This window comes from Seriola dumerili, unplaced genomic scaffold, assembly GCF_002260705.1.
Source record: "Seriola dumerili isolate Sdu_G_001 unplaced genomic scaffold, Sdu_1.0 BDQW01000091.1, whole genome shotgun sequence".
Taxonomy (NCBI): domain Eukaryota; kingdom Metazoa; phylum Chordata; class Actinopteri; order Carangiformes; family Carangidae; genus Seriola; species Seriola dumerili.
The window spans coordinates 1,535,425-1,798,530 of NW_019174346.1; the positions used below are offsets into that span (position 1 = coordinate 1,535,425).

At 41.4% G+C, this 263,106-nt stretch overlaps 10 protein-coding genes and 1 long non-coding RNA gene across 16 annotated transcripts in view; 7 read left to right on the forward strand and 4 right to left on the reverse strand.

Moving 5' to 3' along the window:
- Nucleotides 1–8,057, forward strand: part of LOC111222322 (histamine H2 receptor-like) — an 8,841-nt gene extending 784 nt beyond the window's left edge. Inside the window, exons 2-3 of one of the 2 annotated variants that reach the window (XM_022746022.1) lie at nt 4,039–4,932; nt 5,117–8,057. In XM_022746022.1, the coding sequence (XP_022601743.1) occupies nt 4,312–4,932; nt 5,117–5,596 (1,101 nt within the window). In that variant the 5' untranslated portion in view covers nt 4,039–4,311 and the 3' untranslated portion in view covers nt 5,597–8,057. The remainder of the gene's footprint in view (nt 1–4,038; nt 4,933–5,116) is intronic. The other variant, XM_022746020.1, reaches the window with a different exon arrangement.
- Nucleotides 8,058–16,268: 8,211 nt separating this feature from the next.
- Nucleotides 16,269–32,715, forward strand: LOC111222198 (Kv channel-interacting protein 1-like). Of its 2 annotated transcripts, none has more exons than XM_022745818.1 (8): nt 16,269–16,990; nt 28,769–28,893; nt 29,408–29,477; nt 29,559–29,629; nt 29,764–29,871; nt 29,951–30,055; nt 30,463–30,525; nt 31,190–32,715. In XM_022745818.1, the coding sequence occupies exons 1-8, from the start codon at nt 16,903–16,905 to the stop codon at nt 31,235–31,237; spliced, it is 678 nt and encodes a 225-aa protein (XP_022601539.1). In that variant the 5' UTR covers nt 16,269–16,902; the 3' UTR covers nt 31,238–32,715. The 2 variants fall into 2 exon arrangements, with proteins under 2 accessions (XP_022601539.1, XP_022601540.1); XM_022745819.1 differs by lacking the exon at nt 16,269–16,990 and adding an exon at nt 24,658–24,729.
- A 1,666-nt stretch (nt 32,716–34,381) lies between these two features.
- On the forward strand, nt 34,382–41,285 carry LOC111222399 (nucleophosmin-like). Its single transcript, XM_022746114.1, has 11 exons — nt 34,382–34,545; nt 35,715–35,794; nt 36,715–36,834; nt 36,978–37,071; nt 37,228–37,346; nt 37,429–37,487; nt 38,654–38,711; nt 38,792–38,872; nt 39,065–39,175; nt 39,276–39,350; nt 40,060–41,285. Exons 1-11 carry the CDS (start codon nt 34,497–34,499, stop codon nt 40,108–40,110), a joined length of 897 nt encoding a protein of 298 aa, XP_022601835.1. The 5' UTR covers nt 34,382–34,496; the 3' UTR covers nt 40,111–41,285.
- Nucleotides 41,286–44,384: 3,099 nt separating this feature from the next.
- LOC111222319 (claudin-7-B-like) lies at nt 44,385–48,474 on the reverse strand. The gene is made up of 4 exons (XM_022746010.1): nt 47,990–48,474; nt 45,819–45,983; nt 45,620–45,704; nt 44,385–45,413 (listed from the first exon to the last, which is right to left on the reverse strand). Exons 1-4 carry the CDS (start codon nt 48,210–48,212, stop codon nt 45,263–45,265), a joined length of 624 nt encoding a protein of 207 aa, XP_022601731.1. The 5' UTR covers nt 48,213–48,474; the 3' UTR covers nt 44,385–45,262.
- Nucleotides 48,475–68,758: 20,284 nt separating this feature from the next.
- Nucleotides 68,759–101,674, reverse strand: LOC111222151 (fibroblast growth factor 11-like). 3 transcript variants are annotated; one of them, XM_022745732.1, is made up of 7 exons: nt 101,478–101,674; nt 98,135–98,153; nt 93,503–93,527; nt 81,759–81,869; nt 80,033–80,136; nt 68,995–69,193; nt 68,759–68,895 (listed from the first exon to the last, which is right to left on the reverse strand). In XM_022745732.1, the coding sequence occupies exons 1-7, from the start codon at nt 101,672–101,674 to the stop codon at nt 68,759–68,761; spliced, it is 792 nt and encodes a 263-aa protein (XP_022601453.1). The 3 variants fall into 3 exon arrangements, with proteins under 3 accessions (XP_022601453.1, XP_022601454.1, XP_022601455.1); XM_022745733.1 differs by lacking the exons at nt 93,503–93,527; nt 98,135–98,153 and having other exon boundaries at nt 101,482–101,674; XM_022745734.1 differs by lacking the exons at nt 93,503–93,527; nt 98,135–98,153; nt 101,478–101,674 and adding an exon at nt 82,076–82,088.
- On the forward strand, nt 94,362–188,843 carry LOC111222150 (neuroligin-2-like). 2 transcript variants are annotated; one of them, XM_022745731.1, is made up of 9 exons: nt 94,362–94,411; nt 155,581–156,327; nt 163,416–163,469; nt 168,176–168,325; nt 180,789–180,974; nt 184,264–184,529; nt 184,698–184,851; nt 185,929–186,295; nt 186,658–188,843. In XM_022745731.1, exons 2-9 carry the CDS (start codon nt 155,811–155,813, stop codon nt 187,589–187,591), a joined length of 2,628 nt encoding a protein of 875 aa, XP_022601452.1. In that variant the 5' UTR covers nt 94,362–94,411; nt 155,581–155,810; the 3' UTR covers nt 187,592–188,843. The 2 variants fall into 2 exon arrangements, with proteins under 2 accessions (XP_022601452.1, XP_022601451.1); XM_022745730.1 differs by lacking the exon at nt 94,362–94,411 and adding an exon at nt 131,210–131,413.
- Nucleotides 188,844–191,771: 2,928 nt separating this feature from the next.
- On the forward strand, nt 191,772–192,420 carry LOC111222152. Its single transcript, XR_002665120.1, has 3 exons — nt 191,772–191,844; nt 192,166–192,261; nt 192,396–192,420. It is a non-coding gene; the product is annotated as an uncharacterized LOC111222152 (long non-coding RNA).
- Nucleotides 192,421–195,445: 3,025 nt separating this feature from the next.
- On the reverse strand, nt 195,446–197,028 carry LOC111222311 (endonuclease domain-containing 1 protein-like). The gene is made up of 2 exons (XM_022746003.1): nt 196,696–197,028; nt 195,446–196,391 (listed from the first exon to the last, which is right to left on the reverse strand). Exons 1-2 carry the CDS (start codon nt 196,996–196,998, stop codon nt 195,783–195,785), a joined length of 912 nt encoding a protein of 303 aa, XP_022601724.1. The 5' UTR covers nt 196,999–197,028; the 3' UTR covers nt 195,446–195,782.
- A 10,232-nt stretch (nt 197,029–207,260) lies between these two features.
- On the forward strand, nt 207,261–220,632 carry LOC111222373 (lysine-specific demethylase 6B-like). Its single transcript, XM_022746085.1, has 20 exons — nt 207,261–207,379; nt 209,157–209,213; nt 209,496–209,715; nt 209,839–210,084; nt 210,228–210,370; nt 210,616–210,739; nt 211,807–212,749; nt 213,335–213,545; nt 213,657–213,783; nt 214,174–214,279; nt 214,919–215,124; nt 215,887–216,071; nt 216,161–216,229; nt 216,308–216,456; nt 216,578–216,692; nt 216,773–216,960; nt 217,107–217,248; nt 217,561–217,687; nt 217,784–217,954; nt 219,047–220,632. Exons 1-20 carry the CDS (start codon nt 207,261–207,263, stop codon nt 219,068–219,070), a joined length of 3,672 nt encoding a protein of 1,223 aa, XP_022601806.1. The 3' UTR covers nt 219,071–220,632.
- A 4,195-nt stretch (nt 220,633–224,827) lies between these two features.
- On the forward strand, nt 224,828–229,014 carry LOC111222244 (transmembrane protein 88-like). Its single transcript, XM_022745898.1, has 3 exons — nt 224,828–225,354; nt 226,452–226,774; nt 227,360–229,014. The coding sequence occupies exons 2-3, from the start codon at nt 226,466–226,468 to the stop codon at nt 227,645–227,647; spliced, it is 597 nt and encodes a 198-aa protein (XP_022601619.1). The 5' UTR covers nt 224,828–225,354; nt 226,452–226,465; the 3' UTR covers nt 227,648–229,014.
- Nucleotides 229,015–229,511: 497 nt separating this feature from the next.
- Nucleotides 229,512–235,098, reverse strand: LOC111222216 (procollagen C-endopeptidase enhancer 2-like). The gene is made up of 9 exons (XM_022745850.1): nt 234,862–235,098; nt 232,595–232,703; nt 232,246–232,504; nt 231,056–231,180; nt 230,807–230,943; nt 230,379–230,704; nt 230,203–230,280; nt 229,956–230,126; nt 229,512–229,867 (listed from the first exon to the last, which is right to left on the reverse strand). The coding sequence occupies exons 1-9, from the start codon at nt 234,948–234,950 to the stop codon at nt 229,737–229,739; spliced, it is 1,425 nt and encodes a 474-aa protein (XP_022601571.1). The 5' UTR covers nt 234,951–235,098; the 3' UTR covers nt 229,512–229,736.
- Nucleotides 235,099–263,106: the final 28,008 nt, after the last annotated feature.

Below are 263,106 nucleotides of genomic sequence, written 5' to 3' on the forward strand. Positions count from 1 at the left end.
ACAATTTTGTCTTTCCTTTTTTATTTGTGGCTGAAAAAAGTGCAGGAAGCTCCGTGCACGAGGACGATGGCACACAAACCCTAAAACTGATGTCACAAAGACTTTATCATCCTTCTCTCCAGGCTTCACTTTTCACATGTTGTCCTGTGATTGATCTATACTGTTTACCCATCGTCTGTGGTTCTGGGCCGGATGTTTTTCCACACTGTTATCTCACACTGTTGACTCATCTCACCAGCTAAACTTAATTTGGCCCTTGATGCGGGGGATTTTCAGGGTCATGTTCTCTGACCGTTGTCGGCTGATGCACTTGTACAATATTGACGGCAGCTAAACAGACACATGGTGCCATACTATTAGATTAGATGATGTATTATGTGGAACGGATGCACATCCGATGACACTGATCTATAACTTCCAATTGGTAATTAACACACCCATCTTTAAAGTGGCTCGTTAGACCTGTGGAAATGAGCAAGATAAGCCTTTTGATGTGAAACATGTTATCATGCACAGTCATGCAGTAGCTGTGCTGCTGCTGTGTATGTACAGCAGACACAATTACAATATAGCAGCCTTTCACATCACATGGATCATATGACAGGCTGTTTTAATCGACGCTTTCATGAACATCACTCAAAAAAATGAGAATATGAATCTTCCGACACCTTTCTCTTCATGAAGAAAATGAGAGCTGATTTTTTCCCCCCACTTCTTTTAAAGTGTCTGGAAAACAAGTAAATGAATTATGCAATGAAGTGTAAAATGATCTCAGGCTCTCATCATGGTGCTGTAGTGTTGTGTTTCACCTGTTACCTCAGTCTTGTGGTGCACATCAGTGACAGGGCAAAATGAAAGTGGAGACTTTGGATCATTTGCTTTCATTTGAATTTTGTATGAAATAATTTCTGAGTCTTTATGGCCGCTGATGCCCGACTGTTGTAGCACCAAATGAGGGCAGCAGGCTGACTGGGGACACAGCTCGATCTAAACAAAGTCACCATGGAAACAAGAGGTGGTTATCCCTGAGGGAGAATCTATTGACATAATTAAAAACATTAAAACCTCGAAAACCTCTGAATGGCCAGGTGAAGCTGAAACAATGGTTAGTTTGATCAGTTAACTAATAGCTTTAGGAAACACAAGCTCATAATCTTAAGTCAGATGACGAGCTATTATCAACTATTATACACATTGATTAAATTATTATACAAATGTATTAATATTATTAATTACTGCCTGCCTTTTTTGCGTTTTGTGTGAAGCAACATGACAGTCAGTTACACAAATCACAGACACAAATCTCACAGTCAGTTACTCTTCACAGAAGCAGGGATGTCGGCCTGACACATATAAGATGTCTCTCTGCTTGTCCTGATCTGACCTTTCACCTTTAACTTTATTTGACTTGCACTAATGCCTTTCAGCATTGACTTGTGTGTATTGAACTCTGAAAGTAACTTTTATGGATGCATTAACATTTTATTAGTCCAATGATGTTTGCGTAGGAAATTATCTGTGAAGTATTCCTGCTGTGCTGCGACAATAAAAACAAAGCTGTGGCTCTTTTTAAATTCTACTTCATTACAGAAAGGATTATGTATATTAGATTATTTATAACTGTATTTCCACCGTTGTTATCATTGTCACTGTAAACAGTTTGTGTTATTATATTTGTCGTCACAGCATGGATGATATTATATTGGGAAAAACCCTGAACAGAGTCACAGTGATTGTCAGAAAACAAAAGACAGGTGGTTCCTGTAGGAACCTGCTCATCTCTGCTTCCTTGTGCTCTTCCTGCTTTTCTGCGTGTCGTAAATATTTGAACATTGCTTGTGTGTCACTGTGTTTTTATGTTTGCAAAGAGAGGTTAGCTACAGTCTGATCGGAGCCAGATGGGCATGCAGTAGCTGTATAAGAGATTACAAAAACAAATTCTTCACCAGGAGAATAAACAGTGTCACATCTTCCCTATGATAATATTTGTCTCAGCTTAGTGTCACACTGTAAATCCCCCTCTTCCACAAACAGGTCAGAGGGGTCAGAGTTCAAGGTCAAGCGTGTATGGATTTAGTATCATGTTACGATTTGACTTAAATTTGATATTTTATTCAGATTTTACAGTTTGAAGGTGTTAACACATAAATTCCATAATTAGTTTCTACAACAAAATCAATTAAACGAAATAATTGGCACTTGCTTTCATGTGATTTAAAGCCATAGGTTGTTATGCTCAGGATATATAATAACAACAGATGATATTTGCATTTGCCGATTGATCTATCAGTGTCAGTATCAGTCTGCTGCTGTAAAGCTCATCTCTGCTTCAGAACCTTAATTAGAGAATTTACCATCTGTTTTTTATGGGAGTACATGAGGTGGTTTCCCGTAATAAAGACGCAGATAGCAAATTAAAAGCAACACTAACAAACATACAGCATATATACACTGTCAAACTTCAGTCTCACACAGTTACAGCGGGACATGTTTCTACAGTGGCCGCACACGTTGAGGCTGATAAAACACCACAAACACGTCAGAGCTGCGTCTGGTATTATGAGCCTAATTCAAATTTTCGAAATGAATTTAAAGAGTGATGAAGCTGAAAGTGTGCAGGTGATGCAGGTGCAACTCATGGAACATGAATCATACATTTTAGATTGACATCATTGAATTATATCAGCACTTACTGTGAATTGGTTTATCTTGTTTATTATTACATTTCCGTTCATCAATGTGGAGGCAGGACAGCTGGGGCTGTGAAAGAAAAAAGTTTGTTGATCCAGGTTGATCATATTGAAATTATTGATATATATTTAATGACATCAATCAAATCAAATCAAGTTCCAATGATGAGTGAAACTATATTTTCTGTCTTGTTTCTAAAAGGAGCCAAATGTCGTTTTTAAAGGAGGTACGTGGTTGTTTTAGACTCGTGAGTTTTGTTGAATCATCCTGAACTTGAGAAGCTCGGCTTCGTTGACTTTCCTCCTCAGACTGCGACCGAATGTTTTATGACTGTTTTGAAGATCTTGTCTTGTATTAGTGTGACAGTGATGCACAACCAAGTGCAGCCCACGCTTTTACCGAAATGGTTTCTGTCTGCAGTGAATCTTCTCGTCTCCACGGGGACTAGCTCTCCAGCTTCAACATATGTTTATACAAAGACACCCTGTCCTGACCTCGCTCTGTGTTGTAGATCATCCAGGTCCATTACTAGTTCCACAGACATGTAGCTCTGACCAGTTATTAGCAAAAATCCTTCAAGAAAGTCGATTTATGTGATGTACAACCTGAATGATGTCAATAGTGAAAATAAATGAACTACTAGCCACATGAAAAACAGGAATATTCTCCTTTACCTTGAGATGGATTATAATGGACAACAGTGTAGAGGGATTATACATTTATACTACATGGGAATGACGACAGCTGCTGTGGTGGAAGAACATCACTGTTGGATTGAGGAAGAAGAGGAAGGAGGATTGTTATATTTAACTTGTGGGCGTAAACTTTATGGAGCTGAGATCAGGTCAGATGGTGTGTTCATACGAGAGTGGAACATGATGTGTGCTGTGTGATTGGAGTATAAATACTACACTATACTCTCGAGTTGATCTCTTTTATTGTGTCTCTCATCTTACCGCTACAAGTTTAACTGTGTGTATTCACCTGTGTCTGTGACTGAGGAGTTATTTCTTGTTATGTACCGTAGGCTATTGTTTACTGGACTGTAAATTTTAGATGACACAACATAGGGAGACAATAACTTCAGAATCAGGATTTGTATATAGTATACTGTATATATATATATATGTATATATATTTATATATTTCCTTGTAACAAAAAATGTCCTCAAGCCTAACACACAGTTCCTCTGTAAGTCATATTCTCTGTGACCATCTCAGGTAATTCGACCTTTAACAGGCAGCTGCATTTAAACTGTTTCATTAAATGGCAGAAGGATAAACATGTTGTACTTTTAAGTGTGGTTTATATCCTGAAATGTGAATTTTTTTAAATAATGTCAGTAGTTCTTCTTCTTCCCCAGGGGCGGAGCAGAGGCCGATGGCAGTGACACAATAAGAAAAGAGATGGCTGGGAAATGCTTTCCACTCAGTCATGTATTTGTGAACCTGATTGCCTTCACACGCAGGAGCTGTGCAAGGATTTGTCTGATGGGAAAGTGAACTGACTGCAGCTGAGGAAGTTTGGAGACAAGTGGATGAACCGGTGTCGACAGTTTCCACTGAGATACAAACAGCAGCACTGCTTCAGTGAACCCAGCGCCTGAAGAGGAGGCCGACATGATCTCCACAGCTCTCCGCTGGCTGGTCCTGGTGTCTTTTATCATTCTGACCATTGGTGGGAACGTGCTGGTGTGTCTGGCTGTGGGGCTCAGCCGTCGACTGTGGCGCATCGCTAATTGCTTTGTGGTGTCGCTGGCAGTGACAGATCTCCTGCTCGGTCTGCTGGTGCTGCCCTTGTCTGCCACCGTGGAGCTGCGCAGCGGGAAATGGCCCCTCGGAGGAGCCCTGTGTAACATCTACATCTCGCTGGATGTCATGCTGTGTACATCCTCCATCCTGACCCTGCTGGCAATCAGCGTGGACCGATACCTGGCCATTTCAGCTCCCCTCAGCTACTCCCGGAGAGTTACCCCTCTGAGGGTGACACTGGCCATGATCACCATCTGGGCCTTGTCACTGGCTCTGTCCTTTGTACCCATCCACCTGGGCTGGAACACAGACGACTACAGCGTGCAGCACTTGGACTGGGGCATGGAGGATGAGGACAAAGAGGGACGCTACTGTCAGTTTGAATGGAATAACAACTATGTTCTTATTTATGCCTTTGGCTCATTCTACCTGCCTCTGCTGCTCATGTGTGGGATGTATCTTTGCATATTCAGAGTGGCACGAGAACAGGTCAGTGTTTATTATCATTTTGCATTTTATTTTAGTGGAAACAAACATTTGCAGGACATTAAAAATAGTCAAATTAGGAAGGCATAGTTACTTGTGAAGTATCGCTATTTTAAATCCTTTATCATCAGATCAGCGAGTGAGCTCATCTCGTTTTCTGTATCCTCTGGTTCTCAAACCTCTTCAGGTGCGGCGTATTCGTGCTGCCACGCCATCATTTGCACGAATAGCATCAACCGCAGCCATAGCCCGAGAGCACAAAGCCACGGTGACCCTGGCGGCCGTACTGGGGGCCTTCGTCGTCTGCTGGTTCCCGTACTTCACCTTCCTTACCTGCATGGGAATAAGGGAAAAGACGAACCCTCCTAACACACTTCACTCTGTGGTTCTGTGGCTGGGCTACTTTAATTCAGCTCTGAACCCCATCCTGTATCCAGCCTTCAACAGGGATTTCCGCAGGGCCTACGGAGAGCTGCTTCACTGTACGGGATCCTCTCGCAGAAAACTGCTGTTTACTCGTGTGTCTGTTCATAAAAGATGGACCTTCACTAACGGACAAAGGGCTTCGCAGCACTCAGAGAAGCAAATAGAGACTGTGAAGAAAGAAACTGAGGGAAAGAGCCTCAGTCTGCTCGAGAGAAATGGCGTCCCTGACGAGCCCAGGTGAAACGCTGTGGATGTGCTGGACTGCAGACTCGCAGCAAAGCGTTGCTCCACCACTCACACATTAGCTAACCATTCACAGTATCAGTTAGACGTTGAGTGTATAGTGCCAAAGATTACACATTTATGTGAAACTCCAGGCACATCAGGAACATTCAATACATTTTGTCAGTGTGTTGGTCCATGTGCTTAAAAACAATAGGTGCCCATTATATTTCTGATTGTTTTATACCACGGATGAAACTCACAGTTCTGAAGTGTCTGTTTATTACAAAGTGTAGAAAAGCAGACAACAATGAAAACCAAAGCAAAGAGAGCAGAGCAGAGCAGTGAATGGATGACTCAGTAAGTTTCCCAGCATGCTGCAGGGAGACGCCGGTGGTTAAAAGTTTGCAAATTGTTTATTTTCTCTCCCTCAGCTCCTCCAGTGAAAGTGAATCAGTGTCCAGCAATTTGAACTGATGTGTGCAATATTTCTATGTTTGACTCGACCCGAACGAGACGGCCGGAGCGGTTTCCTGGACGTCTCAACAGATTAACTACAACTAGAGAAAACATCTGTTTTAAAAAGTGGGTGTTTATTATTCACACACTCAACATTCAACATGGTGCAACCCTCCATGTGAAGCTGCTCCTGACGAGGTTCAGTATGTAAGACTTTATTATAACGTGCACGCTCTGCATCATATCAAGTGAATAAAGCCAAATCTCTGTCCATGACACCCTCACGACAACGTCATCATGTTGACGTGTTACCAGGATCATTGTCACGTATTCACATCAGCAGCTTCAAACTTCAACCTGCTGACACACAGTAAGGAGAAAAGACGAGAGTATGAATGTCTAGCAGTTCACTGGTAACACAAACATGATACCTGTGCACACACAGATACATACACACGAGACATATGCATTAAAATAAAATGTAGATAAACCAATTTAAAAAGGGTTAAATATAATTTAAAGCTACAGGAGTGAAAACGTGATCGGAGAGGTGAGAAAGATGTCAGGAACCTCAGCAGGTAAAATTAATGCTTTCAATTCATTTTGCAAATGAGTTTATAAATTCAGTCATTTCATGAAGCAGAATAATTAAATCTTTTATTTATTTAATAAGTGTATTTATTATAGTTTTTTGTCACATACTTGTACTTTTTAGTCATTAAATCTTTTGTATCCAGTTATAATTCAATAAAATATAATTAATCAATAAATGATTTGATACAGACATTTTATATGATAGTTAATTTTTTATTTAATTTCTGTTGACATTCAGCATCAATCAAATATTTCCATGAAATATATTTCAGATTTCAAACTGAAAAGAAGCATGAACGGGTGAGGAATGATATTTTCTCTATAACAAATTATTCATTTGTGAAAATAAAATCAGGCCAACAGGGTGTTACATGGTTAATCCATTTTCCCCAGTGTGCTGTAAGTTCTAATTTATGAAGCTGTTATCGTTTCCATTTTATAAATGTCCATCGTAATTTCCATCCACGCATTTAAAGTTGGGCTCTCCTGTGACTTCTCCATTACCTGCCAATCAGCAGTTTATTCATTAAATAATAAATTCATCTCTTTTCAACCAGTCTTCATGTATTTATCTCAAATATATAGTCTTCATTTCTGGGGGCATTTCACATTTACATTATCCCGCTCCAAAGGTCTCTGATGACAGGCATGGTCAGAAAATATGGTGGTGGTTTGCATTTTGATTTCCACAGTGTCTCCATCAGACAGGAAGGTTATTATCATAATGTAATAAAATACCTTATCAGCTTTTTCCAACCAAACTCCCTCCACTTCTGTGAGCTGGTACACCTCCACTGACGCCTCTGTATTGTTGTCCATCTTTCCTCAGATATAATCATCCCCCCGTCCCAGTTTGATTTAATGTATGAAGTTGGATGTGTTTTCAGATTTCACTTTGTATATGATGAAATTATTCTCCTACCAGTATCTGCGCGGTTACAAGACCCACTCTTAAAATAGCACTGAAGCAATGTCAGTGACAGGACCGGGCGAGCTGAGTGTGGTTCTAATTAAAGTTTCATGTGAACCTCGGTGCTGTTGATGGTCGATGAAGTAGGTTGAGTTGATGGCTTGTCTCAATAGAGGAGAGGATGCTGCTGAGGAGGAGACGTCATTATCACTGATACAGAGTCTGAACCTGGAGGCGATGGAGCCAGCAGCAGCACAGTGACATACTTCATCAGTAGATAACACGAGATGCAGCTGAGTCCTCTGAAAGGTGGAGGATGAATCTGTAATGCTGCTCCTGGCCACGTTCAGGTGGTGCACCTGCAGCCACGTGGAGGTGAAACACCCGCCTCTATAAAACTGATGGAGTCCAGCATCAGTCCTAACTGTTACTGTTCTTCACATCTTTTCTGTGTGTTTGCACGTGTAACGGTGATTTACAGAAGAGTGTTTTTCCAAAATAAAATGAGAGTTCACAATGTCATTGATTGGTTGCCAAAAAATAAAAATAAAAATAGTTTATTCTCTTTAAAGTTAGAAAGTTATCTACATGAATATTGTGTATCAAAATGTCAATTCTAATAATGCATATCATATATTATTACATATGTATAACTAATGCAAAAAGGGGGTTACTAAGTTTGTATAGATAATATGAACATCTGTGTCTCCATTCATTCAAACCTCATCAGTCCGAGTCTGTACATCTGTGAGTGTTTGATGATAAATAGTGAATCCCAGAAAAGAAGAGAACAAAAGGAACAATGCAACAAATAAAAGGATCTATCAGTTACAATGAGACAGGAAACATAGTACACATACAGACACATACAGATCCACAATGGTGCCATGGAGCATGCGTCATCACATGTTTTATAAGTGTGATAATCTGATATTGTGCTTGTCTCATTGTGTATTTAAGGCCGGAGGACCGGGCGACATTCTGTGATCTCAGACGCAGAGTCTCTCATCGTCACTGTGGTTATCTCGCTTTACTCTGACATCATTTCCTGTGTCACATTTCTTTAATAGAAGAATAAATAAAATCCCACCTGCTGTACAAAGACCAACGTTTTTAGGTCAGTGTCATGACTTGAATCATTATTGTGTCTGCGGTGTGAACAATCATTCATTTGTGTGAATGGAGCGCAGACATTCCAGTCAGTGTTTCCTGGGCTTCAGCACAGAGGACTTTCCTTTATGCATCACTGCGAAAGAGAATTCATGTTTCAACAGAGACGGAGGGTTGAAACCACGAGAGAACAAACAGGACAGACAGACGGATGGAGAGGTTTGATACCAGTATACACCTGTAATCAGTGTGAATACAATATGAGACTTTACACACCAGAAGGTCCAAACAGCAGCTCAATACTACAACATACTGTCTGCTGCGTATCTGCTAAGAACCAAGAACACAACAGTCCTGCCTCTCTTCATACTTCAATTAGTGTGTTTGTTAATCACTTAGAGAGAGACATTTATTCATGCCTTGATTAAACACTTGTCCAGCATTATTTAGTGAACAAACCTGTGTTAGCTGATTCATGAAAACATACTTAACTTTGTTTAATCGTCTTTATATTCTCTGGCTTTTTTTTCTATTTCATGAGAATTGCTAATATACATGGTTTTAGACTGAAACACGTTCCAGATGTTCACCACAGAAAACATCACTTCTGTTCAGGGTCTCGGGCACTGAGCTGTAAAACACTGTTAAGTACAACGGATTTTGACGTGATTGGTTCTGACAGCACTTAAACGCAGCACCAGCCTCAGAGTCTGTGTCTGGTTTCTGTTAGTGAGGTTTGTTCATGACACGTCTGACAGGGAGCTTCACCTTTTACAAGACCCCAAACAGTATGAATATTTCCTAATTTGGTTTAACAACAATGTTTTTTGGACATTGTAGTGCCCCCACCCCACACGAAGGGCAGATGATGGTGTCGCAGGTCTGCAGGCCGGCGTGTGAGCTTAAAAAGAGACATTTATTTACAAAAATCTGACATAATAGAGGAAAAATGAACAACAGGAAATTCAACAAAGCTAACTTCATCCAGTAAAAACAAAATCTAGAATAGTTTGGGCCAAATTTGAAGGGATTCCCTTGTTCTTGAGATATTGCATTGACAAGACCAAAATCATGTTTCACTGTGACCTTGACCTTTGACCTTTAGCCACTAAAATCAAATCAGTTCATCCTTGAGTCATGGTGAATGTTTGTGCCAAGTTTGAAGATGTTCCATCCAGGTGTTACTGAGATATCTGAGGTCTCCTGCAGCCTCTCTCTCCTCTATTCACCACTGAATGGCATTTCACCTTCTTCTTCTCACCTGACTGGAGCGTACCACCAGCTCAGGTAAGTCTGGGGATGAGCTAAACAAATCCCAGACCCCACACACCTGCTACACAGCGGATTTCTGTTACTGCTGACAATAACAATCTACGATGAGCACAAAGACATGATTGATCAGGGGACAAGGTTCAGACCACTGTCATCTCCTTCAACAGGTTTACCTTTATCTTCCCACATACTAGTAACTCTAGTACAGCCCAGCCCCTCTGTAGTGATACTGATGAAGAAAAAAAAAACTGCTTGATTTTGAATGAAACCTAGTTAAAGATATAAACAGAAACAGATTTACTCATATTCTTATTGGTTTTGATGACAGACTGCTCAGCCATGATCACTGGCCCACACCAACGTAGAAACTGGGAGTAAAGATGAGCCAGAGTTTGAAGTTTTATCATGAAAATGGGGGAAACAGCCAATGAGCATGGTTTACTTTCCCTCCTTCAGAGGGATGAGTAGGTGCACTGAAGTGTGTTGAACACAGGGGCAAAGAAATCACTGATAAAAAGCCAACTGCTGTTGATGAGTGAACAGCAACAGCGAGGCTGCCCTGACTGTGAGGAAGCCATTACAGTAATTCTGTCAACTGCTCTCTGTGGAGAGGACGTGGAGGTGAAACTCTGGGTCTCCAACAAGGCAAAACGGGCAATTACCCCAGGGCCACAGACCCGGAGGGCCCCCGGAGCATCGTGCAACACTCAACGCATAGATTTGAGTTGTTTCAACCAGGCTGAGAACACACATGCACGTTTTCACAAAGATATGGAGTCAGGCTGGGGGCGTCCCCGAGGGGCGAGCTCTTATCAAGCTGGACGATATTTGACCTGCTCTGGACAGAGCAGTGTGTTTCCAGCAGGTGGCAGTATACAACATGTTTTCACCCTGCACACGAGGTTCTTACTCCACAAGGCACACATGACCTCAAGACAAAGGAAATCTTCTTCACAACGATGGATTATTCAGATAAGATTACAGCACACAAGGAAAGGAAACATTTTATTTAATTAACATAATGTTTTATCACTCATGTTGCTCAGGTTGAAAACTAAGAACAGAGAACATCAGGTTCTTGCTTCCAGTCAGATACAGAGTTCAATTCATTATTTTACTTGTTCTCTACACGTCACTAAATATATTTCTGATATGTTCAACGTATATGATGTATATATAACAGGTCTGTAAGATCTGCAGGAGCTGGTCAGTTAGTGGAGCCCAGAGTTAAAACTAAACAGGATGAGATGTCTTTCAGCCACTGTGCTGCCCCCTGCTGGAACCAGCTGGAACCAACTGGAACCAACTGGACCCAGCTTCTAATGGCGATCAAATCAAATCTGCCTGAACCATAACTGACTTTAAGAAGAAGCTAAAAACTTAATCTTTTAATCTTTCTCTTTAATGAGATATCATCTAATTTATAATCTGTGTTTTTATACTGTTTTCTTATTGTGCTTTTTACTTCTATTTTTGTACATTGAATGCACATTAAATGACCTCAGTGTATCATGATAACTTGCTATTGAAATACACCTGCCTTGCCTCATGTGGTGGTGGTAGTGTGTCCTCAAAGGGTTGGACCTGGAGTTTAAGAAGTCTCTATGATTCATTAGAAACGTGTCGCGTCAAAAAGTCTTTGAAATGTAGCTGCTGAATCAGCTTTGAGTTCTGGGAGCAGAAACTACTGATACATTACTGATAAAAGAAAATAAGGAGGTGACTTCATTCATCTATTTATTCATTATTTATTTATTCATTCATGTATAAACTTGTTTTTGCAAAAACAGAAAGTCAGAAATGATGATGAACTGATGTAGTTCAGTCAGTCAGTCAGTTTAGAGGAACATCTTGGATTCATGTGTATTTATTCATTTATCTATCTACTGAATTATTGCCAAAGGAATGTGATAAAGTGTTCACATCACCTCCTACATTATGCAGCTGAGTAGGAGGTGACGTGGGCGCTGAGGTGCGAAGCTTTAAAAAAAGATTCCTCTCCTGGTTCCTCTGCAGTCGTTGGAGCCTGCATTGTGAAGCCGTGGATATACAGCCACTGTATTTGACTGGAGTGCTGGCTGGTGTTTGTTAAGTCACACGTCCTAATTGCACCCAGTGGACCTGCACAGGGCCGCAGCTGCCATGGATAATTAAACAAATTTCTTCTGCAGACTGAACAGGGAGTGAGCTTTGTGGAGGTTTGCCAGTTGCTCAGCCTAAAGACGAAAAACACTGTCCAGTCCAGTTTGTACTTTAAATACCAGCGACAGTCTGAGCCTCATCTCTGATCTGCAGACTTCTGGTCTCGAGCACAAAAGACTGTGATGCTCTACATTTATTTATTCAACTCTGCTGCAACAAAGTCTTGCAAAAGTAGCACTCGTCTTCTTTGTGTGGGTTCAGTTTGTCAGTTTGTCTTTTCTTTACTGTAGGTGTATAAACGCCAGCTTAAAAAAACTTGCAAAACTTTACTGACATGTTGCATCACTGGTTGATTTAGAGAAAGGCAGAACTGCACTCCGTCAGTCCAGCACTGTGGAGCAGAAACATCTCAACAGATACTGGGTGGATCACAGAATCAGCTCTGACTTTCACTCTATTAACTAACTGTAACTACTGGACCTGTTGGCACGAACTTTGATGATCCCTTAACATTTCATCTCATGCCATCGGCCTGTGTTTAAATTGTGTAAATGAGGTATTTCTAATGAGATATGGGATTTTATTCCATTTTATTATTAGGTACAACTTCACTGAGCTGCTCATTCGGCTGCAGAAGTGTTCAGTTATTTCAAACCTGTAATATTCAGCATGAACAAAAAGAAGCTGTCAACCAAACAGCTGTATGCTGCAGATAAACACTTCTACTTCACTTAGTATCCACTGGCCGTTCCACAAATTCACGTGTCTCAATCCTCTTCCTAAGGATAAAACCAGTTACTTACATTATGTTTGTGCTCTTATGTGACTGTATTTATTGTACATGCTGACATGTTGAGACCTGACCTGCTTTCACCAGCAGGTTGGATCTGTTTCCATGTTAAATCTATCTTTGTCTCCTGTATTGAAGAAAGATTACGAGAAGCTCCACATGTTCCTGTGTGATTGTGCGTGTGGGTGTGAGTTAGTGTGTGGGTCTGGTGATACAGCTGGCTGTGTTACAGTTGGCTCTGCCTCACACTGCCAGACATCTTAGCTCCATGGCCTCCCAGCGTTCTCGCCACTTCTCGTCGTTTCACGTGCAGATGACTTTTTAAACTCCCATCTGGAGAGACAGGTTCGTCTGAGCGTGCTCAGTGCGGAGGCTTCACATCTGAACGTGGGAGCTAACGCAGGGGTCAGCTGTGAACAGTCAACCCTCAACACATGGAACATCTGAGGCTTCACTCACAGGGATATACAAGTGATTGAATGAATGAATGAATGAATGAATGAATGAACACTGGGTCTCACTCAGTAAGTTAATATTGTTCAAAATGTGCAGCTTACTTTTCAATAAGTCTTAAACAACTCCTTGTTGGTTCTTCTACTCAAGGAATCAGCTTCACTATGGCAACAACACTCTCCACAAAAAGGTGCCAAAGTGTTTTTTTTTTTGTGAGTTTGTTTATTAATATCTTCATATCACCATGGACACCGCAATTCTTCATAATAACTCATTTTATGTCTTCCTCTTCACCTTCTCTGGCTGATGTAACCACCAGTGTGGCAACTGCCAACATCATTTCTTAAGATTTGTTTAATTCTATGAGAATTTATTTTTTTGTCATGGAGGCAGCCGTCACTGTTGAGCAGCGGTATACATTAAGAGACGTGTTTTTAGAAATGTAAATCGTGTCTGTGGGAGGGACAAAGGCCGCAGGATCATGATGTAATGTGCTTCATGACGGGTCGCGGTTGTGACGGTGCCACGGAGAGAAAACCTCAGAAGCGATGCAGAAATTAGATCAGTGAATTATCCAGGTTGTACTGAGCTGACACTGTCGTGCCTGCTAATGGTTTCTGGGGGGCAGACATGGTTACACTGAGCAGGTGGATGAATGAGCAGATTACTGTCTGGGCTCACAAGGTGCGTCATGTCTCTACCGAAATTTCCATTTTATGCAACTTCCACTTTACTACATCACAAACATATCATCATCTTATAAAATACAATGAATTATTAAAGATTAAACCAATGGTTCCCAACCTGTCAGGTCACAAGGTGCAGCTGGGACTCCTCGCAGCTTTTCAGATGTCTATAGCTTGTTAGTGTTTTAGTGTTGTGTTCATTTAAAGACCTGACTGTGACCAAAAGAGGTCGAATTATCCAATATTTCCCCAAAATACAAACATTAGAGAAAAAACAAAAAAGGAAGACAGATAAATGTAACTTAGATTTCTTCCCCCTTTAATCATCTCAGATTTCTCCTGTGACCCTTTCAGAGGAGGTCGACTCATACATGAGAACCACTGTACTAAACTATCAAACTTAAAGCAACTGGCTCCATTATTGACAATTTAATACATTCATACTTTTTTGGATACTTTCAAGTTTAAGTGCATTTCACTTCTTGCTTCTTTACTTTTAGTAAGAATTTAAATGCAAGATTTTCATTTGTGAGCATTTTAGGATTGTTCTGTTTGTACTTTTACTCAAATAAAAGATTATGGAAAATGTAATAATAATAATAATAATAATACAGTGTCAGTGTCTTTTTAGTGTTTGGAAGAAAACCCTACATACTGCAGAACCTTGTTTTATCTCAGTTATTTCAGAGCCACAAATAAAAGCTCAGAAAAGATGATGAGTTATGACAATAATGTAAATGTGAGCTTATATGAAATATGTATAATAACTATATAAAAAACTGTTGTTGTGTTCCCTTATCACTGTTTATAATTGAATTGTAATTACCAATATCCTGCACACACTGTTCTTGACAGTGTGGCTGCCACTGTGCAGCTATTTTTACTCCTTGTGAGTAAAGTTCCTCCCCTGGGATCTCATCACGATTGAGCAAACAACCACCTCAAGTCACGAAAGCTATGGTCATCCTTTTTTTTTTTTTTCCTCACACGTGACCTTTAGGACAGAGATACTGGAGACCTCCTGAAAAGCTGTGATGACTGTGAGGAAATAAATAGAATGTATAAGCATTAAATATAGACAAGGCAGTGGATGAGAGGGAGAAAATAGACGAGAGGAAACACTGCGTCACGCTCTCCCCCAACATTTCCTCAGTTCAGTGGAGTGAGAAACAAAAAGCTCCAGCAAACTGCAGTTGGCCTTACATAAGCTGCTTCAGAGTCGGTTCGTCACAGAGTTGACCAAGTCCCTGGGTCATCGCTTGTATATGTGTGACGTTGACTCAGACCTTTTCAGGAATGATAGCTCCTCACTTCTGATGGGTTGCCTGGTCACCATAGTGACGGAAATGTGCAGAGCTCAAAGTGTGATTAATGTTATTACTGTAGACATAAGCTCTTCATGGGACAGCCTCAGGTCCACAATGTGTTTTTAGGTTTTTTTTACATCCATCTTTCTCTTTTTTTTTTTGCATTTTTTGGATTTTTTTCAATACATTTCTTTGTATAAATGTCCTCAGCTAAAGACACACATCAGTTAACATGATATTTACTGAGAAGATTTATAGACATTCTCTTATCCCAGCGCAGACAGACACTTGGTAATAACATTAAAACACTTCATAAATACGCCATAAACTGTATACTAATAAACATCCAGCACAAATTAGATGTATGTGAACACAAACACAGTTTTTCAAATAAACGACCATTTACACTTTCATATGTGACTGTGGCACTGACTACAGACTGGGAACTGCTGTTGTGATATGACGTCTTGCACAAAGACATATAGAGCATCTGTGCTCATGTGATCCACTGATGTTTTCATTTTAAATTCACAGTGAAATGCTGCTGGTGCTGTGAATATAAGTTCAAGTCAGTTAATGCATGTAATGCATTTGTTATCACAGTATAGGGAGAACACGCTGTAATTGTTGATACAAACTTTAGATGTATTTGCCACAATGCTCTGAGCTCCAGCCATGAACCATAAACCACCAACATTACACCCCTGTTTCTTCTTGCACCAGTCTATTAACTGGATCATGCACCGTGGGTCTGTGCTGGCTCTAAAAGACAAAGCTTCAGACTGAGAGTGAGCAAGCACCAATGTAAGGCGGGGGGGGCACAGAGGAAGAGGGAGGGCACAGCGGTGGCTGCTGGCTTTCTCTGCAGTACGGATCTGCTGAGGAAGCCAGAGCAGAGCTCCAGCACAGAGCACAGCCGCAGGGCTCCCACTGCAGCTCACAGGGAAACGTCTCACAGAAACAAATACTGGAGGAAGAACCTGACGCCTCACGAGAAAGAGGACGAGACGAAGAGCAGGAGCAGGAGACACGAGAGGAGGGGAGAAGAACTGGACGAGCTTTACTGCTTTTTCTTGGACAAACAGAACTTCCAGTGCGCTCGGCTCTTCACGTCCTGGAGTCTGTCATATCACTGATCCTCTGACTCAGTCTGGGGGGCGCAACTTTGCTTTTTAAAAGTTTAACATAAAAGACTGGATTTTTGTTTTCGAACATTTCTAACTATCTGGCTCCTTCAGCAGTGATACCTGTCTCACAGTGTGTGTGTGTGTGTGTGTGTGTGTGTGTGTGTGTGCGTGCGTGCGTGCGTGCATGTGTGAGTGAGTGTGAGTGAAATGAACCTGAGTCAGTTCACAGGTACTCAGGTGCAGCTGTGTTATTATTTATCTCAGTTCTCACTTTTTTCTCAATCTATGACTCGTATCACAAGAACGGCTGCAGCAGCGTCTTCTTCGCATTAAGGATCACACTACGACAATATCTCCTGAAGGAACGTTGTGGAGACTCTTGCAAGTTCAAACCTTTTTTTTTTTTAAATATCCTGGAAGAAGCAGTTTTTCCCCGGTGAAGCTTCAGCCCCCCGGCCCCTGCCTCTACCTCAGGATGGCTGGCTGTACCAGCCGCTGCAGGCAGGGGGTGCTCAAACTCATCCAGTCCCTGCAGAGATTGGTGTCAGGAACCCTCACCAAAGGTACTGTGGCTTTTCACCCCAACACAGATGAACTTACATGTTTCACTCACATTATTTACAGTTCACGACTTTTCACATGTGAACAGAACACTTGATCAGATACAGACATCTGTGCTCATGTGATCCACTGATGCTTTCATACAACAGACTGTAAGAAACACACGACATTACTGTGTCGAAAACTTCTGTCAATCTACCTTTACTTTTACTTTCCGACTCAAAACTCTATCAGCAGATTGAGTTTTTCTTTTCGCTCGACACTGTTGAGTCCTGATGTTTTTTGTGCAGCAGGTGCAGCCGTGTGGCCAAGGTCAAGGTTCAATTTCCCACAACAGCAAAGATGATGAACACAGCTCCTTGTCATGTTCATCCACAGCCGTGTCTCTGTGACAGCCCCTGAGCTGATGAGGTGATGTGTGAATTGCGGCCATGAAGGGATGAACATGGTCAGCAACACTCTGATAGATGTTCAGACCTTGGTTGGTTGGTATGAGGGTGAAACCCTTTCCCACATTATTATACCAGCAGTCTGCACTGTTGATATGGTGCTGGTGATTTTGCATCAGTGCTTCAAGAATATTTGCCATGTCGCTAAAATGTTCAGAGGTTTATCGGCTTCAAAATTTCCTACAATCCTTACAGCTTCCCCATAAACGTATTATGTTCAGTGTCATGTGCAAACAAACTCACATCCATCACATCACACAGGCATCACGGTTCAAACATCACGGTTTGATTTCAAAGTTGGTGAGGACAACGACAAAGTGAAGGAGGTAGGTCGGCTGAATCACAGGGTGTTGTGTGGTGAATTCTGTCATCAGTCGACACTGATTCTTAGTAAACTGTTAAAAAGGATGGAGGTTTGCTGCATAAGGAGCTGGTTTATGCAGCAAGTGCTTCTTTAAACCGCGTGTGGTCACCTTTAAGAGCGAAATGATGAGGTCATCTTTGCGTCATCCACACACACTCCTTGGACAACATTTGTTGAGAGACACTCTGGCTCTCTCTGTCTGTCTCTGTCTCTCTCTCTCTCTGTCTGACTCTGTCTCTCTCTCTGTCTGTCTCTCTCTCTCTCTGTCTCTCTCTCTCTGTCTCTCTCTCTGTCTCTCTCTCTCTGTCTCTCTGTCTCTCTCTGTCTCTCTCTCTCTCTCTTTCTTTCTCTATCTCTCTCTCTCTGTCTCTCTCTCCTCACCACCTCCTTCATCCTAAAAGTTACTTTTCACTTCAGCAGCAAAATAACAAATGCTGAGTCAGAGTGCAGCTGCAGGTCCGTCACGACAGCGCTGATATAAAAGTAAAATTAAACTCAGTCACTCACAAGTACGGCACATAAAACATTTGTGCAGGCGCTGCTTTTATTCTCACTGCGAGCCATGAACTGCAGGTCTGTGCATTTTTCCTCTCGACCATTTGTCTCCTCCACTTGTTTATTTTCCATCCAGAAACATTTGTCTTACTGTAAAACTATAAATAATGTGTGAGCATATCCACTGCCGGGAACTGATTTCCTCCAGAGCAGGAGAGTTATAGTCACATCAGGCAGCAACGTCACAAATACAAAGTGTTTCTGTGTTTGACATATTTTACAAAACATTCATTTTTAAAGGTGGCAAACTATTTGTAGGAACACAGTTTAATATCTGGTACCTTTTATTATATTTATATGTTTCATGTTCGATGATATTGTTCATGCATTTCCTACAGGTTCTGAAAAAATATGAAAATGAATGCAACTGACTGGAGCAACAACATCCCTGCTCCACTTCTGATTTGTTTTACTCTCATACTGATCAAGTGACTAATCTCTCACAGACAACGTATACTGTGTAACCCGTGATGTTATTTGTCCAGTAGCGCTGACGAATGTCCACTGTCTTAAAATCAGCCTAACTTCAACCACCACAGTAAATGAATGTGATTAAGCAGCTGTGCTCTAAACTGGTGACTTAGTCAGCGACTGTGCTATTCTGGAAATAATTCCACCTACTTGTGGCTACATGGGTTGACAATCTAGGTCATGCACTGCAGCCTCATATCTGTAATGTGTATAAACTGAGAGACTGTGCTCTATCCATCCTTTTATATAACAAACAGCTCCAACCCTACTTTCACAGTAAGGGGCTCATGTTCCAAATCAAAGTGAGGACTGGATTCACATCTTCAGAAGAACAAAGAGGAAAAGTGTTTCAGGCTGATCTCTGTCCCTCTGCCATTATTTGTAGATGCCAGTAATGTTGCCCCCTGAGTCCTCAAAGGATGAGCAGTAGATGAAATAGAGTGAATTGTGTTGAACGTCTGGTCTCTTGACACTGAGCCTCTGCACCGATTCGCTGATTCTCCACAAATGTTCCTTTGTGCTTTTCTAATTGCGGCTCATGAGTTTGACCTTTGACTGCATTAAGGTTAAGACGTTTGTATATGTGGCGCCACAGGGGCCGTATCTTCATGTAATCCCATAATTAAATGTCACTGAGTTAATTAAGTTTCTTCAGTCAAAATACTAAGTTATAAAGTATCTAAAATTGGGCCCATTGATTCCATCATTTCCACACACCGTGGGGGATTTTTTAAGTTTTAAAATTGCAGTTTTTGCTTGATGAGGAAAGAGAAAATGTGGAATTTAGCAGCGTGAATTATATAATACCAGCTCCCAGTGAGATATCTCAAGAGGAACATATCCAAGCTTTTATATACACGTCTGAAAGGAGTGGACACTGGCACACACTCTGAGACTCAAGACCTCCAAAAGAAATTTAAATTTACATCTCTCTGATAAGATTAACAAAGATATCTCTGTATTGTGTTATATTACAACATGGCACTCATGTCATTGTTATTGTGTCCATAAATGAACATCACTCCTATAGAATATAGAATAGTAGAGATCACTTCTCATTATCTCAACTATAAACTTCTAAAATGAAAAGTTGATACATAATATGAATAAAGGCCTGATCCATCACCTTTGCTGCACATGTATTTGAGGGGTGTTTGCATACATAATTGAAGAGTGTGAGTTGGTGGAAAATGTGCATTTGCATTTCGTGTTCATTCATTCAAATGTAATTCAAAATCTGGAGCTGCTGATTATGAATGTTTCTAAGCTTGATGCAAATAAACCTTGTTTAGACTTTCAGACTTAAATCTTTCCACTGATACTGACACTGAATACGAGTTTGCAAATTTGTGTTTTGAATTTTAGCAGCAAGGCTGGATCAAAAATGTTGGAGTATTGTCTGCACCATGAAAGACACTGGCGCATCTGAGACAGAGTCAAACAAGAGTGAATAGAGTTGATCTCACCTTGTAGGTTCACAGTGTGCGTGACAGTCTTTATTCTTTCATCACGGCTGTGGTCCTTTTTCTGCACAATTTACTCACACACACTCTGCAGACAGAGGACCAGCAGAGATCATATGCATGGAAGAAGACATGAAAATATGCATATTCAGCTTCACACACGCAAACATGTCAGGTAGACTGAATAACGCAAGTCCCCAAGTGTCCAGCAAACACGTATCTCCAGCAGTTTCCGCACATTTGGCTGCACACACTTCTATACACGGTGACATGAACCATAGAGCTCTTCTTGTTCACCTTTAAAATGCTTCACTTACAAACTCAGCAGTATTTATTCATTTTCAGACATTTAACACTGTGAGCAGCAGAGCTGAGGAGACGTGGGGGGGTGACGTGCCTCGGGCTCCCTGTAGTATCTATACTGAACTTTATACTTTAGTTTCACATTGTTGCTTTTGAAATAGTTTTGTTGTGTAACACTGCAAACAAGTGAAGCTTTATGAGAAACCTGATGAGGATGTTTTATCTACAACAAACTGCAGCATCAGGGAAATAATATTTCATTTCCTACAGGAACAATTTGATACGAACAACTGCTGCTTTTTCTTATTTTATATTTTTTCATATAGCAGCAATATAAAGGCAGTGTTCAACGTCCTTGGTTTCATTTGAGGATGTGGTGATAATGTGTCTGGAGGTGACTGGGAGACAGGAGGGCTGGACTGAGAGGAAAGTGGAGAGAGTCTCCTCTAATATATCAACATCCATACATCCCCAATCCCAAACCACAAACATGAACATGTGCATGCACGGACACGTTTAATGTCAACACTTTCACACTACCAGCAGTTTAAACATTTTGGGAAACTGAAGAGGTGAGTGTCTGAGTCTTTGCTCGTGCTGATGGACACGTTTTGTTTTACACCATCTTTCATGCAGACCAGGACCTGCTGGAAACAGCAGGAGTGAAGCAGGTGAGGACAGAAAGTCACTCCTCCGTCCTCACACTGCACCTGTCTCTCACCTGTGTCCTCTGAGTGCATAACCTTGCAGCAGGAGTCACGTCCTGCCACACTGCAGAGACGGATTCAGATCTATGGCTTGTGCACAGAGCTGTGGCAGAATTACCCAGCATTCCTCTGCATACGTGAACTTTGCTTCGTCAAAACTCTCCTTTCGTTTTGTCTCTTTTTTCTGCAGCTGTAAAAGAAGCTGACAGAATGTGTCTCCGCTTTTAATTTTTTACATCACCTCTCTACAAACTTTTATGTAACCGCCTTCTACATTTATTTTTATCTCTTGCCCCCCCTCTATCTCCCTCTCTCTCTCTCTCTCTCTCTCTCTCTCTCTCCAGCCTCTTTGCTTTACTGTCTGATATAGAATCCTAGTATTTGATGCAATGAGTGCGGATGGCTGCGTGGTGTGTAGTTGTGTAGAGTACAATAGGTTCTTCTCATACACGTTCATATGTTGTTGTACTTGTGCTGCTCTGGTGTCACAAGCTGCTGGTTTGATCAGGAGCGACTGTGCTCTGCTGCCACCTGTTGTTCAAAGAGCAACACCACACGCGCTGTGTTGGTTCTTCAGCTGTTCTGTCTCAACAGTTCCTCCAGTGTTTGCTCAGTTTGTTCGTTCAGTTACTTTCTTTCCCTCTTCTGTTCTAAACATCTGATCGTCAGAGTCACTGCTGTATTTTCCCTGAGTGCAGTATGAGCTCTATGATCCATGTTTATCTGACTGACTACAGAGTTGCTCTGCACTTTTATAACATTTAATCTAATTGATCGTATTTTAATATTCATTTTTTTTATTATTATGTTTTTATTTATTATTATTCACTTCCTCTACTTGAAATTAATTTGAACATAAAACTATTACTGATCTAGAAAGTAAAATCTAATAAATATTTGTCACAATTTACATTTCAAATGACAGAAATCTTGTTCGTTTTGTCTGACCAGTCAAAAATCATCCACATGTCCAAATTTTCACTGACAGTTTTACATTTAGTGAGACTGTAAACATGAGCCGTTACAAAACAGTTGCCTTCCTCTAGAAGAACCACAAAAAGGAGACTTCCAGATACTGTAGCCTCCTGTTCCCGCTCTCTAAGTCTCCTAACGCACATCCAGATCTGATATGGAGTGTGTAGGCCGACCTGTAGCTCATGAACTGGTGAAAAGATAATGAAGACATTATGAAGTCAGACTGCAGTGCAGTGTCCTCGGTGCTTGTCAGAGTGCAGGGTGAGACGGGGCAGAAAGGCAGATCCAGATGGCAAACATCTGTCACAGGGATTACATGGCGTCACTTACAGTTGTCTGAAGACTTAACTCTCCATCTGCACGTGTCTGTATGTGTGTGTTGGTGTATCTGGAGGCTTACTTCTATTTTAGGGTGAAGATTTCTTAAACATCTGTGATAGCACTGTGATTTTTTTATGCACGCTTCATGAACAGAGTCACTATGAGGATTTTTCCTAGAAGTTAAAGTAATGATTTATTTATCTGTTTTTGAGAAACGTGATAAATTATCTTTTTATTTTTATTTTACTGTGACAATATTTGAATGGAGGTAAAAGGGAAAAAGTGCTTCAAGGAAAAGAGGATTGAACAGTATTTATTAGAATTATAAATGACTTTATGTTTAATTAATCAGTGCATGTTAAGTTCTTACCTCAACCCCAACTTCACCTGCCCTGCATGCTGTGCTCTGCTATTCAACACATGCAGTGATTAGGCAAGTTTTCAAGGCTTACATAACCAGAAGGAATAAATATTCAATTTATGAATAACTGCAGAGTTAAGTCTCTCAAACTCATGATATAAAACATCGTATATCTCGTTATTGCCACTGTACTCCATTCACATGGCTTTAGCTCTCTGCGCTGCTCATTCTGAAGGAGGTTGAACGCAACTTTCAAGAAACAGGAAAGCTGAAACGGCATCAGAAAAATGGCAGTGCATGAATTTTTTAAACCAAGAGAGGTTTTCTGAAGCCGTCACATAAACACAAGGTCAGACATTTCTGCTCTGCAGCCGGTGGAATATTTAAGAAGCCGTTCACATTTTCTGTGTGTTCCTGAGCAGCTGATTTTTAAATGTCTTAACCTGCTTCCAATAATTGTGGATTTAAATTCTCAGCGGAGAGAAGCTTCAGAGAATCACTGCAGTTTCATGTCAAATGCAAACTTCAGGGGTTTCCTGCGTCACATGTAGTTTTCCTCATCAGCTGCTTTCCTTCACACTAAGTGATTTTGTTTAAGAAGAAAAAAAACACTTACAAACACTTCTTCACTTCTTCATCCAACAACCCCGTGTGATTTTTAACGCTCAGCACTCGTAGGGAAATAAACATTACTCACTCCCGCTGCTCTCCTTCCCCCAGTGCACACAGTCTCATTTTCTTAAACTGAATCTGTTCCATGAATATTCATTGACACCATTAAACACTCTAATGTTCTTGTTTGTACCACAGTAAAAGAAAGAGAGAAAGGAAGATTCATTCTCTGTTGTCCTCCACACGGGAGTAAGAGAGAGAGGAAAAGGTCTGGTGGTGGACTGGTGCAGCGTTCACAGCCATCACACTAAATATCTGCATCATCATTATGATACAAACTAATATGAAGTGATATTGACCTGAAGTTATCAATAACCAAAGGGTTGAACTGTGTGTGTGCGTGTGTGTGCGTGTGTGTGCGTGTGTGTGCGTGTGTGTGCATGTGTGTGCGTGTGTGCGTGTACGTGTGCGTGTGTGCGCATGCGTGTGCGTGTGTGCCTGTGTGCGTGTGTGTGTGTGTGTGTGTGTGTGTGTGTGTGTGTGTGTGTGTGTGTGTGTGTGTGTGTGTGTGTGTGTGTGTGTGTGTGTGTGTGTGTGTGTGTGTGTAAAAAGACAAATAAGTCACGATTAAGAGAAGGAAACAAGAATGGATGGTCTGAATGTAGAGTCCTGAGATGTGTCTTTGTGGCTTTAGATGAATGCCCTTCATCTGCTCCCATCCACCTGTCAGTCGTGTTATGAGTGAGAAGTGAATCAGTTACCAGCGTCTCTCCACAGTAACACGAGGGCATGAGCTGACAGGGGAGCAGAAAGAGGGAGAAAGGCTGACAGATGAGTAGAGTGAAGCTCAGAGCAGAGGGAGTGGCACAGAGAGGCAGGAGCAGCTCATGTGCGTTTGGAGGAAGAGATCAGAAATCCATAAGAATCAACTGAATGAGGAGAGCTGATCTGAAACCAGCGAGAAGACATAACGGGGGCAAAGCCCCTTTAAGATCCAGAGCCGCAGAGGCAGATAAAGGCAGAACGACAGGGTGACAAAATCGTGAAACAAAAAGCGGACTATTACTCGTTGTTTGGACAGGCTGGTTTCCACGGTGACAACATGGGTGCAGTGGTGGGCACTTTGACCATGCAAACCAAGCAGAGAAGACCATCCAGAGGTACGTCAACATCAGTCAGAGAGAGACGGAGAGAAGACAAAAGAGCAACAGAAAGCTAGACTAAACAGAGAGAGAGAAACCAGCTCAACAGGAAAGAAAGGAGACAGTCTGATTATAATTTGGACCAGTTGTAACTCATAATAAGTGTTTGTGTTTGTTATTTTCTGTGTTGCACATTTAACATCAGCAAGAACATGTATGTGTTTACCATATTTCTGTGGTGTGAAACATTGAACTAGGAAAGTGTAACCCATTTAACCAAATGGTACCAAACAGCATGTGAATGTGAATTGCATTAACCAACAGCAGTTTATATTTTTAAATAAAAATGTCGACATATACAGCACGTTCAAGCAAGTGGCAGCAGAATTGTGGGGGATGAAGCGACACGCGCTGCTGCTGAGGTGTGAGGAACAACACATGTACTGTGGTCATGATGGAGAGATTACAGTATACCATGGGGTCGGATGTCCTTGAAAACAACTAGAGAGCAAAATCACTGCCCCCCCACTCTATGATTATCTGTGTGTGTGTGTGTGTGTGTGTGTGTGTGTGTGTGTGTGTGTGCGTGCGCCTGTTGGATGTGTGAGTGAGTGAGCGAAAGAGAAGTGGGAAGCGAATGAGGGTTCAGGCGAGAGCATGTGAATTAACACGCAGCTCACATATCATACCTCCTTTGGCCGTATGCTTGAGAAGCCTGTTGTCATGGAGACTGGGTTGTAGGGGCATGAGAGGAGAGTGTGAATGTGATTCAACACTCAGCCAGGATGAATGATGAATTTACAGTATGGCTGCATGAGATAGAAATAAAATGGATGAAGCAGCAAGCGAAGCAATTACTCTCTGACACCTCACGGGATGAGGGTGACGCTCGGGGTTTGTTTTTACTCGTCCTGACAAAAAGCTTTTCAAAAGCTGTTGGGAAAAGAGAGCACAGGGGTCATCCTGTTTTTTCCATCAAGGTTTGTGTTTTGGTTCAAACTGTGGAGAGGTGACATGAGATGAGACAAGATAGAAGATTCCCAGGAGGGAAAATGAGTGTTACAGCAGCACAGGAAACAGGGCAGAGAGGTGTGTCAAAGCACGACACCAATACAAATAAGTCACACTATGATATTGTAGAGTAGTCATCTGCAGAACAATCCAAACCCCTGATATCTCTGGAGGATTTGCTCTTTGCCGCACAGCGGTGTATAGTGAGTGTTGAACTTCAAGAATCACAAGTTTGCAAAAAGGGGCAGAAAATAAAGTCGCTGCATGAGCGGAAGATTTTAAAGCAACAGCTGATTTTGTTCCACGACATAAATGCAAAGTAAAATCACTGTGAAAAAACCTTTCAGAATTAAAGGAATAGTTCAAATACCCTTACTTTCTGGATGAGAGTTAGATCTGAGGATCAACTTCTCTCTCAAGTCTGTACGACACGTATGATGCTACAGCCAGCAGCCATTAGCTTAGCAGAAGGTGGCTTTTAGCTACTGACTGTAACTTCATATTTATTGCATGGACATGAAAGTGATATCAATCAGCTTTTAAACTCAGAAGTTTAAAGAATGTAAGTGTGTACTTGTCTAAGGGCAAGTAGAACATGCAGAACATTTTGTATTAGTTTCAACTCTCAAACAAACCTGTGATGAAGAGAGTTGTGATGTAACGCTCCCACAAAGTTAACTTGGCTTCAGTATGTAACTCTTCCCTCCCAATACATCTGATCAATGTTTATGTGCAGAGCAGCTGCTGCATCATTTACATCTGCTGCCTATAAGCTTCAGCATCAAACACCTAATGGTTGCAGAGGGTCTGAATCTTGTGAGAGTAAATCTCTTTGTTTTAATCTGGTAATTATAGAATTATAGATTTTTTTTCATCAGTAAATTAAGTGTTGCAATTCCAGGTGGTTAAATGCCCAGAGGTTACTGGTAAACTCTAATTGTTAAATCAATATCCCCATTTTCTCATCATGCTTCTGAGATCAATAGCAACATGTTTGTCTTTTACTGAATCCCACTTTTTTTCTTTTTTTTATTTGCTTCAAACATATTGTGTAATCCTGTTGTGCCATATGTTGTTCTCTCCTTTTTTCTTCACGCTCCGCCACCTCCCTCTTTCTCTCGTCCCAGTTCTCCGTGTCTCACCCCTCCTCTGATCAACACCTCTGCCTGTTTCCTTTTCTCACCTTCATTTGACTTCATCTGTTTCTGACCACACAACACACACACACACACACACACACACACACACACACACACACACACACACACACACACACACACACAGCATGAAACCTTTTTATTCACAGGGAAAATAAAATTGTTTGACACCCTTTTTTTTTGTCAGGTTCACCCTGTGCACCCACCGCTGTCCACATTTATCGTAGCTGTCTATCTCCATGACAACAGCAGTCAGGGAGATCGCAACAGGAGCTCAGAGGAAGATGGAGGAAAGATTGAGAGAAAGCAAAACATGACGACCTACGATCAGATTATAACTGACAGTGAATAGTCCCAAGGTTTTACTCTGTTTCAGCATCCAATAGAAAAAGAGAAGAAACAACGAGGAGCAACATCTCTCTCAGAATGAGCTAATGTCAGAATGAATTGTTTGAAATGGTTGCCATAGTGTTTTCTGTGCTATAGTTTTTCATGCATGTGGGAGTTGTCTTTCAAATTATTATTTTATTATGTTATATTATTTCTAAATAAGCTTCACAAGTATTGTCTGTAACTGACTATGTGCAGCCCTGAGAACATGTTTGATCTTCGTGAGAGAATCCAGCTGTTGTTCTGATAGTTGAGACCATTATCCACTGACTGAATCTGAAAACGTGATAAATAACAAACAGGATCCAGATGAAGATGGATTCAAAGATTAAAGCTGCAGAAATTGTCCTTGTGCAGAGAAACAATTGCAGCTAATGAGATGTTACTGTTGGAAGAGTTCATGCTTCTGGGAACTGCGAGAAAGTGGATAGTCAATAATTGACATGAAATTCAAATGAAGATAACCTCTGTCAGATGATGCACACTGTTTCAGCGTTTAGGATTAGTCCTGACGGCGCTGATGAATGGGTTGAAATGAATGAGTCATCGCCACTCTCCAAAAAGCAGAAGTATTATATTCAATTGAATCTCCTTTTCTGTGAGGCTGACTGAGCCAGCTGATGCTGACACAGCCACAGTGGAGGTTGGTGTGGACATTTGTCAAGTCATTGATGTGTTGCTGGTCAAGCTCTCAATGTGGAACTGATGTTGTTTTGATCTTTTAAAATAATGAATCCAAGGATGAAGTTCAAAATAACATTTGATCTTCAAGAAAAGCAAAAATAAATAGCTTATACAGGATCTCAGTTGGGATATAAAAGCGACCCTGTAAGTTACAGCATCCACCGTGTGTGAATGTGCTGTCCTTCCTCATCGATATAAGGCCCCAGACTTCACATTTCATTTCCGCACCATTTGTTCAAACAGTCTGCTGCTGCGAGTGAACACGACACTTGCACTTAGCGCTTGTGTGGCTGTTTCCTCTTGGATATTTGCTCGTGTTTGTGAACTCAGTGGTGTGTGGATTGTGTGCACAGCCGGCTGTCGGGAAGTTAGAATTGCCCCAGCAGCTGGAGACAGTCACAGTGACAAACCCTTGCTCACAGCAGAACCAGAACACATCATTAACCACCATCCTCCTCTACAGCGGCCGATACTCAGCTCCATGTTGCCATTAATAAAGTCCCTGGAGTCCTGAGGGGAAATCTATTTGTCAAGTTTTTCTCTCTTTCTATCTCTTTGTGATCCTCTTCTTTCCTTATTCCTCTGCTGCTTCACTTGCTACCTCTGTAAGCACTCTTTTCTGCTGCCTAATCAGATTCTTGACATGTTTCCTGCCGACTTAACATTCTCAAGCTTCGCTGAGTTGTCTCTTTACTGTGTATTACAGTTTTTATGTTGCTAAAGATTGGGAAGAGCACATGTTAAACAGGGATTATAGAGGTCTTGACATGACTCTGAGTAATAAAGATCTCTCTCTCCCTCTCTCTTCCCTGTAGATAAAACTGATGACGAGCTGGAGATGACGACGGTGTGTCACAGGCCGGAGGGTCTCGACCAACTGGAAGCTCAGACTAACTTCACCAAACAGGAGCTGCAGATCCTCTACCGTGGTTTCAAGAATGTAAACACACACTGTCTGACTTTATTATGAGATTACATTCATACAACATACAGTACATAGTACAGCAGAGGCTGGAAGGAATGTCTTCATAGTTTCGTATGTATTTGTTCATAAACTAAAGTACTGGACAAATTCAAACCTGGACCAAGATGAAAAGTCAAGGTCATAAAGATTTATCCTCAGAATGCGAACCATACAATCCATACAATGGTTGTTCAGACAAAAATGTCAACCCCATGGTGTTAAATGAAAAGTCAGGGGATCATCCAGGTACTGGGAACAGTTTATTTTCTGGAGAAGGTAAAATAAAAAGTCTAATTTGTGTCAGAATAACATTTAAATAAAAATATTTTAAACAAAAATTGGCATGGCTAAAATGCTACAATGTGTTTGTGACAGAAGATACTAACATATATATGATGAGAGTGAAGTGACCAGGACTACTTTTTCCTACAAACAGAAAAACATTAAAATCATTGAGTGGAGTGGCATTAATTCATCTTTTCTCCCTCAGGAATGTCCGAGCGGAGTGGTGAATGAGGAGACATTTAAACACATTTACGCACAGTTCTTCCCTCATGGAGGTAACGTGAAGAGTTGTTGAATCTCTTTCATCTCTCTGTGAGAAACAGAAAAGCTGACACTTTTATTTTCTTGTGTTTCAGATGCAAGCATGTACGCACATTATCTTTTCAATGCATTTGACACTACAAACAACGGCTCCATTAAGTTTAAGGTAAGAAAAAAAAAAAGAAAGAAAATAAATCCTTTGTTATTGCATTTCTGTTAAATATGAAATAATCTACTTCCATGTGTGATGATGCTTTCAGAATCTGATTCTGTTGCTCTGTCCTCCTCTGTCGCTGTCAGGACTTTGTGACGGGGTTGTCGATACTGCTGCGGGGGACTCTGAGGGAAAAGCTGGAGTGGACGTTTCACCTGTATGACATAAACAGAGATGGATACATAAACAGAGAGGTGAGACTGTCTCTGCGTTTCATGTCTCTGTGTCACTTTGTGTCTCAGCACAATGTGAATAAATCTTCTTTTCGTTCAGGAAATGACTGAGATCGTGAGAGCCATTTATGACATGATGGGAAAATACACCTACCCTGCGCTAAAGGGAGACGTCCCACAGCAGCATGTGGACGCCTTTTTTCAGGTGAGACATAAAGTTAATATGGAATGAACATAAGAGTCAAACATTTCTGTTTCCAGTGACAGGTGACTGATTTTAAAGCCATTGTGTTTACACAGCCAGTAACTTCTACTGTCTCTCATCACACTCGAGGAGCTTCCGAAATGAAGCTCTCAGCTTTATTGAGACACTTTGCACATGCAACACGTTCTCAGATCCGCCTGATTAAGTTTTATATCAATAGCAATCCCAGTGCCTGCGCTCCATAGCAACTTTAAGACTGTTATTCTCTCTATTGAGTTGTAGTTTCTACCGTTTCTGCATGTAAGGTTCACTGCAGGAGATCACAGTCAACACACTGACACCACAACAGAATAATTACATGCTTTAATCTAATTTTGGTGATTCCCATTATGTTTGTTTTTTTGCAGAAAATGGATAAAAACAAAGATGGAGTGGTGACTTTAGAGGAGTTTGTTATAGCCTGTCAGGAGGTATGTACTGTCCTGCATCTGTGATTGTCTTCATTTCTTCTGTAAAAACAAGGAAAACTTAATACTTGAATATATAACCATATGCTGCCAATATAAACACATACAGTATGTACAGTATAAAACATGACATACAAATGTAGTTACACTGAGAAATGTCCCCAGTATTCATACACATTTGTTGAATAAAAATAATTTTCACATTTAAACAAGGAAGTTGATCCTTGATTTTTGGGAACAGTCTGTGTCACAATATAATCTAGTAAGGTCAAAGGTTCACTTACCAGCTTTTGGAGCTGTCAGCAGCATCTCACTGTCTTCTTTAAGTGAATAGAGCATATTTCCATATTAGCCCTAATGAAGAATCTGAGAGGTGGTTGAAAGCACAGGAAACCATTAACATAACGAGTAACATGAAATAAGTAGTAACATTATGAAAATTAAATAATTATTAAAAATATGAAAAAAAAATGAAATCATTGTAGATATGGATATAGATTTAAAACATTTTTAAAGAGCAGAATATATTGTATTTATATTTGAAAGTCTAATTTATGCTCATATAGCAGGGCTGACTATACATATACATTACTATATTACTAGACATACAGTACAGTGCTAGTTAAATCCATCATTCTGCCATGTGTCTCGTCTCCTCTCTCCACAGGATGAAACCATGATGAGATCCATGCAGCTGTTTGAAAACGTGATGTAGGTCAAGCAGAAGTGATGGAGACAAATACGTGGAAATCAAGAGGCTTGGTGTGAGTGCGTGTGTGTGGATGCATATGTGCAATACATCCAGTCTCTCCTCCTCTCCCCATCGTATCCAGCTGTGGTCTGGGTACAACCAGAAACCCCCACAAAGACTTGAATGAAGGGACTGGACTGCAGTGATTTTACCTCCCTGTGGAGTTTGGCAGCGCCACACATTAAAAAGTGACTGACAGGCGAGCTGTGGACGTAGACACATCACTCTCAGTCCTGTCTTGAAGATTTGCCTGTTAGAGATAAACATGCTCCTGCATTACAAAGCTGCTCCCGACCAATGAAGAGCTATTAGTCCAACCAGTGGAACTATTTTTTCTTTCTTTCCTTCTGTTGTGCCAAACCATATTTGCATGCTTTCGCAAGAGCTTTTGATTTATCTCAAAACTTTGTCAGATTTGCTCTGGGAATTTGGTCATAATGACTTCTGTGTTTATCTCATGCAGCTTGTGGTTGACAGATTATGGCAGATTTCAAATATCAGGTATTGGTTAGACTTTTGCAGTGAGCCCTGTACTTTAGTGTTGACCTGGCTGTCGCTTGCCTGCTGAGTCGATCTGATGCTTAATGTTAAATGTCTGTCTGAAGCTTTCAGTAGAAAGTCAGACAATTTGAAACAGTACTTTTCATGCTCTGTCTATGTTGGAACTTAGGTTTTAGTGGAGAAAAAAAGAAAGAAGTGGATTCATTCTTTTATATTTTCACCTGTTGTTTTGTTTTGTGTGGTCAAGTCAGTGTGTTGTCAAAAATGTAAAAAACAGTATTAAACAGTAAAAAAACTTGCATACATTTTGGATTTCATGGTAAAAATGAAAATGTTTAATAAGAGACTACAGATCGTAAAGCCAATATCTTAATTTGCACAGGTGATCAAAGTGTGACTTGGAGGTGGCAACAATAATATCAATAAAATATTTATATGTAGCGGCCACACTGATCTCTCTCACAGGAAGAGTCAGGTGTTTGTTGCTCAGCTCAAAATGTTGATTAAATCCTGGTTTGAGAAAGTCTCTGATACTCGTGCAGGGAAACACCACTGACTGTCAGCTGTGACATGTGATGATCTGATGGGGATGAGGAGGATGATGATGATGATGATGATGACCGCTCCGTCTGTGGTGGTGACTTCCTCCAAACCAAATCTGTGATGTCACACTGACGTACCGCTGCAGACAGAACAGGGCGACTCCTGTGGATGTCTGCAGATGTTGTTCTGTGAGTCAGGGTGTGTTTGAAAGCACCACCATAATAGAAACTCACTGTGGCTATAGCCCACTAGTTTTAGCACTAAATTATTAATCACTGTTCTTTTTGGCATCCAGGGAGCAGTACATCTGTGTGACATCACAGCCTCGGGTCTCTGATATCTTGGTTTAGAGCAGTTGTTGTATCTCACAAACAGAAATTTAATTCTAAGCCATAATAATAAATATGTGAATTCTTAAACTGAGTGGTGTTTTACTTTACAGATGTTATTTCTGGTATGCAAGCGTGTGCGTGTGTGTGTGTGTGTGTGTGTGTGTGTGTGTGTGTGTGTGTGCGTGTGTGTCCATGAGTCTACAACTGTGTGCATTTATTCTGTGTGCTCTTAAGAAATGTATAATTTAACCAACATTTCTGACCCTGAGGGCTATCAATCATATCATAGGAAAAACTGAGGAGAAAAATAAAATGCAGATACTTCTACACAAGGCATTCTGTGAGGAGTCCCTGAATGGTTTGATGAGTGTATTTAGTCCCCAGATCTCAACCCATAAGGTCTTTCCTTTAGGTTTTTCCCTTTATCACCCCTCTGTACAGATTAACATCTATTCAAACAGAAAGCCTGCCAAGCACAACATTACTGTTTCCTACAAACAGGGATCCACACTGGATGAGGCAAGTAAGTTACTGAAATACCAGAACTCCTTCTGGTTAAAAATGTAATCCCATTAATAAAATATATAAACATGCTTTTCTGTGAGTACGAAGTAGAATGACTGTACAATGTTCATTATGTTATATAGTATCCAGGCTGGATGAATGCATGTTGTTTTTATTATTGTTTCATATACAACTATATAACAATATTATAGCAGAAGTCCAAAAAATAAAGACAATGAATTTCACTGCTCAACATAAAATCCCAATTTCCCAGACAAAAACATTCACTGGAGTAATCAGAGTAAATACTAGTTAAGAGGTCAACTCTGTACACCAGAATATTTCAGCATTTATCACATCAATTCTTAAATCATCATAAATGGATAAATATAAGATATAATTCAGGACCAAAGTTGGTTCAAATTATTCTCCCTCAGTGTTTCCTCCTTACTGACAAAAATTGTTTTAAAATAGCTTTAATCCCAGCAGTTAGTCAGTTATTTTAACACTCACACTCACACACACACACACACACACAAACACACACACACACACACACACACACACACACACACACACACACACACACACACACACACACACACATATATATATATAACTCGAGTGTGATATTGCAGTTCTAAGAGCGCCATCTTAGTTAAATAAGCAACAACAGATAATTTATTTGGCTACGCAAACACAAATAGTTCCGCAACTGGACTGGTATTGGTCTGTTGCTAAGCAACACATAAACATTTTCCTGACGTGCACAGTTCACACTAGCTTGCTACTTTACTCACGTTTCCTCAGGTGTGCTGAAGTATCCAGACTTCTTCCTTCACCCTCTTCTGACGACCAGACATCAATTAATTCAAATGTTATTTCCGGAAATATTTACATCTTTGTTTGTAACAATCCAAGCCACAGAACGACCGTTAAATGTAACGCTAATTAACGGTTAAGCGGAGTGATACATGTAGTTAAAAGTCCCATTGCTTACATTCTAAATCAGCACTCATGGAATGCCTCTCGTCCAATCAAATTACTTGGCTGGAGCAAATTGTTGTATAAATATAAATATACATAGGGCAAATTCTGCCATAATACGGGACCATTTATAAGACTGAACTAAGTAGGAGGGAGGAGTATGTAAATGTCTGGGGCTGTGCAGTGTGCTCCTCGCGCTGTGGATGGCGCTGTGACTCTTCAGCCTCTCGGTTCAGCGGAAACAGAAGAAGACAGGAGGCGGAGAGCCACGTTAGTTGGAGTAGTGGTTACTTGTAGTAGTTAGTCAGTCTTCCACCGCGGACAAGCAGCAGGTTGACAGCATATTGAACTCCAAAATGAACGGGATGGAAGAAGAAACAATGGCGCCGCAGACGTTTCTCTACGGTGAGATAACCTGTTTTAATGTGACTTGAGTCTGTCAGAGACCGTGTCCTCATGTGTGACTGAGGGAGCACAGCAGGAGAGACGGTATGGTACAGCTGCACCCGGTCCTCTAAAATGGCGGGTAATGTAGCTGTTGTCATATTAAAGCACGTGTAGTGTAACACCTTGTGTTAGTAGTAGTAGTGGTTCTGTAGCAGGAGGCTGAATGAGCTGTGGACGACGCGGCTTCAGAGCGGTCCGAGCTGGCCACACACGTGTTTGACTACCAACATGGCGGCGCCCGTGGTCTCTGAACACTTTTGATATTTAAGCTTTTTCTTTACACTTAACGTCACAAATGTTAAGTGCTTTTATTAACTTCACGTTTTGATTAACTTGCGAACTTTAGCTACAGTTTGATGTGATCGTTTTTTAGCTCGTCGGGGAAAAACTATCTCAACGTGGGTTGGAGCATGTGACTTCTCTGAATTGAAGAACACAGACCTTCTCTATTTCGTTTTACCTTTGACTCTACCCCAGCTTAGTGATGGGACCAGTACAGAACATCAGCGTTTCCAGTCATGATATATCAACATGGCCTGGTCTGGTTTCGCTGGATCATGTGTCCATCACTCAGTCCAGTATAACCTGTGTCTCAGACAGGATATAGATATTTATAGATATGACATATGTCTTTAAATCGTGTGCAACCACTATGCACTGCAAAGTACTCCTTACCTTAACCGAAATATCATGAAAAGTTATATTTGTAGCTGTAGAAGAAGCAGAGTACATTAAATTGGTTATTGCTCATTGTTGCAACAGTAAAATATTTGTCATTAATCATCTTCAGTTTGACAGCTGTGTTGATGAAGTTTCACCACATGAACATATTTTCAGTGAAATGATTTTAAAGATATTGCTCCTAATTGAGGGAATTCCCCAAGCCAAGGCAATGTGGAAATATTCATGTCAGTCTGTATGGCTCCCTCTTGTGTGCATTAGAAATAATGCACTTTACACTTGACTGCAGTGAAGTCCCTTTCTGCTTCTCACTTCTGTTTGTTTTTAATACAGGGATTAATCCATCACAGATTAAAATCTGTAGTGTTTATATGCTTCAGCTCTGACTTTGCTGTCGGAACACTTTGTGTTAGTTGATTAATTGTTATTAAAAATCTTTCTTACAGGGTGTGTGCTGGAGGCTGGAAAGGAGGTGGTGTTCAATCCCGAGGACGATGACTTTGAGCATCAGCTCGATCTAAGGATGGTGAGTACCTAGACATCAAGGTGTTCAAGGGGCTTTATGCGAAATGCCATAACAAATGTTTTTTATGATGATGAATGGATTGAAAGATCAGCATTTACATCAGTAATCAATAAATTGGTATGTAATTTTTCAAGCAAAAGAGCCAAATGTTCTCTGGTTCCAGATTCTCAAATTAGAGAATTTGCTGCTTTTCTCACGTCTTATAATTTGAATATTTTGGGGTCAAGGACAAAACAAGACGTCACCTTGTGCTCTAGAATATTGTGATGGACATTTTTCACTTTTTGCCTGTTTTATAGACCATTTGATTAATTGAGAAAATGATTGGAAGGTTACTCAATAATGATAATGGTTGTGAGTTGCTGCCCTAAAGACTTCTCACATGTTTAATGTGTATTCCTCTGCCCATCAGGTTAACAGATCTTTTTCCTATTGGCTATTAAACGTGTCCTATTAGCAGCCTCTGAGAAGAAATCCTCCAGTCCACACTTAATGAATAAGGCCACTTGTGACTGGATGCATTTTTCAAGAAGCTCAATAAAACTTAATCAAACTGAATTTTACACGGTGAAACCAAATTCATATTTGTAATTAAAGTAGCATTTTAAATGTAATTAGTATCTGCTTTTGTGGCAATAGTTTGATCAAAATAAGTTTGCTGTTTGATACCGCCAGGTCATGCTCACACTAAGTTGCTATCACACCCACACACACAAAAAACAGGATCTCATATGCTATGAACATATAGGTTATCGTGGTTACCAGATGATATCCCATAAATGGTTATATACAATATCTTAATTAATATAATAATTATAGTATGTATAATTAATAATATATTAAATTCCCTCTATCATGAGCCAAACAGGCCCAGTCTGAAAGTCCTCTGTAACATGACAGTGAGTTCTTGCCCTCCCCAGGCCTGTGTGGACCCCAGCACAAAAGACGAACTTCACATGGTGGAGGTGGAAGGACAAGACACCGAGGGTCAGAAAATCAAGGCAGCGCTGGTTTCTCTGAAGCCCTCTACCCTGCCAAGTGTGAGTGCACTACGTCCTGTGTGTGTGCTGATGTGTGAAGTGTCCTCAGTGTGTTGATGAAAACTCTTACCGTCTCTCTCTGTGTGATATGAACATGAACAGCCCAGGTGGAGGTGACTCACTCGTTTCAATGCTTGTTGCAGGTTTGTCTTGGTGGTTTCACCATCACCCCCCCAGCAGTGTTCCGTCTGAAGGCAGGTTCTGGTCCGATCCATATCAGTGGACAACACCTTGTCAGTGAGTATTTGTTACAGGAACGTCGGGGTGTTTGATGATGATGGGAAATAATGACATGCAGGTTAAGGAAAGGGAACGTCAGACTTTGTCATATCACTGCATATCTGCTCTTTTGATGGAGGAACCGCGACTAATGTTTTGAAATTGCTCTTAAAGTGATGGAAGCCGATCAGTCTTTTGACGAGGACGATGACGAAGATGATGAAGAAGAGGAGGACATCAACATCAAAACATCAAAGAAAAGAGCTGCTTCCTCTCCCGCCCTCAAGTCCCAAGTTTGTTTTAAATCCTCCGCAGTTTTAATTTCTAAATTTGTTAAAATTGAAATGATATAACCGACTTTTTACTTCCTTCCAGAAAAAAATGAGAATGGACATGGACGATGATGATGACGATGAGGATGATGAGGAGGATGAGTGAGTGTCACTACCTAAAAACTAACCAGTGATATTTATAAAACAATATAACATTAAAAATGTACTTTAAATAGTTTTATCATCAAAGTATATATTTTAAATATTAACAGCTGCACTCAGACAATTTCCAGCTGTTTTAGTGATTTTGAGGCCACGTTCAGGTCACTGTGCCGCTGCTCATCGTGATGTTAAAGGATAAGTTCAGTTTTTCCAGTGTTAAGTGACTGTAAGAACTCACAGGTTTAGTTTACTGTAATCTTTTCTCCTGTTGATCGTCCATGTAAGGATTCTGTGTTGATGAGCTTTCAAGGGAAGAGATGGGCGACAAAATCCACATTCTCCCTCCGTACAAGAATGTAATCAACAGTTTGTCTGAAGTTCTGAGTTCGATAATTCAAGAGGATATCTCTCAAAGTTACAACAAAATTTTATTTTATTTTTTTATTATTTATTTATTGTATTTTTTTCTTTACTGTCTTTTGCAGCTGAAGAGGGAAACATAAAGTGAAACCTGTGTCAGTGTTCATAACGCTCAGCTCACTAATGTTTTAACACAGACCTGAAACAGTGGAACTCAGATGTGATTCAGTTAAACATTAAACGTGTCGTTGAAGTGGTTCAGGAAGAGGCTGTAGTTTGACTGTCGTCTTGAGCGTAGCCCTCACTGGGGGGTGGATGTTGCATTTTATTCACCTGGCTTTGTACCTCTGATGTTAGCGTGAGGTTAGATCAGTCTGGTTTTTCTATCAATGGAAATGACTTGACTCGTGCATTTACCTGAGTTGTACTGGTACCTGAAACAGTTGAGCATGTTTTGGTGCTGGGATTGTGTTTTGACACCGGACTGATTTTAATGAATATCATCATTACAGAAAACAGGCACATATTTCAATTTTAAGCCTTTTACCAAAGATAAAGCTGCATTAATGGTGATACTAACTCTAGTGACCATGTTTATTGCTCTATTAGTTTTTAAGACCCAAACCATTCATATTGAAGAGCGTCAGCCCACGTATACAGAGAGCGTTGTTCCCTCCTACGAGGGAACAACGAAAATAATCGAGCAGTTCTAAATTAGTATCAATAGAAAATAAATATTCCCTGTTAGTGGATTTAAATGTGACTTTACTTTGTCTTTGATGTAATTTAATCTTCCCTTCTTTCAGGGATGATGAAGACGATGATGAGGACGAGGACAGCGAGGAGGAAGAATCACCTGTTAAGGTAACTGACAGGTTTTAGTCCTGGCAGCTCCGGCTGAATGAAGCTTGGCGCTCTCACTAACAGTTGCGTGTTTTTCACAGGCCAAGCCGACGCCATCCAAACAGCCCGCCGCTGCTCAGAATGGAAAGAGCTCTAAACCCAATACTCCAGCCAAGAAGCAGGTAATTCATTCAATAATTAGTTTGCACCAGCTGGACTTCTTTGTGTTCACTCTAACAAATGTTGGATGTAGTCAATATATTAGTGTTTTTAATAATCATAAATGGCCTGTTGGTGTCTCCTGTTGTTTTAAAAAGTAATACTCCAACTATTCTCTCTCTAATACACAAACTTTATATTTATGTTCATCATAGGAACAGACTCCTAAAGGCAAAGGAGGCAAGTCACCTAAAAACCCACCAACTCCCAAGGCAAATCTGACTCTTCCTGAGATTAAAGCCAAGCTGATGGAGGCAGTGCAGAAGGTTTGTGTCTATTTGTTTTTATTTTTCTCCTTTTCCTCTGTTTGTAAAGGTAAAATAAAATTTAAGTCAGCTCATTGATTATAATTCCTTCTCTCCACAGGGAGTGTCATTACCTAAAGCTCAGCCCAAGTTCGAGAACTTCTTGAAGCATGGTTATAAAGTCTCAGATGCCAAGGTACAGTCCTGAGTTTAAGATGCTCTGTGGTCCTCACACACCATTTGTTGTCCTAGATTATCTTGGAAAATAATTCAGGAAACTTCATGTTGTGAGTTTCTTTTTAGCTGATAAAAAGTTTAATAAATTCGGAAAGGACACGTCACCATTTACATATTTGGCACAGCTAATGCTTTTTATTCCCCAAGTCTGTTTGAATTTCAACCACTGAAACTGTTTGAAACTTTAGTCACTATCAGTCATAGATATAGATAGCTGACCTGCATTGTAAACTGATGTTGCCTCCATCTCAAGAATCAGACTGGAAGACACATTTAGTCACTGCTCTGCTGAGATTAAAAAATGTTGAAATTCTTTGTTTATTATTATTATAGCACAATAGAGAATTTTTCCATTATTTTCATTACTCAGATGTTACAGGAAAGGTTTGTAGACTCAAGCCTCTGATAGGAATATGTTGTTTGTCTGTTAAAAATAAAACATTGTAGTTTGCTACTTTCAGAGCATTTATCGATCCCACCACTAGAGAGCATCATAGGCTGAGATTTTAAATCACGTTGAAGTGAATACATTGAATTCTTTGTTTATTAGGAGGAGCAAATGAAATAATATGAACATAAGAAAAAAGTGCAGGTTTGGTTTTGATTTTTAAATTGTCTGCCTCATGTTTGGGCCTTTGAGATAACTGCTTTTTCTAATGTTTCTTTAGGTTGTTGCTGAGATGTGGAAGTGGAGGCAGACGGTGAAGGATGCTAAATAAGTCTAAATAACCATAGTTTTTTTTTTTTTTTTAAATCTCTTTTTATGACTTGTTTATATCCATTGCACCTCTTAAACCCTCTGAAGCCAAACTCAGTGCCTCACAGTTGTCATGAATTCAAAGTGTAATCCAGCTCCACCTGCCCTCCTGTATGAAGACTGGATAGATAGTGACGTGGACGGGGGCAGTGCACTGTGCTGCTGCATTGTCCTTCCGCCTCCATCAGGCTCTCGCTGGGGCAGAGAAATAATTTGGTTTGTTAAATAAACCCTGAGAGAACCAACTTACAAATTTGCATTTTTGTAAATGTGTAAATAAAATTCTCACTAGTTTTTGGCAGCATTGTATGCAGGAACAATAAAAATGCATCAGATCGTTACACCCAATTAAAAGCACACAAACAAGACGAGTCACAAAGCGGTTCAAGAAACTTCAAATCCGTTCAATAAGAAATCAGCTAATATCGGTCGAGGTCACATCGTCTGTCAATGTTGGAAAAGCAGAACTGTTGGCTGATGGTCACTGTATTGATTTGTCTGGTACCATCAAGAACTTTGCACTTTTTGAAATGTTTTGAATGTTTGTGCTCTTGTGAGATTCCTGTGGTCCCACGACAAGAAATATGTTTATTTCTGTCTGAAACGCCAGAATTCAACCTGTTCTTATATTTCAAGTATTTTACCGTCCACAAAGAGTCAGCCGCTTAATCCTAGACACAGGCCCCATTAACCTTTTGAGAGTGACGTGAAACAAGTGCAGCACCTGTCACATCTGTTGGCCTGTGTGGTGATTGGTCTGCTTGATGTTGTCACGACTACTGAGAGCCAATAGGACAAAGGTTAAATACTTGCTCTGTGAGCGACTGACTGCATGAAGGAATTTGCAGATGACTTGCAAAAACTTTCCAAACCCGATGTGGAGAATTCTCGAAGATGTTCTACGCTGTTGTTCTAAGGAATACTCACCTGTCGTCACGTTTAATGAAGCCACAAACCCTGTGCTCATTTGACCAGTTAAAGTTCAGATTAACGATGTAAATGTTGGCGCCTGTTAGAGCAGGTGATCATTCCATGGTCGCAAGAAACAAGTGTGAGTTTGTATGACATTAAATATTCTGTGGGTTTGGACCGACTGTCCCAAGATTGATTAAATAAAAACAAATAATGTGGATCCATTGCTCTTGTCTTTCTCTGTGTAGAGAGTAATCTTGTTATGTTATGTGATCATTTTCCTAAATTTGATTTTCTTACATGTGACAGACAATTTTCTGTTGTTGAAATTAGTCTTTGTGTATCCAGTGCAGAACCCAGGACGTCAGAGATATTTGCATTCCTCGAGAGTGCACAGACTTCTTCACGACTAATTTCTCCTGAATAGCTTGTTTTTTCTCCATATGCGTCCAGGCAGAAAGCAGCAGAACGTGCAGTTTTAGTACTAAAATGATCGTTAAAAGGCAACATTACATCTTTATATTCCACACAGTGCTGATGAAATCTGTGAACCATATGTTGTGTGATTTATTCTGCTTGTTTACAATGATCCCAACTTCCGCTCTGAGATGTGAACAAGCTTTATGTTCTTTATTGCTTCCAGTACAACGCTGTCACTCTGGTGTTTGTTAGGTCCATGGTTGCAGATCCTGCAGAGTGCAGGAGGAGGAGCTGGGTCAGTAGGATTCACACTTCCTGAAAAGCATCAGGCTGTCATGTTGTTGGACCATCAGTATTCTGACCTGCTGCTGGTCTGTTTGTCAGAGCAACGTCCCAGGAGTGAGCAAAATAAATAAAACTGGCTTGTTACTGTTCACAAGATGTTTAACTGTCAGAAGTTACCAATCTGCAAAGAGGGCGCCTGTATAGACTCAGTGCATTTTACACCTTTTTATTGAGGAAGCCACTGGGAATCATATTCAATGTATCAGAATATAAACCAATATTCTGTTGGATAATATTCATTTTATTTTGTTTCCAACTGTTCGACTACTTTGGTTGGTTCAATTCTCACATAATTTAGACCAGCAAACAGAGTGTCGTTTGCATCATGTGACCCTCGCTCAGATATTTTATAGCTGTGCAGTCATGAGGCGACAGAACCAGCCTGTAGTGTTTCCAACAGCTTCAGAGAGAACTGGACGTGACAGGAAGTTGTGTTTCCAACACTGTTGCCATGGTGAGAGTTGTGTTCATGTTTTTTAAGCAGGATCTATTTTGTGTGTGTGTGTGTGTGTGTGTCAAGCCACCCTTGTGGAGGGTTTTTGTCAGTGTCAGTTTATTTGGATCAAATCAAGCTGAAATATGAGTCGGCACACTGTGAGTCATGATGTCTGAGCCTCATGGTGTAAACCCTGGTGTTGAGCCCGTTTGTTTTGCATAATATATTTCACAAAGACACAGACAAACAAATCATAAATCGTATACGTTAAACAGCTTTGCAAAGATATAACCTCAAGACCTGCAGCTCATACAAAACTACATTAACATGGCTGCAGATGGACAGAATATGAAGTCAGGAGGCAGGAACAATGCTGCTGTATTCACATTAGCAAACTATTTGACATTGCATATTATACAACTAAGCAACTTTCAATACTCCAGGATCAAACTGGTCGTCTGACACGTGTGGGGAAGTCCAGGGAAATCAGACACTGACAGCAACCCCCTCCCCTCACATTAAAGCTGCATCTGTCCAGTAACTGACAGTCGTGCATCATTTACTGTCAGGGTGATAAAAGGATGATGTAATGATTCATTATCAGTGATACAGTAGCTCAGAAAGGTGTGTGTGCTGTGATGGCCTAGATTTACTGTGATGAACAGCCCTTCATGTGAGATTAGTTCAGTCGTGTTGTGTTCAGAGTCCGACCTGTACAGACTCTTTACAGGGAAGACTCAGCTCTCTAAACAAGGAAGAAGCTTCTCCAATAAAAGTTTTGTTTTAATGATTTTAATTTAATGAATAATCCACCTGTGAGAATGAGAGGGAAAGAATATTTCACACTCTGAAAGCTGAATTATGTGACACACACACACACACACACACACACACACACACACACACACACACACACACACACACACACACTCTCAGTTAATGATTAATCAAACTCAAAATTTCATCAATACATCAACAAAGTATCACCTATACCCAATTATTATCATTATTTACATTAAAGAGGACTTTTTCCCCAACAAGGTAGTTTTCCCAGAGCACTGTTGTTCCTAGAATCTTATTGTAAAAGAAGAAAATAGTTCCCTTCTTTAAGTTTATAGGGGCAGAGTGGGGTCAGAAGCTTTGGCCACTTAGGAGTGAAATCATTATCATTACTACTTTTATGATCTGGCCTGTGGGGAGGAAAAATAATGATTAGAGGATGGCAGGCGCAGGCAGAATGAGAACAGAAGAGAGGCAGAACTAGAGCAAGACACCTCTGGGTCTAATAAATCACTAGAATCCCAACTTGAAGACACATAGTGACAAAGTGAGGCGAGGTGAGACGCTCCAAAAAGACACAAGGAAGAAGGTGGATTCAAATACTCCACTGTAGTGAAATATTACTTTCCCTGCATCACTTCAAATACTTTTAAAAGCAACCTGAGATACGCTATTTATAAAGTGAATTATATTTATGCATCCATACACTTCATTTAATGTCTCCATTAAAAGCAGTTGCCTGTACTCACCACAAGGGGGCAATAACACCAAAGCAACGTTCACTTTGTGAGCCATTATGATGCTGTGCAGCCATCCACCTACAGGAAGATGGCTTCCAGCCAGAGACAAGTGTGTCTCTGCCTCAGTGGGAAAATCTTCTGCAGCCTGAGTGTGTCACATCAGCTCACTAACATTTCCACTACACTGTATGTTTGAGGGGAGTGTGTTCATAATTACATAATGTCTCCACATGTCAGGTGTATGTTTTGTGCGCCTGTTTTCTTTAAGGGTGAAGCTTGTGTTTTAAACTGAAGGGATATCTGTGGAAATACTGAAAAAATTTACATAAAGTTTCCAGTCAGGCAAAGCTTTTTGGTCTCCATGTCATATTTGACGCCAGTACTCTGTATGCAGTAGCTGTTTTCCATAATTTTTTAACCGTTTAATATTTTACCTCCTGAATTAAGATTAAAATTAATTGTAATATTTAAAGTTTTTGAAATTCTTTTTTCCCTGTTTATTTTGTACAGCACTTGAGCTGCATTGTGTATGAAAGGGGCGCTGTGAAAATAAAGTTTACATTTAACTCTTTTGCATTAAAGTACTTTCCAAAACCCAGAAACTGTAAATTTTTCACTTTTATTATATGTACAACACAAACTTTGCAAATCACAATTTAAAACATTTAAAAAAAAACTGAAAATTTGACGAATGCAGCAACAGCTACCATGACTAAGAAATATAAATCATACGATGAGCCCATTCACACAAACAGTCTCATCGCAGAAGTTGACAAACAGCCACATTTCTCCTGCTGCATGTTTCTTTGGCAAACTGAGTTAATAAAGAATCAGGACGTCGTCATTTCTGTAAGTAAAATTTCACTCCAGCACTTGATTAAAATAAAATGGTCAAATCTGTTATTGAATAAATTTGTCTTGTTCACATAAATACAAACATGGAAATAAAACAAAACTGCTCATCAGGTGCCAGATGATGAACTAACTGCATTTAGCCTACAAAGTAATGAATGGAGCCTCTTCATTGCCACTTCTTTCTATTCAGTGTGTTCAACTATTTTCCAAACACACTGTATATTCTAAGGCACCGTATATATTGTGTATTTACTACATACCAATTTGTACAACATCGTGGGTGTTTCACCTTAGGTTTAACTTAGTGCTTCACAGGTGTTAACTAAGTGGACAGTATATTACATAGTATACAAATCAGTATAAGCACAGACTGCAGTTCCAGACAGGACAAGGCCAATGAGAGCTTTCTTATAAGTAAACAGCTATTATTTAAAACTTAAATGCATTTGTTAAAATAATATTACAGTAACATCATAGGGCAGCCCTGGAGAAACTAAAATACAAAGTAAAAAACAGGTACTGAACGCCTCCTGGTATACATCTTCTCAACGTGGATCACTGAGTTGGACTAACATGAATGTCAAAGTGTTCCTTCAGCCTCTAACAGACTAAGAGTCCCGTCTTGTTCACACATACTCCTTGCTGCTGGGGGGTCTGGAGATGGGATACTTTGGTGTAGGTTTGCCTTTTGGGCAGGAAGCTGCCAGCATGGCACCTCCCACTACAGACAGGAACGCTCCAGCCCACGCGATGAAGATGGCAGACCCAAACTCATACCTTGAGGAAGAGATTTACAGTCAGTAAAAAGGGAAGACAAACACACAATACATTCATCAGCATGTGAAGAGGGGATGGGCACAAACAAATGTTTGGATACAGAAGGGGAGCAGGAAGAGCTTAGAGCTGGTCTCTTCAATAAACCAGCAGGTTTGGAGACTGTATTCTGCTGAAGGAGGTGCTCAGCTGAGTGATGGGTTACTTACTTGGTGTTGACGGGGGTGAAAGGGTTGTAGAAGGCCTGGATGATGTCGTGAGCGTACCAAGAGCAGGCGACAATGGCACACAAAGCTGTAGGAGAGTAAAGAACATCATGAGTGTCAAACTGCTACGAATCCAAGGAGAAGAAAAGGGCAAAAAAAACAAAACAAAAAAAACAAACATTAAGATTAAAAGGCTTCTTACATCCAATCAGGATGATGATGCCACCAGTCATAGCGATGCGTGACTTGCGTGTTTTATCATCTCCTCCACAGTTGGTGCACTTCATTCCCATGCAGGCTACGCCCAGGCCAGCCAACGTTACAATAATACTGACGATCATGAGGGCGCGGGTTGCCTGGAGGGCGCCTGGATCAGAGGACAGGATAGAGTTAAAGTCGGTACAAGACTTAAGTTATTAATAATGGATTCCTACAGTGGTTTGTGATGATGACACCAGTTTTGCAGAGTAACTTTTATGTGCTTTAAAACCACCATCAGGAAAAAAAAAGCAGCGTATACAAACACTGCTTACATACAACAGATCAGCTTCTGTCTCTTGTGTCTCGTTGCCGCTCTCTATAACAATGCACCACAGAAACCGGCTCTAACCGGAAGGGCAAAGAAACTCTGGAGGGAGGGGGGGGGGGGGGAAGGGGGTGTGTGTGAGTTTGTATGTGTGCAAGTCAAAAACAGGTCTAACCAGGTTTCAGGTTTCATGAGGAAGACACTCCCCATTTCAGGTACTCACATCCCGCTTCTCAGCAGGTGGACATTTCAGAGAATGAAACTACTGTCCAAAAAGAAAAGCTGAGAGTCTAGTTGTCAAACTTTTCACAGCTTTAGTATCAGATGTTCCCAAACTTCAGGAGTGTGTGAGGAGATTTTCAGCAGGTATTTCTGAATAATGAACCATTATTTGTTCACTTGCTCCATATCTAACCACAGCTTTAATCACACAGTGTGTATCAAAGTTGGATTGTGTTCATGTTTAAAGAGGCGATAAGACGCATTGTGCTGCAGATATTCTATCAAATGTTTTGATAAGCCAAACATGAAAAAATTAAATAAAAATGGACTCATGCCATTTGGAAAAAATGGCCAGTTTGTGAACCAACAGGTACCTGCCAGCTGTTAATGCGTTTTAACATATATGTTGAATCTAGAAGAACAGAGGGAAGAACCTGCATATAAAACCATAGAGGCAGTTTGAGCCTGAGGGAAGTTTACCACCATCAGTTGAATTTGAAACATGCACAATGAAGAATCCAACTGTCGTGCTACCATTGACCCATTTAGCCACAGTTTTATGACAGCAGACAGGAAGATAGGAGTTGTAAACATGATGTCAGACTTTAAATGAGCACAGATGTTTCACCTTCTTCATTTAACTTCAGATTTCCCTTGTTGTTAATGGTTACCAGTGAATAACCAGTACTTTTCCACTAATTCCCCTTAACTACTGCCCCTGAACCGGCCATACCACAGCAGGAATCAGGGCCGACTGTAACTGTTTAATCAGTGCATTATGTGCTCAGACATTTGGAAGAAAATAAAGTAAATGCTGCATGTTACATAAATGTGTTGAAGAAAAATCCACCTTTTTGGGCCCAGAATGTGGCAAAGAATTAGACTTTATGTTGATTTGATGCCCTGCAGGCCAAAGACCAACCAGGTGGGCCTGGAAGTTAACCATGTTGACTAAACAGTGGTCCACACAGGTGCTCCGCCTCTAACTACCTGTGCTATTCAAGCAGGGGGGGTAGCTACACTGAACAATGGCCACAGGTCAATCATTGCCTGGGTGTAAAAAGTAATGCACACATTCCTGCCAATCAAGCAGGAGGAATTTAAAATGTTTTGGCTCTTTATAACAGACTACACTGCTGTGGTGCACAGTGAAGGCGAGGCCTGATACTGTGTCTTAATCCAAATAACTGCTTACCAGAGAATAAAAAGGGTGAGGGTTAATAAGTGACAAAACCGGTTAGGCCAGCCACAGGAGTCTAGTAACAGCTCAGAACGTCTTGTAAAGAGTGGCCTGAAGGAAACAAGCCTCTGTAATCCAGCAGGTGCACGTCACTTTGTCACATCATGTCCTGTTACATATTAACTACAGTTTTTATATAGAGGATATAGGATATAGAGGTCATTCAAGTTATAGTTATATTAACTTTAAAACAAGTTCAAGTTGTGTATAGATTTATGATACTACACACAAAAGAAGAGAAGAAGAATAAAATACTCAAAGCAACATTTAATAGCTTTTGCAAGGGTTTCCAGATAATCAATTTTTTTTTTAATTAAGTCTTAAAATGTGACTTCCGGTGAACAAACCCTCGACTACACACACTGAAATCTAACATGTGACTTACTGTTGAGCTGCAGGATGGAGTCGTAGACTTTGCACTGGATTTGTCCTGTGCTCTGGAAGGCACAGGACATCCACAGTCCCTCGTACATGGCCACCGCTGTGATGATGTTGTCCCCGACATAAGCAGACATCTTCCACTGAGGCATGATGGTGCCAACTACCAGTCCAATTACTCCCAGAAGCGCCAGAGCAAAGCCCAAAATTTGCAGACCGGAGTTCGCCATTTCCTCTTCTTCTTCTTCTTCTTCTCTTCAACCACTTGACTTCGAATAAATAAAGACGGCGTCCACCTGCTCTCAAGGTTCAAATCCCAAATTAACTGTTTCAACAAACTTCGCTTTGCTGCTGACAAACCAACTTCTTCAGTTATTATCTGTTTTCTTGCTCCTTAGCTGAAAAAGACTTAGATAACTGTGATGTAAAGTTTTCTCTGGGGCTCCTCACGCACCTGTTCCTCTGCCGCACCTTGAATGGGGAAGAGAAAGCGGGGACGAGCTTTTTTAGGCGGTTTCTGTTACAGGTGGGCGGGGACGCGCCCGCAGTTTCGACTCATCAGCCGTCGCAGCAAAAACACCTGAAGTTTCTCTGGGACGCAATCATGGACAGTCACATCATATAACGTGCAATAACAGACGGTGACTCACAGCTCAACAAGCCTCAAGCACCGACAACACAACCATGAGATATTTTTAGAATCACACTATATAAATATAAAAGTTCGTTTGGTTAATGAAGATTTTTGTTCGTATTAATTCTAATGAATATGATGAAAATGATGCTACAGAAAAAAAAGAACGTTTAATATTTTATCATTTTTGTAAGTAACCATATACTATTCTCAAATATCTTATATATATTGATTTCCAGGATGAAAGTGGACACTTTCAGTGGGAACTTAAGTTCTATGTAATATAAAAGTAATAATAATTAAAAAAGCATATTAAACATGTCTCAGGTTTTATTATTGGGAGACGTGATTAAAATAACACTGCAACTGCAAAACATCATCCTCTTCTGAATTAACCTCAACCTTTTAATTATACACAAACTGAGAAATCAGCATCCAAACATGTTAGTTAGGTGACAGGGTGTCATTAGCACCAACCAACAACACTGGAAATTGCTAATGCTAAGTCACTTTGATTAACTGATTAATTACAAGCCAGACGCCTTTTATTAAATGTCACATCTTTAAATAAATAAATAAATAAATGAATAAAAAGACTTTACCCTTTTTGACCTGTTTTGTCTAAATGTGAAATTTACATATAGTATTGAAATATCTCTCAGTGTGATTGTTACATATGTTTATTCACCTACAACCCAATGCTGTCAGTGTCAGTAGCATGGCTCACAGGTTAAACAACAGTTGTAAGTTTACTGTGCATCGATGGATCCTGTTGATATGACAACACATACATCTGATCAATAATAAGTACATCAGATGGGAGGCAGAGTGTGGATCAGCTGTAGACCACTGTGTTCCTGAACAAGCTACTTTATAGAACATCTGCTCACTGATGAAGCGATCAGTGATCAATGATCAATGAACAGTGTTTTTGTAACAGTCAGCTGCCACTTCTCACTGTGGTCATTGTCTAGTAGTCACTTATCCTTTAGACTCCTCTGGGCCGCTGCAGCGATGAGCTTGTTTGTTTGTCTTTCCTGTAAATTAGTATTTTGCATGTGTTGCTCTCAGTATTTTACATTAGTCTATATTTAGTTATTCATTTAATTTATAAATGTATATTCACTTATTACTATTTATGTGAGCATACTGTGGCGAGAAGAAATAACTGAACTTATGATCAAGAATTTGTGATTTGCATGAAGCTGAAAGGGTCCCAGACTTTAGATCTTCATCGGTCCACAGTCTGATGATGATTTGATTCTGTGGCTCCTCTCTCCAGAAGTGGATGTCCAGCTGAGATGACTCCAAAGGTTCAACAGACGCTCAGTAACAAAGAAGCTCAAAGTAACAGCTGAAGCTTAAAGCAATCATTGGAGCTGGTTAACATCTCTGTTCATGAGTCGACTTCACACACATCACGGAGCACGGTTACATGGACGCCATGGAGGAAGCCGCTGCTCTCCACAACACCACTGGGAAAATGTTTTATGGACTGATCAAACTAAGACTGAATTGTTTGAATGCAGCTCCATGTGCGGTGTGGAAAGAGAACTGCATACCAACATGAAAACATCATCCCACAGGTGAAGTAGGGCGGAGGGATCATCATGATCTGGGGCTTTCCTGCCTCTGGACCTGGACTATGAATTCCCAGGTTTATCCAGGTCTCTTACAGGATAATGTCAGGGTGTCTGTTACCTGCTGAAGCTCAGGAGAAGCTGGGTGAAGCTCCAGGACAATGATCCTAAACATCAAAGTAAATCTGCTACAGAATGACTTCAGACAAAGAAGATCCACGTGTTGGAGAGGTCCAGTCAGAGCCCGGACCTGAATCCGGTAGAGATGCTGTGGACTGAGCTGAAGAGAAACATTCACACCAGACATCCTGAGAATCTGTCTGAGCTGCAGCATCTCTTCAAACTTCCTCCTGAACACTGAGCAGCTCTGATCAGCTGATGCTGGAAGCTCACTTCCAAGGGTTCACTTATTTTTCCCACCAGCTCTGTGAGTGTTCAATAAAGATTTTATTTTTTTTCATTATAACTGTTAGTGTGATATTAGTTTAGGGACACTGTGTTCGTCTACATTTTGAAGATCAGATCCGGTGTTTTCAAATGGTTCACATACTGTTTCTTTGGCACTGAATGTGGGCACCACCTCATCCACTACAATACTAACATTTCCCGGTAAACACGTCCTCCTCACACTCTGTCAAAAGGTGAAGATCTCAGGCGTAATTCTACAAGCTCGGACTGGGAGTTTCATTTTCAGGAGCTCTGTGCCCTGAGGGAGTGTTGTAATCACATGACAGTTTGCTCTGAACAGTTCACTGTGACGACATGAGAGTAGAGCAGGAGAGGCCCAGGATCTACTGTCAGTTTTCAGTGGGACAGAGACAAACACTCGCGCACCAGGTCGGGTTTGCTCTGATTTTTGCTGGAGCGTTTTCAGAGCTTTTATTATTATTATTATTTTAATTAAATCTTTGTTACGTGTTCTTTATTCAGTGGCACATGTGAGAATCAGTTTCCTTTCTGGCTGCATTCTGTGGTCCACAGGTTGATTCAGTTATTTCACCAGTCAGACAGGTTATATTTGGCACCCGCTGCTGTCTTGACAGTTCTTAGAAAACATCAAATATGCCACCAAAAACTGTTTCCACGCACAAGGAAGCCTAACAAGCACAAGTATGTGAATCTCTCATTCATGCCTTTATTGATTGCATGATCAATTGTTTACAGCTAGTGTCAGGTTTAAAAAAATACTATGATACTTGCTCAACATGGAAAATTTTGTTATTGATACTGACTGTCACTCTCTGAGTCATCGTATAGATACACAGGAAGTAAGCAGTAAATATTTTTCACTTGTCACATTTCTTGACCAATGAAATGACTCATGTGAAAACAAAACAGATGCCTAACTGGAACAGGGCGTGTCCACTCTGTCCTCTTCAACAGTTTATTTACACTCAAAGGTAAATCCAAAGCCAAAGAAACAATAATGAAACAATTCATTCAGACTGATTTTAAAGGTTTGGACCGACTGGACCTCCAGAACCAGGAGGACGCTGTGGCCTTTATTACTGAAGGAAAGTTGTTCTTAAGTAAGGCTGTGTGTGTGTGTGTGTGTGTGTGTGTGTGTGTGTGTGTGTGTGTGTGTGTGTGTGTGTGTGTGTGCGTGTGTGTAACTTTGTAAGATAATTCACACTACTAATAACTTTTTCCCACAGGAAGTGAAAGTTAGTTCCACTGAACTACCTGAAAATCTTCCCCTTTGAAATCCTTTGATATTTCGAGTCATGAATTTTGGGAAGTTAACTGATTTTTTTACTCTGATGGTTCGACACTGGTGTGTTGATGTTACCGTAATGACTCACTGTAATCCTGTTACCCTGAGTGTGCATGTTGTACCACCATCCTGGGGAACAGGATATGGGACGAAAGGTTACACAAGGCCAGAGGAGACACACACATCTCTGAAGTGCAATGCTGCCACCTAGGGGTGACTGTGAACATGGACCCAGTCCATAAGCAGCCATTTTAGCTCCTCCTCTGTGTAACTAAAGCACATATGCTGTTTACTCCCTCTGCACAAATGGTTCATAGCTGAGCTGTTTGTGAACTTACTCTTACATTAACAGTGCATAGCTATTTAATGTTTGAAACAATTAAAAATAAAGATTTAACTGAATGTTGTGTCACTGTATTGGGGGCCACCTTGAACGGTTAAACATATATATTTAATCTTAAGAAGTGAAACATTAATTATATATTTTATTAATTAAGTAAGATCAAATTATTATTTATTTATTTATTTATTAATTATTTAGATGTTTTCATGCCATAAGAAAAGGTCATATAGAACACAGGTGCCATATATACTGATAAAAAATAAAAACAGAAGAGGTTGTTCCTTAAACTTGATTATAAGTTTTCTGTTCTATTGTGAACCATTATAATCTATGTTTTTGCCAGTGTTTATCAACTGTGATAGAACTTTGAATATTGTGAAAAACAAACAAATACTTTCCTCTAATCAGTAATCACAGTGGTGCAGCTGTCACCTTTATTAATCTACAAGTGTAAACTACAAGCTCTAATCAAAAATGATCATATAGTTAATGTAGAAGAGTTTGAATTATATCCAGACTGAGACGTATTCAACAGCATTCCTTAACTAAAATGTCATTGTGTTTATAATGACTTAATAAAAGGTATGAAATGGTCCTGCAAAAAAAAAAGAAAAGATAAAGACACTTTTCATTAAGAAAAATATCAACTGGAAAATAAAGTCAAATGAATAACAAATGAATTTTGTTCATTGTATTCCACTTTGATATCTTGTCATTGATATGTTTTGCTTCATAGTAGAAATGACTGGTACTGAGGCTTCATTCTTCACCTACTTGCTCTCCTGATGCCTCTCTTAATCACTTCATGGTTATTCTCCATCCATCTGATGCTGGTGTCAATCAATGAAAGACCAGTTGAATTGCGTGTGGTGAAAGAACATTGGCACTCGGAGCTTGGAAACCCACAATTAAACGAAAAACATGAACACAAAACCTCCAAGGTTGTGATTTTCCCACGTTTGTTCAAATTTAGCGTGCAGATGCCTTTAACGGAAACATGCGCACACTGAGGGTAATTGGTTCCTCCAGCTATCGTGAGAACTATATTTGGCTTAATGCTTTAATCCTTATTTGCTGCATTAAGAAATATAAAGCTCCATTCAGTCTGAGCGCAGACTGCTCCACTCTGTGTGGGTTTACTGAGAATAATCTTATATAAATGCACGAGTCATGCTTCCATGAGATTTGAGATGCCCCAGTACAGCACAGGGAGGATCAGAGGAAGAGAGGAGGAGAGGGCTGTCTGACCCTGACTGGGGTCACGTCTCATACGGGGAACTCGTTGTTAAAGTCAGTGACAGCCCAGAGCGCACAATAATCTGCCAGATCAGATGCTGCTCAACTTCGCTTGTTCTAGACTATGACTTGTAGCTTAATTATCCCCGTCTGTGGGACACGAGCCATCATCCATTTACCATGGTTATCACTGAGAGATTGTAATGTCTAATTGACTGCTGGGTTGTGAACGAGAAGTAATTGCAGCTATTCATGCATCTGATACATTTTGGTTAAAGAATCTTGGTTCTGTGAAAAGAGAGTTGACTCTTCAGTGGATCAGACAGACGTCAGTTTGTTAATCTCAGACCAGAAATATCTCGTCTGGGCCGGACGGTTTTCTTTTTTTCTCACATGCTGCATGTATGTTTTGTAAAAATGTGAAATATGTCATTTCAACTTTCACATGGAATTACCAAACACATGACCTATATATATATATATTTGTGTTCAGATATTTTCATTACTGTCATTAAAGGATTAATGTCACGTTTGACAAAAACATGGACTGGCAATTGTAAAAGGTCATGAACCAAATTTGAGTCCACTTTTTGAAGTTTAATGACAAAATCCATAAGATTATGGTTAGCTCAATTAGCTCTGATAAGGAAAACTATGTAGTGAATATGATGGTGCAGGAATCAGTGTGGTTACTGGCTGAACTCTTGGCTCTCCATCAGAAAAGTTTGTCTTTAAAGAGAGAAGTTTGGTTTCAGAGGTTCTGCTTTTGTTTACCCTGTCAGAGTCTGACACACCAATATAATAATAATAACCTTTACTCATTTATTCACATTCACATTCACAAAAAAAGTACATAAAGTAACACTGACAAATAAAAGGAAAACCCAACATAAAGTGTCTCAGTAAGGTGTTCGGCCACCATGTGCTGCCAGAACAGCTTCACTGCTCCTTAGCATTTATTCTACAGGTCTCTGAACTCTAACAGAGGATGAACACCATTCTCCCAAAAGATATCCTCTCATTTGGAGTCCAGGTTCACCCATAGGTCTTCAGTTTGAGATCTGATAACTGTGGAGACAATAGTATATAATTCACATGACTTGTTTCTCCACTCTTCGTCAGTGTTTTCCTTCTCTACGTCTGTAGTTTCAGTACAGAGCAGGAAGCTGATGCACTGCACAAAGAATTAGAGCTACAGCTCATTTTCAGCTCTTTTTACATTCAAAGTATAATTAAAATATACAGCTTTCATTCTCATAAAACCAGAATACAATACAGATATGGAAATACAATGACAAAAAAAAACTGTAATTTAGAGGACAATTAGCTAAAAATGACTACAGCTCTGTTTTGCTTCTAGCCTGCCCTTAATCCTTGTTGTGTGGGATTTTATATCTGTAATTAATTTGATTTCAGTTGGTAATGTGTTCCAGAGTTGACAGCCCCTAATGGAGAGAGCCCACTGTCCAAATTTAGATCTGTGATGTGGTATGTTACGGTTGCCATTCACCACGCTCCTAGTTACTGTCTTGTCTTTGGATACATCTGGAAAGAGGCTCTGGGGCCAGACTGTTGATATAATCGGAGGCTAATTTCAGAAAACAAACATGAGTGAAGCTTTCAGAGCTGAATAGATTGTGTCTTCTCCGTATGTGACTGATGCCACCAGACAGATTTTTATTTTAAGTGTCTGACTGTAGATGGTGATGCTTTACCTACAGGCCTCTGAGTCGTGTAATTTATATTGAAATGTGCTGATACCTTTTCTCCAAGTAGCTTCCTCTAATACTAAATGTATTATTTTTATAACAAATTGTGAGCAGCAGTGTCAAAGACCTTTTTAATATTTAAAGATCCCTTCTGTTAAAAATCCAATGTTTAACCTTGTTAACGTCCATATGATGTTTTTATATAATACAGACATATGATGAGTGAAATAATCATCAACACCATGACTGAGTGTTTCCACCTTGAACTGCAATGAACCAAAGACAGTCTCATAAACACAGATTCAGGGTTTCATACGTCACAGACCTGAGGAACCAATCCCGTCACCCTGTGGGGACGGGGGGCGGGGCTAAATACACCTGAAACCTTGTCAGTACAGAGATAGTGAGAGTTAGCATTAGCACAACCGCTAACACTGTGTCAGCCACTGCCAGTTACAAGCTAACAAACAACAAATAAAAGATGCTAACTGCGCTAACGGTTCTGATCCGTCTGCTAGTCTCTGGTTCTGGTCTCAACAGACTCCTCATCTGAGTCTGGGTCTGACTGAGGCTCAAACATGTGGCTGAGTCTCTCTGTTGTTTCCTTCTCTCACCATCTTGATACTCTCTGCTCTTTCACCTGTCCACCTGGAGCCAGCAGGTGGTGGGCGGGGTTCAAGGCCTGATCCAGGTTTCTCAATCAGGAAGTAAGAGGAGATGAGCTTCAGACCCAGTTTTTCTTTTTTTCGCCTTTTATGTGTGAAAACCATGTTAAACAAAATATCATTAATTTTACATAAAGTTCGTCTCCACACATTTAAAACGTGTGGAGACGAACTTTAAAAATGCCTCATATTCCTCTTTGAGTATCAGAGAAGATTTCCTAATAGCTTTATTAATTCCAACACAGTGGAGCGGTGAGCGCTAAATGCTGATCAGTTATTGATGTAGATGTTTTACTGCTCAGTAAATATTTAAAGCTCTTTTTGGTTATATTTTTATATGTCATCAAACATGTCTGGATGGGAGCTTTAAATTTAGTAGTTTATTTTTGCATTGTACCTGCACTGACATTGATTTTTTCAGTTTTTTTTTTTTTTTTTGTCCACTTCAGTTTTATTTATTCTACTGTGACTGACTTTATCTGCTTTTATCTACCTTTTTATCTTTTCTCTCATCTACATCTTCACTGCTTCTAAATATGTCACTTTCAATCCACCATGACTGAAAGTGCTCATATGGGCGACAGGCTTGATGGTGAGTGCTTGTAACATCGGCTCCGTGTTGACAGCTCACCAAGCAGAGCTTTTTCATGATCATGTCACTGAGACTTCTATGTGGGACGAGACATTATGGATACTTGTGTCCATGCTCAGTGCTGCGCCGTCCAGGCAACAGGGAAATGTATGGCAATGATGCAGGAGGTTTCACCTAAAATAATATACAGTAAATCTTTGCAGTAAATCTATACAGTAAATCGGTCAAGGTTAAAGAGCATATTTTAATGTTTTTATAACTATAAACTAAAAAGCATGTCCATTCTCACTGACAGATGCTTTGAGCAGAGAGTCTCTCTGTGTCGAACTTCTGACCACGCAGACATTTGCCTGAGTGTAGAAGGTGGAGCCGTCCATTACAGAGGTGGTGAGGATCCTTTATATTCTGACATACAGGTCCTGCAGGGTGGTGGCCCTCAGAAAAGGGGACCAGTTGTTTGTATTATGGACTACGACAGAGACTTACTGGATACTTCTATATTCCACTGGCAGATTCTCCCAGGGGTCTCGTAACCTCCTGGGCCCTGTTTAAAGGGTCTCAATACAAACAACTGGTTCCCTCTTATAAAGAAAGTAAGTTATAAAGTAAAGTAAGAAGAGGGCACAACATATGCAGCCAGTGCTGTTCTAAGTAGTGGAAGCTGAAAAGTGACATGGTCCAGAGGTGCCCGAGTTCCCTAATAGTTACAGCACAAACTATAATGTCCTCAGTTTGAGTCATACTGATGGGGACCTTTACTGCAAGTCATTCCCCCCACCCTCCCCTCATTTCCTGTTTCCCTCTATACTGTCAACTGTCCAATAAAGGAAAAAATGACCAAAAAAAAGTCCACTGGTGAGCATGGATTAGCCACCTTTGGGATAAAAGCAGGATTACGCAGTCACCCTGAGTTGAACCACACACAGGCAGGATGCATGAATATCACACACAACAGCAAAGCCACCTTAAGAGATAGTATTTTCAAGTCATTGTGTTCCAGCAGCTCAGGGCGATGGCTGGCGAGAGCCTCCAGAACTACAGCCAGAGCCCAACATGGTGAAACTGGCTAGGAGAAAGGTAATAGTCTCGGTGCCCCTTTCATGAAATGACAAACCAGAGGAAACTGGTCTGCAGTTTCTTCATCACAACAGGCATGGCAAGCTGAAATAACTTCTGAGCACACTGTGATAGACCTCTTCTTTTTTGTCAATTAAGTCTTGATGAAAGGATAAAATTGCACCAACTGAACTCGAGAGGAGAATATCCTGTGCCTTAACACACCGTTCGTCAAACACTCAGTCATAAAGTGTCCCGGTGGATCATGCTTTAGCCTTTTGAATAATATTAATAACTCTGTGATAGCCCAGTAGTTTTCAAATGAAACCTCTCGTGGACCAGGCCCAGAGAGTGAGCTGGTTTATGTGGGCGTGAAATATCTGCACAGGTTCCTGAGAGAGGAAGTCCCTCCTCAACCGGAGGGGCCAACTGGGAGGAAGAGCTGCTTCACTTCCAGCAGCCAGTGCATGAGGGGCAATTAAAATCAGGGTCACAGTTTCTCCCTCCCTCTGCAGCTTGAGTGACACGCCTCACCAGACCTCCTCTCTTACGTCTGGGGTGAAGCAAGAAGAGGCGTGCTCCCTCTGAATGACAGCTGCATCAGCATCACCACTGCCAGCTGCTCAAACCTGACATAATGGAATAAGTGCATCTGTGGATTGGGGCTATTCTGTGTCACTCAGGCTACTCAGATACGTGCGCTCAAATTTCCCAAGTTCTTTTCATATCTTTGGCATATACTCGAGATGTAGGCTACAGTATTAGGCTACAAGTGAATGTCTGAGAGTTTCAGTTTTTTACATGATTTTTTGGCTTTATTGGACAGTTGGCAGAGAGAGAGAGAGAGAGAGGGAGAGAGAGACAGAGGGAGAGAGTCCCCAGTCTCAAGGATAAAGATTAACTATGAAAGCAAGTGGTTCATGCGATGTGTTGTCAACTTCAGACCCACCTCACAAATCATATGCGCTATGTTTAAATACAGGGATACAGGGAGCAGGTTTTCAGACACTCTCTCCAGGAGAATATTCACAGTGTTGCACTTGGTTGTTCACATGAATTGTGAGTTGTCTAACGAATGAAAAGAGAAAGCTGGAGAGAGAAGTTCATCCTGCTCACCTCCTCACAGTGTGAAGTGGGTGCGAATGTTGTCAGTTTTGGAAAGTTACAGAAAAGGTCAGACACAGAGCCCCCGAAACTGATGTTGAAAAGGTGTGGGGGAGTTTATGACCAGCTATCTGACCACCTAACAAGCAGCTCAGACTCATATTCTGGCCTTTTAACGTTTGCATTTAGTAAATATAGTATACCAGGTTTTCACCACCTCCAGCCGCTTCCCTAAACTCTGCAAGCACCAGGAAGTGTGTCCTAGTGGATAATTAGCCAGCAGTTTAAAGATGTGCAGTTGTCACTCATGATGTGAGGTATAGATGCATTAATGATGTGCTTGGTCCCTGACCCTACGTCAGTCATATTAGATGCTGTATCTCTGACAGAGAGGTTACATGCTCCTTCCTGTCATGGCAGCCTGGCGCACATCAGCTCAGTCCTCTACTCTAACCATGTTAGTGTTAACATGCACCAGGACCCTTTTGACTACACTTTACATATTAACAGTAACTCAAAAGATTCACATCTCTAAATGAGAAGCCTGGGGAAAGCCCTGCATACACCTAACCTATATATTATTATATATACCTTATATACATTAACCCTTGGAGGTTTTCAGGCTGACTTTTCAAGGATTTTTTTTCCTATGGGTACAAAGGGCACTTTTATTATTGAGTTAATCAAGTCAATTCTTTTTATAGCAGCCACAAGCCTCCACCATATAGGTTGTCTTCATTATAGCTCCATAGGTGGCTTTGGAATTAAATATGTAAGAAACACAGCAGGGAATTGCAGTTTCTTAACACAAATATCAAAGTGATATCCCAATTGAAATCTAATAATAAATAAATAAATACATATTAAACTACTGGAACCAGTTTGTCAGTTTTTTTAGTACACATGCAAATGATGCAAATAATGAACAGAAAAAAAACAGAACAGAGCTTAACCAGTAAAACTCTTGTATTAGACAAACAAACAAACAAATAAACAAACAAACAGGACGAACAATAGAATTTTATAATCACTAAGGATACACCATTGAGACTTACACCATTTACCTGAAAAAATGTCTGAAAAAAAACCCTTTCATTTACAAACAAAAACACTGGCAGATAGTTAAAGCATAAAGTGCATGTTATGTAATTTTTTAGAAGTAAATAACTTGCACACCTGCAAACATATTAATCACAGGCCACATCCGGTTGCTCTTTCCCTCTCCGCTGCACGGTGGCACTGCTCGACACACATGTTGTATTGTAAGACGGATTTCAGATGGCGGGCTAATCAAACTCAAATTGGTGTACAGAGGCAACAACTGAGACGTTTTTTTTGTAGGAAATAAACAAAGGAAGAAACAGACAGTTACAACATCAACCTACGACGAAAGAAGTGAAAAAAAACAAAAACCAACCCGGAAATATCAGAAGGACGTCACACAGGGATTTCCATTTTGGATCTGATACTAGTTTATTCCATCGTAACTATGACAACAACTAGCTTGTTTTAGCTAGCACCGCAGGAGACCCGAAGAAGAAGCAGTTAGCTAAAGCAGCTATCTTACGTTAAGTTTAGTTGCTACACTTTGTGTTTTGGGTGTATTACCGCTCAGAGGAATGGAAAGGAGAAACACCTGGTTGAAGGTAAGACAGTTTACTCTGATGCTGTTTGCTAATGTTTCTGTTAATGTTGTATGAGCGGTGCTACAGGTTGTGTGACCAGTGTTGTGAGTAGTTTACTGTAACTTATGATTTGCAAATGCCAGTTAATGTGATTCAGGTTTCACAGAGGTGGTTGGTTTGGATGATAAATGCAATTATTTATTTATTTATACTAATTGAATTCTTAATTGAGGCAGTGGGTGTTAATGAGTGACACTTTACATATATATAGTACAGTCATCTAATTATGCCATATGTGTTTTGGGAATAAATATAGTGTAGATATAGATTTATATGTTTTTTTTGGGAAACTATGGATTTCATTCAGGCCACTGGTGTCATGTGTTGCAGGACATCTATGTGTTGGTACGCAGCCTCTGTAATCTGTGGTTGATCACAGCCTCGCCTTTTAGACTCAGAGATGAAGTGGACGTTAGAAAAGCTGAAGTTTGTGTGTGTCTGATGTAGTTCTCAGTTTGAAGTATCAGTGTTGTACGGTGAGTCCAGAGGGTCTGTGTGAATTAGACTGATTGAAACATACAGACTGTATGGATGGACATCAGTGTAAGACTATTATGATAATCATGATTTAGGCAGCGAGTGCAAGTCAACCTCCTGTCCAGTTTTTATGAACATATGAAATATTGCTTTTGGATTTAAGTGTGACATTTTGAGCTACATGTTAATTTACTGAGTGTAAGTGTAATTGATGCAATACCTTCCAATTAGATTTCACTGGGGACATACACTCACAGATCACTTCGGCTGCAATCCAATACACAGTAACTCAGAGTCAGTCCCTAATACACTCCTGCTGGTGGAGGAATCTGTGTTTATTCATTCACCTCTGAAAATAGGTCCTAACAAATTCACAATTTCTTCCTGTTTGAGTAAGGCTTGCTAAAATCTACAGTGCTCAGCTGTTTTAGGAAATGCCTGACCCTGTATAAAAAAAAAAAGATATATATATATATATATGTATACTCACTGGCCACTTTATTAAGGCGGCACCTGTACAATCTGATGCAATCCAGTGCAACATCTCGGCCTTGAATTCTACTTCATCCCACCCCATTTATGAGGGGAGTAAAATATTAGAAACACCTTTCATTGTGATGGACTCCAGTACAAAACCACCACCCACCATGGCTTCACTAATAAACATAAAATAGGATTATCACCTTTCTGACAGTGTCGAGACAAACTGAACATGATTCTTTGTAAAGGCTGAATTCATGGCGGAGCTGTTGTATTGGATTGCATTAGACTGTACAGGTGTACCCTATAACGTGGCCAGTGAGAGCGTTAGCGTCCTCCTCACACCACAAAACTATCTGAAACTAGCTTTGCTAAACTTGAAAAACTAGTCCATTAAAGACAGAGACAAGAGAGAGAGTCGAGGCAGCTGGTTCAGCCTGCAGAGACACCGACCTCTGTCACCTGTCTCTCTTAGCTCACCTGGGACCTCCAGTCACTTATTCCAAAATACCTTTCCCTACTTGAATATGTTCCCTTAACCAGGGAACTAGTACAGCATTTTAAAAGGGTTTTTAAAAGAAGTTAGACAAAGAAGACAAAACCTTGACGGGCACAGCTTACAATCATACAAATATATGTTATTTTATTGAATAATGTTCCATAATAAGACATCTCCTTTCAATTCATGTAGGAGTTATTGTAGAAATGTACACAGGTCTGATGGCAAACATGGAGCGAGGGTGAATTGAGGGCTTGATACTGAGAGGGAGTCATGAGCCAAAGAACAGTGACGTATGCATGCTTTGCAAAAAAAAAAAATTCCATGTCAGTCTTGACAATTATCAGTCATTGTTGCAGACCACTGCAGTGATTGCCTTTGTAGCCTGCAAATCCTGATTGTAGTTTGTTAACCTGCTGAATGAGTTTCCCTCCTTGAGTGCAGGCTGTTAGTTCTCGATGCATATTGCTGGTCTTCTTTCCTGCTTTGCAAAGTTGTCAAAAAAAGCCATGATGTTCCTGCTGCTTCCTTTGGCTCTTATTGTCAGGAGTCCAACGTGTGTCTAAATCCCTGGTAACACTCGGGAGGTGCCTGAGGATTCAGGCCTTCTCTCCGTGGCTAATCAGCGTCAAGGCCCATTTTTATTTATGGCTTTTTTTGTTCTTTTTTTATTTATTTATTTTTTTTAAGTGTCATTTTTTTTTTCGGAAGACAAGAAGATTGGCTTGAAAGAAACCCAAGTCCTTAACAGTAGGAGAGAGAGGTTGTGGGAACTTTCTGGAAGACTTGCGTGACTAAAACTCTGGAGACCACCAAGGTCATTGCTGGGTATGACAGGACACATGTTGGCTTTAGGAATTGTTGTTCTGCTGTTTCTACTTGAATACATTGCATCTTTCACAAACACACAGCTCAGTCGCACAGTGGGATTCAGTTTGGGTGAAGTTCACTCAAGAGACAAATCAGTGTGGATACAGCAGCAGTGCTGACCGAACACAAAAACACACCAAAGGGAGGAACAACTACTCTGTCTCCTTCTGAGCAGGAAACATGACACGGTAGAACAAAAACTGAAAGACTATAAAAAACATCAACACTGATATTTAAGTACATTTTTGACAAAAAACAACAACAAAAAAAACTGACATAATACTTCAGATATACACCGTTTGTATTATTGACAAAACATACATGTAAACTGGCTGCATTCTGTACATTTAGGTCATCCAGAGAGGTTTTGTTGTTTGAAGTACTGTATAATGTCTTGTATATTGATCAAGGGGAACACTTTACATCCTTCACATTGGTTGCATTTCTCAGAAAAAGACGCCTCTCACTTAAACATGAATAAAATATCAGGCTGCAGGAGCAAAAATACTCTACAAGTACAAAATAAATAGCTTCTGTGTTGTGCCCTTTTAAAATGAATGTTTATTAAATTAGAAATATTCAAACACAGTGTTGCAGCCAAGGCTCAAACTTGCTGAGGTGTCATGCTTCCAGTATGTCATACTGAGGAACAGTGAGCATTGCGCACACGTTTTGTTCTGTAATTTCGGGACTGATTTATATTTTATTTTTGATGAGTTTGCATAATTCAGTTTTTACAAACAGCTCCACAAAATTAGATCCATAGTTTCTAACCCCACATTCTGAATACATCTCAAACTGTTTTTGTTTTTTTTATGCCCCTCATTAAGAGTGTTACCCTTTAGCAACCAGCTGCTTCCATTAGAGGGAGCTAGTTATACATGAGATTTTCCCTTTAACTTGTCAAACTGCATGGCACACATTTCTATCTGCATATTTAAAATACGGTTTGAATATGTTGGTACTACAGCAGTGTTTGTGACAATGCACTGACACTGACTGCAGCACATTAGAGTGTAACGCTGCCGTGAACTGTGTTTTTGAACAGCAGCTGTTTAATCACAAGGATCTGCAGTTCAGCTGGATCATAGTTCTTTTAGATAATTCACTGAAGGATCATTTCAAAATTCTACATTTTCCCGCTTTGAGTGAAGAAAAAGACAAAAACAAAATCCCACACACAGACTTTGTAAAACCTTAAAATCAAAAGATGCATAGCTCAGAATGGTCTCACGTCACAGATAAACATTATTGTATGCTATAGTGCAGTATTGTTAACACCACACTCGGTGTGATTAAAATGCATTGTTGGTTCTTTGTAGTACATTTAAAATCAAACGTTTCCAAGATTTGCTCCAAAAATGTTCCCTGGATGTTGGTTAGTTTTTATACAGTGCAATAAAAGCTTTAAATCCCCACTGTGATTCTCAAACACTGGTGATGACTCAGCTGTAGTTTAATACTCATTATTGCCTGTTAGTCCCAGTTACTCTGAATTAGGGGGATTCCCTGGTTGTTTCTCATAACCTTTTAAAAAACCTCCCAAGACAGTGAGTTTACTTTTACATGTTTTAAGCAATGCCCAGTGCTTATAAGGTGCAATGTGCTTCCAGTTTTCTAATGATTTACTCTTTTCTTTCTATTTTGGGAGGGGGTTGATATTATGAACTTGTTCTACCTCTAACAGATATGTGTCTCAGTGGACAGGAAGCTGTTTGACAGGCCCAGTGTAGAGGCCCCGAGGAAATGAGAAAACTCCTCCGTCTCTTGTCGCCCAGCTGTCGTCTTGTTGAGTTTACACACAGAAATTAAACAACAGCCGTCTGAGTTCATTATGAACAAATAGATTTCCCTGTCTCCGGCTGACCTTGGGGAAATTTTTGCACCCATCACAGGGTGGCTGTTCTCTCGTTTATGTTTTATTGAGTCTATCGATTACTGTTTCAATCTCATGCCCTTTCTTTTTCTCCTTGCCTCTCCGTCTTGTCTTACCTTACTCTTAATCACAGATACACACACAGACACACAGACCTTTATAAGCACACTGTAAGTACACACCTACACAGGCAACACAGCGTTTAAAAGAAAGTTAATAGGCTGTAGATACTGTAGGATGTGGGTAAGGAGATGTGTGTAGGAAAGGGATTACGACTCTAAATCTCTCATGCGGGGGCAAACAAACTATTATTGCACGTTACCGCCTCACTATCCAGGATCTGTCAAGCCCTGATGTCCCATTAATATATTCTCAAAACACTTTCTCACTTCTTCAAACAACAACAACGACAACAAAGATCATCTTAATATGTCTTCTGGTTTCCTCTCTCTTCGTGCTCCTCCAGCTGCCATCATCTCACTTAACTTTTACATTCAAGAGCAAAACTATAGTTTCACTCAACAGCTGCATTCAGTCGCTTTCATTGCACTTACTTAACGTCTCTTCACCTCTCACCTCACACGCATTGTAAAAACTTACTTTTCCATTTAGGTCTTCCTGCCTTACATTCAACTTCTACTTCAGTCTCAACATTCAGCATCAGTCTACTCCACATTCTCTGCTCTTGTCTGTCTACTTGCATTGTCACTGTCCTTACCAACAACTTACTGTGGCATTTTTTAGCATGATGATAGTTAGCACTGGACGCTGTTTGGGATTAAGAAATCTCTGGAGGAATGTAGTTCTTTCCTATATTTAATATGATAAAGTGACAGACGTTAGTCACAGTGACGGGTCGATTCTATAAGTTGACTTAATTTTTATCAGCTTTAATGCACTGTGAAGCAGAGCTGCATCAATTAGGGGATTAATTGATTGATAAAAAATAAATGTGCAACAAGCAATGTGGTGATTTATTACCTTTCATTGTTTTTAGATTTTCACTGAAAAAAATTTAAAAATTATGATTTTTGTTGGTCTTGTCGTCTCTGAAGCACCACAACACTTATGGTGCCAACAATGACTCACTTTTAAAAATTGCAGTTCCTGCGTTGTGGATTCTATACTAATGAATGATTGTGCAGCCCTGTTTTAAATCATTGTGAGGTGAATATCTATGGGCTTTGGACAAATTAAGACATCTGAACACATCCCTCTGGGCTGTGGGACATTATAGCACACTTTTTTTTCCCGCCACTTTCTGACATTTTATAGACAAAAGAATTTATTGAGAAAATATGGTAAAAAAAAAAAAGAAGCAGATTAAAGAAAAGTGAAAATAATTGTTAGTTACAGCCCTACTATATGGACTAAGAGAAAAATGCCATAACGTCTTATTTTGGAATGCCAGAGTCCCTTGCTGTCACTCAGTCACTGCTTTGCACCTCCAAGTGCTTTCTTTATATAGAACGGACTTAGGATCAACACTGAAATGTGAACTGGCATGAAGAAGCTCCAGATGGAACACAAACACTGAAAAGTGTATGAGCACTGACAGCTAAAATAAGCCTATATCATTGTATACTACCTGCTGTGCTCACACTTTGTGCTTAGTAACGCACAGTTAGAAACCGCACTGGGATGAAACCAAATTCACTGGGAAAAGGGCAAAAATAGAGATTTATAAGTGTACAATGCAAAATCCGCTACAAGGACAAATATCCAAAATTGAACTGAATGATATTCCCCCTGGAAAAGCCCAGAAAATTAAAAGACTTAAAAAAAACTTAATGGAAAAAAAATGCAAAGCCCTCCAACTAATTTCCTCCATAGACCCCCTGTCAGAAATAGCGCACAGTGCCTTACATGCTTCTTTGTCTTACATTCATTATCATATCCACATGCTGCATAAAACCCTGCCAAGAATCTTGCTTACTTTACTGCAGAAAGTCCTTATCAACATTCCTCAAGAATACACCTGCTAATCCTTCACTCTCTCTAAATAACTGCCTCCATGCACTGACCTCTTTACAATTCAACACACAATTTCAGACTTACTTTCACCCTCATCACAGCACATTCACAAAGCCTCTGTTTCACATTCTGTAAGCCATCTTCACATTATGTTACCATTAAAATGAGATGCCCTCCCCAATGCACTGAACGTGATTTTTAGCTGCCATAATGAGCATTTTTACAGTTCCACATCTCCCAACACTGCTTTTCCTGACACAGTAACAGACTTCCTGCTGTCCATGTTTGTTGGTGGTATCCATGCACGTTCACTTTGACTGAACATTGCGGTGACATTTTTTTCCCCCCTCAGCAGCTTACCAGAGCGGACAGCACCCAACAGCAGACAGCACTGAAATAACCTGACAGCTCCCATTTAGAAGCCTCAACTTCCATCAGCTCATGGCTTATTTTTCTAACGAGTCTCCCTGATTGGTAAACCCAGTGCAAATCAAAACAATAGGAAACAGCATCTAAACAAAATGTTAGATTAATGGAAGTACGTTCTGTCAGTTCAGTCCTCGGGAGGTTGCCCAGAGATCCTCCTCCCTGATGTTTGAAAACTTCTGACTCTTTAAAGTCAGTAAAAATGGTATAAAAGACGGATGTGTCCCCCACGTATCACCTGTTCACAGACACCGACATATCAAAGACACATAGGACACGTCAGAGGTTACGTGCAGCGTCTCTATCTAACCTCTGTACACTTACACACAGAATCTGACGGGGCATCTCTACTGTAGAAGACATCCGCACACACGGGTTAAAACACAATCACACCAAGACATTCGCCCAGACAACTACATTTCTGAGGGTGATTCTTCCACAAGGTGATGTGATAAAGCTAGTGAGTGGATAAGCTGCCAGACATCCTCAGAATAACAAGTGCTCCAGCTCAGAGGCTCCTCTGGCTTTGATGTTTGGCTTCAAACCTGGCTTTATGCTGACAGCAGATGCTGAGTGAAGTATACACACAGCTCCTTTTTCATGTGACTTCAGTTCAGATCCACCCTGGATTTAAAACATGACCCAGTTGTTCATTTGTAGCTTTTAATGAGCTAGTGCAATAATAAGTGGTCACCTGGTAGAGAAGAGAGGCTGGAGGAGTGTGTCGCTCACTCTCTCACTCATTCACATGCTCATTATTATTATTTTTTTATTCTGGTTTGTTGGTAAAAATATTGCTCAGGCTTTTTGATCCTTTTAATAGGAGCCTGGATTAAACCTGTAGTAATTCCACATCTATTTTATGGCTCATCTTCCCAGGAAGAATAGTTATTTTATTTTATGTGGTACTTTTGCAGGCAGCGCCTCTCTTGTGAGCTTCATAAAATTTCCATCGTACTCTGAAATCCAGATTTTGTCAATATCAGGACCATAATTTCTAACACTTTCACCACCATGCTTTTGTTTTGATCTTCTGTTTTCAGCACTATTATCATCTTAATCATATTTTACAGTCAGAGTTTCCAAACCCATGTCTTTTTCCCTCTGGCTGTCATAAATCAAATATTAGTTCCTTCAAACAAAAAAACAAAAACAAAAGAAAATTTAGAAGTTTAAAAGTTGACGTCATAAACTTCTCTTTAAAACATTTTGTGTGCACAGTTTCTCATCCGCTCGTCTTGCTCCGCTGACCCGACCCGACCCGGGCTTCCTGCAGATATCTTTCCTCTCTGAGCTCTCTCATCTCACTTTGCGCTTTAGTTGACCTTGGTGATTAGCTTAGCTGGTCGGCAGATGGTGGGTGGAAAGCTGGCTGAGCCACACTGTCACCAACTTTAGGGCTCAAGAGGGGGGCCCATGGGTGAGGATTATGGTGCCGAGTCAGCGCTGGAAATGCGCGAGTGGTGAATATACGGTACAATAGAGCAGACGGTGGTGGGCATGGGAGAAAAGATGAAATTGTCAGCAGGACAAAGAAGCTTGAGTATGACAGAAATGAAGGAGACTGTGCATTAACGAAGTCAAAAGGGGCAGAGAACAGTGGGAGGGGGAGGTGGTAGTAGTTCTGTCTTGGGCGCTGGGCTGTCTTTCTGTGGTGACAGGTGAGGGGGGGACTCCTCTCTCAGGCCTTCCTGGCTGCTGATGGACTACTGACCCTTTATCCCTCAGCATCTCGTAGTGCACCTCTGGAAAGTGGTGGCCAGTGAGGGCCGCTCCCTCAGCCACCCTCAGTGCATAATTGGTGTCTGTGTTCCCAGTGTCACTGCTGCCCTTTGTCCCACCCCCAGTCTCCTGTGCTATGAGGCATCAGCCTTGGGAGCTTCTTTCTGTCCATTCTTTAGGGAAGGCGAATCTGAAGTTTTCACTGTCTTCCGAGGAGGACTCACTGGTTCACTGGCGAGCTCATGCAGTGACGGCTCCTTATACATCGCAACTATGAGACAAAGATAGAAGCTGTTAATAATTAAGGAGGTGATGAATAACTAAGATAATCAGGTTTGAATTGTGCTGAAGTGACATAAAGGACACAAACCCTCGATAACTTTAGGCAGGAAGTGAGCAGCTCCTTTGGTCTTCTTTACCCGGTTGCCCTTCATGACCTGGCCGTCACGATTGATACCGATATACCAGGAGCGGCCAGACTGGGTCTGGCGATACAGCATGGAGGAATACGTAACGTAGTAGTTCTCAAACACACTCTCCTTGAACTTACACTCTGGAGTGAAGTGCTCCTGGAAAGCAGAGGGAGAGAGAAAAACCACGTCATCGGAAAACTGTAACTGTTAACATGAACTCCAGTACGTGTAAGTACACAGGAAATACATGGACACAAGCAGTGAAATACATTAATTAAATTAATTAGGTGACTGTTTCCTGAGGGAAAGGATGGATAGAATTATATCTGGACTTGTGTTTCTCTGAAAGCATGAACATCTTGCTCCTTTGGGAACAAGACAAGAATGCAAACTATACAATGAGATACAGCATTAACATCTCCGCTAAACATAACACACTCCCAAAGGAAAAGAGTGGGAAAGATGAAAAGCACTGAAACACTGACACCTACTACAATACCATAACAAATTAAATCTACACACATACATTAAAAACTACACAAATAAATGACTCATTCTAACATCAAACTGCTTCAGAGGCATCACAAGTTCAGAAGATAAACCTGCTTTAATGAAAAACCAGCTGATGGGCTCAGTCTTTAGGAAATATGTAGGTTGGATTTTGTTATGAACAAAATTCCAATAAATAACACTAATAGAATTATTTGCATATTTATTTGTTGTGTGTATCATGGCATCGTGTCGTTATTCCTGTAAGAGTTTCATATGTTATTGCTTCATGTATAGTGACTTTAGTGAATACATTGTGTACCATGGACAGCCAAGCTGTCAGTGTTGTAGAAGAGCATTGCCTGCTTAAGGGAAACATTGTGGTTTGGGTTAAAATGACCTTGTAGTGAAGGTTATGGGACCTGCGTCAGTGTTAGCACCATCAGTGATGTGTTGCTACAGAGACGTCCCAGCCTTCAAATCATTTTCTCCACACGTAAAGAAACATGTTTGTTTGTTACAAGACCAACAAAAATCACATCATCATCATTTTTATATATTTTCAGTGAAATTAAAAAATGACATTCCATCTGAAATCTGAATATCTGCCAAAATAATCGCAAATTTGCAATAAAAAAAAGAGTGGTCATGCTTTTAAAAAAGTGACTGTTGGTGCAAGCGCTCAAGCCTCATAGACTTCAAAGACCTGTGATCAGTGGTTGTAAATAGAAACTGCTTTATTTATATATATATATATATATATATATATATGCATGCTAGAACTGATACCTTGGGACTTTCGGTTCTGTAGAAAATAAAATAGCGGCAGAATTTTCAAAGGTACAAGAGATGTGATTCTTTCAGGACTGACGAGGGCAGTATAATGACTCTACGAGCGTCCTAGTCTGACATCACACTTGAAGAGAGGAAGAAGGCAGGCACAGTAAACACAAAAAACACGTGGAATGGAAAATATACGCCAAGACTGTTGTATGGAAATATTTCACATTTACTGATGATCATCGGGGACCAGTTATAGACGGTATGCAAATGGTGCCACAAAGCGTTTCAAATAAAAGGAGGAAACACCTCAAATGTATCTAAGCAGCTCAAAGACAGTGATCTGGATCTGTTCATAGAACTCAGGCTGACTGAGTTTCAGTTCACTGTATATTAACATTAACGTTATTAACGTCAAAATGTGCATGTCCTGAAATGTTACTGTTATTGTTCTTGAATTGCGAAAGCTGGTGTCTGTTGTAGCAGTGCTCCACACACAATGGTCATAAAGGCTAACGTTAGCTTGTTTAGCTCCTAACGTCAGCTGGGTGCCTGCGACCATCATCACCATTCAGTCTGCCAAAATATAGGAATATTGATTGGAATCAAGCAATGTAGAATTTCTGGTAACGTACATCCCAAGTCAAAGGAAAAGGTTGGGAACCTCTAAATTAGCCGATTGAACACCAGGTCATGTTGAACACCAGAAAAAATCTTCCTCCTTCCTTCCACCAAAAGAGAATTATCCCTTTAATATAGACTGCTCTCATGTACTGTCAATCGTCCACGACTGGCTAAATCTGAATAGACATTAGAAAATCTAATTATCAGAACTTGGATTCAGTCCAGCCGTTCAGCTAGTCGTTGTAAGTGATCACTTTCCTGCAGCACTTCCCCTGCCTCTCTGTCCTCAACATAAGGACTACTGAACCCTGCATAATGTTGACTGGTGATATTAACCAAGAGCGACAGATATACATCTCTCTTAGTCTCCATCAGGGTCTCGACAGGGTCCTTCCCCTGTCAGAGAGCAAAGCCAATCTGCTGGATTGATTAAGTGAGAGCAGCAGGGCAGAAATGGCTGAGTGGAGAATTTCACTGAGACTCAGGACGACAGAAGAGGGCCAGAGGATCACAACTTGGCATAGGCGGGCTTTAATAAAGAGCCAAAAGTAGATTGAGAAGGCATAAGAGACCTCCAGTTTCACACTTATCACAGATCATCACCTTTCCCCTTCACTGGGAGGCATCATCTTTAGCTGAAATGACAGTTCAGGACTTTGTGCCCTTTCTTCATCCACTCTTGTCCTTCTGCTCCACCACAGTTTATGCCCGTTTAACAACTGTCTTCCACCATAAAAAACAAGCCTCTACCCTTAACTCAACAAACTCTCCCACTCCCATCACCACCACATCGCAGAGCTATTTTAAGATCCTCTGACAGGTTTGATATCTTCTGCTGTGCTAACACAAAGAGGATGAGATCGATAGATGATCCGCTTCATTCATTATTAATCAGGCCAGAGAGCAAGAGGGTGGGAAGTGCGGAAGACAGAAGGGGAAAGGTAGGAGAGGCGGGAGAGAGAGAGCAGAAGATCACTCGGAGAGGACAGAGGGGTTGCTGGGTAATAAAGGAGATTAGTAAGAGAGAGAAAGGGGGAGACCTGCTTCATTGCATCTCCCCCAGGACCAAAACACTGGGCCGACGAGGGCCACGATCTGACACTCATGTCTCTGGAAAGAGTAGCCATCACTCCAGTAAAATACCCTTCAGCTCCACTTCTGAAATGACACCAATGATAACCCCTCTCCCAAGTCATCCTATAATTACCCTTCATAATCAGTCCCCTGAAATTAGCCTAATGACGAAACCCACATCTTCTGTGTTTCATTCAATATCTCCAAAGGTCTGAAGAAAGGAAAACACTGAGAGCAGGCAAGACAATGAAATAAACCTCCTTATATTACAGTGAGTTTTCATGATAAAGGCCAACATACCTGTCTGTAGCTGATACAGACATCATACTGTAAATATCTCCATCTCTGACCTTGAGGTAACCCCCGGATCTCTGCAGAACTACAGAGACCACCCAGGGCGTACTCACTCCAACCACTCGATTTACCTGTGAAGTTAAATAATTGCTGAAGATGTGTTGAGTGTTGCACATTTCTAAGAGTGGTGGCAGAATGTTTCCACCTAAATGGTGAGTGCTCATACTAGAAATGAAATAAAAAGCTCCTCCTCAACCATGACTTAGGGAGCGACTTGGGTCTCGTCCCTTCCATGTGTCTCAAGCCAAAAAATGAATTTAAATGAAAGCAGACGAGAAAGGTAATATGTGGCGCCCGTGCTGAGAATCCTCAAGATGTGAAGAACCTTTTTATGATGCAGAGCACCATCCCAACTGCCCCCCGCCCCCCACCCAACACACACCACCTCCTCCTTCATCCCTCGTGTCTGATTACATCTATTCTACCTGCTTCAGGAGGCTTAACTCTCCATGCAAACATACACTGGGATTGCACTTACTACTAAATAAGGACAGTGAAGTACTAATAATACACACTCTGGCACTGACAGGGCAGAGTTTCCCTGAATCCTACTAATGTCTCTCCCTGCATATAATTAGGATATAAGAGCAGGAATGAAAGTTATGACTAAAGAGATGGAGAACCCATGAATAATATTGAATATCTTGTTTACTTTCACTTCACCATGCATGCACAAGCATGAAATCAGAACTAATGCCCCTGAAAATGTAGCTCTACGTCTGGAATTCAGAACATTTTTTAGCATTTCTGACGTGCAGTTATTTGCAGTCCCCTGTTTAGACAGCAGGGGTCACAGTGTCATGCAGGCTTCCTTCATCTATTGACTGTCCCATCAGCTCCCTGGGTAATCTATGGCAAGCTGTGAAATCTGCCCAGCTGCAGTAATCCCACCATATTCCCATTGTACTACATTACTGCTGCATCAAGCCACTGAAATGTAAAGCTCATTCACAACAATCCTCTGCTCCACAGACTCACATGCACATAATATGTGTGCAGTGCAGGAAGCCACCGGCAGAGCATGTTGCTGATGTTGTTGTCGAGCCAGATGTAGATGCACCATGACACGCCACGTTACGTAAGTCAATAGAGCATAGATGTGCTTATTAAAAGGGCTTTGCAGAGGATGAGACTGACAGTTAATACTGTCTAACACCACACATGTATGGTCTGTCTCTGATGCTTTATGATAGCCCAGGGAGGCATGATGCTTGCATGACAAGTGAGTGGATGATAATGTGCAGGGACTCATGCCTCTGTTGTGTTGACTGACAGCTGGAAGGCTCCTGTCAATATACAGCAGCTGAGGGAGGGGTGGTAACTGACATTCCCCTCTTCGACCCTCAGTGACAGAGGTGACCAGCTGCACGCCGCCTCTGCTTTTAATTTTCTGCCACACAGAATAAAGTGGTTGTGTGTCATCATCACTGTAGCTATTTCATATCTCTGCAAATCACAAGAGCTACACTCCTCTATAATATCCCTCAGACATATTTGGAAAGAAATCTGGTAAAAGTAGATCATGAGTCTATCAGGAAGAATAGGTTTTTCCTTCCCTAAGTGCTCTTAATTGACTGCCTGGCAAAATGTCTTCAGCTTTACGTTTCTGCACTTCATCTCTTTTCTCTTGTTCTGGCCAATTATTTTCTCTGCTACTTTTTCTAATGTCCACATTCTCTCCTTTCCTGTGATAAAAGTGATGCTATCTTGCTGCTTGTGTTGTCCTGCATCTCAATGCAATCTTCCAATGAAAAGAATAGAGAGGACATGGCTTTTCATCAAGAGGTCTCATGCTCTCTCTCTTTCTTTATCTCTTTCATGTTTGTCTGTCTATCACTCTGTCTACCACACAAGTGTCACAGACAGATCACAGACAATATTATTTATTTAATGCGTTAAAGGCCCATATACAGTCTGTGATTGTGTTGGCAGTTGGGAGAAAAACATGGCGAAATCTTTGGCCAGTCCAAAAAGGTGGTCCCAGCTTTCACTGTGAGACATCCACAGCTGTCAATTTAGAGCTCATAATGTAATAACAACTGTAGCCTCCTACAGCTGACACACCTTATTTTACATGAGCTACTTGATCTGTATTGTGGTTCATAATCTTTAATGACTGATCTGATTTAAATTAAAATTTTACAGGGAGAATGTAATGCGACATGATCAGCTAGAGAGAAGACGTACTGCTCTGTCGGAGTTCTTGGAACTATAGTAGGGCTGCAACTAATCAGTTAATTTTAATGTTATCTATTAATCTGCCAATTATTTTCTCAATTAATAATTCAGCTATGTACAAGGCAAGGAAACAGTGAAAATTGTCTGTCACAGTTTCTAAAATCCAAAGACATTGAATTTACTATCAAATTAGACTAAGAATACAGTTAATACACTGAAATAACAAGCTAGAACTGAGGAATGTTTGGCATTCATGGTTTAAAAATGACAAACATTTATTAACACAGTCACAGATTAGAGCGACAAATCACAGACTACAGAAACACTCAGTCCTCCTGCAGTTGTACTGAATGGAGGGACTTCTCTCACATATAACCTCTGAATATATAACACTAGGTTATACACTATGTATATATGTATATACTGTATATATGATATTCACTAGTTGTCACACTAGACCACCAGCAGTGGAAGCAGCCACTAAGCACACAATGATAAGCACAACTGAATAAAGTTATCCTGTGAGCACAAGAGCCACCAAAAAAGACAATGCAGCCACAACCATTAGCCCATGCTAGCATTGGTGTGATATGCTGGCATTAGTGATAGCAGTATTTGCTGAATAAATTCATAATATCAGTAACAGCAAGTTAACTTTTGTTATTACACTACTGTAGCTGGTCACTAATAAAAACAGACATGTAACATTATGAACCCATCAAGTTACTTGCAACCAGTTTCGACCTTGGTCCATGGTCGGACTGGGAAAGAAATTCAGCCTTGGACTGATCTGCTGGAAACGGCCACATGAATGACAGAAACACAGATAGGGCCGGTAAAGATGTTTTGACAGTCGACTGGCTGACCGGGATTTGAGCCAATAGTCCCCATGGCGCTTTCGCCTGTGCTCTGGTCTGTAATGTATTTGCCAGAAAATGTGGTTCTTCAGTGGGGAATAATTCAGCAAGGTCTCTTTCACCTGAATGCTGCGTATTGTACTGTGCCATCTCGCGTGTGGGCGGTCCCCGGGTCTTTATAAAAGTGTGCACTAACATACACGCATCACCGTCCTGGATTTCTACACAAAGAACAGAGAAACTCCACCATATCCTTACATGGAAAATAGTTGTTTCCTGCTATATTGTTGTTTAAAATCTGGTATGTAACCTTCTATTAGTGACAGCTGATATGACCTCCTGGTGGCTACGTTTATTATCTCTCTGTTACTGTCTCTGCCCAAATGATTTTTACACCACACACTAATTTTCACTTGGATATGCAGTGTAATTCTGCAGTGTGGAGCCAGCTGTGGTAAAGGAGAGCAGCACTCTAACACAAGCCGGCTGAGCTGAACAAACAAAACACTGGACAGACAGAAAGAACTGGAATTTGGTTGGTTTTATTTTGACTGATTCTGATACTTGTAACAAAGATTTTAATCATGTGTAAAATGTAAAATGTGCACAAACATCTTCATGAAGGCAACAATATTTACTATGATAGGGAAAGCTTATGACTAAATCTTAATTGGCACTAAAATTGCTCCTGTGACCTTGTCAACAGTCATAACTGTCTCATTCAACACAAGCCCTTTACGCTCTCTCCCTCTCACACCCTCTCTCTCTGTCTATGAGTTTTCCAGAACACATAGATTATAAAATGGGGCAGGAATGAGCCAAGCTCTATTTTTGTATCAAGATCAACCATTTCCTGTTGTTACATACAGGTACCGAAGCTGAGATTTATGTCTGTGGCAAGGCAGCAGTGGACTTCCTCTGCTTGTTTACAGAGCTTGATTACTATGTGTGTGTGTGTGTGTGTGTGTGTGTGTAGAGGGAGGGCGTGAGAGAGGGATTCAAAGGGGATCTGTGAGTTATTCAGGAGAAAACAATAATCATCAGGAAGCAGCAGAAGAGGTAGAATATGCAAGAAGATGAGAAAATAGCTCGGGGGAAGCGACTAGTCATTCTGTCAGTCACCTCAGCTTCTCTGAGAGTGACAGCGACGCGCTTATTTATCATAAATGAAACCATTCCTTGTCGGTGTCACATACTCTCTTAGCATGCTTTTAAATGTAAAAGCAAATATGAACACGCTCTTAGAGCACAAAGATGTGTATAAAGGGCCATATCGTGCCACCTGCACTCCCTCCTACACCAGCAAATTAGTACATCAGAGACACTATAGAGAATGATATGGGGTCATAAAATCAAACATGCATGATATTATATGAGTAGACAGCTGTTGTGCACCACCTATATCGAGTCATTCCTCAGCTGTGTGTGTGTGTGTGTGTGTGTGTGTGTGTGTGTGTGTGTGTGTGTGTGTGTGTGTGTGTGTGTGTGTGTGTCAGAGAGAGGAAACTCTCTGAAAGAGGTCAGTGTGGGATTCAGTGCAGCTATTGACTGCAGCTGAGGAAATCCCTTCTCTTCGCTGTTCACAGAGGCAAGGCACCAAAGTCTAATGCATGCTAATCAGGGGCTCAGAAGATAATAGGAGATGGCGTATTTGCCATAATTCAAGATTTAACTCACATATACAAACAATGCTCTCTCCTTTACATCTCATATGCATAAAACCACTCGTGCATTCACTGCTTTTATATATAATTTTTTCATACGTTCTCTTGAAAGCAACACAAAAATAACAAAGAAAGAGACAAATATACAACATATTTAGCTCACATCACTGACAAATCTTTAGGTGTCCAGGAAACTGCACAATAATAACATCCTCTTTTATATTTCATTTTCATTTATGCTCCACAAATGAGTGTGTGAGTGATCCCATGTAGATATGCTGTATACAAGGTAAGGAAATAATGACAACAAAGGGATAAAAATCTGGAAGAATTTTCAAATATACATAATCTAACTTATTGTAGGTGGCATGGCCCCAAAGATTTCTGGTGAGATGATGGGTTTGAGGTGTAAAGATGAACCACTTTCAGAGCCTGGTCACTGTTATTTATACCAACATGTGTTTAACTTTATTACCCGTGTGCTGTTATCTTTTACAGAACTGGATAGATAACAATGACAGCCACAGTGAGGTGTGAATAGTCAAAACTTCACATAATAACCATGTATTATTAACCATGCAGCCATGGTAACGTGATCTGACACCGATCATGTGTAAACAGTGTGATGTGATCAGACCACACACTCTGAAACTGACACTAACTCTGTCCACGGCGCTGATTGAACTGACCATCCTGAAAGATTCATCAGCTGCTGAGATGAGCTTCAATGCTTCTTTGATAAAAATAAATTAGTGGTTTTCCATTGTGGTTCATGGTAAAGTTACCACCCAATGTTACAAGCGCTGTCCAAGGTGCTGATCAGTCTGTGCATCCTTGAACCTGTGACCTGCTCTGTCCATAGTACTGAATGGACTGCTCGCTGGAACTAGCAGGAAGTAAACATGTGCTCTTGAGGACAATGCCTGTGGTAAATATTACTGCCTGTCTCCTGATTTTACATTGTAGATTTTGTCTAACTTGCAAATTTACTGAATAAAGCTCTTTTGGGTAATTGCTTGATACTCCTCTGACACTTTATTAGGCATAATTGAAATTATACTTAAGAGCTAATGAAGTGCTTTGCAGCATTGAATAAATTAGACAAAACAAGTCGTGATACTAACACTCTCTCATGGGTATTACACTTCAAAGAGTTCTCTGTCTCGTCTCACCCCCTGCTACTGCTTCACATCTCTGTTTCCTACCTTTGTAAAATGATCTATTTGATTGGAAAGTCACATGGAACTGGAGTTTAATTTATGCTAATGTAATAAATCAATCAGAGCAGTTTTAACCTGCAACTGATTTGCTCCATTTCTCTATTTTTTTGCAACATCAGAGGCTCATTGACCCAGTGATTCAACATCTCATACTTTAGTTAATTACTAAAACTTAAACCAGGCTTAAACATTAACCATAAAACAAAACCAACATATATACACCATAATGTGTATTAAAGCCTAGAGTTCTTCCAATACTGATGTTAGTGTCAGATATACTGCCTAAAATAAATGAATTGGGTATCTGCGAGTCTCTGCATCGATCTGACACTCAATAAACTTTATTTTTCACAAAGGACCAGATAAAACAGCCGTTTTCCTGGAAGTCAATTCTTCTTTGCTGTTCTACAACAGTAGCCTACACAGGAAGTTGCACTGTGCAGCCATTGGCGACTCCTGTTGTAGAGTGGCTAAGAAGAATTGATTTCTGTTAAATAGTGTAACATTAGCTGTTAGCAAAACATTGGCAATTTGGCAATATGTTACACTGGAAAGTCCCATCAGTAAAAAGCCAATGCCTACAGTATGCAAGGCTTTAATATGGAGGGGTGGCACTAGTGTTGAGACATATTTAGACATATTTTTTTTTTTTATGACTGACAGTAAAACCAGATAATAAATGAAAGATTCTATGGCATTTTACAGTTTACCCTCAGCCATACAACAGTAATCATATCACCTCCATACAGGGTGAGTAGTATACAGAAGATTTTTTAAATACAATGGTGTTGGATCAGTACTCTGTATCAATACACAAGGATCTGGTATGTAAAAATTGGTATTGGGACATCTCAAGTAAAGCCTCTGAAAACTTGAGTTCAACTGATTTTTATTCAAATGCTGCTAAATCCTGATTGTTCTACAGAGGTACATGACATCACATTTTTCCAGTTGAACCGTGACCAGTTCAGACCAGTGAGAAGAGCACAGAGGACAAACATTGAGAGAAACCAGTGTGTTCATGTAGGTTCCCATCACTCAGATTAAGAAGGTGATGGAGAAAACCCACAATCTGTCAGCACTTCCTGCAGTCAAGATTCTCCGACAGTCCCAGACGTGTTCAAGTTTTACACCCACTCCGTATCCATTCCTCCCTCCTTGTCTTTCCAGTACTAATTGGAATACTCATGCAGGTCTGGCAGGATGTCACTCTAGCTTTCACTCCCCGTCTCTCTGTGGATCACCTTTCTCTCAAACGTTCATGTACACCTGCACACAAAACCAAAACATGCTGCACCTTTCACCCTTCCTAACAGTCCATTAACTAACTCTGCTCACTCTGCTCACCTTGGTACTGCCTATGCTACAGCAATGAGGTATATACACAGCACATTCTGTATATAGGCCTACACATACTGTAGCTTATGTTAAACTGGTGAAATACTGCTCTGTGTGGCAGCTACTGACACTTCTTCCTGACACTGTTCTCCTATCATCCGTATTATTTTGAAATAGGAGAGGCACTACTGTACACTGGAGTCCAGCTGACAGACAGCTGATCCTGAATAGTGCAGATATCAAGACCAAGCAGAGGAAAACATGAGGACTATATCCCAACCTGAATACTTAGATTAACCAAAACCATATCATATGTGCAACTTTACTGAGATCTGGTGTCATAGCAACATATTTGTATAAGATGGTGGTTGAAATATGAAAATTGGTTTCTTCTGTACAGTAAATACACATACATACCGAGGTGTAGAGGTATCCGTCACTATTCATGGCAAGGTACAACCCTGTTTTTGCCCCCTGGATTGCCACAATCCGCAGTCCCACTGGAATTAAATTGAACTGTGCTAAATTGGGGAATAAAGTAGAAAGGAGGGAGACAGAGTGTGACAAAGAGAGAGAGAGAGAGAGAAAAGAGAAAGTCAGAGAAGATTGTGAAATTAAACTGTAATACTGACAGAATGAGCGTCTATGTCTTCAGAGGTGCAAAGGCTGAACAGCTGCAGTATCACTGCTGCATGCTGTAGCTCTCTTCAGCCCAGATTCTGTGACCTCTCAGAGTTCATGTTTATATAAACACAATGTCATGTCACCTCCAATGTGCTTTACTCTGTCTCTAAGCCAGCTTAATAATGGAGATGTTCTGTCACACCAAATAGAGTTTAGAGCAAGACAGTTAAAAGTGAGCAGGTAGATGCAGTAACTGGACTCATCATATAATAATGTTGGTGGTTGAATGAATAAAAATTTAAAATTCTGCCACATTCAAGCTACAGTTTGAGAAAAGGCTTGTGTCTGGAAGGTCAAATAGACAACATGAAGAAATGATACTAGGAAGAGAACACTGCATAGTTTCTGATCTGAAAACCAAATTTAGATTGTTAAAGGTCAGGATGAACATTCACCTCGTCTATTTAGAGGCAGTTTAAACCTTTCTCTTGGGTTTATAAACTAGAGACTAAATTACAGATGCACTGATTCTGAATTCTGATTTTTTTTAAACATCTGTCCTGCTGATTCTGATTTTCCTTCTCAGAACTTTAATTGACAGCTACACAAACATTTTATTACTTTTCTTTAATGGACAATTCAATTGTATGTTCATGATAAAAACATTGACAATATGAAATAAACGTAGGTGAAGGTCTCACTCTCTCTCTCTCTCTCTGTCTCTCTCTCTCTTTCTCTCTCTCTCTCTCTCTCTCTCTGAACGAGGGTAAACAAAAATCTTGACTGCTTTCTGGTTGCAACTCTTTACTTTTCACACTGCTCATCAACATTGGATGATGATGATTACTGATGGCCATTAGCGAGGTTGTGGATCAGGTGAGGTCAGCGGTGTGGCGCCACCTTTGGCTGCTTTAGCCTTTGCTAGCTTCTTGAAATTGCAGCGCAGGAGTGTAAATTTGAGCGATACAGAATCGGATATATGAGACTGATCGGCCCATCACTGATCAAAGCCGATCACAATGAAAACCGGACTTTCCCGATCACCAGCTGATTGATCTCTACTTCAAACACTGAGTTACAGATCCAATCAGAATTATTATCTGGTGTTCAACAGCACAGATGGATGTTAGTGACGAACGCCTTTGTGGAGCAGTTTGACAGGCTGTTTGTTGTGATGTTCCTTCCTGTCTCAAGACAAATATAATATAAATTGGAACAAATTTGACAGATGAGCAGACAAAATCCTAATTTCTGCTGCAGGGACTTTTAGCACAGTGAGACACCGACTGTGGGACTGTTAGCTCACTGCGTACAGTTCAGCATTAACTTTGCCAGAGTTGGAGATTTGGCTCCCAGTGAGGGAATCAGCTGTTCCACACTTAAGCTGAAAACTGCAGGTGTTCTTCGACTCAGTTCCTCTGACTGGTGCTACATACTAGACTGTGAATAATTTGACTAAAATTACACAACATGACCAGGAGCAAAGACATGTAGGCTTTAGACAAAAACACACACTCACAAAATGAGCTGCTTTCATCCCTTGTGCTGTCCATGGTACCGTCAGGCTGCATCTGCAGGTAGTATCCATGTTGGCTGTATAGCCGGGTAACGATGCCTTTCAGCTGTGGCTCTGCGAGGGAGCACAGGAGAACAACATTGTATTTGACAGGAACCGTGGCGAGATGTCAAGAGCAGAAATCATGTTCACTGATTTACAGGACCTGAAAAAGGAATGGGTTAGAGAACGATGTCAGAGTTCAAAGACACTAAGCGCAGAGGAGTTTTACTGTGTGCAGTGTTTGAAATTACAACATAGTTATATGAAATATCTAAAACTTGAACTAGATTTTTTTAGGCTGAGTATGAGATGGTTTGCATTGAAATTTATACAAAATTTAATTTTAACCAATTTGCTACTAGGGCTGTATGAAATGAAAAATTTTGGCAGATATTGTGATTTCAGTTAGAAATGTTTTCATTTCCTTTTTCACTGAAAAGATTTTTGTACCAAACAATCATGTTCCTTTACGTCTGGAGAATATGATTTGTAGGCCGGAGCGTCTCTGTAGCGTCTCAGCGCTTATGGTGCTGACATAGAACAACAATGTTGAGACACTTTTTACTTTTATCAAAGAAATTGCAGCTCCTGTTATTTGGATATTGCACTTGGCCATATTGTGATTTCGATTATGTTTTGGATTAATTGTGCAGCTCTATGAGCTACAAAACTAATGACATCATCAACTAGCCAATTAACCAACATTAGCATGCTAATGCTCTAAACTAAGATAGTGACATATACCTGCTATAAACATCATGTTAGCATTGTCATTGTGAGTATGTTAGCATGCTGATGCTACCATTTAGCACAAAGCAGTGCAATGCTTGAGTAGAACCTTATAGAGCCTTAGTACAGTGAGTGTGGACGTATCATACCATCAGGCAGTGTTACACTGATCTTGAAACATTACACACAAATGTTGTGAACTCACACTGTCAGTGTAAGGTATGGTAATATGTAGTACCTTACTTTAGGTGCTGCTCTTTCATCTCAAGGATATAAATAACAAAAGCACAAACTGCCTCACAAATCAAAGTCACATGAAAGGCATCAGTGTAGCGGCTTATGGGAGTTTTACCGGGAGGGAAGGTGCCTGGCAGAACAGATGATGATTGATCTCTGTTTGCTATTTATGTTGTTTATTTCTTGTTAGAAGTTACAGATTTCTTTCTAGAGGCGGCAAAATATACAAAATTCTAAGCACAAAAATGAGAGTTTAGGTTTTCAGTATTCAATAACGGTCTTTTTGTTAATTAGTGAATTGCCCGTGGTAGATTTTTCTGGGCTAATTCATTTAAGCCTTGGGCTGTATAACATACAATAACATAAATATACAACTAAGTGATGAATAAAATGCATCTATCACTTAAGCAAATGCATCCGTCCACAGTCTTGCCACCCAGTAGTATTTTTAGCTGTGGCCACCAGAGGATGAAGTCAAGTGAGAGAGTAAGTCTGTCTCCCACTAAATAAAAGATATATAATCAGGGGGCCGGGGGGTGGAGGAAAGGATGGAGGGTGAGGAGACAGGTTGAATGTTTCATGAGCGGAGTCCCTGCAGTCTACTTTGCGTTCATTTGAGAAACAGACAGAATCTTTGCAGCAGCTGTCGGTGCCGCCCCGTACCCTATAGCCTGTACCCCTGCGTATACAGTATGTTGGAAGTTTTCTCCTGAGCTCTGCAACTCGCCACCTCCTCGGCCAGGCTACAGGAGAACCCTGCGAGTCCCCTGACTTAGTGTAAAGCTCAGTCACTTAGTCTGGTCAGGCCCAGTGAAGTGACACAGCTCCTTAAAGCATTAATAAGGGGAATGAAACATGGATGAAGGAGCAGTTTATAAGAGAGCCTCTGGAGGAGGGAGGGCCACCCGGGAGTTCCTCCTCTGCTAAACTCCATCCATGCCCTCACATACACACCTCAGGGAAGGACCCAGGGCACTGCGCAATCTGCCTGTCTTCTCGGACTAGCACAAGAGCAAGAGAGTGGCAGAGGATGGAGGAATAAGATCTGTAGGACTATTTCCCAAAGGAAGTGTGCCAGGGTTGAAACATCAGTGAAACTGTGACCTACTCCCATTGTTACATACATGCATCTTCAGCACTCCCCATCCTCTCTCTTTCAAAGCTGCTTGTCAAAACATTTCAGGATCTCTGCCCGTGCAGTTTCTTTTTCTTTTCTCCCTTTTTCCATTTCATATTCTTTGAGTTATGTACGCTTTCATCTCACCCAATAACATCATACATCATCCAATCAGAGCAGGGAAGCCGTTCATTACTTGTCCCCACAGATGCAAAAGAGAGAGATGAGAGAGAGAGAAAGAAAGGGAAATGGGAGGATCAGGGAGGAGAGAAGTGAGCAGGGGGACGGCGAGGGAACAGTGAATGAGATGACACTGTCATTTCATTAAGAGTGACGGCTGTACGTGCTCGAGAAAAACACATTCAGCCAGAAATTCAATAGACAGCTCTTGCAATATGGCTGCAATCAAAACTCCCTTGCTCGGTGTCAGAGACACTAAAACTAATGTTTCACTTAGCAGAGCTGGCTCCAACTTCAAGATCCTCATCCCAACACCAACGCAGTAAATTCAGATCCAGTATAATGAAAGTGTGCTCCCAGCAAACCGTCGTGTTTTACTGCGGCTGCATCAGATTCATAGATGATAAAACAAAAAACTCCTCCTCTGTGGACTGTTGCCACCTTATTACCATACAAATATTACATGTGTCAGTGTGTGTGTCTGTGTGTAAGTGTGTGTTTCAGTGTGTGTCAGTGTGTGTCAGTGTGTGTATCTGTGTGTAAGTGTGTGTGTCAGTGTGGGTGTCTGTGTGTAAGTGTGTGTGTTAGTGTGTGTGTCAGTGTGTGTGTGTCTTTGTGTCAGTGCGTGTGTAAGTGTGTGTGTCGGTGTGTGTGTGTTTCGGTGTGTGTGTCTGTGTGGCTCCTGTTATTTGGATATTGCACTGTGTGTGTGTGTTTCGGTGTGTGTGTCTGTGTGTAAGTGTGTGTAAGTGTCTGTCAGTGTGTGTGTCAGTGTGTGTGTCAGTGTGTGTGTTAGTGTGTGTGTCAGTGTGTGTGTCGGTGTGTGTGTATTACTCTAGTAATTTATACATTAAGCTCACACATGTTTTACAACTGAAACTAAATTATGGAGTTGTTGAAGTTGTGGGAGAGAAGACTTGGTCATCACTATGATTAGAGCAGAACCAGCTAGTCTATTAATTGAATTCACTTATCAAAAAATAAATAAATCGGTTATCTATTTTAAAAATTGATTTTGAGCTGTAATGATTAGCTGACCGCCGGAAAATGAATCTGAAACTATTTTGACAATAAAAAAACCCCATGACAAACAGCTTCCTAAATAGGAAGATTTGGTTCTTTTCAGTGTCACACTTTCTTATAAACTGAATATCTTTGGATTTTGGACGAAACAAGACATTTGACGATGTCACCTTGGACTGTTGGAAATGATACTATTTAGACAGAGCAATTAATTCTTTAGTTGATTAAATGATTGATAAATAAATAACAAATAATTGTTAGTTGCATCCCTAAATTGATTCTTCAGTCATTTTTCAAAAAAAAAATAGTGACAAATTCTCTCTGGTCCTCAAATGAAATGAAAAGCTTTTCTTGTGTATAACTGTAAATTAAACAAAACAACATGTTTGAAGACGTCCTTGGATTTTGAGAGGTTGTGACGAGTACTGTTTTTTAACATTTCTCACACTACATGACTAAAGGAATTCTAGGTTAATCAGGAAAATAATCTGCAGATAAATTGAGAATAAAAGCAATCATTATTTGCAGCCCTAACTGTGACCAACACAGCAGCAATAACACTGAACATGTCGTGTTGACTTTCTTGACTTGAATATTTTTACAAATGTGCTGGAGGAGATTAATGATGACATCATACTGTATGACTGACTTAATAATAAGTCATTATTGGTTTTGGTTTGGGCAGGCAGGTCCGTAGGGTCATGATTTTCTGCCAGAGATGTGTGTAAAGTTTTTAAAGTTATTTTTGCCTTTCTGTCCATGTGTTTACATCTGTTGTAAACTTCTGAGGCTGTTTTCTGGCTCTAATAATTCAGCGCAGCAACAAGGCTTTTAACGACATGCAAATGAACAAAACTGTGCATAATCATAACACTGACTCAACTCGGTGTCATCAAATAGCAGAGATGCACTACATCCCCATGCGTATTCTGCCAACTGCTCCCCTCTCACTATCTTGACAGCATCTGTGTCTGCATAATGTGTGTACACACACACACACACACACCAGACTCCATTTTTTTCTGTCTTTGTAGTTAATGTTGCAGTATGTTGGCATCAGGAGTGTATACATCAAGGCTTCAACAAACATGTCATATTGTTGCCTGAGTAGCATAACCCTTTCATCATCTTCATTCATTCATCATCAAATACAGAGTGGAGTGGCGTACACATCACACAGAACAAACACACGTCTGCCAAGGTCAGATTTGTCTTTTGAAGGAGTTAAAGGTTTGAAAATACAAATATCTTCTATAAACAAGACCCAGTGAACCTGGGTTTCCCCTCCCTTCACAAATTAATGTGAAATCAGGTGTCCAAGGATTTACATTTACATGTCGAACGTTTCATACATGATACTTGAACAGTATGTGGATTATGATGTCTTTATATTAATCACCTTTGGCAATATCCAAAATTAATATCTTGATACAGTCCCGCTCAAATATGTTGATATACAATATTATTGCATTGTTTTTTTTTTTAAACTGGGGGGTGGGGTTTAATAATATAATATTATTGTATTTTATGTTTCATGTTAAATTTTGTATATGTTTTGACTAATATTTGGAGGGAAATATTGCAATATTCTATATTATCAAATATCAGCCCAAGCTTACATCCTAGGGTGGCGCCGACCAAAGATTTTACAAGTCGACTGATAGTGTTAGTTGAAACCATTAGTCGACTATTCATTGCATGTTTATGATTTATTTAATTATCTAAATATATATTTTTGGAGGGCACCAGAAATATCAGTTTCAGAAGTGCATGCATGAAGAAAGCCGACTGTTAACCGCATCAGCTAAAGAGGTAATGACTCAACCAGCAAGGAGAACGTTAGCAGCTATACTAAGTGGCTAATGTTAGGCTACTTACATGTTTCAAATGATAATCCTTGAAGACAGGTGAATGTTTGCCTTCAGAGTTTGCATGTTGCCTTCTACAGGTCGTACTTTAGCGTCTTGAAATGATTCCACACTTTGATCTCCCTGCTGATATACCGGGATGAATCATTGTTGCTGTTCATTGTACTAAGTCTCTAAATATGTCTAGTCAGGTGAACCCAAGATGCTTGGTTACATTACTATCTAATAACTGCAGGGACTGGCTGTTTAAATGATGTCTGTGACTGACTGAGTGACTGAGGTTGATGTTTTTTTTTCCTGTGACCAACCGACAAATCTAAAACTCTTCTCATTGACTAACTTTTGGTCGACTATTTGGGGACAGCACCACTATATATACAGTATAGCTCTGAACTGTAACAGAGGTTTTCTTTTGGGGAACTTGCAAGTAATGGATTTTAAAAAAGAATTGTCGAAATTGAAGCAGCAGAGGACGAGACATTCCTGACATTTGGTGCCTAATATGGCACAAGCTCCAAAAACATTTGTTCCTACATTTCCCCTAATGCAGTTGGACAAAGTCTTTCATCAGACCTTCTCTGTCTCCTAAATGTCCACAGACGACCTTATACGAATGTTTTTGCAGGCTGAGCGGTCCTCGTAATGAGTAAACTACAGTCTGTGTGTGAAATTGGTGCAGTGCCTCTTTAAACATAATTTTTTTGTGTCCAAGCCACAGAAGAGTGAGCGCACGTTACGAGGCAAGCCAACTTTTTTTCCTTCACAAGCCCTGGAGAAGTACACTGACAGATAGTGACACACTGTGACAGCAGTCTACCTCAGGTTGGATTAGCAAAGCACACAGAGTTGTTTACATGAGCAAAAAGCCTGTGTTTGTATCATGAGGGTGCATAGTGTGCACATGTAGCCTCCACTGCTCCACAGGGGTAAACACAGAAGACGATAACTCGGAAAGCTACTGACTCAAAGGTCATGTGTACTGATTTGGGTATGTTAGGGCATACTTGTAATCAAACAGTAAGAGCATATTTTATATGGCAGAGGGCCAAAAGCAATCATAGTTTTATAAGACATACCACAAACAAATGTAATGTTTGTTTCTAATGTATTTTCTACAACTTCCTTCTTTAATCCAAAACATTTCAGAGGGACATATTGTACTTATTTATCTGGCAGCTGTTCTTACTAGTTACTTTTCAGATCAACATTTTACATTTAGAAAACACATAATAAGCTTGTAAAATAAAATGCCTAAATAAAAATGGCATCAGTGGCTCTCAACCTTTTTAGCTTGTGTCTAGTTGGGGTCTATTGTCACATTTCAGATGTCTATGAGTTGTTAGCAGTTCTACTTAAATAACTGTTAAAGGCACCTACAGGTAAAATATTTTTTGAAGCATAAAGCAAAGATTAGTCAACTCACAACCCCTCAGCCTCAGTCCTGTTGCTGTCTATAAGGTAGTGACTGGTTTAGGTCCGACTAAGACAGTAAAAAGCTAAATACACATTATTGCATCAGTATCAACAATCACACATAATAATATATCAGTCACAGTCACATGCAGGTAATATTCCACACTTCCTGTTAGGAAAAAATTGTTATCATCGGCGGTGAAGAAAGAGCGCTGGAGTCCAGGATGTCTTATGCTCAGGATGTTTATTGATGCTTGATCAAGGAGAAAAGAAGATTCATCAATACAGTCTCCTGTGCATGATGTCACCTCAAATCTGAAGCAGGAACCCCCGAGGATAGTCTTTATACACTTAGAGAGATTACTATAGATAGCTTACACTCCATAATTGGTCAAATATCTAGAAGAAGAGGGAGAAGAGGGATGTGTGAATACACTATTGGTTCATTAACCATAAACAAGGAAACAAGACTATATACGCACAAGTGCTGATTCTTAGAACTGACCATCCAAGGTCTTCTGTTATCAGCCCTGGCACCAGCAGTATCAGCAGAAAACCACCGCTGCGTCTGGAGGAGCCGCCTCAGCGTCTCAAGGCCTATAAGATTTAGTGCAGTAGCTGGGGCACAGAGACCTAGGGCCTCACACTGACCTTTCACCCTGAGTCAGTCATTCATTAGGTGCACAAGAGAAAATTCCCTCACAGTTCCATATGTTGTAAATAGCAGTACAACACCCTACATACAGGTCGATTTGCATTTAGTTTCCTGCTTCATTGTGTCTGTAAAAGCTTGTATCACTTTCAAAATCAGGGCCTTTGATAGAGTTCAATTATAATAGTTAATAGTAATAGTTTTTCTGCCATTTGGTAAAAAGACTCAGATGTGAGATAAGTGTGTCTTTCCTTGTTTGTGTTGACACAGTGCTGTTGATTGACCTACGCTTAAGCCATTTGTTCTGGCTTCTCACAAATAGGTCCGAACATTTTGTCTGGTCCGTCCACATTTTCATGTCTTAACCGTTTGAACTTTTCCTTCTGGTTTAAAACATTGTTTTGTGGCTGTTGCATCTTCCATTTCCTGAGGAGCTTGACGCCTTGTCGTCTCGCTGGCCTTGGCTGTAGCACGTTCACCATCACTTGGTTTTTTAACTGTCTGAGGGATGTCTGTTCTGACATGTCGGAGTCGTGCTTATATGCAGAGTGGAGTCTAATCACATGACCAAACACTCATTGTGCCATGCTTAGTCACATGACAGCAAAGGCAAAACCAAACTTTTTCATTATTCATTTATTTGGATTATTTTCCAGTGGACATTTTGACCGTTGATATTTTCATCATCATTTTCATCAACAGACAACTGCACATGATGGCAGCTAAAAGCCACTTGACACTTTAATTACATTTATCTGATCTTTGGTAACACAGTCCCATAAAGTGTGAAATTGAGCTACTACTATTTATCATTGTTGTTAATGATTCATCTATTTTCTTGATTAATGGATTAACCTTTGGTCAATAAAATGTCAGAAAACAGTGAAAAATGTCCATTAGGATTTGTCAGAGTCCAGTGTGACATATTCAAATTGCTTGTTTTATCAGGATCTGGAAACAGAACTTTTGGTATTTATGCTTAAAAAATGACTGAAATTATTAATCAGTTATCGAGTTACAGGGAATAGGTTGGCGATTAAAGTGTGGTGGAGTATGTAACTTGTTCTCAGGGTGGAGGGTGGGATGTTTCTTCTGTGGACAAAGTATTTAGTTATTTATTTATTTCCCAGGTTTTCTGTAATAAGCCATGAGCGTACAGTAAGTGGATCAGCACTTAGTTAAACACACAACTCCTCTCTCGCCAGTTGAGACTGTTAATAATCATGATTAATCCGACCATATGTATCCTGTCATTTAGTGTGAGGTGCATTCCTGTCCTGTAGTTAAAAGAACAGCAGGGACTGCACATTATCTTTCAGGGTGAGCACGCCTTCATCTGCTTTGCAGAACTTTCACTGAATATGCCAGAAACACAAGCTGCAGCCTCCACTGTCCTGGGTATTTCCCGCGGAGGGGAGGTGTGTGACTACATTCGCCACTCCTGGGACACGTGTGGGCTTGAGTGACAGAAAACATTCGCTGATCCAGGTCAGTGGAGTGTGGGTCAAAGAGAGCTCCCTGTCTGTTTATGTACATCAGCACACAGGTGTTGTCAGCACAGCCGACAACATGTTGACTCATCAGCAGGCCTTTTTCCAAGTGACCTCTCTACACATGAGCGAGAGCAGAGAGAGAGAGAGAGAGAGCCTTCAGGGACGTGGCTGTAAAAGATAATGTATATGTGCTGCACTGAAAGTCACATTTTCTTTATCAGACTCTGAAAATTGCAAATTGCTGAGAAGTGCGTTCACGGAAACGTCAATAATAAAATTCAATATGAGGCACATGAAAAGTTTATCGGCTGACAGTCATTTTCCTGTGTTTCTGTTTCATCGGGGAGAAATATTTAATTAAAATGTTCAGACAGAGAGCGACATAGATGAGTAAATAAGTGTTATAAGTTTTGTAAAAACATAAGAGATTATAGCCATAAGAGCATTTTGTTTATTAAATTGGATTTGTCTGTAATCCCAGCAGTAGCTGCTACACGGTCTACACAGGGATGCCCCTCATCAATTTACATTCGGCGCTGATAATCATTTTGAAAATCACCTGGGGGAGACTGGAGCCGAGTCCTACAGTAAAACCATTCACACAGCAATTATGTATGTGTCTGTATAAATGAGGTCAGTGCACATAAGAACCCAAGGTAATCACTGTATGCATCACGGCTGCCATCAAGGACACTTAAACCCTTCTCTGCGATGTAATTGCTCTGAAAAATCAGCAGTGGTTGAGGTTTATCTCTAATCAGCGTAGTGTATGGCTCGGTGTTGGTTATCATTACACTAATGTATTTATCTGGCTTGATTTGAGCTCAGTATGTCGTTCGCTGATCTGCCTCCAGCCGAGCTGCTCTTGATAATGTTGGAGGTAATTACTGGGGGCCTGCATGACTGAGCAGCCAAGGGCATTTCTTCTTCTCCTGTCTGACCAAACTAAACAACAGGGGTTTTCCTCGGCTTATATTTTCAGGACTCCCTGACTCTCCCGTCCTTCCTCACCGTGCTCTCCATCAGTTTCAGCTGCTCTCTCTATACGTCTCCTCTCACCCTGAGTGTACTGTATGCAGCACATATATTGCATGTGCGCTGCATACATACAAGAAAGTGGGAGTCTTTCTCTTGTGTAGTGTTTGATTCTGCTTCTAATAAAAGGAGAACATGGTTCCTTTTTTTTTTTCTTTTTCTAAACTGGGCCATGAGCTCTACAGTGCTGCTAGTAATTATCAATCTTGTGGGAAGATAGAGGGGGAGAGGAGCAAGGGAGGAATGAAATCATGAAAGCTAGTTAACAACATGGAGGCAAGACAGAGGGATGCTCTTGGTTTGTCCAAAAATAAAAGAGGGAGAGGGATGGCAAGAGCAGAAGAAAAGGGCAATGATGGAGCAAAAGAACGATACTAATATACAGAGTGTGACAAGCGTGGGAGGAAGGGAGGGAGTGAGGGAGAGGAGATAGGGGGAGACAGGTTGAAAAAGGATGTTGTAGAGGAGGAAGAAGAAGGATGGCTGGACAAGAAGCCAGGTTAAAGAAGGAGTAGAAATGAATGAGGTGTATCACATCATCCGCAACTCCAACAATGGCCTCTTCATTTACATTCAAGGCTCCATAAATCATCTTTACGTGACAATGGCAGACGTTCACATGAGTGAGATGGAGTTGTTGCTGCTTATTAATGGTGCTGACAGGAGCATGTCAAACACGAGCAGAAGCAAATAGGACTCACGCCGCTTCCCTGACACACATTCAAAATTCACATGTGTGCCTCATTAGCATTGTGACAGGAACATATCAGTGACAGTTAACGACATGCTCAGCCAAGGAGATTCACAATGACGTGGTGCGGCTGCATCCTTTCGCTTCGCACCTTCAACAGTCATGTTATTTACTGTATGTGCTGCCACATTTTATTCTTCAGGTTGAAATCGTAATTTCTTTACTGTGTTTTCCGACGTGTTAAACAAGTAAAACAGAAGCACAAGAGCAAGACCACTGTGCCTGCAGCTCCCCAACACACCTCAACTATCCCTTTTTCCATGGACCCTCCAGCAAGGACACAAATAGGCACTTTAATATATGCAGAACAAACAAACACAAACATTCCTCTGCACTCCCAAAGGGGTCCAGACCTCTGTCAGATCGTGTGATGATCACACAAGTAAACACACAGCTAAGCTTAACTGCACAGTGACGGACGAGGAAGGACTCAGAATTCAAACCTGCATTGATTTTCCCTGCTGAAACTTAGATATAGTCCTCACACACACAGATTCTCCCACACACACGGACAAGAAGAAAACCACGAGTAGAGACGCTTAACACAGCTTGGCACTAGAGGAGGGAATCCATTGTTGGTTTCAGCCAAACACTGTCTGAGATTAAGTTCAGCTGACACAGTTTCGATATTCGTATTTGAATAGAGACGCTCAGACACAGATACACACACTCACACAAAGAAGTGGGAAAATAACAAATGAATGTACAGTACACTTATACAAATATGTATGACAGTGAGCAGAGCGCAAACTGGACGTTTCATCAAACACAATAAAATGCTTGAGATGATGCAGGACACTTGTTTGAATAAGCACTGCAGTGAAGTGTGTCTCTGTGTAAAGGTGAAATTCTGGTTCACAGCGTGTGATGTGTGTTTTGCTGCATTGTTATGCACCTGTCCATTAACCTGTACATTATGTGGTTAGTATGTTAAAGGTTCTATAAATGAGATTTTAAACTCTGATACAGCAGCAAACTATGTAAAAGTATAGTGGAGTAACAGCGGCCTGAGCAGAGAACAAAGCCACGCCCCCTCTGTGAGTGATGTAATCTGAGTTTCTCTGTTGTTGTTTTGGTAGCTGGTCTGGTAGCATGTGCATGTTAGTGCATGTGAGACCCTCAGGTGGACTGACCATGGAGACTACTGGCTCAAATCCCAGTCGGCCGGTGGACCGTTAAAACATCCATGAAGTTTTAAAGTTTTTACCAACCAGGGCGCCTCGGTGGCTGACCTGGTAGAGCAGCTGCTAAAATGGTTAAAAAATATTTTTTCACGTCTGTATCATATTCAGACATTGAAACTATAGTGGAAGGAGTCTGTTTTATGTGATGTTGCTGCTATGATGTCACTGTGACATCAACAGGTGTTTTTGCTGTGGGCACACGTGCGTCACGTGTGGAAAATAGACAAGAGGCGGAGTCTCTAGAACACGCAGTGCAGCCAGTGTGTCGTTCTAACCCGTTAACATGTGCGCTGAAATGAAAACCGAGATGTTCTGCAGCTGCGACGCACACACAACGCATCCAGCGTGTTCCTGGCCTTAGTCCTAACCGCAGCGGCCCGGGTTCGAGTCGACACGTGGCCCTTTGCTGCACGTCATCTCCCCCCTCTCTCTCTCCCCCCAATTTTCCTCTCTCTTTCTCACCGCATCTATAAACGACCAAAAAATAACTTTAAGAAATTTGTGTGCGACCACGATAAGGATAACGGAGGCTGACGAAGCGTTTGCTTTGGTCTGAGATGCTGGTGGTGTAGTGCGACATCTAGTGGCAGTGATGATCATTTATAGAACCTTTAATTATGTCATTACATTTCTCAATAAGTAGCGTTGGTATTTTCAAAATCATGTAACATTTCTAGTAGCGAGTTATTTCTTTTCCCATGCAGCAGTGGGGCAGCGTGACCAAACACTTTACTTTAATGTCTCTTGATGAAAAGGTTGCTCAGATTCAGACTGTCTGTTCTCCTCCAGATTAGTCACTGTCACTTTCTGTTCTCTGATTCAGAAATGAATCGAGCAGCTGGATGATTTTTTTATTTTTTTTGTACGTCCCCCCAGAGAGCGCGGGACCAGCAGCTGCCAGTGTGCCGCAGGATGTCGACCTCCTGCTGCGGGTGAGTCTCTGATACTCATGTCTAAAAGTCATCACAGGTAAATGTAAAAGAAAATCAATATAAACGCAGATTTTTCCTCGTTGTCTGAGATTTTAATCTGGTATTTCAGTGAAATGTAATAATTTTCATAGTGATGTGCACACTGTGTGTACATGTGCACACAGACACGTCTTTTTGGTTTCAGAGAACCTCCTGCTTCTCTTCCAGTACATCTCCCATTCACGCCCTCTTCCTCTCACACTCTGTCTCCTCATCATTACCTCTCTAGGTGTCCTCCATCCTCACTGTCTTTCTCTTGTTAGAGGTAAATTCAATCTGTCCTTGTCAGCTTTAATCAAAGCACCCACAGATTCAATTTAGCAGGTATGTGTGGGAGGTTAAGGTGGAATCCTCAGGACGGCAGGAAACAAAAGGATGTTCTTTGTACACACAAACCTCCGCTGCCTCACTGGGAATGAGACTTAAGGCGATTGTCAACAGCCTCTCTACAGCTGGATGTATTCTCAAAAGCCAACTTTAAACTCTAACCGCAATAATACAGAAAAAGAAAATGGATCCCCCTGACCGCCTCCTGTCCAGAGTCCAACCAAAAACATAAAGTTATATAAACCTTCAAAATTAAAATAAGTACATAAGTACATCCTTTAATCTTTGATAGATTTTTGCTTTATATAAGGAACCCTAAAAGATTAGAGGCAAAACTTTGTTGTTTCATTGTGGTTTAATCTGATGGGCACATCTTGGACAGAGTTTAAGCAATGAACTAGATCACCTACTTCTACGCACGAACAGCTGCATCCCTGTCCTCGTCGACACCATTTGGTACCAGATATTTTAGATCTGACTGATGAAACAAGGGTCGTTCAAGGCTGAAAATCCCCAGACATTGGTGGAATGACCCCAGCAGCAATCAAGCACTAATCTTTTGTTTGTCTTGTGGAGATGAAGACAAACAGGAAGCTGCTGTTTGGAGAGCCCTCACATTTGATTAAGGCTGGATTTCATTTGAACATTTTTCAATAACCTAGTTTTGGCACTGATGCCAAAAAGATACTTTCTCAATATTTTGCTTTGATAAAAATTTAAAGATGTTTTCTACAAAACCCTGTTTTTCTTTTTAAAAAGATCTCATATGTACAAGAAATTTGATGTCATCTTTAAGTTCTTTTGCACTTTCACTCATTTCGTAGAGAGATTTTAACTTACGAGGCAGCTGGGATACAGTCTTTCCTAACATACTCACACAGTTAGTCTGCTATACTTTATTACTGTGGGGGTGTTCAAGTGAATTGCTCATGTCATTTATTCCAACTCCAGAAGTTATGGTTACTTACAACATCTGCAACAACAAGTAAGTTTAGAATAGAGATGTGCAGGTTTTACCATATACCTTGGAAACATACAACTACCAACAGCTTCTGTTGCTGTCATTACTGTGATTATCACGGTTTTCTGAGGGAACATGGATAACATCCTGTTTTATCTGCAGTTTGAGACTGTGTGCTGAATTTAAAGTGATTTCTAGTGAACTCTCTGAAACTTTAGAATAACCAACTTTAAGTGTGTTATCTTATGTATTATGATGCCACCACATTCACGTTGAACTTTGACCTTTGAACACCAAATTCTAATCAGTTCATCCTCGAGTCCTAGTCGACGTTTGTGCCGAGTTTGAAGTTATGGGGATATGGAGATATCACGTTCATGAGAAACAGACAGGCAACCCCAAAACAATATAGAAATTTGGTGAATCGTGATTGGTGAATTGAAATATGTGACATCACCTTCTGTCAGCTGAGCCCTGCGCACATTAAACCAGTCATCAGCACACAAACATAGAAATCTCCTAATGTGAAGCAACCAGAACTGTTCCAACTGCGGCAGGAAGTTGTTTGTTCCCATTTCTTCCAGCAGGAAGCCGACCCAAGTCTCAGGTGTCAAAGTCCTTCACCTTCCCTCACCCCTCCGAGAACATTACAATTCATTTTCTTGAAAAAGCATGCTGAAAATTGAATCTAGCAACAGATTCATAGCAGATAAACATCATATCCAGGGTTGTTTATTGAGCTTCTGCACGCAGCACAGCAGTCAGTGACTGGACCCACTCACTCAACATTAACCAAAACATCGCTTTTTAAATAGAGGAAACATTCTCAGCCTCCAACCTTCTTTCTGGGCAGATTATTAAACAAGAGAAGAACTTGATGTCTGAAGGAAGCTGTTTTACAGTGACACTTCACATCCAGCCCCATGATTCCCCATCATCTTCCTCTCCACATGCTGCCTCCATGACAGGCTGATTCACAGCTCTTTTCAGTCCCACCCACCTTCTCTTTAATCTCCACTGGTATCTCTCCCTACTTCTCTTCCTGTATTTTTGATTACCTCTTTATCTGTGTCCACCCCCATGGTTGCCATCCGCCTCCACCTTTTGATACAATTTCCTCTGACATCAGTAATATCTTTACTGTTCTCTGTAGGCCTGTGTTTACCTCTGCAGACTGCCCCTCCCTCCCTCTCGTTCTCTCTGTCTCTCTCTCTGACCCCTGTCACAGTCAGTAAAGTTCTGATGAGAAGCTACCTAACACTGCATTGTCTGATCAGGTGTTGTTGAGTAAGCGAGTTTGTGGCCCTGATCTCTTGGGGTCAGCTTAATGCTATCCTCTGCTGGATCTCTCCTTGTAACCCGGTCTGCTGCCGCCAGCCGGGGCCCACATTTGTGCTCCGACTGTCGACTGGCCCCTCGGTGCCTTACTCCTACAACATACTACAGAGCACCTCCATGCCAAACAGCCCACTCAGTGCTACTAGGTCTGCACTGTGTTTGCATACCTTAGTTTCTAATGACTCAGGTAATAGTGTTACTGTTTTTAATTTGCATTTTTCTGCTGTAAAGTCTCGTCACGTTTCCACACAGTTGTTACAATGATAAATATATATTTTTGTGTTTCTTCAGTTCCATGCACACACATGTTGTGTGTGGTCTAACTTGGAGAAGGATACTAAAGGTGAATCACAGGGGCAGGCAGTTCGATATCTCTCCCTTTTCAAGTCAGATTCCACCTTGAACAAACTGAGAGGGTGATTATTGATTAATCGCTATACATTAATGAGCTGAATTGATTGGAAAAGAGGGCAGCAGTGCAGATCACTGACAGTGGGGGAGAGTCTTTTTTTTTCATCATCGGTCAGGTCTGCTGTGGAAGAGGCTTTGTGTGAGGGAAGGGACTGTGCAGCGCTCAGAGAGCAGCGTGATGGAGGGAGCGAGGCAGGTAAAACCAGGCAGATGCTGTGGTTGGTCCTGGACCACATGTATATGCAGCAGGGTTTATGTCCATCGCTAACATTTCAGTAGCTGTTGCTTCATGGCAGGAGAAAATATAGTTTGTGTGTGCTGCTGTGATGCTAGTATGACTGAAACTCTCCTCGTCTGTGAAACCACAGATCTACCACAGAATGTATTTCCCAGTTACAAGGTATTAACTTGTGCAAATGACAAACTACGATGTGCACGTTACAAAAGATGTGACTGAATGCTAATGTCTAATCTCGAAGCATTCTTCAAACCCAAGGAACGTTTTTAAAGTATTTAATATATATCTGCTCAAAATCCCAAAGTGTTTCAGACATGCTGTTCACAGTATGTTAAATGAATCGATTTCTCTGACACGTTTTCTGTTTAAACTGCAGCCGGTGTCAGTTTACTTGCCTGTAGGTGGCAACGTTAACAGGTCTCGTGGGTCTAGAGAGTTTTCTTATGTAGAACAGGGCTGAAATTGAATCACTTCTCCTTGTGGACAAACTGCTGAGAGTGAATAAGCAGATTTGTGATCTGTGAGTGAGCTGGTGTTTAAAATGAATTGCTCTGTTTTTTTCTGCCCAGTCTCATAGAAATTACATTTATATATAACTGATTTGCCACAGCAAATATGTTTTGAAGGAAAAATAACGCCGACCAGATTACGGCCAGATTTTCTGTTAACATAATGATATGTTGTTAATTAACATGTTTAATTGTAATGTCACACAGAGCCTTACAGCTCAGACGGCAAATAGGATTTCTCGGGACAAGCCAAGTCACTGATAACGTTCTCATGAAATCATGATGATAATAACTCGCTGTGTGTGAGTGTGGAGCCTTTGCATTCAAGTCCATAATCAACCCCTCTGCCAGTGCAACACCAGAACAACATCTGGTATAATTATGTAAATAACTTAAGCTCCTTTCACACTGGACAAAAAACCACAAACACTCGCTAACATCTGGCTTCTGTCCTCAGTGTGAACAGATACAGTCGTCATTCAGTCCCAGGTCAAATGACTCTGCAGTGGTCACAGGTATTCATCCACTCCAGCTCTGATCAGCAGTGATGTAAACGTGACACACGGGTGACCTCGCTAACGTTCACCGGCTCACCTGCTGGTAAACCAGAAACACTGCGGCTGCGCCTTATTTATATGGGCTGCAGTCTGTGGGCTACACACATTACGGCACAGCTATGCTAACAATGCTAGCCATGCTAACTAGCTGCTAGCTGCTGTACAGGCCCGCCGATTCTGCGCTTCGCTCAAAGTACAGCCGTGAAATAACTTTTAAAAGTGACATTTACCAACACGGTGGCTAGCAGCTAGTTAGCATGGCTAACTCTGTCAGTCAGAACAGAAAGGCAAACTCGTCTCCTGGCAGCGTGAAAGGAGTCGATCTCCTGTGATCTCCTGTGCTCACTTTAATGTGAAAATGGAATTAACTTTCATGAAACACAGGAACCGTCCAGACGATACAGAACAGATGCAAATTAATGGCTCCACACATTTTTCCAGGAAATAAAGCTTCAATGACACAGTATGTTATTTCATTATGTCACATTTGCTAAGTCTGTTAGCAACACAGAGGAGGAGGTTTCTGAACCACTGAATTGGATGATTGGCATGAAGCTACTTTCCTTTTAATGTATTGAACCAGTACAAATACCTTTTTATATGAAGATATTTTCTTTTACCTAAAAATATCACTCAGCAAGCTGTCAGGACTTCCACAGTCCCTGCCAGAACAAATTCAGGTCATCAGGCTTTCATATGTTACGCTTTCTTCAATTTCCACTGTAAATACTGTACGGTATCGTCTCTGCAGCACATCAGTCTTTTAGCCACAAGGTGCACTTCAAAGTTTTTGCATCACAATGCTGTTTAAAGCAAAGCAGACGTGAAGAGGGTGGTGCAGAATGAAATGAAAGTCCTCATCAGGCACAAAGCTGTGCTCATCGCTCATCATCCTCACGTTCAATCTGCTCAGATGCAGTCTTTAGCTGCAGGGGGGAAAAACACTCTAAATTCACTGTTTCCTCCTCAATCAGCCATGAAAGTGTGAAAGTGTGTCGCCTCTTTATGAAGGATGTTTGTTCACTGGCATTTCTGTAATATGCATAATTTAACTTAAGCATACTACACTTACCAATTGTGCATGAATAAAGAAAAATATTTCTCAGTCATGACTTTAATAATTTAAAAGTGTATCAATCACGCCAAAGGAGGAGAGGATACTGCACAAATAAATGGAGAGGTAACGTTGTTCTGTCTCCTGAGTTAGTGCAACAGTTCATTTAGAAAAAAAACCCCACAGGAGTTTAAATATCAAGAAGTTCAACAAAAAATGACTTTCCATTAAATGTTAAACGTAGCAAGACATTGTATAATTTATGAACAATAGTATATAACCAGTTTAACAACAACACACACTGCACCTGCGACCACAACATCAAGGAGGTTGTCTGTGTTTAAATGTGCTATTCTTGTTGTGGCACATTTTTCTTTTCCATTGACAAGTTTTGATAAGACAGAGTGTGGGCAACACATGACGTACTTCTCCATTCAGAGAGAACGTACATCAGAGAACCTGCCACACTTACCCAGCACAGGACACGTTTTACCCACATATGATTCATGGTGCAGGTGTTCATGTAAGATTTCCCTTTGACATGGAGCTGACGTGACACTGTGTTGTTGACCAGTCCACCAGAAATAACTTTTTAAATTGGTTCAGAAACGTTGTTATTTTAGTCACAAATTTTACATATTGTAACAAAAATGACCGAGTAATACTCAAACAACGAGTGGGTCCGTCCAGACGACATGCACTGAATTATATGTAAAACTATATCTCCATTACAAATCAAAATCCCAACCAGTTTCAACCAGTGAATCTTCCACTTAGTGTGAATATGTGTCACTCACTGGTTTCTCTATGAATTCAATTGATAAATCTGTACATGTTGATCTGCATATAAATGATTTTTATTTTTTACATTTGAAGTTTGTTATCTAACCATTTCCCCCCATGCATGAGAAAAGTCTGGTGTGCTGGAAATTGCAAATCCTGCTACATGGGACAAAAGTGTGCAGTTGATTTTGTGTGAATATGTGCATCAAAGTGGAGAGAGCTCAGCTAATTACACAGTTTATTGTTGCTGCAGATCTCTGCATAATTATATGTTTAGAAACACAAAAGCTCCATCAGTTGTATCTAAAATCATTTCATCAGAGTTGTGCATTTATTCAACAACTTGTTTTATTTTCACTTTACGAAGCTGAGTACAGCAGGTACTATCGGTCAGCGTATCAGGTGAAGCTGCCCCGAACACAACTGCTAAGCTGAAAGTATCAGGTTTAATGATTTATGAAAGCAACAGATATCAAATTGATATCTTTTATAAAATGGATTATGTGTGCTTAAAAACCAGCTGTGATGCTGCGCGGTTCCTTCCTACTGATGGAAGTGAATCATTTCTAAAGCTGTTGATGGACTAAATAAACCAAATTCAATTTGATTTAAATGGAGAAATAGAAACTGAAATAAAATGCATTCAATTTGAAATCTTGACTTGATGACGACACAGTAAATTACTGAATTTCATAACAAATGCATTTTTTTTAATTAAAAAACAAAACAAACAGAAAACACTCATTGGTTTTCAGTCACTTAATGAAAATGTCACATACTTTTGTTCAGCTTTCATTTCCAACACATGAGCACGAACAAGCGGAGAAAGATGAAAACAATAGCAGCGACTCACCCGGTCTTTTGTCGTTTCGACCTTTTCGACCCCCGCATAGTCGTACTTTGGAGATCAGGACCAGGATCTGTTTCTGGCACAAGGACTTGTTGCTCTTAGGGCAGGGCTTGCGCTTGTTGGTTACCGGTCGGTTGGCTTGGTCGTCCTTGACCGCCCGTTTCTGTCTGATGAGAGAGCTGGCGAGAGCTGCCATCTTCCCCCCCTCTCACCTTTGGGAGGGGGGTGCCTTCCTTCCCAGTACCCCCTTTACTGGTTTGGGTTTTGCTTTCCTCAAAAAACTAGAGTAGGACGGGTGCTTTAGAGTAACCCCCACGGGGGAGACGGGCCGTCTAAAGTGGGTGAACAGGGAAGAGTTTAGTTGGAGGGTTCCTTGGGAGAGGGGAGAAATGGAAGAAATGCAAGTTCACCTGCAGTCCAATGTAAAGCCTCCACTCTGCCCAAAAATAAAAATCTGACACTAACGGAGCGCACGGAAAAAGTGCCACAGTCACATCTTCAGTTTGACAGAAAAACCAGTGAAGAAGGACTGACTTTTAACAAGGGGAGGATGGAGAGATTTCTACCCCTCTTCCCCACTCATCTTTCACATCAAAATGCGCCTCAACAGCCAAGTTGAAAATTTTATATTGCAAAACGACTAACCTACTTTAAATAGACAGCACCAAAGAGGAGGTGCTCAGATGACTTTACATATAAAAACACTTTTACTGAAGAAAAGTGAAATCATTTTGAATGCTAAGAAGCTCTTAAAAGCGCAAAAGAAATCAAACTGTTTGTCACCATTTGTGCAGTCCACGGAGGTCCAACTTTGCCTCCCATTTAAATGTGGCAGCATGGAATAATGAGCTGAGAGTCTAGGCGGTAATCCAGCCGACTTAAATCCAGAGGTAGAACAGCAGGCGGGACGTTGATGGTCTTTGTCGGAAGGAAGCCGGGAACAGAGCGGAGACATGGACACAGACAGAAGGAGATTCCTCTTCTGCCTCCGATGGCACGCTCCTTTCCCACAGTCCTCACCGAACCCCCTCCTCCCCCTCCCCATCTCCCTCCACCTCCTCCCCCTCCTCCTCCTCCTACTCCTCCTCCTCCCATCCAAAGTCAGCGAGTGGTTGTGAGAGTATGTGTGCGTGAATTCCAGCAGCCACCATCAGTAGAGGTGACATTCATGAGAGAGAGAGAGAGAAGAAGAGGAGGGGGGGGGCAAAAAAGAGCGAGGGAGACAGGAGGGAGGGAGGGAGGGAGGTATAGAGGCTGTGATGTGTGAGAATGAGCTTGGTGAGGGTACGGGGGGGAATGTGGGAGAGGCGGGTAACAGCCACTTCAGAGGCTTCAGTTTTCTTATTTTACAGCAACGTCCCTCAAAAAAAAAAAAAAAACCTCAATCATTTTGACTGAGAGAGAGCGACAGAGCCAGAGGGGGAGGGGGGGGTGCTTAAGGTGCAGATTGTGACAGTTCTCTGTCTCCTCGAAAGGAACAGCATCACCCATGTGCTACCTTCCTGTCAGACACACACACACACACACACACACACACACACACACACACACACATCAGCATGTTCTGTAGTCTTCTCTGCTCTAATTGTTTGTCTCCAGTCAGTGTTCTTCTTCGTCTCCCCCCTGACATCCGCTCAGACAGTAGTAACCTCCACAGTCTCCCTCTGATCTGTTTCCTTGAGCTCCACATATGAAATAGAAGAAGAAGAAGAAAAAAAGACTTTGTTCCCCAAAACTGGCATTTAGTGTCTGACATGGCTGACTGCTGGCTTACGCTAACCCTGACAGAAACATGAGCTTGGACAGATTGAGTTAGACAGCTCACCCTGCCAACACACATACACACACATGCACACACACAGTCGTATCACCCCGGCTCTCCCTCAGCACCCCCCACCCCCGCCCCCACCTGCAAAATGCCCAAAACAACAGACACACATGTGCACACATGTGAGTGTGCACACGCACTTCCCTCATTTGTTCTACATCCATTTAGATACAACTTCAAGGGCTGACATCAGAGATTTGCTCCAATAATTTGGTACAAAACAAACTTCCACAGTATCAGTAGAGAGCACAAATCATGCTGACATAGTTTCCCACAAAATAGTGGGTGCTGCTAAATGAAGATGCCCTGCAGTCAAGCATTTCTGATCTTGTTGAGTTGCAACAAACACAAGGTTTATACAAAGACAAACAACGACAGACTGGAGACAAACTGTGTGTTTGGAGGAACAGAACGAGAGGCTCCAACGTTTACGTTTATTTCTATAAAATGAAATCAGCTGACTCTGCTCCGCTTATATTTATTCTATGTGAAAGTGTCACCTCCTCCTCCGCCCCAAACAACCACAGGTCGTTTGTTTTCAACCCTCTGATTGGAGCCATATGAGCGTCCCCTGAAATAGCGCCCCCGTGGCGGCAGGCGTTCCAGACCTCAGTTACAATAATAAACACGCGGGCTGTACCGACAGCGGTGTACCTACCTTCGTCTCCATGGTTACTACAATAATGTGATTTGGGTTAAAAAAGTACCTCCTCAACATTTCACTATCTTTGTTGTCAGGGTTACGAGATAAACGGCTGGTTGACATGGGAATCGAACACCACTCTCCTGTGTCACATTCATCCATCCACCTCCTCCTCCTGACGTGGACCTCTCTTTATCCTACGTCACCGACACTTTCACCGTTGCTCCTGTCACAATTACTACGACCACTAGATGTCGCCTAGCAACAAAATAGACGACCTGCGGGCTTGAGGACGGTCTCAGACTTTAACTTCATAAATCAAGGCTCAACATTTTGCACCTTGAGTCTTTAGTACAACTGAATATAAAAACAGCAGAAACAGCTCTGGCCTCAGACTCAATAATTCACCTCATGTGAGAGCCGATCAATCCCGTTTTATTTGGCATGGCGCGTCTTTTACAAGCCGATTGCCAGGGAAACCAGCAGTGGAAGCAACTTGAAAATGCAAGGTCGATTCAAATCGTTTCTAACAATGCCGAGCAAGGTCACCGTCTGTCAGGGCTTGATTGACAGGTGACAGCGGATGTTTGGTCTCCGTGGAGGGACGAGGGCACAGCGGGGGCGGAGGAGAGGGAACCTCAGATGAGATAATGCACTTTGTATTGACCGGAAAACAGAATAGAGATTTTTCTCCTTTTCTAATGATCCCCCCTCCCGCGCCCTCCGACCATCTCCGGCCACACACTCGTCTTCGTTCCCTGGGTGGAGAATCAGTCTCCTAACGGACAGCACATTACACACATCTCCCCGGTCACAGGCACATGATGCCAAGTTACACCAAAAGAAAGCTAAGTAGGGATTGTTGAACAGTCTCAAGGTCAAGAAATGCTTCCATCATTACAATCGTGTTTCCTGCCAAAAACTAAGTGACTCATTAAGACCAAAACCATTTCATTTCTTCATAAGAGCTATCACCTGTATAAACACAGCCCAACTAACAACTAATCACCCACTTTGTCAGGACTCCCATTAGTTATTTCCAATTTATTACCATAGAAATTCAATTTTTTGGTCTTGCTCAAATGCAGTTTATGCACACCGCAGGGAGCTCACTGTTCAACCACGTTCTTAAACTCACATCTGGATTGACTGTGCGAGCCCAGCTGTCATTACTGACATCTCCGTCAATAAAAACACAACACAGCAGGAATCAAAATGAAAGTAAGAAAATTAAAAATAGAAAATAAGCATTCTGTCACGTGTCCATATATGAATTCTCATCATCTGAACAAGGCACAAAAGGGGATTAAATGCAGATGTTTTACTGAAAATGCCACATGCCACAATCCCCGCATGCATATCAAATGTACATGGAAGCCGAGGGTATTAACAGCACATCCTCTTTTAAAGTGCTTTATGTTGAAATGTTTTTTCCCAGGATAATGATTCCCAGGTTTTAGTGCCTTCCCTGTTACCTAACAAAGACTCCTATAATCTTCAGTAGATGGGATGAATACTCTGTTAAAGGTTGGAAATTTGGGATTGTTGTTTTAGGGATAATTGGTCTGTATTTGTATCAGTGGTGGAAAGTAACTAAGTACATTTACTCAAGTACTGTAGTGAAGTACAGTTTTGTGATACTTGTAATTTACTTGTGTATTTCCATTTCATTCTACTTCATACCTCTCCTAAGTAATGTACTTTTTACTCTATTATATTTATGTCCCAGTTATAGGTACTAGTTTTTTTCAGATTAAGATTTTACATAAACATATATAGAGTAAATTTAAAAATAAATCAAATTAAAAAGTCAAATTCATAACAAATATATATGTATATATATATAATTTTATTTTCCCATCAAATTTCTCAGAAAAAAAAATAAAGATTAAACAACAATTGCAAAAATTAGAATTAATTTCATTGTCTCAGATTTATCTTGTGAGCCTTTGACTAAACTACCTGACTGTTTAAAACCAGCTCCACCACAAGCAGTTATAACAACAACCCAGGGCTTTTACTTTTAATGGAGTATTTTACATTGTTTCACTGGCACTTGCTCCAGTAAAGGAATCTGAGTGCTTCACCAGAACAGCTGGAGCACAGCCTGACATAGCCTCCGACTTCACTGCTGGATAAACTCAATCTTTACTGTGTGTGATGATTACTCTCTTTGTGTCATTCTTTTTATATCGGCATGTACTGAAACGATTTGCCCAGTAATTGAATGGCCAATCAACTGAAAATAAAACTGTCAACAACGTTTATAAGCAATTAATCATTAAAGTCAATTATTTAGCAAAAACTGCCAAATATCCGCCGCTGTGAACCTCTCAGAGGATCAGCTGTTCAGCTCTCGTCTGTTTTATATGACACTTGGTTGAATATTATCAGGTTTTGGACTGGACAAACAATTTTGGGGAATTGTGATGATCATTATTATCGTTAAAAAAAGATCAAATACAGTAAAAAAAAAAAAAAATGACAGATTAATGACAATAATCGGTGGTTACAGAAACAAAAACAAATGTACCAGAATCTCTCTGTTTATTCAACTTTGCTAAACTCACTGACTACAAGTGATGATGAGACTGAGTTGCGGTGAGATTGCGGCATGTGTGTAGAGTGTTGGTCCAGAGGAAGATGATTGGAGTTCAGACATGCAGCCGTGTTTACATTAACACACAGATGATGCACACGCGAACGCACACACAAAGCCAGAAAGAGTTAAACACATCAAAACAATTGGCCTAGTTCTGTCTCTTTCTCCCTCCTCTTTTTATCACTCTCTCTCTCCTTCAATCCGCTCTCAGCTCATCATGCTGTCCACAGATGACAGGAGGTATTCTTCGTTAATCCCCCTCCATTATGCGACCATGTGGAATCTGAGGCCTGCTTCTTGCACACGGAAATAATATTTCCAATGTCCATGACCCATGGGTGAGTTGCTCATTAGCTTTGAGCAGCACATATCATTCTCACTTTCATTCTTTACTTCGCCCTGTTCAGATCAGTCTCTGGTAATTAGTTTTTAATCGTGAGAATTACTCTGTGTGAGACACATGCAGATTCTGCTTTTTTCAGTTTTCTCTTCATTATCTCCTGATTTTCACTCACTGTGAGTCAGGCTTTTTTTTTCTTTTACTACAACACACGCCTGAAATGCTTTGCTCTTCAGTAATGCCAGTTGTGCTGAATTTTCTAAATGAAAGCGAGACTCAACATATTCAGCGTTGTTTTACATTTTGTGTATTACTGCATCCAGCTGAGTCGGGAAAGTAAATCACAAACATTCATGTATTACCAGGATTTTATAACAATATTTACTCGACTTACACACATCACACCAAAGGCGTTGGTTTGCTCATACACACACACACACACACACACACACACATATACACATAGAGACTGACTGCAAATGGTTTACTTTATTTAATGTGTATTAGCTGATATAACTTCTCTGAAACCGGATTTTAAACAGATATTTTAAAATAATATAAATCTGAGACTAAACTGAGGTCTATTTAAATTTTTCATGTGACAGATTTTCAAGAAAATGTCACAAGAAAATAAAAGTATAAACTGTAGATAGTGTGCAACTGTTTGAACCATCTGGGATCTCACCTGAGACACCTGCAGCTCTGTCCCTCAACGCAGCGCTGCAGGTTCAGGACAGTGACACGGCGTCTTTAAATCATGTCAAATACGTCTTTTATTGTTTTTCATTCAGCTCCTGAACTTGTTTAAAGATCTTTCACTGTGACATCAGAGCTCACCTGAGAGCCTGCAACTCACCTGTCTGTGTGTCTTTGTGGCTCAGTCAGCTGACAGGATTTTCTGTGGCTTATTTACCTTAATGTTCCTTTCCTAATGACCCATACGCAGTAATACTTCAGCTCTTGGTCCACTCTGGGAAAGAGGAAAGGATGTCATTAAACAGTAAATATAGATAAATGTTTGGATTCATTACACATCCTTCTTGTTAGATAAGCTCAGCTGTTACTGTTACTTCAGTTCTTCATTAATTCATTTCAGGAGTAATTTTCACTTACAGTGATAAAACATTTTAATAAAATGAGAATCGCAGATTAGCTGACCCCTAACCACTGCAATGTGAATATGATATCAGCTGGTGTTAGTTCTCTCCACTGAAGATGTTTTCAATGATTTGACATTTGAAATGTTTAAACTACAAATACTTCACATGCATCACCAGCTGGTCAACAATGTGCCATTCAGTCTGAATCTGAGGATTACCAGATCAAAGTGGAGTCCCAGACTTTCACTCAAACCTGGCAACTCTGATCTTACAAGTAACACAATGTGAAGCTTCAATAGCAAGATCAGTAAAAATATTGGGAGGAACAATAACACCTTGACACATCACATCTATGCTCATGAATCACATAAACGTAACAATATTAATGTTCTGTTAGCCATGAGTCCCAGTTTTGTTTCGTTGCCATCTTAATTTCTGGGTGTGAGTGTCACACAGACAAGATCAGTGTCTGAAATTATATATATATATTTATCTATTATTATGTAATGCCGTAAAAACAATACAAACAGTGGGATGAAAGAATAGATAGACATGTCCTACAATCCCACAATGAAATGCTCTGCATTGTATACATGCAAAAATTACTGTTGTCTTTTGAGATTTATTGAAAGACGATGTGCTCTGTTTCGCTGTGCTGTATTTACCTGTATGCATTAAACCCCTTGAGTGACAGGTCTGTGGAGATACTGTTTAATTTGCTTTCAACTCGTTTCATATTCATTATTTTTCAGGCTTTCTGATTCATGCCTGTTGAGATTCCATCCCATCAGCTTCATAGACCCTTTACGTCTCCACATCCTTCATGTCTTTGCAGAGAGTCCAGCAGTAGCAGACACTTACGGTCACGTATCATCTGCATATCAACGAAGGTGATGCAGTTTCATCTATATGCCTTTATTTTGACATGAATAATATCATCACTCCTGTTATGGCTGTATTTTTAAATATCTGCCTGTAAAGTTTCTCAAATGACGACAGCTACCTTCACTTTTTAAATTAGCCACACGCTCAAATCCTTTTCTCTGCTTCGTGAATGTTTGTGTCAGAGTGAAGCGTCATCAGGACTTCACTTGGTTAGGTCACTGTAGCTGCCACTTATGTTTCACACTGCACTAGACTAACAGCCATTATAAAGATACTTTTACATCCAAACTACAGCAGCTAGCATGCTACAGACAAGAGGTACCAAACATTAAGAAAACAATAAACCTTGACCAGAAAATTATATTAAACTTTGACTTTTCTCAAGTTTTTGTTGTATCAACAAACCATAAGAATGAACAGAACCAACTCTTCCACATTCCAGGTCGGACATTTTCTTTTCCCATTGCCTTCATCTTCACCATTGCCTGAGGTAAAGTCTCAGCAGGTAAATCCACAGGATTACACCTGCCTTTCTCAGAGTGCGTAGCGTTTGCTTGATGAATGCAGATGTTGGAAGGCCTCTGTGTTAGTGCTATTAAAGCCCAAAGTCACCCCAGCTGGTTCAACCATCACCACACTAACCCCCTCTCACTCTGTCCTGTGTGATCCTCTCCACCAGTGGCAGCTACTGCTGTGATGACTGATAGACCTGCTCATGTGGAGGAAGCCAAAGGGAGACTTTACTCATTGTTATTTGACCCTCGTCTTCACAGTAAACGTTTTTTCTTCCTTTGACTTTTACTGAGTTTTATTTTCACATCTTAGCGTTATACAATAATGACTCTGCTCAACAAACTCCAATCTGGTTTAAAAAATCAAGTGAAACAGAGAATTACAAGACTTTACACTTTAGGGCAGGAGGTTCTCAGCTTGGTCTGAATGGACTAAACTGTTATATTCATTCATCCTCTAAAAATTATTGTCTGTCATTAAGCATTAGGGCTTTTTGAATTCAGTTAATAATAACCATTTTCAAAGCACTTAACTGTGTCACATGAAAAAAAAACTGCCTCTAAACTTCCAAATGCTTTCATCTGTTTTCTTTGACGTGACTGGCTGCGTGAAGACGAGTGTAACTGCAGAGGAAGATGCAACAGTGATGTTTTAGTCAGATTAATGTGAGCCAGGATCTCTGCTGTTCAATCCTCAATCTCTTTTGTCCTGCTCCACAATCTTCCCCCGTCGTTTCTGTCGCGCTGAATGAAAACAGAAATAGGCCTGTGTCAGATTAGGATGACCTTTCATTTCGTGGATTAGGAATGGAAATGAAATGTTTGGCTGCAAATAATGACTCCTGATTTATGAACCAATCTCACAAGAATCGAATCTCATCATCCCTGCAAGAATGTTCTCAGTAAACACAAACAGTGCAGAAACGTAGAAGTCAAAGTGTGTCTACGTGAGTGTGTGTGTGCTCAGTGTGCATAAACGTATGGTAACACTGCAGTTTTTTTTGTTGTTGTTGTTATGATGTATTCATGCATATAGAAAGAGGATCCACAGAGAGTCAAAGCTAAGCAGGAACGCAGGAACAAGATAGTTTTATGCCAGAAAAATGAGGTCACATAAGTGGGTTTTGAGATTGGCTATGTATTCAGTATAAATATTGATTTTGTGTTTCTGGAGGTCTCTCAAGTGTTCCATCAGTCTTCTTAGCCTTTCACTACTTGACACTTAGTGCAGACTGTAAGAATAACTCACCCAGAAGAACTTTTTTAGGATTCAGAACACTTTATTGCACATAATCTTGATGGTTTCAGAAATTAGATTTCTCCTGTTCCACCGGCGCTGACGACACCTACCGATGTCAGAATTAGTGAACATATTAAAAAAGAAAAGTACAGCTGCTGGTGTTTATTCACGGGCAGTGATATAACCAAGATTATTTCATTTCGTGGGGAGAGGCTGATGCAGAATTGCAGGTTGGATGATGGAGGAGAGAAGTGGTAGGTGAGAGCTGGTATGTCCTTGGGGTTATCAGATGGGCACCTCCCATCACAGATGTTCTGCTGAATTAGGATCATAACACCTCTAGAAGGCTCAAAACGAACTTCTGGCACCAACCCCCCTCCGCTCTCAGCACTGAGCGGTTTCTGTGAATTCTCACTGTTACTTGTTACAATAAAGAGTCAGACAGTCTCATTGATGCATTTCCTGTGTCTCCTGCTCAGTGGGCTGTTATTCAGTCATTCAGTGAGGGCAGCTTAGCTTCGCTCACTCCACGCTCAAGTCCTCTCACACGGCGGGACAAGCCCTTTCTCCATCACGGAGGCTTTGTACTCATTAGCCTAATATTAGTGTTTTTTGAATAAAGGCTTTCATGCGCACACGCCAAATCCATGACAAGATTCTGTGGCTTAGTGAGTCAGTGAAACGACAAACAGGCCGACAGGAGCACAACAACCTCCCTCTCCTAACCCGTGAGATCCGTCAGCAGAAGACACATTTATTATATTATGCTTTTCTCTGAGGATGTTCACCTCAGAATAAAAGTAATATTAAACATGTGAAAGGAGCAAATGTTTGTACGAAATGCCTTTTCAGCCGTATGACCACTTCGGTCCAGACTGAAATAAACCCTGTCACAGCCTCAGAGTCCCAGCACAGCTGTAGACTGTCCACTCTTGTCTGTGCTCTGCTGCTCACTCTACTTGAATTTGGTAAACCTTCTGTTTAACCTTGTCAGCTTTGTGAATGTGTCTTAGTCACTGTTACAGTAGCATAGGTCCAAAACTGTGAAATGGCTCTGTGAGATCTGGGCTGTCTGGACTGAGTATGACACCGATGTGATGAAATGCGTTGGCAGCTGCCGCAGCAGGAGAGAGGTGTGTGTGCTGGTGGACAGTGTCACTGAAAAACAGTGGATTTGTGGCTGATGCATCTCTGTGTGTTTCAGTTTCACTACAGTTCAACCAGCCTGCAGTATTTTAACTCATTGTCTTCCACGTTCCACAGTCTGCAGCAGCTTGATCTGTATCTGTAGAGCTGATCCTGATCTCTGTGCAGGATACACAGCTCCTCTGTGTCACTGATACTGCCAACATGGCTTTCTGTTTATGGTAGCTGTACATCAGAGGTCTGCAACCTTTTCCCTGTGAGAGCTCCTCGTGTCTCATGTTACATTTATTCACATGTCGTATCAAAACACTCAAACTGACCTCAACAAATCAGATGGATAAGATCATTTAACAAGTCGTCAAATATCAACATCCACAAAAATGTGAAACTCACATCAGACTAAAATCTGCGTCATGATTCAGTCACACCTGAACACACAAAGATGAAAACACCACTGTAAATAAACCTCCATAAACCTGATGAGAAACCAGAGAAGAAGAAGCTCCACAGTCAGTGATCAGTGATAGTTGTCAGTTCATCAGTGGTTCATAACAAACAGGAACTTCAAATAGATAATTCATTTCATTTCATTTTCCAAAATATAAACGAGCTTGGGCTGAAAAAATCTGTACATACTAAACTAGAATCACCGCCTCACGGTCGTATCCCTCCACCACTCAGACTAGTTCCGGGTTACATCCCTGTTTATCCAATGGTTTTGCCATATTTCAAGAACTTCCGTCAAGGCGTTTCATGAGAATGTGACAGACCTACGGACAACCTGACAACAGAATGTCTTCGACTCTGGAGGAATAAAAATGATGTTCTCTGAACCTTTGGGTGAGCTACTGGTAGCTCCCGAGCCACATGTTGGAGACCACTGCTGTAGAGTCTACTTCCAGCTGCCCTCCTCATCTGTCACGCATATCAGGTGGTCACAGCGGCCGCTGAACAAATCCACTTAAAGCCGCTGATACTCATGTAATTATCTGTAGTGCTACTTTCGATGTGCCTGAGGTGAGTGAGAGGAGGTGAGGGTGAAAACAGTTTTTGTTGTTATTTAGCTTTTAACCTTCCTGTACTCAGGGTCTATAAACAGGAACACCCTGCTCACACACACACTTACAACCCATCTGATGTTTTTCACTGATCAAAGCGACACTTATTCACACTATCGGTCTAGACAAGTTAACATTATTTGTTCCTTCAACGTGAGTGCAGTGTTTCCTTTTAAAGCAGCACCAGTCAGTTTACACATAACCTCAAAATGTGCTTTAATATCTTCTTTTAATTAGAAGTATATTTGAGAGCTTTATATAAAAGCATTAGTGGTGAGGTTCAGGGAAATGGACATTTTTAGTCAGATTACAGTTTGAGACAGAATGTGTTCACAGTGAGACGGCACATGCAGGATTATGGTTTGGCAGGACTCTGTAAACAGATTGAAAGCTCAAGAAGTTGCATGAAACAAACATGACCTTTCCAGATGTGGAGAGCGGAGAGGGCGAGCCAATGGAAGATAGAGATAAAACCAAGAGCAGAACAGGTGTGGCTGACCTTTAAAAGACAAGATAATCATCTTGAGAATGAATGGCACGAACAGTTTATTAAATTAGGCCGACAGCGTCACAGCTCTCAGGTGTCTGAATAAACATCATCTGTTATTATTTTATTGGTAAAGCTTAAATGTGGGTTAATAATTTACAATTTAAACAGATCCATTAAACCATCTTCAGGTTTTAGACATTTCAAACGCAGACACCAGTGCTTGCTGACAGAAGCAGCATCAAGTGTATAGATGTTGAATTATTTTCCATGTAATTTAATGGGAAATATATTATTTAAATCATCTGATCTGATCAGAAATAGAGTTGCAAAGTGGGAGGAGCTATTTTAGGTGTAAGTCCCAATTATTCTCTCTGTAGGCAACGTCCTGTGAGTTGGAGCAAATCTGTGTCTGAAATGAAACTGTTCAGACCGAGTCATCAAAAAATATCATGAGCATCCGTCATTTGATAAATAATTCAAGATTCAAGACTGTGTAAAATATATGTATTCCACAGTGGAAGCTACAGATTTTACCGTAGAGAAAACTAATAATAGAATCAGCAGTTTAAAGTGGATTTAATCAGAATAATGTATCAGATGACAGTGTGAAAAGAGATTTGTCCCTGTTTTCACAGCGAGTCTCAGCTTGTTGTGCAGTTGTCCGGTTCAAGGTTCTGTCCTGGTTCTCTCTCCCCGCTCTCATAGTGTGATCTTCAGGCAGCTCTGCCCTCAGAGGACCGGAGGTTTCATTAGACGCAGGAGCGTCTGTTTCTCCTCACCTCTCGCAGGTCGTCAGTGCAGGGGTCAATTCAATTAGAACCACTCTTAATTGCACCTCTTGGTGAATCCCAAAGACTCCTCTGCAGCCTGGTAGATAGCGGAGCCGAGAGTTCCACATTTCACTGCTCCCCTTCACAAGAGAGTACTCTTTGAAGTTGTCGAGCTCCGCTGCAAGACAGCCTTTGAACCAGTGGGAAACTGCAGTGGATTAATGGATATTGCAGTCGAGTCTCTTGCTGGGGGCTTGCTTGTGCTATTGTGAGCAGACCATGCAGATCTTTGTTATTATCAACTTACCACAAGTCATAGCCTACATATGGCCCAGTCAGAGGCGGTGCCACGGGCGGCACTGTTTGTTTTTCTGATGTAAAAGAAAGGTTGTTATGACACGGCCACGCTCAGAGCAGCTGTAAACAGGAAGACATAGTCAGACTCCATGACAGTGTGAACTGCCAGAGTCCGTGTGGGCAATGCAGCTGCAACACGGACTGTAACAGTCATTGTAAATTGTGATTACCAGCAGTTTGTGACTAAATGACGGCGTTCTGTCAGTTGAACTGATCGCAGCCGTTGTGCAGTAGACTCAGTCTTCCTCCTCTTCGCTCATCCGCTGATATTGGTGCCACATTTTGGAAAAACTGAAAATCTAACCGTGACACCTGGGACGCATGAATGTTCAGACACAAATTGGCTGGCATATGATAATTAATTACCTGCTGTGATATGAAGACAAGCACACATGCACTGTCACACACACACACACACACACACACAGATGAAGACAGCAGTAGAAGTGGTTTCCTCTTTGCTCTGTCAGGTCTGCCTAGCAGGTCACTGAACAAGCACTGTCCCACCCGTGAAGCAAAATTAAATGACATGCGAGAGGAAACCTTGTAAGTGCTACAACAAATCAGGGAAGCAAAGTGTTGTCTTCTCTGAGAATCTCCCCTGAAATGTGAAGTGGTAAATCTGAGGGAGAAGGTTGTGTTTATGTTTGCTTGTGTTGCTAAGGGGTTTTCTTCTGGGTCTTAAATCTGCACAGTTTCAGATTAGTTAGAAATATTTTTGATCATGAAGGCCAGGTTTTACTTAGTTGAAAATATCTGTCGGCGCTCACCATCCTCGCTCCACTGTGAGTGCTGCGCTCAGAGATTTGCACCGCACGGGAGCGGTGTGGGTTAAGTTTAATTCAGTGGTCAGAGCAGGCTGTTTATCTCACGTGAGCCAACTTTAAATCCGGCTTTAGGTGTATTGAGGAATAAGCCAGTGCCCATTTTGAACTTGTGTGTGTGTGTGTGTGTGTGTGTGTGTGTTTGTGTGTGTGTGTGTAGGGGGTGGGGGGTGGTGGTGGGGTGGGGGGGGGGGGGGCAGGGCACCTGTGCCAACCCCTGTCGTGTTATTTAAGTCGAACTGAGGGAATACATTATGGATGGATCAGTCCTGGGTCTGCAGAGGAGTGGAGAAACAGAAAAAAACACTCAGGCCGAGGAAGAGAAACTAGAATATGTTTAATTAAACAAGTGCCTGATTATTGCTTTTGACTTCATGTGCTGTCATGTCAGAAAATTAGTTTAAAATGAGATCATGACATTTTACTTTTTACCTCACAGAGGGCAAGAGCTTATCCCAGCATGCATTAGGCGGCCTGGCAGTTCATAACAAGGCTTACACAGATTAACACCCTCACATTCGCCTTCTCACCTCTGAGGAAACAGCACCTTCACGCTGTGAGTCAACAGAGCGAGTCACTGACCCACCATGATGTTCAAATTGTTTAAAATGCAGCTTAATTAACACCTGAGCCGTGCGGCCAAACACAAGGAGTGTGATTATGGTTTTGTGGCCACCACTGAATTTTCCCTCCAATCACACTGAATTTCTCACACGTTTATGGATGCGATTGTTCTGCTGAAATGTGACCTTGGATATTTGAGATCATGTAGTGAACTAGTATATGGTGTCTAATTCTCGTGCCCTCGGTAATCAGCCCTTGGATTTGCATCCATGCCACCACAGGCTAGGTGCCTTTCAGCCAAAACTGCAGTTTAATCCACCAACTCTGTCCTCTCAATTCCCGTGGAGCGCAGCCAAATCCTTGTTTACCCCTAACCCTCATCTGTCACCACATTAAGCCTGTCTCTCAACAGAAGCCCCAACATTTCCTGCAATTAAAATATTAATATGATACCTTTTACTCTCACCATTAGACACACAGAAATATCTCCACAGATGCTTCTCTGTCACAATGACACAAGTGGGCGTGTGGGGAGTGCACTCAGAGTGCAGATGTGCTCTTGCACTTGGACACACACACATACACACAAGGACACACACACACACACACACACACACACATGCAGACTGAGTGGTTATTTATGTCGGCTAATCAGAAGAGACCGAAGTGCGGATGTGATTGTTTCTCATTGACACTTCACTGCACTGTGTGTAAATATGTAAATATCAGTCCTCCCTGCTCTCGCAGTCTTTTGTCATTTTATTTTAAGATGAGCATCATTAACATTTCATACAATCAGAGGGACAATTTTCACACACAATACACTGAGGAGAAGGGGGGGGGGGTACTGAGCCATGCTAGGTGCTCCTGTGAGGGTCTGCTCTTAGACACAGCAGTGTTGAGCTACATGCTAACACTTGCATGGCACTATGCTCACAGTGGCAATGCTGATTGTTCACCATCTTGGTTTAGCATTGTGGTGTTGCTAACAGTTGCTAGTCAACACTTTTCCGGGTCTTTGGTCACAAATAAAAGAACTGGACAAATTGATTTTCTGAAGGTCTCTACCTTAATGTTCTTAATTTACCATTTTATTTTACTTTTATTCCTTTTATTGGTTTTAAATGTTTTATTTTTATTGGACTATTTATTATTACATTAATCACATTTTATCCCTGTTTTTTTAATATTTGTAATTGACATACCTTTTTGGTTGCTGGTCTTCATTATTTTATTTTCTTAATGGTTTTAATTCATTCCTATCATCTATGTGTTTGTTTTAATTTGTGTCTAATGTTTTATCTTTACGCTGTCCTCATAGTTTTTGTGTTTGCAACTTCCTTGTTAATTCATACTTTGTGCAGCACATTGTGTCTCCACCTGAAATGAAATGTGCTGTATAAATAAAGTTTTTCTTACCAAAATTTAGTGACAGTCCATCCAATAGTTGTCCTCCAAAACCCTCCTTGCTACTTGAATGGGCCTAATGTTGCTAATATTGACTCTGAAAAATCAATAAACATATCCACTGATATGATAATGTCTAATGACTTAAACCCTCCTGAGAGATTTGTCCTCAGTGGTTATTGGTCTTCATTCAGCTGCTGCAGCAGATGAAAGATGTGGCATCAGAACTGCTGCAAAGTTACGCTGGAACTCTGACAGCTGTTTGCTCTTGTTTTAAAGTTGAGCAGTAAAAATTTACATCTTAGTAATATGGGGGTTTAATAGCCCACTGAATCTGCCTCTAAAATAGACCTCATAAGCTTTTGGCAGTACGCATTATAAACTGAGATGAATCTCAAGTCGCTGATTGCTGGAAAGAGGAGCCATAAAATGCAATACACTCGAGCCTTGTACAGTAGACTTTATAAGTCCGGACTCCATTAAAACTGACAGTGGTTAATTGGTTTAAGTTTAAACATGTGCTCTCAGATACAGCCTCATTTTGTTGTTTTTTTTGTTTTCCTAACTACTGTTTTTATTCTTCACTCTTAGTCCCACGCTGCTGCTGTTGGGTGGTGTGGGAACATTGTGATCTGAGAGGGTTTTCTCCTCTAATTACTGCCCTTGTTTTCGGACTGCAGCCCATCTCGTGTGTCATGGCTTAAGGAATAATTTGTCACACCCCGCTAGGAGTCTGTTTTCTTCTGTCTCTGTCTTTCTCTCTCCATCTGTCTGTGCACCATCCAGTGTGTGTGTGTGTGTGTGTGTGTGTGTGTGTGTGTCATTGTCGTTTGTCATTTCATATTCACCTCTCCAGTTTATCTTTAATTCTCGGCAGTCATAATGGAACTCCTCGTGACATCATAAATTGCAGCAATGCGCACAAAGGGGATCTAAACCTGCAATTAACAATGTAGTGGGGAGAAAATGTTGCACCACAGAGTGTGATAGTCTCCTGCTCGAGCTGCTCATGTAGGAATAATACAGAAAATGAAGCAGAAAGCAGGAAGGATTGGTGGTGAAGCAGAACAGAGTAAGAGAGATGACGCAAGCGGAGAGAAGGAGAGTGGAAGTGTGAGAGGAGCAAGAGAGTGAAAGTTGATAGAGAATGAAAAACTGATTACTTATTACCCCCTTGACTCTTAATCCAGTTTACAATAGTCGACTTCACCCAGGCAATTTTACTTCAAAGGTTTTGAGCCATGGCCAATTATGTTGCATCCAAGAGTTTCTTTTCGCACTGAAAAAAAAAAAATGTAGTCAAAGAGAATACTAATTAATATCAAGTCAGAGCCAGAAAATAAATCTTTTAGCTAGCTAGCGAACCTGAATATGTGCCATTCACCATCAGCCTGGTAAAGAGTGGGCAGATGAGCTTGCTGAAAAATTCCCTGCACAGAATTGTCATTATCATTTTAAAGATTCATGTTATTGCTGTGCTTGTACAGAAACCACGGATACTTACAATTCTATTTGATGGTGAAGTCGCTGAAATATGCAAAACAACCATTATGGTCTTTTAACACAATGTTAAATTTGGCATCTGATTTTAGTCTTTTGATAAAAATGTGTATTTGTTTTGTGTCTAACTGAACACATTTTAGTCTCATTTTCATGTCTTTAGATTTACAGCTGTTGGCATTTTTGTTGTGCTCTGTTACCATGGTTATAGGTGTCATTGTCATGTATTGTGAGGTTTGTAGAAAAGACACTGTGTCCATGTCCTGCTGTGCTGCAGTCACACAACAGACTGAACTGGAGAGACCAACATACTGTTCAGTGTCTGAAATGTCAGATCAAACATCTGGAGGAAGGTTGAGGTGGTTGACCACCGACATTAATCCTGTGACTCATTTCTTCTCAGCAACATTAAGAAACACACTACGGCCACATGTTTTAGTCGTTTGTCTCAGCTGCTTTGTTTCTTCTTCTTGTCTAATTCTCAGTGGATTTTAGATGAATTTAGGTAACACTACTGAAAGAGACAAAACATCACTGAATGCAAGGTGCTTCATATTAACGGGAGCTAACAGGTCAACCAGCTAAACCAACCTCCAAACAGCAGGATACTGTTTGACTAATCAGGAGCTACAGCGTGATTGAATAAGACTTTGTATTCAAATGGTAATTAGTTCATTTGTCCATTGTCTGTCTTTTACATTATTGTTTTGTTTTTATTTGAAAAATGAAATACAGTTGGTCACACTTCTCATTTTCAGAGGTGACTTTAATTATTTAGTTTTAGTTTTGTTTTCATCATGAAAAAAGATGTCGGTTAATATTTTTCATCAGTTTTTGTTGGAATGAACTGAGTGGATGAATAAACTTGCGCTGCAGAACATTTGTCTTTATACTAATGGCTTACGTGAGTAGCAGCAGCAAACATATCTACCAATATACACATAATAATAATCACAACAGGACGGGAATGAACACTGACAACATACAACACACATTCAACGTATGAAAGAGAAGAAGAATGTAGATCAACCATTCAATGACCACTGTAATCTGCCCCTAAAGCCCCAACAGCTCCCTCGTTTCATTCCCTCCCCAGAAACTATTAATACTCTCCCTGTGTTAATGGAGATTAATGGCCATGGGCAACAAACAGACGAGGAAGAGCAGAAGAAAAGCCGTCATGAGTGTGGGTGGGGGGTGTGGGTGTGGGTGGGGGGTGTGTGGAGGTGGTGGAGCACCTTGTGAGTGGGTAGAAAACGAGGATGGACTGAAAGATGGATAGATTTCATTAAAGGAAACACTGGATTCTGAGGTGAAAACACCTTCATACGTCTGTTCTCCAAATAATTACAGTTCATCGTCCCTTCCTCTCAGTGGTGGAGGTTATTGTCACGTGGGGGAGCGAAGAGAGTGTAGAGGAGGATAACAGAAAGCCTCCTCGTTCTACATGAAATTAGAGGGAAAAGAACAGAAGTAGCCAAAAGGTAAAGCATGTGTGTTCACAGTTAAGAGAAGCAGTTTGTGTGAGGCTGTTGAAGCGTCTCAGACAGTGTCAGAGACGTTACACGAGGCTGACTGACTGCAGACCGGCTGTCCTGCAGGCTGGGCAGCGTCAGAGCTGGTGGAGACAGCGTTTGAGTGACGGGGCCCGGCATGGTGTGTGCTCAGTGTGCAGCTTTGGGGACACGGGAGAGGATGGGGCCGTGCTTATATAACCAGAGCTGTGGAAGATCGGGGCATCCGAGCCTGAGTCCACACCACAGCCCTGGGAAGAGACAGAGGCAGAGACAGACAGTGTTTTGTGTGGGTGGGGGGATGGGTGGTGGTAGTTGAGGGGGTACAGCAGAGAACATTCCAGGAAACTCAGAGGCATAATCTTCTTATCCATGGCAGATTGGTTCAATGTGCGATGTACGGCATGTGCGTGTGCGTGTGCATGAGGCCATGTGTGGCTATATGTTTGTGCATGGGAGGTTTGTTTGTCCTCCCCCACGTCACTCCTCTCCTTCTTTGTCCTTCACTCGCCTCCTTTTCTTCCATGCGTCTGACCCCAACTTTCTCCGCCCTTCCATGTACAGTCTCTCCACATTTCATCGCACACTGGTCCAAGATCGGCGCATCTGCTTTTCATCCTCATTAGTGCCTCTTCTCCTCTGTGTCGGTTTGTTCTTTCTCTGCAATCACAAGATGAAAGTGACCCCATGTAGATGGCAGAACGAAGGGAGGTTTCTCCCCGAGACTGCTGGTGTTCCTCTGCCCCTGGCCATGGTGGGGATTCGTGTGAGAAGGGGGGTGGATGGTGGAAGGGCGAGAGGGGAGGGGTGAGGGTGGGAGGGGAGTGTGCGCTGTGGACCAGATTCTGCTGATTGTAGGAAATTATACCCTCTAATTTCACCTGCAACTCCAAGAGACAAAAGCCTTAGGGGGAGAAAAGGATAAGGAAGAATTTCACAGAGTGATAAGAAGAAAACAGAGACAGAGAGAGGGAAGGATGAAAGAGGGAGAGAAGATGGACGTAGGGGGCAAGAGAGAGGATGTAACTCTAGAACGAGGTTTGGTCTGAAGCCAGTCAGGGAAGACAGAGAAGGAGGACAGACAGAAGAGAGGCAGCCACTCAGGAGAAAAGTGGTTCTGCTAAAACCAAACCAAACCATAACCTTAAGGATCACCCAACCAACACACACACACACATATACACACACACACACACACACACATATACACACACACACACACACACACATATACACACACACACACACACACACACACACACACTTATACCCACCTATCCCCCCACTTTTCATCTTAACACCTTACTAAAGCACCATTTGCCTTGCCGCTCCCCGTGTATCCTCCCATCTTCCTTTTTCGATCCTGGTTTCTCTCTCCTCCTTGATAGTCTTACTCACAGACCGTGACTATCTCCCACTGACAGAGCCGCTACAGGATTAGAGAAAGATGGAGAGAGCCGAGCGCAGTCAGCCAGCACCTCCTGCTGTACATGAAACGCAACTGACTCACAGGTCTGCTGCATCCTTGAAAAACACCAGCAAGGGCATTTCTGGCTTTTTCCTTCAGTTACACTGTGGAAGAGATTCAGTAAATTCAGTGCATGAACTAATGTGGAAAACGATGATGTGAAAGAAGAAGAGCATCTCATTTGTTTGTGCATAACAAACTGTGTTCACATTTATCATCTGCATTATGATAAACCTCATGAAAGTAATCTGAATTATGAAATGTCCACATCTGATTTGAACTGTTTCCCACTGATACGATATGAGATTATTTATCACAAAACTGCTGAATGAAGTGAGTGATTAGTGGTAATTAGTGATGAAATGATCAGTTGAGTAATTGATAAATTAATTGACCGAAAACAGTTTTCCCTAATTGATTCACTCCTCAAGCAAAAATTCAGAAGATTTTCTGACATCAGCTTCTTAAATCTGATGATTTCCTTCTTTTCTTGATTCAATATTGTTGTAAATTCATTTGAATGTATCACCTTGACCCATTTTATTATAAACAAAATGATTAATCAATAATAAAAGTAATCATTAGTTGCAACTTTTTCTGCCATAAAAGGAGCGGACACATGGTGACCATGACATGCCACCACTTAATCCCTTCAGTGCGGAAACACAGAATTAAACTGAGTAAAGCAAAATATTTTAATCAAATCTACTTAGATGGATGACCCACATGGCCTGTCTCCCATCTGTGTTATATTAAAACAACTGTTAAATATAACACATTGCTCTTCCCAGAGCATCATACTGTAACATCATTTCAGTATCCGTATTTAATCCAGTCAAAATGGATTTCAACTGATTTAAAAGGTCTTTGGCAAATTTGGATACAATGAAGAAACTAGGACACGGCAGCACATGCAGTTCCCTCTCTGTATCGCATTTCGCATTCCAGCAGCAGCCTCAAGTCGTGCTCCTCGAAACTAGACAGTTAGACAGTGTTTTTCATCCAGGGATTGAGACAGCAGAGTCTTCGCTCCAACACCTTTTGCTTTCTGAGATCGTACAAACGACGTTCGCACCACAGAGCCAGCGCTCGTCTGTTGAACTTTTAACGTGGCATGTACTGTACACACATGGACACAAACATGTACTACTCCTCCCTTTTTCTTTTTTTTTGTGATTGCTTTGTCCTTGCTGGACCTCTGTTATTAGTCGGGAGTCTGTGGGAGTGAACAGTGTGAGTCAGTGCTAAGTAATTCAGAGAGAGGCGAGTGTTTGAGGAGAGACACAGAATGAGAAGCTGAACGACAGAGAGTGAGCTTGGCAAAGCTACAGCGTTTCATTGCAGAGGTTTTAAATCCTTTAACATGATTTCCCTCATCCTATTAAAGACATAGCTATGGATAGGGAGACTGTAAAGTGTTACGTACAGGAGGGAGGGGGACTGAGTGAGAAGGAGAGAAAGGGAAAGCGAGAGGGAGAGAGATTAAATGGTTGTTAAATATAGGGAGCAAATCATTCCAGTCCCATTTCTATCTCCAATCAGGCTTGTAAATGTTCTCTATATCATCTCCTGTAGATTGGGCTGGACGACCTTTTATTATGCTGCTCTCCTCCAACATCCTTCCTTATTCTTCACGTGGACATCACCACAAAGCTTCCTCCCTTGCGTTAGGGTTTAGGCATGTCAGATTTATCTTTAGAATTTTTTGAAAGGCATCTGTGGCCTTTTTCTTCACTGCAGAAATAAGTACTATTCAGAGCAACATCAACCTTTATGAGTGGAGAGACTGAAGATGCACAAGCTTTACAGAGGAAGGTATAGTGGCACCAAATAAGTAGGAAGTAGTGTCAACCTCCAGAGAAGATTGTCAAAGACATTTCATGCTTATAGTGCTTGGCCACCTCGCTGTGTTTAAAGTATTTGCTTTTCATGTCTGTCATAGAGAAGAGGAATTGTATTATAGGCCGATATTGGCGTACAATACAGCCCACTACTGTATAATACATAATACCACAGTTAGCTCCGACCAAGTAATTTGATTGGACGGGAGTCATTCCATGAGTGCTGCTATAGAGTACAACAGCACTGGGACTTTTCACTACATGTATCACTCCACTTCACAGGTGTTCTATTAACTGTTAATTAACGTCACGTTAACGGTTGTTATCTGTCTTCCAGAAATAACATTTGAATTAAATATGTCCAGGTGTGCTCATACGACATCTTCAGATCAGGAACATGTTTATGTGTTGCTTAGCAACAGTCCAGTACCAGTCCAGTTGCAGAAGTATTTGTGTAAATCAATCAGCCAGATAAATCTGTTGTTGCTTATTACTGTAACTAATATGGCGCTCATAGCGCTGTTGTGCCTCGTACCTACGACCGAATCACAGCCGTGCTGATATTCAGTATTATTCATTCAGCATCTCTCCCTCTCGTGTGATATTAAATATACTGACCTCCTTTAGTCGCTGTTGCTATGAAACCTTCTGTTATCACACAGCAGATTTACAGTTTTTAGGTGGCAGAGTTGCAATTTTAAATTCTTAATGGTTTCTCATAGAATGGCTCCTTGATTTCAGATGGTAATATAGACAAAAGTGTTCTTCACTTTTCTAGCTAGTGATAATTGACAGTTGATAGCTGAAATAACTGTCGCTGTACGAGTGTAGCAGGTTCTATCAGCTGTATAAGTAGCTAATTAAGCTAACATTAGCGCCATGAGTTGTCTAAAAACTCAAAAGTCTCCTGCTGACTTTTTAAAGTTTCTAGCTGTCTTGTTTTAAAATGAGAAACCCTCAAAAGAGGTGGTGGCTACATACATGATATAATGAAAGACTATAGGGCTGCAGTCACACAGTTAGGCAGAAAGTTAGCATCCTCACGGGTAATGATCCACGTAGAGGACATGGAAATAAACAAACAGCATGTTGTTCTTGTATTGCAGTGTAGGGATAGTTAGTCCTAGTGTTACATGTATTACATTTGTAATTTCAAGTTGTATGTTTTCACAGTGTTACTGTTCGTTCACACCAAAAGCAGCGAGAGTGAAAGAATTGGCTCCGGCCGTCCGGTTAGGGACGCTGTTGAAGTTCCTGGGCGCTCTGATGTAGATGATGTAGATGACATGACGGTTAGCAAGTTTATTTCCAAATGCTGTTTTGCATGCTATGGCGTTATTCCGCATTCAATTCCCTCACACTTCACCAACTCACCTGGAACGCCTGCCGTGTCACACCTTTGTCCATGCATCGTTTTTTATCTAAATCCCTGTAAGCAAACAGCGACATGCTGTAAATGACGGGGAAAGCTGCCCCTGTAATGTGATGGGAACACAGTTGTGTCCTCAACAGCGGATCACTTTACTACATTCTGATTGGTTGCTGCTGCATCGCGTCATAGCTCATTAACATAAAGTTGCTGGGACTTCAACTTTTTGAACACCCACGCCGCCAAAGACGCGCCGTCAACGGGCATGCCTTTCTTTGCTGCCAAGAGACTCTCGTTCACATAGAAAATGAATGACATCCAGTCACTCGGACGTTCTCTCTGCCTTCGGTCTGAACGTACAGTTACAAGAGAAAAGGCGTTTAAAATGAAGACTAGCTGATGTGACGTCATACAGACTGTGAAACTTTTAGCTGCTCTGCTGGAGAACACTGGGTTGTTTTATAACAGAGCCGGTAACACCTCAAACTAATGTTGTTAGCTAATGATATGCTCCTTGGCCTTGCTCTGGGTTACTAGAGGTAGTAAGCTAAGTAGCAGCACATGCTAACGTTCCAGCTTACGTTAGAGCAGAGTTAAATTCAGTCCTTGCCCTTTTACTCTTTCGGCTTTGCTTTTGAAAACAAAAGCTAAAAAAACAAACAGCATGTGAACAGTAATGCACAGGACTCGATAACAACAGCTTTTTCTTTTGATGTTTTATGGTAATAATTCCAATTACTATAATATATTAGAAAATAGTGGCCATGGCTGAGGGGATTCACTTTGTTATAGAGTTCTTACCTTGAAGAGCTCGTCCTGCACTATCGCCTGTGTAACTAACAAATTATCTTTGCATGAACCACATTATATTCACAATACTGACCAACATTCATGGTTAACGGAAAATCAGGTCAGAGCAAATGGAGACATCAGTCATTAGTTGTTGGTTACAGAAAATCAAAAGGGAAAGAGGACGACTAATGAGAGAGCAGCGTCAGACTGAACGATGGGCTGGCAACAACAGAGACATTCAGACTCGATGTAAGATACTTTCACACTCCAATGCTGCGATCACACATCTGCTCCGAACAAGACACAGCCATGGTAAAGAAGTGAGGCAGGAGAAACGCTTGATGTTCAACCTTCCCTCTGTCACTGTTGTGTTCTACGACCATATACAACATTCAGACTGTGATCACTGACCCCTCGGACTCAGGAAATTCAGATTTTCCTCTCTCCTATAATCTCGGTCAGGATGAGGACCTGAGCTCCATCGCGGGGTCTTTCCACAGGCAGGACAGCTGTTAAGTTAATAAGAGTAAACACAGTGTATTTATGCTTCTCATTATATTTTCTATTTTAACCATCTATTTCCAAAACTGTTAACTGATTTAAGCTTGTAGATTTGTGGTGAGTTTTATACTCTCATTCGTCTCAACATACCTCTGTGTTGTGCTCAGACTCAGTCTGAACCTTGGGCCGCATTACAGTGACATCACGTATTCACTTCTCTCTGATGACCTTTAAAGGTTAAGTACTTAAAAAATAGAAAAGAAAAAAACAGGGAATGCTGACTTGAATTGTATCATCTATACTTTTAGTATTAGGTTAGTTTAGGGACTTCGGTTACACAGCTGTAATGTTTGACTTCAGACAAATACGAAGCACATTAAAAACAATAATCTGAAACACCAGTGCTGCTTTGAACGTCCATAGCTGCAATATCAACTTATAACCAGCAGAGTGAGCTGTTCTCCAACAACTGAACAGTTTCAAACGCGTCATCTCCTCATGAATGCATCTGTGAACTGGATCCTGAGGCTCAGCTCAGTCTCTGCTGTGTTGCCCTGATGCACACATTCTTTACTCTCAGTTACAGCACTAACCTTGTCTCCCGATTGTCTGTGAATATCTGTATTTATGCAGATTTTTTAAGTATACAATACATGTATTTTGTCAACACTCAGTCTTAGTAGCCTTCAGCTCTGTGTGTCCATGTCAGAGGTTTGTATGATGTCATTTTTTATAGGATGATTGGAGTTCAAGTTCAAAGAGGTTTGAGGTTTAAATACCAGATAATGTAAAGTAATAGATTTGTTAGCATGAACCCCAACATATTACTAGTGTATATTAAACCCATAATGCCGTACTCTCCCTCCTTGCAGTCACTCACTGGTAACTGAGATAAATAGACAGATATATCGATAGATAGTTATATCAATAGATAGATAGATAGATAGATACTTATTATCATTTTTTTATGTTGTATGAGTTTCAGAACCACATCAAGGTAAACACATTGCAACCCTACGCCCACCACGCTTGATTGAATACACATCGAAGGAGTTCATCCAATCCATCTGTCTCATCCATTCTTCTAATCATGTACCACCTCCCACTGCATTTCAACCCTTATGACCCAAGGGCACAGGAGCAGCATGCAGCAGCTTGATTTAGGAAACAATGAGCTTATATCTTCCCACTGAATGCAAGCCAATCTACAGGCTACAATTTAATTCAATAGTGCAAACTTTGACTACTCTTCCATCGAGTCAGGTGATTTTGAAAAGCTTGTGATGCAATCCAAGAAATAAATCCCACTCACTCCCACTCACAGTTTCTGACAGATAAACTCCAGGGCTGGTCCGGTCAGATTCTGCTTTGTTGTAGTTATAATATTCAGTAAGCAGATGATACTCCTGCAGCTGTTGGCTCTTTAATCTCCTCTTTGACCTATGGTAATTGGTCAGAGCCTCAGGGACTGTAGCACCTACAGTATATCCCCTCTCATTTTAACATGACACCTGAGATTTACCCTCTGCACAAGGACTACTGAGAAACGGTTTCCCTCCGCACTGACCCATGTACGAAGTTTACGGGGTAAAATAATAAGTGTTCTTGAACATAACCTTAAAACTAATGCAGACAATCAAATTAAAGGTATATTTTTAAAAAACTGATGAATCATTCAGTCTATCAGAAGGAGCAGCTTAAATTTCTACAGTAAACAATTATACTTATGATGGTAATTCCAGGAGTGAGACACAGTGCAAATGAATACTCAGATACATAATTTAATGTGTCTGCAGCTAAATCAGGTGAGAATAATGCTCATTTTGTTTTACACAAAAATTAGTTCTTGAGTTTCTTTTCACAGTTAAATAGTTTTGTTGTAGTATCCTCTCTGAGCATAGAAAAGGAATGATAATAAGGTCTGCTTATATTAGCTATTACTTATGTAATTTAAAACATTGTAATATGATTTATTTGAGCGTTTTTTTTCAAAGAACCTTAAAATGTATAAGATTCATTGTGAAATTCGGCAATGGATTATAGGTTAACACTGCAGACACATGGAGGCTGTGTAGATCCATCAAAACTAATGGCTATAATGATACAAGTAGACTGGTACGCATTTATTTATGCATCCATCCATCCGTCCATTTCCTGCTGCATATCGTGGGTTTGGGTTGTGTGGGCAGCAGACTAAGTAGCTCAGACTTCCTTCTCCTCAGCCACATCCTCCACTTCCTGGGGCGTCCTGTAGAGTTTGCAGGCCAAATGGGATTTTTCATCCCTCTAGTGTCGAGGCTCTGAGCTTTTTCTGTATGTCTCAGCTCTTAACTTTGCTCCTGTGAGTCACTGGCTCTGTGAAAGGAGCTTGTTTTGCCACTTGTATCCTCCATTTAATTTTTTTTTTCCAGTTACTACAAAGAGCTCACAACCATCGGTGAGAGCTGCAATTTTGAAACGTAGATCAGTGACTGAGTCGTCCTCAGTTTCAGCATCCTCTTCACCACCACAAACACCTGCATCACATCAATCCGCCTGTGGAGCTCATACACAAATTTTACCTTCCCTGGACAAGACCCTAAGATATTTGATTTTCTTCATTTGGGATTCTCAACCCAAAGACGACAATCCACCATTTTGCAGTACCAAGGAAACAGAACGACATCATCAACAAAAGAGCAGAGGTACAATCCTGAGGTCGCCAAACCAGCTGCACCTTGACAGTTAGTCCATAAAAATCAAATGGAAAATTACACATTCAAAAGAACTGGTGACAAAGTACAGCTGAGGAAAGACCAACTCCCACTGGGAATACGCTCCACTCCTTACTGGACTCCTGCTGACAACCCATAACTGCATGTTTGTTATTGTAACCATGACGACAAAGGGTCTCTAACCTTAAGAAATAACTTATTTTAACCCAAACCATAATATTTTACTAAACCAAACCGATGAGGTTTTGTTCCTCAATCTGACCATACAAAATCTTAACCGTGTGTTTATTATAGTTACCATGACAACGAAGGTCTGGTTTGCTCGTATTATAATTACCATGAGGATGGAGGTCCAAGACGCCTGCTGCTGCTGCTGGTACACTCCTACGAGTCAATCATATGACTTCTCAGAGTTTACCAAGCACATGAAGACTCCCATGGCCACTCAGAAAAGAGTGAAAAGGTGGTCACTTGGAGAGGCACCACAAAGGGGCAGACAGGAGGGGAATGAAGTCGAGGTTACACTAGTTGTAAGTTGTAATTTATCAAAGCTGCTTTAATCAATATTTTATATTAACAATGGATCATATGACCCAATGCAAAATGTTCCCTGGCTCGCTGATAGTGATGTACCCACAGATAAAGATCAGCTGACTCTGCAGTTCCTGCTGGCTCTACAGCATCTTTCAGCTCAATGTTTTGATTTTATGGCTTGCCCTCATCAGCATTGTTTCCAGACACATCAGGCGGCTGTTTTCTGCAGAAACAGCTCTAATCCCCACGACATGCTACCTGCTCAGCAATAAATGGCAAACAAAGTTTGAACATAGTGGAGCATTTAGCAGCTAAAGAGCCAGATATTTCCCTCAGGAGTCGGTGGAGAAGAAACCGGAGCTAAACAGAGAGTAATTATTGGAGTTACATCCATCAAGAGGACACAAACACGACTTTAAAACAGACTGATGGTGCTGCTCTGTGTGGGCTGGATGTGTAAATGATAACTGTTTGCTAACAAGTTCACATTAACAACATGGAGCCTCATGTCAGGGAAGGGTTTACAGGTCTTGTTAGCAACCTGCAAGTGGCCAAACCAGTGAATGCAGCTTTAAGTGAAGGTGTTCGTTCTTAAAATTATAACCACGTTTCAAAGCTCTTTCCAGGAACCTTCCTGTAAATTCACACACTGAGTAGGAAGTTGAAGGGAAGCATTTTATCAATAATCATTTTGTAATTCTTAACATTATCATTAGCTTTGCCCTTTAACATTAGCCTGCCACAGCTAGAATTATATTCTAACGCTTTGAAATGCATTGGGTCTTGGCGCCAAAAACTTAAAAAAAAATAAAAAAAAAAGCCTAAAAGTCTGACGTCAGCCTTGTGCAGATTCATTTTAAACCAATCAAAGCTAAAATCCTAACGCTGTGTTTCAAATGCTTTTTTTTTTTCCACATGACGGTTTCAGCAGAACCGGCGCATGTTCACTGAATCATGCGTCGCGCCTCCTCGTCATGACAACTGTGATAGAAATATTGCAAGTGGAGTCCTGTAAGAGAGAGAGAGAGAGAGAGAGGGGGAGAGCAAGCGAAAGAGAGAGAGAGAGAGTCGATGAGACCGCACTGAGAGAGAGAGAGAGAGAGAGAGAGAGGCTGCTGAAGCGCCAGCCGTGGGCTCTTCTTCAGCGCATGTATCGAGCTTCAAAGTAATATCCCTGCATCCCAACATTTAAAGCAGTTATGACTCTGTTCTAAAACCATGGAGGCTAAACGGAAGATCCCGCGCTGTCTCTCAGACTGAGCCTCTGTTTGATGTTCACAGCATCAGATACCAAGTGAAACCAAGAGAGAGCACCACGCACGCGCGCAAAGAAGAGATTGGACACCTGATTTCGTGGGGTGTCTTTAGAGCGCTATTTCACATTTTAAGTGGAACAGTCCGTGTCTCTCTGAAGGCCCCTCGCGGTGCAGCGGGCTCATACCGTGGATTATTATCAGCATGGACAAACGGGGGAAAGAGGACAGATCCCTGCGTTGACTTGTGAAGCAACGCGCAGAGTCTTGACGCTATAGCGTTACGCATTTATTTTACTGTGAGTGTTTTTTCTCCCCCCCTCCACCCCCCTCCAGTTTGAATTGTACTCGCTGCTGCATCTCAACATTATAAAAGTCAAATATCTGTGGATAAGGAACAGAGCAGGGTGTTGTCAGAGAGGGATGAGAGGAGGAGGGGGGCACTATGAGGTGTGCTTTTTTTGGAAAAGCCGGAGAAAGACGGACACCGAGAAGGTGTAGTGATATGCGAAACCCTGCGACGCGCTGCCCTCCTGAGAAATAATTGCGATGAGGGAAGAAATGGCCTAGTTCAAACCTCATCGACACACCGACAGAGGAGAGACGAGAAGAATCGCGTTCAGATGGACGGGCCATCATCATCGTCATCATCATAATTCCGGTGCTGGCATCGAGTCTTTTAGGTAAGCCATATGTTCTCCACCACCTACCAAACGTGACTACAGATTTTCTGTCCATCATGGGTTTTATGTGTGCGCAATCTGTACGCTTTGGTGACTTCGCACATTGCGCACGTTATCCATCTTGACGCACTGTCAGAATTGGGGAATGAGATTTCAGTGTAAATTCTCAGACCACTTTGTTGCTATAGCACGTATTTTCTTCCTTTCAGCGGGAGCCTTCCATTGGCCTTGCCTGTTGATAAGCTGTCACATCTTAACACGATCGGTCCACTTTGTGCATCCAGCATCAGTATTCTGTCATTTTAACCACGCTGCTGACAAGATGATATTCATCTGATTTAATTGGAGTCAGTCAGACCGGCGGCTCTTCTCCACGGAGCTCCAGTTGTGTTCCGTTCCTCTGCTTGTGGAGGTATAGCTCATTTTACGTAATGCTTTTATTACACGTATTAACGGCCGCTTAATTAGACACACATGCCGCTATGCTGCAACATAACTAATCTCAACCAGAGTGTATGACGGGGCTCGAACTCAGAAGATGTCCTCTCTCATGAACAAACCAACAACAGCTCTGAGACACACACACACACACACACCACAGTGTGCACAAACACACGCAGACACACAAAGCCTGTGCCCTAGAAGATGCAGATAGGATTGTGAATTAAATGCACACACTCTGATGATCCAGGGAAGGCTCCATTAATATTCAGTGGTGGTTGGGCAGTGCTCAGTTAATGGCAGACAACAGGACCTCTGTTCTGACAGGTCATGGATGAGAAATGGTATATTTTCATTTTTAGGGAATAAATGTGGGTTTTTGTCCACAGATATGGCGCCTGTAGCTACAGAGGAGTGACATTTAAAATCCATCAGAAAACCAATAATGTGGTTTTGTAGACTTTTGCAGAATTTCTTATTACTCTTGTTCATGTTCGGTTGAAATAGCTTTGATTGCTTTCTTAGGCTGGCATCACGTCAACCCTGCTACTGGCATTTGGACACTTAGAACATGGCTGAAGACATGGAGGACATATATGGGTTTCAGATGTGCCCTGCTTTTGCATTTTTTAAGCCATTTTTTAGTCATAATTTGTATATAACGGAAAAGACATTGTATATAGAGCAAAGAATGGCAACCATATATCAAAAATATTTCAGAGATATACCCAGAAACCCAGATTTAAATGTTTCTTGGGAGCATTTAAAACATTAAAAACCTTTATTCCCTCTAAGATAATCATTTTAAATCAGCTATTTCTGAAATTTGTTTGTCTCCGCTCCATTTTTGTTTCTGTTGTATTTCTTGTATTCAGTAGGTGGGCCCGGAGGATTTGGTGGCAAATTTAAATTAAGGACAATTCTTTGTTTTACCGATGGATGTAATGCAGGGACATAAAACATCTAATAAAACCAACCAAACTGCAGTTAACACATGAATTTTAACTGATAAAACTGGTTTTCCAGCCGTCCAGAGAAACGCCAGGAAAGGCCCGATGAAGCTAATAATGTGGCGACCACAGTGTCGTTTGGTCCAGACAGAAAATAGAAAAGATAAATGTAGTAAAAAACAGAGAACAGCTGCTTAATGGATTGGATGACAACGCGAAGTGTGGACTTACAATCCAGAACAAAACGTGTTCAGTCTTAATGTTTAATGAAGTATGTTTGGGTGATGTGTGGGGGAGGAAGGTGAAGTGTCCAGAAGAGTTCAGCGTGATATTCTCTGTCACACACAGTAAACAGGGTCGCTGTCCAGCTGTTGTGTTGTTTAGCTGCTTTTGAGAGAGAACAACCTTGTCACATATCAATGCTTATTTCCATCACCAAGGCCCAGCATTTAAAAAGGGATAGTCAATCATTTTTCTTTGGTATTGTGCTTCAACAGCCTTCACTAATTATGGCTTTTGCTTGGTTAAATTTTGTGTTAAAGCATAATGTTGAATTGATTGTTTCATTATGTGTCTAAGCAAGTAAAACAAATGAAACACTTGAAATCCACATTAAGACTGATATGTGATGTGACAGATGCGAGCAGGCCGCAGCGTGTGTGATGGAGGTGTAGACGGTGTATTTTAAATCAACAGGTGACATGAAGCACGTGAGTTTGAATCGGCCCTTTACTCTGCTCTCTGATGCTGCACTGGTGTGTAGATGAATTACATTTTTCCATTTTAAAAACAGAAGTTGCTGTTGCGCAGAGTCAACGAGCAGACTGAGCTGATATGAAGACAAACTGTGTGTTAGCTGCCTGACCTGCAGGTCACTGTGTGTTGTATGGCCATAGGCTGCTTGCTACAGCCACAGGATGCGCTTTATGAAATCAAGGTGGTAAATTATGGTAAACAGAGGTGTCTTTTGTTTCTTCATTTAACTGTGGCCATCAGAGTAGAAACAACAACAGGAGCACAAAGTTGTTCTTCTCCTGTTTGGGTTATGATAGGATTAATGTGTCTCTACTGGGTTTAAGTAATATCATTTGCACGGAGAAGATGCATTAAGAACAGTAAATATGTAGTGATTTATCAAAGCCAGCTGCAATTTCATTTTATTTCCCCCTGTTGTGCCTACACGTTTTACTTCAGCTTGTTTACCTCTACCTGCACATTTATTCTGTGGTTTGGTCACTGTTTTCCATTTTGAATGTATAGATACTGACGTCTGAGTCATTACAAATGATGCTGTTACCAGAGAATTTTGTTTTCTGCTTTAAAACAAGATATGTCCAAGTATATGTTACAGACTCCTCATACACCTGAAGCTGAACTCTGTCATCATGCTGCCATTGCATCAAGAGGCAACATTGAAGAATAATATATATTCTCATATAATTATATATTCTCATGTGATGCAGTTAAAGTAAGAAGAGCAGATCCAGGCTGCGCCCCACAGACGAGGGTGGACACATCTTCTCTTCTGCCAAACATTATCTTTGCAGGATAGGATATAAAGTCTGGACTAGCGCTTTGTGATATCACGTGACTCGGAGCAGAAGTAAATGACCATCGTTGGGTGTTTTTCTCGATGCCTCCGGGGTTCTCCTGATGTTCCTGTTATTTTTATGCCACAACACTGTGAATTGTGAGTCAGTCCCTTAAGGAGAATCTGCAGGATTGTGCACTTACAGAAAGTACAAAAGAGCCCTCATGCACTTACCAATTTCATAGCTTGAGACTGCCCTGAACCCTCAGAGATGGATCAAGAACCTTCAAAATCTGTGATTTCTGCAGAGAGGTTGGACATTAGGATTGGATGTAACCTGTAGAGCCACTGCTGCATGGCACCTGTTCCCACTGTCTGGGAAGTGGCCTAAAAACAGACACAAAAACATAGGACATCACTTGTGGCTTCAGAGTTTTGAGCACTACCATGTTGTGTTATCGTCAGCCCAGAACAGGATGAAACTCTGTCCAAGTATTACCTTATATTTGAGCAGATTGGAGGCATGGTAGCTGTAACTGTCCGTACATCCTCTCACTGTACAACCAGCCTGGTTTCTCACCAAGCTATTGCATCTTTACATGAAACATTTACCGTATGCTGAAATGGAGGTTTGGAGATTTTAATTTCTGTGTGAAGATGTCAAGTCAGAGAAAAAGGAGGTTAAAACGACCCAGCTCTTAGTCACGCCACAACCAAGGAGGAGAAAAGCAGGAGAATAGCTTGACCTGACCCATTATCTGTGAGCAAAGTAAAGCTGGAGAAACGCCTGGGCAAATGCCATGGTAACCATCTTGTGTAACCTCCTTTGAACAATATCACATAACAGTCATCCATGAGATAAGCCAGGATAAGTGCCGCTCTGTCTTGTACAGTCTGGGAAGAATATCACACCAAACCCCATTAAAATATCTGGTAATTTAATGTGTCTTTTATTAGCAGCAGAGGCGCAAGCCCATTAAAACGGGACATGTGACCTTTCCTGAATCGCAAAGTTCCACCCTTCAATTCATCAGACATGATCCATTAAGCAGCTCTAACATTTGAATCTGTGGTATTTTTTTTGGGCAGTGATGCAGAAGCTGGAGCTGGCATTCAAACATGGCATGTATTCTTAAAAAAAAAAACGAATTGTTTCTTTCAGTCAGTGCATCATAGACCACGGTGATCATAACTCACCTTGCTTATGACACAGCGCAGGCATTAGGCAGCTGGTGCTCTTTAGAAAGGTGTGGGCAGTGTTGACACGAGTAAGACACATAGGCAGTCATGGCCTGCGTGATATACTGTACTGGAGCGGCAGCCCATTTGCTATGAATTAAATGTCATAGTTTTTACATTTTCAGATGGGAATATGATAGCCGGGTAATGTTGCAGTATGACGTTAGCTAATGCTACTTTCATTGCCGTGGGAAACAGTGAGGAACTTTAATGCCTGAACAAATTTGAGATATGGTGCTCAAGGAAATGTTAATAACCAAGCCCCCCCCCCCACCTACTCCGTCCCTGTGGTACAGAAGTAATGTATTGCTCAGTGGAAGGAACATTGCAACGCTGGGAAGGTGCAAAGACAAGCCACTGAGGAATATATACGTACTCAGTATGTAATGACAGTACAGTTACACCCTGGGTTCAAAGTAGAGAAGTCCTCCTCAGAGCCACAGTCAGCTCCTGGCTGAACACGTGTGAGTGGAAACAGTGCAGTTGTTCAACAAGCTCTGACACATCGCTGCAAACGCACAAACCAGAAGCCTCAGATGTAAAATGTGTTTAAATATGAACAAAATGCAACATTTTTTGTTGCTTTGGTTTAATTAGAATATCTGTTGAATCAGTAGAAACTGTGCGCTGACTGTACCTGACCTTTCATTACCTGAACATTGAGGGGGCTGCTCTGTTTCAGCCCTTTGTAAAAAAAACAGTCATCCCACAAGACTCTTGTCTGTTTTTATTTTTAAAATGAAATGACAAGATAAATAATTTAAATGGTTTACATTTTACACACAGTGTCTCTGTCTGTGGTGTGTTACATTACATCTGCTGGTTTGAGTGAGCTGCTGATCTGCTGCTTGTGTGCTGGGACATTTGGCCATTTTTGTTCAAGTCAGAGCATCAGTGGTTCATCAGCCCTTCATCCTGTTGTTGATGTTAACAGTTCTGCTGATTCTGGTGGTTAGTCATCTAAGTAGACCATTATTGTCCGCCCTTGTTAATTCCTAAATACCTGTGTTTGTTCAAATAAAGAGGCGTCCTCTGAGTTCATGCCAGTGCTGTACCAGGTTACTACGTTCTCTAAAGGTCAACAACTCCAATTTAAGACCGTAAACCTTAATGTTTTTCATCAGTGCAAAAGGTTGGTCTGCAAGTTTCACAGACAGTTATAAAATCAGTACGCTGGTGCACATGGACAAAAGTGGAGCTGAGTGAAATTCAGGTCCAACAGCCTGACTGCAAATTAAACTGGATTTCCTCAGACAATAATAAAAAAGGTGAATCCTGATCCCGTATCATCTTAAAAATAAAGAAATGTTTCTCTTACACCTTCAGTTTGGCTCATTTACAACATTTCCTATGACCTATTTAACGAAATCCATTTCCTTTTTCATAAGAAATGATAATTAAAAATGAAATGTGTTACAGATTATTATATCAGGGAGGCAGCATGAGATTTTGTGCTGTAATACAGTCGGACTGCATGAAACATTTAATTTCAGAAATGAAATTGTAAAACAAGTCAGAATAAGACAGGTCACTGCAGTAGACACATCATGACACAATTCATCTTAGTAAATTTCCCCAATTGAAATAAAATCAAGAATTTTCAAATGTAATTATGACAAAGCAAATTGTTAAAACAGATGAATTTCTGCAGATCAGTATTTCTTTGATAACTCTTGTAAACAGTGGGGATCTACACAGAGCGCAGAGATATCCACAAAACAGGCATCTCTGAACCTGTGGCGATAGCGCTGTACTACACACATGCTAAAGGTGCACAGTGACATTCATTCTCACGTCCTTCCAAATGTGGCTTTAGGATCTACAAACTATCCAAGCTTGCTCACTGTCAGTTACTGTCAGCTAGTTGTGTAGTGAGCTTGGTCGCTAATGGAAGGGAACGCTCGTGGATGTTTTCGTACCATGAGCTCCTGTCTTCTAACTGTCTGAACGCCATTCTTGGTTTGTGGAGCAAAGGTTAAAATAAAGGGACTGGTGCAACACAGCTAACCCAGGGTTGCGCTCTCCATTTTGGGCTCTCTGGCTCTCAGGTCCTTCAAAGGTCAGCACTGCCAAGTCGCCTGGCTGTTGGTCAATGACACAAATTTGCATGTGAAAGTTCATCGGGCCGAGTGTTTCATCTCAGAGTTATGGCTCGTGTTACTTGAATACAACTTGAAGTCTTCATTGCCTGATCGCTGACAGTAATTCTTCTTTTCTATATCATTGTGTTCAGATATTTTTGAATGCTTTTCTTTGGAGAATGAGTAAAACATGATGATTATCTAACAAACCATAAAGGCTACAGGTCTGAAACGTGGTGAACACCTTCCTCATACTTCACCTACGCAGTAATGGTAGTGAGAGCGTCACCATGTGGTGAGAACTGAGCTAACAAATACTGCAAAATGTTGTGGCTAATATGTTTGCAGAAAAGATTCAGTGGATGATGCTGAAGCGATTGATAGAGGCCACACCCACTTGTGTCATAAAAATTATTCCATCATTTTGAATTTTTGTAGACATACTTCTGAGTCCTTATCCTGCTGTAAAGGCTTGAGAACTGAAGCTTGGCAGACAGCTGGTGAAATGTTTCACACAGTCATTTGTTGCGATAGCATTACACATTATGTATTATTGCATACTGGATTTGGAGCACCCCGGTAACAGAAGTAAAGATTGGTTTGCACTCAGTTGCACTTCCACAAATGGGGGGCACTAGAGTAAAAATAGAAATGGACATTATTATAATTCTGTTTTTGATAAAAATAAAACATGATGCAGCAGCTGCAAGGAAGCTGCAAGAGCTGTCAGCAATCACACTGCATTTTCTTCAGGAAATGCACATCTAGTTGGATTTATGTTACGCCTGCTGGGATGTATTCTGTGGAGCAGTATTGTAATACCCAGTGTAAATTACTTCATAGAGCCACAAAGTTCCATTTTGGCATCTAACAACAAATGACTTGAACTTGATGAAGACCAAGGTTATTTGTAGTGAAGTCTCATGTCTGAGCAGGTTCATGTGAGTACAACCCAGGGGTTACACTGTGGACTACTGAGACCACTACACTGTGCAGTGTTCTTGTCAGGTTGTTCAGACAGACACCTGCATCAGAGGATTCAGGACAGTTTACTGTAAATAGATGTCCAGATGCACTCGGCATTGGAAGGCGTTTAACAGATGAATCCGAGCAGCACGGCGGATTCTGTGTGGTGTACGAGCCGTAACAGAAGCAGTGACATGAATAATCACAGGAGTGAGAGTGTGAGCTTGTCAGATTATCCAGACCTCCTAATTACCTTGTTTCAATCTGATAGGTGATTGTAAGAGTCATCTGATACTGATCAGGTGATGGCATGCGGGAAGCCAGGTCCCTACCTGAAGCAACACGGTGCTTCATTTTCCTTCATAAGAACAGGAGTCCATATTAAAAAAAAACCTGAACACAAAGATGTAGCAATTAACATTCTGGCTAATTATTAGCAATATATTAAGCTAGTATTGTATTTTGCATAGTGTCTATATTGAGTTGAATGAGGCTGCACTGTCATCTTCTATAGACAACTGATGCTAGATCTGCACAATTAATCAAAATATAATTGAAATTACAATATGGCCAAGTGCAATATCCAGACTGCAGGAGCTGCTTTTTTTTTTTTTTTGATCAAAGTAAAATGTGTCACAGTATTGTTGTGCATTGTCAGCACCATAAGCGTTGCGTTGCTACAGAGACGCCCCGGCCTACAAATCCTATTCTCCATATGTAAAGGATCATGATTGTTAAAAATAAAGTCAATAAGAATCACATCAACGTTTTTTGTTTTCAGTGGAAATGAAATGCTAAAACAACCATTCCAACTGAAATCACAATCACAATATCTATAGAATCAAAATATAGCAAGAAACAAAGTCCTCTATGTAACCACCTGTATTTTGAATGATTTGTCCATTTTAAAAGTTAGAACTTGCACTGAAACCCAAATTACAGCCCCATCTTTTATTCAGCTGACCTCAGAGCAGTACCTTTGAAGTACAGGAAACCTCTTAACACTTTTGGGCATACAAATCATTTCAGCAGAATACATCACATACAGCAAGTCTCAGTGCTCTACTTAAGCTAACTTACACATCATCAGTGCAGCCAGCCCATCTGTCAAGGTAAACTTTCCACTGAGCATGACAGTCTTCTTAAAGCGACGTTTACATTTCAGCAGCTGGTTTGTGTTGTGGCAGCTTGAATAGCATGGCAAACTAAATTGTATGTATTTACTCAAATGAGTGATGATGTGGAGTCAGTGTGAGACAATGAAGCTTATGTTTCAGGATGTGTGGCTGAACTCTGGGGCTGAGCACAGGAGTAGCGTGTACCTATAGGACCAGCTGCATGACATGATTGTATTTCCCATTATTGTGACCGTCTGTGGTCAAACACAGAGCACCTGCTGTCTGCCACACATGCAGCGTATGATTTGTTTAGGCTTCTGTTCCTCCTTCCTCCTTCCTTTTCTGTCACCTGCTACATGAAGTTAAAAAGACCTTTATTATGGCTGAAGACAAACTATTATAATATTGATTTGCCTTGTATAGCCATTGATTAATGCCTTCAATAACACCTTAAAATCCATTATTAATAACACGCGTTCTATTACACATCCCGTACATACTGTATGTTAATGATTTGTTAAAGACGTTTGCAAATGAGGATATCTCAGTCACACCCCGAGGGAATTTCTTCAAATTTGGTAGAAACATTCGCTTGGAGTCAAGGATGAACTGATTAGATTTTGGTGGTCAAAGGTCAAGTGCATGGTGACCTCACGTTGTTGTGGACGCAATATATCAGAAACAATTTCTTTACATCTGGTGCAGACATTAACTTAAAAATGAATTGATTAGATTTTGGTGGTCAAAGGTCAAAGGTCATGTTTTTGGCCGTGTCTCAAGAATTCACACACCAATTAACAGAGTTGATGGCGGAGGCATATGTGCTGGTTTTTCCCTCCAATGCCAACAGTTTTATTGTCATTACAGTATCAGCACATGGCAGCTACACTACATGAACAGATTGTGTTTATGGCAGATAAACTGTAAAGTTACTTTTTCTCCAAAGATATTAAATAATGAAAAGGTTCCTGTCAATCTGAAAACCTGCTCAGACTTTCATACGTGTGTGTGTGTGTGTGTGTGTGTGTGTGTGTGTGTGTGTGTGTGTGTGTGTGCGCTGCCCAGGGACTGCAGGTGGAAATTAGCTCGTAGCTCAATCTGGTACGAAGGATCTTTCCTCTTTTTTTAGATTTGTGTATTTTGTACACGGCCCCTGATATAAACAAATGTAATTGTAAAAAAAAAAAGGTTGTTATCCCTAAGACTTCAGTCCTGGTTGATTTTGCGACACCTATGGTTACCATGGAAACAGCAAGTGCAGTTTAGTATTACAAGCTGCTTAGTCAGAAATGCAACAGAAGAGAAACTGGTTCATCTGTTCACAGTACAGCCTAATAAATAAAGATGTTTTCATTGTTTTAATAAAGAACTGAGTCAAGTCAGTTGCGGTTTGGTGGTTACCACGGTGACAAGGTGCAGGTGTGTAGCCCGCCTCCTGCAGCTTTTCATCAAACAGCTGACTGTGGCTGCTCCGTTACTTCCTGCAGTATTTAAAACTCATCCGCCATCACTTTTAATGAACGAGTTCTGTTCGCGCTCGTCCTGGTGAGAAATGATTTGTGTTTCCGGTGGCTTCTTCACAATAAAAGCCACTCTGTGTTATTCCCATTGAACGCTTTTAATTTGAAGCAGTAATAGTATAAAGAGTGTACAGTAAACAGTGAGGCTGTTATCAACAAAGTGAAATTGCTCTGGATTATTTCCTGCATCATTTCCTGTGAATCCCTCGTGTATCGGTTGGCGGTCTGAATCCAGTGTGACGGAATCAAAAATGGGTTTTGATTTATTTAAATCTTGATTGTGACTTTGAGGTTAGAGGAAAAATGTAGTTGAGAATTAACATTTACCTTTTTATTAAGAAAGTGTTGGGCAACTAAAACTCTTCATTAACGTCACTGCGATTTATAAAACGGCAAATGTAATTTTACTCATCAGACGTTTTCTTCTCCAACATCTGTCTCACTTTCCCTCGGGTTTTCTAAAGTCTATCCAAACATCATGGGTCCATTTGTCTGAGCGGATCTTCATGGTATTCACACAGTAATGCAACAGGTCCACTTTCCCTTTTTTAAACAAACACTGTTAAGAAAACAAGAAAACAAATGCGTTCATTTGTTATTCTTCGGGATCCCCTGTCGATATAACTACATTTACACATATAGAAACTCTGGTTTATTTTCAGAGGAAAAAGGGTGGTGTGCGGCAAAAGAGGAAAAACACTATGCATGTTATCTCAGCCTTTCTGAAAACACTTCAATTATTCATGTGTTTGGATACTCAGAACACAGCTGGACTACAGTGCATTACACCCGCAGTTGGGGGAGTTGGATTTTAGCAGCGGTGAAGGACACGAGCTAAACAAATGAAAGCATGCGAAACAAATAGACGCCACATACGTAAAGAATGACAACCATGAAGCCTGAAACATGTTGGTGAAACCATTTTAAAAATAACTTGAAACATCTGCAAACCAAAGGCTAAAGTTAATCACGTTCAACTTTCCACTTCCCCTCACAATTTTTTCGAGCCATTGGAGCTCAGTCATTGTACCTCTTAACTCTCTCATGCATGGCATCTTTTATATCAGACAATTAAACATTTAACTTCACAAAAAAAAAAATGGCAGTGACACAGAGTTTACATGGAGGGTTTTCATGTTCTGATCTTTGTTGTGATTTACTCCATTTTTGGTTTTCCAAAAACAGTGCTGAGCAGTACCGACCAAACAAATATCACTGTTTTAGACCTAATCAACAGCAATAATATGATGCTATGTGGGAAATTATACATTTAAACATTTTACCAACTTGTCCTTTTGTAATATAATATTAATTAACATTTGGATAGATAGATAGATAGATAGATAGATAGATAGATAGATAGATAGATAGATAGATAGATAGATAGATAGATACCCCTAGGGGAAATTCATGAAGTTTATATAAACCAGAAATTCAATAGTCACATGTAAAGTCATTTAAAAGGTGTAGCCTCCCTCAGGTTGTTAATCTGTTCAGCACAATACAACCAGTGTCATATCTGATGTAAAGTACTGATTATTCCACACAGACTGGAAAAGCTGTATTGATAATCAGGTGACGATGATTGGGACCAGTGTGATGGCTGCTGCAGTCATAACTGTAGTGAAGTCAGAACCCTCAGCATCATTTCAACTCGTGATCCATTTTAGTGAAACACTATTGAAGTGCTCATATGGAGGTGAGAGGATGATGACAACACTCTGTCTGGATTCTATATCGTTGATTCACTGGAGGTTGAAAAGCTTTGTGAGCTTGTTAGCTCCGTCACTAACTTGACAACAAATTCACACGGACTTATTTGTTCTCACAGCTGTCAGTAAACCTTATATCTCTGTTGTAGAGCCGTTTACACTCCAACACGGGGGGTTTAGCAAAACAAGACAAACGTGACACAGCTAACAGGCTATGATAGCCTCCTCCATTTTGGACTCTTCGGTTCTCTGCTCCCTCAAAGGTCAGCGCTGTCAGGACGGCTCGCTATAACTCGATGCGCCAGCGAGCACGTCAAGTTCACCAAGTTTTAACTTGACGCAAAAAAAAAAAGAAAGAAAAAAGAGTGAAATTGTGCAGATTTGTTTTGCTGCTGTGAGTGAATCTGCTGATTATGTCGATTCCATGATGACAACAATCGATTTCTCTGTGAAATGTTACTGTTACTGCTGTGACCGGACCTTTCCCCTTTACCCCCACCTGAACAGCTGCATCCATAAGTGTGCTGCAGTTTCATACATATCACGTGTGTCACTAATATGACTCTATGTTCCCACCTTTCTGTTGCACTTCATGTCACTTCATCTGAAATCTCACACTGCTTCTTCAGCACAGCCCCGATCTGCCCACACTGGTGCAGTACCCAGACTGCAGCTGCTCTTCCCTGTCCCCCCACTGACTGCACGCTTGTGTAACAACGAGTATTACTGTGTCAATGTGCAACGTCAACCATGTGTGCTCTTTCCAGCCGAGCATCTCTCTGTGCTCACATGATCTTATGTAAGAATGGAGCAGGTGTGGCTGACATGTGTCTCTCAGCCACACTCTCTCAGGACGCTCCTTAAAACATATTGCACTGTCTCAGTGGGGAGGGAGTGTGGGGGTAACAGGTAACAAGACGACCTCATCGCAACACGTTCTGACAACAACCAAATGGAAGTGGATGCTCATGATTTATTTATGCAAAGGATGAAATAGAAAAGAGTCGGTATCAGAGCACAGCTCGACTGGCTCGACTTTGTTGTTTTGATTATATGTTACCAACATGCCTGTTACTGTGACAACAGAGATTAATGGTTAAATTAAGCAAATGCACCAGTGGCGATCTCCCCTCAGCTACAGCTACTGACACACTGTTCTGCACAAACTGTAACTCTGTATTAAACAAATGATCATAAATTTTAAAACCACGCAAATAAACAAAATATACAATCACAAAGACCAAAATAAAGTCATAAATTCAGACCTAATCAAGCTACTAAATTGCACAAATCCTTCATCCCACAAATAGATGAACAGTCTGAAGACAAGCTAATTATTGCAGCATTGCACACTTCATGTGGTGGTCTGCAGACGACTTTATTAACAATTTCACACCCAGAAAACTGATGTGTGTGAAACTGCAGTCATGTGTTCAGTGTTGTCAATGAATTGTGGTTTATTTAGGAGCTTTTATTGGTGTGACTGATTTTACTAATTCCATTAGTACTGTACTGAGATAGAAGTGCACTATTTGATAGATTCCCCGCCCACCTGTGGTCAAATTATATGTTGCCCATATCTAAACCTGCCATTGAAATGCACAGTTCAAATTGTTTGATTAAAAGGTGAGTTTGATTCAACTGGAGTTTGCATGAGAAGATTTTAGCACCAAAAATCACTGAGAAAATAATTTTTTTGTTGCTGTTTCTCTCACAGACAATGTTGAATGGAAGCTTCATTGTTCACAGTTTGACATAAAGCATTCACTGCAGACGTGTGGGCTTTTGCTTCTACCACTTACCTTTCTGTCATCCTTGTAAACAATCACACCAGATCCCCTCTGTGGCCCGTCTGACACCACAACTCGTTTAAGAGGAGAAAACGAAGAGCTGGGATTTTAACCCGGTGACTCTCACATTCCTCCCGTCGACACAGAGAGACCAGCGTTGATATGACAAATGCAACAACTAGATTAATGTCTTAATCAGTACACAGGGCTGTTAGTGCTGACATAAATGTCCCCACTGCCGTGTAGGCCTGTCAATTGCTCCTAAAATCAATGTAGATGATTAATTGACTGAGAATAGCTTCATTAAGTAACGCACCCTTGGCAGGAGATGTGATGAACAAGACATTGGCTTTTACACTGAGTCCAAGACGGGTTATACTGTATATATAATGTAGGTTGATATTAGTTCTATAACCTGAAACTTTACAAACTACTTCACCTGACAAAAGGCAGCTTTCTCCCTGAATCCAATAAATCCCTGCAGTAAATAAGAGAATATTAAAAAATATAAAAAGAACATCCTGTACTTGTTCAGATAAGTCAAGAGTATTGCCTCCTGGAAACAGATCTCAAATATATCACAGTGAACAGCCAAGCTGCTTCTCCTTTGACACTACTGAAATTGAATTGGTTTGAAATTAGTTGCGAGGGAAACTTTCAGGCGGGTTGTTTGGAAATATGCACGAGGCCGTTGGAGAGTACTGGGACAGTGACATGTGATTCTGCTGCAGCACATTTGATGGGAAATGAAGCAGCGGCTGTGAGGTTTAAGTGCTGTGTTTCAGCTTCAGGGGAGGGGAGGCTCGTATCTCATTTTTATATGTAACATCCAAACTGTGGGACACTGCAGCAGGATGTTGATCCTAAACATAAAGAAAAGGCAACAGCAAACATCAGGCCTCAGTCCAACTGAAAAACTGAACTGAAAACTAGGAAAGCGTTTTGCTGTCATGCAGTAGGAATAAGGTCGTTGATGGACACTCTAGACATGTCAGAAAATCAGCAGCATTAATATTAGCGTTGAATTCCATGCAGTTCAACATGTTATAGTTTAATCACATATAGATTTCATTAGATTTTCAACAGGCCTCATCGTTAGCTGCCAGGCTACATCTTCACCAACTGTCAGTATGGTGCAGCTTTGAGAGAGGGGATTAGAGGATGAGCTGTAACTTGACATTCAGCAAACCACTTAACCACACATGTCACCCCTGTTGCCTTCACCTGCCTCTATTTTAGCCATGACAGTTTTTTCCCTCTGCCACAGCTCCTCTGCTCCTTCATGTCTTTTTTAAGCCACCCTCTTCTTCCTCCCTTATTTTGACCTCACACCTGGCTCTTTACCTCCGCCTTTGCAACCGCACACTTCAGTACTTCAGTTTGGCTGTGAGCAGTGTGAACACACAACCACCGAGAAAACACATGAAGAGATTAAATTAGAACTAGGGCTGCACAATTCATCGAAATCATAATATGGCAATAAGTACCAGAAATGAAGCGTTGTGACGCTACAGAGACGCAGAGACGGATCAGATTCTCAGATGTTCGTTCACATCATCATCATTTTTATATTTTTTATATTATTTTCTATGAAAGTGAAGAAAAAAACGATCATTCCAACTGAAATCATGACTCGTATCACATTGATTAGAACCAACTTGTGGTGACAAGTAGAAGTTGCTGGATAAAACTTAAACATATGACAAAATTTGAACAAATTATGAAACAAATGAAAATCAACTGCTCTGATATGTCTTTAGGTAAAGATCTGATATCATCAGTCCAGGGAACAAAGATTTTAAAGATCAATACAAACAGTATGTTGACATGACACTCATCATTTTGAAGCTATGTGCATAAAAACAGAAGGAAAACATAAAAATGAAGTGGCTGCTGGCAGTGGCGGTTCCAGCTTGTGTGGTGCCCTGGGCGTATATTCCTTTCATGTTCTCGTATTTCAACATTTCAAACCTGTTTGTTTTGTTGTTGTGGTTAGGAAAGGAAGATTTTTCCTCCATGTGTTATAAATAAAAAGTTTAGTGTAAGTGCAGTCGGATTCTCTCCGCACCACCGTTGTCTTGTCCTCAGTCCTTATGAATCCTCCTTCACGTCTTTCTTTGACCTCACGACGTTTTCCGTCGAGGTCGAGGGGAAGTGGTTAGGAGAGGAGATTATTTTGACCTCTCCACCCCAGCGCTTCTCAGCAAGCAGAAACCTGCATAAACTACACACGGTGACATGGTGTCATTGAAATGACGTTCAAATGAGCGATAGAAAACCGATTGCGTAAATTTTATTTTATTTTTTTTTTGAGAGCGCCCGTGCCGACCCCCGACTGGATGCTGCCCTCGGCGGCTGCCCATGTCTAAATCCGCCACTGGCTGCTGGGGGTACATTTGTGGCTGAAAGCTTAAGTTGTGTGAAATCATTTTCACTAATCAAATAACTTGATTATTAATTGAATTTGCAGAATACCATTATAAACCGAAATGTGAATGTTGACACAGCAGTTCTGCGTATTCTTCAATACAACTAGCCAATACATTTCAAGTTGTGTGTAATATTCCTTTACCAGTCTGAGGCTGTAGTGACTTTTACTCAACACTGAGCTGGGATATGTTTCTGGTGCCACTGTTATAATATCATCAATCAATATGATCTGTTTCGTAGCCGGTCCCGTTGCTTCTGTGGCATTTTCTTCCACCAAACTACGTCCTGTCCAGATGCTCTCCAGATAAACGAAGAGGGATTTGCCTGTCAGATGGATGTGGCTGACACGGCCAGTCATGAATTAGTCAGACTTTCACATTGCCCGCAAAATATTCATAACACACCCACATGAGGAACACAAGGCAAACGTTGGCAGTGTGTTGCTCGAGAGTCCTTGGACAAAGGGGATACACTGGAAAACACTGAAGTGGGTAGTTGTCAACCGATGCGCCGGTGTGTCTCCCTCAGACTGGAGGAGGCTGACGCCTGATGTAAACCTGTGCGATATTGTGGGGCTCCGGCTTGGTGTCATTACTTTTCAATGATCACATTTAAAGTAGGCTAAAGAAACGACTGGCCCGTGGCTACAGTCAGACTTTTGAGTTTCATGTCAGCCTGAGCTCCTCGGGCTCTTTTGACTCTCCTTCAGTCTAGAGCCAAGAATAAAGCTGATTGCAGTTTTGCTAGGGGGGCTTAGCGTTGTACGTGCCCGCCCGAGGACCGTAAGCTAGTTAATTCAATGTTATCCTGTAAATCTCCTTTTAAATTGCACCCCTCCAGACATACTTTTATGTATTGTCTTCATCATTGCAACCACCTTTTCTGTTTTCCCTGTTTTTCCGAGCTTGAAAAAAAAAAAGATTATCACCCGCATCATTATTATTATTCGAATTTTTTACATTTAACAGAATATCAGGGAGACCGGGCGGCCATGATAAAATGGCTACGCTGCCATCTCTATTCAACTTAGTGGGTCATTCTATTCTTAAATTAGCATTTAGCTGGAGGCAAAGCAGCTGTCAGACTGCTCCCTCAAACTGTGTGTATCGCCTACAGACACCTATACACACGCTAACACAGCTAGCATTTCACCTAGATCATCGCTAATTAGTGTGTCACCAGATTGTGCACACTTACTTGGCTCCATTATGACACATGCGGCGTACAGTTACCGAACACACGAAGGAAACAGAGGAATAAAAGGTAGCAGCCCCTCAGAGGCAGCACATCTTAAAGGTGTCTGGTCAGTAGCTTGTCAACATATCTCACTCTGTTAGCGTGCTGGTGTGGGGAGTTGTTAGATAAAGGCTTTTCCATGTGATCTACAGGTGTTGAGCAGAGAGCACAGTGGTGACCAACAGCAACATATTGATTTTCTGGTCCAGCAGTGACAGAGTGCCTTTTGTATCTGCTCCTACCGCCTGCTGCTTTATGATCCCTGCTGCCGCTTCAATAACAGGCATTGATGCTTCATTAAGGCGCCTTTAATTGACTTCCACTTGAACACTTGCGAACCTTTGTTTTTTATCTGAATTTGTGTTCTCGTGTTGTTAATTATTGGGGTGAATTCATGGAGCAGCACCATCAGGAAATATACGGTAACGACATTTCATTTGTTTTTGACCTGTGTTTTAAAGTGAGCTCAGTCCGGCAGAGACGAGGTGTTTGCAGTCATTTCTTGCATTAATAATAAGTATAAAGTGATGTCCTTGTGGATATTCCTGCATCTTTCTGGCTGCAGTGCGATGAGGATGGGAAAACAGTGGCAGATGGAGCTGCTGTGGTATCTGATTGAGCTGCTCTTGGAGTCTGGAGAGCTTATGGTAAATAGAATAAATTGTGGGATGAAGCTCACGGCCTTCCTCCTCAGCACTAACGACGCAGCGGTTTTCCACAATTATGGGGTCGCCATGGAATTAACGCTGTGACAAGAACTTCCAACCTAAAATGTTTATTTTCCCACACAGATTAACCTTTATCTGGATACTGCCGTCGAGAACTGATTTTCTGCAGAGATTTAACAAGAAATCAGGACAGACCGTCTGGGAAGGGGATATAGGAGAAATGAATGTATATGAAAGCTCAAGGAAAAAGAAGTATTTGCAGTGTGTGTGTGTGTGTGTGTGTGTCACAGACCTAGTGACACTTTACTTTTAGGGATTGTGAGTCTAAGACAAAAATAATACTAAAAGTCTGTGGTTTTAAAAATTTAGCATGGAACAAACAAAACGGTGTCAGTTTGCAATTTGCTAAAAATGCAATATTTGTCCTGAGGGTAGTGCTAGGGGAAAGGCCATTAAAATTAAAGGGTTTATCCTCTTGGCAACATGACAATGCTCAACATTAGCACAGTTGCAACGTTGTCATTTGGCCTGAGGGTGCAGCTAAAGTAAACATCATGTAGTGTCCAAAATGGAGAGAGTTACTCCTCTGGTGAGCAAACAGACGTTCAGTTGAATTCATCTGAAGTCTGCTTTTGCATGGTGTGTGTTTTAGTGAAGAAGTGAGGTCGATGATACAGTAGCTGGCTGCAGCACATGAGCTGCCTTGAGTCACGACAGTCCTGCGAACTGTGACGTGATCGTTTCACTTCGTTGTGACTTACACTTTCTGAGGAGCCTGTTGCCTCTGATGTCCGCAGCAAATCTCAACCTGCCTGCTCAATATGTTACATTCTCATCAGCTACATGAAGATCCAGCTTTAATGACACTGTTGAAGTCAGCTGTGATTTTTCATCTTCACAGCTTGAAAGAATATATTACAAAATAAATATGTATCTTCTCAGAAGGTTCAACAGTAATCCTATTACAATAATCCTAATATGGTTTAAAGCTCGATTGACACAAAGTCTGCTGGATCTCTGCCTATTACCATCTGCAGCCCTTCCCTTGTCTTCAGAGGCTTCAGTCTTCATTATGTGACACGTCACATAGTTGAACACAGAAATGTTTCAGGGCCCTGAATGTTTTTTTCTAATTAAAAACACAGTTAGTGACATTGTTTTTACCAAATAAATTCAGACCTAAAATTAAATGATGACTTTAGTTTGAGTCTCAAAGCAAATGAATCACACCTGATTGTAATTGACAGGAATAGGCTGAACCTGCCCCGTCAGTACCCCACTTTAAAATCAGCTAATTTGCCCAGCACTGTAGGATGCCTACGCCCTGTTGCCTCAGCACCCTGTGTATGTCACGCCGGCGTTTCAGATTACAAAGGAGAGAAACTGTCAGACTTTTCCAGTGGTGGCTTTTTGAGTAAATGAATTCTGATATAATGCTGCACTTCGCAGGAGTGGCAGCCATTTCTCCCCTCATCTCCTATTCCTGTATCACCCAGTGCACCCTGGCAGTCTGAGCGTGGGGAGGCATTGGGGCGGATTCTGGACAGCTTCAATGTCTGGTGTGAAAAGAGGATGAGGCCCTTTGGCTGAGTCTACATACGCAGCCTGACAAGTCTAATCTTAGACAACTTATTCATCTTACCCGGCCCATTTAAGGTCGAAGAGAACATTAAGGTCTCTGAACATCTGTTTTAATCAGAACAGCAGTTCTCGTTGTACCTGCTGAAGGAACCATTCCCTCATCCTTCAAAAAAACAGGCAAAAACTGCAGGTATGACTCCCCCTGTTTCCTTGACATGATTCCCATTGGCAGTGCCTTACACTCACATCAAGCTGAGTGGCCATTTGTACATGTCTGGCCATCTCATCCCTAGCCCCATACTCACGTGTAGTCGGAGCCAGGCTAGCTGTTCCTCCATATGTTCTTTTGTGCTAAGCTAAGTTCATATTTACCAGACACACATAATCTCATCTAATTCTCAGCTGTGTTTCCAAAAATGTCGAACTTTTCCTTTTCGCAGAATAATGTGTGTGTGTGTGTGTGTGTGTGTGTGTGTGTGTGTGTGTGTGTGTGTGTGTGTGTGTGTGTGTGTCATCTACTACCAAAGAACGGACGCATGACCTGAGAAAGTGGCCTTGGATAGCAGTAACAAACTAAGTTAGCTTAGCATCAGTAATGTGTTGATGTGGCACTTGGAAGCTCTGATAGCTCTAGAGACAAGGCTCTTTTCCATGTCCTTGAATAAAATTATTACTAAGGAAGCACTCAACATCTCAAAGCTTTTCAGATTGTTAATTGCTTCACCATTGGTAGCAACCGAATCAATAAAGTAGGCCACTTCATCAGGTTCTCCTCCAGACTCTGGTTGTAGAAGGCAGAGCTATGAATCAGATTATTCCAGTTAAGGTGCGACATGTGTTGCCATAATTTATTTCCCTCTAAGCAAAGAGAAGACACCTGTAGCACACGTCGACTCTCACAGACGCCGCTTCGGTGAGAAGAATGACCGGAAGCCGTGCCCATAATTCAGTCAAGACACAGGACTAAGATTAAGATGGATCTACTTTCAAAGTCTTTGCATACAAACCCTAAATACCATCCCTTCCCATCACTGTATCTCGACACTGTTGGTTGCAAGAGAGTACAACATAGAAGCACCAGAGCTTAGTTTTATTTTTGAATTGAAAGCTCCCTTTTTCTCAGCGTGGTGACAGTAGATAGCAGACAAGCAAGTTTAGACAGAAAAACTCAGCACTCTGTTTCTGGCTTGCTAAGCTGCTTGTCATCCACAGATGTTGACTAGTGGAGGAGAGCAGCTTGACAGCTGAAGTAGCGCATGTAGTTTTAACACTCAAAGTGGAAACAGAGCAATATAAAATCCCAAGACAAGCATTTTCTTCAAACCACTCTGACCATTCCATTTAACGTACTCATAAAAGTGTCCCAGTGGCAGAGAGGCATTACCTCCTCAAACAGCTCCAGCTGACAGGACTACCTATTATATAAAACAAAACAGAAAACAGCTGACGTTACACGGTGATTTGTGTGCCAATTCAAACCATTTGATGTGTGAAGATGTCACGCTCCGTGTCACCTCAGCTCACGGATGGTTAACGTGAACAGATGTGAGGGGTGGAGAACGGTCCAGTTTGTGTCCTACGCACATGCAGCATCTGATGCTTCGTTGGATTATACACGTGTGTTCATGCGTCTGATCGCTGCTCATACACATAGGGAGGCGAGCGGTGCTGAAGACACTTGCCCCTCACCAGAGCTATCCCACTCAGTAAGGACACACCGCCGCGTGCATCCCTGGAACTACTGTGCATAGCGAAGGCGCTCCGACCTTGTGCTTGTACTGTATGTTCGCTCACATTGACCAGTTACAACACAAGCACAGAAAGCTGCTTTAAAAATCACAATGTGTAGTAAATATGACAAATGTAAAGTAATGAGCAGTGGCAGCAGCTGATGTGCAATCCAATGCTAATCAACAGCTTTACACGGTTTCCTGTACGGAGCGTATTGTATAGTTATTGATGGGTGTGTGTCGGTTGCTCTTGCAGTATTTCTGTCTCCCTTTTGATCTCACCAGCTTCCAATACTGGATGTGTGTAGTTTGTGGGTGGATTGGCAGATTTGAGATGATACCGTTCACATCACATGCTTAACCACTTCCACGCCTGGTTTTCAAGATGGATGTCTTTCTTCGACATTCCCCTTTAAGAAGCATTTTGTGATTCTGTGAAGCACTTGTTTGACTTCCTGGCTCTCTAGGCAAGAGTTAGAGGAGAAGATCGACACAGTTAAATGTCAGGCTACAGCCGGCTCACTTAGCTTAGCATAAAGACTGGGAACAGCTAGCCTGGCTCTGTCGTACCAGCAGCGACTTGAATCTGTTTTGGTACCAGGTGCTTCTTATTTTCCCACTGCAGACAGTATCCCCTCAATGCAGCATCATTACTATAGCAACAACACAAAAAAGCTATCATGATGTCATCTTCAATGAGGCACACACATGAACAATGGAGGAAATCAAAGGACAAAGACAGCAGCAGTGGAACAGAGCTAGAGGTCTCTGTAGAGGTCTTGGGGAGTAGTACTGCTACATATGTGAGAAAATGTGTACAAAGCCTAACTATCAAAATGAAGTGAGGACAGGTGAGTTGCACTGTGGGTAATGTAGGCGCCTGGATTTGACAAAGAAGAACGTGTGGAATAAAAAAAGACAGTGTGTGTGGTTCTGCTGCATCAGTTTTAAACTGCCCATTACAAGTTCAGCAGAGTTACAAGAGTCCACTGCTAAATCTGAGTGGTAACAAGTGCTCTGTTAACAAGTCATACCTCAAACCAAAGTGAAAAAATGACAAGCTGTGGTGTCATGAGGGATATATGCTATTTCATGGTCTATTTCTTGAGCTTCAGAGGAGCTGGACAGAGACATACTAGCTGTTTCCCCTGTTTCCAGTCTTTATGAGGCAAAGCTAACCGTCTCCTAAATGTAGCTTAAGAGACAAATGTGAGAGAGGCATCGATCCTCTGCGTCTGACTCTGGGCATGACAGCGAATAAACGAATTTCCCAAAAGGACAAACTATTCCTTTAAATGTACTTGGCTGGGTAAATAACAGTAATGCAACGATGAGATGAACAATTTGGGTAAATGAACACGTCTCCCTCATTTCTTTGCCTCTTATTCCAAATAAGTCAAGTGGCTTCTCTAAATCACGCAACCCCCCACCCCCCCACCACCACCACACTGAGTCTTTACAACACAGTGGAGAAAGTCATGTACTGTGTATAATTCACATTAATCTTTTTCTAAGTTGGATTTTCAGCTTGACTTTCTATGCACACTAACTTTCTGTGATGAGGACTCAGGGTGTCCTGACACATCTCACCTCCTCCTCGGGATGTGTGGAGTTGTCACATGATGCAGGGCTTTAATGAGCTGAATATTTTTACAGTCAGCTTGTTCCTGTTTTGTCCTATAATGAAACAGAGTGCCGCTCACATCACTAGCTTTGAACATCCTGCAATGTTGCACACCATCTTCGCGCTCTATTTTACTGTCATCCCTTGTGTCTGCTGGCTGCCAGCGGAGTGTGGATATTGCAGGGTTGAGGGTGGAGGAATGAGGTGGCATTCAACCAACTGTTAGCGCCACATAAAGCCTTTATCACACCTAAACGGCTCTGTCTCCCAAAGCCAGAGTGCGATAAGCACTGCCCATTCATCTGTAATGATGTGGAAGCAAGAACCAACTGAACTGAGTTGAGAAGGAAAGGCTAACTCCGACACAGTGTGGATGGCTGGAAAGGGTGCGGGGGCCAGTGGGGTTTGGCTTGTTCACTCCTCAGAATGATGCTTTTATTTATTTTGTGTTCTCTGTGGGTTGAAGTTAATTACACGACAAGTGTTGTTTTACACTTCAAAGTACTGTAATTATCTGGAAGATGAAAATATGAAGCAGGGGCCACATTACACCATGGTAATTGAAAAAGTTTCCCTTTGGACTGCAAATTAAGTTTTTGCAACCAGACCAAATATTCTTAGACACTTCACCCTGCCTTCACACGCTCATTGTGAGCTTCTCTTCTGAAGTAATAATCGCAAAGCCCATGAGCTCCCAAGTTCAACTCCTAAATTCGAAACCAGTGTTTCCAATATTTCTGATAGCAGGCAGAATAAGATTTCACCAGAGTATTAATCATAGTAATGGACCATAACTTTGTTAAATTTACTGGCCTGATAGTCTGTGTTTGGCTCTCTCCACTGTTGCGCCCCTGTTGTGCCGGGGGTGATGCGATCACTACTTTGCAGCTCTGAATGCAGCTGTGTGTTTGGGAAACATGACACGAGCTGCTCCTGCAGATGTACTGTACATGGTTAAACTCATATTCAGCAAAGGTTGAATAGAAATGAGACACATTTGGATTCAACTGTGAAATGAACTTTATACACAATCTGGATACAAGACACTGATTCAGGACTCCACAGCTACTTATCATGAAGAGCAATTGTAAACGCAGCCCACAGAGTGTAAGTCAGGATTGATGTTGAGGTCAGATGAAACTGCAGTGACAAAAAAGAAAATATAAGCACACAGGAAACACAAAAACCACATACACTCGAGTCTCTATGGCAGCAGCAGTAAAGTAGCTGGCTAACGTGACAGCTGTAAAGTGGATACACTAAATGCCCCTGTGTTTTATTATTCAATGAAAATTTATGCCATTAATCCATAAACACAACGCTTTCAATCAATCATCTTCAAGACGTGACCCTTGTTGTCTGTTGTGATAGACAGGCGTTGTGTCATAAATGCACTGTAAAGGAGTCACCCACAGTATCAGGTGTCATTACTGACAGTAACTTCATGTCTGTTTAAACCAGCTCGCCCTCTTCTGCCTTTTTAAACACGCTGACGTCTTCCTTCATTCACACACTCTGACTCAAACCTGCGACCTGTCTGTGTCTTCCAGGTGTGACCGGCTCGCTGACTGCAGCTCTCGACCCATCAGGAGTTCTGAAGAGGAAGACGGATGAGACAGCAGAGTCTACCTGAGAATGCTGCCTGACCCTCCGCCTCACCATGTCACCCTAGGAAAGCTGTTAACCTGTCCCTCTCCACACACCCTCTTTTTGCCTTTGTTATCGCCCATAACCCACTGAGTTTGAGATCCTGTCCTCACCCAGCTGAAGTCTGACTGATATGACTAAAAGAGCCTTTATTTTGGACATGTTGTTTTTTCCTTTCAATGTTGCCAGCCACCAAGGCTTTGGTGGGAAGCATCATTATACTTCTCAGCAGGTTGCTAATCACTGTCTGGTGTGGCTCTTGGGACTAGTGCTACACCTGACCCTCTCCTCATGTCAACGGGTTGACCTGAAACACCCCATAGTGTCCACGGGCTATGGAAAGGTCCGTGGTATCAGGAAGGAGCTCAACAACGAGATCTTGGGCCCAGTGGAACAGTACCTAGGTGTGCCGTACGCCACCGCGCCCATCGGCGAGCGTCGCTTCCAGCCTCCTGAAGCTCCAGGCTCCTGGCAAGAGATCCGCAACGCCACCCATTTTGCGCCCGTGTGTCCCCAGAATGTGCACGGGGTTTTACCTGAGATCATGCTGCCGGTGTGGTTCACAGACAACCTGGACGCCGCGGCGACCTACGTTCAGAACCAGAGCGAGGACTGCCTTTACCTCAACATTTACGTACCCACTGAAGACGGTGAGTGACACAGAACTCTCATAGTAGATACAGGAGGAGATGAACTTACTCTGCTTCGGTGTAAAAACAAGCTTCTACTTTTTAGATATTTTTAAAATTTCATATCTGTGTCAGTTCTTCCAGGAATAGTGTCATTTTGATAAATTAGTTAGGATTATATTCTGTGGAAGGAGAGCTCTTAACGTGAGCCGAAAGACACTCAGGAGATTACCAAAGAATATATTCACTGATAATCCCCTGGGTTTGCATTAATGCCAGTCTCAGATACCACTGGTTATTGTGTGGATGCCCATACTGCAGCATAGTCACATATGCAATCTTTCTCCTGCTAATACTCTGTTAAGCAATTATATACACTTTACTTTTATTGCTCGTATTTAATTACTTTCAGCATTTATCAAATACTTCAAACATGTTCTAGTTCATTTTTGTTCCAATTATCCACATTGCTGCATTTTAACTCCACTTAACACTAATTTCTTCAAATCATCCATGAACATTTGATCTTCATCATAGTAATTGTATTAGCTTACTAACATTAACCTTTTGCTTGGGCAGTGCACAGTAAGTCACATGTGTTTTGAGTGACTGAACAAAGTGAACCAGTGATGTAGTAAATCAGTGACTCACTGACACCACTAACATTTTCTTACTTCAGCCAGTAGAAGAGGGAAATCTCCCACTGACATACGTCCCTGCATTCAGAGCATTTCTCTGGAACTGTAAAAAAGTATTTTCCTTTATTCTGTTGTCTCTTATATTTTATTAATTTCTTGTTAATTTCTTTGCTGTCATCTGTTTTGTGCTTTTAGTCCTTGCTAGCTTTGTCTGCTTCGACTATACGAATGTTCACACATCAGAGAGGAAGTGCGTAACATGACTGTCCTTGAGAAATGTGTTAAAACGCTCCAGAGCACGGTAAAGATTATTTATTGATCTGCCACATTTCTTTCTCCTTTCATCAGTAACTTACACTGTGATTTGAATGTATTCACAATTACAGATGTGAAAACTCTTAATGAGAGAAACAAAGCAAAGAAACACAACCGCTCTTTAAAATATGACATTATACCCCTCATGAATATTCATAAACACAACTTCTTAATCAGATATTGAAAAGTACATATAAGGATCCCCCTGAGTATAAATTAATTTCCAGTTCTTCAGAGTGTGGGTCTGTTGCCCAGTGTGAGACTCCCAGCAACTCTTCACCAGCGGTGAGAGGACTGAAGAGGACCACGCTCAGTGAAAAGCAAAGAAACACCGTCTTTGATGATCAACTTCTACTAAAAACTCATAGATCATCATCGTCCGCCCCTCAGGCGGTGTGGGTGGTCTTACAACACTGGAACAGGTGTAACGTTATCAGTAGTGGTAGCTGGACGCTTCCCCTGTCGCTGACCTTCACCTCGCAGCTCCATTCAAAACGAAAAAATCACGGTTTACTTTTAATAGACGACCAGTGAGCTGGACTTACCTGCATGTTTTTATCATTGCAGGAACCTGAAGGACTAACAACCACACCTTCATTTATTGCATTCACACAGCCTGGTATTCAAAAACCCTTAACAAACTATGTTATCAAGGTTACATTTGCAGTGTGGCAGTTTGTTCTGAGCTTCAGACAAAGAGCTGAGTTTTTTTTAGTATTGGTAGCATGTGGTTTTCAACCTCAGTGACCGTTGTGTTGGGATGCACGTGTCAGTTTCATGGTCTGACTTACTCTTCACGCTTGTGTTGCATGGAGTGTGCACTGTGGTTTCTGTGGTTATGCTTGAAAATTACGGCTGTTGTAGCAGCTGGGTAGAATATACCATTACAATATACATCCAAAGACTTCCTGGTGAAGGCCTCCCGGGGTGAAATTAGCTGAAAACTGAAGATCACCATGAGGCCAAACCTCCACCTCTGCAACGGGCTGCATGGGTGTGTTTCTAACATTAATGATCCTTTGGAGAGCGTTTGAGGAAGCAGGAAGCAGGTAAAAGAACAAGGATCAAAGTGTATCTTTGGAGGTGAGGCGAACGCTGCTGATGACAGTAAGCAAGGATAATGATGAAATGTTAAAAAGCCTCTGATTAATGGGCTCACCTGAGAGTATTCAAGAACACACGTTTATGTATTGGTGCTGCTGCTCATGTATGGAGTCTAACTTTAGGATTAGTCTGGAGTGGTGCACAGGATTGTTGTCTTGTAACACTAAAGCTGAAGCCTTACGCCCCTCAGCAAGATTGTGTCAGTGTTTCAGATTCATTATTTTATTGATGCTCCTGGAAAATATCAAGTAGCACTGGAGTATAAAGTGAGAGGGAATCACCTCCTTGTGGTTGTGTCCCTCCGCCACTCAGACTAGTTTCATGTTACATCCCTGTTTATCCAGAGTTATGTAAAATATTTTCCATTGGTGTGAAATTTTGTCATAATGGTTGACCTTTGACCTTTGACACCAAAGTCTGATCAGTTAGTCCTTCAGTCCAGGAGAACGTTTTTGCCAAAGTTCAAGAAAATTCCCTCAAGATGTTTCTGAGATATTGTGTTCATAAGGCCGGAACCATGTTTTGTGGGGTCACCACGACCTTGACCTTTGACCTTTGACCCCCAAAATCTAATCAGTTCATCCCTGAGTCCGACTGAATGTTTGTGCTAAATTTGAAGACGTTCCCTTAAGGTGTTACTGAGATATCATGTCCGTGAGGATGACACGGACGTACGGACAAACAACAGTATGTCGACGGCTCTGACTGTCGACGGCGTGGAGGAATAAAAACACACTGTCGAGTGATTTAAACTGTTCTGAATATCTAGCACAGTTTATGTACGTGAGAAGAACGGGAGCGCGTGCAGCAGTTATATAATATGTATGCTGTACACTACATATGTCATATGCTCGCCGAGAGGATGATGTAGAGTCTCCCGTGTTATTCCCAGGAGAGAAGGTGTGCAAATGAGGGAGACAGATTTTACATGTATCCCCGTCTGCTTGTCAGAATCTGTCACTTATTGTCAGGGGTCACTGCTTACACAAGGCTGATGCAGTCTCCAAGGAGATGTTCTGCCTAGTGTGTGAGAGGAAAATAGAGACTGAGGCAAAGTGAAGTGCCCTGATATCAAACACTACACTTTTCACGTATAACTGTTGTCACAATCCCTCGAATTGTTTACATGGTGTTAAACAAGCAGTAATGTCAGAGGTATGAGCTTTGGCTTCGGATGGGAAGCATCTCTCCATGACATGAAAGTAACTAACTTGGTACCAGGACAGTAATGGTGAAGTGAGTGGAAAAGGTGGATGTGGATGCTGTGTTTTGCTGCGTTTGGCAGCGAGGAGTTGCGTTCCCACTCACAGTGGATGTAGGTGGGCCTGGAGGAATTGGCAGCACAGACTCATACACAGCCTGGATCTAAATGTTTTGGTGCCAGATCTGGCCTCAACGCCTTGATTTTGATACTTAAAATCTCCAGAGTATGACGTTAGGAATCGTCTTCCTATTCCACTCTAAGTTATGCCCCCTCTCTCCTGCTGTCTGTCCTAGAAATGCTCTGAGTGAACATATTCTCCACGTTATTCTTTGGACAAAAGAAAATTCAGTGCTTCTTTTCTTCCTGCATCTGTTCACCCCTCCTTCTCTCTCCTCTCTGAAACCATCCCTGCCTCCTCTCCTCTCTCCTCCATCTTTATGCAGATGGCGGTAGAAGGGGTCACTGTTCTGAATGCAAATAAGCTCTTCCCCCTCCCCTCCCTGTGCAGCTATGTAGCCTGCCACTTCTTCAACTCAATTGAAATACAAATAACTTTTCGGAGTAATGTAAATACACAAATGTTGTAGTGGACTGAACAGTGAGTTTTATACTCTCCATTTATCTCTCTCTTGCTTCCTGCCTCCTTCTCCAGTGTTCACCCCTAACTCTCCTGTGTGGCCAGGCTGCGAGGAAAGAGCACTGTCTCACTGCGTTCCTATTTCCTCAAGACACTCCTCAGCCAAGAGCCTCAGATCCTTCATTTTTATTGCTGCTAGAGCAGCCATTTACCGTGCCTTTATTAAAAACCATATTTCAGGAGGCAGGACAGTGGAGGCTGGGATGGAGCTGGAGGCTGGGGGCACAGTAGAGGAGATGGAGAGCAGAAGGATAGGGCTGCATGTGCTGGAAGCTGCTGCCTGGATGCAGAGGGGGTTGAACCAAAGCTGTGTCTGACACCTTGTCAAGCAGACAGGCCACCACAGACATGACATACCGCAGCTTCATCCCGTTTGCTGCAATGAGGAAATGGAAAGGGACGGGAGACAGCTTGCGCTCTGGCCACTGGCTCACTGAACCGAAAAGAAACGCTGTTGACTGAGAGATGGAGCTGCATTAGGTCAAACAGTACTGGGACAAACCCAAGCTAAATGCTCCTGTGTAGGCCAACGCATTTCACTGACCAGTGGCCCATTACATCATGTGACAGAGCCTACTGGCAGGCCTCTCTGCTGTGGTGTGGGCTGCTTCCTGCTGTTTGTCTTGACTAATACACCACCATTTTTCTTCATGAGAAGTCAGTTGTCAAAAGTCACGACTTAAATACGGCCATGATCATTTATTTCAATGCAAATCTTTATTATCCATTAGTCAATCAATAAAAAATCATCGAGCTTCTCACGTGTAAAACTGCGTTTCTCAGTATTATCTGATAGGACATTGAATACCTACGTTTTTCTTTGGCTCAGGATGACACTGTTGGTCTGTCCTCTACTTTGGTTCAGAATGAATATCTCAACAACTAATGGATGGATCAAGATGAAATGTTGTGTGATCACTCATGGTCTCCAGAGGATGAACCCTCATGACTTTGGTGAACCCCTGAGTTTTGAATGGATGTAGTACTCAGTAGTTACGCCGAGGTTTCCTGCTGCACTGAAAACCTTAAATGTAAATGTTTTTATGTTTTTATATTTGTAGTTTTTCCAAAATGTGTCAATAAATATTGGATGGATTCAACAAAGTTAGCTTCATCCCCTCAGGATGAATTTAAATGTTTTTTTTTGTACAATAAATTAATTTATTATAATACTAGCTGTACTTATTTTGTACTTAGAAGTTATTGTTAGCATGCTATCACACTAAACTAAGATGGTAAATATGTTAGCAGTGTGATTGAGAGCATGTAAGCATGCTGATGTTAGCGTTTAGCTAAAAGTGCAGCCTCAGAGCTGCTAGCTAATCTGGACCTGACAAAACACGTCACGTGTTCACGTCTGGGAAACTGACATTTTCTGCTTTTTTCTGACATTCTATCGACTGAGCAATGAATTAACCTCAAACAAAAAAATTAACAGATTATTTGAAAATGAAAATAATCCTGAACAGAGCAGCACCTCTCCATCATCCTCTGTTTTGTGTTAGGTGAGGTGAAGTCTGATGATCCGTTACAAAGTGCGTCTGTCTGTTTGGCGGAGCTTATCCTCACATATGTTAATTCTTTATTGAGCATTAGAAAATGAATGAAATCAGAGAAGTCTCCATTAAGCGGCGAGGTGTGGTTTTAGAGTGGTGCTAAGTAGTGGGGAAGTGCTGACAAGACGGAGGGCTAATGTGCCTTTCTATCCATTACCGGCCCGTCTACCTGTCTGTTCTGCAGCCTAGGACCAACCACTGTACCATCTCCCTCTGTGGCAGGAAGTGCTCTCTGGATCCGGCGCCTGCATAGTGGTACTCAAAGGATGCAGCAAATCCATTCAGCATTGATCCTTTTCCTTTTAGACAGAAGATAAACATTTTATATCAGGAAACCATATTCATATAGAGGGATGGGTGAAAATGCAGTATTATAATTGTAGAGTGCAGTGATGCTCCGAGTCTCTTTTGTCAGGAGACGTAAAGTGCTGTGAAAAGGAGAAGGGTGTATGCCATCACTTCACTGTGAGGTTTCCAGCAGAATGATAGAAACTGACATGTCAGCAGCACACTGGCAGAGTGATAAACCCCTTGGCAAACCAACATAGAGTATTCTTCAAAATGAGTGACTGCATCGCCTCCCCACCGGAGAGCTGGGTGGGTACGAGGAGGATAGCAACAGATGATAAGGACACTGTTAACATGCTTTGTGTAGCTGCAGGTGTGTGAACATGAGTGTGTTTAACGGTGTTCTCGAAAACATGTAGACAACGTCTGAGAACGACACGAGGCGCTGCACTAATTGTGGGCCGATGGAAAGCTCCGCTGACAGAGACCAAGAAAAAACAAATTAATGGGATCCTTATCAGTTCAGACTTACAGAGGTTGACGCGCCAGGGCGTTGGTTGGTCACTGTGATAAATGCTTGTTATTGGCTCTGCCCTATGGAGCATTTAACAGGCGTTACCATTAAAGCGTAATGTGGGGTTCCTCTCTGACCTTGGTGAGGGGAATCCTGTCACAAGCCTTTGCAGGAGGTGTAAATATCAAGAACAGCTCCCTCTGTGAAATTGGGAGGAAAGACTCGCATTTCAAGCTCGCTGTGTGTGTGTGTGTGTGTGCGTGTGCGTGTGTGTGCACGGTCACATGTATTCATAATGAGTATCTGTGCCTGCCTGCATGTGTCTATGAAGGACACAAAATGACATAAGCATAAATAAATGAATAATTAAATGATTAAATACATAAAAAAATAAATAAATTCATTGTGAAGAGTCTCCCTGGTCCGTGTTGGGACTTTTGCCTCAGGATTGCAACACTGGATACACAGCACCTTGGCATTCCTCTGCTTTTTGCGACTAAAAAGAGCGATGGCTTGATTCTGCTCATTGATTTTTCTTTACAAAGCAGCAGTGTGTCGGGGCTGATTGGGAGAAGGGTTGAGGAGAAGCGGCCTCCGGGGTTATTTACGAGGCAGTCCGTGACTGGATCCTAAGCAGTTAAAACAGATGAGTTTGGGGGTTATCTTTTCAGGAAACAGTGTGTAATCCTTGTAAACATTTTGTCTCCAGCTGTACACTCACACAGTTGCAGCAGAGCGTAATATCCTACAGTTTTGCTATTTTTCTCTTGTAACCCTTTTCCTGTTTTTCTACAAATGCAATCTTTTTGAATTTTGTCTTTTGTCTCTCCTCCCCCCTTTTTCTGAACCATAGGTCCGCTCACAAAAAAACATGATGAGTCTACAATGAACAGACCAAGGGATGAAGGTATTTTAATTGCATGCTTCTTTTTTTTTTTTTTACCTCGTGCTCCATTTTTGGAACTCCATGGGGAAATGTTGTGTTTGTATCTGTGTTAATAATCATCTCAGACTCACCACTCTGTGTGCACATTACACTGTCCATTGTTAACTGCTTTTATTGGCACACAATTCACGAAATACTCATAGAAATAGTCTGCCATGTTATTGTCCTTCATAGTGTTATTGGGCCTTCTCCAAGTTTTGCTTTTTTAAGTAGGAAAGGAAGTAGGAGGATTTCTGCACGTATCTGCTGTTACATTTTCAAGTTCACTGCAGTCGAAGAGACGCTCTCACTGCTCCGTAATGATGCGGCCAGAGTCTATGCAGACAGCATGAGCATATGTTTCTGTATACATGCCCAGATGTACCAAGTGTACTGTATATTACATAGCATTTTGCACACATGGAGTGCATTACATCTCCATTTGTGCATGTGTGTCTACTCAAGCACAGTGCTATTTGTGCTATTTGGGTATTGAATTCTCTCCCTTGCATCTCTAATTGCTATGGTTTAAAAAGAGACAGATGTAGCTAATCCAATTGTGTGGTTTCTTAACGGTGAAAACAGAAGGATTCACACAGGATTGTCGAGGAGGGGAGCAGAACGATAGAATAGAGATGAAAGAAAAAGGAAAAGCTGAGCACGGCGAGAGCATAGGGGAGGGCAACGAGGGGGAGAAAAGGGGGAAATAGTCATAATGAAGACAAGTGCATGATGAAATGACATTTATGGAGCTTTGAAAGTGAGAGAGATGTGTGTGTGTGTGTGTGGGGGGGGGAGACGGGTAGAGTTTGACATTTATGCCGACACCTGATGGATCTGGACAGGATCAGGAGGGCTCGGGTATGAATTGGACAGGTTCCCAAATACTGCTGAAAAATACATCAGTGGCATCTTCATTTTGAAAGTTAGTGGCAAGAACCTGCATCGCTCGGGTTCAGGTGCAAAAAATGCTCAAGTGCTGAGTCAGGCCGAAAAACTTAAACGCCCAAATCAATCGAGATTTCCATAAGAGAATGAATGAGCGAGGACCACAGGACTGGGAAAGGAGGAAGCAGGCGGTTTGTATTAGGAGGTAAGACGTTACATTGAGGATGGATGTGGGGGTGGGGGATTGGATATCGAGGAGGGTAGTATCAGGTTAGGTAAAGGAGAGGGAAAAGGAGGGGAGTGAATAATGTGCCAGTGTTTTGGAGGCAGGCAGGAGAGACAGTGAGCTCCTTGTTGATCTGAGTGAAACACTTTCACCCTGCGACCCTGCACCATCACCTCTCTGCTCGTGCTGAGCCCCGTTCACTCACAGCACATTCCCCTCACTTCAACACACACGCAATTCTGTTTACATCTTTTCTCTTTAATCTGTTTTTTTTTTTTTTTAAATTAAACCTTGTTGCACAAATGTCAATCTCATGCAAATGTGATCTCCAGCTTGGTACTAACACCAGAGGTCGCTCAGCCGGACAGATGCCTGTATTCTCACCAAAATACCCAAACCATACATGTGTGCATCTTTTATTTTAATAGTAAAATCTAGAGAATTGTTCATTTTGAGTTCACCTGATGAAAGTCTAAAGCCCCAAAATGTTGTCAGAATGAAGTGAGGAGATAGTGAGCAGGAAGTTTTCTTCTTTTACACCACTTGGACCTTTTCCTATCCACCTTTCATTAAGGCATTGTAGGTATGCATGAGCTTTTTATCTTTTATTCCAAAATGAATGGATTTTTATTTCCATTTAGGGTTTTTTTTTTCTTCTTTTTTTTTGGCTAACCCCTTCCCTTTATTGGGCTTAGCAAATATTTCAGTTTAGTTTGAATTTTTTCAGGGTTTCTGTGAAAGATTCTGTTATTGACAGTTTGAAAATTTGAAAAACTGAAAGTGAAGAAATAGTTATTTCAGTTGGAAGAGTCACGTAACAGAGACTGAGTTTAGTTTCATTGTTGTGCGCTTCACAAAGTAAAGCCCATGATGGACTGTAACTCTGTATGCCTCCATGTATTCTCTGAGGTGAAACAACTTAAATGCATTCTCAGTCATGGGTGAGATATAAAGACCTCGAAGGGGCTGTTGTCGTTAAATGAACATAATTGTTGATGTTGCTCAAACATTACTGTCCGGTACAACAGTAGATATCCATTTCACTTCAGCTTTCATCCTTTTAGAAAAACCAATGAAGGAAAGTTCATTTTCTTGTCAGGGCTGAAGGAGCGGGGGGGGGGGGGGTTCCCTATTAAAGACATAATCTGTGGTCTAAATGTAAACCAATGACTTGCCCCACCACTTTTTAAAACCCTCCTGTCACTTCTGTCGGTCCTGTTGTATTGTGGGTAATGTAGGCACCAGGTTTTAACAAGTAGGAGGAATGGAGGTGTTTTAGTTCACATCAGTTCAGATCTTTATTGCCCGACAGGAGGAAATAGTTTCTGCAGCATAAAAGCACAAACACATGTAAACATACTGCAGTGTGACACATGCAGTTCAAACAGTGAGGATGTATACTGAAAACAAGGAAGAAAAATAAAGTGCTAACTAAGCTGTGTGGGGAATCAAGAGGCAGTGTATAATGGACCAGAACATATGCGATAAATGAAAAGTTGAACATAATCTTTGGAAACCTGTGTCTCTGACCAGAGGGCAGATGTCAGATTGATTGAAGAGAGGATGGTCTGGATTAAATAGGATGGATTTAGCTTTTTGTGTGATGTGTCTGACAGACAGAGCTGCTGCTCACCAATGATTTTACTCACGGTCTTGACAGGGTTTCCTAATTGATTCCTGTCTCGTACATTTAAATTCCCATACCAACAAATCATTGAGAAGTGAAGGACTGATTCTGTGATGGATCGGTAAAACAACTCCATCAGGCGCCTGTCAACATTCAAAATATTTCAGCTGTGCAGAAAATACAGCCTTTGTTGTTCTGTATTACATGTTTCTTCATTGTTCACAAATATTACAGTAGAATAATATACTGATTGGACCTTTAAAATGGCAGCTACATGTCACTGTTGTTTCCCTCTGAGGATTTAATTTATGGTGTGAGTGTTGCTGTGAGTGCGGCTGATGATGGCCTGCTGATGTCACTCCTCTGTACTGTCCTGGTAATGCCGGGATAATTGAACTTGTTTACATATCCTCTGGGAAATCAGCCGAGGTTCAGAACACACCAGAGAGGAGAAGAAAAAGAGCAGCATGTCGGCGTGTACGAGTGGAAACTCATATTTTTAGCCACCCTGCTTGTGTCGTTCGTATGATCCATGAAAGATGTCTTCGTGTGTGAAGCCATATGTGCCATTTTACTGTGTTCACTCGTGTGTGTGTGTGTGTGTGTGTGTGTGTGCGCGCGCGCGTGCGTGTGTGTGTGTGTGTGTGTGTGTGTGTGAACGTTCGACTGTGAGTGACGCACCCAAGTGCATGTGTAACCTGAGATTCAGGTGGTGATGCAGGCGGGTGTGCAAATACGTGAGTAGAATTTGTTACCACGGCAACAGGCATTCAGTGAGTCGGTGCAATGGAATGGCTGGTGCAGTTCTATTAGCGAGAAGCAGTTTCCATAGCGACTCAACATCGCAGCTGCCTATGCAAGAGAGTGTGTGTGTGTGTGTGTGTGTGTGTGTGTGTGTGTGTGTGTGTGTGTGTGTGTCTCTGTATGAATACGATGTGAATCCTGTGTGAATTTGAGTGTTCATTACCGTACCTCTCTCTGTACGACTTGCTCTGTAACATTTCATATTTTTTCATCATCGCTCCTCTTTTTTTGGTACAAACCTCCCGTCTCTGTCTCTACCCCTGTCAGATCTCTCATGCTGCCCTATTTTCATCTCCTTCCTCCCTCTGTCTTACCCCCCCCCCACTCCCTTCTTTATCTCTTGTTCTCTCCTCCTATCTCTCTGTCTCCCCATCTCTGAGTGCTGAAGCTCATCAGGGTAAACAGATGCTGTGGCTGTTATTTATGTTTCCACTTGGTCTGGCTTTCATACAAATTATCCACAGGCCCTGCACAGTGCAGACGCTCAGCCTAACTGGGCTGCACTGGCAGCTCTCTCAGCCTTATCCACGCTCAGACACTCAGACCGTACCACAGACGCTGAGAGAGAGAGAGAGAGAGAGAGAGAGAGAGGGAGAGAGAGAGGGGGGGGGGGGGGTTTCAGGAGAGCGGCACACACACATGCTGACAGAGTGAACCATAGCAACACACTGATGGGCATAAAGACACCAATAACAGAGAAGGCCTCAGAACTGGCTGCACCATTTGCTCCACACATGGAGGGGCATAACAGTTTGGGAAGGTACCATCCCTGCACAGGAGAGGGGGATCAGACATCACAGAATAAAATATAGAGGATAAGCCCAGTGGGGCAGACATGAAATACTTGCTGCCAACTTAAAGGCAGTCTACTGAAAATGTTTCGTACTTAGTATCTTCATCTTCTTTTTTCTAGTGAATCTCTGGCTGTAAGAGATTAGAAAATGCTCCATATAGATCTTTTTACTAAGAAGACTGCTGCAGTTATATAAATCTAGAGCTGTCGGATTAAAATGGGGAGAATACCTGTTGCTTGTGGACGCTTAAGCTTAACAGGGATTCTTAAAAAATGAATGTGTGGTAAAGAATTTTTCCAAACGGTGAATAAACAAGAAAGTCACAAACACCTTTGTCTGTGTTGTGCAGATATTCGGGATCGCCGTAAGAAGCCGGTCATGCTGTTCATCCACGGAGGCTCCTACATGGAGGGCTCAGGGAACATGTTTGACGGCAGCGTCCTTGCTGCGTATGGAAATGTCATCGTCGTCACCATGAACTATCGGCTCGGTGTGCTCGGTAAGTTTGGTAAATGTTCACAGAATCTGTTTGACATGCGTCATCTCAACTTGACTTACGTGTGTCCGTGTGTCAGACATCTGAACAGCTGCATTCTGGGAAATTATGTGTAGAAATGGTGTGAAACCAAAGACGACTGATTGACAGGAAATATGATTTCTGTCCCTTTCAAATCATAAATCACTGTTGAACACAGAGGGGTCCGTCTGCAGGCTCCTGTACCTGCAATAGGTCTGTTATTGTCCTGGTCTAAACTGACTCTACAGCTCATATGAATGTCAGTTCACACCTGTAATGGGGTAAACTGTAACACAATGTTTGCATGATGGACGTCACGATGATTCTTAGTCGTAAAAAGCATCTTAACACTTTGGCTTCAGCATGAATTTGCTTCAGCATGCAAATTCAAAAAGTGCATTCAAACCCAGAGCCCACAACCACTGACCCGCCCCCCCCCCCTCCGTCACAGCTGTGTCAGATCAGTGCTCCAGTGTCCCTCCATCCTTCCCCATGACTTTCTACACCCTTTCAGCTGCTGTCAGCCATTTTAATGAGCAGATATTTCATCTGAATTCAGCTTCAGAAATCATAGAGCTGTAGTTACAGAGGTAACTCCCGCTCTGCTGCCTTGTACTTCAGGGTGTTGTGTCCCAGGAAGCCTCATAGACTTTCCAAAGAGTTATGGATTTTCTCTACAAGAAGGAAAATAACTTCTGATGTATTGAACACTGTAGAATGGGAATAGTGTAATAAAGTGACTCCACTGTAACTCAAAAAAGTGGATTTACTGTTAGGTTACTCTTTAAGATGCTTTTGGGAAATGGGGCTCTCACCTGTGCCAGAGTCTTAAAGCCTTGACCTGGCTGAACCTGCCTGGCATTGCTGCATTTCGGACCTGAAGCTGAACCAAAGCTTTATTTTTGCTTTATTTTATCAATTTCTGACTGTTAGCTTGCAAGGCTAATGCAACGCAGAAGCTATAGTCCGTCTCTTTTCCTCATCCCAGTGGGTGTTGCATATTGTATGTCATTGCAACGCATGACGGGAGCGGACATAGTCGACTGGAACAGTTAGAGAGAGAGAGAGAGAGAAAAAAAACCCAAACCCTGGACCTGAACCTGACAGGTCCTGACCAAGTATCAAGATTCAGGTCAGGTAGCTGCAGTCTAATGAACACCTGATAACACACACTGTACTGCACTATACAATATTACTGGTGTGGGACTTGGAGTGGTGTATGTATAATAGCAGCTTTTGTGCACAGTTCTAAAGTGATTTCAGTCTTGAAGTCATGCACAATGAGGTCTGGTTAATCCTGAATCGTCATTTCTGCTGCTGAAGTTGCTCTGACTTCATCACTTCCACCATTATCTGTTCACTCAATGTTATTTCTCTGCAGCAGGGATTTCATAATAAAGCACAAACAGGTGTATTTACTGTGTTCACTTGGCCTGAAAATTACATTTTTTTTGATTAATTAATTGTTGTATTGACATGCACTTCTCCAGAGAAACTGACTTCAGAGACACCACCAAACATTTAGTGCCTTCAGTGTACATCCAGCCACTGTGTGTGTGTGTGTGTGTGTGTGTGTGTGTGTGTGTGTGTGTGTGTGTGTGTGTGTGTGTGTGTGTGTGTGTGTGTGTGTTGCTTTCAGTGTATTTTTGGATTAAGGGGTTTTCTATTTGTCCATTCTGTTGGAGCTTTGCAGTGTTCGCATGGTCTGTGAGTGTGGGCTGAGCTGTGTGTGTGTGCGTGTGTGTGTGTGTGTGTGTGTGTGTGTGTATACCTAGCCCTTGTGCTACTGGATATCAGTGGAGTCAAGTATTTACATTTGGCATCATCTTTTGGAGGTGTTTGCACAAAGACTATCTGTGTCATTCATTGCAGCTGCCAGGTTGGGTAATCAGATCTTGTTTATTGCATCATGCCTGTTTCAACATATCAGAATAATGATAAACAGAGAAATGGGAGTAGTTTAGGACGCTGTCCAAGAGTCACAGTGAGTATAAGCAGAGGGCAACATGATCCAGACCGTTACTGACCGTGCCAGTGGAGAGGCACAGGGACAAGGACAAACTAAGGGTTGGTGAAATGAGGACCTGGACCTGCAGCTTTATCCGCCTCGATTTCAGCTCGTTATGCGGTCTTTTTCACAGCTGTCAGACAAAGCGTGACTATTAACAAATTGAGCGTGCAGTTCACATTTTGAAATCAGGTTTGTTGAATTTGGCATTAAATTACACGCTGATCCTACCGCTCCCTCAGTGGTATCTCTCTTTGCTTTCCTTCACAAGACATGCTTCACCTTGTTTCAATTTGGCCGATTTTACATTGACATTGTTGCTGTGATTCATGTTGGAGATGTTTGAAGAAGCGCACCCGTGCACAGTGGCGAAAATACATCCAAAATATATATACATCGAGGTGGAGAGCGATCCTGCTGAGTGATTATGAGGGATGACGCAGTGTCCTCGATTCCTTTAACATTGTTGAAAATTTTGGTATGTGGGCGAATGTGTGCTCTCTCTGTCTCTCTCTCTCAGATATGCTTTAAATGGGTTACTGTACTAAGGCGATTATCCCTCTCTCTCTCTCTCTCTCCCTCTCTCTCTCTCTCTCTCTCTCTCTCTCTCTCTCTGTTTGTGTGTGTGTGTGTGAGAGAGAGAGAGATTGTATGTTTGTGTAGCATAAGCATGCATGTTTGCCTTTGCGCACACCAATATCTTCTGGTGCATGTGACAGTGTGTGTGTGCGTGTGTGTGCGTGTGTGTGTGTGTGTGTGTGTGCAGCACTTGGTTGTGTGCTGTGCGTAAAATATATATATGAATAATGCACCATCCATCTGAATTTTTAATAGCATTCCACTCTGACACTGTGCATTTCAGTCAAAGTGAGAAACTAAAGCATACCGTATTTTAATAGTTTTATGTCTAATCTTTAGTATTATCCTGTACTTACACACACAGGAGCTTACACATGCCAACCTCATTTCATACAGTGCCTGCGCCTTTAAGAGAGTGATAGGGAGTCAGGAATAAGGGAAGAAGAGAGAGAGCAGGAAATAGAGACAGATGAGCGAGGGAGAATCATAGAGAGACAGAGGGAAAAGGAAACAGAAGGGGGGAGATGGGAACAGTCTAAAAATAAACCATCAGAAATTCTTTTTAAAATCTGCAGCGATGCAAAGTATTCATTCAGATAAACGTTCCTGCACTGTGACCACTGCACCCCGCATACGGCCCGACACCGTACGCTTTGATTCCGGTGCGACACATACACATGTCATTTCCCAGCGAATGATATACTCTCTGCAATTTTCTTACTAATTTATGATGTGCTCTGTCGCGCAATAAAATGGGTGAATGAGGAGAAAATGTCTGCTGCACACGGCTCGGTTCAGAGGTTTGGTGACAGTTGAGATTTCAGATTGCTGCTCCGCTCACCTTCTCCTACCTTCCTCCTGCTCCAGGCCCACAGAGCCTTCTGATTTGTGTAGCATTGCCATCTGTTCAGACTAATTAACTAATTAACTAATTAATGAACTCTGGGGAAAGGCCCACCATCGTGGGCTCTAAGAGTGAGAACATTTTTCACCTCAGGAAGAGAGATGAAACGCTTCTTCTGGAAACGTTTCTCTGCACTTTCTACCCAATCTCAGCTTTAACTGGTAAGTTCAGTAAGAGCAGCCTACTTGGCAGCAATACACCACATTTAATAACCACAACCTCTACACTGAATAAAAGGAGTTATGAATTTGTTATACATGTAATATTTGTTTGTTATTACCCTACCAAAATCTACTTTTCATATTGACTGTTGTTCTGGGTGATCCTCTGTGTTTTAACATAACTCAGTTACTCATAAGTTTTGTCTCAGAGATGTGAGATGTAATGTTTGTATATATTTAGCCACAAAAAAAAATCATCATTTTTAGGTGCTGTAAACAAAACATTGACATATTAACACCTTACAAAGTTGATGTGGTGTACGTGTTAGCAAACAGCTGCCTGTTTACACAGTAACACTAGCATTCATTCACCAAGCAACACTAGCACCATTCCCAGCCCCCAGCACCTTTTGAACTTGTTTTAGCTAACCTGTTAGCACTTTCCTATATTCATATCCAGCAGCTACAGAGCAGCACTAGCATTTATTTAGGGCCGTGTTTATGACACAGTGGCACCGGCAGGATTATATTTCATAGTACGAACAAGAACCGGCTCTCCGCTACCTTCAAGATTCCCACCCACACACACACACACACACACGTCTACTCATCGAACAAGTGAGCGAGCAAGAGAGAGAGAGATTGATTCATGTTTTTTAGTGCTGAAGTTGTGACACAACACCATAAAAGTCTGATTAGCCGACTGTGCACTGTGCAACCAGCAGCAGCAGCTGAATAACAGGCTACAATATGCTGTTCTATAATATGTTGAATATCCCACAGAAACGTGCTGTAAAAGTCACAGGAAGCAACAGATTAGTTGCCTAACTAACTACTAAAGATTGTAATAATAATACACAACATCAAGATCAAACCAAGCTGCTACAATAAACAGTCAAAAAGCCACGAGACAATAAAACAAATGGTATTCCTGCCGGTTTGAAGTTCATTCTGCGTCTGAACGTTACATCAGACTCTTGCAGAACGACCTCTGCATCAATTCCAATATCGTGATGGATGTTCATCAGTGCTCCACATCTGCAGTGTCAACACTGGGCATCAAAGCACCATCATACTTAATCTCCAGTTCTCCTCCTGAATCGAGACTCGCACTGTTAGTGAGTGGATGCAGCTATAAAATAAGACAGGATCTCCTGCTGTCACAGTCTTACTTAGAGAAACAAACAGAACCATTTAAAAACAAATGTACACACAGTGCGTGCAGGATTACGGCTTTAGTCTCCTTTCATCTCAGTGTTTGGTCTCTACCAACTCCTGAAGGAAATATCTGGCTCTTTAGCTGCTAAATGCGCCTCCATGTTCACCAGCTAGTAACTTTGTTTGTCTGCCACTTGGTGCAGGGCAGCAAGAGTGCAGGGAATTCATCAGCTTTGTTGAAAACATCTGCACGCCACAGCTGGAGCAAGGTTGATGAGAGCAGAAAGGATGAACAGAAACATTAAAGTTGCAGAGTCGAAACACGGAGCTGAAATGTCTCTGTAGAAGAGTCAGGTGGTATTTCTTGGGGAGTTACACACAGTCATTTTTGATATAAAAATATTGATTAGAGCAGCTTGAAGCTTTGTGTATTGGCTTCATTATGTAGCTTTACCACCAAACTGGTGTCAGAGAACATGTAGTCCGACACTTTTACACCACACTATAAGTGTGACCAACTAAAATTACAAGAGGCGCAGTCAAAGAGAAATGTCTAATTCACATGTCCTTGTTTGAAATGAGTCGAGACACCGTGAGATCATGTTACATCTCAAGCTATCAGATATGCCACATAGAATAAATGACCAAATAATAGATTTGATGAAGTGAACGTCACCTCTTATCCTCTGTTATCTTCAACAGTTTTATATTAAGTTTTTATTAAACCTGACAAAATTTAACCACGATTAATATTCTTCACATTCACTCAATACTTTATTTTAAAGCCAATTACTGGCGTTTATTCTTGAAAACATCACAATTATTTTATCATTATTATTATTATTATTATTATTATTATTATTATTATTATTATCATTACAGACTGGTCAAAATGTTTCTTCATAGGTAGAAGCTCATGAACACGAACAGAAACAACATGAACATGAAAACATTTTGAGCATAAGTCCAGTCAAACAATGTTAGTGCATCCATGAATACTACTGAGCTCAGTTAGCCTCGGGAATCAGTTCAAATTGTACGACCCGTTGTTCTCAAAAACATCCCTTTAAATGTGACATAAACAGTATTTTTAGCCAGCACAGATTTTGCTCTCAATTAATTTCAGCCTGCTGCCTTCTCACAACTCAGATGTCCCTAAATACAAATGACACACACCTCCCACTCCCTGCACAGAGCCACAATCTTCCCACTCTGCGAGCGATCATGAACACTTCTCTCCCCATATTTCTCCTATAGTGCACTGACTGCCATGACGGTAGAGAAAACTAAAGTCATTTCTCTGCAGTGATGTTACGATTGTGACTAGATTCATGTGCAAATCAAGATGTTGAGCTTAAAAATTAAATATTAAAATATGAGACACGATTTCTTCCCTTTGGCTACAGTACGTTTAATACTTAATCTGCGATCTGGCTTTTATTGTGATTGTGTTTGAGGTTTTTAAAAAAAAAAAAAAAAAAAAAAAAAAAACAGATCCAAGGACAGCTTCTCTCTTACAGGCAAAGTTCACACTGAACACTAATGACTTATAGGTATATTGACTGGAGCTGACACCAGTCTGCACGCCAGGCTGGCAGCCAGATGCACAGCTGGACCAGTCAGATACAAGGAAGATAATTAATGCAGCTAGTCGCACTTCTGCTCGACATCTTATCCACCACATAAAGTGTCACATCAAACTCAAATGATCAAAGTGTCTAGAAAACATCAGCATTACTTTCCTCACCTATATGCATGTATAGATTGTGTCCTTGCAACTTCTGCTGAGTTTGAATCCACCAGGAATCATCGTCATAGTCAAATTATATCACAGTAATCCAGTGTCCGTACATCCATGGGTACGTTACAGGAAATGCTAATTTGACAGGTTTTTAATGATCCGATTTGCTAAAATATAAACTACGAGGCAACAAAACACTTCAAGTTGTAGCCCACAGTTCACCAGTGTCTCCATGGCAACATGGGGAGTTGGGGCACAGTTGATGATTTCTCGGTTGATGACACTGATTTATAAAGATGTGTAAACCGTCCTCATGGCATTAATTAGTACCATTTATTCTGTAAAACTGTGATTTGATTTCTACTTCCACATAACCAGCGCAGTGACTGAAGGAGAGGGAGGTTCACCATAACCAGATAATCTACTCGAATACTATAAATACTAACATACTGTTCCATCATTCAGACTAACATTGAGTAGACGAAGCCCCACACTGCAGATACCTCAGGGTGACTCAACAATAACCTTTAGTGTAGCCAGTGAATAGGGAACTCTGATGTAATATCCACATTTTAACGTAGTGCAATCAGTGGACAGTTACGTAATAATCAAAGGATACATGTGACGACAGATCTGTTAATTTGATCAGTTTTTAATTGATTTGATTTTCATCAGATGTTTCTGAAATGGAACTTTTTCTTTCAAAGAGCTTTGAAACGTCTTTGTGTCAGTGACATTTGAAGCGTTCAGCAAAGCGTTTCAGATTTGCTCGACAGCCCGGTTTTATCGCCCAGCGTGGGACCATTTGAACGGACGTGTGAGGCTGGAAACTGAACGAGATAAGTGAGGTAATGAATACAGTGACATTGGAGGCATGTGGACGGTGTGCTGAAATCACAGTAGTTCCACGGGAGGGAGCCCAATTACAATGTAATTTCATTTCTGGGCATACTTGATATAAAGAGCAATTTAGACCGAGCAGCAGGTTTTAAGATTGAACTTCCACTGCCAACGAGGAGACTCAACAGATTCCTGTAAAAAACATGTGATATTCCAACAGGAAGGAGCAAGTTCTTTGAATAAGAGAATAAAAAAGATCATACAACACTGTAACACCATGGAAACAGCAGCCTCTAGGGGGCGCTGGCAGCGCCGTAGACTTCAAGTCTCAAGCTAGACAGAAAAATGTTACCAAAACAATGTTGCTATCGCTTTATAAAGTCTTTATAATTGAAACTACAGGCTTCTTCAAATAGATTCAGAGGAACAAGTGAGCTGTATACTGCACCTCAGAGCTTCTTAATGAAAGAACTTTCACACGATACAGTTTAAGATCACGTCATATTTATCCACCGTTATATTCATACACTGCAGATAATCCCCAGGGTTGCTGCATAACACTGAATGATCAAATCCACTTTATTCCAATCATCAAAACATATTCTTTAGTCTTCAGTGTGCAGGAGACAGTCACCATCTGCTAAGGTTTTTTCTTTCCTTTTTTTAACAGTGACTCAGTCACATGTTCTGTGTGTATTAAAAAGGAAATATCTTCCCTCTGATTTTTGACATCTCTCATCATCTCTTGTGTGATGTCACAGTGAAATTATATAATATGTCCTGCAGTATATTCCTTTCACCTCTCTTGTCATTTAGGATCTGACAGTAGCTTTGGGCAATATTCAGTTTAATACCTGTTTTATGTCTCTGGATTTTTTTTTATCCCTTTCACTCCTTTCAACCCCCCCCAATACACACACACACACACACACACACACATGCACACACGCGCGCCTCCCCCTCCCCTGGCTCTTCTCTGTTCACAGAAACATGTTCAGTGACCCACTGCAGTCATTCTGTTCAGTCCTAAAAATTACTCTGCAGATGCGTGTTCCCGTCTCAGTAGTCAAACAGTCAGATGACTGACCACACTTCAGTTCTGGACTGTGAATTTGTGAATAGTGCAGTCTCTGGCAGAGATGGTTGACAGCAGAAGAGCTAGTGAATAAAGCTGCTCATTATAGTGCACTAAATATCCTGTTCTAAATACTGAAAACGTCCATTTAGTGTTGGGCTGTTGTCCCTTTATGTATAATGCACCTCTTATGAAGTGAAAATCCTTCTGACACATCTCTATACTAATATAAGTCCTTGTTATGGATGGAGTACCATATCAATAAGAGATAATGGGCTCTTACCATAACTCATCTCATCAGTGTATAATAGAGAAAGACTAAGTGCTGCCCCTCCTTTTTTTCCATTCAGTGGTAATATTAAGCTTTCATGATTTCTTTTTGAAAGATTTTCTTGAATCATGACATTGAAGGTTGCAGTTATTATCAGATGTTTTTTTTTAGCGTGACACAATATTCTGTAGGTTTTAAATTTCCCTCCATCAGTTGCTCACTACACCTCTGTTGTATCCCAGCCATTCCTTCCCCTGTCTCCAGCCTGTGTCTTTACTCAGAGGTTGATGACTCTCCTCACAGTTCCTTGGCCGTTACCTAAAGCAAGTGTTGAATATGCATGAGTTCAGCCTCATAAACTGCTGCTCTCAGCGCTAAAGTCAGTAGGAAGCCCAACTCAGCAGATGGGGGGAATCAGAAAGAAAACTTACTGAAAGAGAAAGAGAGGAGAAGAGGGAAGTTGTTTGACTTATCTTCAATAGTTGAAGATAAATTTCATCTCTTCATGTTGCCCTTGTAAAGGCAGCGACGGGAGGTGCTAGCTCGAGCTAGCATGCTAGTTCACGCGCTCATCTGCATTTGTTTTTTTTTTTTTTGTGTTGCTGTGCGCGTGCATGCAGCTGTTTGTGTACTTGAATATGGAAGTGCTTGAATGTGTGTATGGAAGTGCTTTTGTGAGTGTCTGTCCATATCATTTTGCCTGAAGCTCTGGACAGTTGCCAGGCAACTGTGGCAGGCAGCTCAGCACTGGCTGGGCAGCCACGGAGCAGACACTTCCACATGCCTATGGTTTTGATAAGAGGTCAGCGCTGATACATTACCAGGTCAGAGTCACATCAGGCTAAGAGCCGGTCATTGCTGGGATGATCCAAGGATAGTACAATTACACAGTAACATGCAAACTGTGTCCTGATTACTGGGAGTAATCCTTTTAAGGTAATTTCTGCTGCAACATTGATGTGATTTAAACTAACAAGATTTCTATGGAAACTAGGCTCAGAACCAAACCTCATAGCATTAATGTTACTTTCTTTTTTTTTTAATTTTTTGACAGCCAATAAGCTTCCCTTTTATCCTTAATGTGTTCATTAAATATGAGAAATGGTTAGAAAATTAAATATTTTACAAAATTTACTTAGCTAAAAGTATTGGCCAGGGGTGAGCCTATCCAAAATAATCTCAATAAGACACCTGGCACCTTACTGCACCCCCATGATGAGTCAAAGTAAATACAAATAGTAAATAAATACAATTAAATACAATGTAAACTAAATAATTAGAAGTTATATGAAAATCTAATATCATTATGATATAATACATTCAGCAAAGCATTTGGACACTCTCTGTTACATGAATCATGATTGATCCAGGTCACCCCACCAAAAAGACTTCAGGCTGTTAACAGTCGTTGAAGCACAGTGAAGAGTGCGGCATGAGACGTGTGTGTGTGTGTGTGTGTGTGTGTGTGTCACCCTGATGGTTGTAGAAAGGTCAATTTGGCAGGTTGTCATCATCGCCACTGCTGCTACCATCATCATCGCCACTGTCACATTCTAATCATTAACAATAAAACTTCATTTGCTTGGAAACGCGCTGACTGCTGTCGGCAACCATCTGTCTCTGTGTACCCCCTATACTGTACTTACGGGCCGTCCTTTAGAATACACTGCTTGATCCAGTCACTATTCCTATTTCTTTTTCTATTCCCACGCAAGGAAACAAACTGTGAACAACGATCACTTCATTCACCAAAAGCATTAATGTGTGTTTATGCCGTATTAGAAGATTATGCAGACGCACTGACCGTGACACCAGGACCTCGTGTATAGTTGTGTACACTGTATATTCTCAGTTTTGCTGTACATGTCCCTGCAAAGGAAAACATCTACTATTCATCAGCTCAGCTCATGTGTGTGACATGGTGAGCATGGTTGCATTGTGTCGAGCTGTGTGTCTGCGGTCCATGTTTTGAATTATTACTGAATATGAAAATATTCCGTTTCTGTTGCAGCGTAGAAAGCAGCTATCTGACAGGTCATTGGATGGGTTTGCTGGCGTGACATGAGCATTGTGTGGTAGCCGCTAAATCTGCACAAGAAAAGATGAAAATATTATCCAGCCATCTTGTCCACGGAAGGAACAAATTATGGCTGGAGATAACGAGACAGCTCCATCTTCCTTAAAGCTGCTACAGTCAATACTTTCATATTTCCAATGGAATACATGGGGACTTATATGTGACAGAGTTCACTTGTTGTGATGAACCCACAGAGAATTTTCCCTCAACTTTGCTCTTCCTGTCAGCTCTACAGAGCTTCACAGTCTCAATCATCAGCATCAGAAATGTGTTTACACTGAAAGAGCTCTGATAAACCCACTGTACGCCGCTGACGCCACCGTCCCCGCACCGAGCGGCAGACACACTGACTAGACGTGTGCGCAGAAGAAATGTAAGTGAAGTGTAAATACATGACATGTTTGTTAAATTCATCATGTAAACTTAACAGGTGATTTATGTCAATGTTGGTTACAGCTGTTGTTTTCCATGACATGAAAATCAGCTGTTGCCAGTGTAACTGAGACGAAGTGGAGTAATGGGTGAGATAGTTCAGGCCGGTGTGTCAGGTCTGTTTTAATTTGGCGAATACAAAGTACAGACTTTTACAAAAATAAGTACAGACTTATTTTAAGCCTAAAAAGTTATTCACCCCGCCCCTATGCTAATTCTAAAGTAAGAGCCACATTTCCATGGTAACACTCAGTGGCAACAAATGACAAAAACAAGAAAACATGGCTCATACTTTGTGGTTTGTTGTGCAGCAAACAGTGAGAAAGAAAAGAGTTTATAGAGAGCGCAGTGTCCAGCAGGAAGTATAGAGCCGCGAGACGTGTCCAAGGAAACTATCCTTGGTCAGCCATGCTTTTTAGTTTGAATAAAAACTCTTCTCTTTCCCAGAATTCACAGCAAATTAGTCCCACATAATATCGTCAAGAAGTAGACAGCTTTGTGCAACAGATAAATTTAGACATCTATCTGAAGTCTATTAGTTACATCTAAGCTATAGTCAAAGTGTGTCTTTGTGTGACTCTGGTACACAAAGACACATGTTCTTCATCACATCCTCCTCCCTGCAGCCACTGATCTGTGAGAGTGTAATTTACTGAAAACATTTTATATCTTTCCTGGGAATTAAAGTCATCCAGTCAACATTTAAACAGCTATGTGTGTTGCAGGTTGAAATAGTAATTTACTGTAATTCACTCTCATAAGAACAAAACATTCTTTGTGTGTGTGTGTGTTTGTGTGACATTTTGTTCAGTTTATTTTATCTTGTTGTGGGTGTGCACCTACTGTGTAAATGTGTGTCCTGGAAGTAGGTGAAACATGCCTTCTGTTGCTCTCCTCCTCTCTCTGCTGACAAGTTCTCTTAACTGTGTTGTATTTCTAGCGTGGGTATTAAAAATGAGTAATTTGGCAAGCTCTCTGTGTGAAATCTCCTCAGACTTGCAAAGAGTTGGAGGCTGAGAAGTTCCTGACAATGACAGGATGCCATCTTCTGTTTATGTGGGATACTTTTAAAAAGGCATTTAAAAGCACAGGATTGTTATTCCTGTGCCCCTGAATTTCTGCCCCGCTCCTCCATTCACACATGAATCTGTATTTCCTCTCTCTCTTCCTCTCTGTGTTTGTTCTAATTTACCCTGCAGGGTTTCTGAGCACAGGGGACCAGTCTGCTAAAGGGAACTATGGCTTGTTGGACCAGATCCAAGCCCTGCGCTGGCTCAATGAAAACATTGGCCACTTTGGAGGAGACCCAGAGAGAATCACCATCTTTGGCTCCGGAGCCGGTGCCGCCTGTGTGAACCTTCTCATCCTCTCCCACCACTCTGAGGGTGAGGTTCTGCCCCTGTCATTGTCACTTCACAAGTCATATACCCCGCTCAAAGGGAATTAACATGCTCTGTGTGTTTCTGCACGGAGCTTGTTCATAATTTCAATGAACAGCCTAAATCAGATAAAAGATGTGTGGTAATATTGAGGGATGGGATTCAATATTCAGAAATGAGTCATCTACTATATGAAAGAATGTAGTATTTTTTTCAGTAATCTGAAAGGAAACCAGATTGTCAATCTAGTGGACAGATGGGTGAAAACAGTAGGTTACTTGCCATAAAACCATCACTCACCTCGGGACACAAGCTCTGTAATAATCCCAAATAACGTCACCCCACATGGGACAAAGATCACTGACAGTTGCCCTTCTCCAATGAAACTAAGCCTGTCTGAACAGGCCCTGAGGAAAATACAGTGAGTCCTCTCAGTGAGGGCTGAGGTCGTGTTTTAAAATCATTCCATCCCTTTAATTGATGGACGGTTAAAAACGCCTCTTTTACTCAGTAATCTTGCAATTTGGCCCAAAAGCTAAATTACAGTCTTCAGTTCACGTCGGATGTTTCACTAATGTCACCAGCAGGCGCCACTGCTGTCAAATTAGTTCGTTTTTTGAAAACACTCACCATCACAAAACTAAGGAGTGAGCTGCCAGTGGTTCCCAACCACCATAGTATTACCTAATATTTTTTCCCCCTAAATCTTCCATCCAAAATAAAGGTTAAAATGAGAAATAAAGAATTACTTCACGACTGATTTAATATTCACAGTCACTCCAAATAAAGTGTTTCTGTGCAGATTTGTGGTAAATATTGAGCTTAAACTAAATAATGAATAATCAAATTAAATATGCTGGTTGGTTAGATTAATTCCTTTCATTCTGTTCAGATGTAAAAAAGAAGAACACCTGTGAAATCATCCACTGAGTCTGTGTCTCTTGTCCGTCTCTCCGTTGATGTTTCTGTATCTGTAGCTGATGAAGAGAGGGTTTAGTCTATTCGTCTGTTTGTCTGTTTGTCCATTGGCACCAGTTTGTAACTGCAGAGAAAGGATTCAGGTGTGAGACCACTAGTTTCCCCCAACCCACCAGTAGCTGTGAGCGCAGTGAGCCAACCACACAGCGTGAGTTTACATCTTTTAGTCACCGCTGTGACGCTGTGCATCTGCACGTACAGATGGAAAACATGTTGTGTTACTATGACAGCTGGCAACTGTGAGATGACCCAACAGCTGTGTCATACCAGCACATTTAACAGGTTTTTTTTTTTACAGTGATTTAGATGTTTATCCCTCCATTTCCATACATTGTAAAGCATAATGTGAAATGTACTTAATGTAAATGTCTCATCATTTTATTTTTAAGGAAATGTTATTTTAAAAGTACAGTAAAACAAATCCGGCAGTATCATTGGTCTGTCCTTGAGGCGTCACTGTGGGAACCAGAACAGTCGCCGATACTTCTGATTAAGGACTGTATTTACTGATTCGTTTGTTTTTGAGGAACAGAAATCTAAAATACGCAGCAGATGTTTGATCTCTAATCCTGTGATTCCTGCGCTCAGAAGGCGAATGGCACGTTATACTTTACCAAGAGCTCAGATTATGTTATTACTGAACTGTTAACCTTCACACTGACAGACTGACCTTGGACAGATGAAATAACATCTTCGATCTGCGCTGTATGAAGCAGATTCTCAGCGTGCTGAGGAAATGTGTCTTTTTGTCATGAATCATAAAATATTCAGGACGACATGTAACAGAATTTCAATAGTTGCTTTTCATTGAGTAGTGACCAGGTTGTAGGTGTTGGCTAGTTACCAGCTAATGTTGGCTAAATTACATGCTGTCCACAGACAAGGTCAAACACTCACACCTAAACCTTCCACATGAGCTCGTACATAAAACAGTACCACACAATAAACTATCACATTTATATTCAAATACATTACGTCAGCGCTGTGGTCCACACTGCTGTGCTGCTTTATATAGCATTACATTAAAAACACATTTTATATATTATATCAAAACATACTCGTTTGCTAATTAGTTGTGTTACTTCAAAGTTCCTTTAACAAGAATTTGGTGGGTTTGGTTTACAGCTGCACAATATGCGAAAAAAAAAATCATATTGCAATATGCAATTTTTAATTTCAGTTGCAACGGTCATTTTTGAATTTGATTTTCATGTGATTTTTGTTGGTCTTGTACCAAACAAACATGTTCCTTCATGTCTGGGGAATATGATTTGTAGGCGGAGACGTCTCTGTAGCACCACAACGCTAATGGTGCTAACGATGCACCACAATGTGACACATTTTATTCATCAAAAGAAGCAGCTCCTGGGATGAGGATATTGCACTTGGCCATATTGCGATTAATTGTGCAGCTCTGGTTTGCTTCAGTTTTTTTTTGGTTAATGTTATTCTGGTGAAAATCATGGTAAGTTTTTTCTCATGTTAAAAACTGAAAACTCAACATCCACATTATCATGACGGGTTGTTCTGCATAGATTTATGGCAAAAAATCCTCCTCTGCTCCATTTTGAAGGCAGGCTGTAACACCGCAAAGCGCAGAAAAAGTTGGAGGGTGAAGAGTTTTTAAAGGTACTGTGTGTGTGTGTGTGTGTGTGTGTGTGTGTGTGTGTGTGTGTGTGTGTGTGTGTGTGTGTGTGAGTGTGTGTGTGCGCGCTCAGAGGAGAGATGAGATGAGCAGTAGAGCTGGAGCTGCAGCTGAGAGGCTTCTTAATTGATTTCACAGGGAGAGGAGCGGGGGTGGGGCACATGCAGAATATGGGGGGGCTTAATTATTAATGACAGAATCTGCAGATAAAACAGAGGGACAGCAAGCCACTTTACATAACAGTGCAGCGGTGCAACAGTGCGAGCAGTTTTCTTTCTCTCTCTGTCGCTCTTTCTGTCTTTCTGACTGTTTCCACGGCGGCCGTCAGACCCGCTGCTCTGTGCTGAGTTGTCACCATTTTTCTTGCTGCTGTCTCTGTAATGGAAACACTTCATTTTCCTACGCTAATGTTCATAAAGATTTTCTCCAGCTATGAAAAGCAGCAGGATATCTGCTTCATCTTGCTTCGTATGTAATACTCCACAATTGCTCCTCCTCCAACATATGCATTATTGAAAGCACTCACATTGTAAAGCCTTGAAGGCCCCATCAGCTGCTAGCAAAAGTGTGTCAGAGGGAAGAAAGCAGAGCTCAACTGAGAGAGAACAAGTGACTGTATGTTTCCTGTTGAAGCTCTATCTGCTGTGTATCTGCTGCTTGTGCTCTGCGTAGGCCTGTTCCAGAGGGCCATCGCTCAGAGTGGCTCAGCCATCTCCAGCTGGTCGGTCAACTACCGACCGCTCATGTACACCAAGATCCTGGCGCGGAAGGTCGGTTGCACTCTGGGGGACATGGCTGAGTTGGTGGACTGCCTGCGGAGAAAGAGTTTCCGGGAGCTGGTGGACCAAGACATCCAGCCTGCGCGCTATCACATCGCCTTCGGACCGGTGGTGGACGGGGACGTGGTGCCGGACGACCCTGAGATCCTCATGCAGCAGGTCAGAGCTGCTTTCTCTGGGCGTCATCCAGTGAATAACTGCATTTTGTCTGTTAATCATTTCCATTCCTTTGTATGTGAATACAGTACTTTGTTAACAATTACTAATTAGAGCTAATCACTGTAGCATTCTGCTTCATCATGCTGTGTGTGTTTGCCATGACACCAGGGCGAGTTCCTCAACTACGACATACTGCTGGGGGTCAACCAGGGAGAGGGCCTGAAGTTTGTGGATGACAGTGAAGGAGAAGATGGAATATCAGCAGCTTCGTTTGACTACACCATCTCCAACTTTGTGGACAATCTGTATGGATACCCTGATGGTCAGATCTGATTTTACCTTTAAAGTTATTCACTCATTTAACGCTGAAATCTGTCATTTTCCACCTGTTGTTGGCCTCTGGCTCAGAGAAGTCATTAAAATCATGTTCACTCTTCAACAAGCGTGGCGGGGCATTTGAAGTCAGGATTGTGACGGAAGAGTCTCTATGAGTCCCTGCGACCTGCGAGGCGAGGGTCAGGGTAGCACAGCCCACTCTATACTGAACTTTTTATTTGGTAAAGAATGTCTGTAGGATTTTTTGTCTTTCTGCTACAATACAAGTGTTTCCTCTTCACCGTCTGATGCTTCTTCATCCAAAGAATCTGAACAAAAGAATTAAAGAATCTGAGGGAAGATTTTGTGATAATTGAGCTGTAATAAAGAAAAGCTTTGAAATTCTGATTAATTAAAAGTTTCATTTGCATAAATATTCATGAAGGCTGTGTATTCTGGAACAAGGTTGGCTTTCTCCAAGTCTTTGGTCTGTAGCAAACCAGAGACCTTCTCAACATTTTTCCACTGATTACAGTTAAACCGCTTTGTCAAAAATAAATAGAGGTGACTGAATAAAGAAATGTGGCAGGTTGATTAGTTCGCTTTGCTGCATTTTTCCCTTTGACACGGAGTAGGTTTATTTTTTAGGGACAGATGTCGTCACTGCTGTAAGTCGAGACATGCTAACAGGCTGATCTAGCCTGCTGGTCTCGTAGCAGTCCCCCGTGTCTCCTGCTGTGACATTGTTTCACCTCTGTGAACAGCTTTAGCGGAAGTGATGGATTGATCAAGTAACTTCTTTGATCATTTATTTGCTGTGATGAAGCCACACACTAAAGGGACAAAGGATAACATAGATTTTGCCATAAAGTTTACTGTGTTCCCAGTAAAATCTGTTTACGATGCTTCCTGTGCAGTGGCTCTGGTCTGATTTTATTGGCGCAGTCCAAACAGTGACGCTGACTGGCAGTACAGAGACAGGAAGTATAAAAACCATCTACCAACACACCACCATGAAGATAATGTTGCAGATAACCACACACTCCACAGGACATACTCACATCTCTTTTTTGTTTCTTCCCAGGTAAAGACATCCTGAGGGAAACCATAAAGTTCATGTACACAGACTGGGCTGACAGGGACAACAGTGACATGCGTAGGAAGACCCTCCTGGCTCTGTTTACGGACCACCAGTGGGTGGCCCCGGCCGTCGCCACTGCCAAGCTGCACGCCGAGTTCCAGTCGCCTGTCTACTTCTACACCTTCCACCACCACTGTCAGACCGAGGCCAGGCCAGACTGGGCAGACGCAGCACACGGAGATGAGATACCCTATGTGTTTGGGATTCCCATGGTGGGAGCCACCGACCTGTTCCCATGTAACTTCTCCAAGAACGACGTGATGCTCAGCGCTGTAGTCATGACCTACTGGACCAACTTCGCCAAGACTGGGTTAGTTAATACCAAATATATAAGTTACTTTCAGATGTGTGGATTTATCTTATTCAAAAATCTAGTGCGTTCAGGTGATTTTCCATTATCCCTTTAGCACTTTAGCACTTTATCACTTTAGCACTTTAGCACTTTAGCCCATGAGTGAAGTCGGACAGGGAACAAACAGTGAAACACAGAACCTGTTCCTTCTTCTAAACACCGCAGCTGATTTCTTTTCACCTCTGATACTGCATCAGCCCGTGTTTTGGTTTATTAGATTATTGTAGTAACATAGATTATGCTAATGCTAATGCTAAATTACTAATTTAGCAGCGATTCATCGTTGTTAACAGAAAAAACAAATGGTTTCTCTCCTCCAGGGATCCGAACCTACCAGTTCCTCAGGACACCACCTTCATCCACACCAAGCCCAACCGCTTTGAGGAGGTGATCTGGACCAAGTTCAGCTCCAAAGACAAGCAGTACCTGCACATCGGCCTGAAGCCTCGAGTCAGAGACAACTACCGGGCCAACAAGGTGGCCTTCTGGCTGGAGCTGGTGCCACACCTCCACAGCCTCCACGAGGAAATCATTAGCTCCTTCACAACTCGACTGCCGCCCGGAGGACCCAACCGCTGGAAGGGCCCCCACAACCCCGGTACCCGCTCCACACGACACCCTGTAATCTCCACCTATCCTCCTGATCCTGAGCCTGACGGTTCAGAGAGACCCCGCTACTCTCCCTTCCCCAGTGAGACGCGGGACTACTCCACCGAGCTGAGTGTGACGGTAGCCGTGGGCGCCTCGCTTCTCTTCCTGAATGTGCTGGCCTTTGCTGCGCTTTACTATAAACGGGATAAGCGCCACGAACTCATGCAGAGACGCCACCGCCGACTCTCCCCGCAACGAGGCACGACGATGGGCATGGGTGTAGGCATGGGAGTCGTAGGGGCCCCGCCGCACAATGACCTGGCGCTGAGCCAGGAGGAGGAGCTAATGTCACTGCAGATGAAGCAGCAAAGAGTGGAGCTGGAGCACGGCACACCCCTCCCGTCCCGCGGCGTCCATGGCGACCTGGAGCCTCTGCGGCCTCCCGTGTGCCCGCCTGACTACACATTGGCCCTGCGGCGAGCACCGGAGGACGTGCCACTGATGACAGCCAATACCATCACCATGATCCCCAGCACCATCAGCAGCATGCAGCCCCTCCACCCCTTCAACACTTATCCCCCCGTCCCGGCCCCCTCCACTACACCTGTCCCCAGCCACAGCAACAATGCCCTGCCACACCAACACTCCACCACCCGTGTATAGGACCAGGCACAACCTCTGCTACCCCACTCTGGGCTCACAGAGACACACCACACAAACTGCTCCATACAACCTTCACTCTCACCGCCCTCTATTCTTCTTTACTATATCTGTCTTTTCTCATTAAAGCCCTCAAATAAAGCTGCAGTTTGTAAGATTTTAAGCAGTGAAATACCTCTAAAACGTAATCATAAATCAAGGAGTTGATTAAAGAAGCTCCTTTGCCAAAAGCCTGTCATCGTGGCTTCATACTCTTCTGCCCCGTTAAAGCTCTCTCGATATCTGGTGCTTAGGTGAGCCGCCAAAAAATGCAGCTGTAAGCTTGTAGCTCTCTCTCACAGAGGTATCGAGCTAATCACAATCAGTCAGGCATCTTATGTGTAGCTTGGTTGTTTTGCGCATGTGTTGTGTCAGTGTAAAACTAAGTTTAACATAGAATACAAATATCCATTTTCGTTCATTTAGTGAAAAGATATTACAGTAGCGAGCAGCTTTGTGTGAGGCGACATATGCTCCAACAAGCTGTCTGTCATAAAGCGGTGATTTCTTGAAACTTACAAATTGCAGCTTTAAAGGCCCAATCTGGAAGTGACGTTTGGCACACTGTGTTGAACACTATGTCCCAACAGCTGTCTCCGCGTTCTGATTTTGGAGAATTTTGTTTAGAGTGAAATGTATTGACAGGGCCGGGAGAACAAGGATGAACACTATTTGACAGCTGAGCATGAGTTTTTCATTTATTTCAAAACCTAATTTCTTCTATTTACAAATGTATGTACCTGTTTTCAGTTATGATGCGGCCTAGACGCCATCAAAAGTTCTGCTTTTTAAAAATCTGTATACTCAGAACTGATGCTTTTGAAAGAATTTCCAGATTGGGGCTTCAACTGATGGGCGGTACAGGAAATAACTGAATCATACTCAGTCTGTGGGACGCAACCTGGAATCCAGGCTGCCCATTAGAACTCGCTGCATCTCCACCACACAGGCTCTAATCATGTCCATTACTTTATTTGTTTCTCACTCATTATCTCTCTGTCTGTATCCCCATCTCAGCTCATTTAACTGCTTCTCTCTTTTCGCTGCCTCACCCTCCCTCTCTCCCTCTCTCCCTCTCTCTCTCTGCATCCTCCCTTGTAGCTGTTTTTATTAAACCATTGACATAATCCATTTCCATCTCCACTTCTTTCCTCTTTCTCACAATCACTTCTAGACTCTTTTTTCCTTTTGGAGTCTTTTATACAAAAACACAAATGTAAATGATGTATTATTAATAAATTGTAAGGATATGAATGAAAAAAAAAAGATATTCTGATATCTCGTTTTTACCAGCATTCTTGGTGCCAAGTACTGTGATAAAATTCCTCTTTCACTGGCGTCCAGTGGACCGCCTGGAGAGGTCCATCCTGACTGTATCTTACAAAAAGGAATTACCATCATAAAAAGTGCCAACCCCCTTCATCTTTCTTTTTGATCCACACACTTTTTTTTGGTTTTTTAATTACACTCAATGTTGCACTGTGGCTGGTCTCTTCTTTAAAGGGAAATCAGATCAAATCAATATATCCTCGTTTAAAAAAGAAGAATATAAAGTTTTATTAACTACTTTGCTGTCTGGGATATTTGCATGATGTTTTTTTTTCTCCTAAAGTGTGGACAGAGAAGTTTGTTTGTCATTTTGATGATTTGTCTTGTTCTTCATGATTTTTTTTTTTTTTTTTTTTGAAAATCATTTTCATTTTCTATTTTAATATCAACTGCACTTTGTGGCACTTCAAAAGGTATTAAAGTATTAAGAGATGAATATTGTGTAAAACTATGATTATAACAAAAAGAGTAAATATTTCCTCTTTATTTTTTTCATTTCCTAACACTGAGGCTGTGCTGCAACTCTACCAGAAAGACTGATGAAAGCCTTTTTTCTTTCCCTCCCCCTTTTTTTGCTGTTTCTCTGTCAAGTTTGCACAGTCACTGTCTCTCAATCTCACCTGAAGATAGCACTTTTTTAAGTTACGAAAAAAAGAAACTTTACATGAATAGTCTAAATAAGGTTTTTGTCTGTGACTGACATAAACCACATGCTTCAAGTGTTTGAAGACTGCCTGACAGTTATCTTTTCGTCTGCTCTTTTGTTGTTTTATGATTCTCCCCTCTGCAAGGCGGGAGAAAGGATGAGATATATTTATGATGGTCAAAAGGTGAGAAAGCCTTGTATGCGCGTTTCACATCTTTCGCACAATTGAACAAAGAGACGGGTCACACTCTGGACAATTCTGAAAAAAAAAACCCTGGTGACATTAGGACAACACTGGACAAATGCCGACCGTGATTCAATGGTGACGACGAAATAGCTCGTCAGCTACAGTATGATCTGTCAATGCACACAGGATGCATTCTAAAAACCTGATTTAAAAAGAAAAAAATCTTTAATGACAGACATTACTCATACACCATATACCACAAAAGCAAGCGGGATTAATTCCCCCTCCTTGTAATGTTCTGTATCCTGTCTGCTTAGGATAACGACACTCTGGAGCCAGACTGCCATCCCTCACACTGGACTGGAGCGAGCTGCGAGGACAAAAGAACAAAAACCAACACATGAAACTAACTGTACATTTTTTAAGTGTAAGAGAACAAACTGGAATTTGTAAATATTATGTTTGTCGTTTGGTTTGAGTGATTGGCCGGATCTTTTCTTTGTGACAACAGGTGCAAGTTTAGATGACTTACATGATTTTAGCACCCATGCGTATGTTTGATTCTCCTTTATTTCCTAGATATTCAAGGGGCAAATTCCAATAGGTTGTGGGCACATGAATACATCTGTTATCATACATGAATAATAAAAAAAATTCAAAAAACCACAGCATGGTTGAGGTCAACATAAACACGAAAAGGAATGCTTACGGCTCAGGTTAGCCTAGATATTGTCGTGATTAAAAAAATGCTCTTACTGCATATGTGGCTGTCTAAAGCATACCGTACACACCTGGCACTATTCCATCAATCATGACGGAAGCTTTGGAGGGAAATGAGTCCTTTTATTGGTTAAAAAGGCAGAGAACAGCTTCAGAGAACAGTTGAAGGAAGAGGGAGTAGGGCTGATTCGAGGAATGAGGCAGAAAAACAAGACAGGGCAGATGTTGAAATGTGCTGCAAACAAACCATAAATCAAGAAATTTTAATTGTGATGATGTTGGATTTAATTGTTAGCGTCTCACATCGTCTTGACCATCGTCATGCAGTATAACCTGTGACTGGGAGGTTGTGAGATCCTTTGTACTCTTTTGGTCTTATTTCAGACTCTAATCATGGTGGTCGTTTTGCTGCCTTGTTTAACTCTTCTTTCTGCACATTCTGTTTATGGGAATATTGACCCAGCGATTTGAGCTATTATATGAGTTTGACTTGCCCTCACTTACAAAAGCAGTATTACAAATACAATTTTTTTTTTCTTTTTTGGAAATAAAGGTTTTGGACAGCCAACAGATAATGGAAGCACACTCACCAAGTTTACATGTTTACACTACAGTTTTGATGTTGGCTTAAAGAAAGGGACAGAAGAGGAAAAAAAGCATTACAAGAATCCAGATATCTTCTTATTACGACATTAAACGCTGGAATGGTAACGCGAAGGCTTGCACCTGTTTGTCTGTTTCATTTAGTCTGATTCAGTAACCTGCTTGAAGCTCAAGATACTGTGAGAGAGCATAAATGACCAGAAGGGGTTGAAAGAATTAAAGTTAATATTTCTATTTCAAATAGAGGCTATTACACACTGTATGTTGTGTATCTGAACTGGAAAACATTAAAAGACATTCTTAAACAAATGATTTTCTATTACTGTTCTTCAGTTTTGTCTGATATTGAAGTTGTAATATATATTTTGGCCACTTGGGGGCAGGAGAATAAGTAGATAGACTCTACAAGCCAGTTTAACTTTGTTTTGACTAACTCATTATCTGTTTGGCTGAGCAGGTACATACGTAGATGCACAGAGCAGAGCAACTTTAATTCTGAATCATGTGTCTAGCCACCTGTTGAGCGTAGGTCCAATATTAACGCACCTTTTAGCTCAGGTTTGGCCTCCACCATGTCCTGACGATACACTCAGCTGCTGTGTTCGACTCGTTTCACCAGCTAGCTAGCTAGCTAGCTTGGCTGCTACCTTTGTGGACTTGCAGTTTGGTAGCACACAGACAGGATAGCCGACTGTTTTTGTTACACTACCACCTGCTGCCGCTGGAAACAAGGTGTGTTGAGTGGGGTGTACATTACAAAAAGCTAACGGGGCTAGCTGCAAAATGATTGCCTGTGAGTATTAAAGGAGCTGTTTGTAAGTTTTGCTATTGCTACGTAGCTAACGTTAGCATTAGCAGTTGTTTACTCACCAGTCTTGAAAAAACGTTGGGAGTTCAGCATCAAACTTCTTCCTTTACTCACCAACAGCTGTCATCAGAGGTGGAAACAACCCTTCTTATTTAGCTTCTATTTCTATTACTTGCTTCTACTGGTTAGCATGCTAACCAGCTAGCTCTGGTCCAGTCTGATTGTCTTGTCACTCCTTTCGTCAGTCTTTCCCTGCCACTTTAGTATCCACTCTACCCTGAAGAAGCAGCAGACCTGAAGGAGTGTTAAACCTACTGTGGCTGAAGCTCATGCCAAGACTGGTAAGTAAACAGCTGTTAATGCTAACGCTGGCTAGGCCTGTGTACCAATAGCAAAACGTATAAATAGCTCATTTAAAATGTTGAAAATTAGTTTGAATGAAGTGATGATTGATGTTTTTTTGTTTTGTTTTAAGAAAGAAGCAACTGGCTAACACCAAGAACAAGACATAAAAAGTAAGGAAGGCTGATCCCCCACTGTAATATAGTCATGACCCCTGATTTAAATGTGTTTGTTTCTTTAGTGTGTCTGATACAACCAGGACCTCCCAAACTGTTTTATGTTTGTTTGTTTGTTTTCAGGCCGTTCCAGCATCTAGTATTCAAAATGTGTTTTCTCCCTTTCACTCTGTAAGAGCTTCAAGTTATTTAAAGGATTTTCATTTCAAAGCCTAAAATAACTTGGCAGCACCAGTCTTATTAGGGGAACCGTCCTCTGATCTGTGTTTATTCAGCTGTTGTACACAATAAATCAGTATTACAGCAAATATACTGGAGCAGGCCGATGCACAGAGGATGCAGTCATTCAGGCCCTGATGTGGAAATAACTAAATACTTTTGTCGGATTGAATTGTATGCAAAAGTTTTGGCATCCCCAGCAAATTACATATTCTGATGATTTCTGAGGTGAAAAGAGGTAAAAACAACTGATGAAGCAAATAGATACTGAAAATGATTCTTCAAATGTTAATGCACTGTTACTTTTTATTTCATAACTTTACACATAAAAAAACAGTAATTACAAAAGGTGCAAGAGTTTCAGCACCCTTCTACCTGTTAAACACTCACTCAGGACATTAACTCGTTAGGCCTTAATTGACTTGTTAGGAATTGTAAGGCAGGTCAAGACTTGTCATTTGGAAATGTCAGCTGATCTGATCTGATCCGAGCCTGATAAATTCTCTGACTCTTCAGAACTTGCGGTGACTCTCAACAATCTCTAAGCAACTGACAGGATCTGAAAATGAAACTAATTGATGCTTAAAAATCAGTGGAGCCTATAAAAAGATATCAAAGTGCTCCTAGCTTGAGGTTTCCACTGTCCGAAGCGTCATTAAGAATGACAGTTAAGGAGACCTGTGGAAGTCAAGACAAGATCTGGAACAAGAAAACTGTCAGATAACGCTGCACATGTGCTGGGAGAGAGGCAAAGCTGAGCCCCCATATGACTGGCGAGGAGCTGCAGGAAGGCTGAGCTGATACAGCAGTGGTGGATTATTGTTTCACTGTGCAGCCTTGATGCACAGGGTCTACATGGATGAGTCATCAGTAGGTGACCTCACCTGAAAGGTCTGAAGTCTGCAAAGTAACATCTGGATAAGCCAGAGTCGTTTTGGAAAGTGCTGTGGACAGATGAAGTTAACTGGTTAGCATCAGGTTCAGGTTCAGGTGAAATATATTTCAACAAGGAAACAGACTTCACTTCCCCCAGAATCTACTCCTGAGCGCTGGAATCGAACACCAAACCCACCCAAAGGTGTGGTGTGTTTGAAGAAAGATGGAGCAGCACTTGATGAAAAGAGCACCTCGCCAACTGTTAAGTGTGGGGGTGGAGATATTCTGCTCTGGATGGCAGCCAGTGGTACGGGGAATATTGCACAGATAGAGGGAAGAATGGATGCCATTAAATATCTGGATGCAGATGCCATGTAGTCAGAGAAATGAAACTGAGAGGAGGCTGGCTCCTAACAGGACTATGATACAAAGCAGACTTCAAAATCCACCGTGAAATACTTGCAGAAACACAAGCTTCAAACATTAACCAAATATGTGATTTGCCAGGAGGTTGCTAAACTTTTGAACACAACTGTATATTTATCAGTTTAAGAAAACATTTGCACCTTGTTTTAACTCTCCATAGTCACAGTTTACCCTCTGATCAATTGATCATTTCTTTTCCGATTACATCTGTGGTATTATATCACAGGTAGACTACAGATAATTATCTTGGCAAAACAACAAAGACCGATCATCTCCATAAGCAAACCCTGCTGTTGTGTTACAAGCATTGTTGAAAGTATTTTGGATTAATGTACAATAATTTCCCAAAGGAAAAACATCACTGTACAACATTTTAACACCTTTTTAAGTTTATTATTGCTTCATGTTTTGATATTTCTATAGTCTTTAATAATTCTGCATATTTGAAATACCAGATTCATACTTAAAATAACTGGCTTGAATTATTGCTGCAGTAAGAAGCAAGTCATTAGTCCCCAGACTAATAACTCTTATAGTCGATGTGCACTGTATTAATCATCATCTTTGTTATAACTTCAGCAGATTTATTGTGCTTCAGATGCACAATTGTTTTGATGACAGATGCACATTGTAATGTCATAGCATTTTTCCGCTGCACCCAACCCAATTACCTCTGCAGATAATAACACCCTGCTGGTTTCCCTGTAAGATGTCTTCACAGAAAATGCTTTTCTTTTTCTCACTAGATGGCAGTGTACAAATATAACGTATAGAGAAGGTCAGCCTGCCTCCAACTCAAATCAACCAGCTTCTGTTGAAAGAGGAGGAGACTCAGTCTTAATGGCCGTACTGACAGCCTATGGATTTCTCTTCAGCAACATGTGAAAAATCCAATGTGCTTTATGATAAGATATTCACAAAGGTAATTTTTCATTTTTCATTGGATACCCAAATATTATTCTCACTGTCTTTTAAATGATGACAATTTGATGGTAAGTTTGTAAGGGTTCTCAAAATGTTTTTAAAAACTTTTATATTAAAAATTTAAAGAACTCTACAACAAATTCTCTCTTTTTTTTGTTATATTCAAAAGACTTTTACTACTAGCAGATGAGCTAAATGATTAAAGCCACTAAAACCCATCAGAAAGCCATAAAAATTCAAATCCAATTTTTACAACTGGTCAAACATTCAAACACACATATGGCCGATAATTTGAAGGAAGTTATTTCTAAGCTTACCACAACTTATGTCTATAATATGTCCATGTAGAACATGTCACAAGCATGTAAAGTCAATAACTACAGGTGACCTCGGTTTTAGTAAAACAGGACGACGCCTTGTTTTTCTCTTTTTCTGTCTTTTTGTGTCACTTTGTTGTTACAATAATGAAACATTAGTGAAATTGTGTTCAACCCCAGCTCAGTATTTTCTATCTAACATACTTCACATATAATATAAGCAACAGAAACACAATGCAGGCCAGTAAATTGAGATATTTTATTAAATGAGCCGATTTGCATAACCTCCCACACATCTGTTCTTCTCCCAACAAAGTAGCTCTCCTGTAAAATAATTCATTTAGAGATATGATGAAAGAACACGTTAATCTAGAACTGAGGAAAGAACAGTTAATTTCCTTTAGTATTATCAAGAAGTTTTTATGAGAATAACTGAGCTACAGGGAAAATTTTAAATTACCACTACAGAAAATTCTGACAGTATCAGACTGAGCAAGAAAAGCAGAAATGTCTCCTGTTATCCATTAACTAATTTAAACCCCCACACACACACACACACACAGGGTATAACAGGCAGAGCTTTCAGATGGTGTGTTGCAGGTAAAGAGGAAGGGGTGAGGGAGAGATGCAGTTGTCATAAAAGAGCTGGAGGTTCTGGTCAACATCCATATTACTTTTCAGAAAGATCTCTAGTTCCTGGACCGGCATTTCATGAACGCTGTTGCCCTCTTTGGCGTTTTTGGCCAAGGCTGCGTGGGACGGGAAGCGGATGCGAACATCGTGGGGTGAGTTGCGGTCGTAGTCAGTGCAGCAGTAAGCAGACCACACATCTTCGGGGATGGCCACACGGTCCTGGTTGTTGCGACGGATCATGTTGCCTCTGGTGGTCACCCCGGTGACGATGTAGGCGGTGCCACGGCAGAAGTTGTTGAGACGGACCCGGATCCGCTCCTCATACTCACGCCAAGGCCCGATGTTGAACTCCCGTATCTCTGGGACCACATTGGTCAGGGTGTAGGTGGCAGCGCGGTCATGAGGGGTGGATTGGTGCTGGTCCGGGTTCAGGTGACCTCTCTCGTAGAGAACCACGTCAGAGTAGTCATCCAGGACGGCCTGGCTGTCCTCAAACTTCATGTGCAGGTAGCCGGTGGGGAAGGGCAGCATGTTTCCATTTCCATCGATTTCTGCCAGCTGGGGAGACACAGAGCAGCAGTTACAGCAGCTTTGATCTGCTGGGAAATAATACAAAGCTGGTATTGTCTGTTAGGCCTCTGGGTTTCCCCTTTCCCTGCCTCTCCTTGCTTCTAGATTAAACCTTTAACTATTTTAGCTGCTGCCGAGTCTTCTTCTGAAGACGTTTTAACTTCCCTGTGAACTACCTGGTTGAACTGGTTAAAATGAAAGAATGAACATATGAAAGAGCAGTAGCAATATGAATGTAGTTTCTGCCAGTTTTGAAAGACAAACTTGACCAGTTAAAAGACAAGTGTCTGACCTGTGGCTCATACATCCAGGGGTAGTCCACACGCCTGTCTCCCTCTGTTTTCTTGAAGGTGTAAGCTGAGTAAACTGGGATCCGCTTCTGGGGGTCATACAGGGTCACAAACCGAGGTTTGTCTGCGTAGCGTTGGCAGATCTTCTTCAGTCTGATGTCGCTGATCCCTCGTGGTGGTGTCCCCATATACAGGGAGTCCTTGCATCTCTCTACATGATTAAAATCTAGAACGACCGTCGCCGACATTAGAGGCAAAAAACAGACGATCAAAAGAGCAAAAAGTAATGGCGATGACATATTCATGGTCAAAACGTCTCCTCAGCGTGTCCTCCTGTGGCCTCTTCTACTAAACAATGACTGAAGATGTTTGCAGTTATGATTTAAATGTCACAGAGCAGATATGCAAAGCAAGCAGAGTGTGACCAAAAGACAGGCCTCCTAACACATGTGGGCGTGGACGTGCAGGTCACTGCATCACTCTAACCTACAATTTCTTTAAATTATTTCAAATACCTCGTCAGATTTGTGCCTGTGCACCCTTAATGAGGCTGAGGTTTGACCTTTGACCTTTGTGATAGTGGTGATATATCACACTGATGATGCAATCAAACAGTAAGGTGCTTGAACACTGACTCCTCTGGGACAAGTCACCATCCACATGATTGATTATTGGTTTAGATTTTGTTCTTCCTGAAACAACCTGGGTTCAGGGGAACTGGGGATCGAACCATCAACCCAGGGTTCAGTGGCCGGCCCGGTCTTGGTCCTCTCCTCTAGGACAGTTCTGTACTGCCTGTGAATGTTTTACCAGGCTATTATTCTAGATATCAACCTTAGTACCACAGGAAACTCTCTTAACAACTAGTCACTACAGTTGTGAAGCCTCCATTTGGCACAAAATGTAAAACCCCAAACTACCTGCCAAAATGAAACTTCTTCCTTGCCAGATATTTTTCCTCCTCTGACAGATGTGTAGTAGTTTTCTGCTTCTTCTTTTTTTAAATTTATAATTGAAATTCGCTCTCATTGAATTGTGCTGTGTGACAGACACAGGACATTGACATGGCATACAGTATGTGCTATTATCAATGTAATGGTAAAATGCAAAACTGTGTAATCTGTCTCAGTGATGAACAAAAGGGCTTCAGTGAGCAGGATGGTTCAGAGGTACTATGCTACTCACTGTGAGTGGTGGATAAGCCAATGGGCCAAAGAGAGATAAAGTATGAAAGTTAAACATAGTGACAGAGAGTCTACGTGCACCGGACATTTTCAGGTCAAGGTCTGTGCATAAACTCCTGCTTGTGTGTCTTAGTCTTACATCAACGACAGTAGTTAAACTTGAAATATGATAAAGTCTGCAGTTCCCAATTATCAGAGGCAGTGAGAGTTTTATAAGATTTTGTACAGATGGAGTTTATTTAGAGCAGAGTGTAGCTGGTGTTTTATTTAATGAGCAACGAGCTAATAAAGAACAATAATCGCACATAAATAAAGAAATTGTGAAGATAACGATGAACACGAAGGAGAATAAGAAAATAATCTAGTACAAGTACTAAACAGAAAATCCAGAAACTTCATTTGCAGTGAAGTATTTCAGAGCAAATCACTCTGTTCTGCCAAAATGCGTGCTTGACCTATTTTGGCAGCTCAGTGTGTACCGAGCAATTAATCCATGTGAAACCCTCTCCTATAGGTTCTTTGTCCAGAGTCCTTCATAACAGCTTTACACAAGTTCATTATTTGCATCTTTCGTTTTTTAAACACATGAACCACCAGCATTTTTGATGTCCTATGTGACCTTGATCTTACTCTGAAGAAGATTCATCATCTGAATCAGTGATTCCTAAACCGAGGTTTCTCACACCCCCGGGGGTGCGGGACTGCGGGACTGCCGTGGAGTAGCTCAAGTAATTTGAAGAAACAGAAATTATTATTTGGTTAAAAAAATGTATCCACGCACTGGGTCAGCTGCGATGAAGAGGTGAATGAAAACTAGTCAGGAAGCGAGCAGAGAAGAAACATTTAGGTGAAAGTAAATGGTTGAAATAGTTCATTGTTGAGATAACTCCAGCTGGTGTGGACGGCGGTCTGATTAAAAGATTGGGAACCACCGATCTAAATATCTGAAATGTAAAGGAAATAAAATGTGCTGCATAGGTGGCTGGAGTTTCTGTTGCTGCCCTGTGTCGCCCTCTGCTCAATTCAGTCTTATGCAAATGGAAAACTGTTTGTCAGATTAGCTGGAGCAACAATCCTTCACTGCCCTAATAAGTCAATTTGAGTGACTGAGTGTTGTTATTCATCGAGGGACCAGCTTGCCTCTCCGATCTAATCTTGAGTTATGGCAATCATAACTTATGTGGCTGGGGCTGATGATGCGGTTATGTGAACAGACATTTTTCAGCTGTCAGCATTTTTACCAATTAAAATTATAAATTCAGGCCGAGTGCAGAGCCAGCTGAGCTGCCCTCTGCTGCTCCAGCTCCAGTATGGGAGGCAGAGCTGCTGAGTTTCATGTCGATCAGTAGAGACGACTGGTCACCAGCGGCCACGCAACATGTTTCAGTGATTGTCAGTGTGAGTCATGGAGCAGGACTTTGGGGTTTGGTTCTATATGTGACTGTAAGATAATAGATCAAGTTAACTTATTTTAAATGTGACTGATTAATAATTCAGCTTAGAAACTTGAATATATTTGAAATAATGTTGATATTTACATCTCCTCCACCTCTGTATCTGTCCGTCTGTTTCTTGGGGTGGATCAGAGACACCTGTGTGATTTAGAGGGCGTCTCTCAGAGTCCTTCACAGGCTTAATTGTTATAAATCCCTCTTCTGTGTTTCTCACACTGGTGTGGAAATGTGATCAGTCAAAGTAAAATTCACAGAAAGACATGTGTGACTGAACTGGAACAAGTCCATTAGAAAAATATGAACGTGCCAGGCAGCTGAGAGGTTTAATGACAAATTAGATAAGTCATTAATCAGTAGATACTGTCTGGCTCCCAGTATCAAAACTGTATCTAATGATTTTGAAATATATAATAAACACAGTATGACAATTTAATATAGTACATAGAAAAATTTCACCTATTCCACAGTATTTTTGCACCCATTCTTCTCTACTTTTAAATTTGAATATGGTGACAGGTCTTCTTCATATTCTGCACATTCATAGACGTTAACATGTAATAACATGTATTGTCCACTTGGGGACAGTGTAGGCCTGGTTGTTGCTTGTTCCCATTTCCTGCTCCACAACCATAAATACATAAAGACACAATTATAACTCTTTTTTTTAAATACTGATGTTTGTTAGTGGTAAATACTGATTTTCGATAAGACTTAATTCTTGATGAGACACTGACAGACGGTTGTTAGACTGTACAGTACCAATGTCTGATATGTAAATTCACGTATATTTGAACATTCTGATGCAGATCTGTGTTTCTTAGTGTTCAATATGATCCATTTCATTACTTTGTATTTAGTCTCTGTTTCTTTTTTTTCTTCTTCTCCTGTGTCACTCAGTTCACCATGAGATATTCCATCAGAATATTAGTTACTAATTCTACCATCTTAAACAATCTTAACACGTTTCTTATTTATTTTTCAATTGTTGTGACATTAAATCAGAGGTTAATAATGTAACCTCTGCTAAAATCCACATTAGCGTGACCCTCTGAAGTTAAGAATATCACGTCTGTATCATGAGACATGTTTTTTTGCTCGGAGCTGTACAAACAGAGCAGATGCTCAGAAACTACAGGAGACCGTTTCTAGGCCTTCACTGAGCCACCAGGGGGCATCGTTTAGCAAATATTCTGGCTTGTGAAGCTTTCCCCACTTAGTTCTGCACCAAAGCCTGCTGATTGGTCCAAATACCCACATGGGTTCAAGCACTGACCAATAGGGTTTGAGCTGATCAGGGGCTGTTGCTAAGGCACTTCAGAGGCAAAAAAAAAAAAAATCTGTCAGCAGTCTGCTTCCACCATTTCCCTCTCACACTCCTCTGGCTCTTCATCAGCTCTCCCTCCGTCTCCTCCTCTGTCTAACTGCTCTCAGGGCCGACAGCTCTGCTGGCTGGTTGCTGGTTGGTGATGGGTGAAATGAGCAGAGGAGTGAGTGGTGGTTTTGCATTTTGAGCCACAAAGACTAGGCCCTCCCTCATGAACCAAGAGCTGTAGCCCCACCTCCCCCGGTTATCCTGTCACTTGACATTTGAGCTCAGCCAACACTTGCAGCCCGTCTGTCACCATTTCACTGTGCCTCACTCCCCAATTCACCCACAGAGACACCTGAGTGTTCAGCTCCAGCCTGGTCCACGGAAACAGGAGAAACTTAACCATGGTTCACACTGATTGTGTGATGTGTGTTGAGATTAATTAAGTCATTAAACATCCTCCTTTCTGAGGATTTCAAAAGAGTGAATGCAAAACTGTTGGCAGCATGACAATGTGCATGAGACGTGTCTGTATCTTTCTGCACACATAGGTGAATAAACCTGCAGTGACATGGTGGGAAAACATGTCTGTAACAGCTTGAAGAGATTCTTTTACAGCTGTGGAGAGATTTAAAATATCTCCTCTACTGTACTGGCCATGTTCCAACACTCACTTACTCACACACACACACACACACACATGCACACACATACTGTATATACACACACACACACACACACACACACACACACACACACACACACACACAGAGGAAGAGAAATAAAGAGCCCCTCCATGCCTCTCTGTCTGCTGTGTTTCCCCTCCTCCTGCCTCCTCTTGTTCACTGCAAAATGTTAGAGATACGAGATTCTGCCCTCTCATTGGTTCATGTCCTGTGAGCGGCAGCTCGCCGGCCCGCCCCCGTCGGTCTCTGCACATGGATCGGTCTGCTATGAGAGCCCCAGCATCAGAGAGTGGAGTGAGGAAACAGGAAGAGGAGGAGAGGGGAAGAAAGGAGACAGAGGAGAGGATCGGGTGAGACAAGGTGGCGAGGAGTGAAAGGGAGGAAAAGGGGAGCAGAGGGGCGTGTGGACCAAAGAGAACCAAGACAACAAAAGAGGTAAAGGAGAAGTACAGAGGAGCAACTTGATGTGCTTTTTGCTTATGGCTGAATGGAAATATACTGCATGCATTGAACAGTGTGAGAGGGTGAATGTGTGTGTTTCTCTTTTCTGTCCTGTGTTTGTTTACATGTGTTGATCTTTGTGTTTTCTGTGTGTCATTGTTCTGAATGATCTGAACATACTGCAGTGTGTCTGCAGACTGTGCTGCACATTCATGCATGAAGCTCACACACACACATACACACACACACACACACAAACATGCCGGCTAATATTCAACAGTTTCACAGAGCTCAAATGTAACCACAAGTGTAACCTCACAGTTCCCCTCCACTACATTCATCATTTCACATTTCTGCACTGTGTCTGCACGTGAGCATGTCTGCATGTGTGTGTGTGCGTGTGGTGTGTAGTGTGAGTGTGTGTGTGTGTGTGAGTGTGTGTTTGGGGGAGGTTTACAATAGTCAGGAGCTTCAGTGTGACAGAGTGTGATGATTAATCTCCATGTAGCCTGATGTCTAAACTGTGTCACAGACTGTACAGCACTCAGCTCCACTGAAACTTCAGCTCAGTTTGTTGAACACAGACCTTCTCACTTTGTTGTGTTTTTATAAAATAACCGGCTCAGATGTTTGACTGACACATTTTGAAGTTGTTTGAAACAGAATAAACAAAAGGACATTTAGGGTTATTGTCCCCAATGTGCAACATGAACCCAGCCTATGCTTTCAGTTGGTACATTGGTAACCTCCCGGATGTGCAGTTGTAGGTTACCATTAACCACACAAACCAGGTGTCTGGCGCTCACACGCACACATGCATGGAGTGTCTTCTCCGAACCTGTTAACCTGCTTCATTGTCTTTGTTCACAAGAAGCTGTAGGTTTTGCATTGTTTGCAAAAGACACCCCTCTTTCTTGCTCTTGACCTTGCCTTGGTACATTCCAGTACCCCTCAGAGGGCTGTGCTTTATGGAGCATACACTGGGAGAAGCTGCTGTTATAGAAAGGGAGAAGGGGATGGAGCAGAGTGAAGCGGGGCTGCAGGGATGTTATTTTTAGAAATGTGATTGATATTCGGCTCATACTGTACTTTTTTTCCCCGTGATCGTGACGCTATTTCAGGCCTGTATCCAATAAAATCATACATGTGCATGCACTCAGGGTGGGTTGTCTGTGCTGCTTCTGTCCGTCTGCATGTTGTAGCTTCTCACTTCCCCTCCATCTGTTCTGTTCATGTCTCTGCTCCTCGTGTTAGCTAGCTTAGGAGCCACCAGAGACAGGCCTGGTCTGGTGCAGCCCATCCTTCCTTTTATGGTATAGGAAGCAGTATCCTTACTACACACACGCACACGCACACACGCAAACGCATGCACACACACACACACACACACACACACACACACACACACACACGTAAAAGTCTCAGCAAGAGATGCACATCTGCAGTGGTTCACTGCAGCTAGCAAGCAGCTCCAGATGGTATGAGATGTGAAAGAATGTGACAAACTGTTGATTTGTCCAAACGAGGACACAGATCAGAGTGTGTTTTAAGATCAGAGACTTCCTCACTACTCACTGAATGTTTGTTCAGCTGACAGAGCTGCTGTACAACTGCTGCAGACATCTGAGAAGAGTGAGCAGAGAAAAGAAGAGAGAGATGTAGAAGTATACATTAAATCCTATGGACTCTCTCCATCCCCCGCTCTCTCTCCCTCTCTCTCTCTCTCTCTCTCTCTCTCTCTCTCCATCTCCATCTCTCCATGTTATAATCACACACACACACGCGCGCAAACACTCCCCTCTTTGCTTGAGGCCTTGCTCCTAGCTCTGGACTAAATGATATCATCGGTTGCCAGGGATACAAGGACACAGCGTGCAGAGAAAAAGGGAGGGTGAGGCATAGGCAGAGCCATGCACATAGCCTGAGAGAGAAAGGAAGGAGGCTGGCATATTGGGTATCAAGAAAGAAAAGAAGCCTTGTTCAAACAAGTAGTGAAGATAGCAAAAGGCGAAGGGGCAGGGTCATGAAGAGGAAAGAAAGCCTGCCTGCCTGTCAAAGGTTACTGGCCCAACCTCTCATTTCATTCTCCCTCTTTGTCTAGAAAGGGTCAGAAAATGCAACAGTACAGATGAGTGTGACAGCATGTGTTGTAGGAGATGAGAGACAAGAATAGAAAGGAAGAGAAGTGCAGCAATACCTGAGGGATGGACGAGAGATACTGTCCTTGATTTGAAACAATAAAACCTTCCTGTCTTGTACATGTGTGCACCAAATGACTGGTATTTCCTCACTCTCTCTCCACTGTGTGTCTGTGTATGTTTGCCAGCGAGCGGAGGATGAGCATGTCTATTTAAAGGGATCTGAGACTGCACAGGTCTGCTGTCTTTCTATTCCTGACTGGCGGCATCATTGAATTTGGACCAGAGAGTCTGTCTCCCCCTTTTCTCTCAGTGCTCACTGCAAGGTAAGATTGGTTACAGGGATGAACATGTACACACAAACGCACACACACACACACACTATTAGGTTTCAAATAAATGTGTCCGATTTGCACCTGGCAATCAGGATTCATGTGGTGAGATTGTAAAAGGTTAGAGAGCCAAATGGGAGTTTGAGCAGCAGAGACAATGCATGGTTATCCCATGCTCCATTCTCCCTGTGTGGTGACAGAGAGATGACCAGGGTTTCCTTGGTGACAGCAGGCAGAGAGGAAGCAGACTGAGGGGAGCAGACAGCAGGTTTAGTCCATGAGGAGGTGACAACCATCCAGCAGTGTGAGCAGTGAAATGTTTAAAGTGTAAAGCATCATTTGTGCACGGACACACCACAATACAAACAGCACTGTAGTATCTTTAAAGTAATTCTATACAGCTGGTATTCAACACAACGCACTGCTACTTACTGCCCTGTTTGCAGTGCACGCTTCTTTTCTTTAAGGTTTTCTCACTGTGGAGCAACAGAAAATTAACCCCTTTTGCGCATGACATCATTTGGCCTCTGCGCTGAAGTCCAGATGTGTCAAATGACCCCCGCACAGATGGGTTAAATATTGGAGGAAGTGAGCCATTGTTGCATAGACTCAAATGTAAGCTGTTGTTGACTTTAACCCCCCCCCAACACTGTAACAGAAGTGTGTGTTCCCAATCTGAGAGGATTTACATCATCCGCTCTCTGTGTAATGTTGCTCAGTACTAGAAAGCTCGGGGTCAACAGCATGTGGTGATGGTGTGTGTATAGAAATGTTGTAACATCGCAAAGTTGAAACACAGTTTACAGGTTGTTTGCGTCACATTTTTGGAAACAGATTCAAACAACAGGCAACTCTGAGAATGAAGTCATCCAAACAAGATCCTGTGTAACCTGATATCCTGACCTGATATGTATAGGTTATATCTAATATCCTATAGATAAGCAAAGACAGCTTTAAAGCAAAATATTGTCCGATGATGAAGAGGTTGTTGGAGAATTAGTGCAAATTGTAGAAGCTCATAAAACTAGCCTTTCAAAAAGCCGATTGTAGTGGAACATGAGATATGAGGATTAGTGTGGATATTACCAGACATTTTTGTCTATTGTACGGCTTTATATAGCAACTGATGGCACACAGTGCTGTATGTTAGGATAAAGTCATGTAGTCCTACTTGACTGTACGTAGCAGCAGACACTGGATGCACATAAAGGTCTCTCATGTCTTCTTCCTACTCTAAAAATAAATCTAAATGCATCTGACTCTAAAAAGCCTAAAGCCACAGCAGTAAGAAGTGTCTGGCTTCAGTTGCTCCAGCAACTAGTTGGAAGTGGACGCTCAGGAAGGGGCTGCTCACTTGGCTCAGACTTTGGCTTTCACAAAAAGGTTATTATAGCACAACACCACAACAGTTTTACCACAAACAAACCTTCATGGAACAAACCTGCAGTGCAAAGAAACACACCGCTGGGGAAGTGGTAAATGTTCCACAGTGGCTGTTCAGACTATGTATAGAAAGCTGTGCTAAATGAATGCATGTTGAGGTGCAACCTGTCACCGGTGCACCAAAGTTGATCTTTACAAGGTCAGCTTCCTTCAGCACAGTGTCGTCAGTGTTGAAGTGTCTGACAGCAGCAATAGAGACAGGAAGAGATCTCTTCTGTCCTTGGTAGAAGAGACTCTTCAGTTTTAAACAAAGGGAAAAAATCAATAAAAATGAGAGTAGGCTGAATAAGCTTGGGAGGCTTGGAATTAGAACTTGTGATCAGACAATAAGAGACAACTTGAATCTCAGCAGAGACACAACCGGGTGTAGTGGATCAGTTTTCAGTGGGCAGCTATAGAACTCACTGTGCCTCTGGAAGTTTGTGTACCTGAAGCAAATAAAAGAAAAAGAATGTAGATCCTGAAGACAGAAGATCCATGTTGATTTGAAACACATTCAGCAGCAGTTCTCTCTGAGAATCAGGGGTAAGAAAAACTCTATAGCAGCACTGCCTGCCATGATTTTTCTTCTTCTTTGCTCTTAAAGGGAGGTTGCCATGGTCCTTCGTCTTACTGCCATGTTTTTTCATCATTGGATAGCCACTGGCTGTGGTGGCTGCTGGGAAGCAGCGATTAGAGAGACTGAATGCACAATGCAGCTCTGGCTGACTGATGATATGACCACTGAACAGATACAGAGCAGCAGAAAATGCAGCATGAGGAAATAAAATCTACTGTAATGACACTTTGGTGCTGACGTTCATCACAGACTCACAAAGCCTGTTTGTCGTTAAGCCAGAACAAAGTTAATGTGTGGATATGGCATAGAATATAACAATATATAATAATAATAATAATATACAGTATGTATAATATATACATGTTTTTCTCTCTCTAGTCACACACAGAATTTATCTCTCAACCATGTGTCTTGTCCACAGGCTGTTGTTTTGCTCTCAGGTGTGAAGTGGAGGGCCTCTCAAATACAGACCAAGACTGGTAACCACAGCACATTTGTCTCTCTGTGTGTGTGTGTGTGTGTGTGTGTGTGTGTGTGTGTGTGTGTGTGTGTAAATGCAAATATATATCATGTGCATGAGTAACAGAAAATGAGATGTACATAGATAATTGTTTAGCTGCTGAAATGTCATCAAACCCTTAATATACCCGTGTGTGAGTCGCTCCATGTTGTGTTTCGTGAGTGTTCACTTTCTGCGATAATTGGATTTCACTTTAATTGATCAGGGGCTCCTTCCCTTGGGGCTTCTTCAAAAGAATAAGTCAGTGAGTCGAACAGTTTTCTGAATCAGCATTTCAGGATTAAATCTTCCCTTACTTTTGTCACACATCGTGTAAGTGTAAGAATTACTCACAAATGAAACTGTACAATGCAAACTGGTGGCTAAATCTGACTGTTTGAAAGTGGCAGCACTTCTGTGTTGCATTTCACAGTATGTAGTCAGACTTTCCTATTTATTTGTTTATGTTCATTCAAAATCTTAACACCATATACATTAAAGCACATGTGTGTTTCAGGCTGCATGTATCACCCAGCAGAGCTGTACTCTGGCCGTAACACATGGGACTCCTATCCAGCTGGAGGACCTAACAGAGGACAATGGGCTCCTGTGAACAGTCGCGTCTGGAGCCACACAAACAGGTCAGCAGCACCATCAACGCACATAGGACATTATTAGTGTTACCTGAACATATCATTTCAGATGCAGTGGAAATAAACTCTTATGTACTTTTTCTTTACTGATAAATAAATTATGACATAAAACCATAAACCATAACATAAACCTCCAATACAACTACAGTAAACATGGTAGTTGTTCCACTCTCCACTCAGTGGGAGTGGAGAGTGGAAAAACTTGAGACTTGAACTTCCCCAACAAGGGTCATTCCAGCAGGTGGGACTCCAGCCTTTGTTGTCTGGGTTGATTTAAGATAAGCACCACTTTATGGGGCTGACTGATTAACTGAAAATGGGATGAGCATATTCATGAACAGCTCATACTTCAGCTGCAGCAGTGAGCATGGACTCATCCTCACAGTTTAAACAAGCACGACTGGTGAATGAAACTATAACTTCTTCAGCTGCAGCTGAGAGAAGCCACAGACTATTGAGCCGCAGCAGCTGGAGGAAGCTCCAATGAATGTGATTGTAACTATAGAGACAGTTGTGACTCTGATAAAGAGGTATGACTCTCAAACTCTAAATAATACATTACTCTGGGAAAAAAACTCTTTGCATTGCATAAGTTCCATCAACATGTGAATCAATAAAGCGAAGATATGCTACTGTAAAGGTCAAATTAAAGACTTCAATATACATGGCTTTATTTAAAGTAGAGAGAATGAGCTATTGTCAGTTACTGAGTTATCAAGTTGTTTCAACAGTCACAGTGACAACGTAGCCTTCTGCATGGACCATATTCACACGGTGTCCATTTTCCTCTGATGTCACACTTGGGGGGGGGGGGGGGGGGGGGGGTGTAAAAACTTGACTTGTTTACTTTCACTTTCCTTCCACCACATTGATAAATGGGCAGATGAATTTGTCAGATGTTGAAGGACAGACCAGCCCACACTGGAAACACTGTAAGCTAATGCTAGGCTAGCAAAAGTGAAGTTTGCAATTTACATAAATGTCAATGTTAGCGCTACTAAAGTTGTCAGATGACAGATGAATCCACTTGCTTGTGCAAACATTAAACATTAACTAATGTTATTTGGTTTCATAATCAACCTGCATCAATGATACAATAATATGATACTGGAGCAAGTGCATCACTGCTAACTTAACCAGATGTAAAGATAGCTGGGCAGCTAACGTTACATTGCAAGCTTGATCACATCCACTGTGTTGAAGGCTGAACTAAACATGTTCGAGATCTGTGTTGATGTTTCAGAATGAACCTATTTCTTTCCTATTGTGTCATGTAGCTCTATCAAACAGTAGTGTTAGCTAAGAAGTGGTTGAATGCTAACATTAGCTGTTGTAGCTCATGGGTTATCAAATATTTGGTTTTACCTCGATCTTCCTTCGGGTTTTCATCATCCATTGTCTTTAGCAGAATCTCTATGTTTATGACTTTTAAACTGGAACATAGCAGTACAACATTAGGTTACAGCATTTCAGAGGAAAATGGCCGCCGTGTGAATATGGTCTATGGGGTTAAGTAATCCTAGCAGAGACACTTGATTAACAAGCCATGCCAATTCAGTATGGTCAAAGAGGGTTTTTTTTTAAACTTATTTTATCACGGTTGCCAAAGCCTGTATCACCACTGAGGTCCCATTGAGTCAGACAATCAGGGAAAGACCATATACTCACAGAAAACACTGGGAAAGAAGAATGACAGGTTCAGAAAAACGTACAAGTTTGGCTTTAACCTTGTAGCTTTCTTGTGTTTTTTTTTTCATTACTACAGATGCCAGGGAGGGCGCAATCAATCACATCATCCACTATCAAGTCGTTTTTATAATAGGTGAGTGTAAGAATTTCATACACTGCACTGAAAATGTGACACGTTCTGTAGCTTCTCTTTATCTCCTTTTAAAGTTATGTCCTGTCATGTATTTGTTACTTGGATGGATGGAGGGAAACGTTTGTAAATTTGCCATTTGAGCATCAGAACTTGACGCTTTGACGGATATGAGTATTCACTTGACATGTGAAGTCCCACTTGTGTCATGCTGTGGCGTCGCTGTTTTGAATCTCTTTCTACACCATGATACTTGTTGCTAAGTTCAGTGGGTCTTTTTCTCAGGGGGGAGAGAACAGTTAACCATGTTCAGGACAAAGGTATCTCAAAGGGGCACAGGCAGCATCTACGTCTCTGGGATGGTAAAGAGCAGCTGTTTGATGCCCAGAGCTGGCATCACAACTCCACACGCTCATTCCACAACCGAACTGCCACCAACAACGGTTACCTAACAGGACCCGGCGAGCGCTACACATCCTGGGACAACAACCTCAGCAACTCTGTGGTGAGCCGTGCGGATCAGGAACAATCTTCTTTTCAAAGGAGTCGATGTTGTTATTGCAGCTAGAAGTGTGTCGTCTTTTGACTCTTTGATGATGGCTGAACGTTTTCTGCCTCTGACTGTTAGCATGGGGGTCCTCGTCTGCATCGCAACAACAGAGAACTCCAGTCCCCACCAGAGAGATGGGCCCCCACAGACTGCCGCAGGAGCTTCCCAGGCAGATTGATAAACAACAGGCCGGGCCCCTGGAAACGGCCAGCCCTCCATCAGCGGCGAGACCAATTACACCAGCACAGTCCACCCCCACAGCACCCCTTATCCCCAAGGGAGGAGTGTCCTGCTAAGAGGAGGAGAGACTCTGGCCCTGATCAGGTACAACAAACTCTGATTCCTTTGTTAAACGCAGCCTATATATCTGCACATGACATTTCAGTTCTGTGCAACAGCACCACCCATTGGTAAATCATCCAGTATGACAGGATCTCTCTGCTTGTCTCTTCAGTCATCTCATCCAGGATCAAGGCATTTACCTTTACTTGCCCACGCCCCATCACCACCTCGCCACCACCGCTGCAACCAAGATGACTGGAGGCCTCTTAATGACAGGGCGGGTCCTTGCCACCACTCTGACCACAGGACCTCAACAACACAGCAACAGGTAAGATCATTAGGGAATTTTTGCTGAAAGAAACTGAAGTGATAATTCCTTGTTAATTTCTACTGTTGGTCTTGAAATTGGCAGGAAACCTCTAAAGTGCGAGCTGGAGGACATGGCTTCAGTAACAGCAGCTTAGCAGCTCTGAACCAGAGTTGTGGCAGCAGACCGCCACATCACGGAAGCAGAGGGAAGGTCGAGCGGAAAATCTCGTCTTCACCAGCAGACCACACCCGTGTGCCTTACAGCCACCAAAACCATCATTACCACTATCAGCGGCACACAGGCCACCCCAGAGCCCTACAGCACAACCCCCCACTACACCCTCTGGAGGAGAAGGACCCACGGAGCCATCACCACAAACAAAGCACAGTAAGAAACAAACACAGGAACAGCATGAACACAGAAACACGTCTATGTTTTACAAGCTGTTACTAAATGTGGGAAACAGTGTAGATTTATCGAGCACGTATGTTAGATGTGAAAGTTCTTTTTTCAGAATAAGAGCACATATACTAGATATGATTTGACTTAATCTTGTAATATTAACTCTGCAGGAACTTCAACGCACTCATCAAAGAGGAAATTCAAGGGATCCAGCCCTCTCCAAGTCTTCTGGTGCAGACTCTCCTCCATACTCATCCCTCCTCTGCGGTCCTAAAGATGGAGGTTCTACTGCCAGCAGTCCACGTGCTCCCTGCAGTCCCTCGTCATACACAGCAGCCAGTGGCAGAAAAGATCCATCAATCATTCGTCAGTGTAGTCCTGGCCTCAGTGGACAGCAGAAACTCCAGGGAAGCCCCAGTCACACCCCAAGACCTAGCCTGACATCCACAACGTCTCTTACATCTCACAACGGTCCAAAATCCAGGTTTTCAGATATCAAGTACAGAAAGACCTCACAGCCCCTCTGCTCACGACAGTTGCCCCACAGCAGATCGAGAGCAAACAAGTCCGAGAAGGAGGTGGAAGATCACAAAAAGCCTGAGTGCAAACAAAAAGATAAGCTGGGGAAAAAGGAGAGAAAGGGAGAAGTTCAAAAGACAAACAGAAAGGGTGAAGAAAGAAAAAGGCGGAAGAAAAAAGAAGAGAAAAGATTGGGCGACAGAAAAAAGAAAAGAGATAAATCACTTAAGAAAGAAAGAAAGTTAGGTTTGAAAATCACAAAAAAGGAAACATTCCACTCCGTCTCTTCTTCCAGCTCTTCAGGAGAAGTTAAAACGAGTAAAATGGAGTCGACAAATCCAGAGAATCAAAGCCAGTCAACATCCAAACACAAGCACAGGGTGAGAAGTGAGCGAGCAGAGGGGACACACAGGCCATCTGCCAATATTCCTCATCCCAGCTGCACTTCACCACAGCCGTCCTCAAAATCTGAAAATCACAAAAAAAAGAGCAGCAGTGCCCAGAAACTCCCTGTCCAGAATCTACTCCTGCAGTCTCTTCCCAGGAACACAAGCCCCAATCAGACCAGCAAGAAACCCACCGTCGTCTCATCCCGATCAGGAGACGGACCAAAAGAAAAGCCTGATGAAACCCTCCCTTCACTTTTGTTCAAAGCCTTAGCACCACTCAGTACAGCATGCTCTGTCAGCTTAGAGCGGCCCGTCCACGGCAAAGACAGAAGCCAGGGAGGAGTTCTCAACGCTCCAGATCTCCAGCCTGTGGCTGTGATGGGAAATCTGAGGGAAATGGGAGACAACCTTGCAAACACTCCACCTGTCCTGAGCTGGCAGGGATCTCCAGTATCAGTTCTGGGAGAGGATGAGGAGGAGCTAGAAAAGGGAGTGATAAGTAGACCTGTCCTGCAGCCCAGCCCCACCCAGTGCTTTTCTCCTCCTCCTGTAGACAACGACAGCATTGAAAATTTGAATAAGGAGCCTTGTGAAAGTATTCTGGCTGATTATTCCCACAACGACAGGTCTGAAGTCTGTGATCCGCCCTCTACAGCTGAACAAGTTGCTGAGGAAGAAAAGGAAGACGACGTGGACAGCAGTGGGGAAACTTCTGGCTCTCTTCTTCGTGAGCTTCGCCACCATAAAGCGGGGTTGGATGATGTCTTCAAGAGCCTGGCCACCTTCCTCGGAGGCCAGAGGGTCTCGTGTCGAGGCGGACCGTTTGGCGGGCCCCCTGCTGTCACTGCAGGAGGGGTGAAGTACTCTTCTTCTCTTGCGGAGATCCACTGTCATGAGCATCACGACTTCTCCCCCAACTCAGATCCCACTGCATCGTCTACACCCAGTAATCAATCACCTACTCACACTACCTCAGACACACGTTTGAAATCCCACAGTCTGACGGATCTGAGTGAACCCGGTGTGGACACCCTGGTGCAGCAGAAGCAGGAAGAGACAGAGGATGATATGAAAGCAAAACAAGAGGGTAAGGATGCAGAGACCCTCCCCCGGAGCATTGAGTCATCTCTTTTGGACGGGTCGCTGAGTGCAGAGCTGAGACTGACCACCACAAATACAACCTCTTTCACCGGCCTCCTCACGGTTTCCACCAAGGAAGAGAGAGAGCACAGCAAAGAGACAGAACACAGACATACAGACAGAAAAAGAAAACAAAAGGAAAGGGACGGAGGAAGAGAAGGAGAGATCAAGATAAAGATAAAAGCAGAGGAAAGCAGCGTCATCTGCCCTAAGAACAAAGTAAATGAAATAAAGGATTTGGAAGAAAGGGATATCTCATCCTTGGAGCCAGTCATCTCCAGAAGCTCACCCAGACCTCTCAAAGAAAGTATAAAGGGCCAGATTTCTCAGGAAAATCAAACCCCGCACGGCAAAGACATCCAGAGAGAGAAGGTGGACAGCGGGAACGCCGAGGTAAAGGTAGCAACGGAGAAGAAGGAAGCCGAGTTGGAAAATAAGAAATCGTCAGCAGCTAGAAACACGGATACCAAGACTTCAAACTCAGCGTCAACTGTAACAATCAACACATCCAAACTATGTGTCTCCACACCAGCAAGTAAACCTCCCTGCTCATTGGCTCCGGTCGATCCACTGAAACTGAAAGCGCTGTCCATGGGCTTGTGTAAGGAGCTAAAGATCCTCTTGATTAAAGTGGAGAGTGCTGGAAGACAAACGTTCAACATATCAGAGGTGGAGGAGCAAAGAATCCCACTTTCCAAGATCAACATCGAAAACACGGCAACTGAAGTGATCAGAGCCTGCAAGTGAGTTCTCAGACAGAGATCTGGGTGTCTCATTAAACAGAGTGGCTTTTACATGTAACTTGTTCCTCTTGATGAATTTTTATCTTTTATCGCTCTGTCATCTTTTTCCAGGTGGACGAGGGTGAAGGGGAAATTCAAGGAGTCGTACCTGCTGCCCACTTTCTCTGTTAAACCTAACATTGCCATCAAGACCCCCATTCCTCGAGAAAAGCTTAACCCTCCAACACCAAGTATCTATGTGAGTCCTCTCAGCTCAGCAGAATCAAAACTACCCAGCCGAAGAAGTAAAATCATCAAGTATTTAATGTTAAAATCTTGTTTTTAGCCAAGCTAGCAAGGGTCCTGTTGACATGTATGCTTCAGAGTGAGTCTCACTAGCGGATGGATTGCCATTAAATACAGTACAGACATTCATTAGATATTTTAATTAGTTACAGCCATGCAGAGCTGCAGACACTAAGTCTTGTTTGTATATGAATAAAAACTGTAAATCACCAACATAACTTTGATTTATTTAAAATCACTTGGAACATTTCTTGAATGGCAGCACATTTCCCGCCAACTGTGAGTGTTTTTAATTTGTTTTTAAGACGAACACGTTCATTGCTTTGCTGTGTTGTCTCTGCAGTTGGAGAGCAAGAGGGACGCCTTCTCTCCAGTTCTGCTTCAGTTCTGCACTGATCCCAAAAATGCTGTTACTGTCATCAGAGGACTTGCTGGCTCCCTCCGCCTTAGTAAGTTTATCCACCGCACTCATCTCAGCTAAGTTACTGCACACTCTGTTTACTCTATTCAGCCCAACAGAACTGATCAAATTACATTCAGTCTAAGTAAAGTTTTGTTGAATAGTGAAACAGGCAGGGAGCAGGAGCAGAGACCGGAAAAGAGAAGGCCGCATTAATTCTTCATACATGAACACAGAATATCATTAATCATTATTATTCTAGATAGTAGACATTTTAGATGTTTGATATATTGAGTAATTTAGTAATAAAGATATGTGTGAGCTCTTCTCTCCACTGTGTTTGACATGGATGCTGCATCTTTTCACAGTCTGTGAGGTTTTAGAAACCGAATAAAACTGTCGACCAAAACTCTGTCACCAAACCGCCAATTGGACACCACACAGAGCCGCACTGTCACACACTCTATACACAAGACATCACATGTTTTTATGATCCATATTTGAATGCAGACCATGTCTGCTCACCCATGACGTGATGGCTGTGCTACAGGGAGGCTGTATTGAGAATTGCTGCTTTGAATGTATTTCCATATTTCAGTGTGTGTATTTTACAACTATCAAGCAGAGGACGTGGATGAGGGTTAGACGTTTACTGTTATCTGATCATTACCTCTGCTCCCTGCGGTAGACCTTGGTCTGTTCTCCACCAAATCTCTGGTGGAGGCCAACGCGGACCATGCAGTGGAGGTAAGGACTCAGGTTCAGCAGCCGGCCGATGAGAACTGGGATCCCAGTGGCTCAGCGCAGACGTGGCCGTGTGAAAGCAGTCGCTCACACACCACCATCGCCAAATACGCCCAGTACCAGGCGTCCAGCTTCCAGGAGAGCCTGCAGGTAGACATTTTCCCTCATGGCACACACATGAACACACAGACAGTTCAGTGGACAGAAGTGTTGCTAAAGGCATTATTACTGTAACTGACTTACACCCGCTTGTATCACACCTCTTATACAAAACCAGAGGTGCGTGTTTTACAGGGCCTCACTGGAGAGTCACACACCAGGTGTCCAGACCTGTCGTCATGTACAGATATTCTGTCTGAGGAGGAAACACTCATTAGACTTGACATCACAATGTCTTAATCTGAATGATTTCAGAGTTTAAATATAATATAGATTTAAAGAAAGTAAAATATATAACTAAGACATATAAGTGGTAGACGGATTTGCTTTACTTCATGTCAAACTGTTGTCTTTAATTCAATTCAAATGAAACCCACAGACGTGGCCGGACAGGCAGATGTAGATGAATGTGCACTTCCTCATCAAGCTGAAATTAGTGATTCACAACAAGTTTGTCCAGTTGGTAAACAGACTGTGGTGAATCCAATTCAGATTCCACATGTATGTAAATGCATAATTGTAAATGCTCTTGCATAAGGGCCGTTGTGCATCAAAGTATAGTAAAGTATCTATGTTTCTGTTAATCATCAGCTGGTCAAGTGTATGGACCGATGAAATCCACGTGTGTTAGGTAAATAATGATTGAATTCACAGGGATCCTTGTCCAGGATCTCCAAAGTAAATGATGTAATGATGCATTTCTTTTTAGCTGTTGGCCAACCTGTCAGCTAAGCTCATGTAGATGTGTTATAGGAGGAGAAGGAGAGTGAGAATGAAGAGGAAGGAGAGCAGACCGAGACCTCAGACCCAGCAGCCCCTGCAAAAGCCGGTCTGACGTTAGCCAACAGTAAAGGAAGTCCCACCTCGGCTTCCGTTAAAGCCAGTTCTGCTCCCGTCCTCAGTAAAGCCCAGTCTGTTCTTTCCACCAGCACACCCAGGTTAGCACAACGCTGTGATCTGTTTGTGTTGGATTCACTGTTTCACTGTGTGAACAACATTCAAACTCAGACTTTGTTGTTACCCTCAGCTCAGAGCAGAAAACGGTCGGAAAGATCATCAAATTTGGGACCAACATTGATCTGTCAGACCCTAAAAGGTGAGAGGAAGTTATTGAAATCAGTCAAACCCGAGGCCGCTTATTGTTTCACATCACCCCACATGTTTTTTTTCGAAGGTGGAAGCCCCAGCTGCAGGAGCTGCTGAAGCTGCCAGCTTTCATGCGAGTGGAATCCAGCAACAACATGCTCAGTCATGTCGGTCACACCATCCTGGGCATGAACACGGTCCAGCTCTACATGAAGGTGCCAGGCAGCCGCACGCCAGGTTAGCGTGTGTCCGAGATCACAACTGGACATCTGTAATCCTGTGATTTTACATTTTTTTTTAATGTTTCAAACGAAGGAAGTTTTAGATTCATAAACCGACTCTTTGCATCTCTCACCAGGTCACCAAGAGAACAACAATTTCTGCTCCGTCAACATCAACATCGGACCTGGTGACTGTGAGTGGTTTGCTGTCCATGAGCACTACTGGGAAGATATCAACAACTTCTGTGAGAAGTGAGTGAAGAGGCGGTTAGGTTTCACACATGATGCAGGTTTCAGTAAGTGTACCGGCTAAATTTCACGGTTTCCCTCAGGCATGGAGTAGACTACCTTACAGGGTCCTGGTGGCCAGTCCTGGAGGACCTCTACAGCTCCAACATTCCCGTGTACCGCTTCATTCAGAGGCCAGGCGACCTGGTGTGGATTAATGCAGGAACTGTGCACTGGGTCCAGGCAGTGGGCTGGTGCAACAACATCGCCTGGAACGTGGGACCACTCAACTGTAAGTTACGCCAAGGACCGAGAGAGAAAGAGCTTCAACCCTGAGGGTCAGGGGTTGCTCTTCGTCTCGAATTACAAATGAAATATACAGTTTAAGACGCTGCCTACCTTCAGCCTCACCACTGTTTGTGTGTTCTGCTCTCCCAGCGTACCAATATCAACTCGCCCTGGAGCGCTTCGAGTGGAACGAGGTGAAGAAGGTTAAGTCAATCGTTCCCATGATCCATGTTTCCTGGAATGTGGCTCGCACCATCAAGATCACCGATCAGGATACCTTCAAGATGATCAAGTGAGATGTCTCTGTGCATGTTTACCATCTGTGTGTGTGTGTGTGTGTGTGTTCCCAGCGTACCAATATCAACTCGCCCTGGAGCGCTTCGAGTGGAACGAGGTGAAGAAGGTTAAGTCAATCGTTCCCATGATCCATGTTTCCTGGAATGTGGCTCGCACCATCAAGATCACCGATCAGGATACCTTCAAGATGATCAAGTGAGATGTCTCTGTGCATGTTTACCATCTGTGTGTGTGTGTGTGTGTGTGTGTGTGTGTGTGTGTGTGTGTGTGTGTGTGTGTTGTTCATATCTTTCTCTGTCTCTCTCAGATACTGCCTGATGCAGTCCATCAAGCACATCCAGATTCTGAGAGACCAGCTGGTGGCTGCAGGGAAGAAGATCTGTTACCAGAGCCGTGTGAAGGACGAGCCGGCCTACTACTGCAATGAGTGTGACGTGAGTCTCCCTGTCTGTCCATACAGGAAGCTGTGCATCTGTGCATGTGGATGTAGATGTTTGATGATCCATGGGACCAAAACTGTGTTTGTGCAGGTGGAGGTGTTTGATCTGCTGTTTGTGACCAGTGAGAACAGCAGTAAGAAGACCTACGTGGTGCACTGTGAGGACTGTGCCCGAGCTAAGAGCCCGTCTCTGGCAGGAGTGGTGGTGCTGGAACAGTATCGAATAGAGGAGCTGATGAGAACCTACGACAGCTTCACGCTGGTCAGTGTCACTTTCTAATCCTGAACAGTAACAGTAAAGCCAAATGGTCCTCTGCTACAGTTCTTCTCAGATTAGGCACCGACAGTCTCACTGTGCTCCACCCAGATCAATCACAAATACTAGGCTGAAGAAAAAAAATGACAAACACTTTATGACAAATTACACTTGAGATATGGCAAAAATAACACAGATGTTCATCACCCAGATGTGTTAGAGAGCAGCGATTTTAACTCACCAACTTCTCTCTGGTCAGCTTTCCTAAGCACACTGCAGTGTTCTGTAACAATCAGTATGAAGAGACTTGAATCCTGCTTTAGATGTTTCAGTGAATTCTGAGATGCATTTATTTGTTGTTGAAGCTTACGTTGTGATTTCTTTGAACAGTAGCTGCAATCAGGTTTAAAGACTCGACTCTTGGTGCCTTTAAAGAAACTAACTTCCCTAACAACAATTCTTAATGCAAGAAACATTTACATCACATCTTTTCACAACCTCCGTGTTTGTCTGTTGTCTTCCTTCTGGCAGCAGACTAAAAAACTCATCACAGAGGACGTTTGTAATAAAGGCATTCACATCAGTCCAGTAACAGTGGGAGATGAAAATGTAAACTCCATAAAGCACTAATGCAAACTAATCGTTCACTGTGTTGGATTATAATGTTTCTACAGCAACTTTAAGTGTCTGAGATCATTTTTTACATCGCTTCACCAAACAGCTTCATCATGAACTCAGGCTAATGGCTGCTTTTACATTTTCAATCTAAAACATATAAGTAAGTAAGTAATATAAGGAATATGTGATGTGTAGCTCACAGACCCAACAGTTTGTCTCCTTACCCAGTGGCTGCAGTAAAACCATTATCATTTACTCTAACACTGTGCTGGTTTTATATACTGGTTTCATTCACAGGGAATGTTTATCACAACCGGCTAACATGACAGTTCAGCACAAAGTAAAATAAATACACACATCTGGTCAGGGGGAATTGGTTTTAATTGATGATTGGTTGCTAAGTGATGATTTAATCTGCACACACGCCTTTTCTTAAGTGATCAGCTGAGCTCTGTGTCTTCCTCTCTTCTTCCTCTTCAGGCTCCATCACCCTTTTCAAAGTGACGACTCTTCCCTGGTGTCTTTCAGCCATAACCAAAACTCTAATGGCAGCACAAATGTTGCCTTCGAGGCAATCTATTCCTGCAAACACTTTCTGAATCAGCCAATCACGTTTACTCGGTATTGTTTACATCACATAATAAGGTATGGATACTCAGCCAATCCAACTATAGCTCACTGTCTTCCCCATACCAGCTGCTGATTGGACGTGTGTTTTGAAATAGAATGACTAGACTGGTACTTCTCATGAAAAGCATTTCTGACGTGTACAAAAAAACAAAAACAACAAAAAAAAAAGAAAACACAATGTGAGCACTGCTAGCACTGAAAATCAGGTTATATGTTTAACGGACACTGCTGTGATTCAAAAGCGTCAAGTAGCCAGTTCTTTGTATTAATTCAGGTACTTTTATGCAAATTCAGTAGAACTTTTTTACACCAATCTAGTTATTCTATATGTCCATGAATTTGCTGTGATTCTATCGTACCAGCAGGGGAATTGCTTCACAGGAGAAGTAGCTGATTGTCACATTTGGCATCGTATTGGTTTCTGTTTTTGTTTGTTATTCAGGTAAACTCTGACATTTGTAACTCCTGTCTGTAAACTCTTTGAGGTGCTATTCCAATGTTATTTATTCTCGTTAGATACTTAAAAAGTTTTACCAGCCTAGAAGTACACCACATTGGCCTTGTGAACTGTATTTAGAGGAGAGGTAATTAGAGGATTAAACTCACACAAATAAGGTTTTATGTAAGTATAAAAAAACAAATCAAAAACTTTTATCAGTTTCTCTAAAATACGGGTTTACTAGAGGACTAATATGGTTTTATTCTTAGTTGGAAATCAAGTATGTAGATGGAAAATGAGTTTTTTTTTATTTGTTTTTTCACAAGTCCAGCTATATAGTTGTTGCTGTGCTTACTATGATACACCCAGAAAACAGACATTGTGTTGTTTTTATTTTTGAAATGGGAAAACAATCTCAGTTTTATACCTCTTTTGTTGCTACGTTCTTGTTTCTAGATGACAGAGAAAATTAATAATTGTAAATTGTGAATGAATTTACGGGATACACAGTGGTGTGCATAGACGCTGTATGAGGTGGGGGTCACTATAGTTGTTTGTGTCAGTGAAGTGCCCATTGCAGTCTGCAAAAAGTAATATATATATGTATATATATATATACATATATATACTGTATATGTCCAAAGAGACACACAATCATAATCTTCTAATGCAAAAGCCGACGAGGGCAGACAGATGATCAGACTGCAGGGCGCTTCAGTGTTTCCATTCTGCTCCACACATCTGTCCATCAGGCTGAGCTCCGTGCACTGTCACCGGGTTTCATACACTGTACTTCCAGTTACACCTGTGGAAGAGCACATGAACTGAGACATGACAAAAAAAAGCCCAGTTTTTGTTTTTAAATTTCTTTTTTCCATCATTTAGACCATCCTTCAAAACAAAAGCTCTCATTATGTTGACGCAACATAGTCCGAACTTTGGCTTTAAATTCCAAAGTTTTGTATATTTATTGTGTCAGTGACATGTGAATTTGATGATTTACTGTAGGTATTATTTTTTATTTCTTTAATTGTTTTTGTCATGTTGTGTTTTGCATTTGCTTAAATGTTATAACAACAAAAAATATATTGACCAATAGCATTTCTTTCTATAAATACATAACATAAACAAACAGTATTAATAAGGATCTTTTAGATTTGTTTTCTGAAGATTTATTAGCATATGTACTAAGATGAAAAGAATTCCTGCAATAACTTAATATCAACTGAGTTATTGGTGTAGCTCGACTTCAGAGTACTTTTAAATGACATGAAATGTGGTTATCACGTACCACACTGGACTGTATTCACTGGTTAGGCCTTTCTTTGTCTTTTAAATGGGTGTTCAGTATTACTGCTGTGAAGCCACTCTAATAACCCCCCCTTTCAGATCTTACCCCTTCCCTCATTAGTCTGTGCACACCATTCCATGTACATAATGTATCTGTTTTCAGGTTTACTAGAAGACTTATGTAGTTTTGTTCTCAATCAAAAATCTAATTTGTATATGGTCAAATTTGTCCACCTCAGTTGTTTGTTTTTGTTGTTGCTATATTATAATACACCCTAAAAAATATCCTGTTTCAATCTAGTTTAAATTACTGCAATGGGAGTTTCTTCCCACTTTTATACCTCTTTTTGTTGTCAGTTTCTGATTTTTAAATCACAGAGAAAATGGAAAATTGTAAATTGTGACATTATTTATACTGTACATGGTTGTTTTCTTATATATTTATTGCATTTCAAAGGGTACTTCACTTGATAAGGGGCTACAAGGTATTTTAAAAATGTAGTATGATCATAATGTGTGGATAGGGGAAGTGCAATCAGGGGGGCGGTTTAATTTTCATGGTGCTAGACCCCTCCTTGCCTCAATGCCCCCTCATTAAACAGCATATACTTATGTATGAACATAATTAACTGATACAGCTCAAACCAACCAGCTGGTGCTTCGAACCATTTCAACACAGTTTACTGGGAAGAGAAATGGAATGATGTCTTTGTACTGTATCGAACAGATAAATAAAAGATCTTTTTTAACTTTATTTCCATTGTATGAAATTCATAATCTTGTGAGGCATTAGTGGTTTTATTATGAGCATTAGCAGTAGTCGTAATTCTTGACTCTTTTGCAGAGACTTTTAGGGATGTGACTTTCAATGGCGTCGGGGGTTTGTTTTTTGTGTCTTGTCCTCATTATTAATATTATTTGAAGGATGTAATAATGCTCTTTTTCCTCTTAACTTGTTTGATTTATGCTGCACTTATTGTTTCAAAAAGAACTCACATAGAAGAAAACCTGAGCCAGACCTGTCTTAAATCCCTCTGTGATTTTTCTGTGACATATTGTATTGTTGTTCAAGAAAATAAAATGTTTTGATAAATTATTCAACATCGAGTCTTTGCCTTTGATTTCCTGTCTGTCGTCTCACTCAAAGGCTTGGTCTCAACATTGGTAGGGATGCAACAACCCCACCACCCCTCCAAAACAAAGAGAGGCTTTTTGATGCCAATATAAGGTCTGAATTTAAAGTCAGGAATGTCCATATGCAAATGTAATATATGTACATGTTTTGAATTTCTGTAGATAATATATATGTACATATGAAGTAAAATCATATATGTATTTAAAGTATAGCCTAAATATGTAAAAATTACATATGAAAGCTGTTAGAAATTAGAACAATATCATATATTTACATATATGTCTACTTAATGCAAACATGTATTTTAGTATGACTATTTATATTATACACGTATGTTACATAAATACATATCCATCCCAAATCCTGTCAGTATATGTTCATATAAGGCATCAAATGTGAAAAATGTCTATGTAGAGTATAGTTAGAAACAAAAACATCAAAATACTTCATAGTATAGTGAGGCATGAAAATATCATTATAATAAGGTATAAAAAGTTCATAGTATAATAAGGCATAAAAAAAGTCATGGTATAGTAAGGCATGAAAATGTCAAAAAACGTCATAGTATAGTAAGGAATAAAAATGTAAAAAAAAAAGTATAGTAAAGCATAAAAGGTCATAAAAATGTCATAGTATGGTAAGGAATAAAACGACATAGTATAGTAAGGCTTATTAATGTCAAAATACATCATGTTTTATTAAGGCATAAAAGGTCATAAAAAATCATAGTATGCTAAAAGATAAAACAACAAAGTATAGTAAGGCTTAAAAATGTCAAAAACATCATCGTATAGTATGGCATAAAACGTCAAAAAAACATCATGGTTTATTATGGCATAAAATGTCCAAAAACATCCTAGTATAGTAAGACATAAAATGTAAAAAAAAAATGTCATAGTATAGTAAGACAAAAATGTCATAGTATGGTAAGTCATTACGCCACCTCAAGAACAATGTCTATTTTATTTAAAAATATGAAGCATGCTTTAGCAAACACATTTAGATTGTAATTAAATCATAACTTACTACAACCTTGTTATTATAAACCTAAAATCTTGTAAAGGAGCACTTTCCCTCATGACCTGGAGCATCTTACCCTGGTTTGTATATCTAACAAGTCAGGACGGATAAATACCTGTAGAGAAATAAGTGATTAGGAATTAAATACATAAATACATAAACAAATGAAATACATGTATACATGGTTAAAATACAGAAAATATATTAATATCAATGTACATTTTCCATCAATTATTTATTCTTTTTAGGGGGACTTTACATTCACTTGTTAATTTTTAGTTACCGCTTTATATCTATTTATTTAGCCTGTTTTTCTACCATTCTCTCTTGGAGATAAGCCTTTATTTGCAGGAGAAAACACTTAATATTTACTCCAATCTCTCACTTTGTAGATGATTGCTCTTCTGGTCCCACAGTTCAAACATTAATATGTCAGCTTCCCTTTACAGCTGATGGCCACTGGGTGGCTCCACTGGACCAGCTAGCTAAGGAGGCTTCCCTCAGAGTTGAGTTGTAGCTGGAGAGGGCAATACTCATTTATTTCCCCACAAAAATGTTTTCATGATACCATCTTGTCAAAGCTGCAGACGGCAGTTGCTCCGTGTATTTAAGATGGAGTGTAATCCAAAAGGAACAGAAACTAAACTGAATAATATGTCAATCTCTTTTTAAGCAGTAGAATGTCCTGGATGCTCGACTGAAAGAATACAGTCATACTGAACCTGCAGCTTATATCCTGTCAATTATAAAAAGCTAAAACAATATAAGACATTATGACTAACATAAAACCACAAATAACAATTGTCAAGGCACCACATGCTCTGAGGCAGTCACTTGGAGGACATGAGTCTGAGGGACATGTCATCGCAGAGCCTGGTCACAGCAGCGGATATCCCAGTTCCAAGGACAGGAAGACTGCTCTTCCTCTACCAACCCCCTCAGACACTGACATATACGCATATAAACAGCTCACTCTGTGGCATTGTTAATGGCAAAACCATCCACTGCTCCCACATTTTTTTAGCCAGAGTCCTAATGCCATGTTCTCTTTGATCATTGTCCTTGTACAAAATGTTCAAATGCCCCGGTTCTCTCTGGGGAGTATATATATCTGCTGCTGTGTAGAAATAAATAAACAAAGATGCCCAGAGTGAGATGGAAAAATGAGACTTCATATCAAAATACTAATTTCACCCTTTGAACTGAGCCCCTCTGGTTTCTTATCAGTCCCATGATAGCCTCGTTTCCCCGCCAAATTAGTCAATGTTCTCCCCCATCCTCATTTCCTTGTGTTTTCTGAAAGCAGAGCTGTTTTCCATCAAAAGGTCAGGGGCCAATCCTCCGTCATTCCTGCTTCTAAAACAGATCCTCGGCAATTCTGTCTTGCCCTTTGCCTTATTATTTCACAGCTCAGTGTTTTTGCTGAGTAGTTGAGTGGTGCTGTTTTATTGGTGATGATGAATGTAGCGTGGTCTGTGTCTTACCTCAGACTGGGGTTAGTTGTAGTTTGTTTTTCTTTTTTTTAATCATGGAAATCAATATAAAACCAGCTCATCTGTTTTGAATTTTGAAGTATGTGAAGGTGGAGTGGAGAAAGTGCTCAGTGAGGGTGTAAAGTGTTGTGGAGTGGGCAGCATACCCTGACTCCTCTAATCTATCCAAATAAACACTCTTCCACCCTCCCCCAGGTTTCAGGGGTTATCACAGGAACCCTCCACTGCTCCCCTGCCCACCACCAGCAGCAGTCTTTAACACAGCCCAGCCTGCTCTCTGTGCATTCACATTAGAGGCAACACAGGATACACACTCACACACACATACACTCGTAACCACTCACGCACTCAATCATATCTCAGACTGGAGTCAGAGTGAGGAAACAGAATGCCAGGGAAGGAAGCTGTGAAGCCGGTGGGAAAGCAGAATTTGCTTCAAGTCTACAAGGCTCTTTTCTGACCCACTCAGAGGATCTGAGGGAGAAGTTTAGATTCCTAACAGCAGGAAAGTATCTGATGACCTGATCGTTTCTTTTCTTTCTTAATTTTTTTTTTTCATTTGGAAAGAGGCCAGAAAACAGAAGGTGATTTTAGATTCCTTTAAGCCGTACGAACTCAACCTAACTTGGAAACCACCTTCCAGAGAAGACATACATCAGGAGGAAATTCTTGAAATTCTCTTCGTCTCCGACCTCTCACCGCTCCTCAGGTCTCTCAGGGTCCCATCATCTGCTGCCACCATCAAACTGTAAGAGGACACATCATCAGGTTTTACCTCACAGTGAGTACAAAACAGGTTTTTAAATTAAAACTATGTTGAAAAGAGTCAGTGACCCTGTTGAAAGGGTTAATTTTACTTAAAAGAATGAAGTACAAACATCTAATAAAACATCCTGAATATGTTTCTTGACAATATGTTTTCGGTGATTATGGAGATTAATTAATTTCGATGGGGTTGATCCAATCTGGACACAAGAAGCCTGTATTGATGATGTCATCAAAAGGCAAGTGTTGGAGCTCCTGTGATGTGGATTGTGTCTTTACGGAGCATCACAAACAGTGAGCTGATGATGGGGAGGGGGAGGTAATTTGCTTAAAATGCTGTTGGCAGGATAAAAATATAAGAGTGCTTGTACAACCCATGTGTTCACATGGCATAAGAACAGTACCTGTAAGCACGCTTGACCACAGAGGAAATGGTGGAACTTGTCATTGTCACGTGGAAAAGATCAGGTCTGTAGAGAGCGTCAGAGTTTATCAAATACCAGTGAAATGAGATAAGGTGAGGGGATCAAAGCTCACGCCGCCATCAATGTGAAAACAAAGTTGTAGCACAACATTTGTTCTTTGAAAATCAAAGTCATAGCTTTGCTCTGACACTCAGATCAGTGATTAGTAGGACTTTTTTCCAGCTGATCCGGGCTCATTGTTCTGGGTGGTGGTTATCCTGCAGTTTGGAGGTGGGGTCAGTGGAGCCCATTTCCTTGCACTTAGAGCTGTGCAGTTATCTTTGTTGACTTTCCACACCTTTCACCACATTATTTAAGGAGACCATTTCTTAATGGATTTATAGTCTTTAGCTTTTCATGTTTTTAGTGGATAGACAGAAGGAATCAGGAGATGCAGGGAGCGGAAGATTTTTAGTGCAAGAGCAAAACAGACAAACTATTTAATAGATGTTCAGACTTTTAAAGTACTTACCACACTCTGATGAACACTCATCATCTCAATATTGTGAAACAAAAATTCAGCTTTTCCCAAAAGGTAAACATTTTGTCCTGATAGTAGCGTTAACTATAATACATCAGTATAATCCAGAATATTGAGGAGGTTCATTTATGACATGATGTGGACATGGACTGTGATTCTTTCCTGCAGTAGAGACAAACAAGATGAGTCTGTCACGGAACGGGACGCTGGAGAAGACGGTATCTGAGCAGGGCCACTCTGAGCCACGCTCCCTCTCCAGAGCGGGGTCAGGGGTCGTGGTGCCGCCTCCATACTCACCGGGCGGAAGCGATGCTGCTGAAACTCCCCTGGAGTTGAGGGGCTCTCTGGACTGCTGGGCATGCTCTGTGCTGGTCACTGCCCAGAATCTGATCATCGCACTGATCAACGCTCTGCTGGCCAGCGTCGTGTTCGGCACCATCCTCACCCCGGCTCTCACTATGCTCACATTCGGCTTCCTCTGCCACTCCACGGTAAAGGTCTCCTGTGGATCTGATGTGTTTGACTGACAGAAATGAGAGAGGGTGCAGGTTTAAAAGCAGGTCATAGAGGTCATACATGATGGTCTCTAAAGTTAATATACAAGAAATACTTTGTGCAACCAGGAAAAGATATAGACTGTCAATCAAACCGCCACCAATTAACGACTTCAGGAGAAAGAAGGTGTTTTTCCAGAGATCTGATACTGTTTTCCAAGATCTTCCCCCAGCTTCATTTTAATTTTTTGCAGCTGTGACTAAGCTGCTCCTGGCTTCCTTTATGCAGTGCATTGTGGGACTATAATGTTCACTAACAGCACACTCAAAAATCCAGCAGATTTAGTGCGTAGTGATTTTTCCATTTACTTAATCATTCACTTTTCCAATGGGGCCACGACATAAACAAACCCTCCATAGAATTGTGTGTGCTATGGAACCAGGGCACAGGATGGGACTTAAAAAGAGGACATAGTGAAGAGCTAGGGATAGTTTTGTGTGTGTGTGTGTGTGTGTGTGTGTGTGTGTGTGTGTGTGTCCACTCGTTGATTATTTGTATCCATGCCTCCTCCTGCTCTCCAGGTGCAGCCCCACGGGACGTCTCTGTACTGCTCAGACATTCTGGATGACGGCGGCTGCGTGGCTCTGCTGGTCGTGGGTTTCCTGCTGCTCGCCCCTCTGCTGGTCCTGGCGCTGGCTGCCTACTGTCGCCTGGCCCGACACCTCCAGCTGGGCATGTGTTTCATTCCCTACAGCCGGGCCGTCTACAAGAACCTGCCTGCCTCACGCCAACGGGGGGGTCGAGGAGGAGGCTGCTGTGGGCAGCAGGGAGGCTCAGAGAGGGAGAGGAAGGGCAGTGTATGGGTGTAGGAGAGGAGAGGAGGGTTGTACAGGGTTGTATCCATGTTTAATGTCTAGACTTGGGTTGTTTGAGACTGGCTCTTTTTTTTTTTTAAGGAAATTTTCATTGTATTTCCTTTTCTACAGCCATTGTAAAAATCCATCATATTTCATCTTTTATATTGATTGTTTGGAAGTCTATATTGTTCTTTTATACTAGTCCATGTATTTTTATACCTTTTTACAATAAAGTGTTGCTCGTCCTACAAGCTGAATTTGTGATTCATATAATTTTGCAGAGGGAACATGATGGAGTGTGAAATGAGCCGATTTCATTTAAGAGAGATGAGGGAGAAGTTCAGAGACGTATAAAATACACTGAGTAGAATCATCTCATTATTTAAAGTCATATCATTATTTTAAGTGTGTGGATTTTCTTTGGATTGTAGAATTATGTGATGAGATTCATCAGCCATGTGCAAAGGAACATCATGGTTACTGTTATTTTACTATCTCTGCAGGTGTCAAACATGTTGCCTATTCTCATTAAAACTCTAACAATTACATAGTTAGAGATATATAATATATATATAATCATTAATGACTTGTTTTTTGAATCTACTAAGCTACTAACTAAATCTGTCAGATAACTGCAGTAAAGTAAACAGTATAATATGTCCTGTCCAATTGTAGTAGAGCAGAGGTATAAAGTATCATAAAGAGGAAATACTCAAGTAAAGTAAAAGTACCTCAAAACTGTATTCAAGTGCAGTACCTGAATAAATGTACCAGCTACTTCTACCTCTGCACTCTGTTAGCAGAGGTATAATAGTTTCATTCTTTTTTAAACATCATAGACCAACTTATACTTGGTGTGAGTTCAGATACGTATTAATGTACTTTCTCATCAATCTGTGAAAAATGAATAACACATTTCAAGTCAAACCACACAATTGGTTCTAGAAGGGAAATGACTCTAAACGAAGAATTTTGAATTTATTTTGGACCTTCATCTACCTCTACTGGTGCTTTTAGGAATTGCAACCACATCTTTTTGCTCCTAAAACAGAAACACAGTGTAAATTCTGATTGTAAATTTACACCATTAAGCAAAACAAAGAGTCTTAATTTCAAATGTACTTCGTGTAAAATATCTCCAGTGTAATAGAAACTTTATTTTGTAAACTGTATCTAGAAATGACATTAGATATTAAGCACTATTCAATGCATATTTATGTTCAGTTGTTATGTTGTCATGTCACATCATGTCATACGTGCTTGTTCACGAGATACACAGTGTAATATTACACACTGTGATGATATTGACAAGTGAATACACATTACAGTTTGTCACACTCCTGTTTAGAAAACTGAACATTCAACGAATAAATTGTAATTTGTTCACATTGTTTTGTCAGTGTGGACCATAGGAAGATTCATTCATTTATTTAATCACTTCTTCAACTAATTATTTCTTTTCAAAATTGGCTCAGAGCTGGTCCCAGATCAGCCTGGACAGGTCACAAGGTCACGGCAGATACTAAATCATGAGCAGCTTTGGAAGCAAGAGTGAATTTTTTGATTACAATCTAATAACAGTGTCAGAACATTTTGGACATTTTACCCTGTAATACTGTAATCTACTCATTTCACTCTGGACATTCCAGGGTCATTAATCTCTATGTCAGGCTTGACATCTTAATTGTAGACCACATGACTAATGGCCAATTTATGTCACAGTGTTTTAAATCTACACGTGAAAGGATTATTGAAAGATTAGCTCAAGTGCTATTACCCTTCAAATCCACTTGGTGGAGACAGAGACATAGTTCTCGCAGTTGGAGTGAGAGAGCAACAGCTGAAAATGTGTAAATAATTATGCAGTGAAACCATGTGAAAGAGATATAAAACCTTTATTCATATATAAATTACAAACATAAGGTTTGGCGGGTGTTCGAATAAAACAGCATTTTTGTATATCTTTAAAATGTTGGATAAACATGACGTTATGTCTTACTGCAGTATTGTGCTTCAATAGATATGTACTTCACATTGTAAATCCTGGATTTGTGTGTCTGATATGTCGTCTTCATTTTTAGGCCTGGACAGATGTGTGAGGTTAACAGGGTTGGTTCTGGACATTCATTATTAATTTGTGATGTGGGGCTTTGTAGGGAGCTGTGAATGCACCGGGTTCCAGGGTGCCACGTCCGTCTTCATTCACTTGACCCATGATAATGTAGCTGACACCTGTCAGAAGAAAAATGACACAGAGGTTGATCGGTGTTAAACGAATGATCTGTTGTGTGAGTGAACGTGCGATTTGAAAAGTCCGTACCTCTTCGGAGCAGCGGGCACTTCTTGCACTGTGACACCAGCTTCACCGACATGGTTTCTCCCACTTGTGTGATGGTGAGTCGACCTGCCTTGTAGGCTTTAATAAGGGAGACGCTAACAAGGAGAGTGCCACGGGGCCCAGGGGCCAGGGAGGTCACCTTCCCAGTTATCACTGGAAACAGGAAGCTCAGTCAGAACACAACACCTGATTGGTTACTTGTTGCGTAGGTGAACAGTAGGAAACTTACCAAATTCACTGGCACAGAAACTAGTCTTGATCGTTCCATCTCTTTTACAGGCTTTGGCACACAGAGGATTTTGAGGGACTAAAAACATAAAGAACACACAAATAGTAAATTAGACACAGAAACCTTCTGTTCATGGACACACACACACACACACACAAACACACGACTTCACTTACCAGGCCTCTTTCCATTTGGCCTTGTGACTGCCACTCTCCTGTCCTGACCTGTGGTGTCCTGTCCGCGACCTCTCGTAGGCTTGACTGGTCTGGGTCTCCTGGTGGGCTCAGGAGGTGACACTTCCTTGGGGTTGGGGGCAAGTGGTTGTACAGCGGGTCTGACTGGCAGTTTTGGGGGGGTGGACCTCGTACCGGCTCCTGAGTCGACGGCTGTGATCTGAGAACCACTAGGGACGCTTGTATAGTGGGCGAGGAATCCATCAGATGTCACACTGAGGTCAGACACGAACTGGACCAGCAGCACATTGCCACTGGTAATAATGGGTCTGCACAGGAGACAGGAAATGGAAGAGGTTTAAAGTTATGAATAGACAATTTAAAATTACTTTAATGGCAAACAAACAGCCTTAAAAACATCTGTCACTCACTGCGGGGCCTGATCGCCACAGTATTTTCCAATCAGCCGTGAATCATCTTTCTCTCCACCGTTAAAGAATGCCACGTAGTCAAAGCGACAGTAGGTGTCAGACTCCAAGAGGAATTTATCAAACTTCACCTGGATTACCTGGTACCCAAACAGAAACATCAAGTGATCATCGAAGAGCGGTCCTCCTTGTTGGATGTGAAGACTTTGCAAAATGAAATGTGTGTGTGCTGGGAGTGAGTGTGCGGCCGACCATTTCAGGCTCCACCGTGATAAGCCAGGAGCAGCTGGTTCCTGGTGGGTATTTCTTGTCAGGCCAGTTGGGCGTCATGATCTCTCCCTGGGCTTTGGTTATCTTCCCCCCGCAGAACTGCTGGTCTGAAATATGTTGTACAAACTCCATGAGGATGAGGAGAGAAGTGAACAGTAAATTGTTATCTTCTAAGGTGTATGCAAAGTATTATTTATTTGTGTTCAATAACTCGTTGATTTTTTGACTGTTGAGGTGGGAATTGGTTCCTTGTCGATCATATGTTACACCAGTCACACTTGTTAAAGATATTAGTTACACAGCTGCTACACTTGATCTTGTAATTGTCTTCATAAGGGAGATTCATTGTGCAGGTGGTGTGATCTGGAAAAAGTGGAAAGTAAATCCCATTTTCTTCTGTACTGCAAACACTACAGTGATCTAGGATTAGGATTGTCACCTGTTCATGAAGAGGCTCAACAAAAAACCCTGAAATATTCTGTGCCACATCAGAGAACATTTATCAACGGTTAATACTTTTTAACTAATGCTTTATTAGTAGTTGATGAATAATTTACTGATCAGTTAATTATCCATTAATAAGAACATATTTTGGGTTGTCCTGTTTGGCTGCTAGTTATCTTCCTATTTGATGCTAATGGTGTTATAAATGTTAGTAAGACATTAATAAACATGTCATATGTCAGATCTTCTTCGGTCTTTCACCAGGTGTTAAATGACCACATGGTCCAATCGGTACAAAAAAGATTTGACATATGAAGCTTTTGGTAAATGACTTGTTAAAGAAACAGATCATCATTTTTGGGACTATTTCTTTCAGCATAAGAAAAACATTAGTTAAAATTTATAAACCTTCATAAATGCTTCCTTATCGTTGTCTCAGAGGCAAGGAGAGAAAAACAGGATGAACTATTTAGTTGGTCTTTACTTTGATTGAAGCTCCAATTACATATCCTGTGTTTGCAACTAAGAATTTTGTTGTGGGCATGAAGATCTGAAAATTATTTGATTAAATAAATTAATATATAATTATGAGAAATTATGTGAGTTGCTTTCTTTTTGAAGTATCATTTAAAAATGTACATGAAGCCTGTGCAGACATGTTTCTATGGATGACATGATATCAAAGAGAAAAAACTTCTTCATCATCACACTAAACTGTGATCACGTACCATCCACATATGGTTTGGCTCCACTGAAATAGGCCACAAATCCTCTGCCCTGCGTCTCTGCATCAGACGCCATCTCTAACATCATGGTGTTCGTGGTAGAAATAAGAGCACCGGGCCGGAAAGTTCCACAAAATCGACCCAATTTTTGCACCAAGTTAGAATGGCCATTGTAAACATCCAGATAGTCGTAGCGACACTGTGAGTCAGCCTCCAGGTCAAAAATGCGGAAGGAGAGCATGACCACATTTCCCTCAGGGACCTGGAAACAAGATTGTACATGAGTCAGACGCTGAGAGACTGAGCGAGGAGGGAGTCAGTATGTCGACACGCAGCAGGGTCAGTGACTCACAGTGATACGCCAGGTGCATTTGCTGTTAGGTTTGTAGAAGCTTGGGAACCCTTCACTGCCAACAAACCCTGAGTCTGCCACCAGGTCGCCTCCACAGTAAAACACAGGCCTGTGATGAAGGAGACAGAAGTGAGGATATCACGGGAAAGTGCTGAAGACAGTGTAGGTCTGTGAAACAACAGAACTGCATCAATACAAGTCTACTGAGACTCTCTCAACTCCCACAGATACAAGCATTTTGAATGACTTAGCAGATTGTCTCTACTACTGGCTTTGAGGCCTTAACCTTATTTTGAAAAGTCAGTTGCTGATACTGATTGTTGTATGGAGCCTAAAAGTGATCAATATTAAATATTTACAAAGTAATGAATGAATTGTGTAAAATATATTATAGACATAAACAATAGTTTGTGGGAAAACTGTTAGAACATTTTAGAACTCAATTCATTTTTCTTCTTGTTTTCATAACAACAGAGTTTTATAGCAGTTTATTTTAGCTAACTGGCTCTGGGTTGTTGTGAAGCTGGTTCATGATAAGAAGCAAAGTCAACAGACAGTGTTAACGGCAGCTGCTAACGCTAGCTTGTGTTACTTCGGCTATGTTTTGATTCTAAAGATGTTTATCAGACAAACATATGTAAGTCTGTTAAAAGCAACAGGAAATGACCGACTGTCTTTCTCTGTGGTCACTCTAAACAATAGGAGCTAGCTTACACTGCTAACACTATTCACTTTGATTCTGAGTAATAAACCAAGCTCCCAACCCCTTAGCTAGTTAGCCAGCTAGCTAGGTAGGTTATGGTATGTGCAGCCATGTCAAGCTAAGCCTTAAAAGCTGAAGGTTTAGGCTGTGTACTGTTTATTTCCAGTAGCAGCTTATTTATTATAACTGCATGTAAAGGTACGGGTTGTGGTTCAGGTGAAGTTTTTCCAGAGTTGAATAGAAAACATTTAGCAATACATTATTAATACTATACATATATAATATACATAATATACTAAAATCGACTTCTCCTGGTACTATCCAAACCATCCAGATGTTTTAAGCAGTGGTTCCCACAGTGGTTCTGTATGGATGGGCCGAGGATGTCACAAGATTTGTTCATTCCCTCTCATCGTTGTATATTGTGATGATGCTTCACCACATTAAAAAATGAGGTTAGTTTTAGTTGAGCTACATCTTCATGCCTCCGTCACTGGAATCGCCACATTAAAACCCTGTTAAATATGAAGTTATGCCACAACTCACAACTGATGATTGTCATAGTATCGGTGGTGCTGACACGCTGCTGTGATAACAAAAACCATCACCATGGACGGGTGCCATGGTTTAACTGTGTTATGGAACTGCTGCTTTAAAGTCATAAAAAAGAAGAAGCATGGACAAAAAAGAGCTGTAGCTCAGTTTCTCAGATGAAGCTGACAAGCACATTTTACAGCTGACAGACTTTTCCAACCTCACAGTCACTTCGTGTAATAAATTCTGCTGCTTTCCTAACACTGACAGAGCTCACTGAATGTCAACGGTCATTTCACAGAGGGGAAAATTTCCTATTTCAGGCTGTTGCCAACAGGCATACATTAGCGCCCTTTGTGTACTTTAGTGGGCCAACAAGAATAAGGCTGTTATTATGATTTTTTTCATGTTGTTGCATTTTATAGCCTGTTTGTGGAGTGGGGAGTTATTTTAGGGTCAACTGTGAAAATGTCACATTTCATAAAAATTGAGAAAGTTAGAAAAACGTGTTCTTCATTTGAAAAAGTAAACATATATTGTAGGTAGACAAAAACAACAATCAGGACAACTGCCTTGATGCACTGGGAAAATAGTTTCTCCCTAAATAATAGCTCAGCTAGCAGGACCCCAACAAAGTCAGACGCCTTGCTGATCAGAGCCAAGATGTCCAGAGCCAGAGCCAAGTCGCTCAGATTCGACCCCACAGGCAGAGCCAAAAGCATTAACATCTGCGGCGGCTCAGCCACTGAAAACTCAGTGTGCCTCACATCATGAGCCAAAAACCAACAGGACAACTCTGTGCCCAATCACACAGAGCTCTGGAAAGAATTTACTTACACAGGCAGGAAGGAATTCAGAGTATTTCTCATTCTAAAGTCGAAGCCTCTTTCAGCAATTAGTCCATTTTTGTTAAAACTGTGATCGTATTCTCACTTACAACATCAACATCAATGAAGACTATAATTCATGTCAAGAAGACGCTGTCCAGGACACATCTGACACACACATTCTTCACACACTGCCCCCTCACCTGGTGTAATTCGTCTGCTGAGCCTTCGTCCATCCTAAACTCAGAGACAGGAACAAGGACAGACCCCAGATGCAGCCCACACACACCATGATGCCGCGTGCACACAAAGCAAAGAAGACGAGTGTAGAAAAGGGAGATGGTTGCAGGAGGCAAGAGGTGAAAGACAAGGGGGAAAGAGGAGGCTGCTAATGCAGGATGGGCGGAGGGAATGAATGAGTGGGGAGGAATCGGAGGGGGAGAGAGTTCGAGAATGGATAAAGAGACAGACAGATGCTTAAAGGACAACAGCAGAGAGAAAGACCCATGAGGGGGGGATGACGTGAGTGGGAAGGGCGGGAGGAGAAGGCTTTAATTAGAGCCAGATGTTTATTCCAGAAGAACCCTGGTTTCAACATAACAGAGGGGGCATCTAGGAAAAGAAGGCAGAGGGGAGACGCATCAGAAGCTGAGGCTTTGTGGACGTTCAGAGAGGAGCAGAAGTTTCTGGATCTTCACATGGTGGAAACTTAAGGTGAAAGAAGCTTGACAGGGATGGCCATTAACTAAAGTCAGTGCTGTGTGTCTGGATGATCACTGGGTGCACAGGTGGGAGCACAGCCTGAGGCTCTATGGGTTGTAACACTCAACAAGTAGGCCCATAAATCTTTACATTCCACAACATGTGAGATCTTTATTTTACAACAAAATAATTTCTTAAACAAAGTTACTAAGTTCAGTCATCTAGTTTAAACTAAAACAAACAGGATCTAAAAGGACCTCCACAATAAAATCTCATAAAACAAATGACCTCTTTCCTCTCACCATATTTCCCTAAGCCCCAGGGGCTCCTTTGGCTCCATAACATCTGAGCCTGAGAGCGTCTGTTTGCCCCACAATCCAGGCAAAAATAACACTCTCAAAGGGGGAGTATTCTTTCTGTGTTAAGATTAGCTGATGAGCGAACCCTCTGGCCTACATTACTGAGGCCTGTGGAGGGGATGCTGTTTCAATAAAGCTATAAAATCAGCCATTTTTACCAACAGCACAGCTGCAACACCTTGATCAAAGTCAGGAGCGAGCAGGATGGACAGCCTGTAAAAGCAGAGTTTCCACAGAGAGATTGTGTTTCCAGTTGCATGTGGTACATGACTTCAGCTCAGTGTGAGTTTTTAGTTTTCAGTGTCAGCAGCCTGCCTGCAATAGTTTTGGTGCCACAGGTACAGACTTGAGGACTCTGACAGTTTTGGTGCTCATGCAGAGCTGGAGAGATGAACACCGCCTGTCCTGCTGTGCTGTGTTTGTGTTAACCCAAAATCTTGATAAGAGGCAGCAGAAGCAGGAATGCAAGGACGTGCAGAGTCTGCTGGGGGGCGGACGGTGTCTGAGTGTGCGCAACTCTGCAGCTATTGCCATTATGTGTGGGAGTAACGGTGACCTTTACACTTAGCAGGAATCCAAGCCGAGGGTGAAGGTTTCTGCAACAACTGACGAATCCTTCGAGCTGAATGAACATTCCTTTTGGAGAGTCAGAGGGACTTACAGTGGGGGGGTATATGACTGGTGAGAGGGGTAGATGGATGGATAAAAAGAGAAGGAGTTGGATGAATCAGAAAAATGGAAAACAAACGTAAAATGATCTGACAGAAAGGCAGTCTAACAAAGTGAGAAGTTGTTTTTGAATGCATCCTGAAGTGAGGTCATGTTCCTGCGTCCCTGAGCCAACACATGACTGTATTATTACTCTACACACTCCCTCTGAAAAGTAGTCTCCTATTATGTCCAAGACAATCTCTGAAATTTATACAAACACTGTTTCATGTGACACACTCCTCTGGAGCGAGGGCAACAGAAAAACAAACCTGTGCAGTCGCGTAAAGAAGGTGACAGACCCACCCTGATGATTTCATAACAATCATCCAGCTGTCCTCTGTAATTGTGGTCCCTCTCAAATTTACTGTCCACAGTTTAAAAAAACATCAATCTTCCAATGATGCAGGGCAGTACAGTTGGCCAAATTTCACATGGTCTCAGCAATAAATAGAAACAGGCAGAGACAGAGATTTGACTAGAAATGATGGTATCCTGCTTTTAATCAGCTAAGTCCTACAAGAGGATTCCAGATGGAACGAGTCATCAGAGGCTGCAAACATTAAACATGAAAAGTCATCAGTTTTAAAAAACTGAGCTGTTTGTTTCTCTCGGTTTAAAGTGACAAATTCAGTGAGACAAAACAGCTTCTTCCTGGATTCACTTCACTGTGTGCTTTATGAGAAAATGTGATGTGTGTGCACAATGTGCGCTTCGTTTGGCATTAACAGGATGTTGCATTTAAGTGAAATCTGACAATAAAGACCCTCAGACACTCTGTGGATGGATGTGTTTATCTAACAAAAGCTAATAGTATCATACTTCATACTTTCTGGTGTGAGCCTTCCCTTATTTTTCATGGCAAAGGTTCAGGAGACACATCATCATTTGCCAGTAAGTCCAGGAACTGTAATGACAATCTCATAGCGAGAAAACAATCTATTCCTTCCACAGTGGAAACAGGAGTGAGTGAAGACTCTTTCTTTAGACACAAATATGCTGTGTGTATTTTCAAGAATGAAAAGCACAGTGGAAATTTCAGACAGCCTCATAGCCAGACATGACTCTGTTAACTCTATGGAGACGAATTGAACAAAAATTTGAGGTCAAAGAAAAGGAATTGTTGTTGCAGCTGCTACTTGCAAATAGCAACATATAAATGTAGGTGAGGCTTTCCCACTCTATTTACTGTGTTCTCTATACCTACTGTCTGAACCACAACAACTGAGCTGCCAGTTCAATCTAATGCGTTAGAAAGAGAAATTAAACATTCAGGCTCGGACTCGTCCTCTGCGCACTTCCTCCTTGTTCAATTTTCATCTTTAGCACAAACCTACACTGATAAAATGATGGATATGTATTTGTTGTGTTTTGCACAAGGTATTTTAATGTGGGTTTTAATACAATAATCGGAGCCACAGGTGAGGATTCAACTGGGTATATGCAGTGAAGGGATGTAACGTACACTGACAACATGAATATCCATGCTGTCCATACTGAAGCCTGTAGCTGTAACGCTGACACCTGGTGGTGAGAATATTAAACTACGTCTTGGACGGCAGAGCTGCTGTGTGGGGGTGGGCTCATTCAGTCAGCCAGTCAGTCAGTCAGTCAGTCAGTCGCTGGGGAAAGTGTTTTGCGATGACAAAGCAAATAAAGAAATAAAATGAGAAACTGCCATCGCTGCAGTCTGTCAGCGGCTTCACTGAGCGCAAAAAAACACTTGAAATCTGCTGAATGAACGTTTCTTCTAGTGTGTTCTGGTGTTTTAGGCAGGTAGACTGTGTCTGACCAGTTCTGAGAAGTGTAAGAAACAAGGAGCCAAAGATAAAATGAAAGAACAGGAAACATGGCGCTTACACTTTGAGCCTGTTTTTGTACTTCAAAATAAAAGTCACCAGATGTGACTCACTCATGTTCTCACTGGTGACTCCTTTTACAGCAACTTCACCACTGCATACAGACTCTACTACTATGGAAAGCCGTTTGAGCATTTATTCGATATCCTTGATATCAAACGTAAGTTTCCTCTACTAGTTCGGTCTTTGGCAGCACTAGTTGGACATTTTGTCGAACTAGTTGGCCATTTTGCTGTACTAGTCAAACAAAAACTCGAACTAGTTACACTTTTTCAGCAACTAGTGACACTTTTGGCCGACTAGTTCGGTCCCAACTAGTACTCTTTTTTGCGGACTAGTTGACTACTGGACCCAACTAGTAAAGCTCAAAGTCTTACTACTTAACTAGTGCGCTGCAAAACCGCTGACTAGACATGTTAACTAGTCGAGCCCAAATTCGCCTTACTAGCTGACTAGTAAAGCTCAAAATATTTACTAGTAGTACTAGTAAGAGCCAAAATGTCCACTAGTACTACTAGTAGGAGCCAAAATGTCCACTAGTACTACTAGTAAGAGCCAAAATGTGTACTTGTACTACTAGTAAGAACCAAAACGTCCACTAGTTGCACTAGTAGGGAGTTTTTGACCTTACTAGTACTACTAGTAAGAGCCAAAATTCCCACTAGTAACACTAGTTGCACTAAATGCTAATCGGGAGGCAGGACAGGGGCATGAATTGAACCTTCCTATTGGCTCTCCAGCAAGAAGTCCACCCAGCCAAAATTTAACCCTATAAAGCCTGATAAGTTTTCACTGTTGTTAACCGCCAGCTCTTTGCTTGCTATCCATGCAGAATAAAGCATTAATTAATTACTTTTCTATTAACGACAATGAATATAAAGGTAGTCAACTGTTTTTCTGTTGTTCACTGCTTGATTCATTTTCCTTTTGGCCTTTTTAAACAACACAACCAAGTCACATGAACATTTTATCATTCATATCATATCATCTTATTATTTAACAGTGGTGATGGTTAAAACCAAGTAACCACAGAGAAATAATATACTATATTTTTGCTGATGAGTGGCAATAACTCATCCAGCATATTATGCAACAATAATTAAAATCAAATGCGTCTACAACTGTTTATTAACTACTTTATAAACAATGAATGAGCCTATATCAGAAAAATAAACTCTGTCAGGCTCACTTTTATCAACAACGAGCATGGCTCTGTTATTTATGTCGCTCATTTCAATAGATGTGATTACAGTGAAGGAGGTGAAATCATTTATCCAGGAGCAGCTGCAGTGCGCACCGACAACCACCAGGTGGCACATCGAGCGGTCCAGATGCAGCATTTGTCTCTAGGAAATTGTATTTTTTTATTTTTTATGAGTGTTTTTCCTACAATTGGAAGTTGTAAATGCTGAATTGAGAGTACACTTAGGAGTTTAAGGGGGCGGTAAACACACATGTGTAATCAGATTTTAAATATCTAATTGTTAAATAGGTGAAAATTAATTTTAACTCTATATACCGCTCCCCCAGTTGTTGACTATAATCACGATAGCTGAGGTCCAGAGCTCTCTATTACAGTTGGTCCCATGTCTGAAGCCCCTTTTGTTCCTGAATTATAAGCCTTCAAACATGCACAGAGGTCAAGGTTCAAAGGTCAATATTTCACAGCAGGAGCCATGTAGAACCTTCATACCGATATATGTTACTCTCTAGGTCAAGACCTTTCCAACGATGTGTTTGGTTTAACTCTACGACAAAGTTTTAATTTTCTCATTTCACAGACACAAGCCATCCCAGGCCTAGTTTCAGAGACAACTTTGAAGGACCAAGATATAAAATTAAGCTTTTTATTTGTTTGTTTGTATTTTCTTTTTTGGGGGAAATAGTGACCAAAATGATTCCCTTTCAGAGATTACAATACCGCTGACAATCAAGTAAGGCTTTGAAAATCAAAACAGATGAAACCCGTGCGACTGCCTATTTCCCAAAGCTGTACAGAAGCCTGTTGTTACCTGTTGGTAACTCACTCAGTGCCCTTTCCCTTATTTGGTGCCCTAGGTGACAGCTTGGAGGTTTTTATACTTTTATGATTCTTGGTTTTGGGATTTTAAGTCAGCATGACATACAGCAGCTCATTCAAACAGAGTCTGTTTTATTAGCCAATGCAAGCATACACAGAATGTGTCTTGCTCACAAAAATATGCAACACAAAAGAATAAAAATAGACAAAAGTAAGGTAATAATAATAACTAGAAAATTCCAGGGAAATTTTGAGTGCCACGGGGACTACTGCCGGGATGAGTACATGATTTATTTCCAGTGTTCAAAAGTCACCCTGATCATATTCTGGTTTTGAGAAATGTCTTGATATAAAAGACTCTGATATAAAACAATGTCACATCCCTCCATCATGTATTATGTGGGAAATATCTCATATTCTGTGTTGTTTTTTAATAAAACAAGAGGCAACATGTCTTCAAACTGGCATTTAAAGAGTTAAAATCCTGAAAACTAATAAACATTTGGTAGGTTTGAGCAGAACTGAAGTGGTTTAAGAGATGTATGCAAAAAAAGCAGAACAAAATATTGATATATGATGATTTTATAGCATTTTCTTTGTGTGTCCTTTTTTGGACGCGAGGAACCCCAGAGGGTACAAAATGTGTTACCAGTGTATAATAGACCTGTAACAGTAACTGACATTAGATTTTAAAAATATGTCAAAAAAGACACTTTCTTGCAGAAATCCATACCTTCAGCTGTAACACAGCCAAAATGATCAGCTAATCAAGAAAGAAAAGTGAAGAAAATGTCCAAAAAAGGACAGAGGGACCTACATATTGGACTTGTAAATGGACTTACATATTTAAGACCTAACTAAATGTAATTTAAGACCTAACATGCGGCTAATGTAAAGCTAGCAGAACTTGGAGAGTTGGTTATCTGGTTGCTAGGCACGCACACACTGTCAGGTTTGCGAGGTAAGTAGGACTCAAATGCAGCCAACGGATGGGAGACGATGCACACAGGTTTATTTAACCACACGTGAACGTGACATGAACAGACAACATGAACAGATGTGAACAAAACCGGAAGACAACAGACGAACCGACAATGACAAAGGGAAGCACAAAGACTATATAGACAAGAGAGGCAAGGGTGATTGAACACAGGTGAAACACATTAGGTCGGGGCAGACAATTACTACACAGAAACGAGACCAAGACAAGAAGCAAAACACAGACACACAAGGAAACCAATACAAATTAAAACAGGAAGTGCAAAAGTCCAAAACAAAACTAACAAAAAGTGTCTGCCATGGCAAAACATGACACACACGCACACAGGTCAGGAGCTGCCGTTGCCATGGCAATGTGAAAACCTGCCCAGAATTTGGCTTCTACATGGCTTAAAACAATTGCAGATTATGAGAAAACCGTTACTTCTTTTCAAAAACCGAAAACACCGTGACAGACACTGAAGCCAGAAGTTTCTTACAGTCTCTATTTTATTCAGATATTCCTTAAAATGAGTGAGTAAGCTCAGTGCGAAGACAGAGTGAGATTCTTTTGAAAAAAAAAAGACGATTACATTAGGTGTCAATGAGAGTGAGACAGGTATTGCTGCCGGACTCGGCACCCCCGTTTAAATTTTGTGCAGACCCTGCCTGTCAAAGTTACATTTTATGAATCCCAACAACTATGTCTACATTTTCAGAAAGAATTATTTGTCTCCTTTTTACGGTTTGGCCGTGAGCTCGAGTTAAAAATAAAAATAAAAGTTATTTTTTACTGCTTCACGCACTCTAGCCAACTGACGCTGTCACTCTAACTTTGAAGAAAAAGTGATTTCCACTCCTCCTTTGAGTGCTCATAGTTTGAAAAGTTTACATGTTATGTAAAAACAGTTGCTGTGTTTTTGAGAGAGCAGAAGTTTTCCTCCGTTTTATAGTTTGAATCACATTTCTACAGGTATGAGAGAGCTGGGTGACTCAGAAAAAAGGTGAAATTTTGTAGAAAAAAGGTGAAATTTTGTGGGTTTTTAAAGAAAATTCCAATGCATTCTTAATGCATTATTTATTCCCAGTATTTTTGGAATAACTTTGGGAAAAATTGGAATTTTAACACCAAAAGTCATAGCACCTCTTTCGGGATCAAGACACACGTTTTGATGTATATATTACCAGGGGTTTCTCAAAGCTGCGGGACGAGTTACGCGCCAAAATTTGGCGGAAGAATAATAATAAGCCCGAAGGAATATTAATAGATGCTCCGCCCCGAGGCACTCCTCTCAGCTCTCATTCTAGCTGTAGAGGAGTGCCTCGGAGCTGAGCACCCGTGGCACTAATTAAGTTGAAATTTTAAAATCTACTTATAGAATGGAATAGTAATAGTTTTGAAATGGGATATAAAACCTGAAATGAAATATTGACTGTACAGAGGAAATATGGACAAGGAAATTAAGTGTATGAAATATATAAAAGTGACAAGTGCAGGGAATATAAAGTCCAGTTTTATAACCCCGTCTTCATCCCGTTTACACACACACACACACACACACACACACACACACACACACACACACACACACACACACACAAACAATAACATTTTCTTTATTAACCATGTTTGTTTATTTATTTATTTGTTTGTTTGTTTGTTGCGTTGGTGTTTCCAGCCGGAGTTCTTACAGGTGTGTCACTCTAAGAAAGACTACGATGAGATCGGTCCGAGCATCTGCCGACACAACCCCGTGTTCGGCATCATGTCCTGATGGCAGCCGCGGCTAGCCTGTTAGCCTGCTAGCCTGTTCACCTGTTGGCCTTTCAGCCTGCTAACCACTAGATAGCCAGCCAGCTAGCCTGTTAGCCTGTAGGCTGCTATCTGCTAGCCTCCAGACACTCCGCCAATATTTAGTCTCCTGTCCTCTCAGCTCTCAGCCCACTCGACTGTTAGCCAGCTAGCTCAGTGCCATCAAGAATATGTATATATCACACATTTTTTGGATAAAATATATATTATGTCTAAATGACAAGAACAAAATATTTTGTTTATGTATCATGTAGACCTGTTTATTTATCTTATTAGATCCTGTGCTTGCATAATTTTGTGTGTTACTTTTTAATATAATTAAAGCCATTCTATCCTCTTGGCTTTTATTTTTACGTTTTTACACTTCACTTCCGCTTCCTGAAAGTTTTTAAAATGTTGTCACTAGTACTACTAGTACTACTAGTGAAATGCTATTAGTAGTACTAGTAGTACTAGTGGAAGTTTTAAGAAAATTCAACTAGTAGTACTAGTAGTACTAGTTGACAACTAAATGTCAATTAGGAGGTGGGAATGGGGGGCGTACAAAGAAGCTGCCTATTTAAAAATAATTGGTTGAAGTTTGGGCAGCTGCAGCTGCTTTGCTCATTGGTTAAGGAGATATCTCACAGAATTTCAAACGCAAACATGGCGGACGCCGTCCTGAGACGTATTAGAAGACGATGTACAGCAAATGAACGGGCATATCATCAAGGATGTGCAGGTTGAGGAGAAGTGAGCGCTATCGACATCTCCATTGCTAACATGAGAAGAGTTGAAGACAGTATTAGCACCCAGGCAATGCGGGATATAGTTCAGAGTCTCACAGATCTTCGATGTCTCATCACTGTGCTCCCAGCTTCCAATGCAGTACGTGCTAGTTTCCATGCAGCACGTTTACATTCAGGTAAGTTACACACAGGGCTGCCAAGTCTCACGCATTGACACTTTTCACACACTCTCACGCCACACGTCCGTTTCCTCACGCAGTGAAAAACAAATTCATAATTTATTCATTTCATTTCTCATTTGAAATCATAGTCCTTGACATAATTGGCTTGAGGAAAATTGCTGCTTGAGGGTCAGAAGATCTGACTTGATATGATCTTGAAAATGACAGCAAAGGGATTTTTAACATGAACATGTATTTAGGTCTTCACCCCAGCTGTCCAGTTACACCACAGGGTAAATGAATGTGCTGCGAACTGCTGTGATTTCAGCTAGTAGTCCACTCCTTGGTCCTATAAATCTGATTGGTTTTAGGCCTACTTGTGTTTGGGAAGACAACAAATAATTAAATAATTAAAATATGTGTGGTAGAGTAAGGTTTGGCAAACCAAGACTGTTTTCTTTGTACTTCCAGGCTTTATTACATGTTCACTGAAATTAGCCTATTATTCTTAATATTCATTCATTAATTGTTTCATTAATTGTTTTATTTACATATTTTAGGAAGACGAGGGAGACCCGCCCTTGACATTACAAGGGGGCAAATTGAGCTGCTCTTGAGTCAAGGCTTCACAGTGAGAGCCATGGCAAGGATGTTAGGCTGTTCTTCCTCATACCTGCATAAAAAAATGAGGTCTTTTCAGATTTCAGAAAGAAACAGATTCACTCCCATTAGTGACGCTAACCTAGCCCATAAAGACCCGGACCCATTTCTACCGCAAGGAAAATTAAGGGGGGCATAAAACAGATTAAATAGAGCACATAGAACACATTTCTCAAAAATTTTTCAAAATTCCGCCACTAGGTGGCAAAGATCTCAAAAGTGACTTAGATGTCACTTCGGTCCTAAAATAGTTAAATTATATGTTAAACCTTAATCTTAAATTTTTTTAAATAAATCAGCCTGAGAATGTATTTCTTTGTCTTTTTATTTGTATATCCTCAGATCAACATCCAACAACATAAATACCATCTGAATAATGAAAAAAAACTCTTTGTAGGTTTAGTCTAGGCATTTTCTCAGATCAACAAGAAAAGTACCATCTGAACAATGAAAAAAACATGTTGCCTCATAGAGTAGTGTAACCGGCAGGTTATGTCCTCCCCGCCACATGGGGTTGCTGTGTAGCCACTGCAGCATCCCAGTTCCTTCCAGTCCCACACCTGCAGCAAGTTCCCCAATTAGCAGCACATAAACACAGGTGGTAGCACACTAGCCAGAGATCCTCTTGCTGCTGTTCCCTGTTTGGTGCCATTACACTTTGTGGAACCAACAAATGCTGTCTGTGTTCCCCCATGGCCGCCACATCATAAGCATTGATTGGGTATTATACAGCCAAGGTGATCGTATTAATCAATTGTAAGTTTCAGTAAATGTACAGAAGATAAGAATAACCTGATTAACCTGTGTTCTGTCTTTGCAGCTGTGATTGCCACTGCTGCTTTGTAACCTGTTGAAACTCACTTGAATTTTTTAATTTCTTTTATTGAGTTTTAAGTACTAGGTTTTCTTCAGTGATTTTAGTGTATTTATGTTTTTTTAGTATATCTGTAATTTGTTTTGCATTTTGGTGTAGTGGTGATGCTAATTTTATATAATGTGATTGTTTTAAAGTCATTTGATTCATACAGAGGTGATTTAGCGCTAACATTTAAAAGGTGGCCTTGTGACTTATTTATTTCTTTTGTGCTTTTTTTTTTTTTTTATATATATATTTTTACAGTGATTTGTTTGTTGTGTTCTATTTTAACGCCGACCTATAAGTGTGACACCTTTGTATGTTTCTGTTTTTAGTCCAGCTCTCCACCTCCCTATTGATTTTCTTATAGTTCTTTTTCTTAGTTTAGTTTTTAATTATTCTAAGATCACTGAAGCCTAGATACTGACCAGTCTTCAGTTTGATGTTATTTTATTGCTACTGTATTGTATTAAGCGTTGCATCACTGAAAGAGATTAAATGGAAAAAGAAAACTCTGTTTATCTTGAAACCACGTCTCTGTTAAATCTTTGTGAAACTTACTTGTGTAGTCAAAGTAATATTCAATCATACTGTGTATTCCCTGGGTGGAATTCCCAGGGTGGCGTTGTTGGGTTTGTTTTTAAGTTAACTCGAGTTTTAGCCAAGATCTGATCAGGTCACAGTAGGTTTAGCTGCTTATCTTAATAATTATGGAAGGAAATGATATCAATAACACTCTCCCTGCCTTCCTCTTCACACCACATCACTATTGATCCTTTTCTACTCTCTAACGGGTTGTCAAAGCTCACCGGAATCATAACATCTGTAATTCCACAATGAATAACCTAAAAGCTCAACAACTTTTGTGGAATTTGTAACAGATTTGTTTCTGGACTTTGTAGTTCTGGCCTGGTGGAAGAGTTTCACACAGCTTGAGCACCACGTCTCCTCCCATGCCAAGTGTGGTTCTTTTCCCAGTGCCACCTTCATACACCTGAAAATCACAGAGGATTCCTGTGGAGGTGCAACGGGCCCAGATCTTGAATCCCCAGGGGTGGGGCTTGCTCTTGACATACTGCCTTATTGGGCTGCGCGTTCCTCTGAAAGACACTATGACAGAGTTGTACTCTTCTGGGGTGATCTCAAGACATTGTTTGCGGAACATATCAAGCCATGGACGGATTTTCCAGCACTTGTCCCCTTCTTGCCTGTTTGATGAATCCGTATTGTCAGCGAAGTGAAGAGATGCGAGGAAGGTCTGAAAACAGTTGCGTGACATGTTACCAGCTACCATGGCACACCTTGTGTTGTTTTCCCAGTAGGTACGGTTTCCTGGAAGCTGGCAAAGACCATGCCAATTAGGATTTCCAGCTCGACTGTGGTGTTCACATTCTTGAGCGTGTAAGAGGTTTGGACACTGTACAGATTGGTTTGCTCCATCACTGACTCAATCATCTCTTCTGTAATGAACCTCCTGAAGTACTGCAGGGGAGTGGTAAGCTCGTCTGGAGGTGTGACACTCTCTCCTTTGAAGGTGCAGTCAGGGGCTTCAAAGGGTTTCTTTCTCCAAGAGAACTTATTTTCTTGGCCAGTAGGATGTTTCTTGGTTGAGGTACTTGGTTGAGGTACTTCTCTTGGTTGAGACACTTCCCCTTCTGGTTGGGGTATTTCCCCTACTGGTTGAGGCACTTCCCGTTCTGGTTGAGGCACTTCCCCTTCTGACTCACATTCAGACTCACTTGACTCCTGATTCAAGGGAGTGTAATCTGGAACAGGATCGTCTTCATCTGAGCTGGTACCACCAAATCTCTCAATCTCACCTTCATCTCCATTCTGAATCATGTCCAGAATCAACTGGCTATGCTTATCCCAATCCCATCTCTTTTTCCTGTTCATCTAGAGAGAAAAAATGGTAAATATTCATGCCTTGCAGCTGATGTCATGATGTAGTCCTAGACCTGCCATCTTTGTAGCTAGCTACTTGGTGCCCAACGGGTCTTATTGCAACCCATGAATAAAATTATATAACTGATATTGGTTCAATTAAGCTAGAATAAACAATATATAACTAAATATAATTGAATCAGCCAAGTAAACTGATCAGATCATGATTAGTTTTCTTATTGTGACACATAAGTCACAACGATTTTTTTCAACCATTTTTAGGCTAATTGCCCGATGTGACATTTGTGTCACACCAATATTTACTTGATCGTTTTATACAAAGTTCTTCAAGAAATGTGTAAACAATAGTTTATTTTTAACAAACAACATGATAATTAAACATTGCAATCCTTGAATTGGATAAATCTTACCTTTTAGCCTCAGAAAGAGCTAACTTCAAATTAGCTAGCTAGCTGGTTTTTCCAAATGCAACTTTCAGTCAAGTTCAGTCGGTTGGTATGGATCACATGATCACCCCACTGGTCACATGACCTATCATAAATGCGCTATAGGTGTTACTCTGGGACTTCATGAGTGAAAAATCAAGGATTTAGCTTAACATGGAACCATCCAGAATGTTAATAGGGCATGAGACAACCGTGTCACCGTGGGTCCTTATGGGCTAGAGGAGCACGTCAGGAGACTCCACGACCAGTTTCCGAGATCAGGCACAGAAGTAAGTGTACTACAACATATTCCCTTGTAGGTTTTATGTATATTTATACAAAATGTACTTTATCTTAATAGTCTTGAACCTTTTGTTATGAACACCTTTCAGATGACGAGGGCGTACCTGCATGCCGATGGGATTGTAGTACAGAGGAGAAGAGTTCGAGAGACCCTTAACCGCATTGATCCAGCTGCTGCAGCCCAGAGATGGAGCCAGACTGTGGCTAGGAGAACATACTATGTGCCATTACCAAATAGTTTGTGGCACATAGATGGCCATATGCGTCTCATTAGGTAATCAAGGGTCAGCTCTTGTATTTGTATGTAATGGTGGGAGTATTAGAAAGCCATATTGGATGGGTGGTGCAGACTCAGTTTGACTGTGCATGTGTTAAAGCCCAGGTTTTACATAATATGACCTCTTCAAATCCAGCCTTGTTCTGCCTTTCGTCATCTTTCTCTTCCACTTTTTTGATCGCAATCTTTTTCTTAATCCAAAATTTTTTTCTTAATTATGAATGTATTGTTGCAAATGTAATAGAATAATCTAGAAGGGTTTACATGTATTGAAGACATCCATTATTCTATTTAAAATGTTTTACAGGTGAGGGTTTGTGACGCACGCTGGTATTGATGGGAACTCCAGACTAATAACTTACATCAACTGCAGCACAGACAACACCACTTTGACAGTGTTGACTTATTTTGTTCGAGCCACCTGTCTGTACGGGTTACCCTCCAGAGTGAGATCGGACCATGGAGGGGAGAATACTCTGGTTGCTCTTTTAATGAACCTTCTGCAGGGATAAGGACACCCAAGGCACATTACAGGCCAGTCTGTACACAATCAACGTATTGAATGACTTTGGAGAGATGTTTTTCAGCAAGTTGTGCACTACTTCTACACACTTTTCTATTCGTTTGAAGATGAACAAATACTGAACCCAGAACATGACGCTCAAAAAATGGCACTACAAGTAGTGTACAAGTTAGAAATCCAAAAACGACTAGATTTATTTAGACAAGCTTGGAACAACCATAGAATCAGATTGGCTAACAACCTTACACCGACACAAATCTGGACAGAGGGCGTGTTAACCAACAGTGAGCGGGAGTCCACAGCTCTCAACAACATCTTTGGAGATGACCCTTACAGCCAAGAAAATCTGGAAGCTGGCTTGGCAAGACATGGAATACAGCTCACCCAGTTACAAGCAAACACTGAAGAACTGGAACAAGCAAGGATTGTGTCACAACCGCTCAATAACCTCAGCTCTGAACAACTGCGGGATCTTCAAAATGCAATGGATGGGGCAACAGACTTAAAGGAGAGGTATCTGGTGTGTGCTAGAGAGATTCCAAACATTCTTCAAAGAACATAATATACTTAATGTGCAAATACCAATACAAGTATAAACAAACACAAAACTTCAGACATTACCAGGGGGAAAAAAATATATATAGTAAACACAGTTTATTCGGTTCAGATAGTGCAAACGCGGCCTACACCTTTCCAAATCCCAAAGACTCTCTTGTGGCCTGGAAAAGCATCTGATGCAGTTCGTCCTCCTGTGTGATGCCTCTTGGCAGGTACAAGCACATCATGCAGATTGACACATAGGGCAAACGATGCTGGCCCGCTTCCTGTTCGTAGAAGTCGATGCAGGGCTTCCTGGGAAAGCCCAAGGCAGGAACTTCATCTGCTCCAGTGATGAAAATCAGAAGGTCTTCGAATCTTAGTTCAGTCACTTTGTCTGCCAGGGAAAAGGAAATCATAACATTTTTAACATTCGTTTCTAAAATCAAATGTCTAACGTTACAAGATCGGGACTATATTTTACGCTGGCCATTTAATCAAAAATTTAGGTTATGTAAACACAACTGGTTTAGAGTACACTTTTGAGACAAAAGGTACGTTTGATGACATCAAAATTTGCATGTGCCCCCAGTTCTGATGGTTTTGGCTACAGTGGCGTAAGACAAGTTGCCTTTTCCTAAATTGCTAAAACACACCACAATAACAATCTGAGTATTTGCCTTCTGTCGCAGTACATTTAAAGTGGACCTTTTTGTTTGTGTGGTGTGTAATTGAATTATTACAATTTCATAATTGGCGCTCAAAAACTTTCATAAAGGAATAAAAAGTACCTTCAATCATGTTAAGAACCATCTCCCAGCTGTAGATAGTGTCCTCCTCTGCTTCGCGACAGTTGGTTCCTCTACTGCTGTAATTGTAACTGAAGATGGCCTTAAAGGCTGCCTTTGACAGAGGTTCATGCATGTTGGTGAACAGAGGCAGAAAGGCAATCCAGTTCTCCATGACCAAATCCCACAGCTTTCCAAAAGCATTAATTCCCTCTGTGAACTGGTATATCATCTTGGCCATTCTATAAACCAACAGAGATAAAACATGAACATTACTGTGAAGAAGTTTGGAATCACTTGTAACTGTTTAAATGTAATTATGTATTTATTTTGGGAAAGACTGATTAACTGGAAGAAAAACTACAATGATAGTGTTACAAATTACTATTACTGTATCAAATCACTGTTTCTAAATTATGTTTACAACGGCTCGCCAGTTTCAGCGGCCGTGACAGAAACAGAAGAGAAATGTATTGTTATATATTTATGTCACAATTTTCAAGCTAATAATGTTGTAGCATATTGACAGTGTTTTTAGTAGCTACAACTGTAAAGCTTATTTCATTTGTATATGTGTTTACCTGAGAAAGATGTAGTGCTTCACCACATACGCATAGATTTTTGGTATGTCTTCAACTGTGGCACTAAATATGCCTGGGACTCCGTACTCTGCAATCCAGTCCCCCAGGTGTGCAGTCAGGTCTCCAGCAGTCTTGCACTGTAGGATCTTAAGAGAGAAATCTGAGTGAGGACAATGTAGCTGGAGTGCCAGATTGAGCAATTATTTCTCCTGCTCAGATTTAGTCAAATGAATTGCCATTTAATGCTTTTGTCAAGTTTAACAAATGTTTTTGTTTAAAATCCAAATAAATATTAACATGGTAATTATTAAGCACCGTTTTGACTTTGCTTTGCAAATCTGGGTCAGGCAGCACATGCCAGTCAAACTGCTCCAGTGTCGGCTCCTGGCCACACATCAGCTGGAAGAGGCTGGGATCCAAGGCTTTGATACATGGACCTCCGTGTGCAATTGACCAAGCGATAAGGTTGCCACCTTTGAAATATTTACGCTGGTCTAATGCTGCTTGGTCATAACTAAGAAAGACCTGGCTGGCCTTTCCCTCAAAAATGCCAAGAGAGGTCTGTACCTCTATCATCAAGAGTCTAGAATATAAAGAAAAGAGAAATACAACAATTTGTATTACTATGCAGTTCACCTGAAAACATGCACATATTTGTTATTAAACATTTAATTAATTTCTTGAGGTATTCAGACCTGAAAAACTCTCGCTGTGGTCCCCCCATATCATCTGCATCTTCTCCTACAAACTCAATGAGTGGTGAATGGGTCCAACAGAACGTGACTCTGGAGATTGCTTTAATGGCACGCTCCAGAAGCTTTTTCCTCCTGATACAAATGGTGGATACCAGGCCCTCAGAAAGGTGATGCTCTTGAAAAGTGCTCAAAATGATGGCAAGATCAATTTCTTCCTAAAATATATAAAACGTATAACATATACTGTATCAGAAATGACTGGCAAAAAGGGTCGGTCACTTTGCGAGACAGGTGATCTTGGTAATTTGTTTAAAAAGTGGCAATATCCAGGACTTCCGGTATGGGTAGCGCCATGTAAAGACGTGGTTTTGTTGGGCTCCTCATGGGACTACAAGAAATCTCTCTATTGTTAAATCTATTGTTTTAAACCACTATCCTACGACCCTACGCGCATCTAAGTCGACAAGACTTTTCAACTGCGGAGAGAAAAATGCCAAGAAATCGACAAGGAATCAAGTCGGAGTCGGAGGCTAACGCTAATGCTAATGCTGGTGCTGGCGAAGCAGACGACGCAAATGACGATAGCAGGCAGGCAGTGCTGCTGGCTATTCAGTCATTAAAACAAGAGCTGATGGTGAAAACAGAAGAAAAGGCGACAGCTCAGTTGGCAGTACTCCAGAGCCAGATTGGCCGGATGAAGACTGAACTACTATGTTGATAAATGAGTTGAGGCGGCCGAGAGCCGAGTGTCGGAGCTGGAGGTGGAGGTCAGCGGGCCCTCGGACTCGTTTGCCGCTATGGAAGCAGATGTCAGCGGTATGAAAAAAGAACTGGCCACACTGAAAGACCGCTGCGAGAATTTGGAGGTGAGATCGCGGCCCTGCAATGTACGCATAACGGGGGTGAAGGAAGGCCGTGAACATGGGAAACATCCGTCTTGGTTTGTAGCTGACATGCTCAAAGAAGCCCTGAATCTCGAGAAGCCCCCGACCATAGACCGGGCACACCGCTCCCTCCGTAGTAATCCGACGCAAGATAACATCCCACCCCGGGCATTTGTGATGAAATGCCATTACTTCTCGGAAAAAGAGTCTCTTCTGAAGAAAGCCATTGAAATGAAGTCAGTGACTACCGCAGACGGCAACCACATCCGAATCCTGCCGGATTTCACCCAGACCGTGAGTAAACAGCGGGCAGCCTTCACCGAGGTGCGGGGGCTGCTTTGGGGCTGTGAGGGAGTCCGCTACAGCCTGAGATACCCTGCGACACTAAGCATAACCACGACGGATGGTCAAGAGGCAAGTTTCAAAGATCCAAAGCTGGCTAAGGAGTTTGTGTTAAAGAGGGTGATGCACGAGGCTTCGTAACGTTTGTGTTTGGGACTGCTTAATTCTATCCACTCAAGCTCAAAGAAGAGTCAAAATGTGGAGATAAGTTTGAATCTCTCATGAGGATTCAATTATATGGGTCATCATCTTTTATGCCATGGGACTTCATGTTTAGGTCTGTTTAACTTCCTACTTGAAGTATTTTGATACTTTGAGTGGAAAAAGAATAATTTTGTGTTACACCAAGGACAATATGTGCCAAGATGAATGGGTCGACTTTTGTTTTGTCAACTTACTACATTATCCGCAATACATACATTGAAAGAGTTAAGAAATTTATTGAATTCTATATTTGTTCCTGTGGGGAGCTCACATGGTAAGCAGTTTAGGAGAAGAGGGTAATTAGAAGAGCAGGCAGTCTCTATGCAAGAGACAAGCGATGCTGTGTTCATGTTCATGTTTTTGTTTGCAGTGTGTAAGATTGTTAGTTACATATTGCCTAATGGTTTTGAATGTGTGTTGTTTAGAATGTGTGTTCAGATACCACCCCCCACCCCCCATACTTCCCCTTTTTTTTTTCTTTTTCTTTTTCCTCTCCATCTTCTTTCTCTTTTTCTTTGGCTATCACTCTATCATCAAGCTCAGGGAACCTCGATTGCATTATCTTCAGAACCACCAACAACAGGTCACAGAGATGAGGCAGTGGCACTATGTGAAAGGTCAACTTGATGGCTGACACCATGTTGGTGAGTTGGAATGTAAGGGGATTGAACCAACCTGCTAAATGCAGTAGGGTATTCTCTCAATTAAACAAATTAAAAGCCGAAATAGTGTATTTGCAGGAAACCAACCTGTTAATTAAGGGGGGGGCGTGTCTGTGTTCCCACAGCCCTATGTTAAGAAATATGGGACCATAGGGTTTCCTTTTGAGAAAAATCTTAGGCCTTGTCCACATTAACCCGGGTAAATATAAAAATGCACATTCACAATGAAAACGATCTCCATCCACACTAATCGTTTTCAGAACGCTTTGCATCCACATTCCACGGCGTCTTCACATTTATCCACCTCAGCGATCGTTTTTGTAAAGCATCGTTTTCAGTTTCGGAATTCACCGTTCTAATGTGGACGGAAGGGCTAACCAGATAAATATTACCTGGGTTAGTGTGGACATGGGCTTATGGGAACATATAAGACTGTGGGAAAATAGGGCCTAATTTTCAAAACATTCTTAGAAATGTGGGAACATAGGGCTGTGGGAACATAGGGCTGACCCCAATTAAGGATCAAGCAAAACTCCGCAGAGGAGGATTCACGCAAATTTTCCACTCTGAATTTGGTCACAAAAGTAGGGGGGTGGCTATTCTCCTGCACCAAAATGTGCTGTTTGAAGAGTCTAGCATCATAAGGGACAAAAATGGTCGCTATGTAATCATTCAAGGGAAACTGTTCGATAGGCCGGTGGTGCTGGCGAATGTCTACACTCCCAATTGGGATAATGTTGACTTCTTTGGGAATTTCTTTTCACTTTTACCGGGTCTAGATTCACATGATTTAATACTGGGGGGAGATTTCAACTGCGCTTTGGATCCGAAGCAGGACCGTTCCACTACAAAGGTTACTCCACACAAATCGGCGCAATGCATCAATACTTTTCTTTTTTAATAGACCAAAAATTACTACCCATGATTACTCAAGTAGAATACAACAGTATAGTCATTTCGGACCATTGTCCAGTACTTTTGAAGCTTTGGTTTCCAGAAAACATACTTCCTAAATGTACATGGTGTAATTCACGACTACTTGCTGATAAAAAATTTGTTGATTTCATGAAAACACACAAATAGACTTATTCCTAGAAACTAATGAATCCCCGAGATAAGTTATTGCACACTGTTGGAAACCATGAAAGCGTATGTAAGAGGACAAGTGATATCGTACACTGCTGGTGAAAATAGAAAGAAATCCAAAAGGGTTACAGAGTTGGTCGACAGGATTAAAGTGGTGGATCAATTACATTCAGCATCACCCTCTTAGAACCTTTACAGAGAGAGAATTTTACTTCAGACATAATTCGATTCTCTAACAAACGATAATGCTGTGGATCTTTATTTAAAAGCTCGTCATAATCTATATGAATACGGGGAGCGCGCCAGTAAACTCTTGAGCCATCAACTCAAACAGTCAGCAACGGCTGGTTTTATATCTGCGATAAAGGACGGGGAAGGTAATATCGTTACAGACCAAAGGGACATTAATGCCCAATTGAAGTCTTTTTATGAAAATTTGTATACCTCAGAGGCAGGGGACAGGGAGTTAGTAGAGAATTTCTTCAGTAAACTGGAAATGCCCTCCTTGAAGGAATCAGACAAATCAGAATTGGAAAGAAGTATAACCCAAATGGAGATTAATAGTGCAATTAAAAAAATGAAACCCGGAAAGGCACCCGGCCCTGACGGGTTTCCAATAGAATTTTTTAAAACATTTGGCCCTAAATTAATACCATTACTATCAAAGGTATTTAAAGAGGTCCTGGTTAAAAAAACTCTTCCACCAACTATGACCCAAGCTTCTATCTCTTTATTATTAAAAAAGAATGAAGATCCACTATTATGTGAGTCCTACCGTCCGGTCAGCCTATTGAGTTGCGACTATAAAATTCTAACCAAGGTATTGGCTGGTAGACTTGAGAAAATTATGCCTAAACTGATCCACTCAAATCAGACGGGTTTTATCGCAGGCAGACAACTATTAAGCAACCTTCGCCGAGTATTCAACATTATATACCAATCTAATAATGTTGAGCCAGAGCTGATACTGTCCTTAGATGCGCAAAAGGCGTTTAACAGGATTGAATATAACTACCTGTTCACCGCGCTAGATATGTTTGGCTTTGGCCCTACTTTCTGTTCATGGATTAAAATTCTTTATACGGCACCTCATGCCTCCGTGAGAACGAACAAGATAATATCAGATTATTTCCCTCTCTCCCGAGGGACAAGACAAGGGTGTCCCTTGAGCCCCCAGATATTTGATATTGCCATCGAGCCCCTGGCAATAATGTCAAGGAAGACCACTAACCTGGTTGGAGTACAAAGGTCAGGACATTCACATAAAGTATCTCTTTATGCAGATGACCTTATCCTCTTTCTCTCGGACCCATGTACTACTATACCCATTGCTCTTGAGCTTATCACCAAGTTTGGTCAAATTTCAGGATATAAGTTAAATTTAACTAAAAGCGTTTTATTCCCCATAACCGACAAAGCACGCCAGATGTCATTCCAGGACTTCCCTTTCTCCGTTAATAAGGATAGTTTTACTTACCTGGGGGTTTGTGTCACTCACAAGTATAGGGATCTGTTTGACAGCAATTTCAAAACGGTGTTTAACAAAGCTAAACAGGACATGGAGAGATGGTCAACTCTCCCTTTGTCACTTGCCGGAAGGATCAACTCAGTAAAAATGACTATCATGCCCAGATTTTATTTCTGTTCCAAGCAATACCAGTCTTTATACCTAAATCCTTTTTTAAGGACTTAAATAAGCTCATAGCTACTTTTATTTGGAATAAAAAAGTACCCAGAATATGGAAGGAATATTTGGAAAGACAGAAGGGAGATGGTGGGCTGTCCCTACCCAATTTTCTGTATTATTACTGGGCAGCCAATATCCACAAACTTATATTCTGGGTCTCTGATGCATCAGATGATGACTCTCCAGTATGGTGTCGAATGGAACAGTATTCAAGTAATCCAGTTTCACTCCGCTCTTTAATTTGTTCCCCACTGCCTTTAAGTAAACGTTGGTGGACGAACAACCCAATAATTTCTGGCTGCCTGAAGATATGGTCGCAGTTTAGGATTAATTTTAAGCATAAACAAGCTCTTGTCACTTCCCCTATTCTAGCGAACATCAATTTTACCCCATCTCTCACAGATCCATCTTTTCTATTGTGGCACAGGAGAGGGATTAAATGTGTGATGGACTTTTTTAAGGAAGGGCGCCTCATTTCCTTTGAACAGCTAAAGAAAGACTTCAGCATCCCTCAGTCACATTTCTTTAGATATCTACAGGTGCGGAGTTATGTTAAAAAACACTTCTCTTCGACAACCTGTAACAGTTGAATATATGAAATGTGCCTTTAACGTGTGTCGCTTACCAGTGATGTCATAAAACTGCGTTTGTTATGGTTTGAGTTAGTTGAGAGCATGCTACTACGCTGGTCGGATGTATATCCACGACTCCTTGCTCCTTCCTACTTCCCTCAACTCAGTGATGATAATAAGTCCGTGTGGTAACTATGTATTTCATGTATGAATATATATAGCAGCCGTACAACCGGGCTTTGTAAGGTTGGAGTGTTTTAAGTTTATGTACAAATAAACGACGAGTATTTGTGAAATCCCACACTCTGTCGATGTGCCTTTCTACCCGCCTTCTCACTCCAAGCTACACACGGACCCAAAATCGTCACAAACCCCTCAGAGTACATGGATAGATGAATGTCTGACCATGGGTCCAGTTGACAGAGGTCTGGTGTCTGTGTTGTATGGTAATATCCAGAGGGTTGCCGTCGTATCACTTAACCGTTTGGCAAGGCAGTGGGAGGAAGAATTAGGAACCATCATGTCAGACGTAAACTGGCAGGCAGCAATTACATTGGTACACTCTTCCTCAATGTGTTTTCGACATGGGCTGCTGCAATTTAAGGTTCTGCACAGGCTACATTTATCTGCAAGTAAGCTAGCCAAACTCTACCCTGGCTTAGACCCAACTTGCGTCAGATGCAGGCAAGACCCAGCTAGCCTCAGTCATATGTTTTGGTTTTGCCCGAAACTATATCTATTTTGGACAAATATATTTGATACATTTTCATACATGTGTAATAAAGTAATCAATCCCAACCCATTGACTGCATTATTTGGGGTCGTCCCTCAGGAGACACCAATATCTAGGCACCAGGCTGAGGCTATAGCATTCTCCACTCTGCTAGCTCGACGTCTGATACTCCTTAGTTGGAAGAAGGTCATGTCCCCCTCTCATAGGCATTGGGTGGAGGACGTGATGTCCCACCTCAAACTTGAACAACTTAAATACACTGCCCGGGGCACTACCCATAGATATTATAAAGTCTGGCAACCATTTCTATTGTACTTTGAAGATGAACTCCCCTTAACATAGTGTAGCCAACCCCCCCCCCCCTTTTTTTGTGTTTATATATATATTACTCTGTATATGCAGTTATGTGTGTATATACATACATATGTATGTGTTTATGTATGACTACTTTGTTGATAACATATCTGTTTTATTTTCTTGATTTTTCATTTATTTTCAATTATCATTATTACTATTACTATTATATATATTAATATAGCATTATTGTTATTTATATTTTATTTCAGTTTTTTATTTATTTATTTTGCTTTCCCTCTTGTCTGGGGTATTGAGTTCTACTGTGAGTGTATAATGTGAAAATCAATAAAAATATTTGAATAATAAAAAGTGGCAATATCCAATGCATAGTCATTAACAACTCTTGAACAAAATATTCTCCCAGTTTTCTGTAGTGAAAAATTAAATAAATAAATAACACCTACCGACGGAGCACTGTCAGTTTCAACAGTAACTGCAAGAATGTCGTCCTCATCCCCATCGTCATCCTCAGATTCATCAATGACGAAGTCACTGACAGGACTCCTAAAAAAAAACACACATTTCTTTCTTTTTAACTGCCAGTATTACATACTCGGGCCTTTCAAAAACTAATTTCAAACTGTTTTTAAACCACTGTGGATTTTGATATTATTCTCTCTAAAATCTATTTAATAGATGAGTATTGAGACTGTTAATGAGTATAAAATGCAGTGTCACACGTCTCCTGTTTTTAAACATAGAAAATACCTGTTTAGTGGTTCCACACGTGATCTTCTGTAGAAGACCTTGAAAGTAAAAATGTTGCATGAAATGATAATATCTCAATATATTCTATATTTTCAAAACATACTTAATACTACATATTACAAAAATACTGAACTATTGTCATGTAAAGATTTACCTCTGGGGTCCCAGCATTCAGCCACTGTGCGCGATCCAAACTTGTCTCATGTTGATTAACAAGACTTACCATTAACATCCCACTACTCTTTTACTGAGGTTAGCTTTGAAAATAGAAAGGATGACTTTTTAACTACGATTATTAAACATTAATATTACATTTACTTCAATCTGAATTATCAAAAGTATATACAGAATGTATTATTGTTTTTCATAACTTACGAGTGACGGGTTCAAGTCTGTCCTTGGTGAGCTTCCGTCAGTGTCCATAGTTGAAGAGAGAGACATGGCATTAAGGGGAGGGGACTGGTAACTTGCATGAAAATTACTGTTAGATGTGACCAACAGCATGTTCATATGAGCAGAGGGTGTGAACTGGGAGACAGCAGGTGAGTCCGGAGGTCTGCTGGCTGATGGTGTGGGAGATTGGGATGGACTTACATAAATGGCTGGGGGGGCAGTGTGTGAGGCTGCAGGTATCATGGCAGTGTGTGAGGCTGCAGGTGTGATGGCAGTGTGTGAGGCTGCAGGTCTCATGGCAGTGTGTGAGGCTGCAGGTGTGATGGCAGTGTGTGAGGCTGCAGGTCTGATGGCAGTGTGTGAGGCTGCAGGTCTGATGGCAGTGAGTGAGGCAGCAGGTGTGATGGCAGTGTGTGAGGCTGCAGGTGTGATGGCAGTGTGTGAGGCTGCAGGTGTGATGGCAGTGTGTGAGGCTGCAGGTGTGATGGCAGTGGGTGAGGCTGCAGGTGTGATGGCAGTGTGTGAGGCTGCAGGTGTGATGGCAGTGTGTGAGGCTGCAGGTCTCATGGCAGTGTGTGAGGCTGCAGGTGTGATGGCAGTGTGTGAGGCTGCAGGTGTGATGGCAGTGTGTGAGGCTGCAGGTCTGACGGCAGTGGGTGAGGATGCAGGTCTGATGGGTGTCAATGAAGCAGTGGGTGTGGCTGATGGAAAAGCAGGTAGAGACTGTGAAACTGTCTCAGGTCCAGCAGGTGGAGATGTTTCTAGTAGGGTATGAGTCCTTTCAGGTTCTGAGGTCTTGATGGACAAAACAAACTGCCTGATTAGTAATTAATATCAATGTACGCATATTCAAAAGGAGTGTTGGCCCAAAACAACAACAAAAACTCACCTCTAATGGCAGTGTAATATTGGTCTGGGGAATAATATAAACCCTGCTTCTGCCAGCTGCTGTCTTCAGTTCCTTCAGTGTATTTGCCTGAATTTTAGTCAGAACCCTGGACTTATCAGCTCTTGCAAGATGAAATCCAATTACATTTAAGCTAACTGTGGGAAAGTTTTAGCAGATGTAATTATTAAACTCTGGGAGAGTCCAAGAAAGTGGTACGTAACTTCTATGTGAGACTGACCCTGGCAAATTCTGACTTGGGATCCCTGCAAAATAATTAAAGAAAAAATTGTCAATATACTGACTCAATAATTTATTGTGTTTTACTTGCCACCGACTTAGATTCAAAGCCTTATTGTGTCTTTATAGGCCATGAACAACATACTTTGCTGTATTTGTTATGTTTGGAGCACAATTTCAATTCAATTTATTTATATAGCTCCAAATCACAACAGAAGTATCTTGGGGCACTTGTCACATAGAGCAGGTCTAGACGTACTCTTTGAGTTACAGACCTAACATTCACCCACAAGCAGCACTTGGTGACAGCAACAAGGAAAAACTCCCTTTTAACGGGGAAGAAACCTCAAGCAGAAGCGGACTCTGGGTGGGCGGGCATCTGTCGATATTTGAGCTATCTGCACACAGGCTACATCGTGATAAACATTGCTTTGTAAATGTTTAGGGTGTTTGCTTGACAAAATGAATCAGGGCTGGTCCTGCTCAGTACATGTGTAAAATAAATGGGATTAGAATAAAATCGTGATTTTGCAGTATTTGTGGTCAAGGGATTACCCTGCCCTATTATGTATTTGACACACCAAATAAATGGCATTTAAAGATGACAGACTGCAATTAATAATATTTAACGTATGTGGGCCGATGTTAAATGAAGCCAAAATTAAATGATATGAATTTTGATGCGGTTGTCTTGCTGCCAAAAGTGGAGCGTGATGGTTGTCTTTTAATGTTTTCCACATCGCACACTGGCCACACAGATATAATTAAACTTCATATCCAACACTTGCAAATATACAGTAATGTCGATGGGTGTGCATTTTCTGTGTAAATAAATACCAACAACTCAGGTGCATGCTCACATTCAAAACCAACACAGTAGGTACATTACCTAAGCCTATTCTGGTTAGTTTGCAGCATTCTGCATGTGGTGAAAGGACAACTTGATCAGCATTTGGCAACAGGAAGAGCTTTACTCTCCAAATTCCACTTGTCCTATTTTCAGGTGCTTGTGTTTCTGTACAAAAACAGAATATTACATATTGTTAGAACATTGCATATTGTTATACAACTGTGCCAGTAGCACCTCCAGCACATTAGGAATTTTAATTTCACTGTTACTTCACTGAGTACAGTTTAGCCAGGAAGGAGAAAACTTACAGATGACCATTTTCTTATAATAGGTTTCACTTTCTCTACCTTATCTCCCCACCTACAGTCCACCATTATGAGAGAATTATTAAGAATGACCACGATTATGGGGTTCTCATGTTATGTCCTCAGTCACAGACATAACATTTCAATATTTTACTATTGTTGACTATTGTTGACTAATGTAAAGTGGTTAGCGCTGTTGCCTCACAGCAAGAAGGTTCCGGGTTCGATAAGAGGTATGGTGTATGAATGTTTGGTGGTGGTCGGAGGGGCCGTTGTGCGCGAATTGGCAGCCATGCTTCCGTCAGTCCCCAGGGCAGCTGTGGCTACAAAACGTAGCTTACCACCACCGGTGAGAATGTGTAGGAATGAATGATGGTCTTTGGCTTTGGGTGTCTTGAAAAGCGTTATATAAATCCAAGGCATTTTTAAGCCTCACACAAACATGCTGTACATACAGACGGGTGACAAACCAACATAAAGTGTCTTAGTAAGGTGTTGCTGTCCTGCCAGAACAGCTTCAGAGTTCCTTTTTATTGATTCTACAGTCTCTGAACTCTTCTGGAGGGATATATCTTCATAAAGATATTGGTGGTGTTAGGTATTCAGCTGGGTTGAGATCAGGTGACTGTGAAGGCCAAAGCATATGATTCACATCATCTTCATACTCATCAAACCATTCAGCGACCCCTCGTGTCCTTTGGATGTCATCGTCATCCTGTGATCACTCACAACAACTTTGTATTGATTTGCAGTGACCCTTCCCTCTAAGGGGACAAGTGGACCCAAACCATGCCAGCAAAAAGCCCCCCACAGGATAACAGAGCCCCCAGATCCCCTTACTGTAGGGGTCAAACATTCAGACCTGGACAAGTTTTTCCTTTAATTTGTCACCTATCTGTGTGCACAAAAGCACATTTACACACACATTCTTTCTGTAGCAACACACAAAGATCACAGTTTAACCTTTACTAAAAATGTTAGGTAACATGTTGAACAACAGAACACAAACAAATCGATTTACTTAAAAGTATGAGTGTTTGCCTTTGTTAAATTGATGGCATTAATTAATTTCGAAATTATCCCAAAATTGTTTGACTTGCAGAAAAGGCATATTGTAAAAAACCTTGTTTTAATATTGTCATGATAATAAGTGATTAACATTCATCCAGTAGGCCTAATAGGAGTTTTCTCCTACTTTCTTTAGGCTAACTTTACACATTATAGCCAGCAACCAGCCGTACCTGGTTAACTGTCCAGGCCGGCTCCAACATGAATTGTAAAAGACCAAACATGATGAATTTAAAAGCCACTCGCGAGTTAGCAGTGACAGTGAAACAGTTTTTAACATTAACGCTAATACTCATTTAAGAAGGCCTGGTAGTAGTTACCTGTCGTCGGACCTGCTCTTCTTCGCCTCTGAAATGTGTTTCTTGTGGCTCTCAGGATGTTGTCATCATTCCTCTGCGATGCCAATTCCCGTCTTGCTGCATCGAGCGCATTCCAGACGCGATCAATTACATTATTAAAGCCGATTTCTGCGGCAGCTTCATCTGAAGGATGGCTCATATCACTAGGAGCGCCGGCCATAAACGTTACGTCCAGGTGTTGGCTGCCACCTTCTGGTTCCATCTGACCGTGTAAAAAGCGCGCAGAAGCCCCGT

Excerpts from the sequence above, each read along its gene's own strand:
- LOC111222198 (XM_022745818.1), top strand. The coding sequence starts at position 16,903 with ATGGCTGGCTGTACCAGCCGCTGCAGGCAGGGGGTGCTCAAACTCATC. Across the intron at positions 29,630-29,763 it reads ACGGCTCCATTAAGTTTAAG|GACTTTGTGACGGGGTTGTC; the intron begins GTAAGAAAAAAA and ends TGTCGCTGTCAG. Across the intron at positions 30,056-30,462 it reads ATGTGGACGCCTTTTTTCAG|AAAATGGATAAAAACAAAGA; the intron begins GTGAGACATAAA and ends GTTTTTTTGCAG.
- LOC111222399 (XM_022746114.1), top strand. The coding sequence starts at position 34,497 with ATGAACGGGATGGAAGAAGAAACAATGGCGCCGCAGACGTTTCTCTAC. Across the intron at positions 38,712-38,791 it reads AGGAAGAATCACCTGTTAAG|GCCAAGCCGACGCCATCCAA; the intron begins GTAACTGACAGG and ends TGTTTTTCACAG. Across the intron at positions 39,351-40,059 it reads ATAAAGTCTCAGATGCCAAG|GTTGTTGCTGAGATGTGGAA; the intron begins GTACAGTCCTGA and ends ATGTTTCTTTAG.
- LOC111222319 (XM_022746010.1), bottom strand. The coding sequence starts at position 48,212 with ATGGCGAACTCCGGTCTGCAAATTTTGGGCTTTGCTCTGGCGCTTCTG. Across the intron at positions 45,984-47,989 it reads CTCCATCCTGCAGCTCAACA|GCGCCCTCCAGGCAACCCGC; the intron begins GTAAGTCACATG and ends CCTCTGATCCAG. Across the intron at positions 45,414-45,619 it reads TTCACCCCCGTCAACACCAA|GTATGAGTTTGGGTCTGCCA; the intron begins GTAAGTAACCCA and ends CTCTTCCTCAAG.
- LOC111222151 (XM_022745732.1), bottom strand. The coding sequence starts at position 101,674 with ATGGCAGCTCTCGCCAGCTCTCTCATCAGACAGAAACGGGCGGTCAAG. Across the intron at positions 80,137-81,758 it reads GGATGAAAGCAGCTCATTTT|CACAGTTCAATTTAATTCCA; the intron begins GTGAGTGTGTGT and ends TCCCCAATTTAG. Across the intron at positions 68,896-68,994 it reads CCTGCCTAAAGTTATCGAGG|TTGCGATGTATAAGGAGCCG; the intron begins GTTTGTGTCCTT and ends TTTGTCTCATAG.
- LOC111222150 (XM_022745731.1), top strand. The coding sequence starts at position 155,811 with ATGACTAAAAGAGCCTTTATTTTGGACATGTTGTTTTTTCCTTTCAAT. Across the intron at positions 168,326-180,788 it reads CTATCGGCTCGGTGTGCTCG|GGTTTCTGAGCACAGGGGAC; the intron begins GTAAGTTTGGTA and ends TTTACCCTGCAG. Across the intron at positions 184,852-185,928 it reads TCTGTATGGATACCCTGATG|GTAAAGACATCCTGAGGGAA; the intron begins GTCAGATCTGAT and ends GTTTCTTCCCAG.
- LOC111222311 (XM_022746003.1), bottom strand. The coding sequence starts at position 196,998 with ATGAATATGTCATCGCCATTACTTTTTGCTCTTTTGATCGTCTGTTTT. Across the intron at positions 196,392-196,695 it reads CCTGGATGTATGAGCCACAG|CTGGCAGAAATCGATGGAAA; the intron begins GTCAGACACTTG and ends GTGTCTCCCCAG.
- LOC111222373 (XM_022746085.1), top strand. The coding sequence starts at position 207,261 with ATGTATCACCCAGCAGAGCTGTACTCTGGCCGTAACACATGGGACTCC. Across the intron at positions 210,740-211,806 it reads ATCACCACAAACAAAGCACA|TCTCTTCCCAGGAACACAAG; the intron begins GTAAGAAACAAA and ends CTACTCCTGCAG. Across the intron at positions 216,072-216,160 it reads CTTTCCACCAGCACACCCAG|CTCAGAGCAGAAAACGGTCG; the intron begins GTTAGCACAACG and ends TGTTACCCTCAG.
- LOC111222244 (XM_022745898.1), top strand. The coding sequence starts at position 226,466 with ATGAGTCTGTCACGGAACGGGACGCTGGAGAAGACGGTATCTGAGCAG. Across the intron at positions 226,775-227,359 it reads GCTTCCTCTGCCACTCCACG|GTGCAGCCCCACGGGACGTC; the intron begins GTAAAGGTCTCC and ends CCTGCTCTCCAG.
- LOC111222216 (XM_022745850.1), bottom strand. The coding sequence starts at position 234,950 with ATGGTGTGTGTGGGCTGCATCTGGGGTCTGTCCTTGTTCCTGTCTCTG. Across the intron at positions 232,505-232,594 it reads AATGCACCTGGCGTATCACT|GTCCCTGAGGGAAATGTGGT; the intron begins GTGAGTCACTGA and ends TCTTGTTTCCAG. Across the intron at positions 229,868-229,955 it reads GTGCCCGCTGCTCCGAAGAG|GTGTCAGCTACATTATCATG; the intron begins GTACGGACTTTT and ends TTCTTCTGACAG.